Source organism: Podarcis bocagei (assembly GCF_964188305.1).
Source record: "Podarcis bocagei genome assembly, chromosome: 2".
NCBI lineage: Eukaryota > Metazoa > Chordata > Lepidosauria > Squamata > Lacertidae > Podarcis > Podarcis bocagei.
This window is the reverse complement of record NC_138126.1, coordinates 8,315,371-8,581,591: the sequence shown is the minus strand read 5'-3', so window position 1 is coordinate 8,581,591 and position 266,221 is coordinate 8,315,371. Positions and strand designations below refer to the sequence as shown.

General features: G+C 48.3%; 10 protein-coding genes, 5 long non-coding RNA genes and 1 pseudogene across 25 annotated transcripts; 9 read left to right on the top strand and 7 right to left on the bottom strand.

The window, feature by feature from the left end:
* Positions 1–8,051: 8,051 nt before the first annotated feature.
* Positions 8,052–35,737, top strand: LOC308580909 (cholesterol 7-desaturase nvd-like). The gene is made up of 7 exons (XM_081183201.1): positions 8,052–8,364; positions 22,671–22,859; positions 26,672–26,850; positions 28,087–28,212; positions 28,642–28,761; positions 32,919–33,095; positions 34,910–35,737. The coding sequence occupies exons 1-7, from the start codon at positions 8,067–8,069 to the stop codon at positions 35,069–35,071; spliced, it is 1,251 nt and encodes a 416-aa protein (XP_081039327.1). The 5' UTR covers positions 8,052–8,066; the 3' UTR covers positions 35,072–35,737.
* Positions 25,975–39,678, bottom strand: LOC308581283. 2 transcript variants are annotated; one of them, XR_014004924.1, is made up of 3 exons: positions 39,008–39,678; positions 27,521–27,652; positions 25,975–26,305 (listed from the first exon to the last, which is right to left on the bottom strand). It is a non-coding gene; the product is annotated as an uncharacterized lncRNA (long non-coding RNA). The 2 variants fall into 2 exon arrangements; XR_014004925.1 differs by having other exon boundaries at positions 27,521–27,635.
* On the top strand, positions 37,975–39,683 carry LOC308581315. The gene is made up of 2 exons (XR_014004963.1): positions 37,975–38,489; positions 38,854–39,683. It is a non-coding gene; the product is annotated as an uncharacterized lncRNA (long non-coding RNA).
* Positions 39,684–40,270: 587 nt separating this feature from the next.
* LOC308580993 (DLA class I histocompatibility antigen, A9/A9 alpha chain-like) lies at positions 40,271–58,503 on the top strand. Of its 2 annotated transcripts, XM_081183392.1 has the most exons (7): positions 40,275–40,509; positions 47,192–47,467; positions 49,624–49,887; positions 54,361–54,645; positions 55,392–55,466; positions 56,321–56,350; positions 57,881–58,038. In XM_081183392.1, the coding sequence occupies exons 1-6, from the start codon at positions 40,422–40,424 to the stop codon at positions 56,338–56,340; spliced, it is 1,008 nt and encodes a 335-aa protein (XP_081039518.1). In that variant the 5' UTR covers positions 40,275–40,421; the 3' UTR covers positions 56,341–56,350; positions 57,881–58,038. The 2 variants fall into 2 exon arrangements, with proteins under 2 accessions (XP_081039517.1, XP_081039518.1); XM_081183391.1 differs by lacking the exon at positions 56,321–56,350 and having other exon boundaries at positions 40,271–40,509; positions 57,881–58,503.
* A 2,154-nt stretch (positions 58,504–60,657) lies between these two features.
* Positions 60,658–74,906, top strand: LOC308580668 (major histocompatibility complex class I-related gene protein-like). 3 transcript variants are annotated; one of them, XM_081182654.1, is made up of 7 exons: positions 60,658–60,803; positions 63,533–63,808; positions 64,926–65,201; positions 67,354–67,638; positions 68,384–68,470; positions 68,750–68,782; positions 71,852–74,906. In XM_081182654.1, exons 1-7 carry the CDS (start codon positions 60,731–60,733, stop codon positions 71,911–71,913), a joined length of 1,092 nt encoding a protein of 363 aa, XP_081038780.1. In that variant the 5' UTR covers positions 60,658–60,730; the 3' UTR covers positions 71,914–74,906. The 3 variants fall into 3 exon arrangements, with proteins under 3 accessions (XP_081038780.1, XP_081038781.1, XP_081038782.1); XM_081182656.1 differs by lacking the exon at positions 60,658–60,803 and adding an exon at positions 61,159–61,228; XM_081182655.1 differs by lacking the exon at positions 68,384–68,470 and having other exon boundaries at positions 60,659–60,803.
* A 570-nt stretch (positions 74,907–75,476) lies between these two features.
* Positions 75,477–86,924, bottom strand: PSMB9 (proteasome 20S subunit beta 9). The gene is made up of 6 exons (XM_081183646.1): positions 86,776–86,924; positions 81,447–81,514; positions 80,894–81,025; positions 77,083–77,212; positions 76,865–77,006; positions 75,477–75,837 (listed from the first exon to the last, which is right to left on the bottom strand). Exons 1-6 carry the CDS (start codon positions 86,809–86,811, stop codon positions 75,710–75,712), a joined length of 636 nt encoding a protein of 211 aa, XP_081039772.1. The 5' UTR covers positions 86,812–86,924; the 3' UTR covers positions 75,477–75,709.
* A 142-nt stretch (positions 86,925–87,066) lies between these two features.
* TAP1 (transporter 1, ATP binding cassette subfamily B member) lies at positions 87,067–104,498 on the top strand. Its single transcript, XM_081182193.1, has 11 exons — positions 87,067–88,927; positions 90,034–90,148; positions 90,257–90,387; positions 92,713–92,918; positions 95,170–95,367; positions 96,333–96,461; positions 97,069–97,257; positions 98,262–98,435; positions 99,513–99,672; positions 101,611–101,747; positions 102,854–104,498. Exons 1-11 carry the CDS (start codon positions 88,420–88,422, stop codon positions 103,100–103,102), a joined length of 2,196 nt encoding a protein of 731 aa, XP_081038319.1. The 5' UTR covers positions 87,067–88,419; the 3' UTR covers positions 103,103–104,498.
* A 5,677-nt stretch (positions 104,499–110,175) lies between these two features.
* PSMB8 (proteasome 20S subunit beta 8) lies at positions 110,176–127,484 on the top strand. Its single transcript, XM_081183533.1, has 6 exons — positions 110,176–110,361; positions 123,323–123,473; positions 123,618–123,729; positions 125,023–125,152; positions 126,956–127,160; positions 127,282–127,484. Exons 1-6 carry the CDS (start codon positions 110,215–110,217, stop codon positions 127,368–127,370), a joined length of 834 nt encoding a protein of 277 aa, XP_081039659.1. The 5' UTR covers positions 110,176–110,214; the 3' UTR covers positions 127,371–127,484.
* A 4,790-nt stretch (positions 127,485–132,274) lies between these two features.
* Positions 132,275–196,824, top strand: TAP2 (transporter 2, ATP binding cassette subfamily B member). 3 transcript variants are annotated; one of them, XM_081182238.1, is made up of 12 exons: positions 132,275–132,410; positions 134,888–135,391; positions 137,276–137,390; positions 137,725–137,855; positions 139,271–139,476; positions 141,837–142,034; positions 143,827–143,955; positions 145,401–145,589; positions 192,196–192,369; positions 193,995–194,154; positions 194,535–194,671; positions 196,334–196,824. In XM_081182238.1, the coding sequence occupies exons 2-12, from the start codon at positions 134,899–134,901 to the stop codon at positions 196,523–196,525; spliced, it is 2,124 nt and encodes a 707-aa protein (XP_081038364.1). In that variant the 5' UTR covers positions 132,275–132,410; positions 134,888–134,898; the 3' UTR covers positions 196,526–196,824. The 3 variants fall into 3 exon arrangements, with proteins under 3 accessions (XP_081038364.1, XP_081038362.1, XP_081038363.1); XM_081182236.1 differs by lacking the exons at positions 192,196–192,369; positions 193,995–194,154; positions 194,535–194,671; positions 196,334–196,824 and adding exons at positions 146,020–146,193; positions 149,176–149,335; positions 149,745–149,881; positions 150,649–151,156; XM_081182237.1 differs by lacking the exons at positions 132,275–132,410; positions 192,196–192,369; positions 193,995–194,154; positions 194,535–194,671; positions 196,334–196,824 and adding exons at positions 134,655–134,706; positions 146,020–146,193; positions 149,176–149,335; positions 149,745–149,881; positions 150,649–151,156.
* LOC308580859 (class I histocompatibility antigen, F10 alpha chain-like) lies at positions 153,653–176,077 on the bottom strand (annotated as a pseudogene). Its single transcript, XR_014013422.1, has 9 exons — positions 176,012–176,077; positions 173,465–173,757; positions 168,820–169,095; positions 159,834–160,109; positions 158,426–158,713; positions 157,053–157,139; positions 155,847–155,885; positions 155,129–155,161; positions 153,653–154,688 (listed from the first exon to the last, which is right to left on the bottom strand). The product of XR_014013422.1 is annotated as a class I histocompatibility antigen, F10 alpha chain-like (transcript).
* Positions 178,866–191,305, bottom strand: LOC308580930 (major histocompatibility complex class I-related gene protein-like). Its single transcript, XM_081183240.1, has 8 exons — positions 191,189–191,305; positions 189,722–189,997; positions 187,499–187,774; positions 184,440–184,724; positions 183,691–183,792; positions 182,320–182,358; positions 181,137–181,169; positions 178,866–180,595 (listed from the first exon to the last, which is right to left on the bottom strand). Exons 1-8 carry the CDS (start codon positions 191,232–191,234, stop codon positions 180,513–180,515), a joined length of 1,140 nt encoding a protein of 379 aa, XP_081039366.1. The 5' UTR covers positions 191,235–191,305; the 3' UTR covers positions 178,866–180,512.
* An 11,973-nt stretch (positions 196,825–208,797) lies between the features above and the next one.
* On the top strand, positions 208,798–238,821 carry LOC308581259. Its single transcript, XR_014004896.1, has 2 exons — positions 208,798–209,464; positions 237,205–238,821. It is a non-coding gene; the product is annotated as an uncharacterized lncRNA (long non-coding RNA).
* Positions 210,258–264,566, bottom strand: LOC308580963 (class I histocompatibility antigen, F10 alpha chain-like). 4 transcript variants are annotated; one of them, XR_014004859.1, is made up of 9 exons: positions 264,442–264,566; positions 259,171–259,446; positions 256,187–256,462; positions 252,972–253,259; positions 241,108–241,194; positions 240,182–240,220; positions 239,529–239,561; positions 238,917–238,998; positions 210,258–210,382 (listed from the first exon to the last, which is right to left on the bottom strand). XR_014004859.1 is itself a non-coding variant. In XM_081183318.1 (8 exons), exons 1-8 carry the CDS (start codon positions 264,515–264,517, stop codon positions 238,976–238,978), a joined length of 1,086 nt encoding a protein of 361 aa, XP_081039444.1. In that variant the 5' UTR covers positions 264,518–264,566; the 3' UTR covers positions 238,713–238,975. The 4 variants fall into 4 exon arrangements, 3 of the variants coding, with proteins under 3 accessions (XP_081039445.1, XP_081039444.1, XP_081039443.1); XM_081183318.1 differs by lacking the exon at positions 210,258–210,382 and having other exon boundaries at positions 238,713–238,998; positions 240,182–240,207; positions 241,107–241,194; XM_081183317.1 differs by lacking the exon at positions 210,258–210,382 and having other exon boundaries at positions 238,713–238,998.
* On the bottom strand, positions 210,318–230,129 carry LOC308580880 (major histocompatibility complex class I-related gene protein-like). The gene is made up of 9 exons (XM_081183150.1): positions 230,091–230,129; positions 228,285–228,582; positions 223,770–224,045; positions 216,245–216,520; positions 213,513–213,800; positions 211,994–212,080; positions 211,239–211,277; positions 210,866–210,898; positions 210,318–210,457 (listed from the first exon to the last, which is right to left on the bottom strand). Exons 1-9 carry the CDS (start codon positions 230,097–230,099, stop codon positions 210,447–210,449), a joined length of 1,317 nt encoding a protein of 438 aa, XP_081039276.1. The 5' UTR covers positions 230,100–230,129; the 3' UTR covers positions 210,318–210,446.
* Positions 230,512–234,316, top strand: LOC308581337. Its single transcript, XR_014004985.1, has 2 exons — positions 230,512–230,827; positions 233,757–234,316. It is a non-coding gene; the product is annotated as an uncharacterized lncRNA (long non-coding RNA).
* On the bottom strand, positions 233,726–236,824 carry LOC308581372. The gene is made up of 2 exons (XR_014005020.1): positions 235,820–236,824; positions 233,726–235,161 (listed from the first exon to the last, which is right to left on the bottom strand). It is a non-coding gene; the product is annotated as an uncharacterized lncRNA (long non-coding RNA).
* Positions 264,567–266,221: the final 1,655 nt, after the last annotated feature.

Sequence of the window (266,221 nt, the reverse complement as noted above, 5' to 3'; positions counted from 1 at the left end):
TGCTTTTTAAGTTATTTCAAAAAACTCTACACTCAAGGCCCGCAAAATGAAGAAGATATAGACAAATTCCTTGGAAGATATGGATTACAAAACATCTCTCAGCAAAGTAAGATGGACCTGAACCAGAGAATCTCAGAACAAGAGATAGAGGCTGCCATTCAGAATATGCAACTGGGTAAATCTCCGGGACCAGATGGACTGACTTCTAGATACTACAAATCGTTGAAGGAATGGTTGATTCAACCATTAAGAGAAGTTTGTAATGAGATCCTTGAAGGAAAAAGGGCACCTGAATCGTGGAAAGAGGCATATATTTCACTCATACCAAAGTCAGAGACTGAAAAGACCCAACTCAAGAACTACCGCCCAATATCATTGCTCAATGTGGATTACAAAATTTTTGCAGACATTTTGGCAAAAAGACTCAAAAGAGTTTTGATGGAGATGATTCATAAGGACCAAGCAGGCTTTCTCCCTAAAAGACACCTGGCAGACAATGTAAGGAATGTTATAGACATTCTGGAAAAGCTAGAGGTGAATATAAACACTAAAGCAGTATTGATCTTTGTGGACGCGGAGAAAGCCTTCGACAATATCTCTTGGAGTTTTATGAAGAAGAACCTTCATAGGATGGGGGTAGGCCGGGGTTTTGAGAATGGTATGGCTGCAATATACTCTGAACAAAAAGCCAAACTGATTGTAAATAATGTTGTGACTGAGGAACTTAAGATAGAAAAAGGAACACGACAGGGGTGCCCGATTTCCCCATTACTCTTTATTTCAGTTCTGGAGGTGTTGTTGAATATGATAAGAAATGACCAGCAGGTTAAAGGTGTGCAGGTCGGAGCTAAACATTACAAGTTAAGAGCGTTCGCAGATGACTTAGTATTGACTTTGCAAGAGCCAAACACTAGCACGAAAAAGGTATTAGAAATAATACAACAGTTTGGCCAGGTAGCTGGATTTAAGTTGAACAAGCTAAAAACCAAAGTTTTAGGGAAAAACCTAACAGATATGGAAAAGGAGAAATTTCAAGAGGAAACAGGTTTGACTGTGGTCAAGAAGGTCAAATATCTAGGGGTTTATCTAACATCCAAGAATCAGAATTTGTATAAGGACAATTATGAAAAATGTTGGTCAGAAATTAAAAAAGATTTAGAAATATGGTCAAATTTGAAACTGTCAATGCTAGGCCGAATTGCAGTAATTAAAATGAATGTATTGCCTAGAATGTTATTTTTGTTTCAGACCTTGCAGATTATTGATAAGATGGAATGTTTTAAGAGGTGGCACAAAGATATCTCGAAATTTGTCTGGCAGGGCAAAAAGCCCCGAATTAAATTTAAAATATTGACAGATGCTAAAGAAAGAGGGGGCTTTGCCCTGCCGGACCTAAAATTGTATTATGAGGCAGCAGCTTTTTGTTGGCTCAAAGAATGGATGCTCCTCGAGAATACAGACATCTTGGATCTGGAAGGTTTCAATAACGCTTTTGGTTGGCATGCATATCTTTGGTATGATAAAGTTAACAGTGTCTTCAAAAATCACATTGTCAGAAAAGCATTGTTTAATGTTTGGATAAGATATAAAGATCTATTGGAAAACAAAACCCCTAGATGGGTGTCACCAGTGGAGGCTAATGCAGTGAAAAAACTCAATATGGAGGTCGGATGGCCGAAGTATTGGGAAATTTTAGAACAGGATGGAGATAAGTTCAAATTACAAAGTCAGGAGAAATTGAAGCATAAAGTGGAAAATTGGTTCCAATATCGTCAGATAATGGAATTTTTTAAACAGGACAGGAAAGTCGGCTTCCAGGTGGAAAAATCAAAATTAGAAACCGAATTGTTAGAACCCAATACTAAGAATTTATCTAGAATGTACAACTTGTTGTTGAAATGGAACACACAGGATGAAACAGTTAAATCGGCTATGATTAAGTGGGCTCAGGATGTTGGACATAACATTATGTCAGCTGACTGGGAATGGTTATGGAACACCGGTATAAAATTTACGGCATGTAATGCCTTAAAGGAAAACATTATGAAAATGGTATACAGGTGGTACATGACCCCAGTCAAGCTGGCAAAAATCTATCATTTGCCCGATAACAAATGTTGGAAGTGCAAAGAGACTGAAGGTACTTTTTATCACCTTTGGTGGACATGCCCGAAGATTAAGGCCTTCTGGGAAATGATCTATAATGAATTGAAAAAGGTGCTTAAATGTACCTTTTCTAAAAAACCAGAGGCCTTCCTCTTGGGCATTGTCGGCCAATTGGTGACAAAGAAAGATAGAGCTTTTTTCATGTATGCCACAACAGCAGCAAGAATACTCATCGCAAAGTATTGGAAGACACAGGACCTACCCACTTTGGAAGAATGGCAGATGAAAGTGATGGACTACATGACATTGGCCGAGATGACAGGCAGAATCCGTGACCAACGAAAAGAGACGGTAGAAGAAGAATGGAGAAAATTTAAAAGCTATCTTAAGGACTACTATAAACTTAATGAATGTTAAAATGTCGTAGTTTCCAGAAACAAAGGGGTACAGGGACATAAGGTCAGAGTGTAAGAGAGGACTAAGATGATAGAGATTGGAAAGTAATAACTGGGAGTTGCTAGTTGAATTATGGACATTGGGATGCAGAGAGGGGGGGTATGGGGAAGTCCTAGAAAGGAGGTTTATGAAAATATGTTTGAAACTATACGTGTATGTTTGTCATTTTTAATGTTTGTCTGTTTTTCTCAAAAATGTTGTAAAACCAATAAAAATTTTATATAAAAAAAAAAAGAACTTAATTTGTTTTGGAGGTCCATTCTTAACCTGCAACTGTTCTTAACCTGAGGTACCACTTTAGCTAATGGGGCCTCCCGCTGCCGCCGCACGATTTCTGTTCTCATCCTGAAGCATAGTTCTTAACCCGTGGTACTATTTCTGGGTTAGCGGAGTCTGTAACCTGAAGCGCCTGTAACCGCCCTGTGGAACGTTGTTTGAGGATTATCCCTGCCTCCAGGTCTGGTGCTGACCAGAAGGATACTGGATTCAGCAAGGGAAACCCAAATTTCCTTCAGATGTGAAGGAAATAAGCAGCTATCTTATCTTTAAAAGACATCTGAAGGCAGCCCTGTTTAGGAAAGTTTTTAATATTTAATGCTGTATTGTTTTTAACACTCGATTGGGAGCCGCCCAGAGTGGCTGGGAAAACTCAGCCAGATGGGCAGGGTATAAATAAAAAATTATTATTATTATTATTATTAACCTGAAGCATCTGTAACCCGAGATACCACTGTAAAACAGAGTACAGTGGTACCTCGGATTACATACGCTTCAGATTACATACGCTTCAGGTTACAGACTCCGCTAACCCAGAAATAGTACTTCAGGTTAAGAACTTTGCTTCAGGATGAGAACAGAAATCGTGCTCCGGCGGTGCGGCGGCAGCCGGAGCCTCCATTAGCTAAAGTGGTGCTTCAGGTTAAGAACAGCTTCAGGTTAAGAACGGACCTCCGGAATGAATTAAGTACTTAACCCGAGGTACCATTGTATGGTTAATAGCATTGGCTGAGAAAGTAACATGCCAGGCAATAGCAGCAAAGGGCAAACACAATCCATATCCCTTTTATGACATATGGCAAATGTTTATTGAATGCATAAATTGTTCAGACTGTGGCAGAGTTCCCCAGAACTCTTCTGGAAACGTGGTGTGATCTCTTAGAGTAATGAAATGAAACTTCAAACACATGGCATGATAAAAAGTCTGCAATTTTATCAGGACAAGTTTACTGTGGTAACAATTGTTTTCTCAAAATTTATCTTTTGTACCATGAAAATAAATAAAAACAGTATTGAAAACAACAACATAAAAAGAGCTTCCTGGGACTTCCGGGTTGGCGCGAACAGCTAATGGCGGATTCCCTCCGAGCTCCGGAGGGAATCGGCTCTGCTGGGGACGGGTCTTGCCGCGACGGCGACGCGGGGACCCTCAAAAACCTCAGGCGCGGATGCCTGAGGACCTGGTGACTCGGTGGGCACCTTAAGCGCCCTCCCCGACCCATGAAGAGCCTTTTTAAAGGCTGCGGAGAGGGTACGGAGAGTGGCGTGGTGCTGGGAGTAGACCGCTACCCCAGCGGAGCGGAGCCGTGTGCCATGGCTGAAGAGCGCTGACTTTCTTCCTCAAATTTGGACCCAAAAAAGAAGCAACCCGTGAGTAGATTGGAACCTGGACTTTAAAATATTGATCCGTAAATTTGGTACGACCGGGGGATGTGTTAAAGGGAAGTCCGCACCCCCCCTCCTGCAGATGATTTAAAGCAACAGCAGGAAAACTAAGTTGGAGAGCCTACCCTTTTTGGGGTGAGTTTTAAAAGGACAGTAACTTTCGCGATTGGATGAAAGAAGTGTGGAGCTGGAGTGCAAGAGTGGTGTTTTAGAACTTTTTCTTTTGCCGTTTGTAATCCCCCCTCCTGGGCCCGGGAGAGTCCTGTTTCTGAGCCTGTTGAAGAGGAAAGGAGTTTGACAGCTGTCAAAAGCTGTCAAACGGGTGACTTAAAGTGGAAGAGTTTGCTACCCAAGATCTCTCTGGACTAAAATTGATATAAATTAACTAAAGTGTTTGGATACAAAGAAATAAATTAAGAGGAAAAGGATTGTTGGGAAAAGATTACTGTAACTAGATTCCCCCTAGGGGGAAGTCTGAGACATTACAATGGCTGTGGATGGAAACTTACTAGCTGAGCTAGAAAAAACATTCTATCTTGTGGGAATTCTACAAGAGCAGAGTTTTGCCATGAATAAACAACTTATGACCTTGACTGCTGGAATAAGCAGCTCTGCTGAAAGTATGGAGGACTTGAGTGAGAAAAAATCTGCAGCCGAGCGGAAAGAGATAACGCAAGAAGGAAATGAGACTAAACAAGTACAGGAGAAAGTACAGATGGAAGGTACAAATCAGAAGCCCATACAAATGGATTATAAACAAGAAGACCTTTGGATTATGTGGAGTATAAATCTGCAAAAGATCCGCAAGATGAAGGAAAAGGCCCCTGGAATACTGGGAATCCAAGAATTTAAAAGAAAGAAGAAATATGACTGGGGCCTTCATCTTTATTTTCATTCTGACTCTTATCTCTATTTTTATTCTGATTTGGAATATGAAGGATTGGTGGAAATTTTGCAGCAGTTGGTTTCAAGTGCTTTTGTGGGAAGAAAATCTGGCCTGACTGGGATACAACTCCTTCGAGATCCAAAGACCAACATGAAGGATTACCAACAAAACCGGCGGAGAGGAACTGAAAGAGATTTGAAGGCCTCGGACGTGAGGAACCCAGGCTAAGAACTTGTACTTGGACTTGTACTTGGGAAGGGATGGAAACCGGGGATGGGAGGAGGGGAAAACAGAATTTCAAAAACACTTATGATTTTGGGTTTAGTTAATATGTTTTATGTTTTATAAAAAATGGGAAATCGATGGAAGAGACTTTCGAGTCCAACTTAGGAAAGAATTTAACTTTTTACAAAAGAGGTAACATTAAAATGGTAAGAAGATAAAATAATAATTTGCTGATATAACTATGGGAAGTGGGATGCAGGAGGTGGGGTGGGGGGAAGTCAACGACCAAGGTTAAGAAAGTAAGATCTCTGAAATTGTACGTGTTCTTGTCTTTGTCTTTTATGTGTGTGTTGTGTTGTTATAAAAATTTGAAAAACCAATAAAATTTTTATAAAAAAATAAAAATAAAAAGAGCTTCCTGGATCCAGTCAGTGGCCCAGATTGTTGATCTCAGATTGGTGTGTGAGATGAGACCAGAAGGAGCCTGGTCACGTTTCGCTGTGAACTTTGGAGACTCAGTTCCTGCTCTCTTTTAGCCCTATTTATCATGCTCCTTGATCCTAGCTTTCCCTCAGCCATTCTGATTTATACAGTGGTACCTCTGGTTAAGGGACGCGGGTGGCGCTGTGGGTTAAACCACAGAGCCTAGGACTTGCCATTCAGAAGGTTGCGGTTCGAATCCCCACGACGGGGTGAGCTCCCGTTGCTCAGTCCCTGCTCCTGCCAACCTAGCAGTTCGAAAGCACAAAAGTGCAAGTAGATAAATAGGTACCACTCTGGCAGGAAGGTAAATGGAGTTTCCATGAACTGCTCTGGTTTGCCAGAAGCGGCTTAGTCATGCTGGCCACAAGACCCGGAAGCTGTATGCTGGCTCCCTCGGCCAATAAAGCGAGATGAGTGCCACAACCCCAGAGTCCCTCACGACTGGATCTAATGGTCAGGGGTCCCTTTACCTTGGGTTAAGAACTTAATTCATTCTGGAGGTCCGTTCTTAACCTGAAACTGTTCTTAACCTGAAGCACCACTTTAGCTAATAGGGCCTCCCGCTGCCGCCGCTGCGCAATTTCTGTTCTCACCCTGAAGCAAAGTTCTTAACCCGAGGTACTATTTCTGGGTTAGCGAAGTCTGTAACCTGAAGCGTCTGCAACCTGAGGTACCACTGTATAATCATATAACTGAAGAGTTGCAAGGGACCCCGAGGGTCATCTAGTCCAACCCCCTTGCCATGCAGGAATCCCAGCAGTAACTTGCATTTGAGGGGAAGTCACTTTTCTGCTGGCTTTTGGCTAATTTTACTTTTCAGCTGATTTTCAGGAACATGTTTGTATTCAACAGAAATGTGCCAGATACAAACAACTAGAAGCTGTGTCCCTTTAAAAAGGGGGGAGGATATTGAGCATGATTTGTAGTGATTTTTAATGGCATCTATTGTTAATTTGTCCCTCCCTCTACTAGAGCATGGATAGGCAAACTAAGGCCCATGGGCCAGATCCGGCCCAATCGCCTTCTAATTTCGGCCTGCGGGGAGTCCGGGAATCAGTGTGTTTTTACATGAGCAGAATGTGTCCTTTTATTTAAAATGCATCTCTGGGTTATTTGTGGGGCATAGGAATACATTCATTTCCCCCCCAAAATATAGTCCGGCCCCAGACAAGGTCTGAGGGACAGTGGGCTGGCCCCCTGCTGAAAAAGTTAGCTGACCCCTGGTCTAGAGACCCAACTTAGCCTGTCCTGAGAAACTGAGTGGCTGGAAACTAGAGAGGCTGTCAGAGTTGAATCAGAGCGTGGCGGACTTTGGGCTTTCAGATTTCAGCGATGCCCCGAGCAAGGCTAAAATTTGGCGTAACCCCTCTCCTTCCTTCCCCAGAGTTGTTTCGGCGACCCTTGCAGGGCAGCAGCCTGGTTAAAAGGTAAAATTAAAGGGACCCCTGACCATTAGGTCCAGTCATGACCAACTCTGGGGTTGCGGCGCTCATCTCGCTTTACTGGCCGAGGGAGCCGGCGTACAGCTTACGGGTCATGTGGCCAGCATGACTAAGCCGCTTCTGGCGAACCAGAGCAGTGCACGGAAACACCGTTTACCTTCCCGCCAGAGGGGTACCTATTTATCTACTTGCCCTTTGACGTGCTTTCCAACTGCTAGGTTGGCAGGAGCAGGGACCAAGCAACGGGAGCTCACCCTGTCATGGGGATTCGAACCGCCAACCTTCTGTTACTCAAGCCTAAAACCGCCTCTGATCTGAGACTGATCTGGAAGCTGACTTGTGTGCATCCGAGGGTGAAAGGCACATCATCCTTGCCATTGATTCCGTAAGAGCCAGGGAGGGCACTATTTCCACTTATAACATTTGTTTGTTTAAATCTGTATATGGCCCTTCCTCCCCTCCAGATAGGAAATTCCTGCATCGCCAGGGGTTGGGCTAGATGACCCTCGGGTCCCTTCCAAGGCCGACGATCCCAGGAGTGTCTCCCGCAAACTTGCAGAGCCAGATGCCGCCTCCCGGGGAAAGGAGAAGGAGAGGATCGCTGGCTTTTAGGAACTCTCTCTCCTCCAAAGCGCAGACACTCCAAAGGCGCGCAGAGCCCCAGTGGCGCCCCGGGAGGCTGCACCCGGGGGTCAAATTTCCAGCCAAACCCTCTTCGTTGGGCTGGGCTGGGCGGGGTGGGGCTGCCTCCTGCCGGCGCCCATAAGAGGTCCGGGCGCGCAGCCGGGCGCGGCAGGTGGGGCGCGATGGCTCTGCGCGAGTGGCTTCTCTGGGCGCTGCCTTCCGCGGATCCCGGGGCTTGGATCGTGCTGCTCGGGGTGCTGCTGCTCTCGTGGCTGGCGCTGCGCCCTCTGCGGCTCTTGCGCGGCCCGGACGACGTGGGCTACGCGGGCGAAGCCGGGTGCAGCCGCGCAGAGGCGGCCAGGCGAGCGCGCAGGAGCCGGCGGATCGGGCAGCTGCCGCCCGTCTACCCCAACGGCTGGTTCCGCCTGTTGGATTCGGCGCAGCTGGCCCGCGGAGAGGTGCGCAACGTGGCTGCGCTGGGTAAGTGGGGTTCCGGAGCATGGGCAGATTGCGGAGTGGGCAGCTTGGAAGTGGAGCCATGCCGAGCGCGCACCGGAATCAGCTGCGCGTAAAAGCGCGCACCGGAATCCTGCTGCCAAGCGCTCTTGGCAAGCCCTGCCAGGCGCCGGCCTCGGGATTCCACCCCCTGGAAAGGAATCCAGGGTGTCCCCACGAGGGTCGGTCGTAGCTTTGTCTCTGAAAGGTGGCTCGCTAGCTGCGGGGAACTCTTTCTGCCTTCCTTTCCGCGGAGACGCTTTCCATGACGCGACAGTCTCTGCTGCGAGTCAGGAATGGCACCTATAAAATCCCAGAATGATTGACAGGGAAGGGAGCCCGGGGTCATCTAGTCCAGCCCCCTGCAAGGCAGGAATCTCAGCTCAAGAATCTCTGGCAACTTCTGTTGAAGATAAAAAACAAAACACTCCAATTACACCCAGAAAAGACCGCAGTCAATAGAATCTTCTGAGACAACTGCGAGAATATATACTAAGGGAAGCACATTTTGCAAAATGCTTTTTATTCCTGCATTGCAAGGGATTCGGCTAGATGACCCTCTGGTGTGTGAATGTGGCAACTTGAATGCTCGAAATCTTAAATCAGGGGTAGGCAAACTCAGGCCCAGGGCCGGATCCGGCCCAATTGCCTTCTCAATCCAGCCCACGGATGGTCCAGGAATCAGTGTGTTTTTTATGAGTAGAATGTGTCCTTTTATTTAAAATGCATCTCTAGGTTATTTGTGGGGCATAGGAATTTGTTCACCCCTCCCCCAAATATAGTTCAGCCCCCACAAGGTCTGAGGGACAGTGGACCGGCCCACGGCTGAAAAAGGTTGCTGACCCCTGTCTTAAATTCTGCTCTCCCTCTGCAAAGGTGGGCAACCAAGATGGCCCAGGGTCTGGAAACCAAGCCTTGGGAGGGAGCTGGGTCTGTTTAACCTGCCAAAGAGGAGAGGAGACAGGATAGCCATCTTCAAATATCTCAAGGGCTGTCCCATGGAAGATGGCGCAAGATTGTTTCCTCCTGCTCTGGAGGGTTGGACTCGAACCCATGGCTTCAAGTTACAAGGAAGAAGATTCCGACTAAACATCAGGAAGAGCTTTCTGATAGTAAGAGGTGTTCACCAGTGGAACCCTCTCCCTCTGGAGTTTGCAGACTCTCCTTCCTTGGAGGTTTTTAAGCGGAGGTTGGAGGGTCATCTGTCAGGGATGCTTTAGCTGAGTTTATTCCTGCATTGCAGAGGGTTGGACTAGATGACCCTTGGTGTCCCTTCCAATTTTACATTTCTATGACTTTCCCTTTCTTCTTCTCCTCGCTGCCAGCACTTTGCAGATGTATTTGGCAGAAAAGACAAAATCAGTGGGTGCTGACAGGCAGCGCTCAGAGGCCAACAATTTTTCTTAAAAAATGCACATCCCCATTCAGTTTTTGTCCTCTGAACTGCAGGTTTTGGTACCCTCCTGCAACTGAAACCATTTCGAACAATCCTGTCTACACAGGAAACTCGAATCTGGTCTCAGGCTGTTTGAGGAACTTCTCATTGGCTCCCAGCCCAAAAGAGCTGCCCTGTTTGTTTTAAAGAGTTAGATTAGAGGGGGGAACGTAGAGGGCAGGAGGGTGATGGCAGCGGCTGGGAGGGGTGTCACTGCCCCTGCCCCTCCCTGCGAAGCTCTGCCCAAACCCCATCGCCAGTACTAGAAATTCCCCAGGTGGAAGGCATGTTTTGCGACCGGCGCAGGTCCGATTGCGACCATGTGGAGACCTTTGGATGCTAGGCTGGCGGCTGACATCTCCATCTTGCTGGGCCCTCCAGCTTTCTTAAGCAGTGAAGCAGAAGAGCTTTATTCACTGCATTCATATCCCACCTTTTTCTCCAAAGAGTACATAGTTAGTAATAGTAATTTATTATTTGTACCCCGCCCACCTGGCTGGGTTTCCCCAGCCACTCTGGGCGGCTTCCAACAAAGATTAAAAATACATTAAAATATCACATATTAAAAACTTCCCTGCACTTCAGATGTCTTCTAAAAGTCTGGTAGTTGTTCTCTTTGACATCTGGTGGGAGGGGGTTCCACAGGGCGGGCGTCACTACCAAGAAGGCCCTCTGCCTGGTTCCCTGTAGCCTCACTTCTCGCAATGAGGGAACCGCCAGAAGGCCCTCGGCGCTGGATCTCAGTGTCCAGGCTGAACGATGGGGGTGGAGACGCTCCTTCAGGTATACTGGACCGAGGCCATTTAGGGCTTTCAAGGTCAGCACCAACACTTTGAATTGTGCTCAGAAACGTGCTGGGAGCCAATGTAGGTCTTTCAGGACCGGTGTTATATGGTCTCGGTGGCCACTCCCAGTCACCCCCCCCCTCAATTAATACCTACAACGACCCTGTGAGGTAGGTGAAGAGGCTTCGACTGACTCCAAGGTCACTCAGTGAGTTTCAGAATGGAGTGGAGGAATTTGAACCCCAATCTCACAGTTCCTCATCCAACACTCTAACCACTACACCCCACTGCCTTCCTAGAGTCCTTCTGCTACAGGGCAGCTCTATAAATTCAGTAGGTAAATAAATATAGGCAAAGCAAAGTGACCTGAAATATTCTCCTTGAAGCATGAATTTGTTTTATTCCAGATTGTTTTATTTGACATTTAAATGTGTTGTCAGCTGCTTGGAGATTTTTTCTTTAAAATATAAAACAGTATAGAAATGCAATGAATAACAATACCAATAATAATAATATATTTCACCTCAAAAAAAGGCACCTGGATATTCTGTTGTGGCTATCGCAACCTAGGTTTAAGGTGCTATTTAAGCTTATATATCTGAGTTTCCAACACTGGAAATGCATAATAATAATAATAATAATAATAATAATAATAATAATAAATTTCATTGGTGGGAAAAAATGATGCCTAGGTACTCTGTTGTGGCAACCGCAATCTAGGTTTAAGGTGCCATTTGGCGATCAGCTTCTAAGTCTGAATTTCTAGCACTGCCCATCGCCGAACCACCACATTTTTTTACAATTTGCGTACCACAGTGTTCAAAACTCCCATTGTCCTAGGCGCATTTTGCGACAGGGACTTTCATTAGCGTGGGCAGTCTATGAGCTCTGGGCGCAGTGCTGCGCCTAAGATTTCAGATTAAAACTGCAGAGTGGAAGGAAAGGGGGACCATTTTCTGCCTCCCCACTTCCAGCTACTCTCTGAAGATTAAGAGATCCTCTTAAAAAGATTAAGGGATGTGGGCAGGGGAAGGATTAGGCCATGCGACAAATGAACACAATATTTTAGCTGCAGTTCATTCATTTTCAGCTTTGTATTAAAATTATATTTCACTGACGCACCCATAGCTTAGGTTTAAGGTGCCATTCAGCTCCTAGCTTTCACACCTCAGTTTCTAACGCTGGCGTACAGGGTGGCAAAACCTGGGTGCCCCTTGCCGTCTCCTGGCACCCACTGCCAACTCCTTTCTCTGCCTGACTTGGAGCAGCCCACCCAGAAGCCGGGCAATTTTCTTTCCCCACTTCTTCTCTTCATTGCTCCTTGTTTTAGAAACTCGCAATGCTGTTTGCCTACACAGAGCTCCGCGCCTTCTTCATCCAACTGGTGGCCTTGGAGATGCTGAGGAAACTCAAACCTTGCCAAGTCTCGTTGTCAGAGCTTCTTTCGTCGGCTCACCCACGATTGCCGGCGATACACCCTTTAATCAAACCAGGAACAAAGCGAGCCGTTTGCCTTTTGTAGCGAGTTACTTGGCGAGTTGTTTGCAATAACCGGGTTGCGGTGTTGCCAGAAGGCTTTATGGCCTCAATATCCATTTGGCCAGTCACAAAAGGGTGTGTGTTTTTGTGTGCCTACTGCAAAGCTGAGCAAGCCTTCAGAAAACAGCTATTTGACTTTCTGAAGACATCTGAAGGCTGCCCTGTACAGGGAAGGTTTTCATGGTCGATGTTTTATTGTGTTTTAAATATTTTGTTGGGTGCCGCCCAGAGTGGCTGGGGCAACCCAGTGAGACGGGAAGCATATAAATAAGATAATAATAGTTCAAATTCTTTTTTTGCGAACCATCAGCTCTTAGAAGTGGTATTTTTTTTACCTATTTACTGATCACATATTCTACCTCGGTAAGTCCTAAAAAACAGACCCAGTAAGGTAGACCACATATTGCAGCCAGAAGTAGACATTGTTAGAAACTGAGATACATAAGCTAATTGCCAAATTCCTGCATTGCAGGGGGTTGGGCTAGATGACCTTTGGGTCCCTTCCAACTCTACGATAATTGCACCTTAAACCTGGCTTGTGATCCCCACCACAAAATGTGTAGGCACCTCTCTCCTTTTTTTGCAGTGACATTTCTTAATCTTATCATTCAGTTCATTTCTATCCTGCTTTATGTTTTAAAGGAAAAAATTCCAACACGTTCAAACATCCAATCCATCAAGCTCCTTGGGAAATATTTCAGATCCTTCTTGAAGGGATATTTTGCTTTCCTCACCTTTATGGGCCGACTTAATTTAGGAAGGCAGTGAGGTGTAGTGGCTGGAGCAGGGGTAGGCAAACTAAGGCCCGGGGGCCGGATCTGGCCCAATCGCCTTCTAAATCGGGCCTGAGGACGGTCCGGGAATCAGCGTGTTTTTACATGAGTAGAACGTTTCCTTTTATTTAAAATGCATCTCTGGGTTATTTGTGGGGCATAGGAATTCGTTCATTATTTTTTTCCAAAATATAGTCCGGCCCCCCACATGGTCTGAGGGACAGTGGACCGGCCCCCTGCTGAAAAAGTTTGCTGACCCCTGGGCTAGAGGGTCGGACCAGAACCTGAGAGATCCGGGCTGAAGTCCCCACTCAGTCATGAAACTGACAGGGTGACGTTGGAGTGGGTCGCTGCCTTTTAGCCCGCCCCACAGGGCTGTTTGTAGGGCTCAACTAAGCAGTGAAGTGAACCATGTACCCTTGGAGAAAAAGGGTGGGATATAAATGTCATAAACAAGCTCTTTTGTTTATCTGCTTAAGAAAGCTGGAGGGAGCAGCCAGGTAAGATGTCAGTCGCCAACCTGGCACCCAGAAATCTCCACACGGGGATGTGTTCCTTAGGGAATCTCGCCTCAGCAAGGAAGATCAAGTTTCCCTCTAGCCCAGCTCTCGGTTGGATGTGTGCAAAAGCTTCTCATACAATCAAAAGGATAAGGACCATGGAATAAGTCCAACCCCCTGCAAAGCACGAATCTTTTGCCTAAGTCTGGACTCGAACCCACGACCCTGGCATTCAGAGCCTCGTGTTCTACTGATGGAGCTATCTCGGTGTCCCACTTTCTTCCAGGCCTTTTCAAGCAAAGATGAGTTTGGCGGGTCTCTGGCGCTCTCCGTATTGTATTCCGTGTAATTGCAGAATTGGAAGGGACTTCGAGGGTCCTCTAGTCCCGCATTTCCCAACCTTGGGCCTCCAGCTGTTTTTGGACTACAACTCCCATAATCCTCAGCTAGCAAGACCAGTGGTCAGAGATGATGGGAATTGTAGTTCGAAAACAGCTGGAGGCCCAAGGTTGGGAAACACTGCTCTAGTCTAACCCCCTTCGAGGCAGGAATGTGCCGCTGTCCTCTACAGGGATCGAACCTGCAACCTTGGCAGACTCTTTTTTTGCTGCCTTCTTCACGGAGCGGCCAGCTCCTGGCTTCCTCACCCCAGCGGAGGCATTCCTAAAGGATTCAAAGCGAACCTTTCTCCAGTTCCCCAGCCAGTGCGGCAGAGCCGGAAAAACGAGTTGTGGAAGTGTGCGGCATGTCAAAGGCAAGACCTCGCTGCCTTGTTCGGCTTTGCAATCAAAGAATTGTTGATCTGGAAGGGGTCCCAGGGTCATCTAGTCCAGCCCGCTTGAGGCAGGACTTTTTTGCCCAATGAGGGGCTCGAACCCATGACTGAGAAGAGCCCATCGCAATAAGGAAGAAAGCGTGGGCATTTAGGGGCTGCGGCCGAAAGCAGATTCAAATTAACTTCATTAAGGTGTTACCCAGAAATGTTGACTTGCCTCCAAATTGATGTTCTAGTTGTGCGCTGGCCTGGGGACATGGTGTGCTGCCCCACCAACGGGGTAAACCAGGGTGACATGCCGACACCCCAGCAGCCAACCTTGTCTGATGACGGACTCCAGACGGATGCCAAGGTTTTGTTCTCGTTTTATGCCACTCCCAGACTCAGCAATCAACACTTGAACTGGGAGCTAATGTGAAAGAAAGGGTGAGAGTTTATCTAAGGCCGCAGGTGGAACGTGGGTTAAAGCACAGAGCCTAGGACTTGCCAATCAGGTCGGCGGTTCGAATCCCCGCGATGGGGTGAGCTCCCGTTGTTCGGTCCCTGCTCCTGCCAACCTAGCAGTTCGAAAGCACATCAAAGTGCAAGTAGATAAATAGGTACCCCTCCAGCGGGAAGGTAAACGGCGTTTCCGTGCGCTGCTCTGGTTCGCCAGAAGCGGCTTAGTCATGCTGGCCACATGACCCGGAAGCTGTACGCCTGCTCCCTCGGCCAGTAAAGCGAGATGAGAGCCGCAACCCCAGAGTCGGCCACGACTGGACCTGATGGTCAGGGGTCCCTTTACCCTTTACCTTTAAGGCCGCAGGTTCAATCCCTGTAAAGGATAGCTGCATCTTCCTGCATTGCAGGGCGTGGCCTGGATGACTCTCAGATCCCTTCCAAGCCTGCTGTTTTCATAGAACCCTAGAATGGTCAAGATGGAAGGGACCTCTCCGGTCATCTAGTCTAACCCCTGTGACACAGGACTCCCCTCCCCGGTGGGTCTCGAACCCACAACCCGGAGATTAAAAGTCTCCACCCAAGTCCAAGCGAATCCAAGCTTCCGGGCAGGAGGTTTCCATTGCTTGGTGCAGGCTTCAGAAGGCAACATCCAGCCTGCAAGGCCCACAGCAAAGAGGCTTCATCCTTGCATTTCTGACCCACGTGGGTTTGAGTCCCTTGTTGGGCTGAAGATTCCTGCATTGGGCTAGACCAGGCATAGGCAAACTCTGGACCGCCAGATGTTTTGGAACTACAATTCCCATCATCCCTAGCTAACAAGGCCAATGGTCAGGGATGATAGGAACTGTAGTCTCAAAACATCTGGAGGGCTAGATGACCCGCAGGGTCCCTTCCAACTCGACAGCTCTAGGACTCTCGAAAAGCAGCCGCCTTTTGCATCAAGCATTTCTGCTTTGGACTGAGTGAGATGTTAAAAAAAAGAAAGAAAACGGGGCGATCTGTCCTAGAAGAACCCTGGGGAAAAGGTCGCTGGAGTGCCCCCGGCCTTGTTGCTGCTTGCGGAGGGGACACCACCGCAGGCGGGACTTTGGGCCACCCCGAAACATCAGTCCGCCACTGCCCAGACTGAGTTTCCGGCTGCCCCACCCCAGCGGAGGCATTCTCAACGGCTTTTGCTTGACCCTTCCTCCAGTCCCTCACTCCGTGCGGCAGAGCCAGAAAAGCAGGTTGGCAAAGTGAGCCGCGTGCCAAAGGCAGACCGCCTCCCCCTCCGCCCTGCTCAGCCTTGGAACCGTCAAGTTGGAAGGGCCCCCCAGGGTCATCTAGACCAACCCCTGGCAAGACAGGTATCTTCTGCCCAACGCGGGACTCGAACCCACAACCCTGAGATTCAGCGACTCCTGCTCTTCCGACTGAACTATTTCATAGAATTCTATAATTATCAAGTTGGGAGCGACCTCCAGAGTCATCTAGTCTAACCCCCTGCAAGGCAAGAATCTTCTGCCCCATATGGGACCCGATTATTCTTTCTTCTGTCTTTCCCAGGAACATATTCACGTCCGGAGAGCTTCCTAACTGGATCATTTCTGAGAGAATTTAAGCGCTCTTCGGCAGAGCGGCCAACTTACCATGTTGCTCTGCCTTGGCAGTTTCAGTGCTGCCTACTCTCAAAACTTTGGGATTGTCAGAAAAGACACCACCAAAAATGAATCAATTTGAGTCAGACTACTCCAGTGGGGTCAGTTAGACCCAGGTTGTTTTTTTAAGCAATGTGGGTTTGAGTCCCACATTGGGCAAAAGATTCCTGGCTTGCAGGGGGTTGGACTAGATGACCCTCGGGATCCCCTCCAACTCGAAAATTCTGGGATTCTGTGAGTAAGATGTGGCACGAGGTCTGTGCAGCAGGAAAAGAGGCTCTCCCTGGGTGCTGATAAGCCCTTCTGGCTCCTTTGCTTGCCCCCCATGGATGAGGCTGGGCCGAGGGCAGTGGCTTCAGGTGGAAAAACTTCCCCCGGCTGACCTTGAGAAATGTGTTTCCTGCAGTCCAGTTTAGCAGGCCCTTCTGCTCCCAGCCAGATCTTCACACTGCTTGTAAATCCAGCACAAGCTCCAAGTGTCCCTATTCCCCAGGGACACCCCTGATTTAGAGAAGTCATCCCGGTTTCTAATTTGATCCCGGAATGTTCCGCTTTTTCTTCGGACGTCCCTATTTTCACTGGAAAAATGTTGGGGGGTACGGAGTTATCCAACTCCCAAATCGTTTGAAGGTACAGCCGTACCTTGGCTTTCAAACAGCTTAATTCTTGAACGTTTTGGTTCCCGAATGCCGCAAACCCAGAAGTGACTGTTCCGGTTTGTGAACTATTTTTGGAAGCCAAACGTCCGACTGGGCTTCCATGGCTTCCGATTGGCCTGCAGGAGTTTCTTGCAGCCAATCAGAAGCTGCACTTTGGTTTCTGAACGTTTTGGAAGTCGAACGGACTTCCGGAACAGATTCAGTTCAACTTCCAAGGTACGACTGTATGGGGAAGTTTTTAAAATGCTTAATGTTTTATTATGTTTTTATATATGTTGGAAGCTGCTCAGAGTGGCCGGGGCAACCCAGTAAGATATGTGGTGTATTAATACGTAGTAAAATTATCATTATGGACTAGGACGTCCCGATTTTCATTGGAGAAATGTTGGAGGGTATGAGATATATAACAGTGGTTTTCAACCAGTATGCCATGGCACCCTGGGGTGCCTTGAAGGATGGTGAGGGGTGCTGTGGGCAACCCTAGCCTCTGTCCCTCTTTCCTTCCCTCCCTCCTCTGATGCCCTCTCGCTTCTCGTCCTCCCAAAGGCTTGCACAACTGTATGTTGCAGCAGCCCTGGCTACAAGCTCCGCAGGCGAATGGTGCTTCTGGGGCTGGTCAGGGGGTACTGGGTACCAGGAGCTGAGGCGGCCTCAGAGTAAGCAAGCAAGCGGGTGAGGGAGCCCCGCCAGCCAGTCCGCCAGCCCCCGCTCTTGGGAATGGACAGACAAGTGGGAGGCCGGGCAGGCAGGCTCTGCGCTGGCCTTCCTTGTGCCTGCTGTGTACAACGCCTGCCTGGCATCTGAGTGCCCAGTGCTGAAGGAGAGCCGTTGTGCCATGCAGGCCTGGCAATGCCTGCTGCTGCCGCCCAAGGTGCCGGCCTCACGTTCTTCTTTGGCCTGTCTCCGTTGGGCCACTAAGGCTGGTGGCACCCTCTTTCCAGGCTCCTGTGGGGCAGTGTGAGGAGGCACCTCTCTCTGGGGCAGGGGGGCAGCTCAGAGACCGAGGGCGGCAGCAGCGGCTGCCAAGGAAAGGGGAGAGGAGGGGAGGCTGAGGGAATGCTTCACAAGGGAGGGTGTTCGAAAAGGGGTGAGGGGCTGCCGGCTCTGCAAGCAAGGGGGTGGCATAACTGGGCTCCTGAGCCCCACAGGGCTGCAGCAGAAAGAATGTAGTTGGTTAAGGGAGCTGTGGACTCAAAAATAATTCCGGAGACACCGTTGAGGCCAAAGAAGAAGGAGGAGGACTCAGAAAGGTGGAAAACCTCTGGCATGTAATCATTGAATTGGGAGGGACCCTGAGGGATGCCAAGTTGAATAAAATATTGGGGGGGGGGCAGGCCCACATGATGCAGTGCCCACATTGATCACATGATGCAGTGCACAACAACAACAACAACAACAACAACAACAACAACAACAACAACAACAACAACAACAACATATTTATATCCCCCGCCCATCTGGCTACGTTTCCCCAGCCACTCTGGGCGGCTTCCAACAGAACACTAAAATAACCTATTAAACATTAAAAGCTTCCCTAAACAGGGCTACCTTCAGATGTCTTCTAAAAGTTTGGTAGTTGTTTATCTCTTTGACATCTGGTGGGAGGGCGTTCCACAGGGCGGGTGCCACCACCAAGAAGGCCCTCTGCCTGGTTCCCTGTAACCTCACTTCTTGAAGTGAGGGAACCGCCAGAAGGCCCTCGGCGCTGGACCTCAGTGTCCGGGCTGGACGATGGGGGTGGAGACGGTCCTTCAGGTATACTGGGCCAAGGCCATTTAGGGCTTTAAAGGTCAGCACCAACAAGCATCAGTCAGGCTTTCCAAATATGGATGTTTGTTCTGTTTCAGCGGTAAACAGCGGGTTTTCCAAGAGAAAGTGGAAACATACACAAACACTGTTTGAATGGCAATGCTTATCAACTTGGGGGGGGGCAGCCCCCTAAAATATCTGATTGTGGGGGCCAAAGCATAATTGGCTCCTATGTTGAGGGTCAGCTAGTCTAAGCCCCTGCTACGCAGGAAGAGGCAGCTGCCCAATACGGGGATCAAACCTGCAACTTTGGTGTTCTCAGCAACCACACTCTAACCAACCGAGCTCTCCAGCATTGTAGAAGCCCAGGGGGTCATCTAGTCCCAAACCTGCAATGCACAACAGATGGCGCTCTGGGGAAGTTTTACTAATTTTACAATTAAATTTACAATATCGGATTATTATTATTATTATTTAAAGCTGAATTCTGCAGCTCGTACCCAAAGTCATTTCTGCGCTCTGGAGAAGCTATGCGTCTCTGCATGACTGTGGGTTCCCGAGGCATCGGGCAGCTACTCTTGCTGTTTTTGAGCCGTTTGATTGGATTTTTATGCCGTATGAAGCATAGCAGTAACAGACTGTTAGAACTGTGGAGTTAGAAGGGACCTAAGGGATCTGCAGGGATGCAGGTGGCACTGTGGGTTAAACCACAGAGACTAGGACTTGCCAATCAGAAGGTCGGCAGTTCGAGTCCCCGCGACGGGGTGAGCTCCCGTTGCTCAGTCCCTGCTTCTGCCCACCTAGCAGTTCGAAAGCACGTCAAAGTGCAAGTAGATAAATAGGTACCGCTCCAGCGGGAAGGTAAACGGTGTTTCCGTGCGCTTCTCTGGGTCACCAGAAGCGGCTTAGTCCTGCTGGCCACATGACCCGGAAGCTGTATGCTGGGTCCCTCGGCCAGCAAAGCGAGATGAGCGCCGCAGCCCCAGAATCGGCCACGACTGGACCTAATGGTCAGGGGTCCCTTTACCTTTACCTTTAGCTTTACCTTTAAGGGTCATCTAGCCCACCCCCTCAAATGCAGGAATCTTTTGCCTTGAATCCACGACCCTGAGATTAAGAGCCTTATGCTCAGCTGGTGAGCGTGTGTTTCTGATAACGCCAAGGTTGCAGGTTTGATCCCCGTATGGGACAGCTGCGTATTCCCACACTGCAGGGTTTGGGTCCCTTCCAACCATTCCATGAGCCTATATCTAGACATGGAGCATAGCAGACTTTGCTTTTCGTTCCCTGCTTCTCCGCTGTGTGAACAGGATGGGCTCCGTTTGGCCCCACCCAGACTCACTCCTCTTCTCAGAGCTGGATAAAACTTGTGTCGGTTCGAGTCCTACCCTCCAGAGCAGGAGAAAACAAGCCGCCTTTTGCTCTAGGGAATATTCTCCAACCGTGAAGCTGCGTCTTATCATACGCCTGGTGTCACACAAGCAAAGTGGACGCGAGATTTTTCCACGCCTCGTTTTTGCAACAGCCTCTCTTTTGTTTAAATCGGGCATTTGCCCAAATTACGGCTTTAGGCTGAAATCCTGTTTTCTTCATTCCGGGACTCTTCTCCTTAAGTCACCCCTTTCAAACAGCTTTCCTTTCCCACCATAGAGCTGGAAGGGACCTCAAGGGTCATCTAGTCCAACCCCTGCAATTCAGGAAGCTCAATTAAGCATCCATGACAGCTGGCCATCCGACCTCTGCTTAGAAACCTCCAAGGAAGGAGCAGCGGCGTAGCGTGGGTTGTCAGCACCCGGGGCAAGGCAAGTAATTTGCGCCCCCTAACCCGGGGCAAGGCAAGTAATTTTCGCCCCCTAACCCGTGGCAAGGCAAGTAATTTGCGCCCCCTAACCCGGGGCAAGGCAAGTAATTTGTGCCCCCTAACCCGGGGCAAGGCAAGTAATTTGCGCCCCCTAACCCGGGGCAAGGCAAGTAATTTGCGCCCCCTAACCCCTAACCTGCCGCCGCTGCCAGCTTCTTCTTGCTGCTGCCTGGGCTGGGGTATTTACGGTAAGGTAGCCACAGCGGCGGCGGGTCCGTGTCAGGTGATCTGAGGCGAGTTGCCGCTGGCGCTGCCACCCAAACGACGCCGCTTGAGGAGGAGGGCAGAGAGGCGAGGAAAATGCAACATGGCCCAGCAGCTGCAGCAGCAGCGGCGGCGGTGGCGGCGGCGGGGCTGTGAGGAGGGGCTGCCTGGCGCACCCTCCGCGGTCCTGACGCGCGGGGACCGTCGCCAGCGCTGAGAGCCGCTGCCAGCTCGTTGGTTCCGCGAGACATGGGGCTTTGCTACAGCCTGCGCCCGAGGCTCTTTGGCGACTCCGGAGGCGGCGAGTGCGCCCCCCCCGATGCTGCGCCCGGTGCGGCCGGCCCCCCCTGCACCCCCACGCTACGCCACTGGGAAGGAGAGAGGTCACTCTGCCCTTCCTGGCAGAAAACTCTCCCTGATGTTTAGCCAGAATCTCCTTCCTTTCAACTTGAATCAATTTGTTTGGGTCCTTCCCTTCAGAGCAGGAGAAAACAAGCTTGTTCCATCTTCCATGTGACAGCCCTTGAGATATTTGAAGATGCCGATCTTATCTCCTCTTTTTGAGGATAAACTTACCCAACTCCCTCCTAAGGCTTGGTTTCCAGACCCTCGATCATCTGGGTCGCCCTCCTCTGCACATCTTCCAGCTTGTCAACGTCCTTCTTAAATTGTGGTGCCCAAAACTGGACACAGTATTCCAGCTTTGGTCTGACGAAGGCAGAATAGAGTGGGATTATGACTTCCCTGGATCTGGACACTAGACTTCTGTGGATGCAGCCTAGAAAAGCGTTAGTTTGTTGTTGTTGTTTTGCTGCCGCATCACACTGTTGACTCATGATAAGCTTGTGGTCCATTGATGCTCCTAGACCCCTTTCACATGAGCCACCAAAACAGAGGACAGAGCTTGAGTGCAACTTCAGCAACAAAGAGTGAACATGAACATGAAATTTATTACGGTCAGAGACCAGTTTGAGAAACACAAATGGTACTACAATCCCAGTAGCAAAACAAACATTTAAAACAATATACAACAATGGATTTTAAGTTTAAAAGTGCAATAGGCATATAAACACATAAAAACTTTAAAATAGACTGCCTTAGAGAAATGACCCAAAGTCACCCGTGAATCTGGGTTTGGGAATTTTCTTAACAAACTAGATTGAATCGGGGGATGGTCTGTGCCTACAGATCTGTGCGCAGAATCTGGCGACAATCCGGGTCGCCTTGTGGTCTTTGCCTAACAGGAGAAGATCGAATTTTTGCTTTACCGGGAGATCAGCAAGCCTCACCAGCAGGGGGTCAATGGTTTCTCTACGTGCCTCATCATAAAAGGGACATCTAAAAAATATGTGTTCAGGGCAAATGGACAGGCGCAAATTCTCTGGTCATATGGGACTTCTTAAAAGGATCCTTCCAAGACCTGCGAGGGCAGAGCCGAGCTTCTGGCAAGCGTGAAAGCCCTTCTTGCATTTTTGGACACAAGAAAAAAGAGATATGTTGCCGGTGCAGCTATATCTCTCTCGATTTCTACAATTTTGTAGTTGGGGCACTTTATTCAGTCCTGTTGTCTCTTGGTGTCTATAATTCTTTGCCTAACCATTGCTTTTGATGAAGAGTGAAGAAATCATTTTCACTTCTTGGGGGCTTTTAAGCAGAGGTTGGATGGCATCCAGTGGACTTTTTGAAATGTCTGGGGATACGACAGCCCAATTTTCCTATTAAATTGGTAAAAATGTCATTTTTACCCCCTCCCCAACTTTGCCCAACTTTTGTGTCTGAATTTTCACTTTATGAAATATGGCAACCTTACATCTAGGTATTCTCTTTGGGCGTTCCCCACTCAGTTGAGAATCAAATCCTTCGTCCTGGCTGAGAGAAGAGCCAGCCTTAGCTCCCTGGGCCTCATCCTGCCTTCTCTCTTTGCCTCTGGCAGGGGAGCAGTTTGCCGTCTTCCGGAACTCGGATGGGAAAGTTTTTGTGGTGGATGCCTATTGCCCTCACCTGGGCGCCAACCTGGGTGTCGGAGGCCAGGTGGTGGGCAGCTGCATTGAGTGCCCGTTCCACGGCTGGCAGTTCGATGGAGAGAGCGGCAAGTGTGTCAGGATCCCGTACGCCGAGAAAGGTGAGACCCCTTTGGCCAGCTCATTGAACCCTGAACGTGTTCCGCACCTGGGGCCTGGAAGACAGGGGGCGGCTCGGCACTTTGGGGGCCAAGGGGGGCAGCCCTCACAGGGGTGGCGCAAGGTCATGTGGGCACAGACAAAGCAGAAATCCCTGAAGATAAGCAAGGTAAAGGTAAAGGGACCCCTGACCATTAGGTCCAGTAGTGACCGACTCTGGGGTTGCGGCGCTCATCTCGCTTTACTGGCCGAGGGAGCCCGCGTCCAGCTTCCGGGTCATGTGGCCAGCATGACTAAGCCACTTTTGGCGAACCAGAGCAGCGCACGGAAATGCCGTTTACCTTCCCGCCAGAACGGTACCTATTTATCTACTTGCACTTTGACGTGCTTTTGAACTGCTAGGTTGGCAGGAGCTGGGACCGAGCAACGGAAGCTCACCCCGTCACGTGGATTTGAACCGCCGACCTTCTGATCGGCAAGTCCTAGGCTCTGTGGTTTAACCCACAGCGCCACCCGCGTTCCTGAAGATAAGCAAAGGTTCTGTTAAAACCAGGAATGGGAGGCAATTAAATGACTCCCCCAAAATCCCAAGTCCCCACCACAGCCTCAAACTAAGGCCAGGACAATGACCTTTGACACAGGCACCATATTACACAACAGCAAAGAGGCTCAGAAAAGCAGTCTATAAAATTGTGGCAATAAGCAGATAACATGAATTGTACTGTTTCCCCTGAGTATCCAACATAGAATCAAATAATCACCCAAATTCAATGGTTTGATGGATTTCCTTGGTTCCTATGGCTAATGACTCCTCTGGAAGAGGGGAATCTTGGGGTCCCCCTGCTTCCATAACCCCTTAAGCATAAGGTCACACACTCCTTGCCCCTCCATAAGGTGGGAATGTAGCCTCACAATAGGAGGCAGGAGGCGATCGAGGGCAGAACAAACCCCAGACAGAAATCCTTCGGGATGGTGGATCGAACCCTGATACTTTCAGAGGAGAATTGTGGGGAAAGCCTTGCAGCTAGGGCGATGTGCAAACACTTTTATTGTTCTTGGGAAGCAGGCAGGGGCGGAGGAAGGGGGTGCGGGGGGTGCGGGCTACCCCGGGGGTGACAAAATGCCAGGCGGCACTCACTGTGGGGCCTGCTGCGTGCCTGAGCCACAGGCTCTGTGCTGCCCAAACAGTCCGCCCGCTGCCTGCCCCCCAGCTGTAGGGCGGCTGAATGGGAGGAGGCAGGCAGTGGTGTCGCAAGGTGGGGGCAGGGCGGGGTGCGCTCCAGGTTCCATGTCTGGGAGGGTGACAAGGTGGTACTCTGTGGGGTGCTTGCCCTGCTGCCCTGGCCCGGGCACAGGGCGCGAGCAGGGCCTTCCAGAGCCAGGCAGAGGCCCAGCCAGGTAGATAATCTGGCCCTCCTTTTTTTTCTTTACCCTGGGGATAACTGAAGCCTTATAAATAAGTAAGTATATTTTCACAAAAGTTATGGTGACAAATAATTTTATTTCAAGGCTTGAACCGTATCTGCATATAAAGACAAAATGGAAAATATAGATGAATATGCTAACCGAGGCTCCCTTTGGAATTGGAGGCCCGGGCCAAGTGGCCCATATGGCCCCCCTCTGTCTGGCCCTGGGCGCAAGCCGCCATCATGCCACCACCGCCGCATGTGGAGGATCCTCCGTTCACGTCTGCAGCCACAAGCAGAGGATCTCACCAACGTCCGTACGGCTCTTAGGCGACGCCGGTAGCAAACTGCTATGTACAACGCATGTGCGGTGTCGCATGCATGCGCTGTGCGTAGCGACACCGCACATGGGCTGTACATAGAGGTTTGCCACCGGCACTGCTGGAGCGCTGTACGGATGGCGGTGGGATCCCTCTGCAGCCAGCAAGAGCCACTTACGGCGAGCGGGGGCCCCCCCTCCCAGCCTCCCTCCCTGCCCGCCTTGCCGTAAGCGGCTCCCGCTTTGCCGCTTTATAGCGTGGGAGGGGGGCAGAAGGGAGCCGTGGCTCCCGAGAGGACGCAGTTTTGCCAGCGCCCCGGCAAGGCGGCATAGCTCCCCCCTTCCCCTGACGGCTTTGGGTACTTGGGAGTCGCAGGGTGGGGGTGCAGAGGTGTAGGAAGGGGGGTGGACATTTGGCCCCAACTCCCAAGTCTATCCCAAGCTGTGATGTGGGGAGGGGTGACAAAAAAAAATCCGCACCGGGTACCACCTGGGCTTGCTATGCCTCTAGAAGCAGGCAGACTCCAGAGGCCCCACGGTGTGCCCTGCCCCTATGGAAGCAGGTACTTAAAAGATGTCAGGAACGAGTATGATGAACAAGGGAGGGTGGTAGGCTCATGTTTCTACACACCAAACACTTCTTTTCTTTTTTTGAATTTGCATTTTTATTTATTTATTAACATTCTTATATTACATCGTTAAACGTTGTCATATTACATTACAGGACTTACTATAATATAATTTCCAACATGTATACATAAATTATATACGTATTTTATATACCTAGAAGGAAAATGAAACAAACAAACAAACAAGAACAAAGAGAATAAACAAAAACAAAATTTCCCCCCAAAATCATATACATACCAACACAATAGACTCCCTGTCTTTCCCATCGTATATTCCTTTTTTACAAATGAATGTACTCTTATTATTGTATACAGTGGTGCCCCGCAAGACGAATGCCTCGCAAGACGGAAAACCCGCTAGACGAAAGGGTTTTCCGTTTTTGAGCTGCTTCACAAGACGATTTTCCCTATGGGCTTGCTTTGCAAGACGAAAACGTCTTGCGAGTGTTCCGATTTTTTTCACTCCCCCCCCTTTTTCGAAGCCGCTAATAGCCTTTTAGCCGCTAATCTGCTAAGCCTTTAATAGCCGCTAAGCCTTTAATAGCCGCTAAGCCTTTAATAGCACTAATCCACTAAGCCGCTAATAGGGTTGCTTCGCAAGACGGAAAAAACCGCTAGATGAAGAGACTCGCGGAACGGATTAATTTCATCTTGCGAGGCACCACTGTATTTCTAATACATATATTTCTAATACATATTTCTAATACATATTTCTAATATATATATTTCTAATACATTTCTAATACATATTATGTATATTTCTAATACATTTCTAATACATATTATGTATATTTCTAATACATTCCTATATCAATATGTGCTTTTAGTCTTATTTCTCAACTCAGTCTCACTCCAACGTCAATCAAATGCTAGCACAGATAGCGAACCTTTACTGTATTTTTGAACATATGTTTTATATCTATCCCACTTTCCCATTAATTTTTGTTTTGAATTGCCTCTCAGGGTATTTGTTAACTGCGCCATTTCAGCAAATTATTGTAGCTTGTCACGCCAGTCTGTTCTTGTTGGGGCTTCTTGTTCCTTCCAAACACACAAAACACTCCTACGGACATATCGGTGATGTCTCGATGATGCTGTTGATGAATGTGTTATGGGAAATGGGGAGAGGTCTTAAAAGTTCACGCAACCCTATGCTCGGAGTTCCTACTCTTGGTGTGATTTGAACCTTCCTGCAACAATTAAAGATCAGGTTTACTGGCCGCCATTTTACTCCTTTAACTTGGCTGGTGACTCCTTCTTTTGCTGACCAAAGGGACCCACGGGGAGTGGCTCCCCAGTATATCTGCACCCCAGGATTTTTCCATATCAGTTCACAACCACACTGGAAGCGCTGAACACGGATGTATAGCTCGGTTCATCTGAGCTCTCTGGCCTTCATCTGAATCAGGAGACACGGGTCCCACTGGGCTGGCTCTGACACCTGCTCCCTCTCCCCGCAGTGCCCGAATTTGCCAAGATCAAGGTGTGGCCGTCGTGCGAGGTCAGCGACATGGTCCTGGTCTGGTACCACTGCGACGGCATCGACCCGACGTGGCGAGTCCCTGACCGCGAGGAGTTCCTGCCGCGCCCGTGCCCCTTCCGCGGCCTGACCGAACACTTTGTCAACGTGCACATTGAGGTGCTTGCGGGGGCACAGCCAGGCAGGGCGCTGTGACAAGTCGGGGGTCCCGAGGGAGGGGGGTGGGCAGGCGTCACAGCATGATCTGATGGTGGCACTTGGTAAGGCTCGGTGGCAGGATTTGTGCGGGGTTGGAGAGTGTGTGGAGGGGAAGACCATGCAGAGCAGAATAATAATAATAATAATAATAATAATAATAATAATAATAATAATAATAATAATAATAATAATATATCTTTAAACCCTCCCCAGCCACTCTGGGCAGCTCCCAACAAAATATTAAAAACACGATAAAACTTCAAACATTAAAAACTTTCCTAAACAGGGCTGCCTTCAGATGTCTTCTAAAAGTCAGGTAGTTGTTTATTTCCTTGACATCTGAAGGGAGGGCATTCCACAGGGCAGGTGCCACCACCGAGAAGGCCCTCTGCCTGGTTTTCTGTACCCTCACTTCTCGCTGTGAGGGAACTGCCAAAAGGCCCTCGGCGCTGGACCTCAGTGTCCAGGCTGAGTGATGGGGGTGGAGACTCTCCTTCAGGGATACTGGGCCGAGGCAGTTAATGTTAAAAACATATGAAGGCAACTGTCTACTTTTGGAAAGGCACGCTCAAAATTGTCTTCTACAATTATGTTATAAAGTCCAGCAGGACTGAATTTTGGGTTTTTTTACCTTTATTGTTGCACTGAACTGGCAATGGGAGATTTCCTTGAAGCTTGAAATTATTTTATTCTGGACCGTTGGATTTGATTCCTTAATGGGTTGTCAACAGCCTGGAGATTTTTTCCTTTAAAATATAAAGTGCTCTAGAAATGAAATTGTTATTATTGTTATTATTTATACTAATATAATATCACTGGTGGAAAATAGAAAATAATAATGATAATAATATTAATAAATTTCATTGGTAAAAAAAGGGGGGAGCTGTTTAAGACCATGCCCACCCCTTGGAAGGGTCTCTGGAGGTTGTGGACTCTCCTTCCTTGTTTTGAAGCAGAGGGTGAATGTCCATCTTGGATGCCATCCAGTTTTTGAACAGGGAAGGACGGGGTATAAATAATAATAATAATAATAATAATAATAATAATAATAATAATAATAATAATAATAATAATTATTATTATTATTATTATTTGATGTTTGAGTGGGGGTTGGGTTGGATGACCTTTGGGGGGCCCCCTTCCAACTAGCAGAGGCTCTGCAGAGTTCCAGGCAGCTCTGTCCTGTCTCCATGCCAGGAGATCCCAGAGAACGGAGCGGATACGGCCCACCTCTCCTTCCTCCACCGCCACGCTTTCCTGAGTGGAGCCGACCTGCGCTACATGGACTCCCCTTTCTGGACTTTCTTCCGGCACCACTGGCAGGTAAAGGAGGCTCCCCCGGCGGGACCCAGCGTTTGAAGCACAAATATCATTCCTACATTGCCGGGGGTTGGACCAGATGACCTTTGGGGGGGACCATTCCCGCTCGACAACTCTCTGATTCTATGAAAGGAGGGTTGGGGTTACCTTGGCCAAGTTGAACGCCAAAGTCAATAATTTCTAGCTCGGTTGCTAGAGGAAGAAAATGAGACTCCAAAACTCTGGGTGGTGGGTTCAAACTCCATGCTGGGCAAATGTTTCCTGCTTTGAGCGGGGTTGGGCTGGATGACCCTTGCAGGTCCCACCCAGTAGCTCAGTCGGAAGAGCATGAGACTCTGTATCTCAGGGTCAAGATTCCTGTCTCGCAGGGGGTCGGGCCAGATCACTCTCCCAACTCGGCAATTCTATGACTCTACCATTTTTCTTCCGCAGGCAGATTGGCACCCTGATCCGGAGCCCAATGCGCACTGTTCCCGCTTGCAGCTGAAGCACAACGTCACTCTCTTCGGAAAGCACTTCAGCTTCATGGACCTGAGAGTTTCCGCCTGGCAGGTACAGTCTGTGGCAAGGAGAGGCTGTAAGAGGATGGTTTGTAGACTGTGTTCTTTCTCGACTTTTTCTAGGGTCATCTGCCTGCATGGCAGGAATCTTTGGCCCAAGGTGGGATTTGAACCCATGACCCAGAAATTAAGTATCCTAGAATCATAGGACTGTAAAGTTGGAGGAGATCCCAACCCCCTGAATCTCCGCTATTACATCCCAGAACAGAGATGAAGACCCAGAACAAGATTGGGTCATAGCTTTTAAACACATTGCCCGACCCCTTAGCCAAAGACCACCTGAAAGCATCATAGAAGCATCACAGAAAGAGGCAGAGAAATGTGAGTGTGTGGCTTGTCTCTTGTCATGGATTTGTGGAGTGGTCTTCTATTCCAACCCCCAGCAAGGCAGCTGTCCCATACAGGGATCGAAACTGCAACCGTGGCGTTCTCAGCATCATGTTGCGTGCTGAGACCCCGCAACCACCCCATCGTTGATGAATAAGACACAAGGACACAGATATTAGGTCAATGTTATTGGGCAAATTTAGGCCACAACTATTGGCTTAGGCATTGGAATTGACCTGACTATATCACAGCATCTTAAAAAGCAGAGACATCACCTTGTCAACAAAGGTCCGTATAGTTAAAGCTATGGTTTTTCCAGTAGTGATGTATGGAAGTGAGAGCTGGACCATAAAGAAGGCTGATTGCCGAAGAATTGATGCTTTTGAATTCTGGTGCTGGAGGAGACTCTTGAGAGTCCCATGGACTGCAAGAAGATCAAACCTATCCATTCTTAAGGAAATCAGCTCCAGTACTTTGGCCACCTCAGGAGAAGAGAAGACTCCCTGGAAAAGACCCTGATATTGGGAAAGATGGAGGGCACGAGGAGAAGGGGACGACGGAGGATGAGATGGTTGGACAGTGTTCTCGAAGCTACCAGCATGAGTTTGACTAAACTGCTGGAGGCAGTGGAAGACAGGAGTGCCTGGCGTGCTCTGGTCCAGGGGGTCAAGAAGAGTCGGACACGACTAAATGACTAAACAACAACAACATATCTGACTCCTGTCCGTCACGCAGGGAGTTCAGCAAGGGTCAACCACTGGTAGGGGGAAACCCGTCAATGCAAACCAACTCGAGCTCCCCCTGGGTTCCCGACGGGGTTGTGCCATGGCCCTAGCCCAGTCCCGGACTTTGGACAAGATCCACACCCCCAGATTCCTTTAACGGGATACCCTTAAGCTTGGAGGGGCAGGTGATGGCCACACCTCCCCTCCCCTGTCATAAGATCAACCAATGCCTAACCACCTTACAAAGTTATGACGATTGCTACGAGGTAGGAGAAAACCAAATGGCCCATTTGCCAAGTGGAAAAAGTCCTATCAGGCCCCTCAACAGCAACCAACCAAGGTCCATAGCAAGGCCAAATTCAAAACCTGAAAATAGGGAGGAAGGGCAGGAGATCAAGGAAGCGAGTCAAGAGGAAGCTCTCCTGCTCGTACCTCAGTTTAAATGGGGCCCGGCCAGCGGATTGGCTGGCAGGAGAATGACATGGCTGGGAACCTCCAGGGGATGTAGGACTTTGCCCCCCCCCGCCGCCCATTGAGGGGAGTGGGTGGCCATGTGGTCCACCACAACTCCTCCCCATTGGGAAGTGGAGCGGATCTCTCACTAATGGAGCTATCAATATGTCTTTTGGTTTGTAAATTTGGCAAGAGGGACCCAGGAGTCTTCCTCCTTCCCTCTTCCCCTTTCTCTCTCTTTCTCTCTTTAAATTTTTATTTATACCTTTCAGATTTCTGCATTTCACTGATTTTACAATTATTTTGACATTTCAAAAGTTGACTTCCTTCCCTCACTTTCTGCAGTTCCTTAAATTTATTTTTAATATCTTCTGCGTGTCCAAATTCACTTAATTTGTTCATTTATTCACCTTCTTTAAATATATGCTCTCATGAAACTGCAGGTTATTACAACAACCTGCCAATGTTTATATCTGTTTACAATGTATCTGTAAAACTTCAGCAAGGTTTTGCCTTTTCTGCATAAGTTTTTGTATCCATTCTTCTGCTGGGACTTCTTCTTTCCATTTCTGGTCGAGTAACATTCTTGCCACTGTAGTAGCATACATGAATAAGTTTCTATACAGTTCAGATAGTTCTGTCCCATATTCCCAAGAGTTTTTTATTTTTAGGAACATTACTTTAATCATCCTTTTCATTTCATTATACAGTGTATCATTTCCCAGTAAGCTTTAACCTTACTACAAGACCACCACATATGCTAAAAAAAACTTCTTTCTCTTTACATTTCCAACACTGATTTGATTTGATTTGATTTATACATTTCTCTCTCTCTCTCTCTCTCTCTCTCTCTCTCTCTCTCTCTCTTTCGTTCAGTGACCTGGCCAGGCCGGTTGAAGGCACTATGCCTTGCCCTCCCCAAGGCAGATTCTCTTTCTGGCTTGGCTTCCTATGTAGGTCAGAGGACCAGGATGCCTCTGAACAGCAGCAGCTGAGCAACAGACTCCTAGAGCTGTTGAGTTGGAAGGGACTCTGAGGGTCATCCAGTCCAGCCTCCGTCAAGGCAGCTGTTCCAGATGGGGTTCGAACCTGCAACCTTGGTGTTCTCTTTTTCCTTTCTTCAAATAATTTTTATTGTTTTCTTTACATAATCTTTCTTTCCATACAATCCATACATTCATCAAAATAGAAACCCTTTTGCTCTGCCGGACTATGACTTCCCTCCAGTTGGTATCCCTTATCACATTTTTTCGAAGGGGCAGAGGAACCAGAGACCAAATTGCAAACATGCGCTGGTTTATGGAGAAAGCTAGAGAGTTCCAGAAAGACATCTACTTCTGCTTCATTGACTATGCAAAAGCAAACTATGGCAAGTTCTTAAAGAAATGGGAGTGCCTGATCACCTCACCTCACCTGTCTCCTGAGAAATCTCTATGTGGGACAAGAAGCTACGATATGGAACAACTGATTGGTTCAAAATTGGGAAAGGAGTACGACAAGGCTGTATATTATCTCCCTGCTTATTTAACTTATATGCAGATTTCATCATGGGAAAGGCTGGGCTGGATGAATCCCAAGCCGGAATTAAGATTGCCGGAAGAAATACCAACAACCTCAGATATGCATATGACACAACCTTGATGGCAGAAAGTGAGGAGGAATTAAAGAACCTTTTAATGAGGGTGAAAGAGGAGAGCGCAAAATATGGTCTGAAGCTCAACATCAAAAAAATGAAGATCATGGCCACTGGTCCCATCACCTCCTGGCAAGTAGAAGGGGAAGAAATGGAGGCAGTGAGAGATTTTACTTTCTTGGGCTCCATGATCACTGCAGATGGTGACAGCAGTCACGAAATTAAAAATCAGCCCTGAGTGCTCACTGGAAGGACAGATCCTGAAGCTGAGGCTCCAATACTTTGGCCACCTCATGAGAAAAGAAGACTCCCTGGAAAACACCATAATGCTGGGAAAGATGGAGGGCACAAGGAGAAGGGGATGACAGAAGATGAGATGGTTGGACAGTGTTCTCGAAGCTACCAGCATGAGTTTGACTAAACTGCTGGAGGCTGTGGAAGACAGGAGTGCCTGGCATGCTCTGGTCCATGGGGTCACGAAGAGTCGGACACGACTAAACGACTAAACAACAATCACATTTTTTTCGAGTATTAAATTCTCACATCTTATCTGTTTTACATTGTAGGAGTTACTTCAGTCCTGCTAGTGATTTTAAGTTTTTACAACCGTCTTTTAAATACTCAGTAAATTTACTCCAATTGTCCTGGAATCTCTGGTCGTCCTGGTTCCGGATCCTTCCTGTCAATTTGGCCAATTCCGCGTAGTCTGTCATTTTCGATTGCCACTCCCCAATGGTAGGGACCTCTTGTGATTTCCCGTTTTGAGCCACCAAAGTCCTTGCAGTGGCTGTGGCATACATGAATAGCCTTTGGTCCTTTCTCATCAGACCAAGCAGAAAAAAAAAACCTCTGGTCTTTTGGAGAAGGTATATTTTAATATTTTCTTTAGTTCATTGTAGATTGGCTCCCAGAATCTCTTCACTTTATCACAAGTCCACCACGTATGATAAGCTTGACAGTCCGTGAGGTTGCCTCCAAGCTGGTTGACAGTCTCTCTCTCGCCCCCTGCAGGTGGGGCCCAGTTTGGTCTTCCTTGTCCTTCGGTTTCCCCTCCTGGGCCAAGGAATCATCGTCCAAAGCGTCACCCCCGTGCAGCCCCTCATGCAGCAGGTGATCCACCGAATATACTTCCAGAAGAACGTTCCCACCTTCATCGCCAAGATGATCCTCCGGGCAGAGTGCAGCCAGGTAGGGAGTGCCAGCAGGGGGGCACCCAAGCCGTGGGTGGGTGGGGGAGAACGAGACCTTCCCGTGGGCTGGAAAGCCAGCCAGACCTGCGCCCCTGACAAAGGGGTCAGGCAATATCAGAAACACGGGGAAGAGAATCGCCAAATGACACCTTCAACCTGGGTGATGCTCGGCCCTGAAGAATGTTGAGGCACTGTTTGTTTTTGCAGTGAAATTTATACTAACAATAATCTCAGATATATGAGATTGCCAAATGCCACCTTAAGCATAGGTAACAGTGGCCAACATGGAACGTCTAGGTGCCTTTTAAAATAATTGATTGTTATTAGTATTACAGTCAAACCTCGGTTGTTGAATGTACAGTGGTACCTCAGGTTACAGACACTTCAGGTTACAGACTCCGCCAACCCAGAAATAGTACCTCGGGTTAAGAACTTTGCTTCAGGATGAGAACAGAAATTGTGCGGCAGCAGCAGGAGGCCCCATTAGCTAAAGTGGTACCTCAGGTTAAGAACAGACCTCCAGAACGAATTAAGTTCTTATCCCGAGGTACCACTGTACAGTGAAACCTTGGTTGTCGAATGTAATCCATTCCGGAAGACTGTTCGACTTCTGAACGACAACCGAGGATCAAAAGGCGGTTGGCAAAGTCAGTGGAGAAAAAAAGGGGAAAAAACCCCGGTGTTCAAAAATCGTTCGAAAACCAGAGCAGTTATTTCTGGGTTTTTGGCATTCGGGAGCTGAAACTTTCCAAAAGGGAGGCTTTTGGGAGCCGAGGTTTGACTGTATTATAAATAATAATTTCCACTGTTAGAAACTCATATACATAAGCGAGTCGCCAAATGGCACCTTAAACCTGGGTGACGGCTTACACTTTGGAATGTTTAGGCACATTTTTTTTTTTGCTATTATTATTATTATTATTATTGATCCGGGGGGGGGCAGCCATATGGAGATGTAATGCGCCAACCTGGCACCCTGAGATATCGGCGTGGTTGCAAGTGGACCTGCGCCTGTTGCAAAACGCAGCTGGTGGATTTTGAACCCGGGGTGCAGGGCAAAGTCTATCAAAAGAACTCCTGCACTCCATCCCCGTTCCCTGCCAGCTGCATCTCAGTGCAGGTTTTGTGCTTCTCTCCGCGCTCTGTCTCAGTTCAGAGGACTGCATGCAGATTCTTATATCAGGGAAACCTCCAACTGTAGAATAAGAAGTGACGCTGAGGGTCATTAACCACTTGCAATGCAGGAAGATGCCGCTGTCCCTTACGGCGATTGAATCTGCAACCTTGGCATTATAGATGCCATGCTCTCGCCAACTGAGCTATCCATAATAAAATAATGATAATAATAATTTACTACTTATACCCCACCCATCTGGCCAGGCCTCCCCAGCCACTGGGCGGCTTCCAACAGGATATTAAAAGCACGATAAAATATCAAACATAAAAAACTTCCCTAAACAGGGCTGCCTTCAGATGTCTTCTAAAACTCAGATAGTTGTTTCTTTCCTTGACATCTGAAGGGAGGGTATTCCACAGGGAAGGTGCCACCACCGAGAAGGCCCTCTTCCTGGTTCCCTGTAACCTCACTTCTCGCCGTGAGGGAACCACCAGAAGGCCCTCGACGCTGGACCTCAGTGTCTGGGCTGAATGGTGAGGGTATTCCTGTTGTCCTGTTCCTGTTCCAGGGGTTTGCACCCTCAAGGTCCCTTCCAACTCTACAATCCTATGACTGATCTGCAGACGCCTGTCACTCTACTGCCGTGATCGTTGGAATGGAGTGACTTTTCTTTCTTTGTTGGTCTCCTTTTTCAGTTTGAGCGGGACGTCATGATATGGAACCACAAACAATACCTCTCCAAACCGCTTCTGGTGAAGGAAGATGGGGCGATCCAGAAGCACCGTCGTTGGTTCTCCCAGTTCTATGGCGAAAAGAGCCCGAAGATTACCAGCCAAAAGGAGAGCCTGGACTGGTGACCGAGAGAAGCCCCCTTTCCCCCTCTGGGTCTTTTTTCCTCCTGTCAAGGGGATCCAAGAAGTCACCACCCGCGAGTCGCACTTGGGTGACCCTGTTCAGGGAATTCTTTAGTGTGTGATGTTGTGCTTTTAAAATTTATTATGGCAGCTGCCCAGAGTGGCTGGGGCAACCCAGTCAGATGGGCGGCATATAAATAATAAATTATTATTATTATTATTATTATTATTATTATTATTATTATTATTACTATGCCTGGGGACTGTCGCTCTTTGGCCAAGCAAGCCTTGAAGAAATGCAGATCCTGATCTGGTCCACACGTGAAGCTCTTTTGCTGGCCGCCCCGAAGAAATGTGGATCCTGATTTTCTCCGAAAAGATGGACTGCAACCAGTTGTTGCCCCTGAAAAATGTGGCTCTTTTGGCCCGCAAGACTTTGGGTGGTATGGAATATTGCAGATACTGATATTGCGCAGTTTGAACAGACTGGATGCATAAAAACTGAGTCCTTTGGGAATGAAGCATTGTCCCGACCCAAACTTTGACTTACAGAACTTTCTTTAGAAACGTAACAAAAGCATCAAAGAAATATTCAAAATATCCGTATAATATCTTGTGCTGTCCAGCATGGGCTCCGCATCTTACAAATAAAATAAACTTATAATCAGAGCGAGCAAACATAGCTCTTTCTCTCACACAGGCTTCATTGCCAGCATTCTGGCATTTCAGCCCCCAAGGCTGTGCTCCTGACAAGCCATTTACATTGAATCAAATAATTGTAGAGTTGGAAGGGACCCCAAGGGTCATCTAGTCCAACCCCCTGCAATGCAGTAATCTCAACTTAAAGCATCCATGACGGATGGCCATCCAACCTCTGCTTTAAAAAAAACCCAATGAAGGGAAGTCATTACTCCATGGAGTTTGAGAACAGAGAAAGAGCCATCACCCTTCCAAGTTAGCAGATTTGCAATACGATAACCTCGCATGTGATCTAAGGTTATACACTCACCTCTTACCTTCTTGAGAACAACAACCAGTTCATTTGTCAACTGGTTAAAACTCAGAGATGACTCTTCTTCTTTTAATATAGCCCCAACACATAGGCATTCGCATTTCAGTGTGAGTTAAACCAATTATACCTAACGTGAAAACCCCTTTGCTTGGTGGAAAGGGCCCCTTCATTCAAAGCAGCAAGGGGAGAGTTGCACCCTCTGGCAGGGAGTGCAAATGCGCCTCTTCTGGGATGCCAGGTGTTTGCACCCCATGGTGGCTGTGGAATGAGAGGACTCTTGCCCACAATAACCAAACATCTCCGCTTGCTGGCACAAGGCCGGTTGCCTGCTGCGAAATGCGCCCAGCGAGATTCGAACGCTGCTCCTCTGGTGGCTGCCCGCATCTTCCATGCAGCTACTGCGAGATGGCCCTGCAGCCCATTTGGAGAAGGAAGCTTATTGTGCAGGTTCATGATTTGCAGCTGAGCCCCTGCGCTGCAAGTGTCACAGCTGCCATGCCACCCAAGGGGCACGTCTCAGCACTTCCACAAGCTTCCTGACTCCCCCACCCCCGAAATAGAGTCTTTAATTTCCCGGCAAAGGTAGAGCATGAAACTCTGAATCTCAGGGTTGTGGGTTCGAGTCCCAAGTTGGGTGAAAGATTTCTGCATTGGAGGGGGTTGGACTTGATGACCCTCGGGTCCCTTCCAACTTGATGAGTCTAGGATTTGCAGCCTCCTGATGTTTCCAGTTGAGGAATTGAATGGTGTACTGGTCCAAAGCTGTGGTGCGTGGATGTAGATCCCTAGCAGCGAGCGGGAGGTGCAAGATGTCAGGGAATGGCTGGACAAAGAGGAGGAGGAGGAGGAGGAGAAGAAGAAGAAGAAGAAGAGGAGGAGGAGGAGGAGGAGGAGGAGGAGGAGGAGGAGGAGTTTGGATTTGATATCCCGCTTTATCAGTACCCGAAGGAGTCCCAAAGCGGCTAACATTCTCCTTTCCCTTCCTCCCCCACAACAAACACTCTGTGAGGTGAGTGGGGCTGAGAGACTTTTAAAGAAGTGTGACTGGCCCAAGGTCACCCAGCAGCTGCATGTGGAGGAGCGGGGAAGCGAACCCGGTTCACCAGATTACAAGTCTACCACACTTAGCCACTACACAACGCTGGCTCCCAGGAGTGGTGGGAGCCCCCAGCCAGGGAACCCCCAAGGGAAACCCCAGAAGAGCCTGGGGATTGGTGATGGAACACCAAGGAGAGGTCAGAGGGAGAAGTGTGGGAAGTGTGTGTCGGATGCTGAAGGGGCAACAGGGTTTAGTGAGCAGGGAGAGCCAGGGACAGAGAGCAGTTCAGACTCTGAGGCTGAAGCAAAGGAGGGGGATCAAGAGACCGCAGAAAAGTCCCAGGGATCTCCCTCTCCAGCTGAGAAAAGCTCCCTTTCCTGTTCAAGAAAATGCAGAAGTGATTATTGTTTATATTGATTGGACATATCGGAAGCATTTTAATTTCTATAATTTATCTTTCCCATTGTCTCTTTGAAGCTCTTTTCTGTTTCTTCTTAGTTTTTTCTTTTTCCCCTCTTTCTTTACTTTTACTTTTCCTCTATGTTTTCATTTCATTTCATTTATTTCATTGAACTGCCAGTGTGGTAGCTATTTCATTGAAGAGCCAGTGTGGTGTAGTGGTTAAGAGCAGTAGTCACGTAATCTGGGAAACCGGGTTCGTGTCTCCGCTCCTCCACATGCAGCTGCTGGGTGACCTTGGGCCAGTCACACTTCTCTGAAGTCTCTCAGCCCCACTCACCTCACAGAGTGTTTGTTGTGGGGAAGGAGGGGAAAGGAGAATGTTAGCCGCTTTGAGACTCCTGAAGGGGAGTGAAAGGCGGGATATCAAATCCAAACTCTTCTTCTTCTTCTTCCCAGGAAAGGGGAATGAGAGCGGTTCAACATGTCCAAAGGTGTTGCAACTGAATGAGATAAGATTCGTTTCTCAGGCCTGAGTATTTTTGGCAATAACAAAGTCTATTCATTAGCCTTTAAAAGTAACATTTTGCCTTTTGCCACAGCATCTTGTGATAGAGCAGAGGAGAGCAGAGAAAAGCTGTTTTGGATTTTTAGAAGACAAAAGGAGTTTTGGACAGTTTTGAGGCCTGAGGTGATTTCACAGACAGGATTTGGGTATCCTGTCCCTTCACCGTCACGGGGATTTGAACTGCCAACCTTCCGATCAGCAAGCCCTAGGCTCTGTGATTTAGACCACAGCGCCACCCAAGTCTCTTAGGGACTGGTAACTTGATGCTTTTTTAAAAAGAAAAGAAAGAAGAGGAAAGCTAAGAGTCCCAGGAAGTTCTGTTTCCCTCCTGGTTGAAACCAGCCCCTTTCCTTTTTGCCAAGAGAAAGCCCGAGTGTGCTGTTCTATTTATTCATATACAGTGGTGCCTCGCAAGACGAAATTAATCTGTTCCGTGAGTCTCTTCATCTAGCAGTTTTTTCATCTTGCGAAGCAACCCTATTAGCGGATTAGCGCTATTAGCGGTTTAGCGGCTATTAAAGGCTTAGCGGCTATTAAAGGATTAGTGGATTAGCGGCTAAAAGGCTATTAGCGGCTTAGCGGCTTAGAAAAAGGGGGGAAATAGCGGGGGGGGGGGAAATCGGAACACTTGCAAGACGTTTTCGTCTTGCAAAGCAAGCCCATAGGGCAAATCGTCTTGCGAAGCAGCTCAAAAACGGAAAACCCTTTCGTCTAGCGGGTTTTCCGTCTTGCGAGGCATTCGTCTTGCGGGGCACCACTGTATTTAGTTATTTCACAACATGTATACATCATTTGATTAAAAAACAAAACAAAACTCCAAGTGGTTTGCAAAGAGAATTTTTTAAAAAATAATAATATTCATGCATCTGATAAAATGGCAATGCGCCCACTTAGTTTCACAAAAGTGACCAGTTTACTCACCTGAGTGACTGAGATCCCTGATCCATGGCTTTTCCCATGCTTCAAAGGCTTCCCAGATCATTTCAGTGGTGGAAGCGGACTGTTTTGTGCCTGTCTCTTTGCACAGGTGGCTCCGATCCCCCTCGAGTGGGATGAATGGGTGTGGCGTTTGCCCGTCCTTTTGAAGATGTCTGTACAGGGGCAGAGAAGGATTAATAGGGAGACCAATAGCAAAGCCCAGAGGCGGAGCCTACCTCTTTTTAAAAGGCTTAGCCAAAGGTTTAGACAGTTGGAAACAGAGAGACCGTTAGTTCGGTTGCTTTCTTGTGGGTGGGGGGCATAGGAGCCAGAGTGGGTTAGAGACAGAGAGAGGGAATTGGATTACAGTGGTACCTCGGGTTACATACGCTTCAGGTTACATACGCTTCAGGTTACAGACTCCTCTAACCCAGAAATATTACCTCGGGTTAAGAACTTTGTTTCAGGATGAGAACAAAAACCGTGCTCCGGTAGCACAGCGGCAGCAGGAGGCCCCATTAGCTAAAGTGGTGCTTCAGGTTAAGAACAGTTTCAGGTTAAGTACAGACCTCCGGAACGAATTAAGTTCTTAACCCGAGGTACCTCTGTATTGTGTTTCAAAGTATTTAAAACTTGTTTACGTTCACAATAAACTGGAATCTTTGTTAATACGTTACAACCTGACTGAGTCTGAATATATTACTGGGAAAACCTGGTTGGTGGCAGTGGAAGAGAATAGGCACAGGGGCAAGAGTCCGTGGAACGACCGGGGACTGTGTGTGAGCGCCACAGTGGGGCTCCAGAATTTGCCAAGCTTTCTTTTTCTAATTAAAATAGCATTTTCTTAACTGTTTCGTATCCGTCTGCAAGAAACGGCAAGAATTTCAGGACGTCCTTCCAGTGGCGTAGCGTGGGGGGTGCAGGGGGGGCCGGCCGCACCGGGCGCAACATCTGGGGGTTAGGGTTAGGGGGCGCAAATCCACGGGTTAGGGGGCGCAAATCCACGGGTTAGGGGGCAAAAATCCACGGGTTAGGGGGCGCAAATTACTTGCCTTGCCCCGGGTGCTGACAACCCACGCTACGCCACTGCGTCCTTCGCTCTCTCTCTGTGTGTGTTTATTTACGTCCCTGCTCTTACACGCGCCCCGTGACTTGCTCAGACGTACCCGGGTGGTTTCTTAGAAATCACCGGCTTGCATTTTCGACCTGGGAAGTAGCCAGCAGGGGGCAGAAAAGCGTCACAGACGGAGGTAAAGTTGTAAATAGGAACTGTTAAGAAACAGCAGAGCGCGCGAGCACGCAAGTATCCCCCAGAGAGACACCCATGCAGCCCGAGATGTCCCGGTTCTTGCCCGGATTCTAGTGGCCGCGAGTTCCCCGGGCTTCTTAGAGGGAATTGTGCAACGCGAAGCTGCTGATGGGTCTGCGCCGGTGGCCCGTCGGGCTGCTGCTGCTGCTGCCGCTGCTGCTGGGATCCGCTTCCTTCCTGCTGGGGGGCTGCGCAGGTGAGTGGCTTCTTCGGGGGTTAAATGTCGACCCGGGAACAGAATTGGCACCCAGTACGTGCGTGTGTTTGTCCGCAACACATTTACAGTGAGCGCGTTGGGGGAGAGTGGATTTGCAGACAATGCAATCCATACCTTAGCGCCTCTTTCGCCAGCAGAAAATGATCTATATTTGTTCAGGGCACCCCCTGCCCCCTCCTCCCACCCAGAGATTAGGGTGCTAAAAAGATAAAAACGTGTTTTCCTAAATATGTTTAGATGGGGGCGAACTTTCTTGTCCTTCTCACAACAATATCGCACTTATTAGTCACTTGCTGCACATAAAAAAGGTCTCCTTTGGAAATTCACGCACCATAGTTAGTCGTGCCCATTGGGTCTACTCTGTGTAGCAATGGCTGCAACCCTTACAAAAACTTCAAGCCCCAAAGGGGTATGGGGTATAACGCTATAAATGAATACACAGAGCTGGAGTCACAGCCCTCGCTTTCCCCTTGCAGAGCTATAATTCCCTGCGCCCTTTGCAAACTACAGTTCCCAGGACTTTTTTGGGGGGGGAGCCAGCTGCTTTCAATGTGTGTTGCATCTGCTTTAAATGTACGGCCCGTTTACCCCCCCCAGAAAATACTTCAGTGCTGCCTGGTTTGACCTGCCTCCCCCCCCCCCCCGGCTTTGGGAAAATAAGTATGGGAACTATAGTTTACCCTGGAAAGACCTAAATTGTCAGCAATTTAGAGTTCTTGTGGTTCTTTGGGAGCGGGGGAAATGTGCTTTGAATGTGCTTTAAAGGTCTGGTGTGTAGATGGGTGTTTGTGTGTGTTTGTGTGTGTGTGCGCGCGTGTGCGTGCGTGCTTTCTGTGTGTGTGCTTTCTGTGTTTTTCTGTTGTTTCTTTTCTGCCCAGCGCCTGGCAAACTACGAAACACACCTTGGAGAACCGTAGCAATAAGGCAGGGAAACTAAAGGCCACCTAAGAAACAAGCAAGAGGTAAAACCTTATCTCCCCTCCCTAGTTCCCAAAAGTCCCCCCATTCCTTCTCTTGATTTATTTACTGAATTTATTACATTTACCACACCACTTTTTCACCCAAGGAGCTGAAGGTGGAGTGTAGTTCTCCAGCTTCCCATTTTATCCTCACAACAACCCGGTGAGGTGGGCTGGGCTGAGAGACAATGTCTGGCCCAAGGTCACCCAGCAAGCTTCATGGCTGAGTGGGGATTCGAACCCAGCTCTCCCAGGTAACAAAGACCGACACTCTAACCCTCACACCACCTCCTTGCAGCCCTTTCCCGTCAGTTTATTTGGGCCTGGCTTGTCCTTGCAGGGATGATGAGATCAAAGAATCATAGAATTGCAGAGTTGGAAGGAACCACGATGGTCATTTAGTCAGTGGCGTAGCGTGGGTTGTCAGCACCCGGGACAGGGCAAGCAATTTGCGCCCCCTAACCTGTGGATTTGCGCCCCCTAACCCGTGGATTTGCGCCCCCTAACCCGTGGATTTGCGCTCCCTAACCCGTGGATTTGCGCCCCTAACCCGTGGATTTGCGCCCCCTAACCCGTGGATTTGCGCCCCCTAACCCATGGATTTGCGCCCCCTAACCCGTGGATTTGCACCCCCTAAGCCGTGGATTTGCCCCCCCTAACCCATGGATTTGCGCCCCCTAACCCCCAGATGTTGCGCCCGGTGCGGCCGGCCCCCCCTGCACCCCCCACGCTACGCCACTGCATTTAGTCCATCCTGAAATGCGGGAATATTTTGCCCAACGTGTGGCTCAAACTCACGACCCTGAGCTTAAAACTCTCATGCTCTACCAACTGAGCTACTAGCTGAGGTGCTAGATGATGGTGATGTTTTCAATTGTTAGCCGCTTGCTGCAAAAGGAGTCTGTAAGCAACTTGTTGTTGTTTAGTCATTTAGTCGTGTCTGTCTCTTCGTGACCCCCTGGACCAGAGCACGCCAGGCCCTCCTGTCTTCCACTGCCTCCCGCAGTTTGGTCAAACTCATGTTGGTAGCTTCAAGAACACTGTCCAACCATCTCGTCCTCTGTCGTCCCCTTCTCCTTGTGCGCTCCATCTTTCCCAACATCAGGGTCTTTTCCAGAGAGTCTTCTCTTCTCATGTGGTGGCCACAGTCTTGGAGCCTCAGCTTCAGGATCTGTCCTTCCAGTGAGCACTCAGGGCTGATTTCCTTCAGAATGGAGAGGTTTGATCTTCTTGCAGTTCATGGGACTCTCAAGAGTCTCCTCCAGCACCATAATTCAAAAGCATCCGTTCTTCGGCAATCAGCCTTCTTTATGGTCCAGCTCTCACTTCCATACATCACTACTGGGAAAACCATAGCTTTAACTATACGGACCTTTGTCTGCTTTTTAAGATGCTGTCTAGGTTTGTCATTGCTTTCCTCCCAAGAAGCAGGCGTCTTTTAATTTCGTGGCTGCTGTCACCATCTGCAGTGATCATGGAGCCCAAGAAAGTTAAATTTCTCACTGCCTCCATTTCTTCCCCTTCTATTTGCCAGTGGCCATGATCTTCGTAAGCAACTTACACCATTTTAAAAACCATAACATTAAGTTGGATGAATGAAAAAGTTAACAAAGGCCGTAGCATAAATTCCAGCCAAACAGCAGCGAGAAAATACAATATTGTTTTGGCCGCAAAATACAAATAACATCCAGCGACATCACCCTAATTTGTAAAGGTGTCTGGCGGAAGAGATAAGTTTTTGCCTGTCACTGAAAGATGACGGTGCCAGGCGGATTTTCCTGTCCCAGATCTGGCTGGGCTCTGCGGAGGACGCCCAAAGGAATTCAGGCAGGAACGCAGGTGCAAGTCGACTTTTCACGATATGCAAGGATTCAGTTGCACGGATGGGTTGCATTTATTGGGGCCTGTGCATTAATTGGCTTCCCGGTGGGCGAAACGGTTGTGGTAACAGGTACATTTCTGCATCTCTTTTACCTCTGGCCTCACTATTTACCCCCCTAAAAAACACCTCCATGTGTGAACACACAAACCGCTCAGGAAAGCAGTTTCTGCACCTCCTACATTAAATGCTATTTCTTGAAGCTTGTGGCATAAAAAAAGCTTCTTAATTTTTCAGGTGTCACAAGACTCTCTTTCCTCTTTGGTAAGTTTCACTTTCCAGGGTTAGTTGGATAGGCTCCAACATTGGGCGGGGGGTGGGGGGAACAATGCAAGTTGTAGTTTTAAAATCTGATTTTAAAGTTGTGTTTTAAACCTCCCCTCCCTGTGTCCTCTGCCCCTGGCGTGTTGCAGTCTTGATAACAACCACAACTGCACCCACCTGGTACAGCAACATTAGGTGTAGTTCAGCTCTTTGTTTGAAGGGAAAACAGCAGATCGGCAGAATAAAAAACAGGAAATGTCGAACCTTCCCCTGTACCACAATCTCCACCTCGGAACCACGTCTTCAAGCTGAGCTTTCCAGCGACCACACCGAGCTGAAAACTTCTGCTTTATGTTTTTCCTTGCGCAATATCCGTTTGGGGCAAACAAAGAGGACTAGAAAGTTTGTCACTATTTTGCGACATTTTAGTTGGTGGTAAAGTAAAATGTGCAGAAAACAGACGGCTGAATGAAAGGCATTGCCCTGCATTGCAGTGCTAACATCTCTAATATTATTCATTACCTTTTTAGATTCTTTTTCTCCCAGAGAAGGGACCCAAAGCAACTTGCAAAGCGCTATGGCCTTCAAAAGAAAGCAGAAAAGAACTGCTCTTTAATCCGATGGTCATTGGACTCAACTGACATTTGGGGTTTTTTTTACTTTTGATGTGATTGTGCCAATTTTCTTGCATGTGTGCTGTCCACGGTGATATTTTTTATTAGAGAGTGCATGGAACTGCAAGGAACATACTGTCAGCATCGCCCTTGAGCCAATGCCACCAACTGGACTCATCCACTTCAGCCCTGACTGGGCTAGGCGAGCTGGGTAGCACTTCCAGAGACCACCTTCTGCACAGGAACAGGTCAAAGTGCTGTGGACTCACAGCTTAGTGTTGTGAGCACCGGATTCACTCCCACAAGAAGACAGTCGTCGCACAGCAGAGTACAGCAGAGTCTAGCAGAGTATATAAACAACTCGGAGAGCAGCTCTGTAGAATATCTTCTTTATTCTATCTACAACTATTATACAACTATATACAGAGCTAAATAGGTCGAAGCATAAATGAATGCTGCACTGCACTGAGTCTGCAGCTGCTCTTAGCAGCAACCTTATCTCTACACATAATCTCTAACACTCAGTGTCTCTCTCTCTCTCTCCCCGACACTGACTGACTGACTGACTTGGTGCTGGAGCAGAATAAGTAGAGAGCAGAACACGCCTCCTCCTCTCTGGAGAATCAGCAGACTCCTCAGGAGATTCTTGGATATGGGAGGGGTGAAATCTCACATACGACCACATGTGAATTATGGCTAAAATACTGCATTTCTTCAAGTCAGCAAAGAGTGACAGCATTGATAGTTCAGGGTTTGAGCTCCATGTTGGACAAAGATTCATGGATCATGGAATCATAGAATCTTAGAGTTGGAAGGGACCCCAAAGGTCTTGGTCCAGTATATCTGAAGGAGCGTCTCCACCCCCATCGTTCTACCCGGACACTGAGGTCCAGCACCGAGGGCCTTCTGGCAGTTCCCTCACTGCGAGAAGCCAAGTTACAGGGAACCAGGCAGAGGGCCTTCTCGGTAGTGGCGCCCTCCCTGTGGAACACCCTCCCACCAGATGTCAAAGAGAACAACAACTACCAGGCTTTTAGAAGACATCTGAAGGCAGCCCTGTTTCGGGAAGCTTTCAATGTTTGATGTATTATAGTATTTTAATATTCTTTGGAAGCTGCCCAGAGTGGCTGGGGAACCCAGCCAGATGGGCGGGGTATAAATAAATTATTATTATTATTATTATTATTATTATTATTATTATTATTATTATTTCCAACTCACTGCAATGCAGGAATCTCAACTAAAGCACCCATGACAGAAGGCCCTCCAACCTCTGCTTAAAAACCTCCAAGGAAGGAGAGCCCACCAGCTCCCGAGAGAGACTGTCCCACTGTCAGACAGCTCTTACTGTTGGAAAGTTCTTCCGGATATTTAGTCAGAATCTCCTTTATTGAAACTTGAAGCCATTGGTTTGAGTCCTACCCTCCCGAGCTGAAGAAAACAAGCACGCTCCATCTTCCATGGGACAGCCCTTGAGATATTTGAAGATGGATCTCCTATCTCCTCTCTGTCTCCTCTTTTCCAGGCTACTCAGCTCCTTCAACCATTCCTCATAAGGCTTGGCTTCCAGACCCTTGATCATCTTAGTTGCCCTCCTCTGTGTGGGATGTGAAACACAAGAGCAGTCAAGTACAACATTCCTAGAGTGAACATGTTTACACATGGGGAGGGATGCTTGTCCAGCCAGCAGGTAAACTTCCTGTTTCCTTCTGGGCTGGGACAGACTTCCTCTGCATGTGACTAGAGGTGGGCGTGGCCTCACCTGTGCAGGTAACGACAAAAGCACAGGGCAAGACAGCCATCTTTCTCTCTATGACTACTATCGTCGAAGAAGCAACATCTGATTAGCCAAAGATGCTCTCTTGGCCTCCAGCCAAGAGAAGACAAAAGGGACTGTCTCCTTATGGGATAGTTTCCAGGTGTATGTTACTTTTCTAAGCTTCTGGGATCCGATTGTGAACATAATCTTCTTTTATAGAAGACTGTGTCATGTCTTATCTTTTATATGAGGGAATAACGGGAAAATACCAGAACGGTTATTATAGAGGCTTTAGCGAGCCTGAGCAAACGCATCCGCCGTGAGTTTAAAAGGGGGAATGTTACTCTGCTAAGTTGTGAACTTGTTTACTGTTATGTACTGAGTTGAATAGGATCCAAACTGCAGCAGTCTGATTGGTCCTAGAACAATAGGATTCAGAATGCAGCAGTCTGATTGGTCCTAGAACAATGCAGCAGTATGATTGGTTGGCAGGAACCACCCAATCATGCTCCAGATATAAGTGAATCCACAACCTGAATGGCTTACAGTAGAATTCCAGAATTAGCCAATCATGTGCAGCCCATTGTGTAAATAATGTATATAAAGCAGATACTTTGAGGGGACATTCAATTCATTCCTCCTCAGTGGAGCCAGTATGGTGTAGTGGTTAAGAGCGGTAGTCTCGTAATCTGGGGAACCGGGTTTGCGTCTCCGCTCCTCCACATGCAGCTGCTGGGTGACCTTGGGCTAGTCACACTTCTTTGAAGTCTCTCAGCCCCACTCACCTCACAGAGTGTTTGTTGTGGGGGAGGAAGGGAAAGGAGAATGTTAGCCGCTTTGAGACACCTTCGGGTAGTGATAAAGCGGGATATCAAATCCAAACTCTTCTTCTTCTTCTCACCACTATGAGCTGAATAAAGAGCATGAAATCACTTTGCGACTCTGAGTATATTTCATTTACACAAGTTGGAAAGGCTATAATCAAACAATATATCCTCTCCTGCTTCCCTGATCATTCCCACACTCTGCGCATGTTCTAGCTTGTCAACATCCTTCCTAAATACTTAGAAATCTTTAGCTGAGCTTCCTGCGTTGCCGGGGGTCGGACTAAATTGCCCTCAGAGATACCTTCATTTTATGATTCTACTGGAGTCCTAATTCTGCCCCTCTCTGTCTTCCTTTCCAGGCTCCTCCTCGCACTCCTTGCGCTATTTCTACACGAGGGTGTCTGAGCCAGGCCAGGGGCTGCCCCAGTTCACCGCTCAGGGGTCCGTTGATGACCACATCTTCATTCAGTACGACAGTGAGAGGAAAAGGGCCTTTCCTCAGGTGCCCTGGGTCCAGAAGGTGGGGCAGGACTACCCCCATTACTGGGACAATATGACCCAGATCTTTCGGGACGCTGAGGAAGTCTTCCGGGTCGTTCTGGAGAGTGTGCAGCGTGACCACGAGCAGAGCACAGGTGAGTGGGTGCTGCAAGGGGCGGCAAGTCCCCCTCCCCAATATTTATCCCTCCCCTGGTCAGGAAATGGGGAGCAGGGGGACGGCAACTGGGAGAAGAGGAAGGAGGAGCTCTGCTCTGCACAGAAGCTCCTTCTCCTTCCATGCACCAAGCAGTTTGACTGTAACCTTAGCAGCACCCAAGTGACCGCCCTGGGGTGCAAGCTTGGGCAGTGTGTCTGGAGGTCCTGCACTGCTCAGACGGCAAGACCCCCCTCTCAGCCTTGCTGATGTGCTCCAAAGGAAAGCAGAGCAAGACGTTTGGTACCAACTGAGCTGCAGGAGTTGCCCGAAGGAGGCGTACAAGGCGCCATTCAACCATCCTCAGGACTCCACTCTGGATTTATGTAGAGTTTGCTCCTGAGAGCCTTTTCTTCTCCGCAAGTCAGCAGAGGTTTAGGATCAGCGTTTTCCTTCTCCTCCATGGTCTCCCTTCCCTGGTGGATGAGCCCCACCTGCCCCTCACTTCTTTCTGTGACATGTGCAGAAACTGCCTTATTTACGGCTGGCCCCACACTTGGTCAGGGATGCGGGTGGAGCTGTGGGTTAAACCACAGAGCCTAGAACTTGCCAATCAGATGGTCAGTGGTTCAAATCCCCACGACGGGGTGAGCTCCCGTTGCTCGGTCCCTGCTCCTGCCAACCTAGCAGTTCGAAACCACGTCCAAGTGCAAGCAGATAAATAGGTATGGCTCTGGAAGGAAGGTAAAAGGCCTTTCCGTGCGCTGCTCTGGTTCGCCAGAAGCGGCTTAGTCATGCTGGCCACATGACCCGGAAGCTGTACGCCGGCTCCCTCGGCCAATAAAGCGAGATGAGCACCGGCAACCCCAGAGTCGGTCACGACTGGACCTAAGGGTCAGGGGTCCCTTTACCTTTACCACACTTGGTCTCATCTGCTCGATCCACCGGGGCCTGTCTTCGCATGCAGGGGAAGCCCCTATTTACACTTGCCTGTAAATCCCACCGAAATCAAAGGGACTTGCTTCTGCATGGACAAGTACAGTCATACCTCGGGTTAAATATGCTTCAGGTTGAGCGACCCGGAAGTAACGGAACGTATTACTTCCGGGTTTCGCCGCTCGCGCATGCGCAGACGCTCAAAATGACGTCACGTGCATGCACGGAAGCGGCGAGACGCTACCCACGCATGCAGACACAGGTTGCGTTCGCTTCAGGATGCAAACGGGGCCCTGGAAAAGATCCCGTTCACATCCAGAGGTACCACTGTACATAGGATTGCACTGTCGGAACTTGAGTGACGTTAAACTTGGAGGTAAACAGAAAATGTTCGTTGCTTTCCATGGAGAAAAAATGACCTGTTTTCAATCCTGAGCATCTCTAAGTAGGGATGAGAGAGATTCCTGCCTGAAAGCAACTGCAAGTAAAAACTTGGTGCTGATGATGCTTAGCTAGAGGAACCAACAGCGGGGTGGGAGGGTGGGAGCCACCACCGAGAAGGCCCTCTGCCAGGGTCCCTGTAACCTCAGTGAGGAAACCGCCAGAAGGCCCTCGGAGCTGGAATCATAGTTGGAGGGGACCCTGAGGGTCTTTTAGTCCAACCCCCTGCAACGCAGGGATCTTTTGTCCGCCATGGGATTTGAACCCACAACCCTGAGATTAAGAGTTTCGCGCTCTACCGACTGAGCTATCCAGTCTGCCTCTTCTTCCCCAAGGTGAAAAATAATCAAATCTTGGATTTAAATAAACATTCACATTATCAGCATCAGAAAATGTTTAGAAGATAGTGAAATATGATGGTGTATTTACTTTTATTTTTAGGTTTTTAGGTTTGATGCTATGTTATTAATAACTTTTTCTGTTAAGAGATAGCAAAGTGGGTGAAAATAGAAACAAACCAGAAGCGCAAGTTGGGGGAAGCCTTGGAGGGGAAGGAGGGAGGAATATATAGTAAATGTTAAGAATTTGAGATGTATGTAATGAATGAAAAAGAAAAATGAATTATTTTTAATAATAATAATAATAATAATAATAATAATAATAATAATAATAATAATAATATCTTTGCCAAACCTCTTCTGTGGGTTTGTGGGGGTTTCACCTGCTCCGGTCCCCCAATCTGTCTCCCCTGTCCCACTGACTTCTTGCCCCTTCTCCCAGGCCTGCATACCTGGCAGGTCAGGTACGGCTGCGAGTTGAGCCAAGAAGGCCGCCAAGGAGCGTACGAGCAGGAAGCCTATGATGGGACGGTCTACCCCGACCTTGACCTGGAGTCTCTCTCCTGGATGGCAGTCGAGAGAGGAGCCCAGGTGAACCAGACTGGAAACCAGACGGTCTCTGTGATGGCTTACGTGGGGAAGGAGGACTGCATTGCGTGGCTGCGGAGATACCTGGACTACGGGAAGGAGGCTTTGCTGAGGACAGGTGGGTGTTTGTGTGAGGGCAGGTGCAGGGAGATGGGAACAAGACTTGTGTTGAGTTGGGTGTGTGTGCTGAAATTCTTTCATATTCTACCCAGCATAAACCCATCCTATACCACACTGCAAAGGTGATGGGAGCCAAGAGCTGCCTAATAATAATAATAATAATACAGTGGTGCCTCGCAAGACGAAAACAATCCGTTCTGTGATTCTCTTCGTCTAGCGGTTTTTTCGTCTTGCGAAGCAAGCCCATTGAAGGATTGGCGGATTAGCTGATAAGCATCTTAGCGGCTTAGAAAAAGGGGGGGGAGGAAAAAAACCCGCAGGAACTCGCAAGACATTGTCGTCTTGCGAAGCAAGCCCATAGGAAATTCGTCTAGCGAAGCACCTCCAAAACGGAAAACTCTTTCGTCTAGCGAGTTTTCCGTCTTGCGAGGCATTCGTCTTGCGGGGCACCACTGTAATACAGTCATAGTTCTTGTTACGTTTGCTTCATGATATGTTTTTTCAGGTTGTGTCCCGCAGCGCCCTGGAAGTACCGGAAAGGGTTACTTCCGGGTTTCGCTACCTGCGCATGCGCAGATCCGCAAAATGACATCATGCACATGCGCAGATGTGGCGCAGATGCGGATTGCGTTCCTTTTAGGTTGCGAACAGGGCTCTGGAATGGATCCTGTTCTCAACCAGAGGTACCGGTGTAATAATAATAATAAACGACAGCTTAGGGGGTGGCAGAGAGGACACACTTCTAGAATATTTATCCCGATCTTTTGAAATAAATAAAGAATCTCAGGAAGCAAGAGGGCAAAAACTTTTAAAAAATAATGGTGGGGTGGGGTGGGAAATATAATTTATTTAGGAGACCTTTGCAAGCAGATGAAAACATTATCAGGAATTTAATCTCACTTGTAATGTAACAAATATGATGGATAATATGGACTGATATAAAATATAGATTATAGAAAAATATGCAGTTGTAAATGTTGACAATAGGACCCATGGAGGGGTTGGGGGGAAATCTCAAGATTCAGAGTAATCTCTATATATGGATACACATCTGGATTGTTATAATTTTGTATTTGTAAAATCAAACGAAAATGATTTTTTAAAAAATGAAATAAAGAACGCAAGCATAGTGGAGACAGACCGGACCAAGTTTTCAACTTGAAAGGGTTTAAATCTCTCTTCTTAATGTTGAGAACCTTCAGGCTGGATATATCAGAACATGTGCAGACTGCCACACCTTTGAATTATCCTCTTTGCACCACCCCGCCGTAAATAAAAGCCTCAGCCCTATGGAAAGTCATAAAAACACTAACAATGTATTTTATGGCTTCACGTCTTCCTGAAATTCTTGCTGGACCTGCTGGTTAACTCTTATGTCGCCTCCATTCCAAGGAGTTGAGGCCTTTTGTGGAATAATGTGGAACATTATTGTATTCACCCAATGATTCATGTTTTGCCAGATATGAAGGGGCTGAGGTTCAGAGCTTTCCTGTAAAATTGGCTAGAGAAAAAACTGAGATCACTTACTTTCTGTGCCTTGGCAATAAGCTGCAACCACATGCACATGCTCAGACACCATTTCATACTTAGATTTTGTACTTTTGTAGCTTGGATAGTAGTTACAAACCTGTCTTACTTTTGCTTCATTTTGCTACTGTAATTGCTGCTTTGAGACCCAGATTATGTAAGTAAACACTGCTTTTATTTCTTCACAAAACAATGTGTGTATGATTGCTTTTAAGTGGGGGAGAAGAGGGATAATACAGTGGTACCTTGGTTCTCAAACTTAATCCGTTTCAGAAGTCCGTTCCAAAACCAAGGTGCGCTTTCCCATAGAAAGTAATGCAAAATGGATTAATTCGTTCCAGACTTTTAAAAACAGCCCCTAAAGTAGCAATTTAACATGAATTTTATTATGTAAAGAGACCATTGATCCATAAAATGAAAGCAGTAAACAATGTATTGCAGTCACACAATCAATCAATCAATCAATCAGTAGCTGAACTGGGTTCCACACACTCACAAAAAAAGAAAGGAAAAGAGCCACAGAAAACTGCAAAATAAATCACAAAAACAGACATACCTCAGCATAACATTCAAAATGTAAGTGTGGCACTCAAATCAGAAGCGTAACACTCAAAACAGAGCACATTCGGCTTCTGAAAAAAGTTTGCAAACCGGAAACTTCCAGGTTTGCAGCATTTGGGTTCCGTTCCATGTTGTTCAACTACAAAGCCATTCGAGAACCAAGGTACCACTGTACCAAGAAAATCCAGTCTGCCTGAAAGCATCCTGGATTATTGTTTCTAGAAGGTTAAAGCAACCTTGTCTTAGCTTCTAAGCTTAAATTGGCAAAGGATGGTACTCTGCTGATCTCACTTACATGAGCGAGGGAGGATAATAACTAAACTACCATAGATACTCGAGTGTAAACCAACCTGAATATAAGTCAAGGCACCTAATTTTAGCACAAAAAACTGGGAAAACATTGACTGGAGTATAAGCTGGTTCACCACACCACAAACCACAAACCTTTCCCAACTGCAGCTCCTGTGCCTCTTGGCTTATACTCGTCCCTCCGCCACCACCGCCCGTCTCACTCAAGTATAAGCCAAGGGGGGCTTTTTCAGCATAAAAAATGTGCTGAAAAAGTCGGCTTATACTCAAGTATATACAGTATATATCCTGTCCTATTGTTTAAATCCATTCCTACACCTCATGGGGACCTCTCAGGGCAGGCAGGAGGACTATGAAGGAGTTCTGTCTTTTCTAGAGCTGTTTGGTTCCCACATCCCCGGCCCTTAAATTCATAAAGTGTGAGGGGAAATGAAGGTGAAAAAGTCTTGGAGCACAAAAAGCTGCAAGTCCAGCATTTGCTCTATGGAAGTCAAGAACTAGGAGCTGCGCTTGGAGGAATCTGAACCAATTCAGCCACTGAATTGGAACGGATGACATTTGCCCCTTGACCAACAGGAAGGACACTGGGAGAGACTCACGACCGCCAGCCTCTCAAGATGCAAAGGAAGAGATCCTGGTGCTTGGAGGTTCTTCTCTTTTTGGTCTCCTGGTGTGGGACACTTTATTGGTTTATTTATTTATAGTTTTCAAATTTATACATTTAACTAATTTTATAATCATTTTGACATTTCAAAACTTGACTTCCTTTCCCCCTCTTTCTGCGGTTTTTAATATCTCCTGCATATCCAAATTAACTTAATTTGCTCATTTATTCATCTTTTTTTACAAATATACTCTTATAAAACTGCAGGTTATTACAATAATCCTCCCAATGTTTTTATCTGTTTGCAATTTATCCATAAATATTCAACAAACCATTTCCATTCTTTTATAAAAGATTTATTATCTAGTTTCCTTATTCTTCTGATAAATTTCACCATTTCTGCATATTCCTTAAGTTTTTGCATCCGTTCTTCCTTTGCTGGGACTTCTGCTTCTTTCCATTTTGGGGCAAGTAACCTTCTTGCTGCTGTAGTCACGTACATGAATAAGTTTCTAGACATTTTAGGTAGTTCTGTCCCTATAACTTCCAAAAGAAAAGCTTCTGGGTTGTTTTTTTTTACAAAGGTTATTTTAAACATCCTTTTCAATTCATTAGATATCATTTCCCAGTAACCTTACTACAAGACCACCACATATGATAAAAAGAACCTTCTTTTTCTTTACATTTCCAACATTTGTTTGATTTAGATTTATACATTTTTGCCAGTTCACTCGGTGTTAGATATCAATGACATATCATTTTCATATCATTTTCTCTTAAATCATAATATGCTGTAGATTTTATATCCATATTCCACAATCATCCCCATGCTTCTATGTCTATATTATGCCCAATATCTATTGCCCAATGTATCATTGAGGATTTTACTTGCTCATCCTTTACATTTCCAACACTTATTTGGTTTAGATTTATACATTTATACTCGGTGTTAGATACCACCGATAAATCACTTTCGTATCATTTTCTCTTAGACCATAACATGTTGTAAATTTTATATCCATATTCCACAAGTTCTTAGTCAAATACAAGAACCATCAAACACTTCTGGCGAGACGCTCGGACATTGCCGTATCCTATATATTTTCTGATATCTTCAGGGGTATTTCAGACTGTTTCTTCCATTCATGCTGTGGTCAGTAAGGAGCCTACTACTTGGCTGTGGTGCAGGGTAGAGCCTAAGTCCATGTCCAAAGATAATAGGGCTGGGGCAGGATTTGGACAAAGGGATTGGCCTGTAATTGCGGATATAATGGGGAATACCCTATTCCAAAAGTTTTTAACATGGGGGCATTTCTGCCAAATGTGAATAAATGAACCAAGTTTTCCACAACCCTTCCAACATAAAGAGAAAAGGGAGGGATTAATTTTTGCCAGCTTGACAGGAGTGTGGGGACATTTGAGGAGGACACGGCCTGCTTGCCTCTGAGGACGCCTCTGTCATTTCCGCAGAGCCTCCGGTCGTGAAGGTGACAAGTAAGGAGGACTCCAAAGGCCCGGCCACCCTCGTCTGCCGAGTTTACGGCTTCTACCCAAAGGAGATCAATGCCTACTGGAGGAAAGACGGAGAGGCCTGGGTGCAGGATACCTTCCGCAGAGTTGCCGCCCCCAATTCGGACGGGACCTACCATGCCGTGCTCGGTATTAAAACCAGCCCCAAGGAGAGGAAACGCTTCCAGTGCCACGTGGAGCACGAAGCCCTGCCCAAACACCTGGATGTGGCCTGGCAGGAGCCTGGTGAGAGGCAGCGGGGAGCAAAGGCTTATGGGAGGTGAATTTTCACCCGGGGAAGGAAGAGGGACGACACCAAGGAGCTGGCAGCATTGCAGCTGATATTGACAACCTCCAACTGGAGACAAACATTTCCTATTTGCTGATATGATTGAGGTCTTGTGCAAGCCTTGAGAGGTGATGAGATGGAGGGGGGCCCTTTCTTAGATGATGATGATGATGATAATTTATTATTTATATCCCATCCATCTGCCTAGGTTTCCCCAGTCACTCTGGGTGGCTCCCAACAGAATATTTAAAATGTGATAAAGCATCAAACATTAAAAACTTCCCTAAACAGGGCCACCTTCAGATGTCTTCTAAAAGTCAGATAGTTGCTTATTTCCTTGACATCTGATGGGAGGGTGTTCCACAGGGTGGGCGCCACTACCGAGAAGGCCCTGTGCCTGGTTTCCTGTAACCTCACTTCTCTCAGCGAGGGAACCGCCAGAAGGCCCTTGGAGCTGGACCTCAGTGTCCCAGTAGAACGATGGGGGTGGAGATGCTCCTTCAGGTATACTGGGCCAAGGCTGTTTAGGGCTTTAAAGGTCAACACCAACACTTTGAATTGTGCTCAGAAACATACTGGTTACCTCCCCGAATCCCTATGAATTTCACGAGCTCCCAGGTCCTGTGGCCTCCCCCGTAAGAGGACATTTTTGTTCTGGGTTTCCCGTCAGTCATTTCTCTCCTTTCTTCTCTTCAACCTTCAGTGTTCGACAGCTGGCTTCTAATTCTATGCATCATGGGGGCTGTAGTCTTTGTTGTCGGCATCTCCGTGGGCATCAGTAAGTACCATGTACCCTCCAAGTTTCCCGATTTTCCGAGGACAGTCCCAGAATTACGAAAGCCACACCGGCTTCTGACAAGATCGCAGAATGTCCCAATTTTCCCTGCCGGTGCTGCTGCCATTATGCTTTGCTAGGAGGATTAGTCGAGGAAGCATCCCATAGCCTCTCCATGGCTGCCACTGCCAGCCTCCTCCCATGGGCAGCTCATCGTGGCTGCTGGAGAGCGGGCAAGGAGGAGAGAATCTGCCACCACCAAGGCACAGCCCTGCACATGATGCGCCAGCTCTAAGGGGCAGATAAGAGGGTAGGGCCGCCCCAGGCAGTAAATCGACTAAATAATAAAATAAAATAAAATTTTGATTGGAGGGTTTTCTCAGGACAGTGGAGGGCAGTGTGTCCTCTTAGTGTGGTTGTGGTGGCACTTTTCCGGAAGGGTCAGAGGCAGAAAGGGTCATGTTTGAGGAAATCAGGTAGTGCTTGGAATCTGGAAGACTTCCTACCTTTACTAGTGACAGGTTCCTGGGGTGTCTGCCAGGATATTTCCCCAGGTGCTTCCTCACAAGAGAGGGTGAGACTGGACAAACTCCGTTGCATCCCTTTCCGTCCGGAAGAATCGTTGTCATGAGTAAAATGACTAGAGGCTTCAGAATCTATAACCCACTTGTTTGACTAGGTCTCACGACTGTTCACTGTTAAGCTCTTTACTTATGAAAGAAAACTTTTCTCGTTGTTCCTTTTCATTTGGCCACTTAAAATGTAGGGGGTTTCTGTGACTTTTGGGCTTTGCAAGCCTTGGCTGTGTGCCCTCCCTTGTGGCAAGTGAAACTCATAATTTGATTCTCTCTCTGCAGAGATGTGGCAAAGACACTAAGCTGTGCCAAGTAAGTGAGATGTCCCTCTTTGCGAGTTTTTCCTCCGGCATGGAACAGGCCTAGGGTGGGAGACGGGCATAAGGGAGGATTTGTTCAGGGCCTGTGTGAACTTGTGAACAAGGTCCCTGTAAAACTGGAGACAGAAAATAAAATACTCTAACCGAAAGGTAACGGCATTTAAACCTCCCATGCTCCCAGAAAACAGAAGCTTACGTTAAGGGGAAATTGAGAGAGGGGCAATTCACAGTATTCTGTCCTTCACCAGAAGCAGTGAAAACAGACCTTCTGCTGGCCTGTATGTCTGAAACTGCCGTCGCACACACCTGCATAGAACCACCTCCCTTATTTCCTTTGAGTGCCTTCTCAAAACTCACCTTCTTCCGCGATGTATTTGGCTCAGGCCTGCTCCTGCCAATGCCCTACTGCTGGCTTCCCCAACCTGGTGCCCTCCAAAAGCTTATGGCCTCAGCCAGTGAGGCCAACAGGGAGAGATGAAGGGAAGGTGAGCCTTTAGCAGCTTTAAGCAATGTTTATCCAGTCTACACGGGACAAGTTGGAGTTGCTGTTGGATCCATCCATCAACCTCTGATGGATGATTTAGGAGGATTGGGTCCAGCATCGCTTTTGCTGTGTGTGCATGCCAGTATCCTGCAACGGAGTGAGCTCCCGTTGCTCTGTCCCAGCTCCTGCCAACCTAGCAGTTTGAAAGCATGCCTGTGCAAGTAGATAAATAGGTACCACTGTGGTGGGAAGGTAAACAGTGTTTCTGTGCACTCTGGTTTCTGTCACGGTGTCCATTGTGCCAGAAGTGGTTTAGTCATGCTGGCCACATGACCTGGAAAGCTGTCTGTGGACAAACGCTGGCTCCCTCACCCTCAAAGCGAGATGAGCACCACACACCATAGTCACCTTTGACTGGACTTAACCGTCCAGGGGTCCTTTACCTTTACCTATAGGTTGTCTAATGGAGGCAAATGTATAGAAACCAGTGGTATGTATGTTTTGTATTGTTTCCTGCTTGGCAGGTGGTTGGACTCGATGGCCCTTGTGGTCTCTTCCAACTCTATGATTCTATTAATTGCATGTCATGCTATGCAGCAAAGTGAGCTCCTTTGCTCTGGAGCAAAGCGCAGGAGGCCAACGCTTCTGATGTGTTGGTTGGGTAGCGCCCCCCACCCCCATCCATAACAAGCCTCACCTGTTGTAGATAGGTAGCCTCACCTGGATACTTTTGCCCAGAAGGTGCCCTTTTGATCTTTGCTTCCTGCACATTTCATTAAAAAATTCCTTCCAGTAGCACCTTAGAGACCAACTAAGTTTGTTCTTGGTATGAGCTTTTGTGTGCATGCACAGATACCAACACAGCTACCTGCCTGTACATTTCATGTGCGTCTTGATCATGCCCAGGGATGGAGTCCTCTGCAAGGGGAGTTGGGTTGGATTAGATGCTCTGACTCTGTTATTCAGATGCCCCCGTCCTTTGTCAGCTTAACTGTGCTTAGTTCACCTGACACCCTCCTGTGTGTTTTTCTGCAACAGATATGTCGGCTGGAAGAGCAGCAGAAACAGAGGAACCTCTCTGACATCTGAGCAGAGAGGTGGGTAGATCGCCCTACTCATGAGGAGCTATTTTGCCTGCCCAATGGCAGGACAGCGAATAAGAGAGAGCTTTGTGTGGACAGTATGGGGCTGTTCAAGGAAGAGACACAAGCTCAATTGCAGAATTCCAGTAATGGGCCTCAGGACACCAGATGGAGGAAGCTGTTTAAAGGATTGCGTCAAGCCAACAAGTTGAAAAATACTTGGCCCTACAATGGGCTGATCTTTGTGCTTCCTGTCGCAAATGGGATTTCTTTAGACCTTTCCCCCTCTTCTTCTGATTTAAGGATTTGGGGCTTTGTTCTGCAGGGAGAAGCACATGGGAACTTTGCATAATTTTTTACTGCTCTCCATCATACTATATTTTTGGGTGGCAGTGTTCTTTTTAAAAAAAAGAAAAATACTGTTTGTGACTCTATGCCACATGTTGGTGCCAAGAATTCTAAGCTAGAAGAACCGTAGTTTGATCCTGCAGAAGGCAGCTTTAGATGTTCCTAAATCTTATTATTTTTCAATGCTTAGCTAAATTATGGTGGTGATGAGGAAATGATTTTAATAATACAGTGGTACCTTGGGTTAAGAACTTAATTCGTTCCGGAGGTCTGTACTTAACCTGAAACTGTTCTTAAACTGAAGCACCACTTTAGCTAATGGGGCCTCCTGCTGCCGCCGCGCCGCCAGAGCACGATTTCTGTTCTCATCCTGAAGCAAAGTTCTTAACCTGAAGCACTATTTCTGGGTTAGCGGAGTCTGTAACCTGAAGCGTATGTAACCCGGGGTACCACTGTAATAATAATAATAATAAACCTGGAACAGTGGCCTCCAGCAAATGCTGCTGTTAATGCTTTAAAAGAAATACAAGAGATTCTATAGATGGTTCCCTGCATCTATCTGTAGTTTGGCGATGAGTGTGAAGCCCTCAGGATGTAATCAGAGCTGATGACTGGCTGACTTGGTTTATTCCCCACTTTAACATCAACTGACATGGAAAGCATTGACACACACCTGTATCTGCTCCCTAAAAAAAAGCTAAACAACTTTGATCTGAAACACCCCCCCAAAAAGGGGTAGATTACTGCCAGTTTTTTATTCTGCGAGTGGATCTCAGTCTATTAGGAGTTGGACGTCTCTGTGCTACACCAATCAAACTTGTTCAAATCAAGGAGGTGATGATTACCTGTGTTTTTATAATTTTATCATAGTATTGCAATAACATTTCATCAGACTCTCATGCCACAAGGTTCTGTGTGTTTTGCTGCAACAGCTACCTGTCTGGAATTTGTCACAGCTGTTTCATTTCCACCTCCCAGGATTAAAAATATATATTGTATGCAAATCAGGAAGCTGAGGCTATTTTACTTACAGCGTTTCTCTCCTGCTCTTAGGCCAAAAAAGGGTCCTAAAGCAGCTTACAAATGTCAGCAATAAGACGGTCCCTGCATTCAGGCTTATACTAAAAAAGACACAACACAAAAGGAAAAGGGGTTGGGTGGGAGGAGGAAAAAAGGAAGTTTAAGATACTATCTGGCAATGGACACCACTCACTATTAATGACATTTTTGGCCCAGGTGAAAGGATTGCAAAGCTGCATAGGATGCAGGACAACAGGCCCCATTTTGCCCTGAGAGAAGGAAAAGGAGGGATGGGGTGGTTTATGTTTAGGAGAAGTGTCAAATTGTAAACCATCCAGGGTGGCTAAGCAAAAAGGCAGGATATAAATGAAATACAATCAATTTATTACTTAACAGAACTGGGTGTATCAAGTGAGGTCATGTCTGTGTCCCTATGATCCTGCTCTCCCCCCTCCTCCCTACATCATTTCCTTCCCACACTACTCAGATTCCCTCCCTACTTTTTCGACGGAAATTCTGAAATCGAAATTTAAAACCATTCAACAAAGCAATGATACAGGAAAACTGAGCTACGGGCAACGTTCGAAGTGTGTCATGCTTTAAAAGCCTGTCAGAACAACAACAAAAATTCCCTCTTGGCAGTTGTCGACCACCTCATCTCTGGAAAGCAGAGGGAGAAAAGTCATCTGCGGAGGAGAGGACGGGAGAAGACCCCACTTCAGGGTCCCAGGCCACAGAGGACTTTCAAAAGTGAAATATACACAGTCGCAAAGTGATTTCATGCTCTTTATTCAGCTCATAGTGGTGAGGAGGAATGAATGAATGTCCCCTCAAAGTATCTGCTTTATATACATTATTTACACAATGGGCTGCACATGATTGGCTAATTCCGGAATTCTACTGTAAGCCAATCAGGTTGTGGATTCGCTTCTATCTGGAGAATGATTGGGTGGTTTCTGCCAACCAATCATACTGCTGCATTGTTCTAGGACCAATCAGACTGCTGCGTTTTGGATCCTATTGTTCTAGGACCAATCAGACTGCTGCAGTTTGGATCCTATTCAACTCAGTACATAACAAAAAGTATTCGATTTGGAGCCAGGAGAATTACAGGAGAATTTTGGCAAAACCCTTGTGGTTCTCCAGTGAATATTTTCACCTCCTCCGTGATGCACGTGGACCCTCCAGAGTCTCCCGGCAACTTTCAAGTTTCCTTGTATCTCCCCCAGCAGAAGAGGCAGGAGGAACGGGGAGGGGGCGGAGTCAGGGGAGAAGTTTCGCTTTCGCTTTCCAGTCCATCTCTCCCACGCTGCGGTTTTCAGATCTACCCAGCAACCGCCGACGCAATCTGCACGCCGTTTTTCCATTGGTGGAATATTTCCGCCGCGGCTCCTCTTCCGGACCCTTCTGCTGGCAGGGCGGGGATCGCTTCGTCCCGATGGGGGTCCTCATCCGTGGGGGCCCCTGGATCCTGTGCGCTGCTGCCCACCTGCTCCTGCTGGACTGCGCTGGTCAGTACCTCCGGGGGCTGAACTGCGCGGCGGGGCGGAAAGAAAGACCCCCAAGTCCAATGATCCCGGGGTTGTGGGTGTGACTTTGCTGGTCACCCAAAGGGGGAAGACCACGGGGGAGCTCCCTACCCGAAGTGGAGCCAGATCCCTTGGGAAATACCTGTTTTTCTCAGACTTTTTGTTTTGCATGCCGCCTTGGGGGCAGGGAGAGTTTCAGAGGCGCGCAAGGTGAGAATTAAGGGACTTGGGGGTCGTGTTTGTGGGGCTCATCATCGTCTACCTACCAATGCAGCGCTGGCCTCTTCCCTAACGCACACGGTAATGTGTGAAGAGAGCTACTAGCAAGGGTGGGTGCGTGATCTGGGTGGCTATGAACTGGGAAGTCTACGGAGTAATTGGCAAAAGCGAGTCCTCCTTTGCTACAGGTAAGGATGTGCTGTGTCGGCTCCTTGGTCCACCTAGTGGCCGGGGTTGGAATAGCTCGTGGGAACGGGAGCTCTGCTGGGGAGGGCTGGTTCAAATCTTACCTCTGCCATTCACGAACTGACCAGGTTTAGCACACCTGTCAGCCAAACACCCATTCCCAGCACCCTTCTGAGTAATACCCCTCCCCACCCTCTCACTCTGGTGACTTCTGTTTCAGTGTATCTGAAGAAGTGTGCATGCACATGAAAGCTCATACCAAGAACAAACTTAGTTGGTCTCTAAGATGCTACTGGAAGGATTATTTTTATTATGAAAATTAATTAAAAATGAAATAATTATAGCACCCTCCCTTTTTGCAGAATGGCACATACGTATTAGCCGTGCTTAGAGAGATCTGGGCAAATTCATCTATGGGGGCCTGGTGATAATTCCCCCCCCCCCCCCAGATGATGTGAGCTTCAGCACCCGCAGCTCCCTTTCATATTTAAAATCGGGGTTGGCAATACTGACCTGCTGCGTTGCAGGGTTGTTGTCAGGCTTAGGAGAATGTCAAATGGTCAGAACGCCTTATTTTGCTGCCCCTTTGCTGTCCTGTCTGTCTGTCTGTCAGTCGTTCTCCAGACACAGCTGCCTTTCATCTTTAAAGCTGGCAAAACTGACAAGGGACAAATAGAAGAAGACGCCTTCGTCCCGGTACGGTTCCTCTTTATCACATACACAGCCCAACAAGACAACAGGAAGGATCCGCCGACAACATATGAATCAATCTGGCTAACCTGATCCAAACACACACACACACACACACACACACACACACACACACACACATGCCCTCACTCACACACCAGAACAAATCTCACCACTTAAGGAATGTTGAATGATGCTGGATTGAAATTAAGTGGTTTCAAGCTGTAACTATGATAAAACGACTTTCTTTTTGTAAGCAAGAATTTAAAGCTACAATAATTTAAGATGTTGAGATAAGGATTTGCTGTATAAACAACTTAAACTGGGTATACAAGAAGGGGAGGTATGAGGAGGTCGGGGAAATAAGTCACAAGAAAATAAGTTGTGAAATTTAAGTGTTTGTAATATTTTTATGTTTGTTTTTTCTTTTGTTTGTAAAAAATTGGAAACTCTAATAAATATCTTTTTTTAAAAAAACACACCACAAATCTCACCACAGCCAAGCAAAGACAACTAACCACACATTAGGCTACCCCCAATCTCTCTCACCACCAAGGAAATACAACGAGCGAATAGTAAGAGAACCCACACAAGTGACGCTGACACAAAACGCCACACATACACTAAGCAGAATCATTGCCACCCGACCCACCCCACTCACCATTCCCCCTCCCTCTCTTCCCCCTTTTTTCTTACACTAACACTGTATACGCTAATGTCTCACAACAAATGAAACCAATCTGTAGAAAACACGACTTGAAAAAAGAGACAATGCACGTATTTTTGTAAATGACAAAATCTTTAATAAAAATACAGTCGTACCTCTTGTTACGTCAGTCTCCGGTTGTGTTTTTTCAGGATATGAACCCGGCAAACCCGGAAGTGTATACTTCTGGGTTTTGCCACGCGTAGAAGCAGTGCTCTACTTGCGGACTTTTCAGGGTGCGAACGGCACCCCGGAACGGATCGAGTCTGTAACTAGAGGTACCACCGTATTTTAAAAATAAAACTGGCAAAACATACACACGTTCAGTGTCTCTGGGTGCAGCGGTTTGCCACTCCCTCAGGCGCTGGGCACATTTGTGATTGTTCGTCTAGAACAAAACATTTAGGCTGAAGTCCTTGCTTTCCTGGGTGAACTCAATGGGACTCACTTCAACACAGAGTTTGGCAAGGTTTATCTTGCCTGGGCTGGATCAGTCCCATGGGCCGGATTGCGTGCGCGATTTTCAGCATCTGCGTATGGACAGGTGCAATTTTTGGTGGCTGCGTCTATGCACATGCAATTTTCAGCACTGCAGAAGCAAGTCCCTGCACCGTGCTGCGCCAGTTTAGCGCAGTGCGCTAGCGGGCAGCTCGGCTCTGGGGTGGCTCTTGGGCCGATCAAACGACCTCCATGGGCCACTTCTGGCCCATGGGCCTTATGTTGCAGACCCCTGTGATAACATATGTGCACAGGATGTCATGGTTTTCTGCTTTAAAATTTAAGGAACCAACAGCACCACTTTGAGAGTAGTCTTCTCAGGTTCCTTGCAAAGATAAGGGTCTATGAAGGTTTTTTGGGTGGAGTGTGGATTCTCCTCTTCAGGATCCCTAACTCTGCCCTTCTTTTGCAGCCTCTTCCTCCCACTCCATGCGCAATTTTTACACTGGGGTGTCAGAGTCCGGCCAGGGGCTGCCCTGGTTCATTGCCGTGGGCTACTTAGATGACCAGCCCATCTACTACTACGACAGCGATACCCGGAGGGAAGAGCCTGCGGTGCCCTGGATGGAGAAAGTAGAGGAGGATTATCCCAAGTTCTGGGACAGGCAGACGCAGATCTTGCATGGCTGGGAGCAGACGTTCAGAGCGAACGTGGAGATAGTAAGGAACCTTTACAACCAGAGCAAAGGTGAGTGGAGGGTGCAAGGAGTGGCTCTCTCTCCTGCTGAAGCTTCTCCCTCAGATGAAGGCCTCCACTCTGGAACAAATGTCAACTCTGCCTGTGGTAGATACATGGAAGGAGGATGATGATGATTATTATTTATACCCTGCCCATCTGGCAAGGCTTCCCAGCCACTCTGGGCGGCTCCCAATAGAATATTAAGAACACGATAAAAGATAAAACATTAAAAACTTTCCTAAACAGGGCTGCCTTGAGATATCTTCTAAAAGTCAAATAGTTGTTTATTTCCTTGACAAATGATGGAAGGGCGTTCCACAGGGTGGGCGCCACTACCAAGAAGGCCCTCTGCCTGGTTCCCTGTAACCTCACTTCTCGCAGGGAGGGAACTGCCAGAAGGCTCTCGGAGCTGGACCTCAGTGTCCAGGCTGAACGATGGGGGTGGAGACACTCCTTCAGGTATACAGGACCGAGGCCATTTAGGGCTTTCAAGGTCAGCACCAACACTTTGAATTGTGCTCGGAAATGTACTGGGAATCAATGCAGATTTCTCAGGACCGGTGTTATATGGTCTCAGCGGCCACCCCCAGTCACCAGTCTAGCTGCCACATTCTAGATTAGTTGTAGTTTCCAGGCCACCTTCAAAGGTAGCCCCACGTAGAGTGTATTGCAGTAGTCCAAGCGGGAGATAGCCAGAGCATGCACCACTCTGGTGAGACAGTCTGTGGGCAGGTTGGGTCTCAGCCATATGGTTAACTCAGAACAAGCCAGCCCCAAATTTGGCAGCTCTGCTTTTCAGCAGAATCCAAGAATCCTAAAATTGTAGAGCTGGACCCTGAGAGGCATCTAGTCCAACCCCCTGCAATGCAGGAATCTCAACCAAAGCATCCATGTTAGATGGCCCCCCAACCTCCCCTTAAACACTGTAAGGTTTACTTTAGCAGAGTTAAACAATCCCCCTTTTAAGTTTATGCTTTGGTAAACCACGATACACCACTGCAAAGAATGAGCCCTAAGAACACCAGTTCCCTGTGGGTGGCTGGGAGCTCCCAGTGCTATTTCTCAGCATGTCTTTGGATGCCTGGCGTTAAGCTCACCGGCCTCCTGAGCCTCTTTATATTTACAGCGTTTCACACCTGGCAAGCCATGTACGGCTGCGAGCTGAGGCAGGACGGGCACGTAAGTGGGTATTCCCAATTTGGCTACGACGGGAGGGACTTTGTCACCTTCGACAAGGAGACCCTCACCTGGACGGCAGCTGACACAGCAGCCCAGGTGACCAAGAGGAGGTGGGAATCCGACTTGGCTGCCAACCAGCGCAGGAAGCACTTCTTGGAGGAGATTTGCATCGAGTACCTGCGGAAATACCTGAACTACGGGAAGGAAGTTCTGCTCAGGACTGGTGAGGGGTGGGGTTTTGGAGGGCTCACTGGGGGGAAGTTGGCCATTTCCTTACAACTTATAGGGTGGCGTTCCTGCCAAATGTCTACCAGATCAAGTTGATGATGGGGATAGGGAATAAATGGGGGTGGGAATGGTTTGTTGTGGGTTTTGGGGGGTGAGGGTAGGACTTGAAATACCTTCCTTCAAGTTAGAGGGAACTGAATCAATTCATCCATTGAGGGCCTGGTGACATTTGCCCCTCAGCCCAGAGGTAGCTCAGTGGGAAAATCTCAAAACCACAAGTTTGATAGGCGGGTCTAAACCACTGAACCTCTTGGGCTTGCCAGTTGGAAGGTCAGCGGTTCGAATCCCTGCGATGGAGTGAGCTCCCGTTGCTCTATCACAGCTTCTGCCAACCTAGCAGTCCGAAAGCACACCAGTGAAAGTAGATAAATAGGTACCGCTGTGGCGGGAAGATAAACGGCATTTCCGTGTGCTCTGGCTTCCGTCAAGGTGTCCTGTTGCGCCAGAAGCAGTTTAGTCCTGCTGGCCACATGACCCAGAAAGCTGTCTGTGGACAAACGCTGGCTCCCTCAGCCTGAAAGCAAGATGAGCGCCATAACCTCATGGTCGCCTTTGACTGGACTTAACCGTCCAGGGGTCCTTTACCTTTACTTTTAATATTAGAGCCTCTCAAGAAGACGATGGTGATGATGATTAGAAAATGACATCTCTCCCTCCCAAAGCAGCCCAGGTTGGCCAACACACAAGCAACAAAACTTCATGTGAAATGCTCTCCCCAGGGCGGTTCGCCTGTCGCCTTCATTATATATTTTTAGGCGCCAGGTGAAAACATTCCTCTTCAACCAGGCTTTTGGTTGAAGCCCTTTAAACATGTCTGAGGGAAGGGGGTGTTATTGTTTTGTTGTTTTGTTTTGATTTAATTATTTACTTGTGCTTTATCTTGTATTTTATTCTGTCAACTGCCCTGAGATCTTTTCATGAATGGCAGCGTATTATTATTATTATTATTATTAATAATAATAATAATACAATGGTACCTCGGGTTAAGTACTTAATTCGTTCCGGAGGTCCGTTCTTAACCTGAAGCTGTTCTTAACCTGAAGCACCATTTTAGCTAATGGGGCCTCCCGCTGCACTGCCAGAGCACGATTTCTGTTCTCATCCTGAAGCAAAGTTCTTAACCCGAGGTACTATTTCTGGGTTAGCAGAGTCTGTAACCTGAAGCGTATGTAACCCGAGGTACTGCTGTATTATCATCATCATCATCATTAATAGTATAAGGTGTTAAGGTGTGACCAGAAAGTTCAGTGAATGGTCACAAAAATCAGACAGCGAGAAATATGCGAACATACAATTGGCATCGCAAACCCACGAAATGCTCACAATTGTGAATGGAGATGAAGCTGTAACTCGAAAGACAGTGTATGAGCGGTTTAAGCATTTCCGTGAAGGGCAGCAAACCATCGAAGATGACCCTCAGTCTGTCAACAAGCAGAACGGCGGCAAATGTCGACAGAGTTCCTGAGTTATTGATGTGGGATCGGCGTTTGTCCGAATGATGGTGAAAGAATCGCATATTCCGCATGAAATTGTTACTGAGGTTACTGAGCCGTCCCACTCTCCATATTCTCCCTATCTGGCCCCACCGGATTTCTTTCTTTTTCCAAAACTGAAATCTGCACTGAAAGGGCACAGATTTTCCAACATTTCACATGTCCAAGCTGCTGTGATGAAGGACCTGAAAGCAGTATGAAAAGAGGACTTTTCCAGAAGTTTCTAACAGTTCTATGAACGTTGTCAATGGTGCGTTGTATCAGAGGGGGCCTACTTTGAAGGCCTGTAAGGCATGTATGTTCAAATATTTTTCGCTGTCCGATTTCTGTGACCATTCACCGAACGTTCCGGTCATACCCTGTAATAATAATCCAGAAACAGTTCCGAGACAGAAACAGACTGGAGAAGATGCCAAGGGCGGCTGAGGAATCTGTTTCCTTCAAGGTTCTTCTTAATTTATTCAGGATGCTACAAGTGTGGGATATTGACTCTCTGAGTCAGGATTGAGGGGGGCTCTCCCTGATTTTACAGCATCCATCCTTCCAGCCACCAGAGACATCCCTGTGTTAACCCCAATGCGGCCCTTTTTGCAGAGGCCCCGGTGGTGAAGGTGACCAGGAAGGCAGACTATGACGGCCTGGAGACCCTCGTTTGCCAAGTCCACGGCTTCTACCCCAAGGAGATTGAGGCCAACTGGGTGAAGGACGGGGAGGTCTGGCAGGAGGGCACCCTCCGAGGATTGGTCGCCCCCAACTCGGACGGGACCTACTATCTCTTCCTCAGTGTCCAGATCGACCCCGAGGAGAGGGAGCGCTTCCGGTGCCGCGTGGAGCATGACAGCCTGGAGAAGCCTCTGGACGTGGCCTGGGAGGAGCCAGGTGGGCTCTGGGAGGGGGATTTTATCCATTTTATTTATCGAATTTCAAACCCAGAGATGAAGGGCGGGGGAAACAGCCAAAGACGCCCAACAGCTGCATCACAACATAGATTGGCAATTCCTAGTTGGATCCTTTCTGTACATCTGGGAGCAAAGCAAGTTACAGTTCTACCTTGGTTCTCAAACACCTTGGTACTTGTCCGTTTTGGCTCCTGAACGACGCAAATCTATAAGTGGGTGTTCCGGTTTGCAAACGTTTTTCCGAAGCCGAATGTCTGATGCGGCTTCCAATTGAGTGCAGGAAGCTCCTGCAGCCAATCGGAAGCCGCGCCTTGGTTTTTGAACATTTTCGGAAGTCAAACCGCACCTGCTGCCACACAGGCCTTGAGCTCAAAATATTATGTCAAAGGTAAAAGACGGCCACCATCTCTTTGTCTATAAACGTGTGTGGTTCTGAGTTCACAAAGCATTCATAAACACTCTGATTTTTAGATGTGAATAAAACCTTACTATGGTTTCCCCAATTCTGTGGAGAACTCTTGCACACCTTGCACAGGTGAGGGGGTTTTTTGGGGGGGGGAGTAGAGAGAGAGAAGCACGTTCACCACCTTAAGATCCTTGGGGGGAAAGGTGGGATTATAATTGCAAATAAATAAAACTGAATATCAGATCTCAATCTTTCTGCCTCTCCCATGAATGGAAAATATTGCTCTGAATTTCCCTAATTTCCCCTAATCTGCTTTTAGCATCCAACATGGGACTTGTTATTGGGTGGATCTTGGTAGCTGTCCTGCTGGCAGTGGCTGGAATTGCTGGGATCTTGGTGTGCATCAGTAAGTAACTTGTGAATGGACTTGCTGGGAATTAGGGACCTAACTCTGTTGTGGGAGAGACTATCCCCTTTTGAAGGAATCCAGGTGACTCCATGGGCTGGTCTTCTCCACTCCCCCCATCCCCTGGTGCTTGGTGTGTTCCTCATTCACCCCTGGAGATTATTAGGCAGGGACGAGAGGAGGCACCTGCCACAAGGTCCTTCCTCCTTGCAGAGGATAAAGCTGGAGGATCTCTACAAGGTCTCTTTCCATCCTAACGCTCTGATTCTGTCTCTGCAGAGAAAAGGAAAGACGGATACAGGGCAGCATCAGGTGAGTGATGCCTTCCTCTTTGCATGCTCATTCTAACGCAGGTAAATTCAGGGTGAGAACTGAACGATTAGTTGAGCCATGTGTAAGTATATTTCCTCTGTATTATGTTTATATGAGATGATGATGATGCTTACATTTGTGTACTACCCTTCATCCATAGACCTCAGTGCAGTTCGCAACATAAAAATGCAAGATAAAACAATATGATAAAAACAACACACACACCCCAATAAAAAACCCCTCTCTCCTATCCTTTACCTGTGCACTGCACTGCGCTGATGTTGCGTGTTACAGTGGTGTAGAGATACTTTAATAAATTAAATAATAAATAAAAAGCACAGAAAAAGGCTTGGGACCTGGCTTCCTGAGACTCTCTTCCCTTCATCATCTTCATCATTTTTAATTTGTATACAGTGGTGCCTCGCAAGACGAAATTAATTCGTTCCGCAAGTTTTTTCTTCTTGCGAGTTTTTCGTCTTGCGAAGCACGGTTTCCCATAGGAATGCATTGAAAATCAATCAATGCGTTCCTATGGAGACCGTCCGGGGACAGAGGGGAAGCACCGCGCGCCTTCCCCTCTGTCCCCGGACCTGTTTTAAGGCAAGGGAAGGGGCAGCGGGGAGAATTGCTTCTCCCCGTTGCCGCCCCTTGGTTCAAAAGAGGGCCGGGGAGAGAGGGGAAGGTGTGCGCGCGCCTTCCCCTCTGTCCCCAGAGATTGCAGGGCTGGCAACGGGGAGAAGCGATCTTCTCCCTGCTGCACTTTGCTTCAAAAGAGGTCCGGGGACAGCGGGGCAAGCTTCGTTTTGCGAAGCAAGCCCATAGGGAAATGCGTCTTGCGAAGCAGCTAAGAAAACGAAAAACTCCTTCGTCTAGCGAGTTTTTCGTCTTCCGAGGCGTTCGTCTTGCGGCGTACCACTGTACCGTCTTTCTATCTTACAATACTCAAGGCGGTTTACAAGCTGAAGAAACAAAAAATGTACCTCTTATAACAATCTAATGCAATACAAAAATGTGATAATAAAACATAACTTTAAAATAGGCAGCCTACATAAAAAGTAACAGTCAACAATCATTAGAATAGCATTAAATAACAACAACAACAACATATAAAAGTTAAAGAGAAATCCACTCACCAGTTACAATAAATAATTTCCAAACTATAATCAATAAAACGACGGCAAGCCACAGTACATAAAATAATACAATACAAATTGAGAAGCAGAGACTGGAGGGTGGAGCAAGGCAGGTGGAAGGAAGCCTTGCTTCGTTGTGCCCTGAAAACACATCGGTTAGAAAATGGGAGGATTCAAGGCACCGAGGAGGCAGGCTTGGTTTATTTTTAAATTTTATACCCCCCTTTCCCCCCACATCTGAATCTCGAAAGGTCTCACAGATGCAAAGCCAGATTGAGTCCTTTAACGGTGGTGTCCTAGGCTGCCGGTGGCCTGTTCTTGTCTCCCAAAAGGAGAGGTGTACTTGCTTCCAAACTGAAGACTTTCCTGTTTAACACCCCCACTGTATACGTTGCAGGCGGACTCAACATCTTTCCAGTTGTTTTCCCAGGCCTTGGAAATGCGTTCATTACACTGTACAGTGGTACCTCGGGTTAAGAACTGAATTCATTCTGGAGGTCCGTTCTTAACCTGAAACTGTTCTTAACCTGAAGCACCACTTTAGCTCAGTGTTTCCCAACCGGTGTTCCGCGGCACACTAGTGTGCCGTGAGACATCGGCTGGTGTGCCGTGGGAGGAAGGCGGGCGAGTCGGGCGGTGAGAGGCGGCGGCGGCGGCGAGGATCCGCGTCGAGCCGGGGGCGGCTCCGCGGTGGTGGTGCCGAGCGGCGGGGCAGCGCGCACAAAAGGGAGGATCGCGAGACAGCGGAGGAGGAGGAGGCCGGCATGTCCGGGCAGCAGCAGCAACAACAGCAGCAGCAACTCCCGCCGCCGCCCCCTCCTCCGCCCGCTATCGCCGCCACCACCACAACAGCCGCCGCCGCCTCAGCTGCCCTCGCTCTGCTGCCTCCTCCCACCCCGGCAAGGGGGAGGGAAAAAACTTTCGCTTTTGTGCGTCCCTCCCGGCGTGACGCTGCGCGCTGACGTCACGGGGCGGGGCTTTAATGGTGGTGTGCCGCGAGATTTTTTTCCGGCTAACAGGTGTGCCGTTGCCCAAAAACGTTTGGGAAACACTGCTTTAGCTAATGGGGCCTCCCGCTGCCGCCGCGTCGCTGCTACGCAATTTCTGTTCTCATCTTGAAGCAAAGTTCTTAACCTGAAGCACTATTTCTGGGTTAGCGGAGTCTGTAACCTGAAGCATCTGTAACCTGAAGCATCTGTAACCCCAGGTACCACTGTATTTTAGTGCCTTAATTCAACGACAACGCTGTTCAGGGTGAAGACTTGTGATTGCCACCATGGGCAGCCAATCAGTGCTGTGCACAGCCGGCTTCTCAAGCCTAGCGCAGCCAGTTCCTCCTGAAGTGCATCCTGCAGGGAAGGTGGTATAATCATTTTTTATTTGTATGCCGCCTTTACACAGTTAAAAAAACAATGCTCAAGGCTGCTTACAGCATAACAAGGTTTACATAATTACAAAAGTCATAAATCACATTTTAAAAAAAATACCCAACCAAATGGGAAACAATTTCCACATAAATCAAAATCTAAAGCTAAGAATACAGCATTAATATCGCAGTTTAAAATGACATAGGTAAAAAATAACAGCAATTTTAACAAAAAACAAAACAAAACAGAGCTCTCTCTGCCCAGCAGCACCAGGGTGCGGAGAGACACTTGCAATGCTGTCTTGTCTGTGTAACATATCAGCAAGTCGAGTCCCCCCCCCCAATGGTGGACCTGAGATCAGAGGAAGTTGTGCTGCCTCCACCCTGGTGCTTAGTGGTAGGAAGATGCCTGGATTTGGGGCGTCTCTTAATACCCTCCCTCTGCACCTGACTTCTGTTTGTTTCGTTTAGAGCGCAGTGTCTGCCCTATTTCTCTTGAAGATGGAGGAAGTGCTCTGCAAACAACAACCCCCCCCAATCGTGCATACCTGTCTTGTTCTTCCTCTGCAGGTGACCCTGGAGAGGGTGGGGTCATCCCATGCGTGGTCCTCGAGGATCCTGAGCAAGCCTGATCTTGCCTTGTTGTGATTCCACAGCCGGGGCGGACAGGGGAGAGTTGCCTGTGGCCCAATGATGATTGCTTGCTGATGTGGTTTTGAGGATTTTCCTCGTATGGCGAGAGTGTCGGTTTGCATTTCTTTGTACAGAAAGTATTGATCTGATGTGTAGAGATCTTTCCTGTTCTGCTTAATCCAAGAGGGTTCTGGAAGGTTTCTTCTCTGTGTGAAAGAAGGATCTTGTTTGGGTTATTCCTTCTGAGTACAGCTGGTTTCAGGGATGTGGGTGGCGCTGTGGGTTAAACCACAGAGCCTAGGACTTGCCGATCAGAATGTTGGCGGTTCGAATCCCTGCGACGGGGTGAGCTCCCGTTGCTCGGTCCCAGCTCCTGCCAACCTAGCAGTTTGAAAGCATGTCAAAGTGCAAGTAGATAAATAGGTACCACTCTGGCGGGAAAGTAAATGGTGTTTCCGTGCGCTGCTCTGGTTTCGTCAGAAGCAGCTTAGTCATGCTGGCCACATGACTAATAGTGAGGTCAGAAAAAACCTGGGTTTCATTCTCTCTCTATCTCTCTTTCTGGTGTGATGTTTCGTATATAGTGCTAAGGTTTTAGTCTTATTATAAGATATTGTTAAGTTTCCATTAAGTCTGCTGCAACTGTATTTCTTATGGACAGTGCCAATCCTGAATGTATTGGATTTGTGACCATTCTGCTCATTTGCCTTCAGTAGCAGTAAAGCTCTGCTGGATGAAATAGCAATTGCCTCTGGTCTATTTTCTGGGAACTCTTCAACATGTTTTAGTTTTTCCTCCACACATGCGACAGAGAGACCCTCAGAGAAATTGAAGGATATCTCGGGAGTGAGGCGGATTAAAGTTGCCAGGCAGAAGGCTGCGTCTCTGGGACTCTGGAGAAGCAAAGAGAATCAGATCTGTGGAACGATGAGGGGGAGAGGAAAGGCAAGAGTTTGGCCCCCTGAGCTGGGAAGACTCCAGGAGAAGCTCCAGGCCCCCCTGAGAAGATGCTGAATGGAGGAGGACAGAGAGAAGTGGTGGACAAACACCAGAAATCTGGAGAAGGGACAGCTCTGGAGGTGGAAAATCCTGAAAGGGAGTTTGCTATGAATATGCCAGCCTGTCTTTGGGTGTGGGTGGGGAACGACTGCTTTGGGGAGCTGATTTCTGAGACACACGTCTGTTGGTGCTGTGATTTCTAGGTACAGGTGTGAGTCTTTTTTCTTACCCACTGTTTACTCCTGAATTGCAGCAGCAGCAGCAACAACAACAACTTATTTATACCCCACCCATATGGCTGGGTTTCCTCAGCCACTCTGGGTGGCTCACAACAGAATATTGTCTGTAAAACGTCAAACATAAAAAACTTCCCTAAACAGGGCTGCCTTCAGATGACTTCTAAAAGTCAGGTACAGTGGTACCTCGGGTTACAGACGCTTCAAGTTACAGACGCTTCAGGTTACAGACTCCGCTAACCCAGAAATAGTACCTCGGGTTAAGAACATTGCTTCAGGGTGAGAGCAGAAATCGTGTTCCGGTGGCGTGGCGGCAGCGGGAGGCCCCATTAGCTAAAGTGGTGCTTCAGGTTAAGAACAGTTTCAGGTTAAGAACGGACTTCCGGAACAAATTCAGTACTTAACCTGAGGTACCACTGTACTTGTTTATTTCCTTGACATCTGATGGGAGGGCGTTCCACAGGGTGGGCGCCACTACCGAGAAGGCCCTCTGCCTGTTTCTCTGTAATCTCTCTTCTCGTAGGGAGAGAACGGCCAGAAGGCCCTCTGCGCTGGACCTCAGTGTCCAGGCGGAACGATGGGGGTGGAGACGCTCCTTCAGGTATACTGGGCTGAAGCCATTTAGGGCTTTAAAGGTCAGCAGCAACAAGCATCAGCCAGGCTTTCCACAGCAGGTTTTCCAAGAGAAAGTGGTGGGACAAAAAAAAAGTGTTCACAACAATGCCTAGAAATAACAGCAGCCCACTGCAATAGCCAAAGACCCACAGGCGTCCTGCCCAATGGGGAGGAGCTGAACTGAGACGGGACGTGGTTTGTGTGTGTGTGCGTGCATGCGTGTTTATCATTGGCAGAAAATTCCTTTTGCACTGCAAGCTGGCAGTATTGTGTTACAACTCCCAGTCTTAAGTCTGGCTGCCACCTTGTTCCCAGGCTCACTTTAAGGTGCACACACTTTAAGGCTGTCTCCTTCCCTACAGACCCCCCCCCCCGGGTGTCAAGGCAATTCTGCTGCCTAAGCCCTTCGCCCTTCTCTCCCAGCCCCATCATGGAGATCTACCAGAGGAAAAGGATTAGTTGTCCCGACCGAGCTCCACTAGGAGCCGGGCATTTGGCGTCGCTGGTCCCGTGCGCTTCCAGCAGATGTTCAGCAGAGGCCTCTTCACCTTGGCCTTCTGGACATCCCTTGAAGACTGTTTTGGATGCCCATTCAGTTTAATTTATTTGAGATTAGTCACTTGTGATTATTTTGCATTGCATTTTTGTATTCGCATATCTCGTCGTATGCCACCTGAATATTCTATTTGAATAGGCAGCAAGTACAGTTGTACCTACGAAGTCAAACACCTTGCGAGACAAATGTTTTTGGCTCTCAAACGCCGCAAACCCAGAAGTGAGTGTTCTGGCTTGCAGATGTTCTTTGGAACCCGAAAGTCCATCGCAGATTCCGATTGGTTGCAGGAGGTTCCTGAACGTTTTGGAAGTCAAACGGACTTCCAGAATGGATTCCGTTCGACTTCTGAGGTACGACTGTACTGTTATAAATAAAAATCTAGAAAGAATAAGCCAGTCGCTGCACAATACTACCTTGCCTTTGTTGTTCTTGCCTTTCCATCATCTGTATGGACTCCAAATATGTACAGGGCAAGAAAATGAGTAAAAAGTCATTGATATCACAAGTGTGTTGTGCGTTCGTGTTTTGGCTCTTCTGCAACATGTAAATTGAATAAACAAATAAAAATAAACTTGACTTGCTTAAACTGGTCCCTTGAATGATTTCTCGGAAATCACCTGATTTCCTTTTCATTTGGGAAGAAAGCAGCCGGCAGGGGGCAGCGGAGGATCGCAAAAAACAGGAAAGCGAGAAAATACAAATAGGGACTGTGGAGAAAAGGGTGAGGATGTTTTGTGGCAGAGAGAAACCATGAGGGCAGGAATCAATCCTGGAAACACACACACACACAGAGAGAGAGAGAGAGAGAGAGAGAGAGAGAGAGAGAGAGAGAGAGATCCATTTGCACAAGAAGAAAGACAGAGGACTGACTTTCTCAGCAAAAGGGCTCTCCATTTATCAATTTCTGTACAGGCATCAGTCAAATGAAGGGCCTGAGATGCCATTGACATGTCAGTGCTGTGGAAAAGGATTCCTGGCACCTCAAAAGCAGTGGAGACACACCAACTTCACTTCTTTCCCCCCTTTATGAGCCCAATTAAGATGTTGACAAAGCAGATTCCCACACAGAAGTGTGCGCAGGCACGACTGTGAACATGCATGTGTGCATGCGCACAGCGGTGGACAGCCTCTGTCCCATGGACCACACGGGGCACAGTTTCTCTCTAGCAAAGTTTATTACTGTCAGCGGAGGGGGGGGTGCACATTGAAACTGATAAGGCAGGAGACAGGGAGGCCAACACTAGGGGGAGCCAGAGCCAAAGGCAGGCTGCTGTAAGTAAGAAGGAAGGGAGGTGGGGGCGCACTAAGGCTGGTGGGGCAGTGCTCCCTTGTCCAAATGGGCTGCCCTCCACTAACGGGAATAAAAACAAAGAGGGGAGGGGAGAAAATTCATTCATCGTAGAACTTGGGAATTTCGTCTCCCACGACAACTTCCTCCTTGACACCCTCTTTGGTGATGGTGGCGAGGTAAATGACTCCCCCGCTGGATCCGTCCCGGCACATGGCGAGGGCAATGGCTGAAAGGAGAGGGAAGAGAAAGGAAAAGGGGCATTTAAATTCAGCTGATGCTGTAGAAAAAGCTTTGAGGACGGGGATGATATAATAAAGTTGTTGTTGTTGTTGTTGTTGTTGCTAGGGCCTATCAGCACTATACAGTTAAAACAGTATCAAAGCACTTTAAACCGTTGAGCCTTCTCCCAAAGAATTATGGGAACTGTAGATTGTTAAGGGTGCTGAGTGTTGTTAGGAGACTTCTAGTCCCCTTGCAGAGCTACAATTCCCAAAGTTCCCTTGGGAAGAACAGGGATTGATTGTTAAACCACTCTGGGAATTGTAGATTTGTGGAGGGAATAAGGGGTCTGGGAACTGTAGTTTGGCAAGGATGCTGAGAGTTGTTAGCTCTCAGTATCCTTACCAAACTACAGTTCCCAGAATTCTTTGGGGGAAGCCATGATATTCTAAAGTGGCATCATAGCACTTTAGATGCCCAGTGCAAACGGGGCCCTGTTGCTTTTATGGAGCCACTCGCATAGCTATAGAAGCCACAACCCATTTCTAGGAAATACAGTGGTACCTCAGGTTAAGAACTTAATTCGTTCGGGAGGTCCGTTCTTAACCTGAAACTGTTCTTAACCTAAGGTACGACTTTAGCTAATGGGGCCTCCCGCTGCCGCCATGTGATTTCTGTTCTCATCCTGAGGCAAAGTTCTTAACCAGAGGTACTATTTCTGGGTTAGTGGAGTCTGTAACCTGAAGTGTCTGTAACCTGAAGCATCTGTAACCTGAAGTTTCTGTAACCCGAGGTACCACTGTACTGCTATTTTCTCCAATGGTTAACAACGATTAACAGTGGTTAGCAATGGTTCTCCAAACTGCATCTTTCTGAGCTACTTTTCTCCAATTTTTAGTCAAAACCTGCACCTTCTGTAAAGATGGGACTAGACTTTCTAAGAGTCCAGCTTTGTTTCCACCTCTCCACCCCCCCCCAAAAAAAATGTCCCTGTCACGCTGCCACCCTGAAGTGGACACAGCTTAGACGGCTACCGTTCCTGGTGAACTGGCGGCATTCCTCCCGGCTCATTCCTGGCTTGTAGGCGGAGTCCACATAGCCGTAAATGTAGGTGCTCCCGGATCCGCCAATCGCAAAAGGCTGTCGGGTCAGCATCCCACCCAGAGTCCCGTACACCTGGAAGGCAGCAGAGAATGAGCGGAGCAGGTGGGACGCCAGAAACCATCCCTGGCCCATCGTTCTCTCTGCTTACCTGCCCGCCTTTCTTGGCGTCCCATCCTGCCACCATGAGGTGAGCCGAAAACTCCTCCTTGTACTTGTAGCTGATGTTTTTCACCAAAGTGGCTGCGGCCAGGACCAGGGGAGGACCCTCCACGTTCAAGCTGCCAGGGAGACGAACAAAAGATTAGGTAGGTAGGTAGGTAGGTAGAGATAGATAGATAGATAGATCGATCGATAGATAGATCGATAGATAGATAGATAGATAGATAGATAGATAGATAGATAGATAGATAGAGATAGATAGATAGATAGATAGATAGATAGATAGATAGATAGATAGATGATAGATAGATAGATAGATAGATAGATAGATAGATAGATAGATAGATGATAGATAGATAGATAGATGATAGATAGATAGATAGATAGATGATAGATAGATAGATGGTAGATAGATGATAGATAGATAGATAGATAGATAGATAGATAGATAGATAGATAGATAGATAGATAGATGATAGATAGATAGATGATAGATAGATAGATAGATGATAGATAGACATAGATAGATAGATAGATAGATAGATAGATAGATAGATAGATGCCTCGCAAGACGAAATTAATTCGTTCCGCAGAGAGAGAGAGAGAGAGAGAGATAGATGATAGATAGATAGATAGATAGATAGATAGATAGATAGATAGATAGAGGTGCCTCGCAAGACGAAATTAATGCGTTCCGCAGAGAGAGAGAGATAGATAGATGATAGATAGATGATAGATAGATAGATAGATAGATAGATAGATAGATAGATAGATAGAGTGGTGCCTCGCAAGACGAAATTAATTTGTTCTGCGAGTCTTTTCGTCTTGCGATGTTTTTCGTCTTGCGAAGCACGGTCCGTCGCAACTGCGCCTCTTCAAGCGGCTTTAAGAAAAAAGCGAACAAACTCGCAATACGTTTTCGTCTTGCGACGCAAGCCCATAGGGAAATTCGTCTAGCGAAGCAATGCAAAAACCGAAAAACCCTTTCGTCTAGCGAGTTTTTCTTCTTGCGAGGCATTCGTCTTGCGGGGCACCACTGTAGATGATAGATAATTTATAACGGTCGGAGACCAGCTTATAAAACACACTTGGGGGTACAATCCCAGAAGGGAAACAAACATTTAAAACAATGTGCAACAATAAATTTAAAATTTATGCGATGAGCATGTAGACATTTAAAACTTTAAGATAAGCTACCACAGAGAGATGGCCCAGAGTCACCCATGGGACCGAGTTTGAGGATTTTCTTAACGAACTAGTTGGGGTTGGGGGATGGTCTGCGCCTACAGATCTGTACACAGACTGTCGACCATCCGGGTCGTCTTATGATCTTTGCCTAACAGGAAAATGTCAATTTTTTTTGCTTTTCTGGGAGGTCAGCGAGCCTCGCCAGCAGGGGATCAATGGTCTCACTACGTGCCTCTTCGGAAAAGGGACATCTAAAGAACAAGTGCTCTGGGCTTCCTGTCTCCCCCAATGAACAGGCGCAAAGTCTCTGAGCATATGGGACTTTTTTAAAGGATCCTTCCAGGACCGGCGAGGGAAGAGCCGAGCTTCTGGCGAGTGTGAAAGCCCTTCTTGCATTAGGTAAAAATGAGGGGAATTGGGTCCTGCAACAAAACCACAGCAGTGCAGTGCATTCCTGTTCAGGGTTCTAGCCAGCCAGCCAGCCATGCCCTTTTTCAAGATACTCCATCACATTCCCTCTCCCGCCTGGTTTTCCACGGACACACCTAGCATTCTGTGTCTTCTGAGCATGCTCAAACCTCACTGGCCTGTTTTTTTTTGGGGGGTCTTTCCCCCACCCTTCACATTTTCTCCTCTTAAAGCAGCCTTTCTCGACCTGTGGGTCCCCAAATGTTGTTGGACTACAACTCCCATCACCCCTAGCTAGCAAGGCTAGAGCTCTGGGATGATGGGAGTTGTAGTCCAACAACATCTGGGGACCCACAGGTTGAGAATCACTGCTTAAAAGCTGATTTTTTTTCGTATTTCTGCCAAATTCGGGGGGTCCCCTCCACCTCCGTAAACCTGCTGATTCTCTCGTGTGAGAATAAGAGCATTGATCTTGCTATTTCTATATAGGATATGCTCCCTTCACTTTAAAATACACACTGAACGTGAAGAGGTCTGCACAAGCCCCTTTCACGTGTACAGTGCTATCTTGGAAGTCGAACGGAATCCGTTCCGGAAGTCAGATTGACTTCCAAAACATTGGAAAACAAAGGTGCGGCTTCTGATTGGCTGCAGGATATCTCGTAATAGCAACAGCCTTAACGGCTGAGTCTGGAGTCTCCTTTTCTGGGAAATCAGGTGATAACAGAGAAGAGAGAACAGAGACCTCTTCCTGCTTTGGCCACTAGAGGGCGGTTCAGCACCAACAAACTGTCTTGTTTCTTCCAGAAACCAGGCTGAGTTCACCTAACATCTGAATCAATTGCCAGGTGGCTTAAAGATGGGGTCCGTCATCTTGAGGCTTGCAGCTGGTAGTAGGCTAGACCTCAGGGCCAAGACCCAGCCCTCACCCCACTCATTACCATCTAGAAAGCAGCAGAAAATGGTGAAAATGGCAAAATCATTGAGGCTGGTCACCACAGCATCCTCCCTTTATTCTTATTTTTAAAAACATGTTTATAGCCCCATGAGTCCAGATGCTCATTTTCTTTATACAGTGGTGCCTCAGGTTAAGTACTTAATTCGTTCCAGAGGTCCGTTCTTAACCTGAAACTGTTCTTAACCTGAAGCAACACTTTAGCTAATGGGGCCTCCCGCTGCCACTGCCGCGCGATTTCTGTTCTCATCCTGAAGCAAAGTTCTTAACCCGAGGTACTATTTCTGAGTTAGCGGAGTCTGTAACCTGAAGCGTACGTGACCTGAAGCATATGTAACCTGAGGTACCACTGTATTTTTTTCCTTAAAAATATATATTACTCTCTTTTTCTTTTACAACAAAATTATACTTGTGTCCAAGCAAAGGTGCTGAGCACAAGGAAAACAGAAGGAAACTACATTTTATTCCTGTACAGTCATACCTCGGGTTGAAGCTGCTTCAGGTTGAGCGCTTTCAGGTTGTGCTCTGCGGCGACCCGGAAGTAACGGAACACGTTACTTCCGGATTTCACCGCTCGCGCGTGCGCAGACACTCAAAATGACATCACGCGCATGTATGGAAGCGGTGAATCGTGACACGTGCACATGCGCACACACGGGTTGCGTTTACTTCAGGATGCGAACGGGGCTCCGGAATGGATTCTATTCATATCCAGAGGTACCACTGTAGTAGTTATGGTGCTGCACTTTAAAATGAGAAACTGTACATGCTCAGAGTATTTATTTCTTAAAAAAAATAGGAGTAGCCAATTTTCTTTGCCATTTACTCTAGGTTGGAGAAACTTTCTGGCTGGGGAGACCAGATCTTTATTAGACCCCCGTCTCTGACAGCCAACTGTGACAGGCGGGCTGGGTGGACAACGCTCCTGTCAATCATATGATTGACAAGTGGGTAGTCCCACCCACCTGTCATAGAATCAGAGTTGCATGAGGATCATCGAGTCCAACCCAACCCAGGAATCTTTTGCCCAGCGTGGACCTCGAACCCACAGCCCTGAGATTACGAGTTCCATGCTCTGCCAAAACTGCTGTTAAAATGGAACGTCCCCTCTCTTGTTCTTGCAGTGGTTTCCCTGAAATTCACCCGAGCTAAGGTGACGCTTGGCCACTGTGTAAGGTCCTCTAGAGATGGCACCTGTGGCTGGCAGCCTGCCCCCTCCCTCACCTGAGAAGCTGACACTAGTGCTCACCTGTGCAGCTCTAGCTGGTAGTTCACCATGTCAGCAATGGCCTGGGCATCCGCTGCCGAGCCAGAGAGGGCACAATAAATTCGGCTGTGCAGCCGCTCCAGTTTGTTGAAGACGCAGTTCACCACGGACTGCCTGGGAGGAGATGTCAAAGGCACAGTGTGAAAGGAGAGAGAGACATTACAGTGGCAAAAATCAACATTCCCACAACTCTAGAAAATCCCACAAATATTTCAACAGAGGAAGTCAGAGGTGGGCATTTTGGCTCTCATGCACGGCTTGGCACACTTCACGTGGTTCCAACTTTGGAAGCCAGCCATTTAACTGGACAAGCAGCTAGTCCTGTGGAAGGTGGATTTCCATCACGCATTCAAGGAGGCCTCGTTTGGACAAAGAGATACGCATCTCGGAGGAAGGAAGCTCCCTCCCAGAAAAGTAGCCTTGGAAATGTTACACTGCCCTGCAATTCCCCACCATCGGGTGGAGAGCCCAGACATTTGACAGGTGTACACAAACACACAAATGCCCCCCCCTTTCTCAAACGCACAGCACTCACCCTGCAGATACTCTGGAGTCAGATCCAATCACCACCCCTCCGTCAAACTCCACGGCCATGATGGTTGTCTGCAGAAGGGGAAAGAAGGGGGAGTTTTTTTGTTTTTTAAAAAAGTATTTAATCGTTTTTTCAATACAAACAACAACCGCAAAAGACACATAAAACAAAAACCATTGTAACACTAATAACACAATTTGACAATTCAGATTTGAATACTGATATACCGTCCGTATAGTTCAAGCTATGGTTTTCCCAGTAGTGATGTATGAAAGTGAGAGCTGGACCATAAAGAAGGCTGATCGCCGAAGAATTGATGCTTTTGAATTCTGGTGCTGGAGGAGACTCTTGAGAGTCCAGTGGACTGCAAGAAGATCAAACCTCTCCATTCTTAAAGAAATCAGCCCTAAGTGCTCACTGGAAGGACAGATCCTGAAGCTGAGGCTCCAATACTTTGGCCACCTCATGAGAAGAGAAGACTCCCTGGAAAAGACCCTGATGTTGGGAAAGATGGAGGGCACAAGGAGAAGGGGACGACAGAGGACGAGATGGTTGGACGGTGTTCTCGAAGCGACCAGCATGAGTTTGACCAAACTGCGGGAGGCAGTGGAAGACAGAAGTGCCTGGCGTGCTGTGGTCCAGGGGGTCACAAAGAGTCGGACACGACTAAACAACAACAACACCTTTTAAACAATATTTCCCCACCTCTCCTCCCCTACTTCCCACCACTGTCCGCCTTATCACTTAAATATTCCCTCCAGATTTCTTCATATTTATCCATTCTTCATTTGCGACATGCAATTCGTTCGTATGTAGCTAGTCTGTCCATATTATCAATCCATGTGCTCAATGGAATCTTTTCGTGGCTCTTCCAGTTCATCAAAACAAGTTTTGTTTTTTTTTAATTCTAATATGGCACAGTACATCCATTTTTTTTGACACCTTGTAATCTCCCATGTTTCTGGAATATAATTTAGAATTCAATTCAATTCCCCTAAATAACAAGGGGGAGTCTTGACTTTTTCAGGGGTTACTGGTGCCCCTTGGAACCAGTAGGGCAGCAGGCCAGGAGCCGAACAGAAGGTGGCGCCAGAACCAACTAAGTCTGTTGCTTGTCCCTCCTCCCCATTGAGTTTGACAAGGGCAATACTGAGACTAGCAGGTAGGCAGGTGGAGGCTGGTGGGGCAGGGCCCCATTTGCCCCAGGGAAGCAGACTCCATGGACATCTTTTGCAAAGGAGAAGAAATGGGGGATAGGGTTTTTGTCAGTGCTTGGAGGCCCTGGCCCTCTGGCACTGATAGTTTTACACTTGTACAATCAGTGAGACAGCTGGATTCTAAATGGAGCAGGGTTATTATTCTTATGTGGTGCCTCGCAAGACGAAATTAATTCTTTCTGCAAGTTTTTTCTTCTTGCGAGTTTTTCGTCTTGCGAAGCACGGTTTCCCATAGGAATGCATTGAAAATCAATTAATGCGTTCCTATGGAAACCGCTTGCCAGGCTGGTGGTGCGGAGAAGGGCTTTTCTCCCCACCGCAAGCCTTCAGGACAGGTACGGGAACAGAGGGGAAGGGGCGCAGCGCTTCTCCTCTGTTCCCGGGGCTTGCGGTGGGAGGAGGGTTTTTCCTCCCCACCGCCAACATTCAGAACAGCACTCTGAATGTTGGCGGTGGGAAGGAAAACCCTCCTCCCACCGCAAGTCTTCAGGACAGCCATCCGAAGGCTGGCGTGGGGAGAAGCTCTCTCCGCCCCACCGCCAGCCTTCGGAGCAGCCTTCCGTAGGCTGGCGGTGGGGCAGAGAGCTCTCCGCCCCACCGCCAGCCTTCGGAAGGCTGCTCCGAAGGAGGTCCGAGGACAGTGGGGAAGACGCGCTGCGCTTCCCCGCTGTCCCGGAGATTTCCCTATGGGCTTTCGTCTTGCGAAGGAAGCCCATAGGGAAATTCGTTTTGCGAAGCGCCTCCAAAACGGAAAACCCTTTCGTCTAGCGGGTTTTCCGTCTTGCGAGGCGTTCGTCTTGCGGGGTACCACTGTATTAGGCTACTGTAGAGAAGAGAGGATAAAATACTGCTGGTTCTTGTTTCCAACATTTGCTTCAAACGTATCTTTAAAGAAGATTGGAAAATGTTTATTGGAAAATGGGAAATAACGTGTGTATAGCTGAAAACGCTGGCAGCGTTAAAAGAAATTCAACAGTGTAAGTAAGTTTCGGTGGATGCAATAATGGAATACTGAATGGTATAATTTTTGTAAAAGATGCAGGGGTTTATGATACGTAAAATGAACCATGGAAAGAGAAGAAGGGAAGTCATAGATATTTTAAGGATGTAAAATGAGTATTTAAAACGGTAAAACAGAACATTTAATAAAAATTATAATAAGAAGAAGAATAAATTGGTTGGCTTTAAATCTAAAGAGGAAGCCGGGCTTTGCAATCTTGCAGCAGTGAAGATGCGAGTCAAAAGACATACCATATTTTTCGCTCTATAGGACGCACCCGACCACCGGACGCACCTTGTTTTAGAGGGGGAGAACAAGAAGAAAAAAATTCTCCCCCTCTCTGCTCAGCGCCCCTTCAGCGAAGCGGCAGGAGAAACGGAGCCCCTTCCATTTCTCCTCCCGCTTGGCTGAAGCGCAGCTCTCCCTCTCTGCTGAAGCCAGGAGAGTCTTGATCTCCCAGCTTCAGCAAAAGGAACCCGAAGCCCGCGGAGCGCAGCGGGAACTCGCCTGTGCTCCGAAGGCTTCAGGCGGCTATCCCTGAAGCCTGGAGAGTGAGAGGGGTCGGTGTACACCGACCCCTCTCGCTCTCCAGGCTTCAGCGAAAGCAACGTGAAGCCTTTGGAGCACGGAGGGAGCGCTCCCTCTGCGCTTCGGAGGCTTCGCATTGCTATCGCTGAAGCCAAGGAGCCTGTATTCGCGCCATAGGACGCACACACATTTCCCCTTAATTTTTGGAGGGGGAAAAGTGCATCCTATAGAGCGAAAAATACGGTAGATATGTGCTACCATGGATCATTTATTTTCTTCTCTTTCGGGCCTATTAAGAGATCCATTTTGCAGGGATATAAATATTACTATTATTATTATTTGACATCCAGCAGGGCAAACGAGATGGAACCAATGCGGAAGAAACTTTTTATTTGAATACCACTATGCCCCTCGCACCTCATTTTTTCTAGCATTCATTAATGATGCTGATGGGGGGGCGTCCCTCCTTCTTCTCCCCCCACCCAGGCAGCATCAGGTGGCTGAAATGCCCTTACGTTTCCCACAATGCACCTGGCAGAACATCACTCTGCGGCATTCTGGGAAACTGAAAAGGGGGCTAGACGCAGCCGCCCAGGGCTGCTGAAGAGTGCAACCATGCATCTAGGGGAGCCCACCTGAAACCCACTGACAGGGAGGGGCAGCTAGCAGAGGACCCTCAAACCTGGAGCCAGACCTGGGCTGAGGGCAGACCCATAACACTGCCCTCTCCATTAAACAGCATAAAGGTAAAGGGACCCCTGACCATTATGTCCAGTCATGACCAACTCTGGGGTTGCGGCGCTCATCTCGCTTTATTGGCCAAGGGAGCCGGCGTACAGCTTCCGGGTCATGTGGCCAGCATGACTAAGCCGCTTCTGGTGGTGAACCAGAGCAGCGCACGGAAACATTGTTTACCTTCCCGCCGGAGTGGTACCTATTTATCTACTTGCACTTTGACGTGCTTTCAAACTGCTAGGTGGGCAGGAGCAGGGACCGAGCAACGGGAGCTCACCACGTCGCAGGGATTCGAACCACCGACCTTCTGATCGGCAAGTCCTAGGCTCTGTGGTTTAACCCACAGCGCCACCCGCATCCCTATTAAACTGCAAACTTCTTGCTTATCTGTCTTATAGGCAGTATTATCCGCCATTGCCTCTGCAAAGGAGCAAAATCCATTGGCTGGCACATCTGCACAGAAGACGGCCAACTTTATTCCCGATTGCATCTGTTTTGTACGAAACTGTTTCGCCGGTTGTATCTGTTGCTACAATATTTCTTATGTAAAAGGCAGGTGATATTAACCTCCTGTTAATATCCCATTGAGTTCAATGGGACTTACTGTCAGGTAGACCTCCATGTATAGGGGTACCACCCAAATGCATAGATCTCTGTGCAACAATGTCTGGAGGTGAGGTAGCTATTGGCTGTGTTTAAATTGTGGGGCTGATTCACCAACCAAACCGGAAAAGCTTATGCAAAATAATAAATATGAATAATGGGGGGGGGGGCGTCCTCAGTTTGAATTAACTGATACAGATCATAGAATCCGGGGGGAATATTAACTGTTCACTGCACACAGCTCTGGGCTGATTCACTTTGATCTCAGCTGCTTTTCATCCATTTGGGGAATGTGTGTAGTGCAGGCATAGGCAAACTCTGCCCTCCAGATGTTTTGGGACTACAATTCCCACCATCCCTGACCACTGGTCCTGTTAGCTAGGGATCATGGGAGTTGTAGTCCCGAAAACATCTGGAGGGCCGAGTTTGCCTATGCCTGGCCTAGTGGGTAGAGCTTTGGCCCCAGCGAGATCACACCAATTCTAACCATAGCTGTCAACTTTCAGATTTGAAAATAAGAGATCAGCAGCCTCACCTGTCCCGGGGACAGTCTACGGGATATCTAACAATCTGGGATAGCAGCGGGAAACGGCGCAAGAATAAGGGAATTTCCCGCAAAAAAAGGAAGGTTGACAGCTATGATTCTAACAGATGTCATTTAATGTTGGGAAAACTTTTCTCCCTGCCTCAGTTTCTCCTCTGTAAAATGCAAACCGCTGTGCCTATTCCTTCCTCAGAGGTTTTCAAGCAGAGGTTGCAAGGACATCTGTCATGGATGCTTTAGCTGAGTTCCCTGGGGTCTACAAATTCTACATTTCTGCGATTCTATTACTATTCTGTAGAGGATATGGGAAGAGGAAGAATGATGTACCTCGACAGGCGAATATGCCAATAGGATTAGAGGGGGAGGAGCCTCACTCTGAAAACAACCTCTGCCTTGCAAGAACCCACCAATTTAGTAAAATAGTATGGGCAAAAAAATTAAAAAATTTTTAAAAAGTGTGGGCGAGATCCGTGACTGTTGGTGGTGCAAAACTGCCCTCCTGCCTCCGTTTTTCCTAACATGAAACGGGTGAATGTACCTTAAGCCCCCTCCCCGATTTCGCTCTCCCCCTACCCATCTATATCCAGCCCCCTATTTGGGGGGAGCGACCCTCCCCCGAAAAAGCGTTCAGGGGCGTTTGGATTCCTGCGAATCCTAGGCAAACCCCACCCCCCACGCGACCTGGACACACGCAGAGATACTCACGCCGATGCTGATCTTCTGCGGCCCGCGGTGGTCCATGGTGGCCCCCGACCCGCAGCGCTGCAGCTTCTTCCGCGGGAACCGACCGAGAACGAAAGTGACAGGGGACGCTGCTGCCTGCGGAGCCGCTCGCGGCCGCCAGAGGGCGCCCCTCCTCGCGTTAAACTTTAACCTGCGAGGCAGTCGCCGTCCGGCTCTGAATGGGGCGCGGTGGGGCGGTGGCCAAGGCCGCCTTTGCTGCCCCTAGGTGGGGCGCTGGGTCTTCAGGCATCCCAAGCCGCTTCCCCAGCGCTCAGATTACTGGCAGCCAGCTCTCCGGAGCATGCTGGACACTTGATCCTCCGGGGATCCGCTCCAGAACCTGTTGCCAATGCCGAGGCTCACATTTCTAAATGAATGAATGAATGAACGCGTGTTAACCCTCCCGCATGGGGAAGAATCGCGATGGCGAGAGTGGTCCAGAGCATGTGCAGAGTACAAGGCCTTCCTCGCACAGATCGAGGCTACGGGGCGGGGCAAGTGGGGGGTTCGCACGTGCAAGGGACGCCCTGCACGCTGATGGTGAGAGAAGGCGAGAGAGAGCGTTGAGCATTGGGGTTGGAGTACAGGATCTCTGGGGTGCCCTACCAGCTCCACGATTCCCCGGTGCTCAGCCGACGTCTCTGCTGCATCCGTGGCGGCGGCCGTGTGCCCAGGCGGGTGTGAAAACGCACCTCCCTGATATTCTGTGCAAGAAGCACGTGTGGACGGGCGGACACGCGTGTTTCTTTTTTCAAAATGGCAATAAATCGAAAAGTGGAATGTAAATGCACTAGCCAGATGCAGAGTGTGTGTTTTCACCCCTGGGAAACTCCCTCCTACTTTTTCCTGCTGCCTGACAAAATCCAACTGGTGAAGCTTGCCCATTGCATCTCCGCGCATCTAGTAGGAAAAGCTTCACCGGTTGAATCGCCGCCTGCCCTGCAGACATAATTTATCCTGCCAGAGACACAAAGCAACTCCCTTCCCCCTCCGGTCGTTTCTAACGGGCTGTTTCCTTCTCGTCCTCTAGCCCTTCCCACCTCTGAGATATTTCTGAACCAGCAAACTACTTTCGTTTTCCACTTCCCAGAAACGGCCGCGCTTCCCCGAAGATCCGAGCTGGTCGGAGGGGCTTTCCAGAGAAGAGAGGCGCGGCTGACGGAAGGCTGCAAACCTCTCTCCCCTTTTGACTCCAGTTCCACTTTTAGCTCCCAGGATATACAGAACACACCCGAAGCTGTTCCTTTTAAAAACCCCTTTTTTTTATTCCCTCGCGCAAAGAGGCGCGAGAGGCGTAGGGCCGCCAGAGGGCGCGCCGTCGCCCTTCCTTTTAACCTCTTTTAGCGACGCCGATTTGCAGCAGAAAGAAACTTTCCGGCTGGATCTGCTCCGTCCTCCGCTGGAAACGGAGAACTGGGTGCGCGGCTGCAGATTTGCTGCGCGTTGCGGCGGCGGCGGCTGGTTCTTCCTTGGGCGCCTGCTTTTCCCCCAGATGAGCTCTTTGGCCTGATTCTTGATTGATTTCTTTTTCAGTGGGGCTTCCCAGAACTGCACTTTGCCGGCCTCTCCTCCGAAGGCAGCTGCTCCTCTCTGTCTCTCTCTAGGATCCTGCCAGCTGCAGAGAAGATGAAGCCCTCCTGGGTGCCCTGGGTCTGGACCCCCCCAGTGGCGCTCCTGGACTTCTTCACCCTCCGCCTGGCCTGGCATCTGCTGAGGCTGCCCTGGTGGAGCCCCCTGGTGGCGTCCTGGGCCGCTGCCCTGGCGCGGTGCCTGCTGCTGACCCTCTCGGCTTGTGCCGCCACCTGCTGTGGGGGTCCTGGGGTCCAAGACAGCCTCTTGCCTGCAGCGCTCCTCCTCAGCTTCCTGGTCCCCTGCTACACAACCCTGCAATACCTGTTTCTGTCTGAAGGGGTCGCCCTAGAGCTGGCGCACGGCTGGGCCCGGGCAGATGTGTTTGCCCTCAGCTATGTTGTTGTGGGGGCATCGGCTCTGTTGTGGCACCACCTCGCCCCCCACGGGAAGGGGGAGGTGGAGACGAAATCTTCTGCATCCTTTTGGCGCCTTGTCGCCACCATGAGGCCAGATGTGCTGAGGTTCGTAGCCATCGCTGTGCTGCTGGTGGTCTCATCCTTGGGTAAGTGAGTGGTTGGGGGTGGTTGGGGGTCTCAAACCTATCCCCTAGGGGGATATTCATTCTAGCCCCCTTCCCAGCTCTCCCTCCGGTGCAGAGTTTTACTTGTAATAATAATAATAATAATAATAATAATAATAATAATAATAATAATATTTATACCTCGTCCATCTGGACAGGTCTCCCCAGCCACTCTGGGCATCTCTCAACAGAATATTATTAATAATAAAAAAGTGATGAAACGTCAAACATTAGAAACTTCACTAAACAGGGCTGCCTTCAGATGTTTTCTAAAAGTAAGAATTACCCCTCTGGGTCCATCTCTCTCTGCATCTTGAGGGTGTCTGTGCAGCGAGACGAGTGGTCTGCTTGTGGGAAGCCACCCAAAAACCTGACATCCTCTTTGTATTCATCCAGCCTTTTTCTTTGGGAAAGTTATGTATGCTCCTGATCCTCCCAGCATCTTGTAGCAATGAGTCCCACAGGTTAATTGTTATCTAGCTCATGTGTGGAGGAATGCTGGCAGGTGTTCGTCTGACCTGCTGGCGGCTGGTTTCAATTTATTGGTTGTTTTCACCCAACACCATCTGCAACAAATGCAAATTTCAGCCAAGTTTCAGTATTCGCCGCCGCCTTTGATTTGAGGCCTGGGTGCATTTTCCTTGCAGCTTCAGGACTAGATTAATTTTGGTGCATAATAACAGAGACATTGCTGGGCTGGGCAGGGGTGGCAACTTGAATAAAATATTGTGGGGGCCCAGGTAAGCCCCTGCCCACATAATTGATCACATGACGCAGTGCGCACACACCAATTGAATGGCAATGCCCATCAGCTTTTTCTCAAATATTTTATTGTGGGGGACCGAAGCCCCCAGGGTCCCTAGGAATTGGCTCCTATGAGCAGGCCGGAATATACAGAGGGCTCTGGGTTGGCGAAGACTGAGCTGTAGCCTGAGAAAGGGGGATACACCAAAGCTGAAGCCTGCTGCACCCCACTTCTCACACCGAAACCGAAGCCTCCAGCTTCTGTTACCTCCACCCCACGCCTACCATTTTTTCCCTGGGTTGCCCGAGTCCTGAGGGTCTCCCCCCCCTTTTGTGTGTCGTAGGGGAGATGGCGATCCCGTACTACACGGGGCACGTGACCGACTGGATCACCGGTGAGGCCGACCCCTCTGCCTTCGAGAGAGCTCTCTGGATGATGTCCGCCCTCACCGTTGGCAGGTACGGAGCAGGTGGAGAGGTTTTAGGAAGGTTTTTTGGGGGGAGAAAGTGGGGTGTTGGAAGGCAGAGGTCCAGCCTCCCTTTCTGACCTCTCCTTTTCTCTCTCAGCGCTCTGGCTGAGTTCCTGTGCGACTATCTCTACAACACCACCATGAACCACTTCCACACTCGCTTCCAGAGCAACGTCTTCAGAGCTGTCCTGCGACAGGAAGTCGGCTTTTTCCACGCAAACAAGACAGGTAAAACCAGACTCTGCACCGAATGGGACTTGTCTTTAAGTTTAGGTACTCTTTTATTTTCTGGATGATTATTGCATCATTTTTTTTCAGATCGCTGCCTCGTGCTAATTTGTATCGTTCCCCCAAAAACAATTTTAAAGCTCTCCTGGAGTTTTAAATCACCGTATTTTTCGCTCCATAAGACGCACTTTTTTCTTCCTAAAAAGTAAGGGAAAATGTCTGTGCGTCTTATGGAGCAAATGCGTGGTCCCTGGAGCCGAATTGCCCAGGGGCGAAAAGCAGATCATGTTTTGTGGTTTTTTTTTTAAAGAGGGAAGTAGGTGTTGAAACAAAGCAAAAATGTGGTTACAAAGCACGGATCCACATGGATTCTCAGGATTTTTGCATTTGTTGTTTAGTCGTTTAGTCACGTCCGACTCTTTGTGACCCCATGGACCAGAGCACGCCAGGCACTCCTGTCCTCCACTGCCTCCTGCAGTTTGGTCAAGCTCATGCTGGTAGCTTCAAGAATTTTTGCATTGGGTCACCCCAAATTCACTGTCAAATCACATAGCATGTCTGTGGCTACAGCCTGCACCAAAGAAATCACGCATCCATTGTTTCGTGGGGCCCCAGTGGTCCAAAAATGTGGTTACAAAGCACGGATCCACATGGATCCTCAGGATTTTTGCATTGGGTCACCCCAAATTCACCGTCAAATCACATATCATGTCTGTGGCCACAGCATGAACCACAAAAATCATACATCCACTGATTCGTTCAGAATATTGTTTTTCTTGTTTTCCTCCTCTGAAAACTAGGTGCGTCTTATGGAGTGAAAAATACAGTGTTTGTTTATTGCTTTTATATGCGGCCTTTTCCTCCAAGGAGCTTGAAGGTGGCACATGTGGTTCTTCCCCATTTAATCCCCCCACAACTGCCCTGTGAGGGAGGCCGGGCTGAAAAGTAGCGACAAACCCAAGGCTTCAGCGCCCAGCGGGGACTTGAACCCTGGTTCCTTTTATTTTATGCCTGTGTCCACATAGTCGGCTTACAATGCAGTTAGCTCGTCCTTTTTCTCAATTTGGATTGAAGCTGGGGGGTTTTAGCGGTGGGGGAAACCCATCAAAACATAGCATTTCCAAAGAAACAACAATGTACTTATTTGGTGGCCCAAATCACATGTAGTCTGCTTCCTGAACCAGCAGCGCTCGCCTCTACATAGTTCCATCCATATTTCAGACATCGTGATATATTGATATATTGCGATGTTTAGCTGCTGATATATCACTATGTTGAAATCCAGATATCGCCCAGCCCCTAGAGCACAGTGGAAGTAGAGTTAAATGGGCGATTGCAAATCGCCTTCAGGCTTATGTGAAAGGTGATTTGTAAATTGTAACAAATAAATATTTAAAACAAAAACAAAAAACAAAAACCACTTCCTCTGAAATGTGCACTCTCTGCCCCCAAATCCTGATGATTTGGGCTCAAGGATCTAACCCCCCACAGGGGGGGAATTTGATTTTTAAGGGGGGCAATTTGAGAATGTTTAGACCAAGTTAAAGGCCTTTTAGGCCTTCCCCACGTGAATAGGAGTTTACTTTTTTTTAAAAAATAAGAATTATATGTCAGTGGGGGGAGGGGGGTGGCATCAGGATTTTAGAGATGCTTAGGTGGGGCACAGCCAAAAAAAGGTTGGGAACCACTGATCTAACCCAACATAATTCAACATAGATCCTTATTTATTTCCGTGCTCATCCAAACAACACACGTTTTCCTCAAAAGCTAAAGCAGGAGTGGATTTCAGCTGCTCTGGTTGGTTTGGAAAGTTTTCACATTCCTGGAAATGCAGAGTTGTTCCGCCTGGCCTTTGGCTTGGAATCTACTTGATCCCCTTCTCCTCCATCCTTTTTCCTTTCTCCTCCTGTGATGGAATTCCTATTTGGGGACTTCCCTAGCTTTTTTTCTGGCCCACGTAGGACCAGCCTGGATAGTTGGCCTTGGTGAAGATTTGACGTTTTCATCCCCAAAAAGTTTTTGATTTGAGTTTCTACTGAAATGAGGCTGCGTTTTAAGTTTAATGTTGTATATGAATTTTGTTTTTAAGTTATGTTTTAATCAGTTGTTTTGCGCCTGGTGTTAGCCGCTCTGAGCCCAGTCTTGGCTGGGGAGGGTGGGGTAGAAATAAAATTTATTATTGTTATTATTATCGGGGATAGAAGACATTTTATTTGGAATAATCCCCCCACCCGGTTTTCCTTGCATATATTATACAGCTGTTGGGTCATCTTCGCTTACCTTGAACCTCTGCTGTCCCACCATCCTTGACCTCCTTCCTTACAGGAGACATCACTTCCCGGGTGACGACTGACACGGACACCATGAGCGAGGCCCTCAGCAGCGACCTCAGCCTGCTGATGTGGTACCTGATGCGAGGGGTCTTCCTCTACGCCATGATGCTGTGGCTGTCGGTCCCCTTGACCCTCTTCGTCACGGTGGCCCTGCCCTTCATCCTGCTGGTGCCAAAGCTCTCTGGGAAATTTCACAAGGTACCCAAATAACCAGGAGTGCCACGCAGGGTCCTGCTGGGCATCATTCGAACTCGGTACCCCATCTCTTTCTCTCGACAAGGCTGTTGTCTCTCCCCCCCCCCATAACCGGTATTCAGTGGTAATGGGTAGATCGACATTGTATAGAAAACTCCCCCTCAAATAATCCTGGGAACTGTAGTTTGTTGAGGGTGCTGGGAATTGTAGCTCCCTGAGGTGAAAGCTGTGCTCTTTTTGGTTTTATAGCTTGATTTTATTCTGAGACCCCCGGGTATAGGGCGGCATATACAGTGGTGCCGCGCAAGACGAAATTAATTCGTTCCGCAAGTTTTGTCGTCTAGCGAATTTTTCGTCTTGCGAATCACGAAATCCCATAGGAATGCATTGAAAATCAATTAATGCGTTCCTATGGTCAAAAAAAGGGACGCGGGTGGCGCTGTGGGTAAATCCTCAGCGCCTAGGGCTTGCCGATCACATGGTCGGCGGTTCGAATCCCCGCGGCGGGGTGAGCTCCCGTTGTTCGGTCCCAGCTCCTGCCCACCTAGCAGTTCGAAAGCACCCCTAAGTGCAAGTAGATAAATAGGTACCGCTTTCTAGCGGGAAGGTAAACGGCGTTTCCGTGTGCTGCGCTGGTGCTGGCTCGCCGGAGCAGCTTCGTCACGCTGGCCACGTGACCCAGAAGTGTCTCCGGACAGCGCTGGCCCCCGGCCTCTTAAGTGAGATGGGCGCACAACCCTAGAGTCGGACACGACTGGCCCCTACGGGCAGGGGTACCTTTATGGTCAAAAAAAGTCCAAACAAAGCCAAATTTGGTACAACAACAGTTTATTAACTGCTCTTTAAAGTCACACATGCTGTAAAGAGCAGTTCAAAAATTGAAGGGAAAATAAATTAACTTTATAAACAAAACATGTCTTTGTTTTTAGACAAAGGAAACAAAGTCGCGAGACGTTTTCGTCTTGCGAAGCAAGCCCATAGGGAAATTCGTCTTGCGAGGCAAATCAAAAACAGAAGAACCTTTCGTCTAGCGAGTTTTTTGTCTTGCGAGGCATTCGTCTTGCGAGGTACCACTGTAAAGTCTAATAATAATAATAATAATAATAATAATAATAATAATAATAATAATAAATAAATAAATAAACTTCTCAGGATTCTTTGTGCTTCCGATGTGGCTCTTTCTTTAGACTGCACCTAAAAAGGAGAGAGAGAGAGACTCTGCCAACTATGATCAACTGAAGTAAATGTGACCGCCACTTAAGGGGCAGTTTCTGTGCTCTAATTTCCCTGCTTCTTCCCCCTACCGAAATTCGCCAGTTTTTAGGAGAAATGGCCGTCTCTGAAAAGGGACACAAGGAATATTTGGTGTTGCGTTGGAAGTGATGCCAGGAAAACGGGAATTATGTCCCAAATGTGGTGGAATATAGCTACCCCCAAGTGTGTTTTAAAAGCTGGTCTCCGACCGTAATAAAGTATCTAGCTAGCTAGCTATTAATGATAAATCAACATGTGCTGTTAAGGTAAGAAGGGGAATATGCAGGAGAAATGATTCTGAGGAGATACGGAGGGTGTTTGTAGAAGGAAAGGGGTCAAACCATCGCAAGACGTGTTGAAATTTTTGGAGGTTAGATAGTTACAATGGAATGGTATTGGGGGTGGGGTGCTCATTTTTATTCTTTTTTATTTAGGATTATTAACGTAAAGGTAAAGGGGCCCCTGACCATTAGGTCCAGTCATGACCAACTTTGGGGTTGCGGCGCTCATCTTGCTTTACTGGCCAAAGGAGCCGGCGTACAGCTTCTGGGTCATGTGGCCAGCATGACTAAGCCACTTCTGGCGAACCAGAGCAGTGCACGGAAATGCCGTTTACCTTCCCGCCGGAGTGGTACCTATTTATCTACTTGCACTTTGACATGCTTTCAAACTGCTAAGTTGGCAGGACCAGGGACCGAGCAACGGGAGGTCACCCCGTCAAGGGGATTCGAACCGCTGACCTTCTGATCGGCAAGTCCTAGGCTCTGTGGTTTAACCCACAGCGCCACCCGTGTCCCTACTTAGGATTATTACTTTGTAATAGATAGATAGATAGATAGATAGATAGATAGATAGATAGATAGATAGAAATAAGTTCCTTGTCCCTTTTCTTCTTTCTTTCTTTCTTTCTTTCTTTCTTTCTTTCTTTCTTTCTTTCTTTCTTTCTATTTTTTGCTTCACCAGCGCCTGCTCCACTGACCCGCCTTTTCTCCTCTCCCAGAACCTGGCGCTGCAGGTCCAGGAGTCCCTAGCCAAGGCCAACGAAGTGGCCACAGAGACCTTCCAGGCCATCTCCACCGTCCGCAGCTTTGCCAACGAGGACGGCGCCGCTCGGCGCTACGACCAGAAGCTGCAGGAGACCTACAAGCTGAACAAGTGGGAGGCCGTGGCCTATGCGGCCTCCATGTGGACTAGCGACGTAAGGGACTCCATTTTCGGTGGGGCGGGGGATGGAGACGGAGGCCGGAATTGGGCCTCAGGGCTCTTGGGGGTTTCCGAAAGAACGGAGGTCCATTCTTAACCTGAAACTGTTCTTAACCTGAAGCACCACTTTAGCTAATGGGGCCTCCTGCTGCCACCGTGCAATTTCTGTTCTCACCCTGAAGCAAAGTTCTTAACCCGAGGTACTATTTTTGGGTTAGCGGAGTCTGTAACCTGAAGTGTCTGTAACCCGAGGTACCACAGTAATTGTGTATATTAAATATATAGCAAACACTTTAATTTACGATATAGAAATGTAATTCACCTTGTGGCCTGTGTGGGTTTTGTACTTTTGCAGCCCGCTTTAACCACCCTCGTGTCAGTAACACTTAGCTAGATGGAAAGACCATTGTAAACAGTTCAAATCATTAGTAGGATTGGAATATCACTTGTAGTTTAAGGGTGAATTCTGGATACAGTGGAGATGTAAAAGATTTGGACTATCATAAAAGATGCAGAAGGAAATGATTAATAACAGGACGCACAAAGTTGAGGAGATTCCTTGGAATCTTGTTTTTGATGATCAATATATTTATGTAAACTTTTAATTTGAAAAACCAAATATTTTTCTTTAAAAAACACACTTAGCTAGATGGACAAAGGATCTGACTCTGTGTAAGACAGCTTCCCTTCTTCCAGTTTAAACAGCTTTTTAGAACCATGAGGTCCGGCATATTATTTTGCCCTTAAGGGAAGGCAATGCAGCCAAGTGGCAGGACATCTCCTTTCCATGCAATAGGTGAATCTCACGTCACCTCTAGGTAGGGCTGGGCAAGACCCCTGCCTGAAACACTGGGAAGTCGTTGCCGGTCAGTGTAGGCCATACTGAGCTGGACAGGCGACCGGTTTGACTCTGGATTGCTCAGCTTCATGCATCCCTCAAGCCCCGTTTTCCCCTTCCAGCTCTCCGGCCTGGCTCTCAAGGTGGGGATTCTCTACTACGGAGGGCGCCTGGTCAGTTTGGGAAGCGTCAGCAGTGGAGAACTCGTTACGTTTGTCCTCTACGAAATGGAGTTTTCCACAGCAGTGAGGGTAAGTTTTTATTTTAGGGGCCAGGGACACACAGCAGGGCTTGGGCAGGGGGTTCAGGAGAGCAACATAAAGGTAAAGGGACCCCTGACCAATGACTCTGGGGTTGCGGCGCTCATCTCGCTTTATTGGCCGAGGGAGCCAGCGTACAGCTTCCGGGTCATGTGGCCAGCACGACTAAGCCGCTTCTGGCGAACCAGAGCAGCGCACGGAAACACCGTTTACCTTCCTGCCGGAGCGGTACCTATTTATCTACTTGCACTTTGAAGTGCTTTCAAACTGCTAGGTTGGCAGGAGCAAGGACCGAGCAACGGGAGCTCACTCCGTCGCGGGGATTTGAACTGCTGACCTTCTGATCGGCAAGTCCTAGGCTCTGTGGTTTAACCCACAGCGCCACCAATGTCCCTAAAGACCAACATAGTGGAGAGGAAAAGGTGCTGAGGTCCCTGGCAATATTTCCAGCTAGGTCTGAGAATCCTCTCCTGCCAAAGACCCTGGAGAGCTGCTGCCAATCAGTGCCGACAATACTGAATTTGAGGGACCAGTGACCTGGCCCCTGGCTCCCCCAATGCTTCCTCCATCACAGATTTTCTCCTTCCCCTCTTTGCAGGTCCTGCTCTCCGTTTCTCCACGTGTAGAAAAAGCTGTGGGCTCCTCTGAGAAGCTTTTTGAGTACATCGACCGGACACCCCAGATTAGCTCTTCGGGGACGCTAACACCCCAGGATCTGCAGGGGCACGTTTTGATGCGAGACGTCTCGTTCTCCTACCCCGACCGGGAAGGACCTCCTGTGCTGAAGGTACTTGGGGAGAAAGGGAAGGAAGGAGCTGGGACTGAGGGTGGGGGGAGACAGAGCCCCAGGAAGGGGGCACAAAGAGAATGTTGGACAGACCAGGCGGGACTCTTAGAGAGGGAACCTGAATGGAATAAAGCTGGGTAGCTCAGTCAGAAGAGCACGAGACTCTCAATCCCAGGGCCATGGGTTCAAGTCCTGCACCAGGCAAAAGATTTCTGCATTGCAAGGGGCTGGACTTTTGGGACCCCCAAAACTGACATTGATAATGTGCAGTATATTTGAACCCCCCCCAACACTGCCACCGCTTGGCATGTTTTGTTGTTTAGTCGTGTCCGACTCTTCGTGACCCCCTGGACCAGAGCACGCCAGGCACTCCTGTCTTCCACTGCCTCCCACAGTTTGTTCAAACTCATGCTGGTAGCTTCGAGAACACCGTCCAACCATCTCGTCCTCTGTCGTCCCCTTCTCCTTGTGCCTGTTAGGATATTTCCGTTCCACCTTAAAAGGGAGCAGGCTTTGTGAGTCAGAGAGTCTGCGCATGTCCTGTTCACAGGATGTTTATGTTTCTATTGCTTTCGTTCTCTCTCTGTCGGAGACACTGATGCAGGCAGTCATGTCTTTCTCTGTTCTGATCAACGCTGAATAAAGCTTGTAAATAATGCTCTCCTGAGTGCGACTTTTGGCTGTGCATTATCTGCTGATAAGAGTGTGCATGAGCTCTGGAATGTGGCAAGATATTTTCTAGAAACTCATGTCGCTAATCGCTGATACTGCGTGCCTATGGGAGATCGATGGATCGTCCGGCAGATGGCTTGGGGCCATGATGGACTTTATCTCCCTGGCAGTATCCCAACAGTGCCCTCCATCTTTCCCAACATCAGGGTCTTTTCCAGGGAGTCTTCTCTTCTCATGAGGGGGCCAAAGTCTTGGAGCCTCAGCTTCAGGATCTGTCCTTCCAGTGAGCACTCAGGGCTACCTGAGCCTATTTCATTCTCTCCTGCCCACAGGGAGTGTCCCTAGAGCTGCGTCCTGGCACGGTGACGGCCCTCGTGGGCCCTTCGGGGTCGGGCAAGAGCACCCTTGTGGCTCTGCTGGAGCGGTTCTACGAGCCCCAGAGCGGGCAGGTGACCCTGGATGGCAGAGAGCTGAGCAAATACGACCACCGTTTCCTGCATGAAAAGGTAAGGGAGGATCTATCCCCAGAACAGAGAGCAAAGGTGCCTCTCTTGTATTTCAGCAGGTCAGGGGTGGAATGGGTTGTCTTCTCCTTTGGGACTCCCCTAATTTTTAGTTGCTTTCTCGAAAGCACATTCTCCATATCTTTTGAGCTCCTTTTGCAATCGGCATCATCTTAAGCAACACAGGAAAGCACATGTTGAGAGCAGAGGGAAATTTTCAGCTTCATCGGCCTGTCAGCCTCCTTTTCTCCAGCTGGAGTCATTTTAGAACCACTTTCCAGTTCCATGCAAAGGATGGACTAATTCTGTCATAGTTTAGTCCTGCTGATGCTCAGTCATAGGTCCGTTCCGAGTTGTGCATATTATTAAAAAAAGAGTGCACAAAAAGTCTTCATATTGCATGCATTTTAATGCACCCCTAAGATGCATGCTTCTCAAGGCATTCCATCTTTGAAACCCGCATTTAGTACATGTCTCTTACGAAAATAATATTTTTGTGCAGATAAACTGTCACAAATGCTTGATTGTCCCCAATTTATCCCTAGTTCTGAAGCTTTCTTTCCTAAGAATTTTGTAACCTTGTGATCTATATTCTTATTGGATAGTTGCATACAGTGGTACCTTGGGTTACAGGCACTTCATGTTACAGGCGCTTCAGGTTACAGACTCTGCCAACACAGAAATAGTACCTCGGGTTAAGAACTTTGCTTCAGGATGAGAACAGAAATCACGCCGTGGCGGCTGGCCCCATTAGCTAAAGTGGTACCTCAGGTTAAGAAGAGTTTCAGGTTAAGAACGGACCTCCAGAACAAATTAAGTTATTAACCCAAGGTACCACTGTAGTTTGAAAATTCTTCAGTGTTTTTTTCCCCTTTTAAAAGTGTGTGATCCAACCAGGACTTGCATTCCAATCAGCAAGCAAGTTTCGGCGTGTTGGATCAGTTTTGTGCACCGCAAGGGCAAGCCAAATGAATTCCTCTTCCTCCCTAGTCTACAAATGTACAGTTCGATTCTCCTTGGCAATACCCTGGAATAAAAGTCTTCCAGATTCTCTAATGAACTCTTCTGCCCTCCCTGCAGGTGGCGCTGGTGAGCCAAAGCCCGGTGCTCTTTGCCCGGTCCCTGCACAGGAACATTGCTTACGGCTTGGGGGAGAAGAGCCGGGAGGAAGTGGCAGGGGTGGCCAAGCGAGTGGGAGCACATCGATTCATTGCCAGGATGAGCTGTGGCTATGACACAGGTAGGGACCCCTCCCCAGACCCGCCCAGTTCTCCAAATCCCCCTCTAACCCTGGAAATGACTCAATGGGAGGGGGTGTGGCTCAGGGGCAGAGCAGGTGCTCTGCATGCAGAAGGGTTCTGGGTTCAATCTGTGGCTTCTCCACCTTAACCAAAAGGATTCAGTAGTAGTAACCAGTTCTGGAAAAGACCTCTCCCTGTCTGGACAGGTGTTGCAAGTGTGGGGTTTTAACTAGGCTTGCACCGTAGGCTGATGCATCTGCACGAGAACAAGGTAGATAGAGGAACCTCCAAACGCCCTGGACCGTCCTCCTTGCACTGACCTGTGTCAGTGTCCTTCAGCATTATCGACTGATATTCTTAGGGTTGCTGACCTCACTTCCTGCTTCCCTCTTGAGAGCAGGCATGCTTTGGCTCTCTCTCCTCTTGAGATGCAATATGGCTTGTTACATCTCCACCAAGGGTTGCCATATGTCCTGTTTTTCCAGGAACATGTCCTCTTTTTTAAAAATGAGAGTCATCCATAGTTAACAGTAAAGGTAAAGGGACCCCTGACTATTAAGTCCAGTCACGAATGACTCTGGGGTTGCGGCAAGAAGTTGGCAAATGTGTCCTCTATTTTTGCTCTTCAAAATATGGCTACCCTCCTAGGAAAGCCCCCTAGTTCTATTTGCTTGGCAAATACAGATTTCCTTTAATAAATATTAGCTTTCTTGTTTCCTTAAAAAACACAAGAACAAAACCCTGGAGCTGAGCTGTAGCTATGGGAGAACTAGCCTTTTTTTTGCCATGGGTGAAGCCTCCAGAGGGGAGCCATTGAGACTCCCAGCTTGTGTGTGTGTGCGCGCACGCAACTGTGCATCAGGGGGTGCCAAACTGGGACTTTGACCCGGGTGAAATACAGTGGTGCCTCGCAAGACGAAAAGAATCCGTTCTGTGATTCTCTTCGTCTAGCGGTTTTTTCGTCTGGCAAAGCAAGCCCATTGACGGATTAGCGGATTAGCGCTATTAGCGGCTTTTAGCGGCTTATCTGTTGATCAGATCAGCTGATTAGCGGCTTAGGAAAAGGGGGGGAGGGGAAAAAACCAGCAGGAACTCGCAATACATTGTCGTCTTGCAAAGCAAGCCCATAGGAAATTCGTTTTGCGAAGCACCTCCAAAACAGAAAACTCTTTCGTCTAGCGAGTTTTCCGTCTTGCGAGGCATTCGTCTTGCGGGGCACCACTGTAAAGTCTGGTTTTGCCCCTGCCCTGGAATCTCAGTGCGATGATACCATGAAACGTAGGCTCCTTTGTCAGGGATTCTGTTTCAGTTCAGCTTCTGCCAGCAGATGCAAACATTTCGACCCAGTCAACCATACATTCTTTGCTCTGCCCACTTTTTGCCTCTGGACCCGCCTGTCACCAGCATGTGCCCCTCAGAAAGTTGAACCATCTGCCCCACTGCCCTGCCAGCCGCAGGATGGGGTAGCAGTGGATCTGGGCAGCCCAAAACATTTTGGCACCGGAGACAGGCCCTAAAGGATTCCCCCCTCCCCGCCAGGGAAGAAGGGGCAAGGGACCGATCTACATCAGGAACAAGGCAAGGAGAAAGATCAACATCAGGATCCACTGCCCCAATGAATCCTGCCGCCTGAGGCAGTTGCCTCACTTTGCCTCATGGGTGGGCCGGCCCCGCATTGGATATTGGTTGCCAAAAGGGAAGGGAAGGTCTTGGGGGTCTGATTTCTTGGCCACTTTTAAGTTGGACCTAGAAAGTCTCAGAGAACAAGGGAAGCTGTCTGATAGTGATTCGGACGAAGTCTATCTAGCTTAGTAATGTCTACACAGGCTGGCAGCAGCTCTCCAGGGTTTAAGGCAGGAGACTGTCCTAGTTCTGATGGAAGCAAAGGAATTCCTGAAGTGTCTCCCCACTGCTGCCATTTCTGTTCCTCCCTGCAGATGCTGGAGAAACAGGAGGCCAGATCTCCGGCGGCCAAAGGCAGGGGGTCGCCATTGCCCGGGCCCTGATCCGAGACCCCCGAGTGCTGATCTTGGACGATGCCACGAGTGCCCTCGACATGGAGAGCCAGCAGCAGGTAAGTTGGGCCTGTGGAGGGGTAGAAGCCCAGAGGCGTGGATGCCTCTACTGTGAGATTCTAAAAAAAAGGGTCCGATCCCTACAGAAATAGATGGTCACTGCAGCAATTCCCCCTGTGGCTTTCATGCCGGGCAGTCAGGGGGATAGATGAATGTTCCCTCTTCACCCCCTTTTGTGGGAAGATTTTGGGGTGCCTATACGCTTAACACCATGCTTGATGGGGGAGGAATAAAAAATATTTCCCACAGCCTCTTTCATGTTGGGATGATGATGGTCAGGAAGACCACAAAATTTTAATAAGGAATGGGGAAAATTGATAACTTCTCTTAAAAGCCATTGAATCATAGAATCATAGAATCATAGAGTTGGAAGAGACCACAAGGGCCATCGAGTCCAACCCCCTGCCAAGCAGGAAACACCATCAGAGCACTCCTGACATATGGTTGTCAAGCCTCTGCTTAAAGACCTCCAAAGTAGGAGACTCCACCACACTCCTTGGCAGCAAATTCCACTGTCGAACAGCCCTTACTGTCAGGAAGTTCTTCCTAATGTTTAGGTGGAATCTTCTTTCTTGTAGTTTGGATCCATTGCTCCGTGTCCGCTTCTCTGGAGCAGCAGAAAACAACCTTTCTCCCTCCTCTATGTGACATCCTTTTATATATTTTATATATTTGAACATGGCTATCATATTGTAAACAGTTAAAGTTGTTAGTAGGGTTGGAATAGCACTTGTACATGAACATGAAATTTATTACGGTCAGAGACCGACTTGAGAATAGTGCTTGTAGTTTAATGGTGAATTTTGGACACAATGGAGAGGTAAAAGATTTGGATTATCATGCAGGAGGAAATGATTAACAAAAGGACCCACAAAGGAGTGGAGGGGAGTCCAAGAGATTGCTTGGAGTCTTGTTTTTATGTTGCGAGTTTTGACTGTAAAATTATAAATAAATAAATGTTATAAAAAAGAAAGAAAACACTGCTTTTCCTGATGTATGATTCATTTAAGGCACAGGAACCCTCCAAAAACAACTCAGAACTGGGTTAAGGGGAAGAAGTTGGCTACCTCCCTGCCAGCAAACTCCTTTTTTCTTTACTCCGCAGGTGGAAAAGGAGATCTACGAAGGGGAGGCTCGCCACAGGCGCTCTGTCTTGCTCATCTCCCACCGCCTGCGCAGCGTGGAGCGTGCCGACCGCATCCTGGTCATGGAAGATGGGGAGATCCAGGAAGAAGGGACCCACCTGGAACTGATGGAGAAGAAAGGTGTCTACTGGCAGCTGGTGCAGAGACAGCAGAATGGAGCTGAGGGCAACAACAATGGCTTTGTGGACGTGGACCACGAGCATCTATAGTGGGTTCAGAACTGATGGAGGATCCCTGGCCTAGACCTATGCAGTCGTTGCCCATCATCACTGCCTCCTCTTTTGGCAGGAGGGATGGGGAAATGCCTGGCGTGCACCCAATCCACCAGCCTGCAGCTTGTCACCTCAGCTAAAAGATCTGAGAAGACATAACCTTGCCTGCAGAAGGTCCCAAGTTCAAGTCCTCTGTGAATAAGTAGAAACACTCCCTTGTCTGAAACCATGGAGACCGGCTGCTGCCAGCCAGTGTAGACAGTACTGAGATTGATGGGCCCAATGCTACGAGGCAGCTTCCTCTCCTCCTAATCTCTCCATGAAAATAGTAATCTTTATTTCAAGGCATCTCCTATATCTGAGAGGGGCAACCTCACAAAATTCCAGCTCTTCGAAACGCATATCTTTACATCTGGAGTTGTCCGTGTGTTTTGGGCCACATCTTGTGATCGATTATGTGGGGGCGAGGCTTGCCTAGCTCCCCCACCCCAAAATATTCGAGTTGGCACTTCTACCGGAGGCCGTTACTCATTTGTCAATCCCTACCTTGTCATAGAAGATTGGCACAACTTGAGATTTCGAAACCCGTGCGCGGGAATCCCTGTTTATACGAAGGACATGCCAAAGGGCAGAGGCCTCGATCCCATGGTCCTCTCTGCTTCCCTTACATCAACCCAGAGGTGGCCCACCTCTGCTTGACCGCCCTCTCACCCCACACTTTCCCTCACTATTGGGGCCGTCCCAACAGATTTTGCTGCCTGAGGTAAAAGGCAGGTCGTCCCTCGCCCACTCCATGCACAAATGTCACTTGGGTGGGCAGTCGAGGCCTAACTGTAGCCCTGGCAACTGGGCAGCGTCCTTCATTTTGTTTTGTATGCCGTACTGTAAAAACCCGGTTAATGGCTTCAGTTTGTACCCTTTCTAGTCCCTTTAAACCATGGGTAGGAAAAATGTTGCACCCTAGCAGGGACGATAAAGGAGCCAAACGACACCAAGGGGTTAAATCCAGAGAAAGAGCTTTATTCTGCCATCCCGGGTGGGCAGAGGAGCAAGTGTGATAAGTCACAAACAAGCACGAAGTTCAGAGCCATTGCACATCGTTTTTATATCCCCTTCCAGTTCCCTCCCCCTTCTTCAAGAGTCCTGCCCATGAGTTCCTCTGAGCATGAACAGAAAGCTGTCTTGGGATCATTTTTGGATTTTCCCCAGGAAGGGGGTGAGAGGGTTTTCAGAGTGTTCCCGTTGTTTCATTCTTGTGCTTTGGACGGTTCCCGGACAGAAAGCAAGTTGCAATGTGGTTCTTTAGCAAGGCCAAAGGCTCTGAGAAAGGCCTGAGAAGACAATGGGCTCTGTTCTCTACCTTGTTGCAATCTTTTTTAGTTACAGCAAGCAGAATGCTAGAGGGTTGTGAATCTGAAAAAAGCAGTGGGCCAGGAGTGTGAAGAACCTTTTTCAGGCCTGAGGGCCACAGTCTCTCATGGGGAGCCTTCCAGGGGCCACCTGATAAACTGGGTGTAGCAACGGAAGTGGCGCTTTCCTGTGTATGGTTACATTTCAGTCATACAGTACAAACGTTTTCTACGAAATGCGCACACTTCCCCTCTGTTCAGGGGTTGGTCACATCCATGCCGTACTTTCAAAACACTCACGTGCCATATAAACAGGCCCCACTTCTCCCAGGGTGCCAGGGTTAAGAGTGTCGGAGTAAGACCTGGGTTCAAATCCCCGTTTAGCCCTGAAGCTCAGTGGGTGAACTTGGGCCTGTCCCTGGCTCTCAGCCTAGCCTGCCTCTCAGGGTTTTGGGGATAAAATGTGGAGGGGGAGAACCATGAATGCCACTCTGAGCTCATTGGAGCAAAAGGTGGAATGTAAACGTGATAAATTAAATTGGTAGGAAGTAGGTACTGTAGTTAAGAGAGCGAGGAGACTCCTCATAGAGGGACAATAGATCAGCTTTTTTGGGGGGTGCCTTGGGTACCCCCTGCCTGGCCCACCAGCCCCTGAGGCAGCCGCCTCACCCTACTTAACGGCAGAACCGGCCACAGGTCTAGAGTGGACAATTTCCGTTCTGTATTACGCAATAACATGGAGATGGGGAGCTCTCTGGGGGCTGTGCTCTGAGATGTTATATTTTTTCCTCAAACAGGTCTAGGCAACCGCTTAAAATGTTGAGGTTTTTGTTTCATTTTCCAGAATTATTATTTTTTTGCTTTTGTGTGTTTCTTACGTGTGCGAACAGAGAAATGTGCTTTGTTGTAGATGTGTATAAATTAAAACACACTTTTTATGTGGGTTTTTCTCTTTCACTGTTTTTCACTATAAAGCATGGATCTCATTCCCCCAGGACAATTAAGACACCTTCCTATACAGCCACAGTACAGTGGTGCCCCGCAAGACAAAAAAACTCGCTAGACGAAAGAGCTTTCCGTTTTGGAGGTGCTTCGCAAAACGAATTTCCTATGGGCTTGCTTCGCAAGACGACAATGTCTTGCGAGTTCCTGCTGGGTTTTTTCCCTCCCCCCCTTTTTCTAAGCCGCTAAGCCGCTTATCAGCTGATCCGATCAGCAGATAAGCCGCTAAAAGCCGCTAATAGCGCTAATCCTCTAATCCGTCAATGGGCTTGCTTCGCAAGACGAAAAAACCGCTAGACGAAGAGAATCACAGAACGGATTCTTTTCGTCTTGCGAGGCACCACTGTATATCCCTGAACTATGGTCATCCTGTTTTTCTCTTCCCTCCCACCCCTGGCCCAGCCACCTTAGTGCTCTTCAGAAGTTGTTGGGTTGCAACAACTATCAAGGCCTTCAGTTGCAGTCCAGCATGTTCAGGGCACTTCAGGGGTCAGCAAACATTTTCAGCAGTCCACTGTCCCTCAGACCTGGTGGAGGGCTGGACTATATTGGGGGGGGGGGATGAACGAATTCCTGTGCCCCACAAATAACTCAATGATGCATTTTAAACAAAAGCACACATTCTGTTCACGTAAAAACCCAGGCAGGACCCACAAATAACCCAGAGATGCATTTTAAATAAAAGGACATGTAAAAACAGACTGATTCTTGGACCATCCGTGGACCGGATTTAGAAGACGATCGGGCCGAATCCAGCCTCTGGGCCTTAGGTTGCCTAGGTGGTTGAAGGTTGTTCCACCACAACATGTACAGTGGTACCTCTGGTTGCAGACACTTCAGGTTACAGACTCCGCTAACCCAGAAATAGTACCTCAGGTTAAGAACTTTGCTTCAGGATGAGAACAGAAATTGCGTGGCGGCAGCGGGAGGCCCCATTAGCTAAAGTGGTCCCTCAGGTTAAGAACAGTTTGAGGTTAAGAATGAACCTCCAGAACGAATTAAGTTCTTAACCCAAGGTACCACTGTAATGGGAAGGTTATCAACAGATTTTGAATCTCCTCACCAGGTGACCTCAGGGCAGTTGCTGCCTCTCTGCCTAACCTACCTCAGAGGACAGTGGGGTTAAGCATCACCTGTTGCTACAGAAAGGCAAGAATTTGTGCACATGTAAGCCCTGGGGTCATCTAGTCCAAACCCCTGCAGTGCAGAAATCTCCGCTAAAGCTTCCAGGACAGATGGCCAGGCAACCTCTGCTTAAAAACCTCCAGGAAAGCAGAGTCCACAACCTCCTGAGGGAGACTGTCAGACAGCTCTTACTGTCAGAAAGCCCTTCCTAATGTGAGTCGGAATCTCCATTCTGGTAACGTGAAGCCCTGGGTTCGAATCCTACCTCCAGAGCAGGAGGAAACAAGCTTGCTCCCTCTTCCATGTGACAGCCTTCAGTTATTTGAAGATGGCTATCTCCTCTTGGTTGCCTCTTTTCCAGTGGAAAGAGCCAGTTTACTTCCTGTTCAGGAAGGTGAACATCAGCAAGAAGACTACAGAACATGGAAAAATCATTAGAGCCGGGTTAGGGCAGCTGTGGCCCTCCAGATGATGCTGAACTCCTAACCCCCAACAGAAGCCAGCAGGGCCAATGGTCAGAGCTGGAGTCCAGCAGCGTCTAGAAGGGTCACCGTGTGATGTGGTGTCTCTGTGCATAAATGTTTCCTGCCCGTTCCTTAACCAAGCTCCAGACTTGCAGCATGACATCAGGGGAAAACCCCAGGGCTATAATTAACTTCCAGCTCAGCCAGTGTTTGGCTTGTCCTCCTCTCTAATTTCCCCTCCTGCCTCAAGAGCTACACAACGGGCAGGAATCCACCTGGTGCAGCTGTTCCCAGGACTGGAGAGTTGGCAGGAGGTTTTTTTGTTTGTTTTTGCACTGCAGTCAAAGGCGCAGGAGCCCTGCTTGAAGAAGCAAGTTGGCAACCCTTTCCTAGGAAAGAGGATCTTTGCAAACAGCGGGTGCTTTAAGGGCAGGACAGGGGAGGCCAGCTAGCCAGGGCCTCATTCTGCAGAAACAGCAGGAGGGGCCGCTTTTGAACTCAGGGAAATAATGCAAAAGTCCAGAATCTAACATAATTGCAATTGCAGCAGAGCTGCGATTTCATGGGGCCTGGAAGGTGGACTTTGTGGGTTGATCAGGAAGGCAAGGGGGAAGGGCAAGAACTGGCCATCTGCTGCTTCTCTTCTTCCTCTATCGCGTCGATCTAACAGGCAGGAAGCGGCCCGTGTGCTTTCCTCTCCTCCCGCCCCTCCTAGTACAGCGCCTGGCACACCGCCCAGCTGATAAACTTGGCCGTGTCCCGCCGAACCAATGGCTAAAGAAGGCATGAGATGCGTCATCAGTTGCTGGGTAGATTCGGTCACGCAAGGTTGGAACCGTCGGGGATTTCCCCCCGCTGGCCGCCGCGGCGCGTGTAGCCAACGCCACCTAGCGGTTGAAATGAGCAGCGCAGCGCACCGGTTGCTCGCTTTTGAACCGATTTGTAGCTGCTATTGACAATGTTTCACGAATTCTGTGCTCGCTTTTCTTTTGTTTGCCGGCAAGCGAGACCTCCCATCTTTGCAGGCTGCAACCCTGAGCATAATAAAGCCCAGGGAGTTTTTATTAGGATCAGAATGAAAGCCGCTCTTTATTTTACTGTGGTTGAAACTGCATGCTGGAGATTTTTTTTAAAAAATCAGAGTGGAGTTGCGGCTGTTGAAGTTACCGTATTTTTCGCTCTATAACACGCACCCGACCATAACACGCACGTAGTTTTTAGAGGAGGAAAATCCATAGGCATGCCACCCGTAGGTATTCACTCCATAACACGCACAGACATTTCCCCTTACTTTTTAGGAGGAAAAAAGTGAGTGTTATGGTGCAAAAAATACAGTAAGTCTGTTCCCAACCCAGCAATGGGTGCTGTGCCCTGTTCCAGAGCGGACCCTCTTGCAGGGCCTGCGAGACCCCGATTCAGCAAATGCACACTCCTGCGCAGGGCCGGATTTAGGTTTCATAGAATCCTAGAGTTGGAAGAGACCACAAGGGCCATCGAGTCCAACCCCCTGCCAAGCAGGAAACACCATCAGAGCACTCCTGACATATGGTTGTCAAGCCTCTGCTTAAAGACCTCCAAAGTAGGAGACTCCACCACACTCCTTGGCAGCAAATTCCACTTTCAAACAGCTCTTACTGTCAGGAAGTTCTTCCTAATGTTTAGGTGGAATCTTCTTTCTTGTAGTTTGGATCCATTGCTCCGTGTCCGCTTCTCTGGAGCAGCAGAAAACAACCTTTCTCCCTCCTCTAGGTGACATCCTTTTATATATTTGAACATGGCTATCATATCACCCCTTTGATGAGGCCCTAAGCCACTGAAGGTAATGGGGCCCTTTATATGTCCAGCTGTCCTTTGTCAACAACAAATTGCCGCTGTGTTTAATATATGCTATATGGTAATTTATGGACCTAATAGGTATCTAAAGCCATTTGCACATAACAAATAGGAGCCTACACAAGACAAAACACTGTTGCTGTATAAACTGTGTTTACGGAAGACAATCTTACTCGGCTACAAGTGATTGCCAAAGAAAAAGAAGGCTCGTAGAAGTCATCAATTGGCTTCATGAATTGGTCTCAAGCTTTTTAAAAGCCACCCACGTTCAGGGCCTTTGCTGCCTCCTGTGGGCGTGAGTTCCACAGATTAACAGTGTGCTGCATGAAGAACTTTCTTGTGTCTGTTCTGAATCTGCCAACCGAGTTCTGCCCTTGTGAGAGATGGAGGAAAAACCTTCCCTGTCCACTTTCTCCACGTGATCTTATTCGCGTGTACACATACTGTGAGGTACGTTCTCGCCAAGGCGAAGCTCACAAAACACTGTTTCTAATTACAGTGGTACCTCGGGTTAAGTACTTAATTCGTTCAGGAGGTCCGTTCTTAACCTGAAACTGTTCTTAACCTGAAGCACCCAGTGGCGTAGCGTGGGTTGTCAGCACCCGGGGCAAGGCAAGTAATTTGCGCCCCCTAACCCGTGGATTTGCGCCCCCTAACCCTAACCCCCAGATGTTGCGCCCGGTGCGGCCCGCCCCCCCTGCACCCCCCACGCTACGCCACTGGAAGCACCACTTTAGCTAATGGGGCCTCCTGCTGCTGTCGCGCTGCTGGAGCACGATTTCTGTTCTCATCCTGAAGCAAAGTTCTTAACCCGAGGTAATATTTCTGGGTTAGCGTAGTCTGTAACCTGAAGCGTATGTAACCTGAAGCATCTATAACCCGAGGTACCACTGTGAAATAACGTAAAACAGAGAAAAGCAAGCAATTGAAACCAGAGCTGGGGCGCAATGAGCCTGGAGATATCCAAAGGGTCATGGCAAAAATTTACAGAACCCTGCAGGGAACTTGCCGTGGGGGGGGGGTTCTTCCCTTTGGATTATCTCCCCCCCCCACAGCTTCCCCCCACTTCCTTCCCCAGATTCTCCCACCCCCTCCAACAAAGAGGGTGGAGTGGGGTCCGTTTGGACAGGGCACCCTCGGTGCGCGCCTCTCCCCAACCGTGCGCCCTGCTCCTTCGCCGACCTCTCCAAGCGCGCCCTTGCCCATCCCCGACGTGGCGCACGGAGGGAGGCGGGGAGGGAGGAGCAGAGCGGTGGCGGGGGGAGACACGGAGAGGAAACACGGGTCGGGCGCTGCTGCTTTCGCTTTCACCGAGAAGAAAAGAGGCGAAGCGGCGATGGCGCTCCTCGACGTTTGCAGGCTGGAGCGCGGCGCCTGGGACTGGAACCCGCTGGGAGGAGCCGCCACCCCGCGGCCGGGGGCGCCCGGGCATTACGCCTTCGGGGTAGAGAAGCCCCAGATCGCCGTGCCCCCTGGCAGGCAGGTGAGATGGGGAAAGGGGCGAAGAAGAGGCGGGAGGGCCACTGCGGCTAGTGCCTTTCCAACGCCAGCGAGCGATCCCTGCCCGCCGCCCTCTGCTGGGCGGTGACAGAAGCAGGGAAATATGTACAGTATCTGTATTCCGGAAGGCGCAGATTGGGGGCCCGCTTTGACCTACATGTTAGGGTCTGGAAATTGTTGTTGTTGTTGTTTATACCTCACCCAACTGGCTGGGTTTATCCAGCCACTCTGGGCAGCTTCCAACAAAATATTAAAAATACAATAAAAAATCAAACATTAAAACTTCCCTAAATGGGGCTCCCTCTCCCGCCCTCTGTCATTTGTTCTCCCAGAGGCTACTGTGTTTTTGCATTTGTTCAGTACTGTTGTAGCATCTGTCTCTGGACCTATGTGCGCCTCACTGAACTTTCTCCTTGCTTGATTTGTGTTAAATTTCAAGAAAGCGCTGGTGGGATGACAGCTCTTTAAAAGCAGCGACCCTAAAACAACTCCAAACTGATGAAATCGGGTTTAACCTGCATATCAGAAGTGCATTCCTTCGTAACCACTTGGGTCTAGCAAGGAATAATAATAATAATAATAATAATAATAATAATAATAATAATAATAATAATAAATTTTATTTATATCCCGCCCTCCCCAGCCAAAGCCGGGCTCAGGGCGGCTAACAACAATCAAATAATCACACAATCTAAAAATATTTCATTATAAAAATTAATTAAATCAAATTGATGGCAACCAATTAAGCAAAATTCTGAGCAGGTTGCCAGAGGAGGGAGTCAGGCTGCGCCCTGACCAAAAGCCTGGCGGAACAGCTCTGTCTTGCAGGCCCTGCGGAAAGATGTCAGGTCCCGCAGGGCCCTAGTCTCTTGTGACAGAGCATTCCACCAGTTTGGAGCCGCAGCCGAGAAGGCCCTGGCTCTAGTTGAGGCCAGCCTAACCTCTCTGAGGCCTGGGACCTTGAGGATGTTATTATTTGCAGACCGTAGGTTTCTCTGTGGGGCATACCAGGAGAGGCGGTCCCGTAGGTACGAGGGTCCTAGGCCGTATAGGGCTTTAAAGGTTAAAACCAGCACCTTAAACCTGATCCTGTACTCCACCGGGAGCCAGTGCAGCTGGTATAATACCGGATGAATGTGCTCTCGCAGCGAAGACCCCATAAGGAGTCTCGCCGCGGCATTCTGCACCCGCTGGAGTTTCTGGGTCAGTCTCAAGGGCAGCCCCATGTAGAGCGAGTTACAATAATCCAGTCTGGAGGTGACCGTCGCATGGATCACAGTGGCTAGGTCAGGACGAGAGAGATAAGGGGCCAACTGCTTAGCTTGGCGGAGATGAAAAAATGCCGCCTTTGTTATAGCTGTAATCTGCGCCTCCATAGAGAGGGAGGTATCGAAGATTACACCCATAATAATAATAATAATAATAATAATAATTTATTATTTATACCCCGCCCATCTGGCTGGGCCTCCCCAGCCACTCTGGGCGGCTTCCATAAAAACCAAAAATACAGTAAAATGTCACACGTTAAAAACTTCCCTGAACAGGGCTGCCTTAAGATGTCTCCTGAATGTCAGGTAGTTGTTTATCGCTTTGACATCTGCTGGAAGGGCGTTCCACAGGGCGGGCGCCACTACCGAGAAGGCCCTCTGCCTGGTTCCCTGTAGCTTTGCTTCTCGCAGTGAGGGAACCGCCAGAAGGCCCTCGGCGCTGGACCTCAGCGTCCGGGCAGACTGATGGGGGTGGAGACGCTCCTTCAGGTATACTGGACCGAGGCCGTTTAGGGCTTTAAAGGTCAGCACCAACACTTTGAATTGTGCTCGGAAACGTACTGGGAGCCAATGTAGGTCTTTCAAGACCGGTGTTATATGGTCTCGGCGGCTGCTCCCAGTCACCAGTCTAGCTGCCGCATTCTGGATTAGTTGTAGTTTCCGCGTCACCTTCAAAGGTAGCCCCACGTAGAGCGCATTGCAGTAGTCCAAGCGGGAGATAACCAGAGCATGCACCACTCTGGCGAGACAGTCCGCAGGCAGATAGGGTCTCAGCCTACGTACCAGATGGAGCTGGTAAACAGCTGCCCTGGACACAGATTTGACCTGTGCCTCCATGGACAGCTGTGAGTCCAAAATGACTCCCAGGCTGCGCACCTGGTCCTTCAGGGGCACAGTTACCCCATTCAGGACCAGGGAATCCTCCACACCTGCCCGCCTCCTGTCCCCCAAAAACAGTACTTCTGTCTTGTCAGGATTCAACCTCAATCTGTTAGCCGCCATCCATCCTCCAACCGCCTCCAGACACTCACACAGGACCTTCACCGCCTTCACTGGTTCTGATTTAAAAGAGAGGTAGAGCTGGGTGTCATCCGCATACTGATGAACACCCAGCCCAAACCTCCTGATGATCTCTCCCAGCGGCTTCATATAGATGTTAAAAAGCATGGGGGAGAGGACAGAACCCTGAGGCACCCCACAAGTGAGGGCCCAAGGGTCTGAACACTCATCCCCCACCACCACTTTCTGAACACGGCCCAGGAGGAAGGAGCGGAACCACTGTATAACAGTGCCCCCAGCTCCCAGCCCCTCAAGACGGTCCAGAAGGATGCTATGGTCGATGGTATCGAACGCCGCTGAGAGATCCAGCAGAACTAGGAAACAGCTCTCACCTTTGTCCCTAGCCCGCCGGAGATCATCAACCAGTGCGACCAAGGCAGTTTCAGTCCCATGATGAGGCCTGAATCCCGACTGGAAGGGATCCAAATGGTCCGCTTCTTCCAGGCGTGCCTGGAGTTGTTCAGCAACCACTCGCTCAATCACCTTGCCCAGGAATGGAAGATTTGAGACTGGGCGATAGTTGGCCATCGTGGCCGCATCTAAAGATGGTTTTTTAAGAAGCGGTTTAATAACCGCCTCTTTCAGCGGGTCTGGGAAGGCTCCCTCACGGAGGGAAGCATTCACCACCCCACGAAGCCCATCGCCCAGTCCTTCCCGGCTAGCTTTTATAAGCCAGGATGGGCAAGGATCCAGGAGACAGGTGGTTGGTTTCACTCGTCCAAGCAGCCTGTCCACATCCTCGGAGGTAACAGATTGAAATTGATCCCACTCAACTTGACTAGACAGAACTCTAGCACTCTCCCGCCCCGGCCCTGCTCCCACGGTGGAGTCTACTTCTTCCCGAATCTGGGCGATTTTATCTGCAAAAAACTTTGCAAAATCATTGCAGGAGAACATGTGGCCCGTACTGGGCCCCGATGTTGCAGGTGGTTCCGCTAAATTGTGAACCACCTGAAAAAGTCTCCTGCTGCTGTTTTCTGCAGATGCAATAGAGGCGGTGAAGAAATTCTTCTTCGCCGTCGCTATCGCCACTTGGTAGGCTCGACGTTGAGCTCTAACCTGTGTCCGGTCAGATTCGGAATGAGTTATCCGCCACCGGCACTCTAGCCGTCTCAACGATTGTTTCATTGCCCTCAGATCCGTGGAAAACCACGGGGCTGTCCGGGCTCCATGCAATCGGAGAGGGCGCTTCGGAGCCAAACAGTCAATAGCCCTGGTTAACTCCACATTCCAGCGGGCCACCAGGGAATCGGCTGAAAGGCCATCAACATGGGATAAAGCATCCCCTACCACTCTCTGGAAACCATTTGGATCCATTAAGTGGCGGGGGCGGACCATCCGAATTGGTCCCACCTCCCTGCAGAGGGGATGGGTCGCAGAGAAGTCCAGTTGCACCAGGAAGTGATCTGACCATGGCACTTCTTTCATTTCGCTTTTACTTAGTGTCAGATCACCAACATCCATAGAGGTAAACACCAGGTCCAAGGCATGTCCACGGCTATGGGTTGGGCCAGACTTATTCAGGGACAGCCCCATGGAGGCCATGCTTTCCACGAAGTCCCGAGCGGCCCCTTGTAAGGTCGTGTCGGCATGGATGTTAAAATCCCCTAGGATGACCAGGCTAGGTGTCTCCAGGAGAACATCCGCCACGACCTGAAGCAGCTCGGGCAGGGAATCCTTGGTGCAGCGGGGAGGTCGGTACACCAAAAGGAATCCTGTACTGCCCCTATTGCCCAACTTCCAGAACATGCACTCAGAAAACTGGGTCTTCCCAATAGGACGCCTGGTGCAAACTAATGACTTCCTAAAAATCACTGCAACCCCCCCTCCCCGCCCACGTGACCTGGGTTGCTGTGCGTAAGAGAAACCTGGTGGACAAGCAGCGGCAAGGACAGGCCCATCTGCTTCATCCAACCAAGTCTCTGTTACACATGCCAGGTCAAATCCTCCATCCATGATCAAGTCATGGATGGCAGTGGTCTTACGAATCATTGACCTGGCATTGCACAGCAGCACCTTCAGGTCACGTGGGTATCCCTTGCTGATTCTAGTATCCATCCGGACAGGACCAGACCCGGAGGCAGGGATAGTCCTCAGACAACGACTAAACCTGCCTCCTCTGTAATGACATGGTCTGGTCTTAGCGTAACTCCTCCTCCTACCCGTGATCACTGAGATCGGTTGTCCCAGTGCATCCCCCCCTGTGGAACATGCCCCAGCCATTTTGTGGGCTGGGGCCCACTCCCCGGCAGCCCTGAACCCTCCCCCTAAAAACAAAATAACACCTTAAACAAACAAACAAAACCAATAAAACAATACAAACAAAAAAATATAAAAATTACAAAAACATCAAAATAAAAAAATAATAATTCCCCAAGCCCAACCAAACATCCATCCCACCCCCACCCCCCACATACAAAAATCCAAAGAAAATTTTTAAAAAACATTTTAAAAACACTCTGTGCCTCTCCGGCAGTAACAACTGTCCTAGTGAGGCCTGTCAGGCCCCGCCCCGGGCCAGGTGGTAAGTGGCAGGAAGGAGCAGGGCCCTCAGGCACACACTCAGGGGAGTCTTCCTGGGCAGCAGGCCGCAAGCAGCACACAGTCCTTGTGAGGCCCCAGGCCCCGCCCCAAGCCAGATGGTAAGTGGCAAGAGCAGGGCCCTCAGGCACTCACTCAGGGAGTCTTCCTGGGCAGCAGGCCGCAAGCAGCACGCAGTCCTTATGAGGCTTCAGGCCCCGCCCCAGGCCAGATGGTAAGTGGCAAAAGCAGGGCCCACAAGCACTCACTCAGGGAGTCTTCCTGGGCAGCAGGCCGCAAGCAGCACGCAGTCCTTATGAGGCCCCAGGCCCCGCCCCAAGCCAGATGGTAAGTGGCAAGAGCAGGGCCCTCAGGCACTCACTCAGGGAGTCTTCCTGGGCAGCAGGCCGCAAGCAGCACACAGTCCTTGTGAGGCCCCAGGCCCCGCCCCAAGCCAGATGGTAAGTGGCAAGAGCAGGGCCCTCAGGCACTCACTCAGGGAGTCTTCCTGGGCAGCAGGCCGCAAGCAGCACACAGTCCTTATGAGGCCCCAGGCCCCGCCCCAAGCCAGATGGTAAGTGGCAAGAGCAGGGCCCTCAGGCACTCACTCAGGGAGTCTTCCTGGGCAGCAGGCCGCAAGCAGCACGCAGTCCTTATGAGGCTTCAGGCCCCGCCCCAGGCCAGATGGTAAGTGGCAAAAGCAGGGCCCACAAGCACTCACTCAGGGAGTCTTCCTGGGCAGCAGGCAGCAAGCAGCACGCAGTCCTTATGAGGCCCCAGGCCCCGCCCCAGGCCAGATGGTAAGTGGCAAAAGCAGGGCCCACAAGCACTCACTCAGGGAGTCTTCCTGGGCAGCAGGCAGCAAGCAGCACGCAGTCCTTATGAGGCCCCAGGCCCCGCCCCAAGCCAGATGGTAAGTGGCAAGAGCAGGGCCCTCAGGCACTCACTCAGGGAGTCTTCCTGGGCAGCAGGCCGCAAGCAGCACGCAGTCCTTATGAGGCTTCAGGCCCCGCCCCAGGCCAGATGGTAAGTGGCAAAAGCAGGGCCCACAAGCACTCACTCAGGGAGTCTTCCTGGGCAGCAGGCCGCAAGCAGCACGCAGTCCTTATGAGGCCCCAGGCCCCGCCCCAAGCCAGATGGTAAGTGGCAAGAGCAGGGCCCTCAGGCACTCACTCAGGGAGTCTTCCTGGGCAGCAGGCCGCAAGCAGCACACAGTCCTTGTGAGGCCCCAGGCCCCGCCCCAAGCCAGATGGTAAGTGGCAAGAGCAGGGCCCTCAGGCACTCACTCAGGGAGTCTTCCTGGGCAGCAGGCCGCAAGCAGCACACAGTCCTTATGAGGCCCCAGGCCCCGCCCCAAGCCAGATGGTAAGTGGCAAGAGCAGGGCCCTCAGGCACTCACTCAGGGAGTCTTCCTGGGCAGCAGGCCGCAAGCAGCACGCAGTCCTTATGAGGCTTCAGGCCCCGCCCCAGGCCAGATGGTAAGTGGCAAAAGCAGGGCCCACAAGCACTCACTCAGGGAGTCTTCCTGGGCAGCAGGCAGCAAGCAGCACGCAGTCCTTATGAGGCCCCAGGCCCCGCCCCAGGCCAGATGGTAAGTGGCAGGAGCAGGGCCCACAAGCACTCACTCAGGGAGTCTTCCTGGGCAGCAGGCAGCAAGCCGCACGCAGTCCTTATGAGGCCCCAGGCCCCGCCCCAAGCCAGATGGTAAGTGGCAAAAGCAGGGCCCACAAGCACTCACTCAGGGAGTCTTCCTGGGCAGCAGGCCGCAAGCAGCACACAGTCCTTGTGAGGCCCCAGGCCCCGCCCCAAGCCAGATGGTAAGTGGCAAGAGCAGGGCCCTCAGGCACTCACTCAGGGAGTCTTCCTGGGCAGCAGGCCGCAAGCAGCACGCAGTCCTTATGAGGCTTCAGGCCCCGCCCCAGGCCAGATGGTAAGTGGCAAAACAGGGCCCACAAGCACTCACTCAGGGAGTCTTCCTGGGCAGCAGGCCGCAAGCAGCACGCAGTCCTTATGAGGCCCCAGGCCCCGCCCCAAGCCAGATGGTAAGTGGCAAGAGCAGGGCCCTCAGGCACTCACTCAGGGAGTCTTCCTGGGCAGCAGGCCGCAAGCAGCACACAGTCCTTGTGAGGCCCCAGGCCCCGCCCCAAGCCAGATGGTAAGTGGCAAGAGCAGGGCCCTCAGGCACTCACTCAGGGAGTCTTCCTGGGCAGCAGGCCGCAAGCAGCACACAGTCCTTATGAGGCCCCAGGCCCCGCCCCAAGCCAGATGGTAAGTGGCAAGAGCAGGGCCCTCAGGCACTCACTCAGGGAGTCTTCCTGGGCAGCAGGCCGCAAGCAGCACACAGTCCTTGTGAGGCCCCAGGCCCCGCCCCAAGCCAGATGGTAAGTGGCAAGAGCAGGGCCCTCAGGCACTCACTCAGGGAGTCTTCCTGGGCAGCAGGCCGCAAGCAGCACACAGTCCTTATGAGGCCCCAGGCCCCGCCCCAAGCCAGATGGTAAGTGGCAAGAGCAGGGCCCTCAGGCACTCACTCAGGGAGTCTTCCTGGGCAGCAGGCCGCAAGCAGCACGCAGTCCTTATGAGGCTTCAGGCCCCGCCCCAGGCCAGATGGTAAGTGGCAAAAGCAGGGCCCACAAGCACTCACTCAGGGAGTCTTCCTGGGCAGCAGGCAGCAAGCAGCACGCAGTCCTTATGAGGCCCCAGGCCCCGCCCCAGGCCAGATGGTAAGTGGCAAAAGCAGGGCCCACAAGCACTCACTCAGGGAGTCTTCCTGGGCAGCAGGCAGCAAGCAGCACGCAGTCCTTGTGAGGCCCCAGGCCCCGCCCCAGGCCAGATGGTAAGTGGCAGGAGCAGGGCCCACAAGCACTCACTCAGGGAGTCTTCCTGGGCAGCAGGCCGCAAGCAGCACACAGTCCTTGTGAGGCCCCAGGCCCCGCCCCAAGCCAGATGGTAAGTGGCAAAAGCAGGGCCCACAAGCACTCACTCAGGGAGTCTTCCTGGGCAGCCCAAACTCTTAACGGCCGGTGCTGGCACTAATTGCACCCCCGCAAGAGATGGGAGTTGCCCCCTCGATCCCATATCGTCCCGCCCCAGCCAGAGGACCTCTGTCTTCGAAGGATTTAACTTCAACCGGCTCCCACGTAACCATCCAGCCACAGCTTCCAGACATCTGGTCAGTGTGTCTGGGGCCGAGTCAGGATGGCCATCCATCAACAGATAGAGTTGGGTGTCATCAGCATACTGATGGCAACCCAGCCCAAAACTCCGGACAAGCTGGGCGAGGGGGCGCATAAAGATGTTAAAAAGCATCGGGGAGAGAATTGCACCCTGAGGCACTCCACACACCAAGGAGTGGCGTGATGACAATTCCCCCCCAAGTGCCACCCTCTGTCCCCGACCAGAGAGAAACGAGCGCAGCCATTGAAGGACTGTGCCCTGGATCCCCACGTCGGCAAGGCGGTGGTCCAGGAGTTCGTGATCGACCATGTCAAAGGCTGCTGACAGATCTAGAAGAATCAGCAGCCCCGACCCGCCTCGATCCAGCTGCCTGCGGAGATCATCTGTTAGGGCGACCAGAGCCGTCTCGGTCCCATGACCAGCGCGGAAGCCGGACTGGAATGGATCCAGAGCAGATGTTTCATCCAGAAACCTACCAAGCTGTTCAGCAACCGCTCTCTCAATCACCTTACCCAGGAATGGAAGATTCGAGACCGGGCGGTAATTGGATAGATCTGAGGGATCTAATGATGTTTTCTTTAAGAGCGGACGCACCACCGCCTCCTTCAGTTCCCCTGGGAATATCCCGGTGCCAAGGGACAAATTGATGATATCCCCCAGGGGGCCCCGCACCTCGTCTGGACACGCTCTAATCAGCCATGACGGGCACGGGTCAAGAGGACAGGTGGTGGGCTTTCCAGCTTGGAGGAATCTGTCCACATCGGCTGGAGATATCCGGTCAAAGTGGTCCAATACTGGACCCGAGGACAGTCGAGGGGCCTCCAGTTCCTTTATTGTATCCAAATTGGCAGGGAGGTCATGGCGGAGCAACAGGACCTTCTCCGCAAAAAAGCTCGCAAATGCCTCACAGCTGTGTGTCAGATTGTTATTTAAATTTGGCTGTCCTTCAAGGGACGTTAAAGACCGAATTATACTAAATAATTGCGCCGGGCGAGAGCTAGCGGATGCAATGGAGGCCGAGAAGTAAGACTTCTTAGCGGCCTTCACTGCCATCTCATAGGTTTTCATAAAAACCCTATAAGATGTTCTTGAGGCTCCGTCACGGGCACCCCGCCATACTCGCTCTAGCCGTCTGAGGTCCCGCTTCATTTTCCGAAGCTCCTCGGTAAACCAGGGAGCCCGGTTTCTGCGGGGTCGCAGAGGGCGCTTAGGTGCGATCTCATCGATGGCTGCCAGGAGCTGGGTATTCCAGCCCTCAACAAGCTCAGTCAATGAGTCGCCAGGGGGAGCAAGGTCCCGCAAGGCTTGACGGAATCTATCCGGGTCCATCAGCCTCTGCGGGTGAGCCCAAATCGGCTCGCCACCTAAGCAGGGTGGGGGTGGAAAGTCAATCCTGGCTTTCAGAGCGTAGTGATCAGACCATGGCACCTTCATCGAAGGAGACATGATCACATCTATACCGGCACCAAAGATCAAATCCAGCGTGTGGCCTGCTTGATGTGTGGGGCCCGAAACAAACTGGGAGAGCCCTAGTGTCGCCATGGAAGACACCAGGTCCAGAGCCTGTGAGGAGGGAGTGGCATCAGCATGGAAGTTGAAGTCTCCCAATACCAATAGGTTAGGGAACTCCAAGGCCCAGCCGGCCACCGCCTACAGCAGGGTGGCTGCTGGTGCGCTAGGTGGCCGGTACACCAGCCAGACAGCCAAGCTCTCCTCGGAGCCCCACACTAGGCCAACACATTCAATGCCGGGGATCGATGGCGATGGTAGAGCCCTGAAAGAACAATTTTCCCGGATTAATACTGCCACCCCTCCCCCCCGGCCCACAGTCCGTGACTGGTAGAGGACGGTGAAACCCGGGGGCGCCATCTCTCGTAAGGTAACAGTTACCCCTTCGTGCACCCAGGTCTCCGTCACACAAGCCAGGTCGACTCCCTGCGAGATAAAGAAATCTCGCAGGGTAGCGGTTTTGTTGCCTATAGACCTGGCATTGCACAACACCAGTGAAGGAGGTGAGTAATCCTTGCTCACCCTACCCTCGTCTCTCGGGATGGGGCGCAGATTGGAAGGGGTACGAGCATATCCGTATCTCGATCCCCTTCGCCTATAATATCTGCCCCCACCGCCATACCTCCCTCGCCCCTCCACGGTAGCAATCCCAAGCCTCATACTAACCTCCATTTACAAAATAAAAAGCAAAACAACCAAAGACAATTATGCCCAAACAAAACCAATCCCCACCCCACTCAATATTCAACCCCAAAAACAAAACAAAATGGAACAGACAAAAATACATAGATAAAAACCACCATTCACGGTGGTACAACAAAGTAAACAATAAAAGCACCTTTAAAACACCTTAAAATATATATAAACATCTTTAACATTTGCAGCAGATAATGAAATAATATAATATTATAAAAAACAACAACCCCCATTTAAGGTGCTGCAAATTAAAAGCAATTAAAACATTTAGAACTATTTTGTCCATTGCTGCCGGTAGCTGCTCTGTCCTCTAAACTGTAGTGGTAGTGCAGGCCCCGCCCCCTAGGCCGGATGGAGTTGGCAGAAAAGGGAGCGGTCCTCCCAACACTCACGCGAGCAGCAGCACCAGCAGAAGAATGATTTATTTATACCCCGCCCATCTGGCTGGGTTTCCCCAGCCACTCTAGGCGGCTTCCAAATGAATATTAAAAACAATACAGCATCAGACATTAAAAGCTTCCCTAAACAGGGCCGCCTTCAGTTGTCTTTTAAAAGTAAAATAGTTGTTTATTGCCTTGACATCTGCTGGGAGAGTGTTCCACAGGGCAGGCGCCACTACCAAGAAGGCCCTCTGCCTGGTTCCCTATAACCTCACTTCTCACAGCAAGGGAACCACCAGAAGGCCCTTAGCGCTGGACCTCAGTGTCCGGGCTGGACAACGGGGGTGGAGACGCTCCTTCAGGTATACTGGGCTGAGGCCATTTAGGGCTTTAAAGGTCAGCACCAACACTTTGAATTGTACTCAGAAACGTATTGGGAGCCAATAAAGATCTTTCAGGACTGGTGTTATATGGTCTCGGCGGCCTCTCCCAGTCAGCAGTCTAGCTGCCGCATTAGTTGCAGTTTCTGGGTCACCTTCAAAGGTAGCCCCACGTAGAGTGCATTGCAGTAGTCCAAGCGGGAAGGGTGGGGAATCCCCCTTTCCTTCGGGAAAATGGGCTGTCCCTCTGGCTAGTGGCATAATCTGCAGGTTGCCATCTGATTGGATTTTATTCTGATCCTGATTGGATTTTAGGATGTATTTTAATTGATTGTCTGATTTTATGTTAATGTGTTATACATTTGATGTTAGCCGCTCTGAGCCCAGTTTTGGCTGGGGAGGGCGGGGTATAAAAATTATTATTATTATTATTATTATTATTATTATTATTATTATTATTATTATTATTATTATTATTGTCATTATTATTATGCCCCATTTCCAATTGTTATATGAAAATTCAGAAGACCCAGAAGGAGACGGATAGGGAGCTTTTGTGACTGCGTTTGCCTCAGGCTCCAAGTCAGCCTCCTGCAATGCCTGGCTTTCTTTTACATCTCACTTATGATACTTTGTTGTAATTCTGGGAGCCAGTGTGGTGTAGTGGTTAAGAGCGGTAGTCTCGTAATCTGGTGAACTGGGTTCGCTTCCCCGCTCCTCCACCTGCAGCTGCTGGGTGACCTTGGGCCAGTCACACTTCTCTGAAGTCTCTCAGCCCCACTCACCTCACAGAGTGTTTGTTGTGGGGGAGGAAGGGAAAGGAGATTGTTAGCCGCTTTGAGACTCCTTAAAGGGGGTGAAAGGTAGGATATCAAATCCAACCTCTTCTTCTTCTGGAGATTTATTTTATGATTTGCGATCTTGTCTTTTGCAAAGTTAACTAAGTTTAAAACGCCTGCCTGCTGAGAATGACGCTGCCCGTGAGCATGTGCAGAATTCTGCTCAACGGCCTCCACCAGCACTTGAAAGATCTGTGAGGAAGATTGACATGTGTCGCTTCGAAACGGGATGGGGTACCGAGCCGAGAGGCCCCCACAGCAAGTGCCGCAATGACTTAGGACAGAGGGCGGGAGGTGGGTGGTGGCGCCAAATTTTGCCATCGCACAGGACACCGCTGAAATTTGAGAGCCCCAAATCCACCACTGCCAGCTCGATACCAGTTTGTTTTGTTTTGGGGTTTTTTATGTTTTTTGTTTGATTTTACAACTCCATTCACAATTATAATCACATACGGTAAAAATAGCACAAGATTCTTCCGAATCTCAGGACTTCCCTCCTCCCCTCCGTGGGTTCTTTAAGTGACTTTTTAAACTGCATATAATAAGTCCATTTAATTTACAACCTTCCATTACAGTGGTACCTCAGGTTAAGTACTTAATTCATTCCGGAGGTCCGTTCTTAACCTGAAACTGTTCTTAACCTGAAGCACCACTTTAGCTAATGGGGCCTCCCGCTGCCGCTGCACTGCCAGAGCACGATTTCTGTTCTCATCCTGAAGCAAAGTTCTTAACCTGAAGCACTATTTCTGGGTTAGCAGAGTCTGTAACCTGAAGCGTATGTAACCTGAAGCGTATGTAACCCGAGGTACCACTGTATATCTAAAGTCTATGCATCATTGCAAGAGTTAGTTAAAACCTGCCGAAGAGTTCAAGTGTTGACAGTGGTCTTTCAAATATACTGTACATTTGTCCCCTTCTTTATAGAAGCTCAGCTTGAAAGCAGTTTGGGGGGGGCGCGTTTTGTGCCCTCCTCCTAGGAGGAAAGGAAGCACCCAAACATTGGGATAATTTATTGTTGCTGTGTATTACCGAAGTCTCAAAAGTGGCTTCGGGTGGCAGATAAAAGAGATTTCAAAGCATTAAGCATTTCCGTGCCTTGCTTCCTCCCCCCCCCCCCAGCCTTCTGAGTTCCTGCAGACCCACTGCGAGGGCAGCGGCAGCAGCGGGCAGCGGATTCAGCTGGAGCATGGCACCACCACCATGGCCTTCACTTTCCAGCATGGCGTCATCGTCGCCACCGATTCACGGGCATCGTCTGGCAGCTACATCAGTGAGTAACCACAGAGACATAGACAGTTGAAATGGCGCCACAGATTAAATGGAGGAGGCCTGGCTGACCTAGGCCTAGACTGTGGGGGACAGAGGCTCCCCACCGCTGGCTTGAACCCTTCACAAACAACTCTCTTCCCCATAGGTGCAAAGGTGTTCAACAAAGTCATTGAGATCAACCCCTACTTGCTGGGCACCATGTCTGGGAGTGCTGCAGATTGCCAGTACTGGGAGCGACTCCTGGCCAAACATTGCAGGTAGGTACCTAGAGATTTGTAGAGTTGGAAGGGACCCTGAGGGGCAATCTAGTCCAACCCCCTGCGACGCAGGAATCTCAGCTAAACTCGGTAAACCTCCGTCTTCCGCAGGTATTTTCCCCATCTCACAAATATGCAGGGCAGGGCAATGGAAAAAAAAATGAATTATTGAGTATGTGCTAGTGTAAAGGCAGGCGGGCTGACCCATAAGAAAACTCCACTATCCGTTCAAAGGTAATGCCTTTTATTAGGCCAACCAAAATGGCACAAAACAGTTGTGCAGGTCTAAGAGTTCTGCAGAATTCTTCATCTAGCCTGATGAAGAGTTCTGGAGACCCCGAAAGCTGGTATGCTTTTATTGTGAATATTTTGGTGGGCCTGATAAAGGTACGGCTCTGATATGTATCGACTGTCGTTTTTGCTTCCTAAAAGTCACATGTAGCGTAGCGAACTTGAGCAGCGAGGCAGGATCCTTCCGGTCTTCCCCTTTGGGAAACACAAGCTAGGATCTGGAATAACATGTCATGATATTCTTCTTCTGACTCCCCCCACCCCAAATGGTAGCTTAGCAGGTCACAGCAAAAGATTACTGCACCAGACCTCCTCTTGACGGCTCCCACCCCATATATTATAATTTGAGCCTAGCCTGGGTTTGGTTGAATAGATGGAAGATTCCAGAAGGATAGTGAAGCCCCAACCTGAAAGCTTGGCCGCCACAGGTTTACTTGGGAGGCCTCAAGACGAGTCGTTGGCCCACCTGAAAACGGCATGGGTAATGGAGTTATGAAAAAGAAGAGGAGAGAGCGACTCTCCCTTTCATTTTCCTCCTACCCCTCTTTACCTCTCCCCTTCCTTCCTTCCTTCCCTCCTTCCTTCCTTCCTTCCTTCCTAGCACAATTCAAAATGTTGGTGCTGACCTTTAAAACAGCCTCGGCCCAGTATACCTGAAGGAGCGTCTCCACCCTCATCATTCAGCCCGGACACTGAGATCCAGCTCCAAGGGCCTTCTGGTGGTTCTCTCATTGCGAGAAGTGAGGTTACAGGGAACCAGGCACAGGGCCTTCTCGGTGGTGGCGCCCGCCCTGTGGAACGGCCTCCCATCAGATGTCAAGGAGATAAACAACTTTTTAACTTTTAGAAGACATCTGAAGGCAGCCCTGTTTAGGGAAGTTTTTAATGTTTGGTGTTTTATCGTGTTTTTAATATTCTGTTGGGAGCCGCCCAGAGTGGCTGGGGAAACACAGCTAGATGGGTGGAGTATTAATATATCATTATTATTATTACTTCTGGCAGGTTGTACTACTTACGCAACAAGGAGCGAATCAGCATCTCGGCTGCTTCCAAACTCCTGGCCAACATGCTTGTTGAGTACAGGGGGATGGGGCTGTCTGTGGGGAGCATGCTGTGCGGCTGGGACAAGAAGGTACCAGCAACGTGACCGCAAGGAGGGGGGGCAATTGGGGGCAGGCAGAGTGGGGGGGGGGGAATCACTCAGGAAAATGGGAGCTCAGTGGGTCAGAGATGACTATAAGGGGTGAGTCAAAGGAGGGGCTGCTGGGTATCCTGATGAGAGAGGAAGTCTGGGTGGAAGAGCGATTCTAGGTTTCCGCCTCATTCATTGCCAGCCAGGTCCTGCCTGAATAAACACTGCACATTTAAAGCCACCCCACCCCACCCCCCCAGAATCCTGGGAATTGTAGTTTTCAAAGGTTCTGAGAATTGTAGTTTATTTATTTGTTGGTTTAATTTGTATTCCGCCCTTCATCTGAACTTCTTCTTTGGCGATCCCTCGTAGCTGAGTAAGATTGTCTTCCATGAACACAGTCTTAACACAAAGTCTGTAAGTGACTGTGGAGGCCAATTCTGGATCCACACGTCCTTCCACAGTGGGGACATTGGTTTCCAGGAGGGAGTTGATCACAGTGAGGGTTTGCCAAGTGTGCCTTCCTCTTAGCACGTTTCTCCCTTTCGTCCTGAGTTTGAGCATCTTCAAAGTCCATGACACCTTTGGTAAAGGCTGTTCTCCAACTGGAGCGCTCGCAGGCCAGTGTTTCCCAGTTGTTATACTACATTTTTAAAGATTTGCCTTGAGAGAGTCTTTACACCTCTTTTGTTGACCATCAGCATTACGCTTTCCATTTTTATGTTCGGAATATAGTACAGTGGCACCTCAGGTTACAGATGCTTCAGGTTATAGACGTTTCAGGTTACAGACTCCACTAACCCAGAAATAGTACCTCGGGTTAAGAACTTTGCTTCAGGATGAGAACAGAAATCGCTTAGCGGTGGCGCAGCAGTAGCAGGAGGCCCCATTAGCTAAAGTGGTGCTTCAGGTTAAGAACAGTTTCAGGTTAAGAACAGACCTCCAGAATGAATTAAGTTCTTAACCCGAGGTACCACTGTAGTTACTTTAGAAGACAATAATCAGGCATCCGCAGAACATGACCAGTCCAACGAAGTTGGATGATGTTGAAGAGAATCGCTTCAACACTGGTGATCCTTGATTCTTCCAGTATACTGGCATTAGTTCACCTGTCTTCCCAAGTAAAATGTATTTTGCCCTTCATCTGAACATCACAGGACAGTTCACAACATAAAAATATCAAATGAGAACACAAAACACATACTAGAAGCAAGAACAAACCTGTCGTCCCACAAACATATTTAAAAGGCCATAGAATCAGCCAAAGGCCTGGTTATAGAGGAACATTTTCACCTGGTGTCTGACAACATGTAATGAAGGCGCCAGGCAAGCCTCCCTGGAGAGAGCATTCCACAGGCAGAGAGCCACTGCAGAGAAGGCCCTGTTCTCGTGTTGCCACCCTCCGGACCTCTCGTCAAGGAGGCATGCAAAGGTCTTTGGTTATCTGTTCTGTGGGTCAGTAAACTAATGTTCCCAGGATTCTTGGGGGGAGGAGGTTTTGCTTTAAATGTATGGTGTAAACAAGGCTGATAAATATTTATCATACCGTCGGGAATTCACCCAGGGCACATTTTCAAGAGAGGTTTAGTGGAGGGGGTTTAGTGTGGGTCTTGGGGGGCACATGGGAAGTGCTGCCAGAATGAGGGCCTGAGGGAGAGAAACAACTTCGTGACTTTCAAGGAGTGGGGTGGGAATGAGCGGGTGGGGAGTGGGTGCGAGATCAGCTAGGCAGGGGACTTGGGTGGAAGCGGACGCGATCAGAGGCAAAAGAGGCCAACCTGCGGGTTCTTCCTCTTTTTCTAGGGTCCTGGACTTTACTACATAGACGATAACGGGGTACGCCTGGGCGGCCCCCTCTTTTCCACGGGAAGCGGGAACTGCTATGCCTATGGGATCCTGGACAGCGGCCATCGCCCCGATCTCAGCGTGGAGGAGGCCTACGAACTCGGCAGGAAGGCCATCTCTTACGCCACCCACCGCGATGCCTACTCAGGCGGTGTGGTGAACAGTAAGTGCCCCCCACCCTCATTCTGCAGTCCCAGCCCCACGTCTCCCTTGTTTGGTGAGAGCCTGCTTTCATTTTGCACAAGCTCACTGGTGTGGTGGTACCTCTCTGTCGCCCCGTGCAGTGTATCACATGAAGGAAGACGGCTGGATCCGGGTCGGGCGCACAGATGTCAGCGATCTGCTCCACCAGTACGCCGAAGCCAAGAAGTGAGCGGCCGGGAACCACGAGGAACGTTGGATATGCTTCAACATTCAGGGGCGAAGGGCAGAAAGGGACAGAGCTACATTTATGACGGGGCAGCAATAAAGTATTTTCCTTGATAAAGTCTTTGATTCTTTGCTGGTGTCTTAAAGAAGGACACTGACAAACTGGAACGTGTCCAGAGGAGGGCAACCAAAATGGTCAAAGGCCTGGAAACGATGCCTTATGAGGAACGGCTAAGGGAGCTGGGCATGTTTAGCCTGGAGAAGAGGAGGTTAAGGGGCGATTTGATAGCCATGTTCAAATATATAAAAGGATGTCACATAGAGGAGGGAGAAAGGTTGTCTTCTGCTGCTCCAGAGAAGCGGACACGGAGCAATGGATCCAAACTACAAGAAAGAAGATTCCACCTAAACATTAGGAAGAACTTCCTAACAGTAAGAGCTGTTCGACAGTGGAATTTGCTGCCAAGGAGTGTGGTGGAGTCTCCTACTTTGGAGGTCTTTAAGCAGAGGCTTGACAACCATATGTCAGGAGTGCTCTGATGGTGTTTCCTGCTTGGCAGGGGGTTGGACTCGATGGCCCTTGTGGTCTCTTCCAACTCTATGATTCTATGATTCTAACCGGTCTGAAGTAGCATACAGGATACACGTAGTGGGAGGTTCTGGACTGAACATTTGAGAATTATTGCGTTCAAGATAAGCATATCCACGACAGCTTCATTGGATGATTTTAGATGAGCAGGACAGGATATTTTATTTATTATTCTTCCTCTTTTTCTCACTTGTGTGAGAATGCAGATATAGTGGTACCTTGAGTTACATACGCTTCAGGTTACAGACTCCGCTAACCCAGAAATAGTACCTCGGGTTAAGAACTTTGCTTCAGGATGAGAACAGAAATCGTGTGGCGGCAGCAGGAGGCCCCATTAGCTAAAGTGGTGCTTCAGGTTAAGAACAGTTTCAGGTTAAGAACGGATCTCAGGAACAAATTAAGTACTTAACCTCTTAATCTGAGGGTAAGTACCTCTTTCAGCAGATTAAAATCACCATCCGTTTGCCGTTTATCTTTAGAAGCTTTTGGGGGAAAGGTTGCTTAACCTTCTAGACCAATTATGATATCCAAAGATGCTTAGGCAGACTTGAATTCCTTTTCTCCATTCTGTTTCCCTCTTAACGAAGAAATCACTCACAGACTGCTTAAGTAAACAAAAAAATGTAAGTTTACTCACATTAAAATCCTTGCCAGGATTCAACAAGTACAGTGATAAAAATCAGGCAGGCAATAATCCTTAAAAGTTACAAAAGTCCATAGTCCAGTTCAAAATGGAGTGGCCTTGACTGTCCTTGAATCTTGCTGCCACACTTAAACTGAGTTGGGGCGTTAGTCCACCTGCCCCAATATTGCCTGCACTGACTGGCAAGGCTCCCCAGGGGTTCTGAGAGGGACTCTCCCAGTGGAGATTCTGCGGATGGCACCTGGGGCCTTCTGCATGAAAAGCAGGTGTTCTAATGCTGAACTACAGCCCCCAAAAGGCTTTCTCCAGAGCAGTGTTTCTCAACCTGAGGGTCCCCAGATGTTGTTGGACTACAACTCCCATCATTCCTATCCAGCATGGCCAGTGGTCAGGAATGATGGGAGTTGTAGTCCAACAACATCTGGGGACCCACGGGTTGAGAACCTCTGCTCCAGAGTCAAACCACAACAGTTGTTCTTAGCCCTTTGTGTCCTCACCCACGTGGGTGTCTTGTGGCATTGCAGTTCCAGGAAGCTCAACTGCTCTCCGTTAAGGAAGCACCTGCGGTCATCAAGCTATTGAGAAGATCTGGGAGGTGTTTTCTGGCTCTCTCGGTTTTGCACAGCAGAACAGCGAAGCACAGCCCTTTCTGAGATGCTGACGAGCCCCTCTGGTTTAGGTTTGCTGTGGGGACTAGAGGGTCTGCATCTTCTTCCTCATCTCATTGCCTTCCACATAAAGTGTATGCAGAGGGTTCATGTAGATCAATCCTGATATGGGGGGAGGGGGTGTCCAATGCCTGTTGCTCATTCCTCGTTCTGCCTTCTGCAGTCCATGTAGCTCAGCATTGTCCACACCAGGGACTATGAATAGGAGGAGGAGGAGGAGGAGGAGGAGGAGGAGGAGGAGGAGGAGGAGAAGAAGAAGAAGAAGAAGAAGAAGAAGAAGAAGAAGAAGAAGAAGAAGAAGAAGAAGAAGAAGAAGAAATTTATTTATACCCTGTCCATCTGGCTGGGTTTCCCCAGCCACTCTGGGTGGCTCCCGACAGAATATTAAAAACATGATAAAATATCTGACATTAAAAACATTTAAAGTTCTTTATCTCCTTCACATCTGGTGGGAGGGCGTTCCACAGGGCAGGCGCCACTGTGGGAAAATGATTGCTCACATCTCACAGGGAGGGAACCGCCAGAAGGCCCTCGGAGCTGGACCTCAGTGTCCGGGATGAACGATGGGGGTGGACATGTTCCTTCAGGTATATAAAGCATTTTTGGGGGTGGGGAATGTCTAAACTGCCCTTCACCCAAACCTGGAAAGCGAGGGATGTGTCTTTAATTGAGTCCTGCTAGGGATTGATAGAAGGACAAATCCCACCCCTCTGACAGTTGGGGAGAATCTATTGGAGAGAGAATTGGGGGGATGATGAGACAGTTATTGTTGTTGGGTTGGGCTTTTATAGAATCGTAGAATTGTAGATGACCCCGAGGGTCCTCTAGTCCAACCCCCTGCAAGACAGGAATCACAGCTAAAGAGACTGACAGGTGCTCGTCCAGCCTCTGTTTAAAATCCTCCAATGCTGGACACTCCACTACCTTCTCAAATAGCTCTTCCTGTCAGAAAGTTCTTCCTAACTTCCTCACTTCTCGCAGGGAGGGAACTGCCAAAAGGCCCTCAGCACTGGACCTCAGTGTGGAGAATGATGGGGGTGGAGACGCTCCTTCAGATATACTGGACCGAGGCCATTTAGGGCTTTCAAGGTCAGCACCAACACTTTGAATTGTGCTCGGAAACGTACTGGGAGCCAATGTAGGTCTTTCAAGACCGGTGTTATGTGGTCTCGGCGGCCGCCCCCAGTCACCAGTCTAGCTGCCGCATTCTGGATTAGTTGTAGTTTCCGGGTCCCCTTCAAAGGTAGCCCCACGTAGAGCACATTGCCGCACTCCAAGCGAGAGATAACCAATGCATGCACCCCTCTGGCGAGACAGTCTGCAGGCAGATAGGGTCTCAGCCTGGGTACCAGGTGAAGCTGGTAAACAGCCCTCCTGGACACAGAATTGACCTGCACCTTCAATCCTCTCAGTTATGTACCCTCTCGCTGTCTGTCATGTTCGATTTAGCTGAGGTTCCTGCACTAGGGAAGCTTTTAATGTTTAATAGATTATTGTATCAAGTTGCTGGGAAAACTCAGCCAGATGGGCACGGTATAAATAATAAGTTGTTGTTGTTATCATCACAGGAGGTTGGACTAGATGACTCTGGCGTTCCCTTCCAAGGCTACAATTCTCTGTTTCCATACGTTCCCAACATTTTCCCAATGAAAATAGGGACATCCTAATACATAATGATGATAATTTTATTATTTATACCCCACCCATCTGACTGGGCTGCCCCAGCCACTCTGGGCATCTTAACACCATATAAAAAAATAACAAAACATTACAAAACTTCTCTATACAAGGTTGCCTTCAGATGTCTTCTAAAGATTGTACAGTTACTTATCTCCTTGGCTTGGGGGACGCATAACTCTGTACCCTCCAACATTTTTCTGATGAAAATAGGGACGTCCAAAGGAAAAGCGGGACATTATGGGATCAAATCAGAAACTGGGGTGGCTTCTGGAAATCCAGGACCCTCCCTGGAAAATAGCGATATCTGGAGGGTCTGACTTTGATCCCTGCCCATCGTGGCTGATAAAATCTAGCAGGGAGTCGTTCACATAGCTGTCAACGTTTCCCCTTTTTTTAAATTCCCTTATTCTGAATAGGATTCCTCACAAGAAAAAGGAAAAGTTGACAGCTATGGTTGTTCAGTAGAGATATCTTTCCCAAATGAGAGCAAGAGCATCAAGTGATACTGCAAGCTCACATTTCTTGTCCAGTTTGTATACCTGCTTAAGGTACGTGACAGGTATGAGACTCGTTTATATTTTGGGAATGATTCCTGTTCTTCTGTAGCTGCAATGTTTTAGACCAGGGGTCAGCAAACTTCTTCAGCAGGGGGCTGGTCCACTGTCCCTCAGACCTTTAGGGGGGGCCGGACTATATTTTGGGGTGGGGGAAATGAATGTATTCCTAATGCCCCACATATAACCCAGAGATGCATTTTAAATAAAAGCACACATTCTACTCATGTAAAAACACCAGGCAGGCCCCACAAATAACCCAGAGATGCATTTTAAATAAAAGGACACATTCTACTATAGCTGTCAACCTTCCCTTTTTTTTGCGGGAAATTCCCTTATTCCAGCGCCGTTTCCCGCTGCTTTCTGCTGCTAGCCCGGCTTGTTAGTCCCGGGACAGGTGAGGCTGCTGATCCCTTATTTTCAAATCTGAAAGTTGACAGCTATGCATTCTACTCATGTAAAAACATGCTGATTCCCATAACGTCTGTGGGTCAGATTGAGAAGGCGATGGGGCTGGATCCGGCCCCCAGGCCTTAGTTTGCCTACTCCTGTTTTAGACTTTATGGATGCCCCACACTCATATTACAAAGTATTTGCGTCCTGTGCTATAAATCAAGGACTGTTGCGAGTTGGTCTCCAATGTATTTCGTATCAATAAAAAAACTGGGAACGGCGCGAGCAAACATTTTTCCTGAAAATGTCAGCCAAGAGTTTGAGAACCGCTTGCGATGGAGGTTTTCTAAAGCGCAGGCGGCGGGCTCCCTCTGGCGGCGGAAGCGGGGAGCGCGGCCGCGTGGGCGGGGGAAAGGGAAGCGGCTGGATTTCCCCTTTCGAAAGTGAAAGTGGGCGCCGGTTCGAGCCCCCGCGAGGGCAGAAGAGCGCAGTTCCTCCCTGGGAGACCGGAGGGCAGGTAAGGCGGGCAGGGAGAGGAAGGCCAGGGGGCTGTGGGGTGGGAGACCCAGGATAAGGGCATCAAAGGGGGGGGGTTGCTGGCTGGGGGGGAGGGGTGCATCAAACGCGGGGGTTTTTCAATGCAAATCGGGGAGATGTTGCAAAAGAGGCTTCCGCGCAATGTTTGTTTTCTTCTTTGGGGGGGGGGGGTTACTTAATGTAAAATAATTTGTAGTCCCTGAGATCGGATCTGCATTTTTGCAGGGCTGGGGCACACACAAACACACAATAAAAATTCGCCCCACAATAAATATTTCCCCACCTTTTAAAACCATCCCGTTTCAGTTTTATTTTCTGATCGGAGATGGAAAAAAATAACAAGAAAGAACTCGGTTCCAGAAAGGGCAGCCCTGTCAGTCTTTTCGGAGCAAAATGCCCCAAACTAGAAAAAAACCTCAAAGTTAGGAAAGTGGCTTCTTCTGGGTCTTGAAAGTTTTTTATCACTTTCTGCGCAGTCTTGGGCAGTCTAACTCAGAGGTAAGTGTAAGCCCCCTTGATTTCAGTAGGGACTTACTTCTGAGTAACGGGCCTCATGTGTGCTATTCATTTAAGCAGTACTGTATTCTATTGCCTTAAACAGGCCTGTCCTCTCCCAAAGCTTTCTGGGAACTGTCGTTTCAGGCTGCAGAAAGTTGTTAGGAGATTTCGGTTCCCAGAGGAGTTTAACAATCAATCCCTTTCCCCAGGGAACTGAAGTTCTGTGACGTTCATGCTGTTTTTAATAATAATAATAATGATAATAATAATAATAATTAATTTATACCCCATCCTCCCTGGCCAGAGCCGGGCTCAGGGTGGCTAAAACAAGTAAAATTACAGTAAAAACATAATAGGAAAAGGAAAAAAAATTAAAATACAGGTTAAAATGCAATTTAAAATGCAGCCTCATTTTAAAAGTAGCCCACAGATGTTAGGGTTGCTCTTTAAGTGCCATAGGATAGCTTACCTCTGGCTCCTCCTTAAGCACAGTGCAATTTTTATTTTGCAAAGTGCTCAACAGTCATAGAATCACAGGGCTGGAAGGAACCATGAGGGTCATCTAGTCCAACCCCCTCAATGCAGGAATCTTTTGCCCAATGTGGGTCTCGAACCCACAACCCTGAGATTAAGAGTCTCATTTTCTACTGACTGAGCTATCCAGTAGCTGCTCTTATGAGAACCCACCAAGGCCCCAGTGGACGCCATTGAACACACTGGGAGTTGTTTCTGGGTGAACATAGATAGGATTGTGCTACTTGCTGGTGAGGTCACTGCCATGCCCATTTTACAGATGGGTAACTGGGACTGACAGAAAGCGTCTGGAGGGTGGGATTTGTGCCTGGCATCCCTTTAGGCCAGGGAGGAGGAACCTCAACCTGGTACCCTGGACTACAACTCCCATCATCCTCAGCCACTGTCTATGTTGGCTGGCACTGATGGGTGTTGCGGTCCTGCCACCTGCATGGGGAGGTGGAACTCAGCTGTTATCATGATGGTGATAATGATGATAATTTATTATTTATACCCGGCCCATCAAACACTAAAAACTCCCCTAAACAGGCTGCCTTCAGATGTTTTCTAAAAGTCAGATAGTTGTTTATTTCCTTGACATTGGATGGAAGGACATCTTATTACAGTCGTACCTCAGAAACTCAAACGGAATCTGTTCCGGAAGTCCATTCGACTTCCAAAGCCATTCGACAACCAAAGTGCAGCTTCCTGCAGCCAATTGGAAGCCTTGCTGGATGTTCGGGTTCCAAAGAACGTTTGCAAACCAAAATCCTCATTTCCGGGTTTGTGGTGTTTGGGAACCAAAACGTTCAACTGCCAAGGCATTTGTGATCCTAGGTACAACTGTATTATTATTATTATTATTGCTATTATTATTATTATTATTATTATTATTATTATTATTATTATTATTATTGGTGTTGGTGTTAAATTTATATCCTGCCCATCTGGCTGGGTTTCCCAAGCCACTCTGGGCAGCTTACAACATATATAAAAACACAACAAAACCTCAAACATAAAAAAACAAAATATCCTGCACAAGCAACAAACAAACCAATAAATCAACAACAACAACAACAACAACAATAACAAGAATAAACAGTTTACAGTTCTACTTAAAATAACCGCCAACCCCAAGTAAACATTTGACCAACACCAACCTGACAAAAACAAAACAGAGGAAAACGTTTTTAAACATTTTAACCAGTTGCCCCAACCCAGCAACGTCCCAGTGGCCTCCCAGGAGCCTCTTTTAGCTGTTCAAGGTGAGTCTGGGCTCCGCCCCCCAGGCCAGGTGGAAATGGGCCTTGCAGCAGGGAGCAGGTCTCCGTTCCATCACTCGCGGCAGCAGCAAAGTGTGGGTTAGGCTGCTGAGATCCTCCGTAGACAAACTCTCTTTCACATTTCAGACTCTTAATTACACCTGGCCATTCCTTCTCTCCCCAGACTCGGCCGCCATGATGCTGCCTGCCGCCTTGAAGCTGGCCGTCCCTCTCATCCTGTGCGACATGGTCCTCCTCCCCTTGCTAGATCTCCAGCGCTCCGCCTTGGCCTCCCTGGGGGTCCCTGCGGCCTGGCTGGAGGCGGCTCTGCGCCTGCTGGTACTCTGTGGGGCACGGGGGCTCCTCTCCCTGGCCTGGCCCTCCCCGATGCCCCTCGCAGGCCTGGCTGCTGTGAGCCTGCTGCAGCCCCTCTATCTCGCCGTGGGGCGCTGGTTTGGAGACCCTCCGTTCCTGCTGTCGTCAGCCCCTCGGTCCTGGCTCCTGCTGGGCTATGGGGCAGTGGTTCTGGCCCACATCATCTGGGACGTCCTGGGGCAAAGGAAGGAGGAGGAGGAGGAGAACAAGGGAGGCGAAGACAAGGCCACCCTCTGGAAACTGGTGAAGCTCTTCCGCCCAGATGTGTCCTACCTCGCAGGGGCGTTTTTCTTCCTTACCACGGCTGTGCTTTGTGAGTAGGGTTGGTTTGCGTGTGTGTGTGTGTGTGTGTGTGTGTGTGAGAGAGAGAGAGAGAGAGAGAGAGAGAGAGATACATACATATTACAGTGGTACCTCGGGTTGAGAACTTAATTCGTTCCGGAGGTCCGTACTTAACCTGAAACTGTTCTTAACCTGAAGCGCCACTTTAGCTAATGGGGCCTCCTGCTGCCGTTGCGCCATCGGAGCACGATTTCTGTTCTCATCCTGAAGCAAAGTTCTTAACCTGAAGCACTATTTCTGGCTTAGCGGAATCTGTAACCTGAAGCATATGTAACCCGAGGTACCACTGTATTTGGAAATAGAAGACCGTATGTATGGTACACCTCCTTTCCGCACAGGCTGTAAAAGCTTTATTGCCAGTGAAATGTAAATAATGGCCTTGAGAGGTTGTAACTCAATAACAAAGACCGAACAGGGAAAGGAAATAATCTGGTTTGTGTTTGGAAAGGAAGACTCTCCGCTCAAAAGGTTCGCACAAACAGGTAGAGGCTGGAAACTATGAGGGTTAATGCGGGGTGGGGTGGAAAGAAGAATGAAAGATTTAAATTACTATAACCTCACTCGTCGTTCTTTGATATACAGTGGAACCTCAGTTGTTGAATATAATCCGTTCCGGAAGGCCGTTTGACTTCCGAAATGTTCGACAACCGAAGCGCAATGGGTGGTTGGGAAAATTTGACTGAGAAACACTCAGCGGAAGCTGTTCAACTTCCAAGGCGCATTCATAAACCGAGGTTCCACTGTAATTTTGTTTTATCTATATGCAGGAACTGGTAAAGGAACAGCTGAGGGACGAGGAGTTAATTAGAGTAGGGCTGCCATATGTTAGGAATTTCCCGGACACAGCCAGGATTTGGCCGGGGCAGAAATCGTTGGAACGTCCGGGAAAATGTGGGTGTATGGCAAGCCATGCAGGAAGTGTAGATTTTGGCAAAGTTCCTTATAAATAGTTTTTTGTGTAAAACTAAAAAAAAAAGCTGAACACCTTTCTGCAATATGGGAACTCTAAATTAGAGATAGGTAAAGGTAAAGGGACCCCTGACCGTTAGGTCCAGTCGTGGACGACTCTGAGGTTGCGGCGCTCATCTCACTTTATTGGCCGAGGGAGCCGGTGTACAGCTTCCGGGTCATGTGGCCAGCAGGACTAAGCCGCTTCTGGCGAACCAGAACAGCGCAGGGAAACACCGTTTACCTTCCCACCGGAGCGGTACCTATTTATCTACTTGCACTTTGACGTGCCTTTGAACTGCTAGGTGGGCAGGAGCAGGGACCGAGCAACGGGAGCTCACCCCGTCATGGGGATTTGAACTGCTGACCTTCTGATCGGCAGGCCCTAATCTTAGTGGTTTAGACCACAGCGCCACCCGCGTCCCTCAAATTAGAGATAAATCTGTAAAATAAGTAGCATGTAAAAGGCGAAGGAATGGAATATATCTGAGAGTGTGGGAAATCCATTTGGGGGGTGGCGTGTATTAAATTAAGTTTACTTTGGTTTTGATGTGTTATAAATTTGAAGACAAATAAAAATTAATGGGTAAAAAGGAAATAAAAGACCATAGTTTAATGTTAGAAGGTTCCAAGCTCAATTTCAGATAAAGCCATGTCCCCCATCTGAAATAATATAATATATTATATAATAGTATATTATTATTATTTCAGATGGGGAGTATGCCTCCATCTGAAATTGAGTTTGGAACCTTCTAACATTAAACTATGGTCTTTTATAGTTCTGGGCGGCTCTCAAATCTTGGAGGAGCTCTGCCTGTCTGTGCAGGGAGTGTCAACGGGGTGAATGGGCTCTTCCTGTTTCCAAAGAGTCCCCCCTCCCTATCTTCAAAGCACAAACTCTCTGCAGGTGAAACCTTCATCCCTTACTACACGGGACGCTTGATTGACATCTTGGGCAAGAAGTACGACTCGGATGCCTTCTCGTCCGCCATCTTCTTCATGTGCCTGGTGTCGCTCGGAAGGTGGGTTTCTTCCTGACAACATCCCCTGCCCAAAAAACAAAGGAGCCCTGGTTAGGCTCGGCTGGGGTGTGTTCAGCTTTATCATAATCTGGGGAGTTTAATTATTTCTTTGGAATTAAATTGAATTCAGAAAGCAGTTCTGGGGGGGGAAGGGGGTGCTTGGAGAATCCTTTCTACTGCAAAGGAAAGCCCCCCACATTTCCATAATGTGACTCAAAAAGGTGATCACATCTGGGGGGGGGGGGCAGAAGCTCCCATTTTGCCATTTTCCTCCAGAGTGGGACTCACACATTCACAGTTTCCTTTTGTAGAGCAGTCTCCATTTCCGTTCCAGCTCGCTGTCTGCCGGCGCTCGCGGGGGACTCTTCACGATGTCCATCTCCCGGGCTATCATCCGGATCCGAAGCCGCCTCTTCTCTTCTCTCGTCCGGCAAGACCTGGCGTTCTTCCAGGAGGTGAAAACAGGTGAGAGCCTCCTAGCTCCAAACCCAGACCTGCCTTTCAGTCCAGCTTCCTGAGTGTCCACTAGTCATAGCTGCCAACTTTCCCCCTTTTTAAAGGGGAATTCCCTTATTCCAAATAGGATTCCTCGCAAGAAAAGGGAAAAGTTGACAGCTATGCCTCTAGTGCACATACAGAGCGCTTGTGGTGGTTCCTCCTTGCAACACCCCTGTTATGATTGGGCCTTAAATATTCCCATTTTATGGGTGGCATAACTGAGGCTCCATGAGGAACGTCAAGATGTGAGGCTTTCCAGGATATGAACTTGGGTCTTCCAAGATCCTGCTCCAGCCACTCGAGTGGGCAACTCTTTTCATGTTTGTTTTTGCTGCTGAGTCCAGAGGTAATGAATAGCCTGGTGCCCTCCGGATATTATGGAACCCCAACTCCCATCATCCCTAGCCAGCATGCCCAGTGGGCAGGAATGATGGGAGTTATAGTACATCAACAGCGTCTTCATTCCTTCATTTGTTCATCAAAGGACTTTATGCATTCGTCGGTCTGTCTCTCCATCCCTCCATCTGCTTATCCACCAACTATTTCTCCTTTCCATTCTTTTCTTAGAAAAGTGGTTTTCTCATGCACAGAAAGCAATAGTCACAACAATCAACAATAGAGAGAAATAGGTGTTTCTTCCTGTCCTTGCAAGGTGTTCTGTCTTTTTTGCCCCAGTTGTTGCTGTTATCCTTCTTGCTTCAGGCGGAACTTTAAAAAAAATAAAAATATTAGAATGCACATTTAAAATAAAAATAAAAATTAAAAAACAATTGTTACAAAATACAGTGGTACCTCGGGTTACATACGCTTCAGGTTACAGACTCCACTAATCCAAAAATAGTGCTTCAGGTTAAGAACTTTGCTTCAGGATGAGAACAGAAATTGTGCTCCGGTGGCGCGGCGGCAGCTGGAGGCCCCATTAGCTAAAGTGGTGCTTCAGGTTAAGAACAGTTTCAGGTTAAGAACGGACCTTCGGAACGAATTCAGTACTTAACCCGAGGTACGACTGTATAAGCAAAATATAAGCAAAAGGGGATGCGCGTGGTGCTGTGGGTTAAAGCACAGAGCCTAGGACTTGCCGATCAGAAGGTTGGCTGTTCGAATCCCCATGACGGGGTGAGCTCCCGTTGCTTGGTCCCTGCTCCTGCCAGCCTAGCAGTTCGAAAGCACGTCAAAGTGCAAGTAGATAAATAGGTACTGCTCCAGTGGTTTATTCTGCAATCTTGCTTAAAATGTATTTAGGAAGTGCAGTGTAAGCGATGGAAGTCAATCAGTGAAATTTTATTATTTTTTCCATATTGAGATATTTGTAGAATTTTTGGAATGCGCTTTTGATCCCTCCGGTCTCCCGGCTCTGAGCAGCCTCTCCTTTCGCCCCACAGGAGACCTGACCTCCCGCCTCTCCAGAGACACCACCATGATGAGCCGCTGGGTGCCTCTCAACGCCAACATCTTCCTCCGCAGCCTGTTCAAGGTCGGTGGGCTCTGCGCCTTCATGCTTGGCCTCTCGTGGCGCCTGACCTTGCTCACCCTCGTTGAGGTGCCGGTCATGCTGGCGGCCCAGAAGGTCTACGATGCCCGCTACAAGGTGAGGGGGCCCTTGAGAGCAGGCGGGGGGAGACTGGGAGCTGCGAGTGCAAGAAAGGAAAGGGGAGCGTCTTCCCAGGGATTGCTGTTCCCTGTTTTCCAAACCTTAGAGAGATAGCCCCTCCCTCCGGACGAGAGGCAGGGTCCCATCAGAGGGGTAACACCAATGCCACACATTTTTACAGTCAAGGCTTCCCCCAAAGAATTCTGGGAACTATAGAATTATGGGAACTAAATGCAATGAGAGTTAATAGGAGGCCACTCACAGAGCTATTTCTCCCAGCACCCTTAACAAGGTACAATTCCCAGAATTCTTTGGGGGAAGCCGTGACTGCTGTAAGGGTGCTTTATAAATATATGGTGTGGATGTGAGAAGTGGGAATAGATAGACATAACATTTTACAAGGGCAGGAAGGAATACAGTGGTACCTCGGGTTACATACGCTTCAGGTTACAGACTCCGCTAACCCAGAAATAGTGCTTCAGGTTAAGAACTTTGCTTCAGGATGAGAACAGAAATCGTGCTCTGGCGGCGCAGCAGCAGGAGGAGGCCCCATTAGCTAAAGTGGTGCTTCAGGTTAAGAACAGTTTCAGGTTAAGTACGGACCTCCGGAACGAATTAAGTACTTAACCTGAGGTACCACTGTACCCCACTCATCTGACTGGGTTTCCCCAGCCACTTTGGGCAGCTTCCAACAGAACACCAAAATACAGTAACCTATTACAGTGGTGCCTCGCAAGACGAAATTAATCCGTTCCGCGAGTCTCTTCGTCTTGCGGTTTTTTCGTCTTGCGAAGCACGGCTATTAGCGGCTTAGCGGCTATTAACGGCTTAGCGACTATTAACGGCTTAGCGGCTTTAAGAAAAAGGAAACAAACTCGCAAGAACTCGCAAGACGTTTCGTCTTGCAAAGCAAGCCCATAGGGAAATTCGTCTTGCGGAACGACTCAAAAAACGGAAAACTCTTTCGTCTTGCGCGTTTTTTGTCTTGCGAAGCATTCGTCTTGCGAGGTACCACTGTAAACATTAAAAGCTTCCCTAAACAGGGCTGCCCTCAGATGCCTTCTAAGAGTCTGGTAGTTGTTTTTCTCTTTGACACCTGATGGGAGGGTGTTCCACAGGGACGGTGCCAGAAGGCCCTCGGAGCTGGACCTCAGTGTCCGGGCAGAATGATGGGGGTGGAGATGCTCCTTCAGGTATACTGGACTGAGGCCGTTTAGGGCTTTAAAGTCAGCACCAACACTTTGAATTGTGCTCGGAAACGTACTGGGAGCCAGTGTAGGTCTTTCAAGACCGGTGTTATATGGTTTCAGTGGTCACTCCCAGTCACCAGTCTAGGGAATAGATAGACATAACATTTTACAAGGACAGGAAGGAATACCACGGACGGAATAACTGACACACGCAGGAGGAAGGATATAGTTTGAATTCTTCACCTATGGGTTTATTAATCATTTAATGTGTCAAGACGACTGGATGTCGTTAATATTGCAGTTGTTGAATAAGGGATTGTTATTTTGACTAGAGTGTAATTGAGATGGATGAGATTTTGGAATACAGAAACAAAGCAAATCATCAAACTCTTCCATTCTAGCACGCGGGAGGCCACCCAAATCATATAATTTGGCACCTGAATAATTGGGATTAGTACTTGTATTATGATTTGGCAATGTTATAATGAGGCTACCACTGGATTATTGTAACTGAAAACTAATAAAAATTATTTTTTTAAAAAAAGAGAAGTGTTTTACCCCAAGGAGCCTTTGTGTTTGACTCTGCTTGTGAGGCCAGCCGTTGTGATTTTTAAACTTTGGTTACATTTGTCTGTTTTTAGCATATTGTATATTTACACTGCTGCTTGGTTTTTATTTTTCTATGCTGCCTGGATTTTTTTTTTACATGACAAGGAGTATATAAATATTTTAAAATAAATGGAATGGAATGGAGTTGTGGCCGATTCGCTGTTCTCTTTGGATTTGGTAATGCTGTGGACCAGAGATAAGGAGCCTGGTGCCATCTAGAAACTGTTGGACTACAACTCCCATCAGCCCCAACCAGCAAGGCCAGTGGTTAGGGATGCTGGGAGTTGTAGTCTGTTGAACCCTGTTGTCAATCAGTCAAGTTAAGGTAAGCTAAAGCACACCCCTAAAGGAATCCTGGGAAGTGTAGTTTGTTAGGGGTGAGGGATAAACTACAGTTCCCAATGTTCTTTTGAGAGGGGAGAAATGGGCTTTGAACGTTCTTTAAAGGAATGGTGTTCGCGTAGCCTGAAGCAATGGGATCTTGCAGCCAAACCCGGTAGTCTGCCCCCCTCTGGCGTTTAGCGCAGACTCCTAAACTCTCCCCTTTGCTTTCCCCAGGTTCTTCTGCAGGCGATCCAGGACTCCCTGGCGCGTTCTGGGGAGGTGGTGCGGGAGACGGTCTCCTCTGTTGAGACGGTGCGCAGTTTCGCCACTGAGGAGGAGGAGTCTGAGCGCTACGATGCGGCCTTGGCCGAGACCCACCGGCTGAAGGACCGGAGAGATTGGGAGAGGGCCGTCTACTTGCTCCTCAGACGGGTGAGTCCTTGGGGTCTTGTGTAGGGGAGGTCAGAAAGGGGACAAGCATCCTCTCAAGGAGAGCTGTGGCAGGAGAGCTTTCTGGAAACAGCACCCCTTTCTTTGGTTCTTCCATTGTCCAATCAGCTTGGCAGCTTTTTCAAGGTCACTGTTCACGTTGGAATATCGAGCGTTGGTGGTGTTGTGTATTCAGTGGTCTGTGCTTGCCTGAGCTTGAGTCTGGACTAAGGATTCTGAGCTCCTGCGTTCGGATTCGATACATGATATCCAATCACAGAACATTTCAGGATTTGGGCCTCTGCCATTGGCCCTTAAACTCTGAAGTATAGACAGCCAATCACGTTGGGACTGGGCCAGGCCTTCAGAAATGTATATAAGCAGTTGCTTTGCCCCTGTTATCCAGTTCTGTTAGTTTAATAAAGGTTCTTGCTGTTATCACTGTGTCTTGCCTCATAGGAATCCCCCTATACTTCAGGTCGCTTGTAGTGTCTTCATACTGGCCAGTTTGTTTATGGATGTACAGGGTGAGGAGGTATGGCAGGGGGCAGAATCAGGCCCACCGGCAGGCAAGGCCAGTCTCACATGGGGAATTCAACATCCTACAATCCCTTCTCATATACCTAAAAAGGTAAAGGGACCCCTGACCATTAGGTCCAGTCGTGACCGACTCTGGTGTTGCCGCGCTCATCTCACTTTATTGGTCAAAGGAGCCGGCGTACAGCTTCTGGGTCATGTGGCCAGCATGACTAAGCTGTTTCTGGCAAACCAGAGCAGCGCATGGAAAAGCCATTTACCTTCCCGCTGGAGCAGTACCTATTTATCTACTTGCACTTTGACGTGCTTTCGAACTGCTAGGTTGGCAGGAGCAGGGACCGAGCAACCGGAGCTCACCCTGTTGCGGGGATTCGAACCACCAACCTTCTGATCGGCAAGCCCAAGGCTCAGTGGTTTAGACCACAGCGCCACCCGCGTCCCTTCTCATATACCTACTCGTGGGATAAATCAGGCTGGTAGGTGAAAGGGCCTTTGTGCTGGTGACCCCACAGACGTGGGACGCTCTTCTAGGTGGGGGGCACATGGCCCCCTTTCTTTCAGCCCTTTAAGTGCACTCTGAAGACCTCCCTGCTCTGTGCTGTTTTTCCTTTTAAAACTTTTAAAACTGAGCATTGCTGGTCAAAAGGCCTTCCGTGGGTTGGGCAGAGCGGTCCTCTTTCATAGCCCAACCGGAAGCTCCAAAATAGAAACGAGGACAGGGGAAATCACGAAGAACTTTCCAAAAGGATACAGGCCTATTTAATTCTGATTTAAACTGAGTGCATCTTTGACTGTTGGAGAACCTGGGAGGGAGGGAAAAATCTGTCAACGTCCATTCTCCCGGTTTCTCTCTTTTTGCAATCTTAAATTCTGTTCTTCACATTTCTGCAGTGATTTGTGAGTTTTCTTTTTTAGAAACACACATGAGCATTTCATTTCAGAGTGGCTTTCTCCTAATAAACATATGCAGTTTCAAGTAATGGGCACATTTCTGCAAGCCTTTCCTCCTAATAAACATTACTTGGCTGGAGCAGTGCATTGCCAAATTTGGAGAAGTCTAAATTTCAAAGTCTGCCTGTCTTTAGGTTCGTGTCTTGTTTTGGGAAAGTGCAGATTTGATAGCTTCTCCTTTAGAGGCCACCAGGATTGAATTTAATCCTTGGAAGGGAAAGGGGTGAGCAGAACAGTCAAGCCGTCAAACGTGGCTACCAGGGTGTCTGCCGGTCCTCAACATCTTCCTCCAAATTTCTCTCTCTAGCTCCTGCAGCTGGGTCTGAAACTGATCATGCTTCATTCTGGGTACCAGCAGATCCGTTCTGGCCTCATGACCCAAGGGAATCTGTTCTCCTTCATCCTCTACCAGATGGACTTTGGGTTCTACATACAGGTGGGTGAAAATCCGCGACGGGAGGCTGCAACAGCGCTGGCATTCCAGCCTTGAATGGCATTCTGGCTATTCCGCAATTGGAGTCACGCTTTCAGCTTTTTAAATGGGTGTGACGCTCCTTCCCTTCCCTTCATACGCCTCATACTGTGTCCATCTGCTGCTTCTACATCCTTCAGGGAACTGCCTTATATTGAGTCAGACCACTGTCCATTTGGTTCAGCATTGTCTACACTAACCAGCAGCAGCTCTGTAGGTTTGCTGCCTCAGGTGGCAAAATGTCTTGAGCTGCCGGCAACCCCCATTTTGGGCTTGAAGGGCCAGGGCCAAGATGGTGCCAAGGTCTTCTTGTTGGCGACCCCTCATAGCCGAGTAAGATTGTCTTCCATAAACATGGTCTTAACAGTGAGTTTGTAGGTTTCTGGGCGGGAGCTGATCACGGTGAGGGTTTGCCAAACGTGCCTCCCTCTTAGCACCTTTCTCCCTTTCGGCCTGAATTCCAGCATCTTCAAAATCCATGACACCTTTGGTAAAGGCTGTTCTCCAACTGGAGCACTCGCAGGCCAGTGTTTCCCATTTGTCGGTGTTTATACTTCATTTTTTGAAATTTGCCTTGAGAGCGTCTTTAAACCTTATCAGAGCTCTGCATATTCCCTTTCAATTACACGACAGGGCTTTGCTTTGCTGGCTTCTCCCCCCCCCCCTCTCCTTTTTTCTTTTTAAAGTTCCTCTTATCGAAGGCAAGGTTGTTTTATGTGTTCTGGCAACCCCAGGAATTTGCACCATAGAACTTAGTGAAGCCAGCGTCGTAAATTTTAACAAAGCCTTGCAGTCCTCACCCTGATTTCCTGTTGGCTATATCTCCACATTTTGAAAACTGATTTTAAAACTGATTTTAAGGACTTTTAACCTTCAAAACCGCTGAATCTCTTAAAATCCTTTTTAATTCCTTTGATTCCCTATGTTTTAAACAAACTGAAAGAGAGGGGAAACTGCTGTTGCCAAAGAGACTACGTTGAAAGAACGTCCCGTTTGGTTTTTATCTTTTTACCCTCCTCTCTATTACCTCCCTGTCCACAAAGTAGCTGTAGATAAATCTGGACTGGGTGAGACTGTGGATTTGGGACTCCACCAATTGATCTGAGAAGTATACCTTCCTGATACATGCAGAATTCCAGAAATGAGCAAAAAGACCCAGCTGTCCCGATACAGATAGAGATTCACGGTCTTTAATTCTCAAGCAGAGTAACTTGGACAATTATTTTCTGCCTCTTAAAGAGTCCATATCACCACCCAAAAATAAACAAATCCCCTTTTCTCTCCGCAGAGGAGACAGTCCCTGGATTTAAGAGAAGGATAAAGCGAATACTCCCCTTATTGTGGGAATGTGAAATAAGTTTAGCATATTGACAGACCTCCTCGTCTTGCTCTTCTTTCTCCTGTCACAGACCCTGATGTACATATACGGAGATGCGCTCAGCAATGTGGGAGCGGCAGAAAAAGTGTTTGACTACCTGCACCGGGAACCGTCCGTTCGCACTGAGGGGACGCTGGCCCCGGACTTCCTCCGAGGTCACGTCTCCTTCAGAAACGTCTCCTTCTGCTATCCTTCCCGCCCTGATCTTCAGGTCTTAAAGGTACATGGCCAAGAGTCCAGTCACCTGAGGATGTTGGAGCAGAGATATGGGGTGTCCTGTCTCTTTAAATGAGAACGGGGACCCCCTTGACCGACCTCCCAATGCAGTGGCCAGCCCTCCTAAAACCCCATTTGCGCCAAAGGTTCAAAGCAGCATCATACCACTTTAAACAGTCCTGGCTTACCCCAAAGCATCCTGGGAACTGTAGTTTGCTAAGAGTTCTGAGGGTGGTTGGGAGACCCCTTATTCCCCTCACGGAGCTACATTTCCCAGAGTTCCCCGTGGAGAGGAGTGGCTTGTTAAAACCACGCTGGGAATTTTAGAACGGTCTTTCAAACCCCATCTAGGTTTACAGCAGTCTGGTGGCTGTGAGTTCCATAGGTGAACCACAGCCCTAGTTTTTCCTCCTTTTCTCGCTCCTTCTGCGCAGAACGTCTCCTTTGAGCTCCGTCCCAGGGAGGTGGTGGCGCTTGTGGGTCTCAACGGCAGTGGGAAGAGCACCTGCGTGGCACTGCTGGAGCGCTTCTATGAGCCCCAGTCTGGGGAGATCCTGCTGGACGGGGTCCCGATCCGGGATTATGAGCACAAGTACCTGCACAGCAAGGTGAGCCGGGGGGGGGGCACGAAGTGTGGCTGAGATCAAACTCCTGTTTCCTCTTCATTATTTATTATTCATTTTATTTATTGAATTTATATTCCGCTGTATACCCTCAGGGCGGTTTACAGAATAAAATCATAATATAAAACCACACAATCCATAATCCATTCTTCCTTATGGAATATGCAGAAATGGCGAAACACTACTGGAAGAAGAAGAAATCAAGATAACAAGTTGTTTTTTTTAATAGAAGAATGGAAATGGTTTATTGAATATTTACAGATAAATTGTAAACAGATAAAAACACTGGCAGAATTATTGTAATAACCTGCAGCTACATAAGAGTATATATTTAAAGAAGATAAATAAGTTAATCTGGATAGGCAGAAAATACTAACAATAAATTTAAGGAACTGCATAAAGAGGGGGAAGAAAGTCAAGTTTTAAAATGTCAAAATGATTGTAAAATCAGTGAAATGTATACATCTGAAAAGTATAAATGGTTTTTTAAAAATCCATAATCCAAATAAAAACAACAGCCCAATAACCCCCCCAAAAAAACCTACATTTTAAAAGGGTATAGGCTCCCAAATTATTCATTTATCTCACAAGATTTATATACCACTTATTTGTAATAAAACCTCAAAGCAGTTAGCAAGAAGATACAACTTAAAAAGTTGAAAACAGCTATTTACGGCATTGAAAAATAATTAAAATCAACAATAAGCTAAAAAAACAAATCCAGGCTGAAACGTTTATTAGTGTTCCCCACATTTGGATAGGGTTGTCTGGACATGTATGTTTTAGCAGGTGCTGAAAAGAATACGGGAAAAGCGCCTGCCTGATGTCAATTGGCAGGGAGTTCCAAAGGATTTTTGGGATTTTAGAGAGTTGTCAGTGCCACGGGGAAGGCGGTTCTGTTTTTCACAAAACAGGAAGCATCTTTTGCAGAAGAGGAAACGACAGGGTGTGGCTGAGCACAGGAGAGGAAATGTGGGTTGCAAAAGGCCGTGCCCACCAATTTTTCGTGATACACAAACACATCCCAGCCTGGTACTTAAGCTGTAAATTGTGGCTTTTTCCAGGGGAGGGTGACTGGAGATGATTCCCACAAGGAGATGCTTGCAAGGGGCAGTTGCGGCTGTGGAGCCTTGAGAAGGGATGGTTCAGAGGGGATACGAGAGCCTCCTTCAGATGTTTGAAGGGATGGAAGGACCTGCCCCTTCCTGTTCTCTCAGTTTCTCATCTTTCCAACTTTAATTGAGTTCTGTACATTAATGCAGCAAATTGTGGGTTTTGCTTTTAAAAAAACTGCATGAAAATTTTTCAATATTTCAGTGCAAATCTCTCCTAATGAACACGTTATTGTCTGCAGATTTGACTGAGATTTGGCTGAGATCAAACTCCTGTTTCCTCTTCATTATTTATTATTCATTTTATTTATTGAATTTATATTCCGCTGTATACCCTCAGGGCGGTTTACAGAATAAAATCATAATATAAAACCACACAATCCATAATCCATTCTTCCTTATGGAATATGCAGAAATGGCGAAACACTACTGGAAGAAGAAGAAATCAAGATAACAAGTTGTTTTTTTTAATAGAAGAATGGAAATGGTTTATTGAATATTTACAGATAAATTGTAAACAGATAAAAACACTGGCAGAATTATTGTAATAACCTGCAGCTACATAAGAGTATATATTTAAAGAAGATAAATAAGTTAATCTGGATAGGCAGAAAATACTAACAATAAATTTAAGGAACTGCATAAAGAGGGGGAAGAAAGTCAAGTTTTAAAATGTCAAAATGATTGTAAAATCAGTGAAATGTATACATCTGAAAAGTATAAATGGTTTTTTAAAAATCCATAATCCAAATAAAAACAACAGCCCAATAACCCCCCCAAAAAAACCTACATTTTAAAAGGGTATAGGCTCCCAAATTATTCATTTATCTCACAAGATTTATATACCACTTATTTGTAATAAAACCTCAAAGCAGTTAGCAAGAAGATACAACTTAAAAAGTTGAAAACAGCTATTTACGGCATTGAAAAATAATTAAAATCAACAATAAGCTAAAAAAACAAATCCAGGCTGAAACGTTTATTAGTGTTCCCCACATTTGGATAGGGTTGTCTGGACATGTATGTTTTAGCAGGTGCTGAAAAGAATACGGGAAAAGCGCCTGCCTGATGTCAATTGGCAGGGAGTTCCAAAGGATTTTTGGGATTTTAGAGAGTTGTCAGTGCCACGGGGAAGGCGGTTCTGTTTTTCACAAAACAGGAAGCATCTTTTGCAGAAGAGGAAACGACAGGGTGTGGCTGAGCACAGGAGAGGAAATGTGGGTTGCAAAAGGCCGTGCCCACCAATTTTTCGTGATACACAAACACATCCCAGCCTGGTACTTAAGCTGTAAATTGTGGCTTTTTCCAGGGGAGGGTGACTGGAGATGATTCCCACAAGGAGATGCTTGCAAGGGGCAGTTGCGGCTGTGGAGCCTTGAGAAGGGATGGTTCAGAGGGGATACGAGAGCCTCCTTCAGATGTTTGAAGGGATGGAAGGACCTGCCCCTTCCTGTTCTCTCAGTTTCTCATCTTTCCAACTTTAATTGAGTTCTGTACATTAATGCAGCAAATTGTGGGTTTTGCTTTTAAAAAAACTGCATGAAAATTTTTCAATATTTCAGTGCAAATCTCTCCTAATGAACACGTTATTGTCTGCAGATTTGACTAATGCACACATTTTTGCAAGCAATTTCTCCTAATAAAAAAGCATTTTTGTAGGCTGTTTTCGCTAACATCACTTCTTACGCATATTTGTAACGCTTTGAGTTGGAAAACGGGGTTGCAAAATTCAGAGAAGGTCAGGCTGTGTTTCGGTTCTCATATTGTTTGAGAAGGTGCAAATATGGCGGAGCGTGCTTTAAATGCAAACTGAATCCAATTTCCCCCTAGTTGTCACACTTCATTCTGCCTGCAGGTGGCGCTGGTGGGACAGGAGCCGGTCCTCTTCTCTGGGTCCATATGGGACAATATCGCCTATGGGGTGCAGGATTGCAGCCAGGAAGAGGTGGCGGCTGCGGGAAGGGAAGCCAACGCCTTAGGCTTCATCAATGAGCTGGAAGGAGGGTTCGCCGCAGGTGGGTGAAACCTCTTTCCTCCCGTCTCCTTTGGCCTCTGCAAAACTCCACGCTCCTTCCAGAAAGGGCAGCTGGCCTGATTCTTACTCTCTCTTCTCCCCACTGAGATAACATGAATTTCTGTGGCCCACTGAATTCCTCCAGGAAAATTGGTGGAGCTCCAGTCTCTTGTGACGAGTGAGAATTCCAGACTCTGAGCCTCAGCTCCTCTTGTCACTGCGCCCGACCCTCCACCCAACGGCTCACTGCATCCCATCAAATGAACCCAGGAGTTTGGGATCCTCCTTTACCTGCAACTCGCCTTTTGCACCCTGCCACCACTCCCACTCCTCTGGCAAACAGGCTTTCTTTAGTCTGGCGGTTTTCCCCCTCTTCCCACCCCTTCTCTCTCATTCCTGCCTCCCTGCAGATGTCGGGGAGAAGGGAGGCCAGCTCTCCGCAGGGCAGAAGCAGCGCCTGGCCATCGCCCGGGCCCTGATCCGGAACCCCAAGGTCTTGGTGCTGGATGAGGCCACAAGTGCTCTGGATGTGGAGAGCGAAGCTGCCGTGAGTGTCGGGTTGGGAGGAATTGTGGTTGACATGAGAAGCATTAGAAATGAGTGGGTGTGGTGGTTTTATATTATTGTAGGGACGCGGGTGGCACTGTGGTCTAAACCACTGAGCCTCTTGGGCTTGCCAATCAGAAGGTTGGCAGTTCGAATCCCCGCGACGGAGTAAGCTCCCATTGCTCGGTCCCTGCTCCTGCCAACCCAGCAGTTCAAAATCACGCCAGTGCAAGTAGATAAATAGGTACCACTCCGGCGGGAAGGCAAACGGCATTTCCGTGTACTCTGGTTTCCATCACGCTGTTCTGCTGCCCCAGAAGCGGTTTAGTCCTGCTGGCCACATGACCCGGAAAGCTGGACTGGACTGCATGCTATTCTGCCGCCCAAATTCTGGGCTGCCTAACATGGGCAGGGTAATAATAATAATAATAAATTAAAAAAATGTGGAGCACTCAAAGTTCTATATCCTTGTGTGGGAAAACAGCAGGATTCATAATGCTTACAAACATCTCTCTCAATCTCTCTCTTACACACACACAGCCAGTGGTTAGTGTGTTTGACTGGGCCTTGGGTTCAAATCCCCACTCAGCCTTGAAGCTCACTGGGTGACCTTGAGCCCATCCCTGCCTCTCAGCCTAGGCTACCTCGCAGGGTTGGGAGGAAGAGCCCCATATACGTCACCTTGAGCTTCTTGGAGGAGGGCTGGGATAGAAACCTAATTAATATATAAAATAAATCTAAGAGGGGGTTTCTGGCTTCTTCCCCCAGATCCAGCAGTCACTGATGAGCGGCCAGGCCAGGGCGGTGCTGGTGATCGCTCACCGGATGCAGACGGTGGAAAACGCCAACAGGATCGTCGTCCTGGAGGGTGGGGAGGTTGTGGAGGAGGGGACGCACTCTGAGCTGATGAGCCGGAGGGGCCCCTATTACCGCCTGGTGCAAAGGAGCCAGGCTGAGTGACTTCCGCCCAGGATGAATGGTCTTCTGGGGTCCCCCTCTTGAGGTGGTCGTGCGTGTGGCATAACTGCGTTTAGAAGGGGGTCTCTGTGCCTTCTGCTGAGTGGGACCTTCGGCCACAGCCCCAAATTCCTGCCATGATGGGGCTACTAGGAGACTCACCTAATTGGCTGATCCTTTCTGAGTGCAGAAACTCTGCCTTAGCAAGAAAAGTGGGTGTGAGCCCCACTTTGGAGAGCAATGAAGTGGGGTGCGAAAAGGACTGTGTAGCACCCCTTGTAATCACTATGCAGCTGTTAAATACAGTGGTGCCTTGCAAGACGAAAAGAATCCGTTCTGTGATTCTCTTCATGTAGCGGTTTTTTTGTCTTGCGAAGCAAGCCCATTGAAGGATTAGCGGATTAGAGCTATTAGCAGCTTTTAGCGGCTTATCGGCTGATCGGATCAGCTGATAAGCGGCTTAGCGGCTTAGAAAAGGGGGGGGGGAGGAAAAAACCCCCGCAGGAACTCGCAAGACATTGTCGTCTTGCAAAGCAAGCCCATAGGAAATTCGTTTTGCGAAGCACCTCCAAAACGGAAAACTCTTTCGTCTAGCGAGTTTTCCGTCGTGCGAGGCATTCGTCTTGCGGGGCACCACTGTAGCAGGCAATTTGGAGTATCAGTATTTGCCCCAAGAGAACTTAAGCTGTGACTTTGAAAGTCTTGTCCCCAAACTCCCATTTTTGAAGCCCCCCCCCTCCCAAAGCTTCTTTCCAAGTAGCCTTCCGCTCAGAAGCCCTACTGAGTTCAATAGGGCTTACTCCTAGGTAAGGATTTCATCTTGAGTTGCTTAAATAAGGAGTCTGGCTTCTTTCCCAATCCTGTCTCTTGGTCCCGTATGTCTTAGGTGTTTCTGAGTATGTTGTAAAAATATCTTAAGGCACTTTTGGTCTCTTGCTGTTGATTGTCCAGGACTATGATGGCCTGAAAGCGGTGTTTTGTAAAATAAAATGTGTACGCGTGACAACTCTTTGAAGTTTGAAATTTTGTGTCTCTGGGGGCTGCAGAATGGTGCTTCTTATAGGGTATGGGAACACAAGAGGCCAAAGGGAGCCCCACTAGTCCGGGGCTGGACCTACACAAGATCTGAGTGCTTGAGGGACACATTGGCCTGCCCAATGGCTGCCAGTTTCCTCAGCAATAGAAGGTCTTGTTTTCAAGGGGAGAACACTCTGCCTTGTACAGAGTGAGGCCATCTAGCTCAGTGTTGTCCACTGACTGGCAGAGGCCTTCAGGGTTTCAGGCAGGAAACCTCATCTCAGCCCTAACTGGAGACGCCAAAGATGGAACTCAGAACCTTTAGCTACAACAAAATTACAAAGAGATGAATCCATTTATTCACTTTCTGGAGACGCTGAAAGGCATTCCTGTTAACTCAGGTGTTGGGTAGCTGACAGGTGCTGTCTAGGGCTGGGCAATATACCATCCGAAAACCATTTTGAAGTCCCTATCATATCAATTTCATAATTTTTGACCTAGCAATGTATTTCTGACATAAATGGCCTTGGCCCAGTATACTTGAAGGAGCATCTCCACTCCCATTGTTCTGCCCGGACACTGAGGTCCAGCGCCAAGGGCCTTCTGGCGGTTCCCTCCCTGCAAGAAGTGAGGTTACAGGGAACCAGGCATAGGGCCTTCTCGGTGGTGGTGCCCGCCCTGTGGAACACCCTCCCATCAGATGTCAAGGAAATAAACAACTATCTGACTTTTAGGAGACATCTGAAGGCTGCCCTGTTTAGGGAAGTTTTTAATGTTTGATATTTTGTTGTGTTGTTAATATTCTGTTGGGAGCTGCCCAGAGTGTGTGCTATGTGAAAATACAGGATGCAGGAAAAACCGTGAAGCTAGCTGATGCCTCTACATAGCTCCATCCTTATTTCAGACATTGTGATATATCAGTATATTGCAATGTTTAGCTGGTGGTATATCGTGATGTTGAAAACCAGATATTGCCCAGCCCTAATTCTGCCCATGGCAACCCCAAAAGGAGTAACGGAGGCAGCATGCTTCTGAACACAAGGTGCTGGTAATCTCCCTGGGCAGAGTCCCAGTGTTCTGCTCTTGACCTGGTCTACCCATTGAGGCATCTGTGAGCAGCCTGGACCACATGGGCCATTAGCCATTTCCATCCAGGAAGCTCCTCTTAGGTACTTAACGGTAAGAGTATTCCAACTCTTTTAAAGTTATTTTGGGTTGATTTAATTTGTTTTAAATTATCTTATTTTAAATTTTAATAATTCAAATCTTTTAAATGGTATTGCTTTTAACATTTTGATGTTTGCTGCCCTGAGCTCCTTTGGGAGGAAGAGCGGGATAAAAATTTAAAACAAATATTTTGGGCATCTTCTGTTCATCTCAGTGGGAGAACTTCCTCCTGGGTTTGCGGACTTTCGGGGCAACTCCACCTTGGTCATCTCCCACCACCCCCTGCCCCAGATCATATATCTGCACATTTCTTTTATTATATTCCCAACCCTCCTTTCTTCCGTCCTGGAACCAAAGGCGGCATCCAGGTGGTTTCCCCCACCCCCAGGCCCTGAGCAGACTTCACACCCTCTTGGCTTCAGCAACACAGCGGCCTCATGTAACTTAAGTGCACCCCTGCAAAACCACAGATTATATCCCCATCTCACTTTGGATACTTGTTCTTCAGTCACTTTGCAATGGAAGAGCAATTATTGGCACCTCTTTGCCAGAGGCTACAAACTCTGAATATTCTCAGGAACATCAAAATCTCTGGAACTCGTGTGATAAGAAGGAAAGAACCACTAAAGAGAAGGGGGTGCACTCTTATTTATTTCAGTCAAACAGATATTACAAAAGGAGTAATGATAATAATAATTACATCCAGTGTCTTCAAAGCAAGATGCAGCAAATCCATTGGGTTAGGCAAGAAGAGTCCTGCAGCCCCTGGAAGTCTAAAAGAGTTATTGCATTCTTATTTCTATGAAAGTTTCCTGAAGGAATGCCAGTCTATGAGAAGGGAAGAAAGATGGCGGGAATCATATGGAGGGAACCGCAGAAAGGCAAAGTATGATCCTCAACCGGCCACAGGTGAAAAAGCAAGAATGTGCGAGATAAAAATTAGGCAAATTGAAGGCAACAAAACTAGTTCATTTGAAAGAGTTTGTGTGGTCTGACTCCCAGTGGGTCACCCCTCCTAGAAGGCTGCGGGGAGCAGGCAACAAGTCTCATGAACTGAAGGCCTGCAGTCAAAAAGAAGGGGCTGCTTATTTCAGACCAAACTGTGGCCATGAAGCTCCTGACCTGCCTCTCTTCCTTGGCTGTCAGCAGGATCAGACATGACATCCGTTTAGCCAAAGACTAAACCTGCCCAAGAGGCAGTAACAGCTTAGCCTATTTCCTGCATAATACCCGTAAAGCAGCTCTCAGATGTTGTCTTTCCTTCAATTTGGATGGCAAGCGAGGGACACAAGATTGTGGAAGGGATTGTAGAGGGAAACACAGCAACAAAGAACCAAGAGAAACCATCAAAATCACTGCAAGTCATGCTCAATCGCCCCATCCCTTTTAAAAGCTTTTAGTTGCATATACCTGGCACATTTCTGATTAATACAAGCACATTTCTGAAAATCAGCTGCAAAGCAAAAATTGGCCAAAATCCATCCAAAAAACATGATTATCCTCAAATACAAGTTACAGCTGAAGTCAGAATGGATGGGTGAGAGCCACGATTAAGGAACATCATAAACAGCATTGAAGGATAGCAGGAGCTCTGAGCCTCTGCAATTCACAGCCAAACTTGGGCAGGCTCCTTCTGGTCTCATCTCACACACTGGGCTGGTATGAAACTGCAGAAATAAAGAACAGGAGTGTTTCAAAGTTAAACCAACATAAGCATTACAGACCTAGTGGGAACCCAAAGGGCATCTAGTCCAGCCTCCCAAGGGAAGCCACCATCCCTCATCATGTCAAATCAGACGTAAGATATGCTAGGAGCACCACCAAAATGGGCCTGAAGAGCAAATGCCTGCAGAGGGCAGCTCGAGCAAGTGAGCCAAGCTGCACACTTACTTTGGGGGAATACAAGAAGGACACAAAGCAGTCCTACTATTAACTAGAAGGAGAAATCCCTTCCAGCACCCAAAATGTGACTCTCATTCAGGACCCAAACTATGACTCCCAAGGTGGGTAACAGGAAAGCAGCAGCTTTTCCCCATTTGAGGATGTTCCCCACGGAGTCTTCTGCAAGAGCCCCCCCCCCTTTGCCCGCACCTGCACCCCCACTTACCCTTGGTGGAGCTGACGGGCCCCTGGTCGCTTGCTGCAAAAGGGAGGAAATACAGGAGTCAGGATCCCAGGGAGGGAGATCCCACCCACCCAGCCCTTCTCCTCCCTCCTTCTACCCCCATCCCAAATCGGTCTCAATACGGGGGGGGGGGTCTAAGAAGAGTTCAGGGACAGGCAGCCCAGAGACAAGGGGCCTCAAGGACAGCAGTGGGGGGAGAAGCAGGTGCTGGAGGGCAAAGAGAGATGGGCACAGCCTGGCATGGAGGCAGCGGGGGCCTAGGGCAGGGGTGGGTGTGATTTGGGAAGGAAGAGGGCAGAAAGGCAGAAGCGGGGGGTGGGGGGGGGGAAGAGCAGTGGTGCCAAATCCAGAGGGGAGGGTTCCTGACACCCATAGACTTGAGCCACCCAAACCATTCTTTAGCTTCAGGTTCCAGTAATTAAACCCCCAGAGACCCCTCTCTCCCCGCACCCTCGGCTCCTCCTCCTGCTCCTTCTTGGAGCCCCTCCCTCAGCCGACAGTCTCTCTGCAGCCTTTTCCTGGCCCTGAGGGACCCCTTGCTCTCCACAGACAGGCTGAGCAGACAGGCTGAAGCTTTCCATCAGGGTCTTGGGCTTCAGGACCAGGCCACCACCAGGTTTGGTTTGGTCTGTTTGTAACCTGTTCCTGCTCCATATTGGGGAAAAATATGTCAGACAGAGAGAGGGGGGGAGTCACTCACTTGAGGCTGCTTTGTAGGCTGGTTTCTTGCTCCGTTTCTCTGTGAAGACAAAAGCAGAAGGTCAGAGCTGGAACGGACCTCCAGAGGCCACTCAAATCCATTTCGACAATCTGGCTCTCAGATGCCGAAATCTTCCCAGCACATGCTCCTCTTGTCTCTTCCAAACACCTCCAAGGAAGGGGAGCCCAGAAGGGGAGCATTTCAAGGAACTCATGTTACAAAGAAGTAGAAAAAATTGAGGAAATTAAATAAAAAAAATCAACATGGTGAAACCAGGCAGTGGACAAATTCCAAGAGGGTGGAAGGAAACATTATCCAGTCCCTTCACTCATTCATTTGTGGATTATTATTTTGGTGATTCCCCTGTCAGCTTCGCCTTTGAGCCCGTGCCACCGACTGGGCTCAACTTCTTCAGCCCCGACTGGGCCAGGCGAGCTGGAAAGCCCTTCCAGAGACCTTCCACTGCCGGGAGCAGCTCTAAGTGCTGTGGACTCACAACTCGGAGCTGTGAGCACCAAACTCAGTTCCAAAAGTCAGCAGAGCTGAATGAATCACACGAACGACAGCTCTGAAGAATAACTTCTTTTATTCTCTACGGCTACTGCATTAACTAAAATAAACTAACTAAAGACTAATCGGAGACGCTGGACTGCATGAGTGTTACAGCTGCTTGAGCAGCCACCTTATCTATACACAGATAACACTCAGACTCCCACAGGCTGGAGCAGAAAAAGCGATGAGCAAAATTCGCCCCCTCCTCTCTGGAACATCAGCAGATTCTTGCAATGGGAGGGGTGAAATATCCTCATCCCCAAATAAAAATACAAAATGAGAGCACAAAATACATAATAAAACAAAAACAAACCAGTAACTCACATTTAAAAGGCCCAAGGCCTGGTTCGAGAGAAACATTTTTGCCTGGCGCCTAAAGATTTGTAAATAAGGCTCCCTGCTAAGTGTGCACAGGACTGAAGGCTTAGGACTGTTTAAAACGTCAGGTGGAAAGTGAATTTCCTGAGCACAGAGTGAGCGCAAAGCAATGACCAACAGGACTTTTGGTTCATGTTCAAAGGGCGTTTTATGGGGAGGGGTCTCTGTAGGAATACAAGGGGCAGTTGCCAGAAAGGCTCCACCAGCACATTCCCAGTCAGAGGCTAAAACAGAAGGACACAGGAGAGGCAGCAAATGCATCCAGGGTTTACTTACTGCGGATGAAGAAGAAGATGATCCCAGAGACCAGCAGGATGGCAGCCATGACACCCAAAATGGCTCCCACAATGAGTCCCAGGTTGACTAAAAGGGACAAGAGACATTTTTATTCAGACTGGCGGCAGCAGCTCCCCAAGGCCTCAAGCAGGAGATTTGAGTGGAGGTGCTGAGCTATGAGCCCAGGAGGATTTTATGAGGGCCTGTTTCAAGCAGGCCCTCTTTCTCTCTCCTAACAGGCCAAGGTCTTCTCTGTAGTGGCCCCAATACAAGGTTTTTCCACCGAGTCCAGCATTAGAGGTCTTCAAAATAACCAATTCATTTAAGGAAGACAGTTGACAGGCACACCTGTTTCATCACAGACTCCAGACTTAAAAGCCGGTCTCCTCCTGCTCAGGCGCTTCCACCTTCTCTGTCCTGACCCTGAGAGGAAGGGATTCCCTCCCCTCTGAGACCCCCCAGAGCCCAGCATTACAGGCCTTCAGGGAAGACACAAACCCTTAGGAAGAAGCATCTTGTGTAGGGTTGCCATATGTCCAGTTTTTCCTGGACACATCCTCTTTTTCAGACTTAAAATGTTTGTACAGACAAATTTTTTAAATGAGGCAAAATGTCTAGTTTTTGTTTGTTTGGGTGGAATCTCTGAAGTCCAGAGCGCTGGTGAGTGAGCCCTGGTCCCCTCTGCCCTGCCTGTGTGAGTCTCTGGCTCCAGGGCCACTTCCAAAATCCTCACTAGCCTGCCTGTGAGAAGGGGAGTCTGGGCTGTGGGTGGGGATGTGCGTTCATGGGCTCCTGCTGGGGAAAAGGGAGTCTGGCTCTTAGACATTCTGCTTTGGTTCCTGCAAGCGCAGCTTTCCTAGCGCTGTGTGAGAGACGAGCGTTGTTATTAAAATTCCTGCTTCCTCTTCCCAGCGATGTGCGGGTGTTTGGGCTGAGTGGAGATGAGTATCAGTTTTTCTAGCTGGGCCTGAGTGTGAGGAGGAGCAAGTGAGAATCTCTTTCACTGTGAAGTACAGTCAGTCTGGGACTCCCTCTTTTAAGTTTGCTGCCCCTTTTTCAGTTGCAGTGACTGTAAGTTTGATTTTGAAGAAATAGCACATTTGCCCACATTCTGCGATATCACAACTACTTGGGCTTAAAGTCAAAAGGTGATGGCCAGTATTTACCTACGACATTCAATTTGAGTTCAAGGCCTATGAGACACTTGCCGGAAAAGGCTGCATCTCTGCTGAACTCCACCAGTTGCTTGCCTCCAGAGACACAGACAGGATCCAACTGGGGTTCCCCATCTGAGGAGTTGGGTGGAAACCCCCCTCCCAGAGCCCACCCCTTCCCCTCCTGCCTGTCTGTCTGTCTGTCTGTCTGTCTCTCACCAGGCTCCTCCTCCCAGGCCACGTCCAGAGGCTTCTCCAGGCTGTCGTGCTCCACGCGGCACCGGAAGCGCTCCCTCTCCTCGGGGTCGATCTGGACACTGAGCAAGAGATAGTAGGTCCCGTCCGAGTTGGGGGCGACCAATCCTCGGAGGGTGCCCTCCTGCCAGACCTCCCCGTCCTTCACCCAGTTGGCATCAATCTCCTTGGGGTAGAAGCCGTGGACTTGGCAAACGAGGGTCTCCAGGCCGTCATAGTCTGCCTTCCTGGTCACCTTCACCACCGGAGCCTCTGCAAAAAGGGCCGCATTGGGGTTAACAGAGAGACATCCATAGCAGGAGGTAGCTCAGGCTGATCCTGGTTCCTCTTTTGAGGGGGAAGAAATGCTGGACTCACTGCTCTCTGTTCTCCGGGACTTTTCAGCCCAATAGTTAGTGAGCAAAGCCAACAGCCCTGGGAAAAACAGAGCTCCTTTCTAGTTCTCCCGCCTGCCCTGAAAGGGTCCCTTGAGGTTGGAAAGGGCCCGTCTCCCTTCTCCACGGCAGCCTCCCCTGGAGTGGAAATGGCGGCTAATACGTATGTGTCAGGTCTCAAAAACGGAGGGTGCTAGAGTTATTTCATTTTTAATTAATGTTCATATTAGCAAAACTAATAGAGACAGGAAGAAAGCCAGTCAAAACACTTGATCATTTGATTGGCACCTGTGCCAGATTCCTGAAGGCAGAAGTGTGGACTGTACCATTTCAATGCACGGGGTTTGGGGAAGAGGACACTTCTGAATGTTCCCCATGGGAAAAAGTAAAATTCCTCACAAATAAAAAATATAAGAAGGTAGAAGAGGGACTTCCCATACTTTCTCACTATGTGCAGGATTTCTGCTTCTAGGCCACGAGTGGCTAACCTACAGACTTAGTGAGGGGGCTACATCCATACTTCATGGGCTCCCCACACATTTTCTATTTTAAAGAAGGTTAATTAATATAATTAATATTATTAAAATTAATATAATTAAAGACTTTCCCCACTTTCCCCTACCCAAGTGTAAAGGCAAAAGGCTTTTCATTATTCTGCCTCAAATCTGTCCATTTCAATTTTCTTTCTTTACTTAATTTAAAATGCATTTTGCTTTCCTGGCCCCTTCCCTGCTGTTTCTTTCTTCCCCCTCCCCCCATTTGTCTTTTGCCATCCCTTATTCTAGGCATGGGGGGGGCTGTTTATAGGCATCTCCCCCCCATCATACTCTGAAGAGACCCCGTTTCTCCTCCCAGAGGCCCAAACATATTTCTGCCTCCCCCACCAAGAAAAGTGTTTGCTGTTTGGTCCAGAAAGGAAGACTGTTACGGGGGGGGAGGGGAGCTTGAAGGGAAACTGCCCCACTGAGCCCCCTCCCCTCCCCATTGCCCCCCCTCACCTGTCCTCAGCAGAGTCTCATTCCCATAGTCCAGGTATCTCTGCAGCCACTCAATGCAAATCTCCTCCAGGTAGTGCTTATTGCCCTGGTTCAGGGCCAAGTCAGGATCCAACTTCCTCTTGCTCGCTTGGGCCTCCATCTCGGCTGCCGTCCAGGTGAGGGTCTCCTTGTCGAAGGCGATGAAGTCTCTCCCATCGTAGCTGTACTGGTAATGCCCTCCTTTGCGCCCGTCTGACCTCAGCTCACAGCCATACATGTACTGAAGGGTGTGGAAGCCTGGAAGGAATAGAAGAGGCCCAGGAGGTCAAGGGGGGTCACAGCAGCCCCTCCCCCATCAGCAAAAGAGCCCAGGAAAAAGGATTTATTTGCCTCAGACTCAGGGAAGAGGGGAGAAAAATCAACCAGAATTGTATCTTTCTGAAGGCTCACTGAGGCAAACACTACAATCCTGAGCCTATGAAGCCCCCCTTTAATTGCCCTCCTCTCTCTCATCGGCTCACACTTTCTCCCCCCCCCCCAATTCCTAGTGGATTCTCCCAACTCCCTGGAGGGGTGGAGTTTCCCTTCCTACCCAATAGGAGCATCCCTTGCAGGTCGGAGGTCACAGTCTGTCCCTCTTTCCCCCCAGCTCTGCTCCTCCTCCTCAGCTGCCCCCCCCCCGTCCCCCCCCCAGGAAGAGGAAAGGGGCAACATGGAAGGGGGACGCCCACACATGGGGGGCCCTTTCGAGAGAGATGGTCTCCTCTTCCCCTCCATCTCTCTCCCCCCAGCTTCTCCATATCAAGGACCTTTTCCCTAAAAGGAGGAAAGTCATGGAAGGGCCTTTGGAAAAAGAAGTTTCCTCATGGCCTGGGAGGGAAAGGGAAGCCGCAAGGGGGGGTTGCCCCATTTCAGAATGCCCCCCCTTCTCAGCAGAAGCCAGGCTGCCCTTGTCAAAGATGGGGGGTCCCTGCATCCCCCTGCGCACCCCAGGGGGCTACCACCAAATCTTCAAAACAACAACAACAACATTAAAACAATCATTTTGAAGTCCCATAATCCTTACATGGGACAGATCATTTTGATTCTCTCTTTACATGTTTCATATATTTGTCTTTGCATATTTACTTGAAGCTAAGTCACACTGAGTGGGGTTGGACTTACTTCCAAGTAAACATGCAGAGGACTGAGCAGTTACAATTGGAAATTAAAATAAAATAAAATCTGTTTGTGATCCTGGCTGCCCACACACCAGACGCCTAAAACCAGCTGGGAAGAATGTGACTAGCCCCTTTCTGAACTCTCTTGTTGAGGGACTCTTTCCTGGCAGTCAGTTCCATGGAGTAAGGCAGGTTTTTAAGAAGAGCAACTGCCAGATGTGGGCCCCCGTTCTCTATCAGCCCCCCAGAAGGTGGAGTGAGCAGTCCAGACAACCTGATGGATTCTGAAAGGCTCCAAGGAGAGAGGGGGGCTGACAGCCGGCATCCCTGTGGGGCCCCCATCTCCCTATGGAATATGGAATAGGGACACCATCCTTCCTTCCTGTCGTCTCCAGCACTGCAGACCCCGGCCGCCCCCCACCCCCATTTCACCAGGGCAGTGGGGAGGACGAGGAGGCAGAGGGAAGAAGTTTCATGGGGGGGGGACTCATAGCTGTGCTTATTCTGGGGTCATGATTGCAGCAGACTGGGGGGGCATATTGGCACCTCAATAATGCAGCTACAATAAACTTGCTGCCTGGGACAGGTATTAAGGCACATGAGCACAGAGTCATCAAAGTTTCAGGGAAACTCCCCCCCCCCCCAATTTCAAAATTGGCAGTGCCACAGCTGGATTTCCAACTGGATTCCCAGGATCCCTCCCTATTATTACTTTGCCACAAAGCCAGTGCCAGCGGTGCCAGAGAGAGAGCAAAGCGTCAACTGGCACCCTTGTTTTGTGCCACAAATAACAGGCATGGGGGGTGAAGGGAAGATATCTGTGCCTGCCACTGCAGAGTCTTCTTCCCTAGAATTTTCCATTATTGTGTCCCCCCTGCCCTGCAATACAAGTACTTTTGTACACTGGTGCCTTGGTTCCCAAACACCAAAACCCAGGGAGGCCTCACTTCGGACAACCGTAAGTCTGAGTATGGGCTGAATGTAAGCTCCTCGCTCTGGATTAACCTGCAGTCTTCAGAACAAGTAATTCGCTTATTTAGCTTATGTGGGTAGCAATTTAAGATTTTAAGGAGGTTTTCTCAACACTGCTGTATCGCAATCACCATCTTTTCCCCCACGTTAAATCTTTTTTGCAGTTTCTAAATGAAAGGCTGTGATATACAGTGGTACTTTGGTTCTCAAACGGCTTGGTTCCCAAACGCCAAAAACCCAGAAGTAAGTGTTCCGGTTTTTAAATGCTTTTCGGAAGCCGAACATCCGATGCAGCTGTCGGCTACTGTTTGCGGGGCGCCTGCACCAATCAGAAGCTGCGTCTTGATTTTCGAACATTTCGGAAGTCAAACGGACTTCTGGAATGGATTAAGTTCGAGAACCAAGGTACAACTGTATTTGGCGCTTTTGTTTTTGCTACAGTGGTACCTCTGGTTGCGGACACGATCCGTTCCGGGGTGCCGTTTGCACCTAGAAATGTCCGTAACCAGAGTGGCGCTTCTGTGCATGTGTAAATACTTCCGGGTTTGCTGTGTTCTTAACCTGAAAAAAACGCAACATGAAGCGTTCGCAAGAAGAGGCAGGACTGTATTTATTTTGCGTTTTTGTGGCTTTTTCAGTTAATTTGTTTTCGTTACTGTGTGGAACCCAGTTCAGCTACTGATGCGATTTATTGACTGTGTGACTGCAGAAATGGATAAAAGCCCCCCATCCAAACAATGACTATCATCAGTGCAGGTAAGGAAAAAATAATAATTATTGCTTTCATTTTATGGACCAATGGTCTCGTTAGATAGTAAAATTTGTGTTAAATTGCTGTTTTAGGAGTTGCTTTTAAAAGTCTGGAACGGATTAATCCGTTTTGCATTACTTTCTATGGAAAGCGCACCTTGGTTCTGGAACGCTTTGGTTTTGGAAAGGACTTCCAGAACGAATTAAGTTTGAGAACCAAGGTACCACTGTATAATATTAAGCAAGTGATGCATTTGAGGGATTTGAACCCAGGTTCAAGGACAACTGAAAGGTAACTGTGCTGATGGAGTGGAATATAAAGATATAAATGATGGAACAAACAGATGTTTGTAAATGTGTGCCTAAACACACTTTGGCTATATACTAAATTCTTTGCTCCTGGTGAAAATAATTAAATGCTGACGTTAAGCCAACTTGTTGCTTTTCAAAAGGCCATGCCTCTTCCCTTTGATGCTCAGCACCATCAGGGCAGTCTATGCTGTGAAGAGCTGGGAGCTTTCCTGGGGAGAGGACAGACCTGGAGGACAGACCTTGCTTGGCTGCTCTCTGCCCCCCAGAGCTGAGTGCCCCTTCCCTGCCCCACCTCCCTCGGTTCCTGCCAGGGCCGCATCCAGAAGCGCAGGAGAGAGGAGGAGAGACCAGGAGTCTGTGTCCTTTGGCTCCCAGGCCAGAGAACTTGGAAGTGAGGCCTCAAGGGGTCTCCTGGGGGCACAGGGGAAAGAAGGGGGCACAGCATGCGCTTGGGCTCATGCCAGGAACCGTCTGCCAGCATCTCAGCCAAAGGCAGCCTGGGGAGCCGGACCTTCAGACAGAGCAGTTTCCCCACAGCTCACTTTTCAGAGATGGCACTTGACTGGATTCATCATCAAAGATCTGAAGTGATTTGGCCTTTCTGTTTTTAATGCACTGATTTCAATGGGTCTACTCTAAATATAACAGTATTGGATGCAACCCTGTGTGTACTAAAAATGTCAAACACCTGCCCTAGCTCTCACTTTCAATAAATACTGATTTTTTGGTACCTGCTAAAAAAAATCCTGTTTAGACAAGCCTACCCAGATGCCTAGAAAGTTGAGGTAATTCTAATCTGTTTTAGTAGTTTACTTTCCTGTGTTTTAAAGTATGGTTGTGAGTTTTTCTTAATTTTACTGGGGGGGGTTTACAATCAATAAGTGTGTGTATATATATAAATAAATAAATAAATAAATAAATAAATAGTGTTTCTTGATGTTTTATGTACATTCTATGGATTTTCTATGGATTTTATTATAACTTTTTAGGTTGTATACTATCTTGATATAGTTTTGTGGAAAATACGTACTGTAAATACTTTAATAAAACCTTCAGTCGATTGATAATAAAAGAAGAGCTGGTTTACATTAGCTAGTTGATGTCCACCTAATAAATCCTCCATCAAAGAGGGCATGATCCTTATCTCTGCTACTCTTCATGCTGTACCTCCAGTGTCCCATTTTACAGATCCACAACATGCTAATGCTTGTGACTTTTAAATCTGCTCTTCAATTCCAGTATCTGAAGCATTGATGTGGTGTTTTCACTTGGCAGGTGGCATCACCCGGCACCCGCTGAGACCCCAGACCCCTGGCAGGGCCCACGGGTGCTGAGGACCCCAGCCCTGTCTCCTCTAGGCCAGCCAGCAGGGTCAGCAGACAGCCATTTTGATTTCCCACAACAAAACCATGGAGAGAAGCTACGTCAGGCACCCCAAGACAGGATGGGAAATGGCAGTTGCTGCTCCTGGCCATGCACAGAGCTCTGCTGCTCTTATTAGAGGTTACTGCCCACACACTTCCGCTGCACTTTTACTGCTTGTGTGGTGGCACCTCGGTCAAACCACTTCTGACTGTTTGTAGCAGAGTTTTCCCCGGAGGCAGAGGACAAGAACAGGAGTCCTACTCAAATTCACAGTCAAGAGCTTCCTTATTGCTTGACTGGTTGCACAAGCATTTCTGTTACTATTATATACAAGCTACTGACATTCCTTCTTTATATCTCCAGCACAATATAATCTCAGTCCAGTAATTAACAATCCTGACACAGCAAAACTCACAGTATCAGTAGCACACATTGTCTTACTTCCAACCTTGTTGTCAGTGAGTGTGCTGACAGAGTGTGAGTGTGTGTGCGCACACACACACACACTTTCCTTGTGCGGAAATTCCAGCCTGCAACTTCCTCCCTTTATTTGCACCTCCAGCTGACACCAATCAAGCCTAGAGTGCCACTCTTACACGCTAAAGAAAATTCTGGAACCCTCTTGAAAGCTTCCAGGAACCTGTTTCTTAAAGATTTTTTTCCTAACAGCTCTTTGTGTTTCTGGGTAGCCTGAGGGAGCTCAACAATGAGGAGAGGCTGTCCCAGAAGACACCAGGCTGCCTCTCTTTAATTCTGGCTTCCTCTTTCACCTCAGGAGCCTTTGGCTCACAGCTGAATTGAGTTGGGGAATATAAAGCCCTGGATGAGAGCAGCCTCTCTCGAAGGAAATCCTGCTTTTCTGGGCTGGATTCAGCTAACACAGTTAGTCTAGCGGGAGCCAGAAGGAACAAGTCTCACTCACACAACTGGGGCTTTCTCCCCATCTCCTTCCGCACAAATCAATATACGGGGGTCGGGAGAAGCCCCAGAAAGGTGTGCAGGGGGAGAAGAAGGGAGATTGTTCCCTCTGGCAAGTAGAATGATTGTAACAGTGCTACTCTGGAGTCCTCCCGCCCAGTCAGTCTGACATCAATACCAGGGAAGATTCTGGAGCAGATCATTAAGCAAACAGTCTGTGCGCACCTAGAAAGGAATGCTGTGATCACCAATAGTCAGCATGGATTTCTGAAAAATAAGTCATGTCAGACTAACCTGATCTCGTTTTTTGACAGAATTACAAGCCTGGTAGATGAAGGGAATGCAGTGGATGTAGCCTACCTTGATTTCAGCAAGGCATTTGACAAGGTGCCCCATGATATTCTTGTAAAGAAACTGGTAAAATGCGGTCTTGACTATGCTACAACTCAGTGGATTTGTAACTGGCTGACTGACCGAACCCAAAGAGTGCTCATCAATGGTTCCTCTTCATCCTGGAGAAGAGTGACTAGTGGGGTGCCACAGGGTTCTGTCTTGGGCCCGGTCTTATTCAACATCTTTATCAACGACTTGGATGATGGACTCAAGGGCATCCTAATCAAATTTGCAGATGACACCAAACTGGGAGGGGTGGCTAACACCCCAGAGGACAGGATCACACTTCAAAACGACCTTGACAGATTAGAGAACTGGGCCAAAACAAACAAGATGAATTTTAACAGGGAGAAATGTAAAGTATTGCACTTGGGCAAAAAAAATGAGAGGCACAAATACAAGATGGGTGACACCTGGCTTGAGAGCAGTACATGTGAAAAGGATCTAGGAGTCTTGGTTGACCACAAACTTGACATGAGCCAACAGTGTGACGCGGCAGCTAAAAAAGCCAATGCAATTCTGGGCTGCATCAATAGGAGTATAGCATCTAGATCAAGGGAAGTAATAGTGCCACTGTATTCTGCTCTGGTCAGACCTCACCTGGAGTACTGTGTCCAGTTCTGGGCACCACAGTTCAAGAAGGACACTGACAAACTGGAACGTGTCCAGAGGAGGGCAACCAAAATGGTCAAAGGCCTGGAAACGATGCCTTATGAGGAACGGCTAAGGGAGCTGGGCATGTTTAGCCTGGAGAAGAGGAGGTTAAGGGGTGATATGATAGCCATGTTCAAATATATAAAAGGATGTCACATAGAGGAGGGAGAAAGGTTGTTTTCTGCTGCTCCAGAGAAGCGGACACGGAGCAATGGATCCAAACTACAAGAAAGAAGATTCCACCTAAACATTAGGAAGAACTTCCTGACAATAAGAGCTGTTCGACAGTGGAATTTGCTGCCAAGGAGTGTGGTGGAGTCTCCTACTTTGGAGGTCTTTAAGCAGAGGCTTGACAACCATATGTCAGGAGTGCTCTGATGGTGTTTCCTGCTTGGCAGGGGGTTGGACTCGATGGCCCTTGTGGTCTCTTCCAACTCTATGATTCTATGATTCTATGATTCTATGAACTACTCAACATATTGAAGAAGAAGAAGAATCTCCTACAATACCATGTCCCAAGGTGATATAGTTCTTTTTATGCACTCAAACAATGGTTTGTGGTTGACCTATGCAAACAACAAACCAAACCACAAACCCCACCAGCTGGTCTGGATATGGAGCTTTGGCTTGGAGGGAAGTTGCTTTGTCTCATTGCTTCTTCAGCATAAATTGCTTTCTCCCTCATTTTATAAATGAAGCTCACTCCCCTCCCGTTTCCTCAAGATGTTAAGTGGGATCAATCACGATACACCTATACCTTCAACATTGTTTTTAAATAGAATCAGATGACATTTCCAGGGCTCTCCGTGGCACCTTTGAAGTGGCCACCTCATTTGTTTGGGATTTTCTGAGCTAAGCAATTGCAAGAAATTATCAGGAAACGAGAGGCGCCCCTTGGTGACATTTATGGGGCATTTTCCATGGATAGGTGCAGGGGCTCAGGAGGGGCCCAATCCCCATTTATAAAAGGGGGAGAAGCAGAATTCGCAGGAGGCCAAGAGGAAGCCTGCAAGGCAGGGCCAGGCCTGATCCCACTGCAAGAAAAGCAGACCTGCCCATTGCAGCGCTGGCTTGGTCTCAGCTGACCCCCTGGGTTTCTTCCTTGCAAGCCTGACAAGGCAGACGAAGGCCCCAGAGGGCTCTGGACACACTCAGGCTGACCCCTTTGGCAAGGCTCCTTCCACCTCCAGTATTCTGTGTCACAGGTGGGGAATCTCTTTGGCTTCAGGGCCAGATCCTGATCAGGATTGCCCCCAGGGGCCAAAAGGGGCAGGAGGCTGAAGCTGGCATCATGGCATAGCCCACCCGTCCATCTCACCCACCTTTCTACCCCTCCACTGCAGTTATTGTTTGAAGTGCTGGGAAACCTGTGGTGCGGTTAGGGGCAGGGCTAAAGTCCTGAAGCAGGGAGCCTGCTTAGGTAGTGAGGAAATACAGAAGCTTGGAAAGTGAAGGTGCAAAATCGTAGAGTGATCTCCCTCCAGACCCAGCAGAGGCCCCCACTTCTGAAGTTCTGCTCCAAAATTGCAGTTAGAGGGGGGAGTCACTCAACTTTGGGGTTAAACACAAATGCCTCCCCCCCCACCCTTCCAGAATGCTTGCTCCTTTCACACAACTAATGTCTTAAAAGAATTTTGACATTTCAGAAGAAAGTTATAATGTGTGCCAAAAGGCTTTTGCCAGATGTCTACCAGATTTTAAATGATTCCTGTTGTAACAGTTCCAAGGCTGGATGAGGAGGGGGGGGGGGAGTGTGGCAGAAATCGTCATAACTGGACAAAGGGGGTGAAAGACCTTTCTAAAGGTCCTGTTATTCTTCCCTAAGTGTAGACCGTTAGAGAATAAAGTAAGTACTGGAGGAGTGGGGGCCTTGGGGGCTCTTGTCCACCCCCTCACTTCAGCTGCCCACCATGCCTATTATTTTAACCATGTAGTTGCCACTCTGACTCCCCAAACCCAGTCCATTTGTGTTCCTTCAAAAGGCTTCTCTTTCAACACTGTGCCAGGGAGTGGGAGGGGCTTGGTGATGGTCAGAAGGGTCAGCCAATCAGCACCTCTGTCTGGGCAGCTGGCTTCTCCTTAAGCAGGACCAGAACTCAAGGCTGGCTTGTCTCAGCCTCAGGATCCCCACCCTTCTCTTCCCCTCCCAGAGGAAAATGAGCTAGACAGATTTCCACCTCAAAAAGCCTAAGTTGAGCCTAGCATGGAAGGAAGGGCAGGCAATGGAGACATTTCCTGGGTAGGATGTGCAGGTCCAGAGAGGGTCATAGTGGGGGGGAGAGGTCCCCCCCACCCCACACCATCCCTGCCGCCATTAAGACCTTCATTAAGGGAAGGGGAGATGCCTCTGCCCTGGTGGAGACCCCCACCCTCCATTTCCTTTCCTCCCAGCAGCCCCCTCCCTGCAATTCTGGCCCTTGGAGGAAACGTTATGGGGGGGGAGAGAGAGGTGTTACTCTGTGCCTCTCCCGCCTTCCACTCACCTCCGCTCTGGTTGTAGCGATTCCGCAGAGTCTGCAGATCCACCCTGAACACCAGCTCAAAGCCCTGAAGTATCTGAGTCTCCGTGTTCCAGTACTGAGGATCCTCCTTTTCCACCTTCCTTATCCAGGGGACGCGAGGCAGCATCTCCTTGGTGTCACTGTCGTACTGAACAAATGGCTCGTCATCCACATACCCCACTTCAATGAACTGGGGCAGCCCCTGGCCAGGCTCAGACACAGCTGTGATAAAGTAGCGCAGGGAGTGAGAAGTGGAGCCTGGAAAGGAAGAGAAAAGGGGGCAGAGAGTTAGGGGTCCTGCAGATGAAGGCAGCAGCCTAATCCTGCTGTGTTACAGGCAGCAGCCCTAAATGAGGAGATCCAAAGTTCAGCAGGTTTGGGGGAGTTTGTAGACCTGCCCTTAAACACAGAGGAGGCAGAGCAGAGGGAGCCTAAGAATCTGAGAGTTGAAAAGGGGAGAGGATATAAGTACAAGTAACAACAACAATAGCCCATGGAGCAGAGGGCGAGAAAAAGCTCTGCCAGGCAGCACTAAATCTCTGCATGTCTCTGCTGAGGCTCCGCGTGAGACTGAGAGAGGCCAGCCCCTCCCTTTTGCCAAGGGGGCAGGAATTGCCCCCCACTTGCAAACGCCAAGCTGTTAAGAGCTCTCACAACATGGTCTGAAGGCTCAGGATGCAGGTGTTGCAGGAAAACAAACTCGACACACACACACACACACACACACACACACACGACATACGCAACGCTTCTGTTATAAATTCATAGAAAATCAACCATACATCGGATCTGCACCGTTCCACTTTTATTTTACTCCATGAAGGAAGGACTACAAAATGGGGAAGGTTTGATACAAGGCAGCCATAATCTCTCGATCATACCAACACATCTTGGCATGCCAACCTTGATGGTCCTAGACAGAAGACCATCACACTCACAAAGGCCCTGCATGTGGGAATGGATTCAGCATGGACTGTGATCAGCTCTTCCCTCTGGGGACAGGAAACTGCAAACTCCCTTTTGTCCTCTGGAAAGTACTCATGGGAAAGGAGGAACTGGCCAGGTGACAAGACACTCAGGTTACCACCACAACTCCTCCCTCAACCCCTCCTCTTTGTGATATGTCAGTGATGTAGTTGTGATGTAGTTATGATGTAGTCTTAGAGGTGCAGCATGGGGGATTAGTAGCTAATAAAAGTTGGGGTCTTCTTTTATTCAGGGCTTCCATCTTGTTCCACCTTGTGGCAGGTGGGAGTCCTGTCTCGACAGTCTTCAATAAAGACCAAGCCTACTGGCTGCTGTTTTGCTCTGGTATTCCTGGCTGGTGTCTTTGCTTTTTGTCCAAGGGAGCCCTCGGATTTCTATGTTAACACAGGCACCAAACGGAAGCTAAGCAGGCTCAGGTCTGGGAAGTGGATGGAGGGGAGGGAGACCAGACAAACCAAAATCCATATACTGGGAGACCAGGAAGCTGCCTCCTCCTGGGTCAGACCATTGGTCCAGGTAGCTCAGAGTTGTCTGTCCTGACTGGGAGTGGCTCCCCAGGGACTCAGGAAGGGGTCTCTTTTTCCCAGCCCCCCCCCCGAGATGTCAAGTGCTGCCCCTCTGCCCTATGTCCCTCCCTCTCATGTGCTGCCTTGAATTACATGGAGGAAGAGAAGTGGAATATTAAATATGAAAAACTATTATCTCACCGAGTTACTGTACACAAAGAAGAGCTTGCAGGATCTGACCAATGGCCCATCTAGTTCAGCATCCCATTCATCTGGGGGGCCACTGTGAGAAAGGGGTGCTGGACCAGGCTGGCCCCTGGCCTGAAGCAGGCTCTTCTTCTTTTCTGGGAGTGGCTAATATATGCAGAAACATGCACAGTTCAGCCACTCCCTTGGAGCCGCCCCACCATCTGACCTTCTGGAGCCATGCACTGAACAGGTCTGACCTGGGTCTTGCTTCCTGGGCTCTGGGAGGCTTTGGAAAGACCTCCTGGGAACTCAGGAGAGCCCCACAAGATCCTGTTAGAACCTGCCAGAGTCTCTTATGCAAGGCAGAGAGCTGCAAAGCTCTTTCGGTACTGGGAAAACCTTGCACAAAAAGAGCTCTCTGCCTTCTGCATTTATAATTTGTGTGATTCCAGCAGGCCAGCTCTCAACAGCATAAGCTGAAATCATTCAAGTTAAATGCATTCAAGGTGGGAGTTTCCACCTGTTTTCCAGGGACAGATGTCAAGTTAATTGGCCTGTAATTCCCAGGATCCTTCCTGGATGATCTTTTGATAATTGGTTCAGTGTTGCAATCTTTCAATGGTCTGAGCTGCCACCCACAGAGCGGGTTCCCCACTTTAGAAAGAAGGCCCCACAGGGATAGCAGGGACAGGAGGGCAAATGCAACTTTGGGGTCAGGTCTCAACATGTGGCCCCACATCCCCTTTCCCCACACAAAGGAAGAAACTTATCCCCAAAGGGCTCACTTTCCCACAGGCTGTACCAGCTCTGGCCACCAGGGGGCCTAATGAGTCTCCACAGGAACAACCAAGAAAGACTTGGGGGGAGGATGGAGGGGAGGCAGGGAGCTGAGCAGAGGCTTCAGCATCATATCCAGAGTTGGCCTGCCCAGGGGGAGAAAACACACACACACACACACCTGGATGGAACTTGCCAAACTGACTGGGAGACTCCGAGACCAGAGAGAAGAGACGGTGGAAGAAGATTGGAAGAAGTTTAAAGAATATTTGAAAGAATATGCTAATATTTAAATCTTAGTATAGTTTTGGAAGTGGATATAGGCTGTAGGGTTAAAAGTTGAACATAGTGTCTTTTAAAATAGTATTACTTGTAAGGGATAAAATGTCAAGATTTTTATAGTAAAAGTAAATTTTTTTGGAAAAAAATAAATAAATTAGGAGATCCAAAGTTTATCAGGCTTTGGGGGAGTTTGTAGACCTGCCCTTAAACACAGAGGAGGCAGAGCAGAGGGAGCCTAAGAATCAGAGAGTTGAAAAGGAGAGAGAATATAAAGGAGGAAGCACAGGAAGGAGGGCCTCAGAAGATGATCTCAGGGTCCAGGTAGGTTCATAGAGAAAGAGGTGGACCTTGAGGACCCTGTGAAAATTGTCTTGAATGCACTTTGGGCAACTTCACCCTCAAGGAGGAAGAAGCCCGCTTGAGTTTGGCCAGTGACTCATCTCAAAACAACTAGGAAACTAAAATAAAAACCATAGACAGGACTCTGAGGGTCCAGCCCCCCTGCGATGCTGGCATCTCGACTGCAGCATCCATGGCAGATGGCCATACAACCTCTTGCTAACAAATCTCCTAGGAAGTAGAATCTTCCACCTTCTGAGGGAGATCCACTGTGGAAAACAAAGTTCAAGGAAGCGAAAACCTGCAAGATGAGTTTGCTTGAATTACATACGCCGTGATGGTGTGTCAATTCTACTGGTGTGTCAGCTCTGCTACCTCCCTTCTGCTACCTCCCTCCGGCTCGGTTTCCTTCCAGGCAAGATCAAATGGGACCCACTTCTAAGACTCTCCCCTCCCAGGGCAGGGGCTCCCCCCACTTCAAACCACAAGAGCTCAGAGCAAGGCTGCCTCTGGTTGTGGCATCTGGCTAAACAACACAGGCAGTTCTGCTCAGTGGTCGGGAGACAAAGAGCCACAAAATGAGTCACACGGGAGTCCCCAAAGTGAGGAGGAATCTAAAGGAACCAGGGGTCTCCACCACCCTTTGCCCAGCCCTGTAGCAGACACAGTGAGGGGGCAGCCCCCCATATGGAGAGGGTTCTAGAGAGAAATAACAGGTCTTACTCTTTAGTTCTTAAAGCTTTTAAATTACTTTGAGAATTTTTATGCAACAAGCAACTTTTAAACTAAAAATAGTATTATATTCATACCATTTTCCAATAGAGAACCACAAAAGCCATTTACAATAAAGATTCAAGTAGGTAGCCGTGTTGGTCTGACGCAGTCGAAATAAATAAAAAATAAAAAATTGTCCAGTAGCACCTTAGTGACCAACTAAGTTTGTTCTGGGTATAAGCTTTTGTGTGCAGGCACACTTCTTCAGATACAGTGTACAAAACGTAGTGAAAGGGGCTGTACACAAACGGCACAGAGGAGCCCCCTGCATAATTTACAAAATCTACATTTTTGACAGGCAACAGGAAGGGGTTTTTTTTGGGGGGGGGTAGTTAAAATTGTAAAGCAGGAGAACCTGATTATGAATGTGGCTGTGAAAGGGAACTCCTGAGCAAAGCAACACTGGGAATTGCGGGTGGGGACCCCTTACTCAGACATCCCCCCCCCCAATGAAGTCAGCTCTACACCCGTCCAGCTCCCACCCCCAGGCTGGTCTCCTGAGTGTTTAGCTGAGTTTTCAGAGCGGCTGAGGGTTAGAAGAGGGAAGGTAAAAAATAGAAGTAGAAAGGCCGGGTGGCGGGACAGGCGACTCACTCCCTCCCCCCCATGAATCCTGCCAACACCTTCAAGCTTCGTTTTGTTCTTTGCTTGAGCCCCGAGCCCAGGAGTGACGCGGCCCCTGCCCCGGGCGGCATACAAAACAAGCCAAGTCTGGGAAACAGATGTCTGGGAAGGGATTATTTTCTCCCCCCGCCCCAGAGCAGAGTCCTCACCTGCGCAGTCCAGGAGCAGCAGCAGGTGGGCAGCCGCCCCCAGGATCAGGGGGGGCCAGCGGAGGAGGAGGACCCCCATCTCCCCCCAAAACGAAGCTCCTTTTTCCTCTTCTTACTCCAGCGAAGTCCTTCTCCCTCCGACTCCGAGACCCGCTCTCTGCCCCGCCCGCGGAACCAGCAGCAGAGCGAGCCGGGATTGGGCGAGGGGGAAATATTCCGCCAATCGGAAATCTGCGCGCAGATTGCGGCATCAGTCGCCAGGCAGAACTCGAGGCGCAAGTCTGGCAGCGAGGCTGGAGAGGGAAAGAGAAAGTGATTGCAGCTCCTCGCTGGGAATCGCCGCCTCCCTCGGCAGCTCTTCCTGTCCTGCCCTGCAGGGAGGGCGGAGGGGGTTGCCGGGGGGGACCCCAGGTTTAACCCCCACATCTCCAGGGGGGTCTGGGAATCCCCCCTCTCAGAAACTGGGGGGAGGGGCTGTGAGATCCTGAGCGAGGTGGACTCCTGGGCTGAGTCAGTGCAAGGCAGCCTCCTGGGTCCTATTTTTAAGAAGCCCTCGGATGGCTTCAAAGATGGCTCCCTTCTTCCTCCGCTGTCAGAGGCAGTAAATGCATTCGCATCCCACTCGCTGGGTGTCCCTCTTCCGTCCTCCTTGCATGCTTCCTTACTGGGGCATCTGGGTGGCCACTGGGAGACCGCCATGCTGGACTTAATGGGCCCCTTGTGGTGATCCAGCAGCCCGGCTCTTCTCCTGCGTCCTCTATCTAGTTGCAGGGGGTTCCAGTGTTTAACTGTCTGCCTTGTCAAGAAATGCTCAGGTTTGCAACTAGAGCTGAACCTCAGGGTTGAAGTCGAGAGAGAGAGAGAGAGAGAGAGAGAGAGAGAGAGCGTGTGACCACACAGAGAAGCGCAGCAAGTGCTGGGAGACTGACAAACAGGTTTGCCATCAGCACAGGATCAGGCCAGAGCACACCAGGTTGCCACAATTTCCTTTCTCCATGTGCTTTTTAAAGGGGCATTTTATATCTCTGCTTCCTTCTCTCATCCTACTGGCCCCAACATGAGTTTCTCTCCCCCTGCCTGGGACCCTCTTAAGTCTGCAGGCCCAGGGGAGTTGGGGGTCAGGGAGGCCCCCTTTGCACACTCAGCAAGACCCTCTTCTGGAAGGCCCTGAGCCCAGGCTGGGTGCTTGGCCCAGAGAGTGCTTGGCCCACATCCCACTTCCAGAAGCCTGAACGTTTGAAACCTGAGCTAAGCATGGGACACACGCAGAAGCCGCTGCCTTTTCCAATAAATCAGGAGAGAGACAAGCAGTGGCCGCTCCTTGCCCAGGTACAAGGAAGCTTTTGATTTAGGGGGGGGGGGTGAAGTCAGAAGCTAAAGAATTATTTGGGAGTTCTCCTTTTCCCAAGCTGCATGATCTCTATCATCCCTATCTCCCCTTGCCTGATGCAAAAGAGAGAGAGACAGAGAGAGACATTACCCTAGCAGAACTGAATGATACTTGTATATAATAAACAAATGGAATAAATATACTAGAAGAATATACAGGAAAAGTTATAAAACAAACTGCGACAAAATTAAGACAATAAAAAAGTACAATCTGAATGATTGGAAATTTCTTTCAGATGACTTTATTAGATAAGACAGAATGTTATAACCATTATTCATTTCTTATTGTTAACTCTCTTTTTTTTTATCTTTTTTATTTTATAATTTTGTGTTTAGTTTTGTTGTAACTATTTGTAACATATATGTAAGATGATATTTTAAATCAATAAAGACGAATTAAAAAAAAAAGGAATCTTGCCCCTCTCGGAGACTGGGGTGCTGTGTGACAGTATATTCAAGGCATATATGAAGAAAACAGCCCCCATAATCATTTGCAGAAAGGGGGAGACGGGTGGGGGGCAGCTGGACCAGCGTCTAGAGTCAGTGATGGGCTGGATGAGGGTCAAGAAACTGAACCTCCCTCCCCAAACAAGGCGCAAATGCTGCTCAGGGAGATGCCATTCGCCCTGTCCTAAACATCGACAAACGTGACAGATAGTTCACATTGTGTTCTGCTGCTGCAGGATATCTCTTGGATGGCTTTAAAAGAGGTTGAGACTAATTCATGGAGGAGGAGGAGGGGGCTATGGATGCCCCCCAGCCATGATGCCTCTGCTCTTCCTCCCCATTTGGAGGCAGCCATGTTTCTGGATCCCCGTTTCCGGAAGCCCCAGGAGGAGGGCAGAGTGTGGCTCTGGCGCTCAGGGCCTGTTTTGGGGCTTCCCAGAAGAGGAGGCATCATCCATAGTGAGGATGGGAGGCTGCACTTGAGGGACCTTTGGCCGGATCCAGCCAGGCTCTTCTTCTTGTTTCCCCTGTTAAAGTGACTCTCTCAGAGTCCGTCTCTTCTTGGCCTTTATTCACAGCAACAATTCAGGGTTGCAAGGTGAGCCCCTGTGAAGAAGGAGGCTGGCTGTTTTGAGGGGGGCTCTCCTGGACCCACTTTGGGGACTCCATGGGCTCAGTCACCTCAGGGACGTCTTAAGCTTCACTTTTCACCTGCTCCATCCAGTTTTTCTGGACAGAGATAGTCTGCCCACAAGGATCCATGTTCTGCTCACCTCCTGACAGGATTATTGCAATATATATTGTTTTCCCCAATACAGTAGGGATGCTTCAGCTGCTACAAGATAAACCTGAGAGGATTTTCACTGCCACAGCTCATTTAGGGCCAAATCTCACCAGGGCCAAAAGACCCTCTGCCTGTTTGTCTGGTTCTGAGTTCAATTCAAAGGGCTAGTCTTGTTTTAGAAAGTCCTCAGTGGTTTAAGGTGCCTTCTGCTCCCCTGGTCTCCTCTGTGGAGACTTTTCTCCCTCTCCTTTCCCCTCTTCGTGGAGGTGCAGGGGGTGACAACAACTAACAACCAGGAGGAAAATATTTTGTTCTTCACAGACTTTTTAAAAAGTTTACAGGACTTTAGACATTATTTTCCCCTGTTCTTGATATCGTGTGGAAACAGCAACGAGTCTTCTTGCCCCTTAAAGGCTAGCAAATAGATTATGGCATAAGAAACGTCCTTGGTGTGGTTCTCCGTTCCAACCTGGATTGTTTCCCAGGGAACTTTGCCCCCTTCTGCCTCCCTCAGAAACCTCTGAGTCAGGTTGGAAAGTCCCAGGGCAGTTCCCAGAACAAGGCCAGAATGGTTCGGACTCCCTTTTTTAATGTTTTGTTTTCCTTTTTACTTCTGAGAAGAATAGCTGAGGGTGCAGTAAACGTTCTTTGGCGAGTTACAATAATCTAAATTTCGTTTGCATACCAAGCTAGCAAAGGAATTTCAAGTACTGTAACTGCATCTCAGGCTGCTTGACTGAAATTTCTCACAGGAATTGAAAAAACGGAGGCAGATTTTGCTGAGAAAGTCGTCATCCTTCATTAACACTGGGGTGTGTTTGTGTTTGTTTCCAGGGTGGATTCCTGCCCTCACACACTCTCTCTGCCACAAGACACCCTCACTAATTTTTCCAGGGTCCCTAGTTGTATTTTCTCGTTTTCCCCTTTCTGCAATCCTCTGCTGCCCCCTGCCGGCTGCTTTCTTCCCTGGCTGAAATGGAAATCAGGTGATTTCTAAGAAATCCTTCAAGGGACCAGTTGAAGCAAGTCACGGGTTGCAAAAAAAAAAAAGGTCAAGGTTCCCACATATGTCACTGCTTTGCAATCATTGAAAATGTGTGCAAGACAGTAAGAGCCGTGGCAAAATGATACAGGCAACTCCCCACATGCACGCAACATACTTGCGCACAACCACAAGGCCTCGTGAGCCGACCCTCCCCAGAGCCCCAAGAGGACGTGTGCTCAAGCCAAGCCAGCCACTTCTTCCTTGGAGGGAGGGCAAAATGCCTGAGGTGGTTTCTGCGCTTGATCACCATGTGCCAAAGTCAGGAAAGACCAAAGACTGTCCTTCTGAAAGACGTTTCTGGGTACCGATCTCCCCGCCAGGCTGCAATCCTGGAGGGCTGTTGTGGCTTTTGGTTTGTCACTTGAGGGGGAAAGGGGGCATTTCTCAATGGTGTGGGGCTTCAACTGTTTAAGGCAGGCCCCACGCTACTTTTTGGACTGCTAGAGGTGGCCACTAGTCAGTTTGCAAAAATCCAGCCTGAGACTTTTAATAATCTTCAGGCTGCAGGACATGATGTTGTTGTCATTGAGCCAGGAAAGAGACGCACCAGCGAAACACCACCATTTTGTTTCCTCTTCTGCAGCCTGGCCTTCACAAAATGGCTTCAGTTCTTGGCAGGCAGGCAGGAGGGGGGGGGACCAGCCTTGCCCTGAACACTTTCCTCCCTTCAGGGGAGAGGTTTGTTCAGGGTGAGACTGGCCAAGGAAGAAAGGGAAAGCCACAGCAGCTCCCACCATAACACAGCCCGTTTGAGAGGAATTAATATACAGATTTGGCTGTTTGTCGGGTGATGGTTTTGTCCCCCCTCACAATGAGTGACTGGGGCTTGTTATGTATTGAAGTTCTCACCCTGGTCACCAGGGTATTGTGTATATAGTTTTCACTCAGGTCCACGTCAGTTAATTTAGGCGGGAAACCCTGGGCTGTTGTTGTTACAATGTGACAGCCAGCTGCCTATAAAAGCAGGCCGGCTGAGCTGTTCAGTTCAGTTCCAGCTTACTTATAAAGATCTACTTGGGGGAATCTCTGCGTTGTCTGTTTTGTCAACCCGCTACTTAATAGGTCTCATCCACTCTTCCACTTCTCCCACCTCTTTCCACTGTAGAAACCAGCTGCTCACGGCTGAATCGGAGCAAACATCAACCAGGTCTTCTGCAGATTGACGTTTGCTCCAATTTAGCAGTAAAGAGTGGGTTTTCTGGGGGAAGCAGCAGGGCAAACAGAACATGGCTCGGGCCAGGGCTTTTTCCAGCCAGAGCTCAGTTCCTTCACCTCTCAGGTGGGCACCTTTGCCATCCTAAGAGAATAAGGGCAGCCTTCATGGCGAGTTCCAGCACCCCTTTTTCTAGAAAAATAGCACTCTCCCCAGGGGCCCCAGAAGGCCTTCACACTCCAACAGCCCCAGGAAGCTTCAGCCACCTCCCAGTGAGACCAGACTCTCCCCAGGGGCACCTGGTAGGGGCATTATGAAAAGGATGTTGAGATTCCCCCTCCCATCCAAATGCTGGACCCCATCTGGCGATGGTCCTTCTGCTACAATGCCATGGTCCCCCTGACTCACCTAGGAAATATAAATCACCATTTCACCATTTCTTGCAGGGAATCCCCTGGGGGCTGGCCATAGTCCGAGCCTGAGCACTTTCCACAAGAAATGAAATGCTGTTGATTCCACAAAATGTATGTGACGCCTGATGCCTTCTCAACTCACACATTTCAATCAAAGGGGAGGAGGAAGAGATATCCCAACGCTGAATTTATTGACATTGAAAACCATTCATTCATATTTTTTTTAAAAAACCACTTTTCATGAATTGTAAATGAGCAGCACAAATGCAACATGCAAGGAAAAGCTAAGCGTTACCTGCATTTCACCAGCAGGCCCTAAAATTCAACAATAAAATCTTTTTTTAAAATCCCAGTCACAGTGGTCGTGTGGATCTCAAAAGGACACATCTGAGGTGCCAAAGGGCAGGACAAAGAGGTGTGTTTTTAGCAAACAATAGCAGCTGTAAAGTGAAGGTGTCAGACACACCTCTGTGCGCAGAGATGCCACCATTTAGGAGCTGCCACCGATAACACCCTTTCCTGGGCCACTGGCACCCCACATGTCTGTGAGCAGCAGAAGGTCTGGGGCAGCACCAAGATCCACACTGAATTGCAGTCGGGAGAATCTGATTTTGGTGTGGCAGAACTTTTTTCCTGGGGAGTGGGAAGGAGGAGGAAGGGGGCACCTTAAGAGACAGGAAAACGGAAGGATTTGGGAGCAGGTGTGTGTCATGTAACGGTCAGTGTGCTAGACTAGGAGCTGGGAGACCAGGGTTCAAATCCCCCCTCGCCCATGAAGCTCACTGGGTGACGTTGGGCCAGTCATTGCCTCTCAGCCTAACCTACCCCACAGGGTTGTTGTGGAGAATAAAACAAGTGGAGAAGAACCATTCAGGGACGTGGCTCAGGGCTGGAAACTTGCATGCAGACGGCTCCAGGTTCAATCCACAGCATCTCCAGGTAGGACCAGGAGGGAACCTTTTTATGAAACCCTGGACTGCCACTGCCAGTCAGTGCAGGCAGTCTAGAGCTAGATGGACCAATGGCTCTCTGACTCAGTGTAAGGCAACTTCCTGTCTTCCTCCTGTGACTCTCGGCAGAAGAAACACACTTCCAGTCCCCACCCAATAGTACATCACCCACATCGACTGGATAATGCCTTCAGCAGTATGAAATGAAAGCAGAGGACCAACAAGGTCTGCACTGCAGGGGCCTCTTCTTTGGCCTGCGGACTGGAGGCACGTCCATTTGCCCTAGGAGTTCCCGCTCTCCTCCTCTGGGTTCAGCACCAACGTCCCGCCTGGCCAGGGCACCTCGGAACAGAGTTGGCAAGGAGGCCGGATGGCTTCTTCCCTGCGTCTGGAGCCCCTCTCAGCAGCACACCTTTTAGGGTGTTATTGGGTTGTGATTTTATCCTGTGAACCACCCTGAGGCCTGCGGGTATAGGGCAACATACAAATTTAATAAATGAACAATAACAATGCCTGTCACGGGGCAACAAAAACCCCTTTTGCCCAATTCAGTCCGCAGCTGACAGCACCAAACCTCTTGGGCAACAGTAATTTGGCCCTTTTCCTCGCAGTCTCCTTTTGCTGCCCCTTTGGTGGCAGGATGGCCAGTTTAAGGTCACTTAACTGTCTTGAGAGGCTGAAATGGTTTTTGACTCCTCGGAGGTCAAATTCCTGTCGCTTTGTTCTTTTGTGTAGTCTGTTGTTTTCGCTGCAGAGGGGGAGATAGTTCTGGATGCCAACCACGTTCCCATCTCAAAGCAGCCCTGAGGAGCCGGTCGGCCTGGAGGCCTCTCCTCGCTGGGATGGGCAGGTTTGGAGGCAGACATTTCATAAAGAGAAGTGACCTGAAGGTGGCCTCCCTCCTCGCTGAAAATTCCTCAATTCTATTTCTGTGCTGCCTTGAATGTCCCCTGCAGGAGGAACCAGAGGAACAAGCATGATGAAGCTGTCAGTATTGGGGCATTCGATGGCACAGAGGCCACCTGCTCCAATCCCTTGACCTATGAAGCCACGCTAAAAATAAACATGCTCAGAGCAAAGACTTAAGGTTTCCAGAGGAGGCTCCAGCAACTCAGCCAAGCCTCTCCCTTTAGGGAAGGTGGGAAATACACAGGGACACTAAGCAGCCCAGTCCGGAATATAAATGCCTTCTTGTTCTTCAGACCCTGGGTAGAACCCCTGGGCTTCTTGGGAGGAAGGGCGAGATATACATTGAGTTATAAATAATAAATTCAAAGTAACAGAGGAACAAGATCCTCCACAAAATCAGGCGGCAGCAGAGATGGGCTTTCTTTGCGCATGTGTGTGCAGAAGTTATTCTCACTTGCAGCTGACTCCAGATGGTTTTATCATTCCTAGAAAGTAGAAGCCCCCCATCACCAAAAAATGATCCCCTCCCCACAGAGGCCTGTTTTCAAGGTGGTCATCCATCCCCATCCACTCCCCACTTACCGACGGAGGAGCTGGCGGGTTCCTGGCTGCTTGCTGCAAAAAGGAGAAAATAAAGAGAGTGCATATCACTGCCTGTGTTTTAGGGAGGGAGTTCTCATTTCCACTTGCACCTTTCCTCTCGCCTTGCACACATATACCCCTCCATGCCCCATTAAGTCCAAATGTTAACATACGTCTCAGTCTACAATCTCCTAAGATTATACAGTAAAATTATAATCATACAGGAATAATAATTCAGGATGCTTTGCAACCATCAGTGCAGTTCTCCATGTGTTGCCTGGATATACTATTATCTGAGCATGTACATGTGCAAATGATTATGCAGCGCTCCAGTGTTGCCTTAAGTTGTGTTTTCTGTGAAGTCCCATTGCACGTAGCCTAACTCGCACACCAAGGCCAGCCCAATATGTTTTGACACCTGAGGCAGCCCCCAAAATGGCCTCCCACTCCCCACCAGGAAAGAAGGAGTGAAGGAAGATTTATACCCAGGGCATAGGGAGAAAGATTGACATGGGGATCTGCTGCCCTGCTGAATCCTGCCACCTGAGGCAGTCGCCTCCCCTTGCCTTCTGGGTGGGCTGGCCCTGTCACACACCATTCTCCTGAAACGGAAGTGCCTTGTGGTTTTCACTGTTCCTAAATGTTTAGCTTTGGAACAGACTGTGGCTAAAAACACACACTCTCCTTTCATGCTCATTGGGTGGTTATGGGATGCTGCAGACGGAGACCCTGCTCCTGAAATAGTGATGGGTCTTTGACCGCCTGTGACCTCTGACCTAGGGTTGCTATACGTATTGGAAATCCCAGACATGTCCTCTTTTGGGGGGTCTACATGCCCATCCGGGGGGATTTTTACACTTTTAAGCTAATGTCTGGCGTGTGTGTGTTAAAAACAACAACTGTGTGCATGTGGGCGACCTGGGCTCTGTCTCTGTCAACTCTGCCTCTGTTTTTTGGGGGGCGAGATCAACAACCTTTCGGGCTATCGTGCAAATAAAAGCTCAACAACATGCCAACCCTACTGTGACCACTATATCACAGGCAGTTAGCACTTAGTGGCTGCTATAAATCTCCAGGGCAAATCTGATGACTGAACCCTTGCCCACTCTGGCACCTGCGGTCACCAATATATTCATGCAACAACAAAAACAAAAACTTTTCAAAGGAAAAAGAAGTCACTCACTTGACGTTCTTTCATAGGCTGCTTTCATTTGTACTTTCTCTACAGAAACAGAATAAGAAGATCAGGTCAAGGAAAGGATGGAGCGTGAGAGGCGGGGATTCCAAATTTTGGTATTGCCCAGGGCACTGCTGAAATTTGACATTCCATGTTACTTGTGGCTGGTGGGCAGAAACTGGCTAAGCAATCAGTGGAGTCTACTTTGCTGCTTCCTCTTCCCCCCATCACCTGCCCCAACAAGAGATTGCAAGCAAGGCTTTCATGGTACTCATGGCCTACAAGCAAAAAACAAACAAACAAACAAACAAACAAACAAACAAACAAACAGGAGGGGACACTTGGGCAAGCAGGAAGCCTAACCCTGCTGCTTGCTTTCTCTCTCCCCACTTCAACAAAATATCATTTGGGGTGGAAGCGGGCAAACCCTTGTTGCTCCAGCAGCTGTTTTGCACTGCACAGCAAGAAGGAGCTCGTTCTTGACCAAGGGCTCCGACTGCCTCCGAGACTCCAAGGAAGACCCTCACAGGTGCCATGCAAGTTTAATTCCTGTTCCCGGTCTCCATGGGCTGGCGAGGTATCTCTTTTGAATGTTATATGAATTGTTGAAAATGTGTTATGGTCCATTGCCCATGGCTGCTATTTTATTTCTGGTGCCCACAGCGCTTTCATGACATTTAAAATGTCCTCACTGTTTGAGAAGGGTTGGAAACCCCAGCTGTAGATCGCTACCATCACAGATCTACAGGACACACAGCGACTCAATCGCCAACAATTGTACCGTAGGCTCAGTTATACAGCTGCAAATGAAACATTTTAAATGTGTTGTAAAGTGTAATATATTAATGTGACACCAGATGGCGACAGTGAGCTATGCAAAATCCAATGCCTTTTTCAAAACAGTTTTTAAAAAGCATTTTCACAGTGGTTTTTTTATATGTGTGTAGATTCCAGCTTAGTATCCCTGTGCAAATCTGGGCTAGAGATCAGGGATATTTGTGACCCTGCCAATGTTGCTGGCTAACTGTCAGGGTTGACGAGAATTGTGGTCCATATCGGAGTCTGGAGGGCCACAAATTCTCCGTCGTTGGTCTAGAATCTAGATGACAGGTACTTGCCAGCCCCTTGGCATTTTGGAACCATTATTACATTATGTAACCCACATGAATCCTGCTTCCCAAACATATCAGAATAGGGGCCAGGAGGCAGTGGGGAAGAACAGTTAGGGTTGACCTTTGGGTACTTTCTGGTTGGTGTTCCACAGGTCATTTATGGGGTGGGGGAAACTTGTGAGGGAGCTGCCAGGAAGGCTTTGCCATCAGCACATTCTCAGTCAGGACAGACAAAACCCAGCAAATCCATCCAGTGTTTACTTACTGCGGACAAAAAAGATGACAGCAGCCACCACAACTACTACCACAGCCGCTGCCACCACGCCCCCGACGTTTCCCAGAGTGGCAAAAGAATGGCCTCCCTTAGCTAAAAGCAAACAAAAGATATTTCTGTTCAGACACTGGTGGCAGCTCCCAAACCCTCATCCAGACATCTCACAATCTTTTTTTTGGAGGAGAGATTCTGTATACCAAATCTGAGACCTCCCATGCGCAAAGCAATGTGCTATGGCAGTGCTCTCAAAAATGCCCTCCCCTCTAAGGCAACCCATCACTCACCATTAGATGGCTTCAGAGATTAGGAGTGGCACTCAGCAACCTCATGGAACACCACATAATTATATCAATAAAACGGGTAAAATTTCTCACCTCCCAGAGAGGGTCCCTCTCCTTCCAAAGATTGCTCTTCAAACTCCGCTCTTTGAATACCACGCCCTCCCCACTTCCCTGAACCTAAATCACATCTCCTTCTTTGCACCCCCAAAGTATGGAGGATGTCACATGGAGTATTAGCCTATAATAGCACTGGAGTCCCTCGTTCGACTCTAGGTGCACGTTCTCCTCCTAGAATCCAGCAAAGAAGGCCATCAAAGAGATTGGGTGGTCATCTGTCATGGATGCTTTAGCTGAGATTCCTGCATTGCAGGGGGATGAATTTGATGACGCTTGAGGTCCTTTCCAACTCTATTGTGATTCTCTGACTCCTCCTCCTGCCCCTCTCCTGTCGTTCCTCACCAGGCTCCTCCCAGGCCAAGACCAGAGGCTGTGTTAGGCTGACATGCTCTATGTGGCAATGATAGCGGTTCCTGTCCTGGGGGTCCACGTCAATGCTGAGCCAGGCGTGGTAGGTCCCGTTGGAATTGGGAGCGACGTCCCTGCGGAAAGTGGCATGCTCCATGACCTTCCCGTCCATCCTCCAGGTGGTGTCAATCTCTCTGGGGTAGAAGCCATAGGCCTGGCAGATGAGGGACTCTTGGCTGTCTGGAAGGGCCTGACGCGTCACCTTCCCCACTGGGAGCTCTGCCAAAAACAAAGGAACCTCTCCAGTAGCTGGCAGGATGGATGGTGCAATTCACGTGGTCATCCAGTGCCACCCTGACCTGAAATTCGATTACTGATGCCTTCAACATCCCCAAGAGATGACAAGGTCAGAAGAGAGAAATTATCAACTTCCCTTGTGTTTCGTCAGACTTAAAAATCCCTGTCCTCCACAAATATGCTTAAGGTCTTTGTAGTGAATATCATGAATAGATGAATTGACCCATGGCTCAGACTGATACCTGTTCCCATAGATGTTCCACTGTGAAACCTTTGTCCATTTTTAAAAGAAATTATTCAGACAAACCCCACGGGTGTCCCTGCTATGGGCCTGTGATACCCAAAGCAATCTGAAGCCCCTGTTTGGCAATTGCAGAGACTGAAGGTCCCCACTTCCCCACAATTGTCTAAGTCCCCCCCACTTCAGGGTTTTCCCCAAAGCAATCTGAGACTGCGCCTGCATGAAGCTAACCTCTCCTCTGCCCTCTTCATGCCTCTCCTGGTTCTTTGAGACCAGGGAGGAGGGGAGCTGGTCACAGCAGGAGGGTGAGACTCCCTGGATTCTTCAGCAGCCTGCCTCGCTTCTGTCTCCTGGCCTCCCTCCTCTCCCCAGCCTCCGCTTCTGCCTCTCATTCTGGACTGCTCTCTGCCACAGACTCTCCCAGCTCACTAAGCCCTGTTACCTCTTCACATTCTGACACTTCCCAGTCTTCTCCCTCTTCTCCCTTTGACCGTTCATCATTGTCCTACCACCATTCCCTGAGCTCTGAGCCTTCTTCTCTTGAGGGTTCCTCAGCTGGTTCCTCCCACCATTCCTCTGCATCCAACCAGCCCATGACACCCACACACCCGAAACCCCTCAAATGTCTCATTTATTGTTACCAACCACACCCACGTTTTTATAGTTTTGACACACAGTCCGAAGACTGCTTCAGCTCCCTGAGTTGCTCATGGGTCTATCTGTCCCTCTGACCCAAAATTATCAGCCACCCCCTTCTAGGCAGATTTGGGCTTCCTTTTTGATTTTTTTTTTTTTCAAATCAACATCCACACACTGTAGCCTGAAGTGACCCACTCCCAGACTTCCTTCCTGCACAAAACAGAGTTTTGGTCCGAAATGTGATGTGGGTGGAGAAATAAGTAGCGAAATCACGACTCCACCCTCCAGCAAGAAAGGCGATTCAGACTCAACATCAGGAATAACTTTCATAAAGATAAATTCAACAGTGTAAATAAGTTTTGATGGATGTAATATTGGAATACTGAATGGCTTAGTTCATGTAAAATATGCAGGGATTTACGGTATGCAAAATGAACCATGAAAAGAGAAGGAGGGAAGTCACTGATATTTTAAGGTTGTTTAAATGAATATTCTAAAATGTAAAACAGAAAAGTTTAATTATTTATATTAAATATAATATATATAATTATTTATTTTTTTAAAATGTTATTAAGTACAAAATAGAAAAAATATATACAAATACACAAAGAAATAAAAGAAAATACATGTAACCAAAGGAAAATTAGAAAATATAAAGAATACAAATATTTTACCTCTTCACATGCATATAATTATTTACACCTCTATAAAGCGATGTTCACAAAAGAGAGAAAAAATGAAAGAAATATGAGAAAAAGAAAAGAAGAAAAAGTCAAGAATGAAGATTTTAAAAGTAGATAAGTATTCACTATACACAACCATTTCAAATCTGTATTTATGTTCAATTATATATTTCCATCTTTTCCATATCTATCTTAATTAAAATATTTTTAAAAGACTTCCACCGTTTGCCCCACGCGTTTTTAATAATCCATTCGCCATATCCTCTGTTCTTCATATTTTTCCTTTAAGCCTCCTTAATATCTCACTTTATATTTTTTATGTTACTCACAAGATTATTCTATATTTTTATATATATAAAATTTTTTTATTGGTTTTACAACATTTTTTAAACAATACAAACAAATAAAAAGACAAACAAACATGTATAGTTTCATAGCCTTTTTTTCATAACCCTCATTTCTCGGACTCCCCCATACCTCCCCTTTCTGCATCCCAATTTACTGAATTATTTCAGTAATTATTCTAAACACAGCCAGATTTTGGTAGCAGAGCCCTGGTTTTGTAAGTAATCATTTAAACACTCCCACTGTTTCATGACCATAATTTTGGGTTTTCTCTTTATTAGATCTGTCAATTTAGCTTTATATATATATTATATATATACACACACAGTAGTACCTTCGTTCCCAAACAAAATGTGTTCTGGAAGTCTGTTTGACTCCTGGAACTGTTCATAAACGAAGGTGCGGCTTCCAATTGGCTGCCGGAGCTTCCTACAGCCAATCAGAAGTCGCGGAAGCTGCACAAGACACCTGGCTTCCCAAAATTGTTCAAAAATCGGAACACTCAACTCTGGTTGTTGATCATTCAGGAACCAAAACATATGAGTTCCAAGGCGTTCAGCAACCAAGGTATGACCGAGTATTTTTTAAAAAGGAATAACTTTCCAACAGCAAGAGCTGTTCAACAGTGGAAGAGTCTCCCCCAGGAGGCGGTGGACTCTCCTTCCTTGGAGGATTCTAAGCAGAGGTTGGATGGCCACCTGTCATGGATGCTCTAGCTGAGATCCCTGCATTGCAGGGGGTTAGACTAGATGACCCTGGGGGTCCTTTCCAACTCTACAACTCCATAATTCTACCATTTGATGCATTAGCCCTCCTCCCCACTCCCATTCCCCACCCACCCATCTCACCTGTCCTCAGCAGAGTTTCATTCCCGTAGTCCAGGTATCTCTGCAGCCACTCAATGCATTCCTCCTCCAGGTAGGCCTTCCGGTACTGCTTCTTGGCCAACTCTGCATCCCACTTCCTCTTCATCACTTGGGCCTCTCTGTCAGCTGCCGTCCAGGTGAGGGTCTCCTTCTCAAAAGTGAGGAAGTCCCTCCCGTCGTAGCCATACCGGTAATACCCTTCTTTGCGCCCGTCTGGGCTCAGTTCACAGCCGTACATGAGCTGCAGAGTGTGGAAGCCTGAAAGAGACCCCCAAGAGGTCAATGGGGGGGGGCAAAAACACCAGAGCAAGATTTCTATCCCATGTCAAGCCCCACAATAACAACAACAGTAAGGTAAAGGTAAAGGACCCCTGGCCATAAGGAAGGCTGATGGCCAAAGAATTGATGCTTTTGAATTCTGGTGCTGGAGGAGACTCTTGAGAGTCCCATGGACTGCAAGAAGATCAAACCTCTCCATTCTTAAGGAAATCAGCCCTGAGTGCTCACTGGAAGGACAGATCCTGAAGCTGAGGCTCCAAGACTTTGGCCACCTCATGAGAAGAGAAGACTCCCTGGAAAAGACCCTGAGGTTGGGAAAGATGGAGGGCACAAGGAGAAGGGGACGACAGAGGGCGAGATGGTTGGAAAGTGTTCTTGAAGCTACCAGCATGAGCAGCATGACCAAACTGTGGGAGGCAGTGGAAGACAGGAGTGCCTGGCGTGCTCTGGTCCAGGGGGTCACAAAGAGTCGGACACGACTAAACAACTAAAGAGCAACAAAGGACCCCTGGTAGGTTAAGTCCAGTCAAAGATGACTATGAGGTTGTGGCGCTCATCTCCACCTTCAGGCTGAGGGACCTGGCGTTTGTTCACAGACAGCTTTCCAGGTCTTGTGGTCAGAATGACAGAAACCAGAGTTCACGAAAACGCCGTTTATCTTCCCAATGCAGCAGTCCTTATTTATCTACTCGCACTGGCATGCTTTTGAAGTGCTAGGTTGGCAGGAGCTGGGACAGAGCAACGGGAGCTCACCACAGCGCCACCTGCATCCCTTAACAACAACAATCATAATACTAAACAAGGCACACATCCCCCTCAGCCTCACTGATGTGGTCCAAAGGGAAGCAGAGGAGGATGTTTGGCACCAGCTTGGCTGCAGGTGTTGCCCGTAGGAGTCATGCAAGACGCCATCCAATGCCTTAGGGACTATGCTCTGGATGTGTGTATGGTTTACTCCGTCGCCTTTTCTCCTCCTGCAGCTACCCCACAAGGCAGTGGAGGTTTAGGATTCTCCTTCTCCTAGATGGGCTCCCTTCCCAGGTGGATGAGCCCCATCTGCCCCTCACTTCCCTCTATGGCAGGGGTAGGCAAACTAAGGCCCGGGGGCCGGATGCGGCCCAATCGCCTGCTAAATCCAGCCTGCGGATGGTCCGGGAATCAGTGTGTTTTCACATGAGTAGAATGCATCCTTTTATTTCAAATGCATCTCTGGGTTATTTGTGGGGCCTGCCTGGTGTTTTCACATGAGTAGAATGTGTCCTTTTATTTAAAATGCACCTCTGGGTTATTTGTGGGGCCTGCCTGGTGTTTTCACATGAGTAGCATGTGTCCTTTTATTTAAAATGCACCTCTGGTTTATTTGTGGGGCCTGCCTAGTGTTTTTACATGTGTAGAATGTGTTCTTTTATTTAAAATGCATCTCTGGGTTATTTGTGGGGCATAGGAATTCTTTCTTTCTTATTTTCAAAATATAGTCCGGCCCCCCACATGGCCTGAGGGGCGGTGGACCGACCCACGGCTGGAAAAGGTTGCTCTACGGCATGTGCAAAAAACCCCTTTTTGACCGTTGGACCCACTCTCGGTCTCATCTGCTCAACCCACCAGAGCCTGTCTTCGCATGCAGGGGACGTCCCTAACTCACCGAGGTTTTGAGACCCATCGGCTCCCCTCACCTGAGTCCCAGGACTGTGGCTGCTGTCACAGGCTGAAAGCTTCTAGGAGCCACAGGTGAGAGCCGAGTGCAGGTGGGGACCAAAGGTGGGCAAACGACCCCAGAAGGAGCCTGACTGGCAGGGAGAAAGCAGCTTATCCCTGTTTAGGAATCACTATTCTTCCTCTCAAGGCACCATCTCCTGCCCCTGGAAGGGACAAACCTGGCAGAGAGAGAGGGAGGGAGACTGAGCTGCCTTCCTGCCCTCCACTCACCTTTGCTCTGGTTGTATTGATCCTGTAGGTCCAGCAGGTACTGGCTAAATTTCATATCCAGCTTGAGGAATTCCTGGGTGCTCTTTTCCCAGTACTGAGGATTGTCCTTCTCTGCTTTCAACATCCAGGAAACTTGGGGCACAGACTTCTCGGTTTCGCTGTCATACTTAACAATGGGCTGGTGGTCCACGTACCCCCCAGCAATGAACGGGGGCAGCCCCTGACTGGGCCCTGACACCCCCGTGCATAAGTAGCGCAAGGAGTGACTGGAGCAGCCTAGAAAGGACACAGAGAAGGGGCGGGGGCAAAGTTTCATATATTTATTTACCAAATCCTTATTTCCTTATGAATAGCCTTTGGACTATAATGTAACTTAAGTAAAAAACTATATTTAGAAATATTTTTCCTGGAAAAGCATTTTATTTTTCAAATCCAATTTAAATAAAAGAAATCAGACTTAATTTTTTAAAAATCTGATTAGAAAATATCATTAACATTTATCCACCCTGGTTTGTAATAACTTGTTATTTTGTAACTTAGTCGTGTCCGACTCTTCGTGACCCCATGGACCAGAGCACACCAGGCACTATTAGTAATAACTAATAACTAATAACTAATAACTAATATTCTAAAAGCTTCAGTGAGTTCATCAATAGAGATCTCAAAGTATTCCCAACGAAGCCTGAGGCATTTATATTTTCTTGCAACTTGTTCCACCAGCACACGATTTTTAAAAGCCAAGGTTTCAACAGAATGATCACAGTTTTTCCTCCCCTCTCTAGCTGGGATCATATTAGCCAGTTTACAGCAATGCAGGCTAAGGTCCCAATATTGAGTCAGCTCATCAGCGAGAGGCAGGGGTCAGATTTTATTCCATTGTAAGCAATGATTATATGGGCTGCACTCGGTCAGTAAAGGACCATCATCTCCCCATCGCCTGTCCCTCAGGCATCTTTCACAGGCTAAGCAAAAAAGCTAATGAGCCCAGGGGGAGGGTTTGTCCTCTGCTGAGTTCAGTGTCTTTAGTAACACCAACCCAAAGCTTCCTTATAAAAATATTTATTTATTTATTTGCAATGATTTTTCTTTTTTAAAAAACGACCAGGCTGCCCCCTCCACTTGCCGGGATTCTTAAGTGGGGAGAGGGCAGCTGTGGCTGTCAGGTCCTCCTTTGGGGGTTCCCCCTGGGGCATCTCGGGGGGGGCGCTGGGAGACCACAATTCTGGACTACGATGAGTCCCCTCTGGCTGGATCTCCCCACTGAATCCCAGACTGGCTTTTGGGGGGAGAGCAGGTCTCCAGAACAGCAGGGAGGGTAGTATCTCCTGCAGATGAGAATATCAAGAGGAGGAAGGAGAGACTCCGGCGGAAGCGGACTAGAAAGCGGACTGGATCCGGATTAGGCGGTGGGCAACCCCTCCGCTCTCTTTCTGCCCACCCCGACTTGTGGCACTCGGAGGTACTCACCGAAGCAGCCCCCCAACAAGAGGGGGAGGAGCAGCAGCCACCCCATCGGCCTCCCCCCTCGCCCCACGCAAAGCCCCTCCTGCCAAGAAGAGAAAGGCGCCTCCCCGCAATCCGGAGCAGGAGGCGAGATGGGCGGGGCCGAGATGGAGATCCGCCCAATGGGAAAGGAGCCCGGGAGCTGCGGTGGGAAAGTGAAACTGAAAGTTCTCCGCCGGATGACGCGTTTGCGGGGGAGGGGAGGGGAGTGTCAGGCAAGGAGGGGAGTCCAGTGGGGCGGGCAGCGATGTGCCCTTATTTTGGACGGAGAGGCGGGCATAGGGGACTCCGGGTTTTGCCTCAGGCCGCTTCTCTGCAGCGCTTGTTTCTTTCTTCTTCTTTTCATGGGGTTCCTCCCCTCCCCCCGTATTGTACTCTGTGAACCGCTCTGAGATCATAGGGTGGAAGGGCAGTCTATAAATAAACAAAACAAATACATTAATTGAAAAGCGAAGCTTCGCCCTATATGTCAGCACACCCCATATCTGTCGCCTCTCTCTCCATAGCCAAGAGGGGGAGCGAGGGAGGGGCAGCCCCCCCCAAAAGAAATCAATAAAGTTAAAGGACCCCTAACAGTTAAGTCCAGTCGGGGACGACTCTGGGGTTGCAGCGCTCATCTCGCTCTATAGGCCGAGGGAGCCAGCGTACAGCTTCCGGTTCATGTGTCCAGCATGATTAAGCCGCTTCTGGCGAACTAGAGCAGTGCACGGAAACACCGTTTACCTTCCCGCCGGAGTGGTACCTATTTATCTACTTGCACTTTGACACGCTTTCGAACTGCTAGGTTGGCAGGAGCAGGGACTGAGCAATGGGAGCTCACCCCGTCGTGGGGATTCGAACCGCTGACCTTCTCATCTGCAAGCCCTAGGCTCATCTGCAAAGAGGGTCTGTAACTTGCGTTTCCCTCCTGGCTCTGGAGGAGGTGAATCACAGCCCTGGTTTTTCCTCCTTTCCTCGCTCCTTCTGCGCAGAACGTCTCCTTTGAGCTCCGTCCCAGGGAGGTGGTGGCGCTGGTGGGTCTCAAGGGCAGTGGAAAGAGCACCTGCGTGGCACTACTGGAGCGCTTCTATGAGCCCCAGGCTGGGGAGATCCTGCTGGACGGGGTCCCAATCCGGGATTATGAGCACAAGTACCTGCACAGCAAGGTGAGCAGGGAGCCCACAAAGGGTGGCTGACATCAAACTCCTGTTTCCTCTTCATTATTTATTATTTTTTGAATTTATATACCGCTGTATACCCTCAGGTCTCAGAATAAAATCATAATATAAAACCACACAATCCATAATCCATTCTTCCTTGTGGAAGATGCAGAAATGGCAAAACTCTACTGGAAGAATAAGAAATCAAGATAACAAGGTTTTTTTGATAAAAGAATGGAAATAGTTTATTGAATATTTACAGATAAATTGTAAACAGACAAGAACACTGGCAGGATTATTGTAATAACCTGCAGCTACATAAGAGTATATATTTAAAGAAGATAAACAAATTAAGTTCATTTGGATAGGCAGAAGATACTAACAATAAATTTAAGGAACTGCATAAAGAGGGGGAAGAAAGTCAAGTTTTAAAATGTCAAAATGATTGTTAAAATCAGTGAAATGTATATATCTGGAAAGTATAAATGGTTTTTTTAAAAAAATACATAATCCAAATAAAAACAACAGCCCAATAACCCCCCCCCAAAAAAACCCTACATTTTAAAAGGGCATAGGCTCTCAAATTTATCTCACAAGATTTATATACCATTTATTTGTAATAAAATCTCAAAGCAGTTAACAAGAAGAAATAAACAATTTAAAAAGTTGAAAACAACTATTTGGAGCATTGAAAAATAATTAAAATCAACAATAAGCTAAACAAACAAAACCCAGATTGAAACGCTTGTTAGTGTTCCCCACATTTCAATAGGGTTGCCTGGACATGTATGTTTTAGCAGCCGCTGAAAAGAATACAGCAAAAGCACCTGCCTGATGTCAATTGGCAGGGAGTTCCAAAGGATTTTTGGGATTTTAGAGAGTTCTCCTTGCAACGGGGAAGGCAGTTCTGTTTTTCACAAAACAGGAAGCATCTTTTGCAGAAGAGGAAACGACAGGGTGTGGCTGAGCACAGGAGAGGAAATGTGGGTTGCAAAAGGCCATGCCCACCAAGATTTCGTGATACACAAACACTTCCCAGCCTGATATTAAGCTGTAAATTGTGGCTTTTTCCAGGGGAGGGTGACTGGAGATGAGTTCCCACAAGGAGATGCTTGCAAGGAGCAGTTGCGGCTGTGGAGCCTTGAGAAGGGATGGCTCAGAGGGGATACGAGAGCCTCCTTCAGATATTTGAAGGGATGGAAGGGCCTGCCCCTTCCTGTTCTCTCAGTTTCTCATCTTTCCAACTTTAATTGAGTTCTGTACATTAATGCAGCAATTTGTGGGTTTTGTTTTTAAAAATCTGCATGAAAATATTTCAGTGCAAATCTCTCCTAATGAACACGTTATTGTCTGCAGATTTGACTAATGCACACATTTTTGCAAGCAATTTCTCCTAATAAAAAAGCATTTTTGTAGGCTGTTTTCACTAAGATCTTCATTTCTTACACACATTTTTGTAACGCTTCGAGTTGGAAAACAGGGCTGCAAAATTCAGAGATTTGTGAATGTTGAAGGTTCGCCTGTGTTTCGGTTCTCATATTGTTTGAGAAGGTGCAAATATGGTGGAGCGTGCTTCAAATGCAAACTGAATCCAATTTCCCCCTAGTTGTCACACTTCATTCTGCCTGCAGGTGGCGCTGGTGGGACAGGAGCCGGTCCTCTTCTCTGGGTCCATATGGGACAATATCGCCTATGGGGTGCAGGATTGTAGCCAGGAAGAGGTGGCGGCTGCGGCAAGAGAAGCCAACGCCTTAGGCTTCATCAGTGAGCTGGAAGGAGGGTTTGCCGCAGGTGGGTGAAACCTCTTTCCTCCCGTCTCCTTTTGCCTCTGCAAAACTCCACACTCCTTCCAGAAAGGGCAGCGGGCCTGATTCTTACTCTCTCTTCTCCCCACTGAGATAACATGAATTTCTGTGGCCCACTGAATTCCTCCAGGAAAATTGGTGGGGCTCCAGTCTCTTGTGACGGGTGAGAATTCCAGACTCTGAGCCTCAGCTCCTCTTGTCACTGCGCCCGACCCTCCACCCAACGGCTCACTCCATCCCATCAAATGAACCCAGGAGTTCGGGATCCTCCTTTACCTGCGACTCGCCTTTTGCACCCCTGCCACCACTCCCACTCCTCTTCCCCCTCTTCCCACCCCTCTCTCTCTCATTCCTGCCTCCCTGCAGATGTCGGGGAGAAGGGAGGCCAGCTGTCCGCAGGGCAGAAGCAGCGCCTGGCCATCGCCCGGGCCCTGATCCGGAACCCCAAGGTCTTGGTGCTGGATGAGGCCACAAGTGCTCTGGATGTGGAGAGCGAAGCTGCCGTGAGTGTCGAGTTGGGAGGAATTGTGGGGTTGACGTGAGAAGCGTTAGCCATGAGTGGGTGCGGTGGTTTTATATTATTGTTATTTATAATATGAGTAAATGGACTTGCATTTTCCAATGCCAGGCAGCTTTTAGTAAAATGCTCACTAGGGACCAGACCAACTTGCCCTTTCAGTTTTTTCCATCATTTCCCCCCAGTTTGGCCAACCTTAGCATGAGAAAATTATATTGACAGTATTGACAGGGAACTTTTTAATGTTTGGTGTTTTATTGTTGTCAGAGCTGCTTCCAGATCCTAGCTCACAGAGGATCACGCTAGCCAGCATTCACTTTATAAAAGTCTTTATTGAGTTACAGTTTCCATTCTCAAGCTGCCGCGTGCAGCTCTACGTCTTATAAGCTAGACCGGCGAAGCTCCGTCTGAGTCTCCGCCCCCTGTACACCAACTTAATACCCTAGCCTTACTCCACCTTTTCCGCCTGACCGTTCTTCTCTGGGTCCCTCTGCCCCCCGTGGTCTCTTCCTTCCTGGACTCTTCTGACGCTGACCCCCCGGACCCTCCTGTCTCCTTGCGTCGGGCTTTAGGACCTGGCTCCCTTTCCGGGCTGCTTACTGCGCCGCCTTCCGGTGCATTTGAACTTGGCGCGCGCGCCCAACCTTCCACTTTCCGCTTGACCGTTTCTTCGCTCTCCGATGGAGGTGTGGCCACTCCTGACTCATGCCCTCCCCCCTGCTGCGAGCTGCCAGAGCTCGATACCTGGCGCCTTTCCTCCCCACTGCGCTCTGTTGGTGACGCTGGCCCCGATTTCCAACTGCTGCCCTCTGAACCCTCTCTGGACCCTTCTTCCTGGGGTGTCCCCCTAAGCTCCCCCCTTGCTCTGGCCACTGGCGCTCCTTTCTGTGAATCTTCTGATTCACTGGACAGGCTCGGAGATCTCGGGTCGTCGTCGTCACTGATCTTTTCTTCGGACTCCTCCCCCTCGCTCTCTGTTTCCTCCCTTGCCCTCGCCTCTGCTCCTGAACCCCTGACAATTGTGTTTTTAATATTCTGTTGGGAGCCGCCCAGAGTGGCTGGGGAAACCCAGCTGGATGGGCAGGGTATAAATAATAAATTTTTATGATTATGATGATTAGTGTGTATCCTGGACTACACACTATTCTGACACCCAAATGCTAGGCTACCTAACATGGGCAGGGTAATAATAATAATAATAATAATAATAATAATAATAACAACAACAACAACAACAACAACAACAACAACAACAACAACAACGTAGAGCACTCCAAGCTCTATATCCTTGTGTGGGAAAACACAGGAAGATCCATAATGATCCATAATGCTTACAAACATCTCTCAATCACTGTCTTTCTCTGACTTGTTCTCTTTCACACACACACACACACACACACACACACACACACACACACAGCCAGTGGTTAGTGTGTTAGACTGGGACGCGGGTTCAAATCCCCACTCAGCCTTGAAGCTCACTGGGTGACCTTGAGCCCACCCCTGCCTCTCAGCCTAGGCTACCTCGCAGGGTTGTGAGGAAGAGCCCCATATACGTCACCTTGAGCTTCTTGGAGGAGGGCTGGGATAGAAACCTAATAAATAAATAAAATAAATCTAAGAGGGGGTTTCTGGCTTCTTCCCCCAGATCCAGCAGTCACTGATGAGCGGCCAGGCCAGGGCGGTGCTGGTGATCGCTCACCGGATGCAGACGGTGGAAAACGCGAACAGGATCGTCGTCCTGGAGGGTGGGGAGGTTGTGGAGGAGGGGACGCACTCTGAGCTGATGAGCCGGAGGGGTCCCTATTACCGCCTGGTGCAAAGGAGCCAGGCTGAGTGACTTCCGCCCAGGATGAATGGTCTTCTGGGGTCCCCCTCTCGAGGTGGTCATGTGTGTGGCATAACTGCGTTTAGAAGGGGGTCTCTTTGCCTTCTGCTGAGTGGGACCTTGGGCCACAGCCCCAAAGCCCTGCCATGATGGGGCTACTAGGAGACTCACCTAATTGGCTGATCCTTTCCGAGTGCAGAAACTCTGGCTTAGCAAGAAAAGTGGGTGTGAGCCCCACTTTGGAGAGCAATGAAGTGGGGTGCAAAAAGGACTGTGTAGCACCCCTTGTAATCACTATGCAGCTGTTAAATACAGTGGTGCCTCGCAAGACAAAAAGAATCCGTTCTGTGATTCTCTTCATCTAGCGGTTTTTTTGTCTTGCGAAGCAAGCCCATTGAAGGATTAGCAGATTAGCGCTATTAGCGGCTTATCGGCTGATCGGATCAGCTGATAAGCGGCTTAGCGGCTTAGAAAAAGGGGGGGAGGAAAAAAACCCCGCAGGAACTCGCAAGACATTGTCGTCTTGCAAAGCAAGCCCATAGGAAATTCGTTTTGCGAAGCACCTCCAAAACGGAAAACTCTTTCGTCTAGCGAGTTTTCCGTCTTGCGAGGCGTTCGTCTTGCGGGGCACCACTGTAACAGGCAATTTGGAGTATCAGTATTTGCCCCAAGAGAACTTAAGCTGTGACTTTGAAAATCTTGTCCCCAAACTCCCATTTTTGAAGCCCCCCTCCCAAAGCTGCTTTCCAAGTAGCCTTCCGCTCAGAAGCCCTACTGAGTTCAATAGGGCTTACTCCTAGGTAAGGATTTCATCTTGAGTTGCTTAAATAAGGAGTCTGGCTTCTTTCCCAATCCTGTCTCTTGGTCCCGTATGTCTTAGTGTTTCTGAGTATGTTGTAAAAATATCTTAAGGCACTTTTGGTCTCTTCCTGTTGATCGTCCAGGACTATGATGGCCTGAAAGCGGTGTTTTGTAAAATAAAATGTGTACGTGTGACAACTCTTTGAAGTTTGAAATTTTGTGTCTCTGGGGGCTGCAGAATGGTGCTTCTTCTAGGGTATGGGAACACAAGAGGCCAAAGGGAGCCCCACTAGTCCGGGGCTGGACCTACACAAGATCTGAGTGCTTGAGGGACACATTGGCCTGCCAAATGGCTGCCAGTTTCCTCAGCAAGAGAAGGTCTTGTTTTCAAGGTGAGAACACTCTGCCTTGTACAGAGTGAGGCCATCTAGCTCAGTGTTGTCCACTGACTGGCAGAGGCCTCCAGGGTTACAGACAGGAAACCTCATCTCAGCCCTAACTGGAGACGCCAAAGATGGAACTCAGAACCTTTAGCTACAACAAAATTACCAAAAGACAAATCCATTTATTCACTTTCTGGAGACGCTGAAAGACATTCCTGTTAACCCAGGCGTTGGATAGCTGACAGGTGCTGTCTAGGGCTGGGTGATATACCATCTGAAAACCATTTTGAAGTCCCTATCATATCAATTTCATAATTTTTGACCTAGCAATGTATTTCTGACATAAAGGGCCTTGGCCCAGTATACTTGAAGGAGCATCTCCACTCCCATTGTTCCGCCTGGACGCTGAGGTCCAGCTCCGAGGGCCTTCTGGCAGTTTCCTCCCTGCGAGAAGCGAGGTTACAGGGAACCAGGCAAAGGGCCTTCTCGGTAGTGGTGCCCGCCCTGTGGAACACCTTCCCATCAGATGTCAAGGAAATAAACTACTATCTGACTTTTAGGAGACATCTGAAGGCTGCCCTGTTTAGGGAAGTTTTTAATGTTTGATATTTTATTGTGTTGTTAATATTCTGTTGGGAGCTGCCTGGAGTGTGTGGTATCCGAAAATGCAGGAAAAACCGTGAAGCCAGCTGATGTCTCTACATAGCTCCATCCTTATTTCTGACATTGTGATATATCAATATATTGCAATGTTTAGCTGGCGGTATATTCTTCTTGTAATGATTTTATTGCATTAGCCATGCGGCCATAGCATAATATACATAGAAATAACAACATAAAATGGGGGTGGGGAGATAAAAGTGTATGCCGTTCTGGGCGAATACTTTGAGAAAATAGGGATAACAAAGGTAACGGGAGATTTAAAACATTGAGTGACAGAGAATACAAAAAACAGGTTCGATTGTGCGGCGTATCGACTACATCTGTGGTATTGAGGAAGGAGTTGGTGCCGCTTTCCTCTTCATCACACTAAGCAGGAAATTAGCTGTCATCTCGGTAATCCAACGGTCAGAATCCTGCAGAAGAAGGGACACTATCCAAGGCTGGATTGGGAGATGAAGCTTGTTCACGAGAGGAGTTAGGAACCGAGATCTTTCATCTGTCCAGTTGGGACAGAAGAGCATTACATGTTCCATAGTCTCCAGAACCGTGTCATTGCAGGAGCATGTTCTATTTGCGCTGGGAACTCTGGAGTAACGACCCGACAGAACTGCTGTAGGAAAACAGTTGAGACGGGCACAGGTAAAGGCCCTTCGTTTAGCCTCCGAAGGAATTGTAAAGCAGTATAGAGGGATCCCTTCAGGGGGTGGAATAGCTAGGGCTAAGCCTGAACACGGCCCTCTTGCATGGGAAGCTGTGTTAGAGAAGTCAAGTTGCTGCAGCTTCTTTTTGATTAGAGGTAGGGCTGCCGGGCTTATACACTCTAAATTAAAAACAGTTTTGCGGTTCAAATTGAAAAGAGAGCGGAATTTGAGATTAATTGTAGTTTTCCAAGGAGAATTATGAGTATCTCTTAGGATCAGATTGGAGAAACCCCCTCTAATTCGAGCATCCGATGGTAGTAGGTGGGAGCTGTAGGAAATGGCTCGACTCCATGCTCGTTTTACAATTGAGGGCTGGGCGAACTCAAGACGTAAGGCTGCACCTGAGACACATCTTGGGACGCCGGAAAGAGATCTCAGAAACATGTGAAGTGGGCGATCCAAGTTACCTGATATTGCTGTAGTCCATACTTCGCAGCCATATAATAGTTTAGGGACAACTTTGGCATTAAACATTTGAATTGCTGCTGGAAGGTGTTTGCCGCCCTTCTGGTGATAAAATCGGACAATGGCATTAGAGGTTGTAGTTGCAGCAAGAGAGGCAGATTGTAGATGGGTGGTCCAGGAGAGATTATAAGTAAATATTAAGCCTAGATATTTAAAGGCTTTTACCTTTTCTAAGTAGCCACCTGTGATCTTAAGCGGCTCCAGCTTGAGTTTGCGGGAACGAGTGAAGTGGAGAACTTTCGATTTTTTATAATTAATATTAAGAGCTTCCACCTTACAATAGGCGATAAATGCATTAACTGCATTTGCTAGGTCCGCAGCTGTTCTGGATAAGATGACAGCATCATCCGCATAGAAGAGGGAAGCAACGGGGTGGCCTGCTAAGTGAGGAGGGTACTTAGTTGCTAGCTTCAAAGGGGAAAGGGCGTCATGAAGATAAAGATTAAACAGTAAAGGGGCCAAGAGACAACCTTGTCGGACGCCCCTGGCCGTTGGGAATGGGGTGGTAAGGTAGCCGTTGGGACCAATTCGAACGCGAGCTGTGGTGTTTGAATAAAGGGAAATAATTAGGGAAAGGAGGTGTGGATCAATTCCCAAATGGGCAAGTTTGGACCATAATCTCTGTCTAGGAATGGAATCAAAGGCGGCCTCCAGGTCCATGAAAGCGGCAAACAGGTGGCCTTGCCTTGGTGCAGTGTATTTACTGGCAAGGTGATAAAGAGTTAGACAGTGGTCCATGGTTGATGCTGACTTCCGGAAGCCAATCTGTTCTGGCGGTAGAATGTTTCTCTCATGGACCCATGAAAGAAGTTCTTCCAGTAAGACAGCGGCAAATATTTTCCCCGGAATAGATAGTAAGCTGATGGGGCGATAGTTCCTAGGGATGTTTGGCTGGCCGCCTTTGAAAATCGGGACTATTGTAGCTTCTCTCCAGGAGTCGGGGATGTCTAAGGCGGAGGAGATAGCGGTGAATACAGAAGTCAGCTGTTCACTCCACCAAAGAGGATCAGTCAGGAAAAGGTCCAACGGGACCATGTCTGGGCCGGGGGCCTTATTCCTACGCATGGACATTATGATGTTGAAGATGCGGGTTGAGGTAAAATTTACTGAGGAGGTGGAGCTAGGAGAACGGGAACAGAGGTCCGACGGGGATTGAAGGTGATCTGTAAGATTATTTGGAGAAGCGAAACTGGCCGAATAATAAGCGATCCATTCGTCAGCGGAAATCAGGATAGCTGAATTGGGTGGTGCCGAAGGCCTAACTAAGCGCCAAAAGGAGCGGGAGTCATGCCTCTCTACAGCTGAACGAAGAGTGGACCAAGCCTCAAGGATGTGTTGCTGTTTCTTGCAATGAATCATGTTTCTGTATGTTCTTTTAGTAACTAGAAGCTCTGCATGGGTTTGGGGGTCGTTGGAAAATTTGATGATTCTGACCATTTTCCTAATTCGCCTTCTTAGGACTTTACATTCCTTGTCAAACCAGGGTGATTCGGAGAAAAAGCGTTGGTGGGTAGGCGAGGTAATGGTTATGTAAGTTGTTGAAAAAGCATCAATTAATTTCCGGTATTGGTCAGCGGGCGGAATTGAGTCAGAAAGAACTGTAGGCATATCAAGTGATTTTTGTATGTCCAGGGCAAGAGAGGAGCTGAGGCTTGTCCATTTCTTTGTTTTATATACAGGGTAGCTTTGTACGGTGGAACTATAGTTCGAGGGGACTGAGAATGGCTCTATTAGGCTTAACATTAAAGTCAATGGAAGGTGGTCACCACCAAAATATTCAGCCACTTCCATTTTTGTAGAAATTGAGAATAGCTCCGGCGTCAATAGAATGTAGTCGACAACACTGGTCCCCCGGGAAGAGATGCATGTTAACTGCTGCGAGGACAAGGGAGTGACGTTGCCATTTGCGATGCAAAGATCGTTTTCGATGGCCAATTGGGCCATCAGCCTCCCCGACGCATTTGTTATGGGATCAAGAGAGCATCTATATCCCCAGGGGTGCTGCAGGGGATTGTCCAGAAGTGCTGCGGAAGATAATATAGCATCGTCGTTGGAACCTATTCTTGCATTAAAGTCACCTAAGAGGATTTGAGGAAGTCCTGGGTTAGTTGTTTGAAGGTCATGAAGCCATGACGAAAGTTCAGACCACCTTTCATTACGGTCGGAATCATTAATTGCTGGAGGCAGATATACTGTAGTTATCAACCATGGGCTTTTGGTCTTTGGAAGGTGGATCTTTATAGTGAGAAAGTAAGGGGAAGATTTAAGTTCCTCGCAGATAGTGAGGGATAAGCTGGTTGAGATAAGACAGGCGAGGCCACCTTGAGGGCGACCCCTGTTAGCTAGTTTGCGAGCACAGGAGCTAAAGGAACAATAATATGGGAGAGTGATACTTTGTTGGGACCAGGTCTCTTGGAGGCACACAATGTCAAAAGAAGAGATAAAGTTTATTGCCTCAGGATCCATTTGCTTTGTCGCCCAGCCGTTAACATTCCAGGAGACAATTTTAAGGCTCTGGGGTGGGTTGGGTGCGCCTTTCAGGGAAAGAACTGCTTTTGCTTGGTTTGTAGGTAAGGATTGAGCCTGTTTGTTTCTAATGGTGTCGAATTTCCGCGGAGATAGGGAGCCGGCTGGTGTTTGCCTCTGGTCTGATCTTTGTCAATTATTTCCCAAGGAACTTTTAGGGATTACTCTTTTATGAGCCGGCCCATTGTTTTCCGGGCATGGCGAACTGGCCAAATGTTCTATAGCTTCGGCTGGTAAGTGTTGAATACTGACATTAGTGGTCACCGGGCCTTTGAAGTATGTTATCTCACTTCCGGAGGCGGCGCGCTCAGCAATGGCGGTCCTCTTCAGTTGCTGAAGAGGGGCTCCGCGGAAAAGGGTCGTGCGCTGCGGCACAGCGACGACCCATGAAGAAAAACCACTGGTAGAGTGAGCCAGTGGCCGTGGGATTCGGCGGGCACCAGGAGCGACCTCCGAAACGCAGAAGGGACCCCGTAAGGGGTTTCGGAACGTGAAGGGGGTAGCGGTGCTGTGGATCCATCGCTCTTTCCGCGGAAGTGAAGCCGCGCGGCTGCTGCTGATCAGCGCTGACCTTTCTTCCTTCAACAATCGAACTGAAACAACTTACTCGTGAGTAGGAAATTTGAAGCTTTGTACGAACTAAACTTGGAGAAATTTGGCTGAAAGCGGGAGACGCTAAAAAGGAAGTCAGTCTCCCGGCTCTGTTTAAAGTATTGAGCAAAGCCCCTTTAAAGCTGAAGCGCTGAAAAGAATCTTAAAAGAGTTGGAATTTATCTGCAAATTCGACCTTGATTGATTAAAAGTTAAAGAAAGGACATAACAGTTTTATAAGTGACAAACTTATGTTCCTCTTTCTTTTACCTTGTGGATTACAAATTTTTGAAACCCTGTTCTCGGTCTGACTGGATACAAGTAACATCGGTCTGCAGTAACTGTAGACAAAGTTAGAAGTAACATTGGGCTACTTTGTAACCGGGAAAAGGAACTGTTGCAAGCACCTTGGTAAAGAACTTTTATTCTCTGCAGTTTAAGCTTAAGGAGAGGGGCTCCCCCCCTTGTTTTGGATAATATTTTTCTTTTGTGTGTAAAGGGAACTTTTGGTGGAAATTTCCTATCCTTCTCCCTAATTTTCAGGGAGCTCCCCCTGCTGGATTGTGGATTTAATAGTATCTGAGAACTGCTACTAGTCTTGGAATTTTCCTGCCCGGATGTTTATTTTTTCTGGAATTAATTTTCCCATGGGATTTACAATTTGACCTTGATACTGGGACAGCTGTGGAATGAGTGGCACAGCAAAAACAAGGGCTGCAGAAAGAAAAAAAGCAAAACAAACTGAACTTTTGCAATTAACTCTGCCTGTGCAGCCACGCAGATCATCTGTCCCAATTGTGACAGGCCTGCAGGAAGGACAAGCTATACAGCCTACTCTTGGAGAGATGGCTGCTGGAGGGATAGACTCTGTATCTAAAGAAATATTGGAGCAGTTGGCAGCACTGAACAAGAAAGCGGATGAACAAGCACTTAGGTTTGATGAACAAGCTGCTAAACTTGACCAGGTAACAGCCTCAATTAACAAATTGACAGACCAAGTTTCTAAAAACTCTCAGGCCATAGATAATATTGAAAAGACTGCAACAGAAAATCGGAAACTGGCACAGGAAGCAAATACAAAAGCAGACGAAAATAAAAAGAGGATAGAGGAATTAAGAGGCGAAGTCAGACCACTGAGTAGACAGGTGACTGAACAACAAGTGTACCTGTCCCTTGCAGAGCTGAAAAATAGGGAAAATAACCTCAGAATTAGAAACATTCCAGAATCAGAAAAGGAGGATTTGATTGGATTTTTGACAACAGAATTATCCAAATTCTGGGGTGTGGCAGAGGAAAAAGACTTTAAAATTGTCACCGCTTTCAGACTAGGAAGAGTGGCTAAGAAGGATAAACCAAGAGATTGCCTGATCATTTTCAGATCTAGGCAAGAAAAAGAAACCATACTCGGCTTGCATTTTAAAAATCCATTGGTGATCCAGGGAAAAAAGGCAGAAATTTTTAGAGATATACCAAAACAACTTCTGGACTTAAGAGCCACATATAAAGACCTAGCAAGCTTACTGAGAAACAACACAATCCCATACAGGTGGGAATTCCCTCAAGGATTATCTTTTACCTTGAAAGGGGTGAGGGTAAGAATCAGAACAGCAGAGGAGCAAGAAAAGTTCCTAAACGACCACGGGGAAGACCTTCGGAAAGGAATAGCAGGTGCCTGGCCACCTCCTCCGCCTGGATTGAATCCGGTTCCACCTCCAGACAAAAACGAAAAAGGAGACACCCCAGCAGGTAAATAATTAGTCCAAGATGTCTCTACAGCTTCTCAGTTGGAACATTAATGGCGCAAATTCTCCCGAAAGAAGGAAAAAGATTTTTCATATTTTGAGAAAAGAACAATTAGACATTATTTGCCTTCAAGAAACGCATGTGACTAGGCTCCATAGGAGAGTACTAATTAACAAGAGACTAGGCCAAGAATTTATCTCATCAGATAAGGTAAAAAAAAGAGGAGTAGTGATTTATGCAAAGGAGACTCTAGCACCAAAATTGATCTTTAAAGATGAACAAGGAAGAATTTTGGCGATTGAAATTCAAGCACAAGGAGAGAAATTTTTGATTGTAGGAATTTATGCACCAAACGATGGGAAATCGGAATTTTATAAGAAGCTACATGAGACAATGTTGGACTATATTGACTATACTAACATCATCCTGATGGGTGATATGAATGGAGTTGTCTCCACACATATGGATAAGTCTCAAAATCAGAACTTGACCAAAGATGGCAGACTCCCAAAGACTTTTTTTGAACTTACAGACAATATGGATTTGATTGACATCTGGAGAACAAAGAACCCTCTAGGTAAAGAGGGAACTTTTTTCTCTGAGGCCCATCTTTCGTGGACAAGAATCGACCAGATTTGGACATCTAGAGGACTGGCACCTAAGACAAAAAAAGTCGAGATCTGCCCTAAAACTTGCTCTGACCACAACGCCTTGAAAATAGATTTAAGACTGGCACCAGCTGGATCCTTCAGATGGAGAATGAATGACTATTTGTTTAGAGATCAGGAGATTGTGAAGAAGGCCCAAAAAACGCTGAAAGATTATTTCGAAATAAATTTGAATACTTTGGTGGAAAAGAAAACAATCTGGGACGCAAGTAAAGCTGTGATGAGAGGATTTCTGATACAGCAGAACTCTATCAAGAAAAAACTCTGGAATGGTAAAAAGGATAAGATCTTGGAGAAGATAAGAGATGGCGAGAAAAAGTTGAGACTAAACCCAAAATCAAAAGAAGTTTTAAGAGAAATAAAATTCCATCAAGCACAATATGCAAAATTGATAAATCAAGAAGTTGAATGGAAAATTAAACAAATGAAACAAAGATCATTCGAATCGGCAAATAAATGTGGGAAGCTGCTGGCATGGCAGCTGAAAAAGAGACAAAAGTTGAACTTTGTTACCAATCTAGAGGTTGAGGGAGAATGTATTCAGAAACCAGAAGATATTAGAAAGTGCTTCCAGAGATACTTTAGAAAATTGTTTACTCAAGGACCCCAAGTGGAGACTGAGATAGATAATTTTCTAGGAAGTTATGGCCTCCAAAAATTAACACAAGACAAGCAAACAGCCCTGAATTACAAAATAACACAACAGGAGATTGAAAGTGCCATTCAGAACATGCAATTAGGCAAATCTCCAGGTCCAGATGGGCTTACCTCCAAATACTACAAGACATTGAAGGAATATTTGGTTCAGCCATTAATGGAGGTATGTAACCAAATTATGGAAGGAAAGGGGGCACCCGAATCGTGGAAAGAGGCATTCATCACCTTGATTCCTAAATTGGAATCTGAAAAGACTCAACTCAGGAATTATCGCCCTATCTCACTCCTAAATGTGGATTACAAAATTTTTACTAACATTTTGGCAAACAGATTGAAAAAAGTCTTGAATGAAGTAATTCATAAAGACCAAGCAGGCTTTCTCCCTGGCAGGCATATGTCTGACAACACTAGGAATATCATTGATGTTTTGGAGTTATTACAGACAAATTTGAACACGAAGGCAGCTTTGATATTTATAGATGCCGAGAAAGCCTTTGATAACATATCTTGGAAATTTATGAAGAAAAATTTGGAAGGGATGGGAGTGGGAAGGGCGTTCCAAAATGGTATTGAAGCAATCTATTCAGAGCAAAAAGCTAAATTGATAGTAAACAACGTGGTGACTGAGGAGTTTAAAATTGAAAAAGGGACACGACAGGGGTGCCCCTTATCACCCTTGTTATTTATTTCTGTCCTGGAGGTGTTGCTGAATATGATTAGGAAGGACCAGCGGGTGGAAGGAATACAGGTCGGGGAAAAACAATACAAATTGAAGGCCTTTGCAGATGACCTGGTTTTGACATTACAGGAGCCAGAAGCTAGTACAAAAAGAGCCTTAGAACTAATTTCTGAATTTGGTCGGGTGGCGGGATTTAAGCTGAACAAACAAAAAACCAAGGTTTTGGCTAAAAACTTGACACCTTCAGAAATAGATGGGTTTCAGAAGGAAACAGAATTAAATGTTGTTCCAAAAGTGAAATACCTGGGGGTTAACCTGACTGGGAGAAATTTGAATTTGTTTAAAGATAATTATGAAAAATGTTGGTCGGAAATCAAAAAGGATTTAGAAATATGGTCGAGACTGAGACTTACCTTGTCGGGCAGAATAGCTGCAGTCAAAATGAATGTATTGCCAAGAATGTTGTTTCTGTTTCAAACCCTTCAGATCGTGGACAGAGTGGAATGTTTTGGAAAGTGGCAGAGGGACATTGCGAAGTTTGTCTGGCAGGGCAAAAAGCCCCGAATAAAATTTAAAATATTAACAGATGCAAAGGAAAGAGGGGGGTTTGCCCTGCCGGACCTAAGACTGTACTATGAAGCTGCATCCCTCTGCTGGTTGAAAGATTGGTTTTTGTTAGAAAACACTGATGTCCTAGATCTGGAAGGGCATAGCAATGCTTTTGGTTGGCATGCATATCTCTGGTACGACAAGGCAAAGTCTCATAAACTGTTTAAAAACCATATTGTCAGGAAAGCTCTACTTATTGTCTGGACTAAATACAAAGACTTATTCGAAAGTAAGACTCCGAGGTGGTTATCACCGGTAGAGGCTAAGGCCGTAAAATTTCGTAATATGGAGACTGGCTGGTTGAAATATTGTGAGATAATTGAAAGAGATGGTGACACTTGGAGGTTGCAGAGTTTCGAAAAACTGAAAGGAAAGGTGCGAGATTGGTTTCATTATGCCCAAATTTTAGAGACTTTTAAAAAAGACAAAAAAATTGGTTTCCAGGTGGAAAAATCAAAATTAGAGACAGAATTACTTGAACCTAAGACGAAAGTGCTTTCAAGAATGTATAATTTGCTGCTTAAGTGGAACACTCAAGATGAGATAGTTAAATCAGCTATGATAAAATGGGCACAAGACATCGGGTACAACATTATGTCTGAAGACTGGGAAAGGTTATGGACCACCGGTATGAAATTTACGGCATGTACTGCCTTAAAGGAAAACATCATGAAAATGGTATACAGGTGGTACATGACCCCAGTCAAACTTGCAAAGATATATCATTTGTCTGACAATAAATGTTGGAAATGTAAGGAAGCTGAGGGAACCTTTTTTCACCTCTGGTGGGCATGCCCGAGGGTGAAGGCCTTCTGGGAAATGATCTATAACGAGTTGAAAAAGGTGTTTAAATACACCTTTCACAAGAAACCAGAGGCCTTCCTCCTGGGCATTGTGGGCCAGAGAGTGTTAAAAAAAGATAGAACTTTCTTTCTATATGCAACCACAGCAGCAAGAATTCTTATAGCTAAACACTGGAAGGCACAGGAGTTACCCACGCTGGAAGAATGGCACTTGCAGCTGATGGACTATATGGAATTAGCTGAAATGACAGCCAGAATCCGAGACCTGGGAGAAGACGCCGTGGAAGAGGACTGGAAGAAATTTAAGGACTATTTACAAAAATATTATAAGCTATATGAATGTTGAGAATTTGCTAAATGTTCTGGAAAAACATGCTTCAGTATTGAATTTGGTAAATGTTGAAAATTAAGTTAAGATTTCGAAATGTATAAATTGTGGACTATATAACTAAAGGAAAACACAAAAACATATGAAATAAGGTATTAATTTGCTGTTTATTTTTATTGTAAAGAAAACAGGGGATGGGGGACGTGGGGAAGTCTGATCGATCATGAAAATGGATGTGAAAAATGTGAATCTTTTCTTTTTTTCTCTTATAACTTCTTTTCTTTTCTGTAAAACTGCTTTTGATGTGCTATGGATGATATACCTTTCTTTTACCCTGGAAAAAAGCAATAAAACTTTATTAAAAAAAAAAAAATGAAGTATGTTATCTCTTTCTGTAGGTGTTTTCCCGGTACCTGATTGTGGCCTAACTCTGCCTCATCTAGGTACCTCAGTTTGTCCCAAGAGCCTGGTGAGTTCACCTTGGGGATGGTTCTCCCTATTGGAGGTGATGTAGTGTACTCTTCGGTGTACTGGGCCTCCTTGATTGGGAGTAGATTAATCTCAGCCATTGTCTGAAGGTAACGTGGCCAACAGGCCGCCGGGTTTTGTTCTTGTATAGAGTTCAAATTAAAGAGAGTCTGGTCCTTTTTGTGGGCGGCCACATTGATTTCCTGGCGGTATATCATGATGTTGAAAACCAGATATTGCCCAGCTGTAATTCTGCCCATGGCAACCCCAAAATGAGTAACGGAGGCAGCATGCTTCTGAACACAAGGTGCTGCTAATCTCTCCTGATCAGAGTCCCAATGTTCTGCTCTTGACCTGGTCTACGCATTGAGGCATCTGTGAGGAGCCTGCACCACATGGGCCATTAGCCATTTCCATCCAGGAAGCTCCTCTTATGTTCGCAACTGTAAGAGTATTCCAACTCTTTTAAAGTTATTTTGGGTTGATTTAATTTGTTTTAAATTATCTTATTTTAAATTTTAATAATTCAAATCTTTTAAATGGTATTGCTTTTAACATTTTGATGTTTGCTGCGCTGAGCTCCTTTGGGAGGAAGAGTGGGATAAAAATTTAAAATAAATTATTTTGGGCATCTTTTCACCTCCATGGGAGAACTTCCTCCTGGGTTTGTGGACTTTTGGGGCAACCCTGTCTTGGTCATCTCCCACCACCCCCTGCCCCAGATCAGATATGTATACTTTTCTTTTATTATATTCCCAACCCTCCTTTCTTCCATCCTGGAACCAAAGGCGGCATCCAGGTGGTTCCGCATCCAGGCCCTGACCAGACTTCACACCCTCTTGGCTTCAGAAACAAAGCGGCCTCATGTAACTTAAGTGCACCCCTGCAAAACCACATATTATATCCCCATCTCACTTTGGATACTTGTTCTTCAGTCACTTTGCAATGGAAGACCAATTATTGGCACCTCTTTGCCAGTCTGTGAATATTCTCAGAACCTCAAAATCTCTGGAACTCCTGTGATAAGAAGGCAAGAACCACTAAAGAAGAAGGGGTGCACTCTTATTTATTTCAATCAAACAGAAATTACAAAAGGAGTAATAATAATAATTACATCCAGTGTCTTCAAAGCAAGATGCAGCAAATCCATTGGGTTAGGCAAGCCCCTGGAGGTCCTGCAGCCCCTGGAGGTCTAAAAGAGTTATTGCATTCTTATTTCTATGAAAGAGTTTCCTGAAGGAATGCCAGTCTATGAGAAGGGAAGGAAGATGGCGGGAATGATATGGAGGGAACCGCAGAGAGGCAAAGTATGATCCTCAACCGACCACAGGTGAAAAAGCAAGAATGTGTGAGATAACAATTACGCAAATTGAAGGCAACAAAACTAGTTTACTTGGAGGAGTTCATGTGGTCCCAGTCCCAGTAGGTCACCCCTCCTAGAAGGCTGTGGGGACCAGGCAACAAGTCTCATGAACTGAAGGCCTGCAGCCCAAAAGAAGGGGCTGCTTATTTCAGATCAAACTCTGGCCATGAAGCTCCTGACCTGCCTCTTCTCCTTGCTGGCTTCCTCCTTGGCTGTCAGCAGAATCAGACATTACATCCGTTTAGCCAAAGGCTAAACCTGCCCAAGAGGCAGGAACAACTTAGCCTATTTCCAGTTGCAAAGCAAAATTGGCCAAAATCCATCTGAAAAACATGATCACCCTCAAATACAAGTTACAGCTGAAGTCAGAGTAGATGACTGAGAGCCAGGATTAAGGAACATCAGAAACAGCATTAAAGGACAGCAGGAGCTCTGAGCCTCTGCAATTCACAGCCAAATTTGGGCAGGCTCCTTCTGGTCTCATCTCACACACCAACTGAAGGAAAAAAAGAAAAGGAGTGTTTCAAAATTAAGCCAACATCATGGTGTGGGGACATCAGCATTGCAGAGCTAGTGGGACCCCAAAGGCCATCCAGACCAGCCTCAATCAGACCTAAGATCTGTTAGGAGCAGCAAGAAAATGGGCCTGCAGAGCAAATGCCTGCAGAGGGCAGCTCAAGCAAGTGAGCCAAGCTGCACACTTTGGGGGAATACCAGAAGGACACAAAACAGTCCTACTAGGAGAAATCCCTTCCAGCACCCAAAATGTGACTCTCATTCAGAACCCAAAATGTGACTCCCAATGTGGGTAACAGGAAAGCAGAAGCTTTTCCCCATTTGGGGATGTTCCCCACGGAGTCTTCTGCCAGAGCCCCACTTTGCCCCCACCTGCACCCCCACTTACCCTTGGTGGAGCTGTCGGACCCCTGGTCGCTTGCTGCAAAAGGGAGGAAACACAAGAGTCAGGATCCTGGGGAGGGAGATCCCATCCCCCCAGCCCTTCTCCTCCCTCCTTCCACCCCCATCCCAAATCAGTCTCAATATGGGGAGGGGCCTAAGAAGAGTCCAGGGACAGGCAGCCCAGAGGCAAGGGGGCTCAAGGGACCCCTTGCTGCCCACAGACTGGCTGAGCAGACAGGCTTGAGCTTTCCATCAGGGTCTTGGGCTTAAGGACTAGGCCACCACCAGGTTTAGTTTAGTCTGTTTGTAACGTGTTCCTGAGCCATATTGGGGGGGGGGGGAATATGTCAGACAGAGGGAGGGGAGGAGTCACTCACTTGAGGCTGCTTTGTAGGCTGATTTCTCGCTCCGTTTCCCTGTGAAGACAAAAGCAGAAGGTCAGAGCTGGAAGGAACCTCCAGAGGCCACCCAAACCCATTTCAACCATTTGGCTCTCCAATGCTGAAACCTTCCCAGCAGATGCTCCTCTTGTCTCTTCCAAACACCTCCAAGGAAGGGGAGCCCAGAAGGGGAGCTTTTCAAGGAACTCATGTTACAAAGAAGTAGAAAAAATTGAGGAAATTAAATCAGAAGATCAACATGGGGAAACCAGGCAGTGGACAAATTCCAAGAGGCTGGAAGGAAACATTATCCATTACCTTCACTCATTCATTTTTGGATTATTATTTTGGTGATTCCCCAAATAAAAATGCAAAATGAGAGCACAGAATACATAATAAAACAAAAACAAACCAGTAACTCACATTTAAAAAGCTCAAGGCCTGGTTTGAGAGAAACGTTTTTGCCTGGCGCCTAAAGATTTGTAAGGAAGGCTCCCTGCTAAGTGTGCACAGGACTGGAGGCTTAGGATGGATTAAAACATCAGGTGGGAAGTGAATTTCTTGAGCACAGAGTGAGCGCAAAGGAACGGCCAACAGGACTTTGGGTTCATGTTCAAAGGGTGTTTTATGGGGAGGGGTCTCTCTAGGAATACGAGGGGCAGTTGCCAGGAAGCTCCACCAGGACATTCCCAGTCAGAGACCGAGACAGAAGGACACAGGAGAGGCAGCAAACGCATCCAGGGTTTACTTACTGCGGATGATGAAGATGATGATCACAGAGGCCAGCAGGATGGCAGCCATGACACCCAGAATGGCTCCCACAATGAGCCCCAGGTTGACTGAAAGGGGACAAGAGACAATTTTATTCAGACTGGCGGCAGCAGCTCCCCAAGGCCTCAAGCAGGAGATCTGAGTGGAGGTGCTAAGCTATGAGCCCGGGAGGATTTTACGTGCACAAAGCAGGCCCTCTTTCTCTCTCTCTCTCCTGACAGGCCAAGGGCCTCTCTGTAGTGGCCCTGATACAAAGGAGATTTTTTCCACCAGAATCCAGCATTAGAGGTTTTCAAAATAATCAATTCATTTAAGGAAGACAGTTGACAGGCACACCTGTTTCATCACAGACTCCAGACTTAAAAGCCGGTCTCCTCCTGCTCAGGCGCTTCCGCCTTCTCTGTCCTGACCCTGAGAGGAAGGGATTCCCTCCCCCCCCCAGGGACCCCCCAGAGCCCAGCATTACAGGCCTTCAGGGAAGACACAAACCCTTAGGAAAAAGCATCTTGTGTAGGGTTGCCATACGTCCAGTTTTTCCTGGACACGCCCTCTTTTTCAGACTTAAAATGTCTGTCCAGACAAATTTTTTAAATGAGGCAAAATGTCCCGGTTTTTTTGTTTGGGTGGAATCTCTGAAGTCCATAGCGCTAGTGAGTGAGCCCTGGTCCCCTCAGCCCTCCCTGTGTGAGTCTTTGGCTCCATAATCCTCGCTTGCCTGCCTGTGAGAAGGGGAGTCTGGGGTGTGGGTGGGGATGTGCGTTCATGGGCTCCTGCTGGGGAAAAGGGAGTCTGGCTCTTAGACATTCTGCTTTGGTTCCTGCAGGCACAGCTTCCCTGGCGGTGTGTGAGAGACGAGCGTTATTAAAAAACCCTTCTTGCTCTTCCCAGCGGTGTGCGGGTGTTTGGGCTGAGTGGAGATGGCTATCAGTTTTTCTAGCTGGGCGTGAGTGTGAGGAGGAGCGAGTGAGAATCGTTTTCACTGTGAAGTACAGTCAGTCTGGGACTCCCTCTTTCAGTCGCAGGGAGTGTAAGTCAGCCATGTGGAGGAGGTCGTTTGATTTTGAAGAAATAAAACATCTGCCAACATTCTGTGACATCACAACTGCTTGGGCTTAAAGGCAAAAAGGTGATGGCCAGTTTTTACCTACGACATCCAATTTGAGTTCAAGGCCTATGAGACACTTGCCAGAAAAGGCTGCATCTCTGTCGAAATCTACAGATTCTGATTCTGTTGCTTCCCTCCAGAGCAGCCTTTCTCAACCTGTGGATCCCCAGATGTTGTTGAACTACAACTCCCATCACCCCTTGCTAGCAAGGCCAGAGCTCAGGGATGATGGGAGTTGTAGTCCAACAACATCTAGGGACCCACAGGTTGAGAACCGCTCCTCTAGAGACACAGACAGGATCCAGTTGGGGTTCCCCACCTGAGGAGTTGGGTGGAAACCCCCCTCCCAGAGCCCACCCCTTCCCCTCCTGTCTGCCTGTCTGTCTGTCTCTCACCAGGCTCCTTCTCCCAGGCCACGTCCAGAGGCTTCTCCAGGCTGTCGTGCTCCACGCGGCACCGGAAGCGCTCCCTCTCCTCGGGGTCGATCTGGACACTGAGCAAGAGATAGTAGGTCCCGTCCGAGTTGGGGGCGACCAATCCTCGGAGGGTGCCCTCCTGCCAGACCTCCCCGTCCTTCACCCAGTTGGCATCAATCTCCTTGGGGTAGAAGCCGTGGACTTGGCAAACGAGGGTCTCCAGGCCGTCATAGTCTGCCTTCCTGGTCACCTTCACCACCGGAGCCTCTGCAAAAAGGTTAACAGAGAGACATCCACAACGGGAGCCTGAAGCAATCCTGTATTTTTAAAGAGCAGAGGAGCAGGGACCCAAGGGGCAACCTAGTCAGAATCTCCTCACATCTCCAGAAATTAAAAAGAACTATGAATAAATAGGATTTCCTCAACCTCCCTTGGCATCTTCCCCAGTCAGTGTCTATGCTGGAACTGTTTTCAGATGTTTTATCCTTTGTTTGCCAAAGCAGACTCCTTTGGGATGGAGGGCTGGGTACAAATTAATTTATCATCTTGAAAAGCTCTTGTGGTTCCAAGATTGTCCCCGGGAGCTGTCTCTAGGCTGAGGGGCAAATTCCACCAGGTCCCCAATGGGATCCTTCGAAGTTGCAAGTCATGAACTGAGGGCAGCTCAGACTGATCCTGGTTCCTCTATTGAGGGGGAAGAAATCCTGGACTCACTGCTCTTTGTTCTCCGGGACTTTTCAGCTCCATAGTTAGTGAGCAAAGCCAACAGCCCTAGGAAAGACAGAGCTCCTTTCTAGTTCTCCCGCCTGCCCTGAAAGGGTCCCTTGAGGTTGGAAAGGGCCCATCTCCCTTCTCCACGACAGCCTCCCCTGGAGTGGAAAGGGCAGACCAGGAGGCCCAGTAAGCCAGCAACTTACGCACATTTAACTTGAGCACATTCAGCTTTACGCATTTGCCAAAAATATTCTAAAAAGCAAAAAGAGGAGGTGGGTGTCTGGGGAAGAAGGACTTTGGCTTTGCGGGTAAAATCAACCTCAAAAAATATTCCCCGTGTCTCTGGGGTGAATTATCACCAGGCCCCCATAGATGAATTTGCTCAGATCTCTCTAAGCACGGCTAATACGTATGTGTCAGTCCGCAAAAAGGTAGGGTGCTAGAATTAATTCATTTTTAATTCCTTTTTATTTTAGCAAAGCTAATAAAGAGAGACAGGAAAAAAGCCAGTCGAAACATTTGATCATTTGATTGGCCCCCTGTGCCAGATGAGTGGACTATACCATTTGAAGGCACGGGGTTGGGGAAGAGGACACTTCTGAATGTTCCCCATGGAAAAAAGTAATATTCCTCATAAATAAAAGATATAAGAAGGTAGAAGAGGGAATTTCCATACTCTCTCACTGTGTGCAGGTTTTCTGCTTCTAGGCCATGAGTGGCTAACCTACAGACTTAGTGAGGGGGCTGCATCCATATTTTATGGGCTCCCCACACATTTTCTATTTTAAAAAAGGTTAATTAATATAGTTTTAAAGACTTTCCCCACAGGTACATACCCAAGTGAAAAGGCAAAAGGTTTTTTTGTATCCCGCCCAAAATCTGTCCACTTCAATTTTATAGAATCATAGAATCCTAGAGTTGGAAGAGACCACAAGGGCCATCGAGTCCAACCCCCTGCCAAGCAGGAAACACCATCAGAGCACTCCTGACATATGGTTGTCAAGCCTCTGCTTAAAGACCTCCAAAGGAGGAGACTCCACCACACTCCTTGGCAGCAAATTCCACTGTCAAACAGCTCTTACTGTCAGGAAGTTCTTCCTAATGTTTAGGTGGAATCTTCTTTCTTGTAGTTTGGATCCATTGCTCCGTGTCCGCTTCTCTGGAGCAGCATATCACCCCTTAACCTCCTCTTCTCCAGGCTAAACATGCCCAGCTCCCTTAGCCGTTCCTCATAAGGCATCGTTTCCAGGCCTTTGACCATTTTGGTTGCCCTCCTCTGGACACGTTCCAGTTTGTCAGTGTCCTTCTTGAACTGTGGTGCCCAGAACTGGACACAGTACTCCAGGTGAGGTCTGACCAGAGCAGAATACAGTGGCACTATTACTTCCCTTGATCTAGATGCTATACTCCTATTGATGCAGCCCAGAATTGCATTGGCTTTTTTAGCTGCCGCATCACACTGTTGGCTCATGTCAAGTTTGTGGTCAACCAAGACTCCTAGATCCTTTTCACATGTACTGCTCTCAAGCCAGGTCCCCCCCCCCCCATGTTGTGTTTGTGCCTCTCATTTTTTTTGCCCAAGTGCAATACTTTACATTTCTCCCTGTTAAAGTTCATCTTGTTTGTTTTGGCCCAGTTCTCTAATCTGTCAAGGTCGTTTTGAAGTGTGATCCTGTCCTCTGGGGTGTTAGCCACCCCTCCCATTAATTACTTAAAATCCATTTTGCTTCCCTGGCCACTTCCCTGCTGTTTCTTTCTTCCCCCTCCCCTCATTTGTCTTTTGACATCCCTTATTTTAGCCAAAGGGGGATGGGGGGCTGTTTTAAGCATCTCTCCCCCTCCCATACTCTGAAGTGACCCCCTTTCTCCTCCCAGAGTCCCAAACTTATTTCTGCCTCCCCCACCAAGAAAAGTGTTTGATTTTTGATCCAGAAAGGAAGAGTGTTAAGGGGGGAGGGGAATTTGTAGGGAAACTGCCCCACTGCCCCCCCTCTTACCTGTCCTTTGCAGAGTCTCCTTCCCATAGTCCAGGTATCTCTGCAGCCACTCAATGCAAGCCTCCTCCAGGTAGGTTTTATAGTACCGGTTCCGGGCCAAGTCAGGATCCCACCTCCTCTTGGTCACTTGGGCCCCTGTATCAGCTGCCGTCCAGGTGAGGGTCTCCTTGTCAAAGGCGAGGAAGTCTCTCCCGTCGTAGCCGTACTGCCAATACCCTCCTTTGCGCCCATCTGAACTCAGCTCACAGCCAGACATCCGCTGATAGGTGTGGATCCCTGGAAGGACCAGAAGAGGCCCAGGAGGTCAAGGGGGGTCAGAGCAGCCCCTCCCCCATCAGCAAAGGAGCCCAGGAGAAAGGATTTATTTCCCTCAGACTCGGGGAAGAGGCAGCAGTCAGAGGGAAGAAGAATCAACCAGCATTGTATCTTTCTGAAGGCTCACTGAGGCAAACGCTACAATCCTGAGCCTATGAAGCCCCCCTTTAATTGCCCCCCTCTCTCTCATCGCCTCACACTCCCCCCCCCCATTTCTAGAAGATTCTCCCAACTCCCTGGAGGCGGGGGAGGGGTGAGGAGCCTCCCTTGCAGGTCGGAGGTCACAGTCTGTCCCTCTTTTCCCCCAGCTCTGCTCCTCTGGATCTTGCCCCTTTTGGAGAGACGCCTCAGCTGCCCCCCCCCCGTCCTGTTCCCCCAGAAAGAAGGGGCAACATGGAAGGGGGACACCCACACATGGGGGGCCCTTTCAAGAGAGAAGGTCTCCTCTTCCCCTCCATCTCTCTCCCTCCAGCTTCTCAATACCAAGGACCTTTTCCCTAAAGGAGGAAAGTCATGGAAGGGCCTTTGGAAAAAGAAGTTTCCTCATAGTCTGGGTGGGAAGGAGAAGCCGGAAGGGGGGTTTGCCCCACTTCAAAATGGCCCCCCTTCTCAGCAGAAGCCAGGCTGCCCTTGTCAAAGATGGCGGGTCCCTGCGTCCCCCTGCCCACCCCAGGGGGCTACCACCAACTCTTCAAAACAACAACAATAACATTTAAATAAATAAATAGAGTGATAAATAGTGTTTGCTGATGTTTTATGTACATTTTATGGATTTTTTCTTGATTTTATTAGAACTTTCTAGGTTGTATACTATCTTGATATACTTTATGGAAAGTACATATTATAAATACTTTAATAAAATCTTCAGTCGATTAATAATAAAAGACGAGCTGGTTTTCATTAGCCAGTCCATGTCCACCTAATAAATCCTTCATCAATGAACACATGATCCTTATACAGTGGTTCCTTGGATGTCAATCGGCTTGGCTCCCGAACACCTCAAACCCAGAAGTAAGTGTTCTGGTTTGCAAACGTTCTTTGGAAGCCAAACTTCCAACATGGCTTCCGATTGAGTGCAGGAAGCCACGCCTTGGTTTTCGAACGGTTCCGGGAGTCAAATGGGAGTGGAATCAACCAACTTTATTGGAAGGCAGCTCAAAGATTCAATACATCCCATTTATTGCTGTGGAAAGAGGTGCCATGGATAAATTCTGACCTCTGTTACTTCAGTCACAACTGTTTGAAATGGAAATATAGATTATTCTGCTCTCATTCAGACCACATAACTGTGGGATGTTCTTCTATATGCTAATGCTCGTGACTCTTAAATCTGCTCTTCAATTCCAGTATCTGAAGCATTAATCTGGTGTTTTCACTTGGCAGGTGGCATCACCCGGCACCCGCTGAGACCCCAGACCCCTGGCAGGGCCCAGAGGTGCTGAGGACCCCAGCCCTGTCTCCTCTAGGCCAGCCAGCAGGGTCAGCAGACAGCCATTTTGATTTCCCACAACAAAACCAAGGAGAGAAGCCACGTCAGGCACCCCAAGACAGGATGGGAAATGGCAATGGTTGCTCCTGGCCATGCACAGAGTTCTGTTGCTCTTTGGTAGCCTGAGGGAGCTCAGCAATGGAGGAGAGGCTGTCCCAGAGGATACCAGGTTGCTCTCACTTCTGATTTAGGCTTCCCCTTTCAGCTCAGGAGCCCTTGGCTTACAGCTGAATTGAGTTTGGGTATAGAATGTCTTGCATTACAGAAGCCTCTCTCAACAGAAATCCTGCTTTTCTGGGCTTTTCAGCTAACACAGTTACAGTGGTGCCTCACAAGACGAAATTAATTCGTTCCGTGAGTTTTGTCGTTTTGCGATTTTTTTCGTCTTGCGAAGCACGGTGTCGGGAAAGTTTTGGAAAAGCTTCAAAAATCACCAAAGTCTTTAAAAACCTCAAAAACGGCTACCACACCGCGTTCTATGAGTTGCTCCTCGAAGTCAAGTCGCAACTGTATTAACGGTGTTAAGAAAAAGGAAACAAACTTGCAAGACGTTTCCGTCTTGCGAAGCAAGCCCATAGGGAAAATCGTCTTGCGAAGCAGCTCAAAAAACCCTTTCGTCTAGCAAGTTTTTTGTCTTGCGAGGCATTCGTCTTGCGAGGTACCACCGTAGTCTAAAAACCAAGTCTTACTTACACAACTGGGGCTTTCTCCCCATCTCCTTCCCCACAAATCAGCTGGGGGGGGGGGAGAATTCCCAGAAAGGTGTGCAGGGGGGGGGGAGGAGAAGGGAAATTGCTCCCTCTGGGAAGTAGAATTATTGTAACAGAGCTACTCTGGAGTCCTCCCTCTAGAACTACTCAACATATTGAAGGAGGAGGAGGAGGAGGAGGAGGAGGAGGAGAAGGAGAAGAATATTTTCCAAGACCATGTCCCAAGGTGATATAGTTCTTTTTATGCACTCAAACAATGGTTTGTGGTTGACCTATGCAAACAACAAACCAAACCACAAACCCCACCAGCTGGTCTGGATATGGAGCTTTCGCTTGGAGGGAAGTTGCTTTGTCTCATTGCTTCTTCAGCATAAATTGCTTTCTCCCTCATTTTATAAATGAAGCTCATTCCCCTCCTGTTTCCTCAAGATGTTAAGTGGGATCAATCACGATACACCTATATCTTCAACATTGTTTTTAAATAGATTCAGATGACATTTCCAGGGCTGTCCGTGGCACCTTTGAAGTGGCCACCTCATTTGTTTGGGATTTTCTGAGCTAAGCAATTGCAAGAAATGATCAGAAAATGCGAGTCGCTTTTTCATGACATTCATGGGGCATTTTCCATGGATAGGTGCAATCCCCATTTTTAAAAGGGGGAGAAGCAGAATTCGCAGGAGCCCAAGAGGAAGCCTGCAAGGCAAGGCCAGGCCTGATCCCACCGCAAGAAAAGCAGACCTGCCCATTGCAGCGCTGGCTTGGTCTCAGCTGACCCCCTGGGTTTCTTCCTTGCAAGCCTGACAAGGCCAACGAAGGCCCCAGAGGGCTCTGGACACACTCAGGATGACCCCTTTGGCAAGGCTCCCACCTCCGTTATTCTGTGTCACAGGTGGGGAATCTCTTTGGCTTCAGGGCCAGATCCTGATCAGGGCTGTCCCCATGGGCCAAAGGGGGCAGGAGGGTGAAACTGACATCATAGCATAGCCCACCCGTCCATCTCACCCACCTTCCAAAAGCCCTTGAGGGGGTTTCCAAGCACCCAGCAGGGGCACAGCCTGCCTTGCACTCAGCCCTCTGGGAAGCTGGCAAACTGCTTCTGTCTCATTTCCAGGGGAAGCCCGTCATTTCTGCCACATTCTGACGCAAATCCCCTCCTGAATCCGGAACATGAAGTCCTGCCAAACTGAGCAGGATTTTACTTCTGCTCATGGGGCAAATCCTACCCCCTGGCAGGCCAAGACTGGTCCACAGCCACAGGTTCCCCACCCCCGTTCTGTGCGGACATTATCGCTTGCCCCTTGGGTCCCTGCAACATGGAGCAACTTATAGAGATTTAGTAGAAGGAATGAATGAAATTATCAAATAAAAGAATATGAAGAACTCAAAATATTGGGAATAAATTGGTTAGAACATTTCCAACTTAAGGCTACATATGAGAAAGATATAAAAACTAGGGGATTTGGGAATAAAATATCAAAATTAGAGAGGTTTTACAAAATAATCAAAAAACACTCTCTAAAATGTATAATTAGATAAATTCCTCCCAGATCTAGAAGTCAAAGGAGAGGATATGCTAAAGTGGGAATGGGATTTAGGATATACAATTGATTCTGAAGATTGGAAAAAGTTTTGGGGGGGAAATATAAATTCTATGGCCTGCAATTCATTAAGAGAGAATTATATGAAGATGCACCACAGATGGTATATGGCACCAGACAGACTGGGAAAAATGAACAGAACAAACAGTAATAAATGCTGGAGATGTAATAGAATGAAAGGCACTCTGTACCATATGTGGTGGACATGTCCAGAGATTAAAAAAAAGGAAATGATCCATGAAGAGATTAAAAAATTGATAAAAGTATCATATATCAAAATGATATATGAAGCATATTTACTAGGAATCTTGAGTAAGGATATCCCCAAAGACAAAATTAACATCCTTCTGTATGCAACAATGGCAGCAAGAATGTTGGTAGCCAGTCATTGGAAAGGAAATTATATCCCAAGAAAAGGGGAATGGTTAAGTAAACTATGTGAGTACCTGGAGTTAGCAAAATTGACGGATTTAATAAGGCATAAATCCAAAACTATAATATACAAACAATGGGAATGCTTAAATGAGTATTTATATAAGCAGGGCTCAAATACAAAAGTTTGGCTGTGCTTAGACTAACCTTTTGAAGAATACAGAGAACATGAAGATTTGACAGATTATGAAAGAACCTAAGGAAGGGAAATGATTGAAGAACAGATGTAAAGGCGAGCAAGATAACGAAGAGACGTGTGGTGAATGCAGTGGAAGTCTTTTATAATATTTTAACTAGGATTTATATATTGTAATGTTTGAACCATGAATTTAATAATATTATTGGTTATGAAAAGTATTTTTTCTTTTCTTTTGTCTCTCTTTTTTTAGCTTGCATTTTGGAAAACATGTATATAAATGTGTTTACAGTGTTCTTTGTTTCTTTCTTTTTCTTTTCTTGTAAAATTCAATAAAAAGTTAAAAGGAATAGTGGCTTCAGCTGCATGGAGACTAGACGTGTTTGTTCCAGGAAACAGAAATCTTTGGGTCCATTCCCTCTGTCCCTGCCTTCCTTTCATATTAATGGTAAGAGCTGCTCAACGGCGGAAAGGGCTCCCTTGGGAAGTGGTGGACTCTCCTTCCTTGGAGGTTTTTAAGCAGAGCCTGAGTGGTCAACTGTCATGGATGGTTTAGCTGAGATTCCTGCACTGAAGAGGGTTGGACTAGATGACCCCTGGGTTCCCTTCCGACTCTACGATCCTATGATTTTTGGAACTATTATAGAATTCCTTTTTTATTTATGCTGAAAATTATGCAGAGAAAAAACTGGGAGTATCTTAAAGCATCAATCGAAAACGTCATTCTTAGGAAGTAAGCTCTTCCAGACACCTTAGGACTGAGCTGCTTGAACTGGCCTTAGGGTTAGTTAAGCCATGACAGGACATAAGAACAGCCTGGCTGCGAGATCAGAGGCCCATGGAATCTGATTTTTGGTGCCTGCTAAAAAGATTTATTTTTAGGCAAGCCAAACAAACACATAGATGTCAATGTTTAAATCTTTTTTTCTCTTAATCTTCATTTCTAAAAAAAATAAAATTGTCTATTGTTTTAAACTGTATTTACCGATAATTTTAATATTTCTTGCAAACCTGTTTAGAAATTTTAATGCAATGAAGTGGTGTATTATTAGACAAAATAAAAATAAATACAATGAAGAAAGTCCTGCCAAAAGTTGATAAATTCCTTGTTCCAATATGAGACTCTCAAAAAATGATGATGAGAATAACATGCTTGTTTAATTGATTTAGAGAAGAAAACAGGGTAGGATTTCTCCAACTAATCATTGTCATGTATTATTACAGCACTAGATAAAAATACTTGTCTGAATAGAACTTGTCTATTGATAGGAAGAGAAAACTTTAGATGAGAATTGGGTCTTCAAAATGTTGAGTGTCTGATGTAGAGCTAAATTAAGAATTATCCTCAGAGCACATTCAATGCCAACTCCTCCAAGACTGCATTTCAGCGAGCAGAGAAAACAGGACTCTTGAAGCACCCTCTCTGGGCGTTACAGATGTGTAGGGGGCAAGTGCTGGGAAAGGTGTTGTGGTGCTGTTAGGGGTAAAGTCCTGAAGCAGGGAGCCTGCTTAGGAAGTGAGGAAGTGGAGAAGCCTGGAAGGTAAAGGTGCAAAATCACATAGAGATCTTCCTCCAGACCCAGCAGAGGCCCCCACTTCTGAAGTTCTGATCCTAAATTGCAATTGGAGGGGGGAGTCACTCAACTTTGGGGCTAAACACAAATGCCTCCCCCCACCCTTCCAGCATGCTGGCTCCTTTCTCGCAACTAACATCTCATAGGGACTAATAGCTTTTGACTCATTTCAGAAGGAAGTTTAAAAAACAGGCTTTGGCCAGAGGTCTACCAGCTTCTACTGAGTTGAAATGATTCTTCACAGTTCCAAGGCTGGTTGAGGAAGGGGGCAGAAATCACCATAACTGGAGAAAGGGAGTGAAAGACCTTTCTAAAGGGTCCCTAAGTGTAGACCATTAGACAATCAAGTAAATACAGGTGTATAATAAATGCTGGAGATATGGGATCTTATGTAGGTTTACTCAGAAGCAAGTCCCATGGAGTTCACTGGGGCTCCTTCCCTCGCAGGTAACTGGCCATAGGTTTTCCAACTAAAATCAGACAGGGGGAAACTCCCAAAATAACACAACCCAAAGCGCTTAGGATATTAATGGGCCTTGATCCAGTTCTGGCCTAATGCTCCTTTTGGACACAGGACAGTAAAACATGGCAGCCCCAGGCTAATAATTGCCAGTGTCGATCTTCTGGGAACTCCCTGGCTGCAGGATGACCTTGGGGGCTCTTGTCTACCCCCCCCCAACTTCAGTTGCCCCCCCTGCTTATGGTTTTAACCATGTAATTGCCACTTTCACCCCCAGAAGCCAGTCCATTCATGTTCATTTAAAAGGCTTTTCTTTCAACACTGTGCCAGGGAGTGGGAGGGGCTTGGTGATGGTCAGAAGGGTCAGCCAATCAGCACCTCTGTCTGGGCAGCTGGCTTCTCCTTAAGCAGGACCAGAACTCAAGGCTTGCTTATCTCAGCCTCAGGATCACCACCCTTCTCTTCCCCTCCCAGAGGAAAATGAACTAAACAGATTTCTAGGCTTGGGAAAACCAAGTCCAGCATGGAAGGAAGGGCAGGCAATGGAGACATTTCCTTGGTAGGATGTGCAGGTCCAGAGTGTGTCATACTGGGGGGGGGGTCTCTACCCTCCAAGTCTCATTCTCTCCCCCCCCACACCATCCCTGCCCCCATTAAGACCTTCATTAAGGGAAGGGGAGATGCCTCTGCCCTGGTGGAGACCCCCACCCTCTATTTCCTTTCCTCCCAGCAGCCCCCTCCCTGCAATTCTGGGGGGAACATTATGGGGGGGGGGAGGTGTGACTCTGTTCCTCTCCTGCCTTCCACTCACCTCCGCTCTGGTTGTAGCGGTTCCTTGCAATTTCCAGGTTCTCCCTGAACACCAGCTCAGTGTTCCGAGCGATCTGAGTGTTCCTGTGCCAGTACTGAGGATCGTCCTTCTCCACCTTCCTTATCCAGGGGACGTGAGGCAGCGCCTCTTTGGTGTCACTGTCGTACTGAACAAATTGCTCGTCATCCACGTACCCCACAGAAATGAACTGGGGCAGTCCCTGGCCAGGCTCAGACATGGCTGTGTGGAAGTAGCGCAGGGAGTGAGAAGTGGAGCCTGGAAAGGAAGAGAAAAGGGGGCAGAGAGTTAGGGGTCCTGCAGATGAAGGCAGTGGCCTAATCCTGCTGTGTTACAGGCAGCAGCCCTGAATTAGGAGATCCAAAGCTCAGCAGGGTTTGGGGGAGTTTGCAGACCTGCCTTTAAACATAGAGGAGGAAGAGCAGAGGAAGCCTAAAAATCAGAGAGTTGGAAGAGGAAAAGATAGGATATAAATACAAGTAACAACAGCAATAGCCCATTGAGCAGAGGGCGAGAAAAAGCTCTGCCAGGCAGCACTAAATCTCTGCATGTCTCTGCTGAGGCTCCATGTGAGGGAGAGAGATGCCAGCCCCTCCCTTTTTGCCAAGGGGGCAGGAATTGCCCCCCACTTGCAAGCGCCAGGCTGATGAGAGCTCCCACAACATGGTCTGAAGGCTCAGGATGCAGGCACCGAACGGAAGCTAAGCAGGCTCAGGTCTGGGAAGTGGATGGAGGGGAGACCAGACGAAGCAAAATCCACATATTGGGAGACCAGGAAGCTGCCTCCTCCTGGGTCAGAACACTGGTCCAGGTAGCTCAGAGTTGTCTGCCCTGACTGGGATGGCTCATATCTGCAGAAATGGGCCTAGTTCAGCCACTTCCTTGGAGCCGCCCCACCACCTGACCTTCTGGAGCCATGCACTGAACAGGTCTGACCTGGGTCTTGCTTCCTGGGCTCTGGGAGGCTTTGGAAAGACCTCCTGGGAACTCAGGAGAGCCCCACAAGATCTCATGAAAACCTTTGCACAAAAAGAGCTCTCTGTCTTCTGCATTTATAATTGGTGTGATTCCAGCATACAGTGGAAGTCCTTCAAGTTAAATGCATTCCAGTTGCTGGTTTCCTGCACTTTCCACCCGTTTTCCAGGAAGATTCCAGGAAGTAATTTCCGAGATCCTTCCTGGATCCCCTTTTGATAATCAGTGTTTCAATGGTTCAATGCTGCAATCTTTCAATGGTCTGAGCTGCCACCCACAGAGCGGGTTCCCCACTTGAGAAAGAAGGACCCCCAGGGATAGCAGGGGCAGGAGGGCAAATGCAACTTTGGGGTCAGTTCTCAACATGTGGCCCCACATCCCCTTTCCCCCCACTTGCCCCGTCACAAGATCGAAGGGGGGGGGGGCAGAGCGTGGCAAAGGAAGAACCTTATCCCCAAAAGGGCTCACTTTCCCACAGGCTGTACCAGCTTTGGCCACCAGGGGGCCTAATGAGTCTCCACAGCAGATCCCCATCAGAAGCAATCACAGTATTTTTCGCTCTATAAGACACACCAGACCATAAGACACACCTAATTTTTGGAGGAGGAAAACAAGAGAAAAAATATTCTGCATCCCAGAAGCCAGAAGAGCAAGAGGGATCAAACAGCCACGCAAAGCCTCTTCAGGGCAGGGGGAGCGTTCTTCCCACTGCCCTGAAGAGGCCTTGCATTGCTATCTCAGAAGCCCTCTTGCTATCCCAAAAGCGATCCCTCTTGCTGTTCTGGCTTATGGGATAGCTGCACAGCCTGCATTCGTTCCATAAGACGCACACACATTTCCCCTTACTTTTTAGGAGGGAAAAAGTGCATCTTATAGAGCAAAAAATGCGGTAACTTTTGTTGACGTCCATCAGCAGATTCTGCTGTTTCTGCTCACTCCCCACACTCCTTCACCCTCTTCCCAAGTCACAGTGAATGTGTACTAAGGGGGCTTTGTGCCGCCTTTGCGCAGGAGGAAAGAGCCAAGGCTCCATGGTCCTCGTAATCTTCTCTAGGGTACAGGATGAGCCCCACAGAGATGGCCCCCCAAGACAGCTGCAGCCCCTTAATTCCCACCCTGGCCTCCTTTGGGAGGAAAGTGGGGATATAAATTCAATTTTAAAAGATGACTCTGTCAGTACCAAGAAAGGCCTCACAGATTTGGGTAAAGATGAGGCCTTCCTTCCAACACATTCTCTGCCTAGAGATTAACAAAGACCCACAGAAACAGCTCACAAAGACTTGGGGAGGGAGGGAGATGATCACAGGCTTTCAGCATCATACCTGAGGCTTCTGCCCCCACCAGAACACCCCCTCTGACGGAAAAGCTGAGTCGAGTTCAGCGAGAGATGGGGCATTTCCGTGGGGAAAGGTAGAGGGGCACAGTGCTAAAAGAGGAAGAGGAGGCTATTCCTGTTTTGCCTCAGGTAGCAGAAATGGGACGTATAATTATTATTATATATTGAATTTATATACCGCCCTATCCTTCTAAAGCTCACCAAAATGGATGCCGATGAAGACATTAAAGAAAACACTGCTCTATACCTGGAGGTCTCAGGGCGACTCACAGAACAAAATCAAAATATAAAACCACAAAATATTCAATAACTAAAAGCCAACCCCCCCCCCAAAAAAACCCCACACTTTTAAAAGGATGTCAATCAAATCAATCAAAGGCCTGGTTAAAAGGGAATGTTTTTGCCTGACGTAGTCCAACAGGTGTATAATGAAAGTGCCAGGCGAACTTCCCTGGAGAGAGCCTTCCAGATGGGGAGCCACTGCAGAGAAGTCCCTGTTCTCACAGTGTTCTAGACAGGAGGCAGAGGAAGGAGGGCCTCAGAAGATGATCTCAGGGTCCCGGTAGGTTCATATAGAAATAGGTGGTCGTTGCATCATACCCTGTGATTGGCCAGTGATTCATCTCAAAACAACTAGGAAACTAAAAATCACAGACAGGACTCTGAGGGTCCAAGCCCCCCCCCCCCAATGCTGGCATCTCGACTGCAGCATCCATGGCAGATGGCCATACAACCTCTGCTAACAAATCTCAAAGCAAGTAGAATCTACCACCTTCTGAGGGAGATCCACTGTGGAAAACAAAGTTCAAGGAAGCGAAAACCTGCAAGATGAGTTTGCTTGAATCACATACGCCTTGATGGTGTGTGGACTCTGCTACCTCCCTCCGGCTCAGTTTCCTTTCAGGCAAGATCAAATGGGACCCACTTCTAAGACCCGACCCTCCCAGGGCAGGGGCTTCCCCCACTTCAAACCACAAGAGCTCAGAGCAAGGCTGCCTCTGGTTGTGGCATCTGGCTAAACAACACAGGCAGTTCTGCTCAGTGGTCGGGAGACAAAGAGCCACAAAATGATGAGGAATCTGAAGGAACCAGGGGTCTCCACCACCCTTTGGCCAGCCCTGTAGCAGACACAGTGAGGGGGCAGCCCCCATATCAAGAGGGTTCAAGAGAGAAATAACAGGTCTTACTCTTTAGTTCTGAAAGCTTTTAAGTTACATTGAGAATTTTTATGCAACAAGCAACTTTTAAACTAAAGATAGTATTATATCCATACCATTTTCCATTAGAGAACCACAAGAATTATTTACAATAAAGATTCAACTAGGTAGCCGTGTTGGTCTGACCCAGTTGCAATAAAAAAAAAAAAAGTCCAGTAGCACCTTAGAGGCCAACCAAGTTTGTTCTGGGTACTGTGTAAGCTTTCGTGAGCATGCACACTTCTTCAGATACACAGTGTACAAAACGTAGTGAAAGGGGTTGTACAGAAATGGCACAGAGGAGCCCACTGCATAATTCACAAAATCTACATTTTTGACAGGCAACAGGAAGGGGGGTTTTTTTGGGGGGGAAGTTACAATTGTAAAGCAGGAGAACCTGATTATGAATGTGGCTGTGAAAGGGAACTCCTGAACAAAACAACACTGGGAATTGCGGGTGGGGACCCCTTATTCAGACGTTCCCCCCCGCAATGAAGTCAGCTCTACACCCGTCCAGCTCCCACCCCCAGGCTGCTCTCCAGAGTGTTTAGCTGAGTTTTCAGAGCGGCTGAGGGTTAGAAGAGGGAAGGTAAAAAATAGAAAAGGAAGGACCTGTACTCTCTCTCTCTCTCTCACACCCACACACAGACCAGAGTCAACACGAAGCTGCGGGGGGGGGGGAACAGGCGAGTCCCTTTCCCCACCTTTAATCCTGCCAACACCTTCAAGCTTTGTTTAATTCTTTGATTGAGCTTACGAGCCCAGGAGTGAAGAGGCCCCTGCCCCGGGCGGCATACAAAACAAGCCCCAAGTCGGGGAAACAGATGTTTGGGAAGGGATCCGGCTCCACTTCGGACAGGAAACCCCCCGATCGCCCCTTTCAGGGCCCACGAAATGCGATTCACAAAGTCTCATGTGTCCAGTCCCCCCCCCCGCCCCAAAGCTTAGTGGAAATCATTTTCTCCCCCCGCCCCAGAGCAGAGTCCTTACCTGCGCAGTCCAGGAGCAGCAGCAGGTGGGCAGCAGCCGCCCCCAGGATCAGGGGGGGCCAGCGGAGGAGGAGGAGGACCCCCATCTCCCCCCAAAACGAAGCTCCTTTTCCTCCTCTTACTCCAGCGACGTCCTTCTCCCTCCGACTCCGAGACCCGCTCTCTGCCCCGCCCGCGGAACCAGCAGCAGAGCGAGCCCGGATTGGGCGAAGGGGTAATATTCCACCAATCGGAAATCGGCGCGCAGATGGCGGCATCAGTCGCCAGGCAGAACTCGTGGCGCAAGTTTGGGAGCGAGGCTGGAGAGGGAAAGAGAAAGTGATTGCAGCTCCTCGCCGGGAAGCGCCGCCTCCCTCCCTCCCTCCCTCCCTCCCCCCCTCCCTCCCTCCCTCCCTCCCTCCCCCCGGCAGCTCTTCCTGTCCTGCCCTGCAGGGAGGGCGGAGGGGGTTTCCCAGGGGAGGACCCCAGGTTCAGTCCCCGCATCTCCAGGGGGGTCTGGGAATGTCCCCCTCTCTGAAACTGGGGGGAGGGGCTGTGAGATCCCGAGCGAGGTGGACTCCTGGGCTGAGTCAGTGCAAGGCAGCCTCCTGGGTCGTATTTTTAAGAAGCCCTTGCTTGGCTTCAAAGATGGCTCCCTTCTTCCTCCGCTGTCAGAGGCAGTAAATGCATTCCCATCCCACTCGCTGGGTGTCCCTCTTCCGTCCTCCTTGCATGCTTCCTTACTGGGGCATCTGGGTGGCCACTGGGAGACGGCCATGCTGGACTCAATGGGCCCCTTTGGGGTGATCCAGCAGCCCAGCTCTTCTCCTGCGTCCCTCCATCTAGTGGCAGGGGGTTCCAGTGGTTAACTATGTGCCTTGTAAAGAAATGCTCAGTGTTGCAACTAGGGCTGAACCTCAGGGTTGAAGTCAAAACAGAGAGAGAGAAAGGGAGCGTATGACCACACAGAGAAGGGAAGCAGGTGCTGGGAGGCCGACAAACATTTGGTTTTAGCACAGGGTCAGGCCAGAGCCCACCAGCTTGCCACAATTTCCTTTCTCCATGTGCTTTTTAAAAAGGCATTTTATATCTCCACATATCTCTGCTTCCCTCTCTCGTCATACTGGCCCCAACATGAGTTTCTCTCCCCCTGCCTGGGACCCTCTTGAGTCTGCAGGCCCAGGGAGTTGGGGGTCAGGGAGGCCCCCTTTGCCCAGCCAGCAAGACCCAGCGGCTGCCCAGCCTCTTCTGGAAGGCCCTGAGCCCAGGCTGGGTGCTTGGCCCAGAGAGTGCTTGGCCCACATCCCACTTCCAGAAGCCTGAACGTTGAAACCTGAGCTAAGCATGGGACACACAGAGAAGCTGCTGCCTTTCCCAAGAAATCAGGAGAGAGACAAGTAGTGGCCGCTCCTTGCCCAGGTACAAGGAAGCTTTGGTTTAAGGGGGGGAAGCTGTGAAGTCGGAAGGTGAAGAATTATTGGGGAGTTCTCTTTCCCCCAAGCTGCATGATCTCTATCATCCCTATCTCCCCTTGTCTGGTGCCAAAATATTATTGTGGGTTTGGGGGGGGGGGTCTTAGTCTGCAGGATGCCTGAGTCCCTTCTGATTCCTGGATCCAGCCAAGGTTGAAATCTAATGGAGGGATCCATAGTTGAACTATCTTGGTGGGATGATGGCCGTAGATGTCACCTAAGCACCCTCACTAGTATAACCAAAGAAGCCCCTGTGAAGAAGGAGGCTGGCTGTTTTGAGGGGGGCTCTCCTGGACCCACTTTGGGGACTCAATGGGCTCTGCCACGTCAGGGACGTCTTCAGCTTCACTTTTTACCTGCTCCATCCAGTTTTTCTGGACAGGGATAGTCTGCCCACAAGGATCCATGTTCTGCTCACCTCCTGACAGGATTATTGTAACATGTGGTGTTCTTCCCCAATTACAGTGGGGAAGCTTCAGGGGCTACAAGATAAACCTGAGAGGATTTTCACTGCCACAGCTCATTTAGGGCCAAATCTCACCAGGGCCAAAAGACCCTCTGCCTGTTTGTCTGGTTCTGAGTTCAAGTCAAAGTGCTAGTCTTGTTTTAGAAAGTCCTCGGTGGCTTGAGGCGCCTTCTGCTCCCCTGGTCTCCTCTGTGGAGACTTTTCTCCCTTTCCTTTCCCCTCTTCGTGGAGGTGCAGTGGGCAACAACAACAACAACTAACGGCCAGGAGGGAAATGTTTTCTTCTCCACAGACTTTTTAAAAGGTTTTGAGGACTTTAGGCATTGCTGTATAGCCTTGTTATGTGGCTTTAACCCACCCTTGAATCAAGTTAGGGAGATGGTGGCATGTAGATGAACAAATAACAAAGCCGCTGCTTGAAGCAGCCCTTCCAGGAAGGAGGCAGCCATTTCCCCTCCCTTTCTGCTTCACTGCCAGCCCTCCACAAAATGGCTTCCGTCCCCGACAAGCAGGCCGGGTGGGGCTGCCTCAGCCTCCCCGCTTCCCTCCCTGCAGAGGAGACCTTTGGTGCAAGGGAGAGCAGCCAAACAAGGCAGAAACCGAAAGCCACAGCAGCCCACAGATCAGGTTGCCTGACTGGGAGATCGGCAGGCAGAAATGTCGCTCAGGGGAAGACGTTTCCTTTCTCCCCACGATGTCCCTCAGCGCCCAGATGGGGAGACCTTTGGCATTTCTCCCTCTTGGCCTGGCCTGGGCCCCCTCCAGCCTTGGAAAGACCCATCTCCCTCAGCATGCAGGACAAAACCCTGAGCCTCCACAGCTCTCTTCCTCAAGGCCAAGTGGCCAGGACTCCTGGGTCCCCTTTGGGAGGAGACTCGGCAGGAGCCAGGACTCCCGGGTCCCCTTTGGGAGGAGACTCGGCAGGAGCCAGGACTCCTGGGTCCCCTTTGGGAGGAGACTCGGCAGGAGCCAGGACTCCTGGGTCCCCTTTGGGAGGAGACTCGGCAGGAGCCAGGACTCCTGGGTCCCCTTTGGGAGGAGACTCGGCAGGAGCCAGGACTCCTGGGTCCCCTTTGGGAGGAGACTCGGCAGGAGCCAGGACTCCTGGGTCCCCTTTGGGAGGAGACTCGGCAGGAGCCAGGACTCCTGGGTCCTCTTTGTGAGGAGACTCGGCAGGAGCCAGGACTCCTGGGTCCCCTTTGGGAGGAGACTCGGCAGGAGCCAGGACTCCCGGGTCCCCTTTGGGAGGAGACTCGGCAGGAGCCAGGACTCCTGGGTCCCCTTTGGGAGGAGACTCGGCAGGAGGCAGGACTCCTGGGTCCCCTTTGGGAGGAGACTCGGCAGGAGGCAGGACTCCTGGGCCCCCTTTGGGAGGAGACTCGGCAGGAGCCAGGACTCCTGGGACCCTTTGGGAGGAGACTCGGCAGGAGCCAGGACTCCTGGGTCCCCTATGGGAGGAGACTCGGCAGGAGCCAGGACTCCTGGGTCCCCTTTGGGAGGAGACTCGGCAGGAGCCAGGACTCCTGGGTCCCCTTTGGGAGGAGACTCGGCAGGAGCCAGGACTCCTGGGTCCCCTTTGGGAGGAGACTCGGCAGGAGCCAGGACTCCTGGGTCCCCTTTGGGAGGAGACTCGGCAGGAGCCAGGACTCCTGGGTCCCCTTTGGGAGGAGACTCGGCAGGAGCCAGGACTCCTGGGACCCTTTGGGAGGAGACTCGGCAGGAGCCAGGACTCCTGGGACCCCTATGGGAGGAGACTCGGCAGGAGCCAGGACTCCCGGGTCCCCTTTGGGAGGAGACTCGGCAGGAGCCAGGACTCCCGGGTCCCCTTTGGGAGGAGACTCGGCATGAGCCAGGACTCCCGGGTCCCCTTTGGGAGGAGACTCGGCAGGAGCCAGGACTCCCGGGTCCCCTCTGGGAGGAGACTCGGCAGGAGCCAGGACTCCCGGGTCCCCTCTGGGAGGAGACTCGGCAGGAGCCAGGACTCCCGGGTCCCCTTTGGGAGGAGACTCGGCAGGAGCCAGGACTCCCGGGTCCCCTTTGGGAGGAGACTCGGCAGGAGCCAGGACTCCCGGGTCCCCTCTGGGAGGAGACTCGGCAGGAGCCAGGACTCCCGGGTCCCCTCTGGGAGGAGACTCGGCAGGAGCCAGGACTCCCGGGTCCCCTCTGGGAGGAGACTCGGCAGGAGCCAGGACTCCCGGGTCCCCTCTGGGAGGAGACTCGGCAGGAGCCAGGACTCCCGGGTCCCCTCTGGGAGGAGACTCGGCAGGAGCCAGGACTCCCGGGTCCCCTCTGGGAGGAGACTCGGCAGGAGCCAGGACTCCTGGGTCCCCTTTGGGAGGAGACTCGGCAGGAGCCAGGACTCCTGGGTCCTGTTTCTGGCAAGCAAAAGGCATCTTCCACTCTAGCTGTTCCTTCAAAAAATGAATATTTCTATCCAGGTGGCATTCATATTCTCCTCATAACGGCCCTGAGAGGCCCAAGGTCCCTGAGGGAGCTTCATGACTGCGTGGGGATTCGAACCCAGGACTCCCGGGCTCCCATATCCCAGTCAAACCACAACCCCACACTGGATCCTTGTAGGCTTCTCCACCTCTCAAGACTAGGCCTGCAGGGACGTCTCTCCTGACATTATTTTTGTCCCCTTCTTGGCATTGTGTGGGAACAGAATATGGAGTCTAGCAAATAAATGATGGCATAAAAACGTCCTTGGTGTGTTTCTCCGTTCCAAACTGGATTGTTTCCCAGGGGACTTCGCCCTCTTCTGCCTCCCTCAGCAACCTCTGAGTCCGGTTGGAAAGTCCCAGGGCAGTTCCCAGAACAAGGCCTTTTTATTTTTAATGTTTGTTTTCATTTTTACTTATAACAAAATGTTTCTTTTCGTTTTAACATTTTACTGAGGGTGCAGTAAACAGTCTTTGGCAAGTTCCAATAATCTAAATTTTGTTTGCATGCCAAGCTAGCAAAGGAATCTCAAGTGACAGCATCTCAGGCTGCTTGACTGACATTTCTCACAGGAATTGAAGAACAGAGGCAGATTTCGCTGAGGAAGTCCTCATCCTTCATTAGCACTGGTGTTTGTGTGTGTTTGTCTCTTGCCCTGACGCTCTCTCTCTGCCACAAGACACCCTCACCCATTTCTCCACAGTCCCTAGTTGTATTTTCTCGCTTTCCCCTTTTTGTGATCCTCCACTGCCCCCTGCCGGCTGCTTTCTTCCCCAGCTGAAATGGAAATCAGGTGATTTCTAGGAAATCCTTCAAGGGACCAGTTGAAGCAAGTCACGGGTTGCAAAAAAAAGGTCAAGGTTCCCACATATGTCACAGCTTTGGAATCGGTGCAAGTGGGTGTATGCCTACCTATGGTGTGGAAAAGCGGAAATAGATAAAACTTTTACAAATCACGTAATCAGAAAAAACCTATTTAGAGTATGGGGCAAGTATAAAAACTTATTAGAAAGAAAAACACCTCTGTGGATATCCCCAGCGGAAACTACAACCAGGAAAAGAATAAATATGGATAAGCAGTGGTTAACTCACAGTGAAATTTTATCTCTTGCAGGACAGGAACCAAAACTGAGAAATCTCGAGGAATCAAGAAATCTGGTTACCAATTAGCTACAGGTACATCACATTAATGAATTGTTTAAGATAGATAGGAAAAATGGCTTTGCAGAACAAAAGTCTCAGTTTACTAAAGACCTTTTAGATACAAATATAAAAGTATTATCAAATATGTACAAACTGCTGTTGGAGTGGGAAACGAAAGAGGAATTTGTGAAATTTAGCAGGATTAAGTGGACACAGGATGTGGGTCACAAAATCGATTATGAATTATGGGGAAAGTTGTGGAAAATAAATATGAATTTAATGGCAAGTTATGCGATAAAAAATTGTATGATGAAAATGGCCCACAGATGGTATTTAACACCCCACCAGAATGACAAAAATATCTAAATAAGAAAAAGGTATATTTTGGAAGTGTAATGAAATTGAGGGATCTTTTATTCACATGTGTTGCTCGTGTAAAATAATTAAGGGATATTGGGAAACGATATAAAATGAATTTTAAAAGAAACACCTGAGAGTTTCCTTTTGGGGATGGTAACAACAGAGGTTCCCCCCAAAACAAAAGAGTTTATTACTATGCGCCTCTGCCACAGTTAGAACCTTATTGGCACCAAGGTAGAGAACAGGATAGCACCCACTCAGGAAGAACGGCAGTGTAAAATGTTTGAATGTACTGAACTGGCTGGTCTGACAAACAGGATAAGAGAAAACAGATATAAGGAATATAAGGAGGAATGGATAATGCCTAGTGAATATTTCAAGAACCTGTCTAGAGAAAGACATAGCTTAGCAGGTCTCGTGTAAACCCAGCAGTTGAAACGGATGAGAGTATTTAATAGATAACAAATTGGATGATTAAAAAGATGTGGATTACGCAGAGTAGTAGAAAAGCAAAGGAACCAGGAAAAGTGTGGAAGGAAAGTCATACGGTTGTGTTTGGTATGAAGTTGTAAGTGGGGCGAGGGAAGGAGAGAGGGGTTAAATATGCTCTCTGTTCCTGTTTTTGAAAATGCAAATGATTTTTTTAAAAAATTGATCCCCTCTCCACGGAGGCGTTTTCAAGGTGGGCACCCGCCCCCCACACAGATGGAGGAGCTGCTCAAATGTTAACATACGTCTCAGTCTACAACCTCCTAAGATTATACAATAAAATTATAATGGTACAGGAATAATAATTAGGAGTGTTTTACAACCATCAGTGCAATTCTCCATGGGTTTCCCAGATGTTCACGCACAAATGATTTTGCAGCGCTCCAATGTCGCCTTGTGTTTTCCGTGAAGTCCCATTTTACGTAGCATAACTCACACACCAAGGCCAGCCCAATATGTTTTGACAGCTGAGGCCGGCCCCAAAATGGCATCCCACTCCCCATCAGGGAAGAAGGGGTGAGGGAAGACTTACCGTATTTTTCGCCCTATAGGATGCACTTTGCCCCCTCCAAAAATGAACGGGAAATGTGTGTGCATCCTATGGGGCGAGTGCAGGCTTCAGGAAGCTATCCGCAAGGCTTGGGAGCCCAGCGGGAGTTGCGCAACCTCGCCTTCGCTCCCGGACCCATTCTGGGGGCTGGGGGAGCTAGGGCTTTCTGAGAGCCAGTGTGGTGTAGTGGTTAAGAGATGTAGTCCCGTCTCCGCTCCTCCACATGCAGCTGCTGGGTGACCTTGGGCCAGTCACACTTCTCTGAAGTCTCTCTGCCTGACTCACCTCACAGAGTGTTTGTTGTGGGGGAGGAAGGGAAAGGAGAATGTTAGCCGCTTGGAGACTCCTTAAAGGGAGTGAAAGGCAGGATATCAAATCCAAACTCCTCTTCTTCTCTTCTTCCCCCGCAAGCTCCAGGAGCGATGACGAGGTTGCGCAACCTCGCCTTCGCTCCCGGACCCCCAGCCCCAAGGCTAAAAACGAAGCCAGGACAGCGAGCGGGATCCATCCCGCTCACTGTCATGGCTTCTTTGCTCTTTGGGACTCAGGGGGGGAATAAATTCCCCCCCTTTATTCCCCCCCCCAAAAAATAAGTGTGCCCTATGGGCCGGTGTGCCCTATAAGGCAAAAAATACAGTACATCCAGGGCGGAGGGAGAAAGATTAGCTCATTTTAAATGGTATTGTTTTAACATTTTGATTTTGATGCCCTGAGCTCCTTGGGAGGAAGAGTGGGATAAAAATGTAAAACAAATTAAATATTTTGGGCATCTTCCTTTCATTTCAGTAGGAGAACTTCCTCCTGGGTTTGTGGACTTTTGGGGCAACCCTGTCTTGGTCATCTCCCACCACCCTCTGCCCCAGGTCAGATATCTATATATTTATTACATTCCCAACCCTCCTTTCTTCCATCCTGGAACCAAAGGCAGCATCCAGGTGGTCCCCAATCCAGGCACTGACCGGACTTCAGACCCTCTTGGCTTCAGCAACAAGGTGGTCTCATGTAACTTAAGCCCACACCTGTGCAAACACAGATTCTGTCCCCATCTGGCTTTGGACTCTAGTTCTTCAGTCACTTTGCACTGGGAGACCAATTATTGGCACCTCCCTGCCAGAGTCCGTGAAGATTCTCAGGAACTTCAAAATCTCTGGAACTCCTGTGATAAGAAGGAAAGATCCACTAAAGAAGAAGGGTGTGCACCCTTATTTATTTCAGTCAAATGGATATTACAAAATAATAATTATATTATTTATACCCCACCCACTTGCCTGGGTTTCCATTAAAAACAGAGTAAAACTTCAAACATTAAAAACTTCCCTAAACAGGGCTGCCTTCAGGAATAAAAATAATACAGTGGTACCTCTGGATGCGAACGGGATCCGTTCCGGAGCCCCGTTCGCATCCTGAAGCAAACCCAGCCCGCATCTGCGCATGCGTTGGTCGCCGCTTTTGCGCATGACATCATTTTGACCGTTTGCGCATGTGCGAGTGGCAAAACCCAGAAGTAACGTGCTCCGTTACTTCCAAGTCGCCACAGCCGCAACCCGAAAAAACTCATCCCGAAGTTACTTTAACCCGAGGTATGACTGTAATAACAATTACATCCAGTGTCTTCCAAGCAAGGTGCAGCAAATCCATTGGGTTAGGCAAGAAGAGTCCTGGGGCCCCTGGAGGTCTAAGAGAGTTACTGTGTTGTTATTTCTAGGAAAGAGTCTCCTTAAGTAATGCCAGCCTATGAGAAGAGAAGGAAGATGGCGAAAATCATATGGTGGGAACCGCAGAGAGGAAAAATATGTTCCTCAAGGTCCACAGTGGGAGAATTTCCTCCTGGGATTGCGGACTTTTGGGGCAACCCCACCTTGGTCATCTCCCACCACCCCCTGCCCCAGATCAGATATCTATACATTGATTTTATTATATTTCCAAGCCTCCTTTCTTCTGTCCTGGAACCAAAGGCAGCATCCAGGTGGTTTCCCCCACCCCCAGGCTCTGAGCAGAATTCACACCCTCTTGGCTTCAGGTGATTTAATTCCACCCCTGCAAAACCACAGATTATGTCCGCATCTCACTTTGGACACTAGTTCTTCAGTCACTTTGCAATGGAAGACCAATTATTGCCACCTCCCTGCCAGAGTCTGTGAACATTCTCAGGAACTTCAAAATCTCTGGAACTCTCTTTAGAATCTCTAAAGAAGAAGGGAGGGCACCCTTATTTATTTCAGTCAAACGCATATTAAAATAATTATAATTATAATTTTATTATTTATACCCTGCCCACCCGTTAACATTAACAACATTTTGATGTTTGCTGCCCTGAGCTCCTTTGGGAGGAAGAGTCCATGGGGTCTGAGTCTCAATGGGTCACCCTTCCTAGAAGGCTGCGGGGACCAGGCTAGAAGTCTCATGAACTGCAGCCAAAAATATGGGGCTCCTTATTTCAGATCAAATTGTGGCCATGCAGCTCCTGATCTGCCTCTTCTTCTTGCTGGCTTCCTCCTTGCCTGTCAGCAGGATCAGGCCCTCTGATCTCCTGTAGAAGAGTTGCTATACCCCATCCCCTCAGCCTCTCTACCTCTTTCTCAGTTCCCCGCTTTCTCCATTTCCCCCTTCAGCTGCTTCTTCCTCCCCCTCCAGCCTGTTTCTCAACTCACTGCCCCAGGGCATCATGGGAGGTCCAGGGTGGAGCCCCAGAGAACAGCAGCTGGTTGTCCTGGACGTGAAGCTCCATGAACCAGGCTGGAGAACTGGAGCCTTGAAGGTATCGGGACAGAAAGAGGGTCTGGAGGAAACTGCCTCAGCAGCTGCCATTGCCATGAGGAAGGTCCGAATGCCCCCTGGAGCTCCTCATTCTCTGCCCAGCCTGAGGATGTAGTCAGACAGGATCTAGTCAGACAGGAGAGTGAGGTTCTGGGGATGCAGGAGGTGACCCAAGAGGGCTGGTGGAGGACGTCCCTCCCATCTGGGCTCTTGGTCAACACAGACAAAACCCCTCCATATCCAGATGTTGTAACTGGAGATGATGTCCTCCTTGGCTTCTACGGGATCAATGGCCAACGTCTGTCCTTCATCTTCTGAGAGAGACTTGCAAGCTTCCAGATTAGAATAGGATCCATTTCTGACAGTCTCTCTAGTCTTCAGCCACTCAGTTCCTTCTCTTTCAGCTTCAACTCCTGAGCATCTAAGCATCCCTCCTCCCTGCCAACCATCCCTCCCTGCCAGTTTCTTCACTTCCTCACACAGAAGGTGGGTTGAAAACACCCAGCCAGAGCAGTTAGGCTGCTTTTACACATTCCATGACATAGCATCCGATTAGCCAAAGGCTGGGCGGCCCAAGAAGCAGGTCGGCAGTAACAATTTAGCCTATTTCACGCATAATACACCTAAAGCAGTTCTCAAATGTTGATTTTCCTTCAATTTGGATGGCATGTGAGGGAAACAAGATTGGGGAAGGGATTGTAGAGGGAAACACAGCAGCAAAGAACCAAGAGAAATCATCAACATCACTGCAAGTCATGCTCAATCTCCTCATCCCCTTTTAAAGCTTTTAGTTGCGTATATCTGGCACATTTCTGATTAACACAAGCACATTTCTGAAAATCAGCTGCGAAGCACAATCGGCCAAAATCCATCAGAAAAACATGATCATCCTCAAATTCTAGTTACACCCGGAGTCAGAATTGGTGGGTGAAAGCCAGGATTAAGGAACATCATAAACAGCATTGAAGGACAGGAGGGGCTCTGAGCCTCTGCAATTCACAGCCAAACTTGGGCAGGCTCCTTCTGGTCTCATCTCACACACCAGGCTGGTATGAAACTGCAGAAATAAAGAACAGGAGTGTTTCAAAGTTAAGCCAACATCATGGTGTGGGGGCATCAGCATAGCAGAGCTCGTGGGAACCCAAAGGACAGCCTCACAAGGAAAGCCACCATCCCTCATCATGTCAAATCAGACATGAGATATGCCAGGAGCACCACCAAAATGGGCCTGCAGAGCAAATGCCTGCAGAGGGCAGCTCAAGCAAGTGAGCCAAGCTGCACACTTTGGGGGAATAACAGAAGGACACAAAGCAGTCCTACCAGAAGGAAAAATCTATTCCAGAATGAACCCAAAATGTGACTCCCTCTTCTGGGGAGAACCCATTTGTCAGATGGAGGGGATCCTCTGTGGAGCTCAGATGGACAGACAGAATGAGTCCCAAGCGCGATTTTCAGCTCAATGGACACTGCAGATTATGTCACTCTTGGAAACCCCAAGGGGGGTAACAGACGAAGGTTTTCCCCATTTGAGGATGTTCCCTACTTGAGTCTTCTGCAAGAGACCCCCCTTTGCCCCCCCTCACTTACCCTTGGTGGAGCTGTCGGACCCCTGGTCGCTTGCTGCAAAAGGGAGGAAACACAGGAGTCAGGATCCCAGGGAGGGAGTTCCCATCCCCCCCCAGCCCTTCTCCTCCCTCCTTCCAACCCCATCCCAGATCAGGCTCAATACGGGGAGGGGCCTAAGAAGAGTTCAGGGACAGGCAGCCCAGAGGCAAGGGGACTCAAGGGCAGCAGTGGAGGGCAAAGAGAGATGGGCGCAGCCTGGCATGGAGGCAGCGGGGGACTAGAGCGGGGGTGGGCGCAATCTGGGCAGAAAGGCAGAAGGAGTGGGGGAGAGCAATGGTGGGTTCCTAACACCCACAGACTAGAGCTAACCAACCAATTCTTTAGCTTCAGGTTCTAGTAGATTAAACCCCCAGAGACCCCTCTCTCCCCAGACCCTCGGCTCTTCCTCCTGCTCCTTCCTGGAGCCCCTCCCTCAGCCGACAGTCTCTCTGCAGCCTTTTCCTGGCCCTGAGGGACCCCTTGCTCTCCACAGACAGGCTGAGCAGACAGGCTGAAGCTTCCCATCAGGGTCTTGGGCTTCAGGACCAGGCCACCACCAGGTTTAGTTTTGTCTGTTTGTAACATGTTCCTGCCCCATATTGGGGGGAAATAGAGAAAGGGGAGTAGTCACTCACTTGAGGCTGCTTTGTAGGCTGGTTTCTTGCTCCGTTTCCCTGTGAAGACAAAAGCTGAAGGTCAGAGCTGGAAGGGACCTCCAGAGGCCACACAATCCCATTTCGACAATCTGGCTCTCAGATGCTGAAACCTTCCCAGCAGATGCTCCTCTTGTCTCTTCCAAACACCTCCAAGGAAGGGGAGCCCAGAAGGGGAGCTTTTCAAGGAACTCATGTTACAAAGAAGTAGAAAAAAGTGAGAAAATTAAATCAACATGGGAACCAGGCAGTGGACAAATTCCAAGAGGGTGGAAGGAAACATTATCCAGTCCCTTCACTCATTCCTTTTCAGATTATTTCACTCCCAGCAGACCCCTAATCCTCAAATTTGCCCAGAGAAGGTGGGGGGGGGGGGAGAGAGAGATAAGGAACTTTAACAATGCAATTCTAGGCAAGTCTACTCAGAAGAAAGTCTATTCAGTTCAATACAGCATCCTCCCAGGTCAATATTTATTTATTTATTCATTTAATGAAGATGGCAGGGCAGTTTACAACATAAAAATATGAAATGAGAGCACAAAATACACAACAAAGCAAAAACAAACCAGTAACTCCCCTCCCACAAACACATTTAAAAGGCCAAAGGCCTGGTTAGAAAGAAATGTTTTTGCCTGGCACCTAAAGATTTGTAAATAAGGCTCCCTGCTAAGTGTGTACTGGACTGAAGGCTTAGGACTGATTAAAACGTCAGGTGGGAAGTGAACTTCCTGAGCACAAAGGAATGGCCAACAGGACTTTTGGTTCATGTTCAAAGGGTGTTTTATGGGGAGGGGTCTCTGTAGGGATGCCAGCGACAATTGCCAGGAAGCTCCACCAGCACATTCCCAGTCGGAGGCCAGGACAGAAGGACACAGGAGAGGCAGCAAACGCACCCAGGGTTTACTTACTGCGGATGAAGAAGAAGATGATCCCAGAGACCAGCAGGATGGCCGCCATGACACCCAGAATGGCTCCCACAATGAGCCACAGGTTGACTAAAAGGGGACAAGAGACATTTTTATTCAGACTGGCGGCAGCAGCTCCCCAAGGCCTCAAGCAGGAGATCTGAGTGGAGGTGCTGAGCTATGAGCCCGGGAGGATTTTACGTGTGCAAAGCAGGCCCTCTTTCTGCCTCATAACAGGCCAAGGTCCTCTCTGTAGTGGCCCCAATACAAGGTTTTTCCACCGAGTCCAGCATTAGAGGTCTTCAAAATAACCATTTGATTTAAGGAAGACAGTAGACAGGCACACCTGTTTCATCACAGACTCCAAACTTAAAAGCAGATCTCCTCCTGCTCAGGCGATTCAGCCTTCTCTGTCCTGACCCTGAGAGGAAGGGATTCCCTCCCCCCCCCCGGGACCCCCCAGAGCCCAGCATTACAGGCCTTCAGGAAAGGCACAACTCCTTAGGAAGAAGCATCTTGTGTAGGGTTGCCATATGTCCGGTTTTTCCTGGACACGCCCTCTTTTTCAGACTTAAAATGTCTGTCCAGACAGATTCTTAAAATGAGGCAAAATGTCTAGTTTTTTTTGTTTGGGTGGAATCTCTGAAGTCCGTAGCGCTAGTGAGTGAGCCTGCTCCCCTCTCGCCTTCCTGTGTGAGTCTTTGGCTCAAGGACCTGAACTGAAACAGACTGGTTGAGTACTCGGCATAGAGCCTGGGTCAAGATATATTACTCTGCAGATGACTCAATTGAAAGGCACCTAGGGAAGCCAGAGGGGGGGGGGGGTTTACACCCTCAAGACACCAGAGACTCTTAAGCCACAGGGCTGGCAGCTGGTTGTAGCAGAGGAGAGGTACCATCCTGTGGCCCTGAGAACACCAGCTGTGGGGAAACAAGAGGACTCCTGATGCCAAGAGGAACACTTTCTCTGCCACTACAAGTGCTAGCGCAACAGCAAGAGGAGGGCCCCCTGAGACCATCGGGCATGGCATTGTCATCAAACAGGGCATTTACTGAGCCTGCCCCGCCTTCCTCTGCCCATCCCCCGATGTCGCCTGGTTGTTCAGGTTGGCAGATTCAGAGATCATTCGAGCAGACTCGAGCTGGCGCGTGATGCTACAATAACTTTGTCTGCTACAAAAACTTTTTTTCTTTCCTTTTTCCCCTCCCACCTTCCTTTGCCATTTGTTTTAGTTTTTATAGTTCATTTTTTCGTGTTAATATTTAAGTTCCTTGCTTACTGTTAGGTGTCTGATTGTTGTTCTTTTGCTATTTAAGTGTTTTTTCTTTCCTTAATGTATGTTATATGGTAGTTTTGTTTAGTGGTGGAACGTTTTGGGGTTTATTTTTTATTTTTTTATTTAATTAATTGGTTTGTTTGATATTATAATAGTAAGGGACGCGGGTGGCGCTGTGGGCTAAACCACTGCGCCTAGGACTTGCCGATAAGATGGTCGGCGGTTCGAATCCCCACGACAGGGTGAGCTCCCGTTGTTTGGTCCCAGCTCCTGCCCACTTAGCAGTTCGAAAGCACCTCAAAAGTGCAAGTAGATAAATAGGGACCGCTCTCCGGCGGGAAGGTAAATGGCGTTTCCGTGTGCTGCTCTGCTTCGACAGTAGCGGCTTAGTCACGCTGGCCACGTGACCCGGGAGCTGTCTGCGGACAAGCGCCGGCTCTCGGCCTCTTGAGCGAGATGAGCACGCAACCCCAGAGTCAGTCACGACTGGACCGTATGGTCAGGGGTCCTTTACCTTTTTATAACAGTAGGCTGACATAGAATATTATAGTTTCATACAATCAGAGAGGTAGCTGATGTTTAGTTGGTCTGTTCTACTCGACTAATTAGAGTTATCGAGTTGCTGATACTATAAGCAGAACAACTAGGCTGGGAAAGAATAACTTCAATTGCCATCAATGGAGGCTAGTATGAGGCTTTGGATTGCTACCGTGGAGGGGCGAGGGAGGTATGGCGGTGGGGGCAGATCATAGAATAGAATCATAGAATCATAGAGTTGGAAGAGACCACCAGGGCCATCGAGTCCAACCCCCTGCCAAGCAGTAAACACCATCAGAGCACTCCTGACATATGGTTGTCAAGCCTCTGCTTAAAGACCTCCAAAGTAGGAGACTCCACCACACTCCTTGGCAGCAAATTCCACTGTCAAACAGCTCTTACTGTCAGGAAGTTCTTCCTAATGTTTAGGTGGAATCTTCTTTCTTGTAGTTTGGATCCATTGCTCCGTGTCCGCTTCTCTGGAGCAGCAGAAAACAACCTTTGTCCCTCCTCTATTTGACATCCTTTTATATATTTGAACATGGCTATCATATCACCCCTTAACCTCCTCTTCTCCAGGCTAAACATGCCCAACTCCCTTAGCCGTTCCTCATAAGGCATCGTTTCCAGGCCTTTGACCATTTGGGTTGCCCTCCTCTGGACACGTTCCAGTTTGTCAGTGTCCTTCTTGAACTGTGGTGCCCAGAACTGGACACAGTACTCCAGGTGAGGTCTGACCAGAGCAGAATACAGTGGCACTATTACTTCCCTTGATCTAGATGCTATACTCCTATTGATGCAGCCCAGAATTGCATTGGCTTTTTTAGCTGCCGCGTCACACTGTTGGCTCATGTCAAGTTTGTGGTCAACCAAGACTCCTAGATCCTTTTCACATGTACTGCTTTCAAGCCAGGTGTCACCCATCTTGTATTTGTGCCTCTCATTTTTTTTGCCCAAGTGCAATACTTTACATTTCTCCCTGTTAAAATTCATCTTGTTTGTTTTTGCCCAGTTCTCTAATCTGTCAAGGTCGTTTTGAAGTGTGATCCTGTCCTCTGGGGTGTTAGCCACCCCTCCCAGTTTGGTGTCATCTGCAAATTTGATCAGGATGCCCTTGAGTCCATCATCCAAGTCGTTGATAAAGATGTTGAATAAGACCGGGCCCAAGACAGAACCCTGTGGCACCCCACTAGTCACTCTTCTCCAGGATGAAGAGGAACCATTGATGAGCACCCTTTGGGTTCGGTCAGTCAGCCAGTTACAAATCCACTGAGTGGTAGCATAGTCAAGACCGCATTTTACCAGCTTCTTTACAAGAATATCATGGGGCACCTTGTCAAATGCCTTGCTGAAATCAAGGTAGGCTACATCCACTGCGTTCCCTTCATCTACCAGGCTTGTAATTCTGTCAAAAAACGAGATCAGGTTAGTCTGACATGACTTATTTTTCAGAAATCCATGCTGACTATTGGTGATCACAGCATTCCTTTCTAGGTGCTCACAGACTGTTTGCTTAATGATCTGCTCCAGAATCTTCCCTGGTATTGATGTCAGACTGACTGGGCGGTAATTATTTGGGTCCTCTCTTTTCCCCTTTTTGAAAATAGGGACAACATTTGCCCTCCTCCAGTCTGCCGGGACTTCGCCTGTTCTCCAGGAATTCTCAAAGATGACTGCCAGTGGTTCTGAGATCACATCTGCCAGTTCTTTTAATACTCTTGGATGCAGTTCATCTGGCCCTGGAGACTTGAATACATCTAAACTAGCCAAATATTCTTGTACTATCTCCTTAGTTATTCTGGGCTGTGTTTCCTTTGCTGAATCATTTGCTCCAAATTCTTCAGGTCGGGCATTGTTTTCTTTATCGGAGAAGACTGAGGCAAAGAAGGAATTGAGGAGTTCAGCCCTTTCTGTGTCCCCTGTTTGCATTTCACCATCTTCTCCTCTGAGTGACCCAACTGTTTCTTTGTTCTTCCTTTTGCTACGAACATACCCATAAAAGCCTTTTTTGTTGCTTTTAACCTCTCTAGCAAGCCTGAGTTCATTCTGTGCTTTAGCTTTTCTGACTTTGTGTCTACACGTGCTGGCTATTTGTTTGAATTCCTCTTTGGTGGTTTCCCCCCTTTTCCATTTTTTGTACACATCCTTTTTTAATCTTAATTCAGTTAAAAGTTCTTTTGATAGCCACCCTGGCTTCTTTAGGCACCTTCCATGTTTCCGTCTCATTGGTATTGCCTGACGTTGTGCTTTTACTATCTCCCTCTTAACAAACTCCCAGCCATCATGAACTCCCTTTCCTTTTAGTATTGCTGTCCATGGGATCTCACCCAGCACTTCCCTAAGTTTTATGAAGTCGGCTTTCTTAAAGTCAAGAAATTGAGTCCTAGTATGCTTGGCTGCTTCAATTGAGTCCTAGTATGCTTGGCTGTCATAGGCGAAGGGGATTGAGATACGGATATGCTTGTACCCCTTCCAATCTGTGCCCCATCCCGAGGGACGAGGGTAGGGTGAGCAAGGATTACTCACCTCCGTCACTGGTGCTGTGCAATGCCAGGTCTATAGGCAACAAAACCGCCAGCCTGCAAGATTTCTTTACCTCGCAGGGGGTCGACCTGGCTTGTGTGACGGAGCCTGATAGGGTGGCTGCTGGTGCGCGAAGGGGAAACAGTTACCTTACAAGAAATGGCGCCCCCAGGTTTCTCCGTCCTCCACCAGTCGCGGACTGTGGGCTGGGGGGGAGGGGTGGCATTATTAATCCGGGAAGATTGTTCTTTCAGGGCTCTACCATCGCCATCGATCCCCGGCATTGAATGTGTTGGCCTAGTGTGGGGCTCCGAGGAGAGCATGGCCGTCTGGCTGGTGTACCGGCCACCTAGCGCACCAGCAGCCACCCTGTCAGGCCTGCTGGAGGCGGTGGCCGGCTGGGCCTTTGAGTTCCCTAACCTATTGGTATTGGGGGACTTCAACATCCATGCTGATGCCACTCCCTCCTCACAGGCTCTGGACCTGGTGTCTTCCATGGCGACACTAGGGCTCTCCCAGTTTGTTTCGGGCCCCACACATCAAGCAGGCCACACGCTGGATTTGATCTTTGGCATAGGTATAGATGTGATCATGTCTCCTTCGATGAAGATGCCATGGTCTGATCACTACGCTCTGAAAGCCAGGATTGACTTTCCACCCCCACCCTGCTTAGGTGGCGAGCCAATTTGGGCTCGCCCGCAGAGGCTGATGGACCCTGAGAGATTCCGCAAAGCCTTGCGGGACCTTGCTCCCCCTGGCGACTCATTGACTGAGCTTGTTGAGGGCTGGAATATCCAGTTCCTGGCAGCCATTGATGAGATCACACCTAAGCGCCCTCTGCGACCCCGCAGAAACCGGGCTCCCTGGTTTATCGAGGAGCTCTGGAAAATGAAGCGGGACCTCAGACGGCTAGAGCGAGTATGGCGGGGTGCCCGTAACGGAGCCTCAAGAACATCTTATAGGGTTTTTATGAAAACCTACGAGATGGCAGTGAAGACCGCTAAGAAGTCTTACTTCTCGGCCTCCATTGCATCTGCTAGCTCTCACCCAGCGCAATTATTTAGTATAATTCGGTCTTTAACGTCCCTCAAGGGACAGCCAAATTTAAATAACAATTTGACACATAGCTGTGAGGCATTTGCGAGCTTTTTTGCAGAGAAGGTCTTAGTGCTCCGCCATGACCTCCCTGCCAATTTGGATACAATAAAGGAACTGGAGGTCCCTCGACTGTCCTTGGGTCCAGTATTGGACCACTTTGACCGGATTTCCCCAGCCGATGTGGACAGACTCCTCTGAGCTGGAAAGCCTACCACCCGTCTTGGCTAATTAGAGCGTGTCCAGACAAGGTGTGGGCCCCCCTAGGGGATATCATCAATTTGTCCCTTGGCACCGGGACATTCCCAGGGGAACCGAAGGAGGTAGTGGTGCGCCCGCTCTTAAAGAAAACATCATTAGATCTCTTAAAAGGTAAAGGTAAAGGTACCCCTGCCCGGGCCAGTCTTGACAGACTCGGGTTGTGCGCTCATCTCACTCTAGAGGCCGGGAGCCAGCGCTGTACACAGACACTTCCGGGTCACGTAGCCAGCATGACAAGCTGCATCTGGCGAGCCAGCGCAGCACACGGAACGCCGTTTACCTTCCCGCTAGTAAGCGGTCCCTATTTATCTACTTGCACCCGGGGGTACTTTCGAACTGCTAGGTTGGCAGGTGCTGGGACTGAGCGACGGGAGCGCACCCCGCCGCGGGGATTCGAACCGCCGACCTTCCTTTCTTTCTTTTTTTAAATGATATTTATTAAAATTTCAGAAAAAGGAATTACATAAAAACAAGAAAAACAAAAACAAAAGACAGAAGTAAAAATACAAGAAAAATACAAAATACAGAATAAGAGAATAAAAAACACTTTAAAAAAAATAGATCAATCTTTCCATGGCTTACATTCATATCCTTATTTTCCTGACCTCCTCATACCTCCCTTTTTTGTATTCCAATTCAATTGGTTAATTCAGCAATTTCTTTCCCTCTTTATTTTCTCTTAATCCTTTAACTTAATATACTATAACTTTAGATTTTCACCTGTTATCAATCCATTTTTACATACACCTTTATAGCATTACTGCTTAAACCACCTAACTTCATTCTAACATCATTCTAACATTCATTAATTTTACAATATTTCTGTAGATAGTCTTTAAATTTCTTCCAATCTTCTTCCACCAACTCTTCTCCCTGGTCTCGGATTCTGCCAGTCATTTCCGCCAATTCCATGTAGTCCATCACCTTCATCTGCCATTCTTCCAGAGTGGGTAAGTCTTGTGTCTTCTAATACTTTGCAATAAGTATTCTTGCTGCTGTTGTGGCATACATAAAGAAAGTTCTATCCTTCTTTAACACCAATTGGCCCACTATGCCCAGGAGAAAGGCCTCTGGTTTCTTCAAGAAGGTATATTTAAATACCTTTTTCAATTCATTATAAATCATCTCCCAGAAAGCCTTAATCCTTGGGCACGTCCACCAAAGGTGAAAGAATGTACCTTCAGTTTCTTTACATTTCCAACATTTATTATCGGGCAAATGATAGATTTTTGCAAGCTTGACTGGGGTCATGTACCACCTGTATATCATTTTCATAATATTCTCTCTTAAGGCATTGCATGCCGTAAACTTCATACCTGTGGTCCATAACTGTTCCCAGCCAGCCATCATTATGTTATGTCCGACATCTTGAGCCCATTTAATCATAGCAGATTTCACCGTTTCATCCTGAGTATTCCATTTCAACAGCAAGTTATACATCTTTGACAAAATCTTAGTTTTGGGTTCTAACAGTTCTGTTTCTAATTTTGATTTTTCCACCTGGAAGCCAATTTTCTTATCCAAATTATATGCCTCCATTATCTGATAATAATGAAGCCAGTCTCGCACTTTGTTATTTAATTTCTCAAAACTCTGCAGTTTCAGTCTATCTCCATCTTGTTCCAAAATTTCCCAATATTTCGGCCATTTGACCTCCATATTGAGCTTTTTCAGAGCTTTCGCTTCCATTGGTGACAGCCACCTTGGGGTTTTGTTTTCCAACAAGTCCTTATATCTTATCCAAACATTAAACAATGCTTTCCTGACAATATGGTTTTTAAATGCTTTATGTGCTTTGACCTTATCATACCACAGATATGTATGCCATCCAAATACATTGTTGAAACCTTCTAAATCCAAAATGTCTGTGTTTTCCAGAAGCAGCCATTCTTTCAATCAGCAAAAAGTTGCTGATTCATAGTAAAGTTTAAAGTCTGGCGGGCAAATCCACCTCTTTCCTTTGCCGAACCGCTGACCTTTCGATCGGCAAGTCCTAGGCGCTGAGGCTTTTACCCACAGCGCCACCCGCGTCCCTTAGGTTTATCCAATTACCACCCGATTTCGAATCTTCCGTTCCTGGGTAAGGTGATTGAGAGAGTAGTTGCTGAACAGCTTTGTGGGTTTCTGGATGAAACATCGGCTCTGGATCCATTCCAGTCCGGCTTCTGCGCTGGTCATGGGACCGAGACGGCTCTGGTTGCCCTAACAGATGATCTCCGCAGGGAGCTGGATTGAGGCAGGTCAGGGCTGCTGATTCTTCTAGACCTATCAGCGGCCTTCGACATGGTCGATCATGAACTCCTGGACTACCGCCTTGCCACCGTGGGGATCCAGGGCACAGTCCTTCAATGGCTGTGCTCGTTTCTGGTTGGGGACAGAGGGTGGCGCTTGGGGGGGGAAATTGTCATCGCGTCACTCCTTGGTGTGTGGAGTGCCTCAGGGTGCAATACTCTCCTCGATGCTTTTCAACATCTTTATGCGCCCCCTCGTCCAGCTTGTCCGGAGTTTTGGGCTGGGTTGCCATGAGTATGCTGATCACACCCAACTCTATCTGTTGATGAATGGCCATCCTGACTCGGCCCCAGACACACTGATCAGATGTTTGGAAGCTGTGGCTGGATGGTTACGTGGGAGCCGGTTGAAGTTAAATCCTTCAAAGACAGAGGTCCTTTGGCTGGGACAGGGCAATATGGGATGGGGGGGGGCAACTCCCATCTCTTGCAGGGTTGCAATTAGTGCCAGCACCGCCCGTTAAGAGTTTGGGTGTAATCTTCGACACCTCCTTTTCCATGGAGGCGAGATTGCAGCTATAACAAAGGCGGCATTTTTTCATCTCTGCCAAGCTAAGCAGTTGGCTCCTTACCTCTCTCCTTACCTCTCTCCTTACCTAGCCACTGTGATCCATGCGACAGTCACCTCCAGACTGGATTATTGTAACTCGCTCTACGTGGGGCTGCCCTTGAGACTGACCCAGAAACTCCAGCGGGTGCAGAATGCCACGGCGAGACTCCTTACGGGGTCCTCACTGCGAGATCACATTCACCCAGTGCTACACCAGCTGCACTGGCTCCCGGTGGAGTACAGGATCAGGTTTAAGGTGCTGGTTTTAACATTTAAAGCCCTATACAGCCTAGGACCCTCGTACCTACGGGACCGTCTCTCCTGGTATGTCCCACAGAGGAACTTACGGTCTTCAAATAAAAACATCTTTTTTTTATTAAATATTTATTAGGAATTTTCCATTTTAAAAAGCCAAAAAGAAAAAACAAAAAGAAAAATTAAAAACATATACAATTTGCAAACCTTATTTTCAATAACATCTTTCCCTGACTTCCCCACACCTCCCCTTCTTATATTCCCATTTGAATTGTAAATCCAACAAGTTCTTATCCCCAGTTTTTAACCTTTTTTATACTTAATTCATTTTAAAAAACCAATTTTACCTTATAAACCTCAAAATTTATACCTCAGTCCTCATTCTTAAATCCTTTTTAAGAAAGTCGACCCAAATTCCTTTCCACGAATTCCCCACTTTTCATACTGATATCAAAACAGAATAAAAGAAAAAGACAAATTATATTTATACACCCTTTGGATCCCCAAACCCCACCCCATCCCCTTTCCCGGTTTCAATCCCCAACAAGTCCATCAGTCTTAGTCTGCTATCAGCCTGGAGATCTCACATCCAAGGCCCTTAACTGTCTCTCAGTTCCTCTCTGCCAGATTTTTTGATAGTCCTTAATATTAAACACCAGATCTCGGAGATGCTCTAATCCAATGGGGGCAATGCTTCCTCCAGCCAGACCACCATACTTAAAAGTGGAGCCCAAATCTTGTTTCTTACTCCTTTCAAATCCAAATGTCCCCAAAGCTCCAGCTTTCACCTTGATCAAATTTGTAATCCTTAGATCTTCAGATCTCCACATATAGAGATCTCTCCATTCTTCAGTCTCCAATTTAGACCAAGTTTTCATCATCCAATTCTTATTTTCCTTTGTAGCCATCATGTCAGGACTCTGGCTCTCCTTTGTCGTCTGCAACACCACATCTCCTCCTTCCCTTTCCTCAGAAACAACATATGTCTCTTTCTCCACACTCTCAAAGTTCTCAACTTTCTCCTCTTGTCCAGCTGCATGAACTTCCTGGATCAAATCCTTATCAAATTCAATGCACTTGTTTACTGTTAAGTCCAGGGTTGCAATGTTAGTAGCCAAAACATCAATTTGGCCTTGTAACTTTCCCAAGAGAAAGAAAATTCTGTCCAATTTAGCTTGAGTTTTCCCTCCTTCAGCCATTCTTGTAATGTCCCAAAACCCCCTCTAGAGGGATTTTGGTTACTTAGTATTCCATCCAGTTCAAATCCAAAAATCAAGTTAGTTTGTATCAGTTCTTCCTTGTTTTCCACAAAATATAACCAAATTGTAACAAATATATCCAACAGAGATAGAAAACAAAGATTGCTTTTTCCGTCTTGACAGCTAGTTTGACAGCTGTCAAGCTCTTCAATATCTCTCCAACAGGCTTTCTCGCGGATCACTCCCGGGTCTGGGGGGGGTGACACTTCAGCTCCAAAAATTAACTCTTGTCCTCCAGTAGAAATTACTTAAACTGCCAAATTGTGAAATTAATATCTTTTGCCCAATAAGAAGGAAAAAATCCTCTCGACCTTAGTTAGTTAGTCCTTGCTTTAGATTATTTATAAGACGGGGAGACGGACTTCCTGTTTACGTCTTCCCCGATCGTGCCTAATTCAACAAAAAATTTTCCTTTAAAAGTCCAATTTCCGTACTACTCACGGGTTGCTGCTTTAGGGTCCAATTGTTCACAAGAAGAAGTCAGCGCTCTCCGACCATGGCATGCAGCTTCACTCCGTAGGAGAAGCAGTCGACTCACAGCACCGCACCACTCACCCCGTCTCCCGTTCCGAAGCCTTTAAAAAGGCTACTTCACGGGTCGGGGGGGCGCAAATGGTGCCCGCCGAGTCACCAGGTTCACAGGCTTCCCCGCCTGTGATTTTTAAGGGTCCCCGCGTCGCTGCAGCGGCAAGACCCAATCCTACGGAGCCGATTCCCTCCGGAGCTCAGAGGGAATCCGCCATTAGTCGATCACGCTAATCCGGGTTAGCGAGTCTTCCAAATAAAAACATCTTGAAGGTCCCAGGCCACAGAGAGGTTAAGCTGGCCTCAACTAGAGCCAGGGCTTTTTTGGCTGTGGCTCCAATCTGGTGGAACGCTCTGTCACAAGAGACTAGGGCCCTGCGGGATTTGACATCTTTCTGCAGGGCCTGGAAAACAGAGTTGTTCCACCAGGCCTTTGGTCAGGGCACAGCCTGACTCCCTCCTTTGGCAATCTTCACAGAATCTATAGCCCAATGGTTGCCATCAATTTGATTTGAATTAATTTTATAATGAATGATTTTAGAATGTTGTACTATTTTATTGTTGTTAGCCGCCCTGAGCCCGGCTTCGGCTGGGGAGGGCGGGATATAAATAAAATTTATTATTAATTATTATTATTATTATTAATTCATGCTTGCCTGCCTGTGAAAAGGAGTCTTAGGTGTTGGTGGGGATGTGCGTTCATGTGCTCCTGCTGGGGAAAAGGGAGTCTTGCTCTTAGACATTCTGCTTTGGTTCCTGCAGGCACAGCTTTCCTGGCGGAGTATAAGAGACGAGCGTTGTTATTAAAATTTCTGCTTGCTCTTCCCAGCGGTGTGTGAGTGTTTGGGTTGAGTGGGCATGAATATCAGTTTTTGTAGCTGGGCGTGCTTGTGAGGAAGAGCGAGTGAGAATCTTTTTCACTGTGAAGTAGTGTCACTCTGGGACTCCCTCTTTTAAGTTTGTTGCTCCTTTTTCAGTCGCAGTGACTGTAAGTTTGATTTTGAAGAAGTAAAATATGTGCCCACATTCTTAGACATCACAACTACTTGGGCTTAAAGGCAAAAAGGTGACGGCCAGTTTTCAGCTACGACATCCAATTTGAGTTTAAGGCCTATGAGACACTTGCCAGAAAAGGCTGCATCTCTGCTGAAATCTACAGATTCCGATTCAGCTGCTTCCCTCCAGAGACATAGACAGGATCCAACTGGGGTTCCCCATCTGAGGAGTTGGGTGGAAATCCCCCTCCCAGAGCCCACTCCTTCCCCTCCTGTCTGTCTGTCTGTCTGTCTCTCACCAGGCTCCTTCTCCCAGGCCACGTCCAGAGGCTTCTCCAGGCTGTCATGCTCCACGCGGCACCGGAAGCGCTCCCTCTCCTCGGGGTCGATCTGGACACTGAGCAAGAGATAGTAGGTCCCGTCCGAGTTGGGGGCAACCAATCCTCGGAGGGTGCCCTCCTGCCAGACCTCCCTGTCCTTCACCCAGTTGGCATCAATCTCCTTGGGGTAGAAGCCGTGGACTTGGCAAACGAGGGTCTCCAGGCCGTCATAGTCTGCCTTCCTGGTCACCTTCACCACCGGAGCCTCTGCAAAAAGGGCCGCATTGGGGTTAACAGAGAGACATCCACAACGGGAGCCTGGAGGAATCCTGTATTTTTTAAGAGCAGAGGAGCAGGGACCCAAGGGGCAACCTAGTCAGAATCTCACATCTGCAGAAATATTTTTAATTTAACTGTGAATAAATGGGATTCCTCAACCTCCCTTGGGATCTTCCCCAGTCTGTGTCTATGTTGGAACTGTTTTTAGATGTTTACCAAAGCAGACTCCTTTGGGAGGGAGGATTGGTACAAATTAAATTAATTTATCATCCCGATAAAGCTCTAGCACTACTCAAACATGACAACTTGTGGTTCCAAGATTGTCCTATGGAGCTGCCTCTAGGCTGAGGGGGCAAATTTCACCAGGTCCCCAATAGTGGGATGCATTCAGATCCTTCCAAGTTGCAAGTCATGAACTGATCCTGGTTTCTCTCTCGAGGGGGAAGAAATCCTGGACTCGCTGCTCTCTGTTCTCCGGGACTTTTCAGCCCAATAGTTAGTGAACAAAGCCAACAGCCCTGGGAAAGACAGAGCTCCTTTCTAGTTCTCCCGCCTGCCCTGAAAGGGTCCCTTGAGGTTGGAAAGGGCCCATCTCCCTTCTCCACGGCAGCCTCCCCTGGAGTGGAAAGGGCAGACCAGGAGGCCCAGTAAGCCAGCAACTTACGCACATTTAACTTGAGCACATACAGCTTTACGCACTTGCCAAAAATATTCTAAAAACCAAAAGGAGGAGGCGGGCGTCTGAATCCAATGTGTTTTGACTATACACAATTTTGGCTTTAGGCACAATTCACAGAATGTAACCCTTGTTCAAAAACTGGCTCCCTGGGTAGCTGTTGTCTGACGGGGCTGTTCCAGGATCCCACCCACTTTGCAGTGCCTGGACTGGAAACTCCGGTCTAGGAGGGGATGTGACTCTGCTGGGGGGAGCAGGAAGGAAGGAAGGTCAAGCCCTTTCCCCACAAAAACCCAAAACAAGTCCTCCCCTTCCCCCCCTCACCTGTCCTCAGCAGAACCTGCATCCCAAAGAGGATGATTCCCAGCCTCCTTTGCACGTTGTCACCCTTGAAAACGCTTCATTGTGGCTTTTGAGGTGAAATCCTCAACCTCAACAAATATGCTCAGTGTCTTTGGGGTGAATTATCACCAGGCCCACATAGATGAATTTGCTCAGATCTCTCTAAACACGGCTAATACTTATGTGTCATTCCTCAAAAAGCAAGGGTGCTAGAATTATTTCATTTTCAATTAATGTTAGTATCAGCAAAGCTAATAGAGACAGGAAGAAAGCCAGTCAAAACACTTGATCATTTGATTGGCACCTGAGCCAGATTCCTGAAGGCGGAAGAGTGGACTGTACCATTTCAAGGCACGGGGTTGGGGAAGATGACACTTCTGAATGTTCCCCATGGAAAAAAGTAAAATTCCTCACAAATAAATAATATAAGAAGGTAGAAGAGGGAATTTCCATACTCTCTCAGTATGTGCTGGTTTTCTACTTCTAGGCCACGAGTGGCTAAACTACAGACTTAGTGAGGGGGCTGCATCCATATTTCATGGCTCCCCACACATTTTCTATTTTAAAAAAGGTTAATTAATTTAGTTCTAAATACTTTTTAGCGCGGCCAACTAAAAAATTACATGAAATGTTAAAGTGTTCCAATGCTGCTTTTCATCGTTTAGTTAAGATTTAAAAATACCGAAGGTAAATTATCCCACTCAATCAGGATTACACACGATTTTTAAAATAAGTTCAGTGGTTTTATTAGAAATTGTTAGTTTTCTGAAAATGTGTGTTGGGGCACTTTGATACACTCTAAAAGTGCCCCGCTCGTGTACAATAGTGCCCCAATATACAAGTTTACAAGAAATCTCTAAACTAATTTCCTACCTATGAAATTTGAAAAGAAAAAAACTGTTGTTTACTACGTAGCCAAAGTCATTTCTAAATATAATATGACCGATTATCAAGTGTCTTATCTCAGGAAATATCCAGGATCTTGTATGTTTGTCTTCCCCATTGTAGAAGATAAGGCAAGCATTGAGTTCAAGGATGTTGTTTTGCAGTTGCCAAAACCAAATTTCTCAAAGGACACATCTCGAACATCATCTCTATACTTTTTCTTTTGACTTCAGTGGATATAATGTGCAATAAGCATTTTGTTTAAATTACAAGCATTTTGTTTAAATTACTATTTTTTGACTACCTAATGTGAGTTCTTATACTTTTTAAAGGGCTGATTATGATCTCTCACAATAAAAATTGTTTTTAATTTTTTTTTTTGTAAATAATTACCATTCTCATACAATTTACTCTTTTTATCAAAGTGCCCCATCCACTGTATCAAAGTGCCCCGTAGGTGGGGCAGAATGATACAAAACCCATTTTCTACTCAAGTCATTATATTCTCATTATCTTCAAACTTTAATGGTTCTTTTGATTGCTATTATAATATTGATTAGTTATGCCATGCATAAAGCAATATTTTTTAAATTATTTGGCTCATTTTGGGACATAAAATATGAGAGTGGATTTTTCTGCATCAATCTGCCCCACTTTCCCCCTACCCAAGTGTAAAGGCAGAAGGTTGTTCTGTATCCCACCTCTAATCTGCCCATTTCATTTTTTTTTTTTACTGAATTTAAAATGCATTTTGCTTTACTTCCCTGCTGTTTCTTTTTGCCCCCTCCTCCTGTTTGTCTTTTGCCATCCCTTATTCTAGCCAAAGGGGCATGGGGGCCTGTTTTTAAGCATCTCTCCCCCCCAATCATACTCTAAAGTGACCCCTTTTCTCCTCCCAGTCCCAAACTTATTTCTGCCTCCCCCACCAAGAAAAGTGTTTACTTTCAGAAAGGAAGACTGGGGGGGGGGGATTTGTAGGGACACTGCCCCACTGAGCCCCCCTCCCCCTCACCTGTCCTCAGCAGAGTCTCCTTCCCGTACTCCAGGTATCTCTTCAGCCACTCAATGCATTCCTCCTCCAGGTACTGCTTCGTGTACTGGTTCCTGGCCAATTCAGCATCCAACTTCCTCTTGCTCACTTGGGCCTCCATCTCGGCTGCCGTCCAGGTGAGGGTCTCCTTGTTGAAGGCGATGAAGTCTCTGCCATCATAGCTGCCCTGGTAATACCCTCCTTTGCGCCCGTCTGAACTCAGCTCACAGCCGTACATCTGCTGAAGGGTGTGGATCCCTGGAAGGACCAGAAGAGGCCCAGAAGGTCAAGGGGGGTCAGAGCAGCCCCTCCCCCCATCATCAAAAGAGTCCAGGAAAAAGGATTTATTTGCCTGAGACTCAGGGAAGAGGCAGCAGTCAGAGGGGAGAAAAATCAACCAGCACTGTATCTTTCTGAAGGCTCATCCACATAACACGTTCACTGAGGGAAACGCTACAATCCTGAGCCTATGAAGCCCCCCTTTAATTGCCCCCCCTCATCGCCTCAGTTATTGTTTTAGTGCTGGGAAACCTTTGGTGCTGTTAGGGGCAGGGCTAAAGTCCTGAAGCAGGGAGCCTGCTTAGGTAGTGAGGAAGCATATGTTACGGTAAAATCTGGGTGCGAGGCTGCTCTGCCACCCAGCTCCTCGGACTAAGTCCGCGGGTCCCTGCGCAGGAAAATGAGCTCAGCCGGAGACAGGAGCAAGCTGCAGAAGATCCAAGTTTATTGCGCAACAGGTTCAAGGCGAGATTGAACAGCGAGAAAGGGGTGACATGAGTTTTTGAAACTTCCCTCCATGTCCCAGAATACAATGCAAAATACATCATAGTTACATCATGAATACATTAGAAAGAGGTTGGGTTACACAGATTACATCATGAATATTTTAAAGAGAGGTTGGGTTACACAGATTAACATATGGAGGAGGGAGGGGGAATATGCAGAGCTGGAGATATGCGTGGATAAGTGCTTCCTGAGTACCGGTGATGAGAAGACAATAGTCCAGGTATGTAAAGTCTGCCACCTGGCATTGCCCGGAGGAAAGGTTGGGCAGAGTGATTTGACTGGATTAGGGTCTTCCTGAGTACGTGACTCCTCGCTCAAGGGATTATGGAGGCAGAGGAGGTGTCATGGAGTCCTGAAGAAACTGAGTTGATCGACACCAAAACCAAGGAAATCGGAGCTGCGGTTGATTTTATACGAATTTTAGAAGTTTTTAGTCCGTTTTAGTCCATTCTTATATTGATAATTGAAGTCGGAAACAAAATAGATACATTGTTGCAAGATTTGACACTTTTATGGGTTCACGAGTTTCGCTTCCATTGTTCTCCCAGCGGGGAGCTGTCAGCAGCTTGTCAAGAGGTTAAATGAGGTGTGCAGGAGCTCGCTGAGCTAGCTCTGCAAAGCGAATGCATGGTTCTGATTGGGTAGAACACAGCCATTGAAACGAATGGGGGATACAGTTTGATACGGTCTACCCACGATAAAGATGGAGCAAGAAAGAGGCTTAAGAGAAAGAGGCTTAAGAGTTTGGGCTTATTTTGCCCGTGTGGAAAAGGGAAAGGCACTTTAATTTTGGGGCTTGGGGTGCTTGTGCAACGGTGTGGGGGCTGAGGGGTGAATGTAGGGCTGGGTGCCCTTGAGGTCATCGCCTCGGACCCTCTGGTGACCGGCGGAAGGGTGAAGGAAGGCACCCCCCTTCCGTATCACATAGAAGCCTGGAAAGGTGCAAAATCATAGAGATCTCTCCCACTTCTGAAGTTCTGCTCCAAAATTGCAATTGGAGGGGGGAGTCACTCAACTTTGGGGCTAAACACAAATGCCTCCCCCCACCCTTCCAGCATGCTGGCTCCTTTCACACAACTAACATCTCATAGGGACTAACATCGTTTGACTCATTTCAGAAGGAAGTTTAAAAAGCAAAAATGTGTGCCAAGAGGCTTTGGCCAGAGGTCTACCAACTTTTACTGAGTTTAGTGATTCCTGTCGTAACAGTTCCAAGGCTGGTTGAGGAAGGAGGCAGAAATCACCATAACTGGACAAAGGGAGTGAAAGACCTTTCTAAAGGGTCCCTAAGTGCAGACCATTAGAGAATAAAGTTAAGTACAGATGTGAAATAAATGCTGGAGATGTGGGATCTTATGCAGGTTTACTCAGAAGCAAGTCCCACAGAGTTCACTGGGGCTCCTTCCCTCCCAGGTAACTGGCCACACGTTTTCCAACTAAAATCAGACAGGGTGAAACTCCCAAAATAACACAACCCAAAGTGCTTAGACAGCAGATTATTTCTGATATTAATGGGCCCTGATCCAGTTCTGGCCTAATGCTCCTTTTGGACACAGGACAGTTAAACATGGCAGCCCCAGTGCTTATGGTTTTAACCATGTATTTGCCACTCTGACCCCCAAAACCCAGTCCATTTGTGTTCGTTAAAAAGGCTTCTCTTTCAACACTGTGCCAGGGAGAGGGAGGGGCTTGGTGATGGTCAGAAGGGTCAGCCAATCAGCACCTCTGTCTGGGCAGCTGGCTTCTCCTTAAGCAGGACCAGAACTCAAGGCTTGCTTGTCTCAGCCTCAGGATCCCACCCTTCTCTTCCCCTCTCAAGAGGAAAATGAACTAGACAGATTCCCACCTCAAAAGGCCTAAGCCAAGCCCAGTGTGGAAGGAAGCGCAGGCAATGGAGACATTTCCTGGGTAGGATGTGCAGGTCCAGAGAGTGTCATACTGGGGGGGGGTGTCTTTGCCCTTCAAGTCTCGTTCTATGTCCCCCCCCCCACCCCATACCTTCCCAGCCCCCATTAATAACTTCATTAAGGGAAGGGGAGATGCCTTTGCCCTGGTGGAGACCCCCACCCTCCATTTCCTTTCCTCCCAGCAGCCCCCTCCCTGTAATTTTTGCCCTTGGAGGAAACGTTATGGGGGGGAGGGAGAGGTTTGACTCTGTTCCTCTCCTGCCTTCCACTCACCTCCGCTCTGGTTGTAGCGATTCTGCAGAGTCTGCAGATCCACCCTGAACACCAGCTCAGAGCCCTGAAGTGTCTGAGTCTCCCTGTGCCAGTACTGAGGATCCTCCTTCTCCGCCTTCTTTATCCAGGGAACTAGGGACAGATATTTCTTGCTGTCAGTGTCATACTGAACAAATGGCTGGTCATCCACATACCCCACAGCAATGAACTGGGGCAGCCCCTGGCCAGGCTCAGACATGGCTGTGTAGAAGTAGCGCAGGGAGTGAGAAGTGGAGCCTGGAAAGGAGAAAAAAAGGGGGCAGAGAGTTAGGGGTCCTGCAGATGAAGGCAGCAGCCTAATCCTGCTGCCCTAAATTAGGAGATCCAAAGTTCAGCCGGGTTTGGGGGAGTTTGTAGACCTGCCCTTAAACACAGAGGAGGCAGAGCAGAGGAAGCCTAAGAATCAGAGAGTTGGAAGAGGAAAAGATAGGATATAAATACAAGTAACAACAACAATAGTCCATGGAGCAGAGGGCGAGAAAAAGCTCTGCCAGGCAGCACTAAATCTCTCCATGTCTCTGCTGAGGCTCCATGTGGGGAGAGAGAGGCCAGCCCCTCCCTTTTTGCCAAGGGGGCAGGAATTGCTCCCCACTTGCAAGCGCCAAGCTGATGAGAGCTCCCACAACATTGTGTGTAGGCTCAGGATGCAGGCACCGAATGGAAGCTAAGCAGGCTCAGGTCTGGTACGCGGATGGAGGGGAGACCAGACGAAGCAAAATCCATATATTGGGAGAACAGGAAGCTGCCTCATCAGACCACTGGTCCAGGTAGCACTGAGTTGTCTGCCCTGACTGGGAGTGGCTCCCCAGGGACTCAGGAAGGGCTCCCCCCCCCCCAGATGTCAAGTTCTGCCCCTCTGCCCTCCCTCCTCTCGTGTGCTGCCATGAATTACATGGAGGAAGAGAAGTGGAATATTAAATATGAAAAAATAGTATCTCACAGACTTACTGTAATGTGCACAAAGAAGAGCTTGCAGGATCTGACCAATGGCCCATCTAGTTCAGCATCCCATTCATCTGGGAGGCCACTGTGAGAAAGGGGTGCTGGACTAGGCTGGACCCTGGCCTGAGGCAGGCTCTTCTTCTTTTCTGGGGGTGGCTCATATATGCAGAAACATGCATAGTTCAGCCACTCTCTTGGAGTCGTCCACCACCTGACCCTCTGGCGCCATGCGCTGAACAGGTCTGACCTGGGTCTTGCTTCCTGGGCTCTGGAAGGCTTTGGAAAGATCTCATGGGAACTCAGGAGAGCCCCACAGGATCTCGCGAAAACCTTGCACAAAAAGAGCTCTCTGCCTGCTGCATATATAATTTGTGTGATTCCAGCAGGCCACCTCTCAACAGCATAAGCTCAAATCATTCAGGTTAAATGCATCCAAGCTGGGAGTTTCCACCAGTTTTCCAGGGACAGGTGTCAAGTTAATTGGCCTGTGATTCCCAGGATCCTTCCGGGATCACCTTTTATAATTGGTGCTTAAATGGTTCAGTGTTGCAATCTTTCAATGGTCTGAGCTGCCACCCACAGAGTGGGTTCCCCACTTGAAAAAGAAGGCCCCACTGTGATAGCAGGGGCAGGAGGGCAAATGCAACTTTGGGGCCAGGTCTCAACATGTGGCCCCACATCCCCTTTCCCCACACTTGCCCCTTCACGAGATCGAACACAGGAAGGGGGCAAGTGTGGCAAAGGAAGAACCTCTTATCCCCAAAAGGGCTCACTTTCCCACAGGCTGCACCAGCTCTGGCCACCAGGGGGCCTAATGAGTCTCCACAGGAACAACTAACAAAGACTTGGGGAGAGATTGGAGGCAGAGGCTTCAGCATCATATCCAGAGCTGGCCTGGCCAGGAGGCAGCCCCACAGCAACACACACACACACACACACACACACACACACACCCCTGGACGGAGAGAAGCCGAGTTGAGTTCAGTGAGAGATGGGGCATTTCCATGGCGGAAATTGGGGGGCACAGTGCTAAGGGGGGAAGTGCAATTCCTCTTTGTTTCAAGCAGCAAAATGGGATGTATTATTATCATAATCATTATTATTATTTATATATCACCCTATACCCAGAGATCTGAGGGCGCTTCACAGAACGAAATCAAAATCTAAAACCACAAAATATTCAATCAAAATAAAAACAACAATGCAATAACACCCCCCCAAAAAACCCCCCACATTTTTAAAGGGCATAGGGTGTTGATCAAATCAACCAAAGGCCTGGTTAAAAAAGAACGTTTTTGCCTGGCGCCTAAAGGTGTATAATGAAGGCGCCAGGTGAACTTCCCTGGGAAGAGCATTCCACAGAGGGGGAGCCACTGCAGAGAAGGCCCTGTTCTCTAGATCTCTGGAGGAGGAGGCAGAGCACACAAAGAAGGGCTTCAGCACCCCCAGACCCAGCTAGCCCCCCCCCACTCCAGGTGCCAGAGCAGGTAGCTCTGCCCCTGCCTTGATGGTGTGTCAACTCTGCTACCTCCCTCCCGCTCAGTTTCCTTTCAGGCAAGATCAAATGGGATCCACCTCTAAGATGCCCCCTGTGGCATTTGCCCTCCTAGGTGACATCCTGCTGGGTCATAAGGAAAGGGTTAAATGAGTGTGAAGAGGCCAGTGGGAACCCAAGGGGAGGAGTTGGAGTTGTTGAGAAGTCAGTCGGGAGTTAGAGAAGGAAGAGGGAGGCTAAGTCTGTGGGTTGGGCTAGGTTGATGTGAGAGAGTGAGAGAATCTGTTGAGAGAAGTCAGTTAAACAGTTGGGATAATCAGTTAGAAGGTATTAGGAAGGTATAGGTCAGAAAAGAAAATAAGATTAAGAAACTGACAAGAAAAATTATCTGAAACCATAAACTTGTTAATGCTTATAAAATAAACTTGCTTATTTGATTTAATGTTAACAACTGTCTGGACTCCATGTGCACCTGAAACGGGTTGGTGGCAGCGGGGAAGCAATCATAGTGGTGGCACAGGGATCAATAGACGGTCAAACATCCGGGGGCCCTGTGTGATCGCCACACCCCCTGCTAGGACGAGGGCTTCCCCCACTTCAAACCACAAGAGCTCAGAGCAAGGCTGCCTCTGGTTGTGGCATCTGGCTAAACAACACAGGCAGTCCTGCTCAGTGGTCGGGAGACAAAGAGCCACAAAATGAGGAGGAATCTGAAGGAAGCAGGGGTCTCCACCACCCTTTGCCCAGCCCTGTAGCACAGTGAGGGGGCAGCCCCCCCCCATATCGAGAGGGTTCAAGAGAGAAATAACAGGTCTTACTCTTTAGTTCTCAAAGCTTAAAGTTACTGTGAGAATTTGTTGTTGTTGTTGTTGTTGTTTAGTCGTTTAGTCGTGTCCGACTCTTTGTGACCCCCTGGACCAGAGCACGCCAGGCACTCCTGTCTTCCACTGCCTCCCGCAGTTTGGTCAAGCTCATGTTTGTAGCTTCGAGAACACTGTCCCACCATCTCGTCCTCTGTCGCCCCTTCTCCTTGTGCCCTCCATCTTTCCCAACATCAGGGTCTTTTCCAGGGAGTCTTCTCTTCTCATGAGGTGGCCAAAGTATTGGAGCCTCAGCTTCAGGATCTGTCCTTCCAGTGAGCACTCAGGGCTGATTTCCTTCAGAATGGAGAGGTTTGGTCTTCTTGCAGTCCATGGGACTCTCAAGAGTCTCCTCCAGCACCATAATTCAAAAGCATCAATTCTTTGGCGATCAGCCTTCTTTATGGTCCAGCTCTCACTTCCATACATCACTACTGGGAAAACCATAGCTTTAACTATACGGACCTTTGTTGGCAAGGTGATGTCTCTGTTTCTTAGGATGCTGTCTAGGTTTGTCATTGCTTTTTTCCCAAGAAGCAGGTGTCTTTTAATTTCGTGGCTGCTGTCACCATCTACAGTGATCATGGAGCCCAAGAAAGTAAAATCTCTCACTGCCTCCATTTCTTGCCCTTCTATTTGCCAGGAGAATTTGTATGCACAAGCAACTATTAAACAAATGCTAGTATTATATTCATACCATTTTCCATTAGAGAAGCACAAAAACTATTTACTATAAAAGCAAACAATATTTTTTTTTGTGGGGGGAGGAATCACAAACATAAGAAAATAACCAACCAACCCAAACTAGATAATCATATTCTTCCATAGATAGGATCCGAATGCAAAACAAATCTTATCTCCCTCATCTCATAAACAGCAGGGGTCAAGGAGAATTCAAAAATAATCTCAACACCCTATTCCCCCTTCCCACTCAGAAAAATGCCCTGCTGCTATCTCCAGATCTTTCTCCCATGAAGAATACGCTTGTCTCACAAAAGTTTAAAACATTTTTCTTTGGACAACCCTATCCAGACAGGCAAATGCTGACATGTTTTGACCTCTCAATGCTAATTTTAGTTATTTTTTAATGTTTTAAACTGTTTTTATTATTTTACTATCTCCTGTAAATCAATAAGTTCATACCACAATCCAGCAGGATATACATTTTTTCAGTTAAACAGAGAACAACCCCAAAAGGAGAATTCTCCCCAAAAGGAGAATTGGGGGGGGGGGAGAATATAAAAGGAGGGGTATTCAAGGGGAACCGGGCTGTAGGGTGGGGGCCCCCTTTTGTTTCTAAGGAGTTGTTTGTGCCCTTCGTGCACAAGGGGCTGTACAGAAATGGCAGAAAGAAGCCCCCTGAATGATTTAGGAATTTTGACAGGCAACAGGAAAGGGGTTTTCTTGGTGGGGGAGACTGGGGGAGTTACAACTGTAAAGCAGAAGAACCTGGGGATGAATGTGGCTGTGAAAGGGAACTCCTGAACAACACAACATGGGGAATTGCGGGTGGGGACCCCTTATTCAGACGTTTACCCCGCAATGAAGTCAGCTCTACACGCGTCCAGCTCCCACCCCCAGGCTGGTCTCCAGAGTTTTTAGAGCGGCTGAGGGTTACCGTAGATTAGATTGAAGAAGGAAGGTAAAAAAATAGACGAGCGAAGACTCTGTATCTGTATCTCTCTCAGACACAGACACACACACACACACAAATCAGAGTCAACACGAAGCTGCGGGGGGCGGGACAGGCGAGTCACTTCCCCCCCATTAATCCTGCCAACACCTTCAAGCTTTGTTTTGGTCTTTGCTTGAGCCCCGAGCCCAGGAGTGACGCGGTCCCTGCCCCGGACGGCATACAAAACAAGCCAGGTCTGGGAAACAGATGTTTGGGAAGGGATTATTTTCTCCCCCCGCCCCAGACCCCACAGTCCTTACCTGCGCAGTCCAGGAGCAGCAGCAGGTGGACAGCCGCCCCCAGGATCAGGGGGGGCCAGCGGAGGAAGACCCCCATCTCCCCCCCAAAACGAAGCGCCCTTTTCCTTCTCCCTCCTCCGCCCTGAGACCCGTCTGCGGAACCAGAAGCAGCGAGAGCTGGGATTGGGCGAGAGGAAAATATTCCGCCAATCGGAAATCTGAGCGCAGATGGCGGCAGCGGTCGCTGGGCAGAATTCGAGACACAAGTGGCGAGCGAGGCTGGAGAGGGAACGAGGAAGTTCTTGCAGCTCCTCGCCGGGAATCGCCGCCTCCCTCCCTCCCTCCCTCTCTCCCCCCCCCCCCGGCAGGTCTTCCTGTCCTGCCCTGCAGGGAGGGCGGAGGGGGGTTGCCAGGGGAGGACCCCAGGTTCAGTCCTCGCATCTCCAGGGGGGTCTGGGAATCCCCCCCCTCTCTGAAACTGGGGGGAGGGGCTGTGAGATCCCCAGGGAGATGCGTTTGTGGGCGGAGTCTGTAAAGCTGTCAGTCAAGCCCAACATTCCCAGAGGACTAACTGCCTCTATGTGGCACTTTGTCTGTTGGTCTGTTGCTGCTGGGAGTGTTGACTGGTAACTTCTGGGATGCAGAGAGGGAGGAAGGTCAGGTGGTACCCGGTGAGGAAAATTTCATGTCAGCCCTCCCCAACATTGAATTTTATTTTTTTTAAATTGCCTGCAAAAATGGCAATTTTACGTTATTTCATATTTTCTTACAAAGGAATGTGGATTCTCTGCCTCTGATAACAAGTAGGCGACTATGGACAGATACTTAAATCTAAAGATGAATTGTGTTTTGGCTTGTGTTATTTATATATTTATTCTATATTTATTTAATAAAATTATTAAAAATTAAAATTATTTTTTAAAACCTGCAAAGTGGTTCCCCCCCAAAAAAAAAACCCCACAAAACGAAACACCACAGCAGTAAAATCAAGAAAAATTAACAACCCTACTTTATAATAATTTGTTATTTATACCCCACCCATCTGGCGGAATTTCCCCAGCCACTCTGGGCGGCTCCCAATCAAGTGTTAAAAACAATACAGCATTAAAAACTTCCCTAAACAGGGCTGCCTTCAGATGTCTTTTAAAGATAGGATAGCTGCTTATTTCCTTCACACATGAAGGGATGATGTTCCACTACTTTAAAACATACAGAAGCTAAAATATTAAGATTAAAATTACCTCAACTTCCTAAGGATCTAGGTATGCTTGCCTAAAGAAGAATGCTTTTAGCAGGTGCCCGAAAAGAGTCTAGCAAAGGCACGCGCTTTGTTGCAATAGGCGGGGAGTTCCAAAGTGCAGGTGCCGTCACAGTAAACAATGCACTACAGATATTATGAGGAACCTGTAGTAGTGCTTGAAACTACTAAAGGGGAGGTTTTATTTATTGTGATTTCACCATGCTCTGTATTATCTGAAAAGGTGTGGTTCTCCGTTCCAAGCTGGATTGTTTCCCAGGGGACTTTGCCCCCTTCTGCCTCCCTCAGCAACCTCTGAGTCCGGTTGTAAAGTCCCAGGGCAGTTCCCAGAACAAGGCCTTTTTATTTTTAATGTTTGTTTTCAATTTTACTTATAAGAAGGATAGCTGATGGTGCAGTAAACAGTCTTTGGTGAGTTACAATAATCTAAATTTCGTTTGCATGCCAAGCTAGCAAAGGAATCTCAAGTGACAGCATCTCAGGCTGCTTGACTGACATTTCTCACAGAAATTGAAGAACGGAGACAGATTTCGCTGAGGAAGT

Bases quoted from the DNA above. Each gene is read 5' to 3' on its own strand.
- LOC308580909 (XM_081183201.1), top strand. From the start codon at position 8,067: ATGGCTCTGCGCGAGTGGCTTCTCTGGGCGCTGCCTTCCGCGGATCCC. The intron at 28,762-32,918 runs GTACAGTCTGTG...CGCCCCCTGCAG, and splicing joins TGAGAGTTTCCGCCTGGCAG to GTGGGGCCCAGTTTGGTCTT. The intron at 33,096-34,909 runs GTAGGGAGTGCC...CTCCTTTTTCAG, and splicing joins TCCGGGCAGAGTGCAGCCAG to TTTGAGCGGGACGTCATGAT.
- LOC308580993 (XM_081183391.1), top strand. From the start codon at position 40,422: ATGGGTCTGCGCCGGTGGCCCGTCGGGCTGCTGCTGCTGCTGCCGCTG. The intron at 40,510-47,191 runs GTGAGTGGCTTC...CTTCCTTTCCAG, and splicing joins CCTGCTGGGGGGCTGCGCAG to GCTCCTCCTCGCACTCCTTG. The intron at 47,468-49,623 runs GTGAGTGGGTGC...CCCTTCTCCCAG, and splicing joins TGACCACGAGCAGAGCACAG to GCCTGCATACCTGGCAGGTC.
- LOC308580668 (XM_081182654.1), top strand. From the start codon at position 60,731: ATGGGGGTCCTCATCCGTGGGGGCCCCTGGATCCTGTGCGCTGCTGCC. The intron at 65,202-67,353 runs GTGAGGGGTGGG...CCCTTTTTGCAG, and splicing joins GGAAGTTCTGCTCAGGACTG to AGGCCCCGGTGGTGAAGGTG. The intron at 67,639-68,383 runs GTGGGCTCTGGG...ATCTGCTTTTAG, and splicing joins CGTGGCCTGGGAGGAGCCAG to CATCCAACATGGGACTTGTT.
- PSMB9 (XM_081183646.1), bottom strand. From the start codon at position 86,811: ATGGACCACCGCGGGCCGCAGAAGATCAGCATCGGC. The intron at 81,026-81,446 runs GTGAGTGCTGTG...ATCTCCTCCCAG, and splicing joins GACTCCAGAGTATCTGCAGG to GCAGTCCGTGGTGAACTGCG. The intron at 77,213-80,893 runs GTGAGCACTAGT...TCTCCCTGGCAG, and splicing joins TACCAGCTAGAGCTGCACAG to CTTGAACGTGGAGGGTCCTC.
- TAP1 (XM_081182193.1), top strand. From the start codon at position 88,420: ATGAAGCCCTCCTGGGTGCCCTGGGTCTGGACCCCCCCAGTGGCGCTC. The intron at 92,919-95,169 runs GTACCCAAATAA...CTCCTCTCCCAG, and splicing joins TCTCTGGGAAATTTCACAAG to AACCTGGCGCTGCAGGTCCA. The intron at 95,368-96,332 runs GTAAGGGACTCC...TTCCCCTTCCAG, and splicing joins CCTCCATGTGGACTAGCGAC to CTCTCCGGCCTGGCTCTCAA.
- PSMB8 (XM_081183533.1), top strand. From the start codon at position 110,215: ATGGCGCTCCTCGACGTTTGCAGGCTGGAGCGCGGCGCCTGGGACTGG. The intron at 110,362-123,322 runs GTGAGATGGGGA...CCCCCCCCCCAG, and splicing joins CCGTGCCCCCTGGCAGGCAG to CCTTCTGAGTTCCTGCAGAC. The intron at 127,161-127,281 runs GTAAGTGCCCCC...CGCCCCGTGCAG, and splicing joins CTCAGGCGGTGTGGTGAACA to TGTATCACATGAAGGAAGAC.
- TAP2 (XM_081182238.1), top strand. From the start codon at position 134,899: ATGATGCTGCCTGCCGCCTTGAAGCTGGCCGTCCCTCTCATCCTGTGC. The intron at 145,590-192,195 runs GTACATGGCCAA...CCTTCTGCGCAG, and splicing joins CTGATCTTCAGGTCTTAAAG to AACGTCTCCTTTGAGCTCCG. The intron at 194,155-194,534 runs GTGGGTGAAACC...GCCTCCCTGCAG, and splicing joins GGAAGGAGGGTTTGCCGCAG to ATGTCGGGGAGAAGGGAGGC.
- LOC308580930 (XM_081183240.1), bottom strand. From the start codon at position 191,234: ATGGGGTGGCTGCTGCTCCTCCCCCTCTTGTTGGGGGGCTGCTTCG. The intron at 184,725-187,498 runs GTGAGATGGGTG...TGTTTTTGGCAG, and splicing joins TGAAACTCTGCTGAGGACAG to AGCTCCCAGTGGGGAAGGTG. The intron at 181,170-182,319 runs GTGAGTGACTTC...TCCTTTTTGCAG, and splicing joins AGCCTATGAAAGAACGTCAA to CAAGCAGCCAGGAACCCGCC.
- LOC308580880 (XM_081183150.1), bottom strand. The intron at 212,081-213,512 runs GTGAGAGACAGA...GTCCCCTTTCAG, and splicing joins GGCCTGGGAGAAGGAGCCTG to TCAACCTGGGGCTCATTGTG. The intron at 211,278-211,993 runs GTAAGTAAACCC...TTGTCTTCACAG, and splicing joins CATCATCTTCATCATCCGCA to GGAAACGGAGCGAGAAATCA.
- LOC308580963 (XM_081183317.1), bottom strand. From the start codon at position 264,517: ATGGGGGTCTTCCTCCGCTGGCCCCCCCTGATCCTGGGGGCGGCTGTC. The intron at 256,463-259,170 runs GTGAGTGGAAGG...TGGTCCTTCCAG, and splicing joins TCGCTACAACCAGAGCGGAG to GGATCCACACCCTTCAGCAG. The intron at 238,999-239,528 runs GTAAGTGAGGGG...TTATTTCTGCAG, and splicing joins GTCCGACAGCTCCACCAAGG to TTTCATACCAGCCTGGTGTG.